Source organism: Pelodiscus sinensis, chromosome 10 (assembly GCF_052426305.1).
Source record: "Pelodiscus sinensis isolate ZL-2025 chromosome 10, ASM5242630v1, whole genome shotgun sequence".
NCBI classification, from domain to species: domain Eukaryota; kingdom Metazoa; phylum Chordata; order Testudines; family Trionychidae; genus Pelodiscus; species Pelodiscus sinensis.
Genome location: NC_143061.1, coordinates 26,828,291 through 27,116,648, shown reverse-complemented (window position 1 = coordinate 27,116,648; position 288,358 = coordinate 26,828,291). Strand labels below are relative to the sequence as shown.

The window sequence follows — 288,358 nt, the reverse complement described above, 5'->3', positions numbered from 1 at the left end:
GTCGCGGAGCACGCCCGCAGCTAGTGCCCCCCCCCAGCAGACCAGGCTTTTCTTGCCTACCCCTGGGGTAGAGCAGCTGGGGGCTGCCGGGTTGGTCCCGCAGCGCCCCAGCTGCTCTGCTCCAGGCATCCTGATTCAGCCGCTGCTGGTCAGTTTCAGCAGCGGCTGAATCAGGACGCCTGGGGCAGAGCAGCTGGGGTGCTGGGTTGCTCCAGTAGCGCTGAGGAGCGGCGCTACTGGAGCAACCCAGCAGCACCCCAGCTGCTCTGCCCCAGGCGTCCCCAAGTCAGCCACTGCTGAAACTGACCAGCGGCTGACTACAGGAAGCCCGAGGCAGAGTTGCTCTGCCCCAGGCTTCCTGGAATCAGCCACTGATCAGTTTCAGCAGCAGCTGACTTGGGGACGCCTGGGTTTCTTAAGTTGAATCTGTATGTAAGTCAGAACTGGCATCCAGATTCAGCTGCGGTTTAAACTGATCAGTTTCAGCAGCGGCTGACACCAGTTCCGACTTACATACAGATTCAACTTAAGAACAAACCTACAGTCCCTATCTTTTACGTAACCCGGGGACTGCCTGTACACAAAAGCCTGTTGGAGAACACTTTAATCTTCCTAGACACTCATTAATGGATCTCCAAGTCACCATTTTGTTTCAGACCAATTCCACAAGCCACACATACAGAGAAGGGTTGGAACTTAACTTCATTCACAAGTTTAATTCTTATACAAATGGTATGAAACGGGATATCAGCTGGCTCGCACATTATCTTCCATATCTTAATGACTTCACCAACTAATCAAACAATGAAGATGGTAATGGTTCTTATCAGCTTTTTGTAACTATTTATTCTTTAAGGTAATACTAGACTATTTATTGTTTTTTAAGTTTTTCCTGTTACAGACTAACTCAGCTTCCCCTCTGAAGTTTATCTACTCACTGTCTCTCTTTTTTCTCTTTTTTTCCTTCCTTCGTTCCCTCCCTCCTTCTCTTATTTATTCTTCCATCTAGACTTCTAACACTCCTGTCATCTGAAGAAGTGGGCTGTGCCCATGAAAGCTCATGATACCATCTACATATTTTGTTAGTCTCTGAGGGTATGTCTACATTACAAAGTTAGTTCGAACTAACGTCCGTTAGTTCGAACTAACTTTCATAGGTGCTACACTAGCGCTCTGTTAGTTCGAATTTAATTCGAACTAATGGAGCGCTTAGTTCGAACTAGGAAAACCTCATTTTACGAGGATTAAGCCTAGTTCGAACTAGCTAGTTCGAATTAAGGGGTGTGTAGCCCCTTAATTCAAACTAGTGGGAGGCTAGCCCTCCTGAGGTTTCCCTGGTGGCCACTCTGGCCAACACCAGGGAAACTCTTCTGCCCCCCTCCCGGCCCCGGAGCCCTTAAAGGGGCCCGGGCTGGCTACGGTGCCCGTGCCAGGTGCAAGCCTGCCAGCACCCAGCCAGCAGACCCTGCACCTGGCACAGATCGAGCCACCCACCCGATGCCCCCCAGCCCAGGACCAGGCTGGCGGCTCCCGGGTGCTTGCCCGGGACCGCAAGAGGCGGGCACCCGCCTGGGCTAGTGCAGACATCGTGGACCTTGTCCACGATCTCCGCACTAGGCACAGGAAAGTGGCTGGCTAGGGCAGGAGAGCTGCCAGCCTGGCCACCCAGGAGCAGGAGTGCAAGAGAATCAAGGGGGTCCAGTGAGACCCCCGACCCTGAGCCCTGAGCTTACAATGGCCGTCCTCGGTCAGACCAAAGGTCCATCTAGCCCAGTAGCCTGTCTGCCAACAGTGGCCAATCCTAGGGACCCTGGAGGGGATGGACTGAAGACAGTGACCAAGCCATTTGTCTCGTGCCATCCCTCTCCAGCCTTCCACAAACCTTGGGCAGGGACACCACTCCTACCCCCTGGCTAATATCACTCCATGGACCCAACCTCCATGACTTGATCTCACTTCCCTTTCAACTCTGTTCTAGTTCTAGCCTTCACAGCCTCCTGCAGCAAGGAGTTCCACAGGTTGACTATTTGCTTTGTGAAGAAGAACTTTCTGTTACCAGTTTGAAGCCTGCTACCCATTCCTTTCTTTTGGGCTACGTCTACACTGGCCCCTTTTCCGGAAGGGGCATGTAAATTTCACCAGTCGTCGTAGGGAAATCCGCGATTTAAATATCCCCCGCGGCATTTAAATAAAAATGTCCGCTGCTTTTTTCCGGCTTTTAAAAAAGCCGGAAAAGAGCGTCTACACTGGCCCCGATCCTCCGGAAAAAGTGCCCTTTTCCGGAGGGTCTTATTCCTACTTCCTACTTATTACTTCAAAGTAGGAATAAGACCCTCCGGAAAAGGGCACTTTTTCCGGAGGATCGGGGCCAGTGTAGACGCTCTTTTCCGGTTTTTTTAAAAGCCGGAAAAAAGCGGCGGACATTTTTATTTAAATGCCGCGGGGGATATTTAAATCCCCCGCGGATTTCCCTACGACGACTGGTGAAATTTACATGCCCCTTCCGGAAAAGGGGCCAGTGTAGACGTAGCCTTGGTGTCCTCTAGTCCTTCTTTATGGGAACTAATGAAGAACTTTTCTGTATGCACCCTCTCCACGCCATTCATGCTTTTAGAGACCTCTATCCTGTCCCCCCTCCGTCTCCTCTTTTCTAAGCTGAACAGTCCCAGTCTCTGTAGCCTCTCTTCATATGGGACCTGTTCCCAACCCCTGATCATTTTAGTTGCCCTCCCCTCTCCCAGCCTCTCTCTTCCCCTCTCCCACCTCCTTTTCCCAGTCTCCCCCAGTTTTGTTCAATAAAGACAGATTCCATTTTGGAAGACACGTTATCTTTATTTTGTACATCAAGAAGAGGGGCTAGGGAAGGGTAAGTGGAAGGAGGTGAAGGAGGAATGGGGCACGAGCCCCTGATGGGGAGGACTGGGCTGGCTCTGCGGGCTTCTGGGGGTGGAAGCTCTCCTGCAGACCCCCAATTGCTCCCTCTGCCCAGATGGCAGCCTGCGGCAGGTGCAGCCGGGCTGATGTCCGAGTGCTGTGATGTGCCCAGTGTGGGCACTCCGGGCACTCCAAGCCAGGACTGCTTTGCAAGTGGGGCACCCCTGAGAACTGTCTTTCCGGGGTGGGGGTCGGGACCCTTTAAGCACAGCCCTCGGCTAGCCTGAGACAGCATCTCCATGCTCTAAGTCCTCCTCTGATGCCCTGCCGGCACTGCTTCCGGCCATCCTTAAGCCCGGTTCAGGGTCCATTTAATGTGGACATGCTAGTTCGAATTAGCAAAATGCTAATTCGAACTAGTTTTTTAGTCTGGATCCGTTAGTTCGAATTAGCTTAGTTCGAATTAACTAACTCGAACTAAGTTAGTTCGAATTAACGTTGTAGTGTAGACATACCCTAAGGTGCTACTAGACTATTTGTTGGTTTTTAAATGTTTCCTGTTACATAATACATATTTTATTGTTTTTCCTCGTACTTGGGCATTTGTATTTGATTAGAATTGAAACAGCCATCCACAAGCAATACATTTTTGCCAATTAAGCACCAGTTTTAGTGGACATTTTCTAGTTTTACCATTATTTGGCATTGATCCTGCAATCTTTATCCACTAGCATCAATTAGGTCCTTTGGTATGTCTATACTGCATAGTAAACATTGGTTCTGAGTTCCCTCTTCCATCCACACAAAAATCATTCTGACTTCAAAATGTAGGCACAGGATCCTGCCAAAGGTATAGGTATGTACCCCAGGGCCTTCCTTATCCATGCTCAGAATACACAGCTGTGCAGGGCACCTGAAAATGTGAGGCACCAATGTCCATTCACCCACCTCTTTTGCTTCTTCCTCCAGAGAGGATCTAGTTAACTTAAAAGTGAAAAATCTAGCCAGCCCTATCAGCAGAACACTGAAGCCATGAAAGAGCCATCCAAGTGGTAATGAAGCCATTTAACAGGCATTTGCCTACCCCAGGTATATACTGACAGTTTCTGAATTTACTGTAAAACAACAAAGGTTTTTGTGGCACTATAAGGACTAACAATCTTTAAAGTGCCACAGAATTCCTCATTGTTTTTTCTGAAACAATTAACATGGCCTTCCCTCTGAATTTTCTGTGTTAATTTTACAGGACCTCTGTTTAAAATTTGCTTTAAAATAGTTCATTTGTGCATTGCTGAAGAATATAAAATCGCCTCTCTAAAAATCATTGCCTCCCAGCTGCTGTCAGGAATACAGGCACCAGTTGAATAGTGCTGCACAGGGCCCCCTAAATCTTCAGAACATGCCTGTCTAAGCCCTGTTATGACACAGGTTCAAGCCCAAGGGTTTTGTAGTGTGGCTGCAGCTCAAGTCCTGCTTGCCAGAGTCTATCAACCAACACTATCCCACAATCCCTTGGCCCTATGTTTCCCAGTCCTGCCACCCCAAAACTTCCCATCCTGATTCCCAAGAGCTAGAAGCAACTTCCTCATCCAAATGCAGCTGCTTGGTGTTTAAATCTTCATTTCTACATGGACTACTCACCTGGGAACATCGGTAACCCTCACACGAGTAAGCTATACCTAACAGTAATCAGGAGTGCTGCTAGCTGGGGAGAGGAACACAGCTGGATCCTGCTTAACTTCTGGTGCAAGGTGAACAAGAAGTTCAACTTCAGCAAGTGCACAAGAAATGATTGTGCCTACAAAGCTATATCTGAGCAGCTGGCAGCCTGGAGGATCGACTGAGCAGCAGAACAATGCAGACAGTGAATCAAGTGGCTCAACACTGACTGCCCCAAAGCCAAGAATGCTAATGGCACCGCTAGAAATTATTTATCTTCCTGCCTATTTCACAAGTAAATCACTCAGGTTCTGCAAACTTCAGCAAGCACCAAGCTTGCAGCATGGGAATCTGCTGAGCAGGGACAGAGCCCTTATTACCCCAACACAGACACTACAAGAGGAGAACCAGCCAGTGGATGAAGGGCAAGAAGTGAGGTTAGTGCTCAGACTGGTCACCAAAGGGTCTTTGCCACTACAGCAGCAGCAGCACATCCTGGGTCCATATTTTGAAGACCCAGGGAACAGGGAACAGAAAGCACCATGGGAGCTCACTAACTTTCTGCTGTCATGTTGTTATTAATAGCTGGATGGGAAGGATTTCTGACTCATAACTCTAGTTGGTTATAAATACAAGCCAAGTTTGTGGTGTGCCTCTGTTTAAGGCAGAACCCACATCATTTCCTCCCCTCCCCCCCCCCCCCCCAGCTCCACGCCTGCCCCCTTGCAGCCAGTGGGATTCAAAATGGACATTGGGAATGGAAGGAGAAAAAAATTAAACAAGCAGTTATCTTGAAATTTTTACTAGCTACCAGATGGTTGTTAGAAAAACAGGTTGGGGTACTACAGTAATAAGCCTCACTTACCCTTCCCTGCCAATACAGTACACTTTAAAATTGGCCAGACCCACACTGTCAGACTGGAAAATACTGGCTGTAATGAACCCAAACCAAGTCCAAGTGTGCATTTGCATTGGCAGAAAAATGAGTGCAAATTACATTGGACAATGGCTGTCTGCATTCAGGGTCCTAATAGCTGGCAGTCAGTCCAGGCTGTCCATGAACACAAGGTGCTTATAAAGAGGCTATATTGTTTCTCCATGCTACATCAACATCGTGTTGATTTTAGCATGATTTTTCACACATTACTGGCTGGTCAAGAAAGCAAATGTCTCACAGAGTAGGAACTATAGATGGTCAGTTACATTCTGGGGCAAGGTGTGCTTATTGGGGACATCTCTGTTACTTATGAGCCTCCTCTTAGATATCCTAGTCAGTTACCAGATACCCAAAAATCTCCTTAGCAGAAATGGACAGCTGCCCTCTCCTGGCTTGGAACCGAAGTTCACACTTCTACAGGGACTTCCAGAATATCCATGTTCTCCAGAGCCCATCCAGCCTGACAGATTATAAAACCTTAGCTAGTGACAACAACACATCACATGACTTGACATCCTCTCCACAGAAAAAATGGTGGGGATTTATAAATCGCCTTACTTGAATTTTGTGTGTGTGTCTGACCATGGCACGTGAGGGCTTTCTGTGCTGCTCCAGGAGCCATCTGAAGTGAACAGTGGTTTTTGTTTTAATTACATGAAGCCTACTGATAAAATGTATCATCCTTTGAAGTGGAAATAAAACAACCCCCTTTAAGAACCAAAAACGTAATTTTGTTTTCCTTTAAGGCTCTTCTACATCTGTAGGACAAACACATGGCACCACAAGCCTGGGGGAGCAGACTCTCCAGCTACAAGCTACAAGCAAGAGTTCAAGATGAGTAAATGGGACAGATTCTTAATAAAACTGTAATAAATGTGTTAGTCTTTAAAGTGCCACTGGATTCCTTGCTGTTGTTGGGTTTTTAAATAAAACCAACCAACACATTCACTAGAAGAACTGGACTGAATCCCTGAAGGATAAGGATGCAAGAAAGATGGAAAGAGAGTCAGAAAGGCTGCACAGTATGAGGAGAGATTGGCAGCACAGTTCTTGGAGCAGGACCACAGGTTGAGGGAGAAATTGTGCAGCAAAAAGAACTGTTCAAGAGGTTATTTGTACGCATGGCCACCAGATTGACTGCTTTAGTGTAAGTTCTACTGCCACCTTTACTTTCTACTCCAGGCCCTGCCCTGGCCCGAGTCCCTGCCACATTATCATGTATGAGGAATGTACAGCGATGGCTACAGACATAGGCAGCATTGGGAGAGTGTCACAGCCGGCTTGCCAGTACTCCCTCCGACAGATGCCTGAGGTAGGTCAAATGCCACCTCCAAAATGTCCACCAATATCTCACAGATGTTGTGTCTGATTCCCAAAATAGATAGAAGTTTTCTACCAGGTTGACATTCCTATTTATCTCTCTGGCTCCTGGGAGCTTGGTGGGAGAGAGTGGACCCAAAATGGCTTGCCTTGATGTGTCGGCAGGCTAAAACCGCTCAATCCAATTCTGTTCACATCCCATAGGGTGGACAAACAGGTTCTTCCATAGGCACCTGAACCAAACACCTCTGGCTACATCTGGGGAGGCAGAGCTGGCCCGAGCCATTCATGTGCCCCATGCCCCAGGAGCGTGGTGCCGCCCCCGGGTGGCCAGCACATGTGTGGCCCCACCTCTGCCTGGTCCGGTAGCACCGTGGGCGGTAGCCCAGTCAGCCCGTAGCTTGGGCCAGCTCTGTGGGGAGGGCACTAGTAGTCTTGAGATATGATCAGATGCCCCCAGAAGCAGAAGGTTTGTGTGGTAGCATCATAGTCGCATCGGCACATGTGTGAGGTCTGGGTTTAAAATGCAATAAGGATACTCTGATCTTGTCATGAAAACACCAAGTCTACAAGTTTGTGTCCCACAGACTCAGGCTCACTATGCATTGTAGTCATAGCATAAGGTGGTTAGCACAGATGCTAGAACAGCTGTTGCCATACCCCTGGGCTTGAAATGGTTCCCATCATATGCAGAATTTACAGTTTGGTTCAATGGCTCTCAGCACCCCCACTGCAAAAACTGTTTGAGCACTCCGGTGGTGCTAGTCACTTGATCAGGATAGCTGACTCTCTCAGATCCACCAGTACCTCTGCAAGCAGCACAAATCCTGCACCCTACTTGTCAACGGTGGTGTGTTTCGAGTTGCTCTGTTTCTGAGTTCGATTGTTCAGTTCTCTTCAACTCTTGTGTTGTCATCAATTGCATGCAAAAACCACCACCATTCTGAAGTGGTAGCATGTTATGTGACTAAATAAGACAGTGGAGAATCAGGTCCCAGTTTGCCCCATCCTGGAATAGGCCACCATCCATCATATACTCTAGTTCCCATTATTCTCTTACTAATTCCAGTTTAATTCTATTGACTTTAGGTCAGGTGATTTAGTTTTACCCTGGGGGAGTGGAGACAGAATTGGTCCCTATGGGTATGTCTACACTACATGGCTCCATCAACGGAGCCATGTAAATGAGCTTTGTAGACATAGCAAAATGAAGCGGTGATTTAAATAATCGCTGCTTCATTTACATCAAAATGGCTGCCACACTGTGGCAATCAGCTGTTTGTCGGCTCAGCGCAGTAGTCTGGACATTCGGTGGTTGACATCAAGAGCCTCTGTTGACCGCCCTAGTAAACCTCATCCCACGAGGGATAACAGGGAAGTCAACAAAGGCTTTTGATGTCGACTGCCAAGAGTCCAGACTACTGTGCTGAGCCGACAAACAGCTGATAGCCATAGCGTGGCAGCCATTTTGATATAAATGAAGCGGTGATTATTTAAATCGCTGCTTCATTTTGCTATGTCTATAAAGCTCATCTACATGGTTCCATTTTTTTTTAAATTAATGGAGATTGCCTATCCCCTAGAACCGGAAGGGACCTTGAAAGGTCATCAAGTCCAGTCTAGTCCCCTGCCTTCACAGCAGGACCAAGTACCATCCCTGACAAATTTTTGCCCCAAATGGTCTCTGCAAGGATTCAACTCACAACTCTAAGTTTAACAGGCCAATGCTCAAACCACTGAGCTATCCCTTCCCTCCATTGATGGAGCCAAATAGTGTAGACATAACCAATGACTCTAAAACACGTTCATGCTAGGATCTTAAGTTAACTTGGCCCTGTGGCAGAATAGGGACCTGATTCTAATGGCTCTTTCATGCATATAAAAAAGAATTACATTGACTACAGTAGCATTGTATGAGAGTGAAACCCAAGTATGTAAGATCAGAAGTGAGCCCACATTCTGCAACAGAAGGAACAGGGAGCCCAGTTACTCTGGATACGTGTATAGTGTGTGTTTAGTTAAAAGGCTAAGTTAAAAGTTAAAAATGAAGATGGGGTGGAACTGAGATGGAAATTATTTATTTTTCTAAGCCATCTCAAGTTTATCTGCCATCATGATTAGTCACAATATGAATGGGATCCCTTTGTGTTTCTAGATTATTTTTTGAGGTTTGGTTTTTTATTTGGCTGCTGATGACAAGTTGAAATTTTCTGTGGAAAGCAAATATTTTTCATGGAAATTTTGTTTAGCTGAAAACACAAAATTTGCCATTGAAAACCAGTATTTGTAGAACTAATTTGACCAGCCCTACTAATCACGTATAACCAGCCAGTAGTACTGTCATAGATCCCATTCTGCAATATACAGAGTACTTTCAACTCACTGAAGCTGACATTCACACAGGATTGGATCTACACTGTGCACATTTCTGTATTTTATCAGACAAGGAAGCTGAATCTGCAATAGAACAATAGCTATGAAGCTGTCAGAGAGGTATTTACTGTGCCACTCGCACGCAAGAAGGAGGGGATGTTTTTGTGAAGTTCTATTAATGTAATGTCAAGAATTTCATATAATAATATAATAAAGTACTAAGTCACTCCACAGCCATGGCAGCTAGGAAAGCAGAGGCCTGGGAGGCAATGTGAAAATACAGGATGACTCAGACCTCAAACCCATTTCTGGGGATCTGTGAATTCGAGTTCCTGAATCCTGCAGTTATTCTGGGCAGGGAACACAAACCTTGTCCTCCCCAACAGAGCACTCAACCTAGCCAAACACATAAGCAGGAGTTTCACCTTAAGCATGACAGCAGTCCTATAGGGGTATAACTACACAGCACGCTTATTCCGAAATAGCTTATTTCGAAATAGCACATCTACGCTGCAGGGAAGCCTCAAAATTAGTCCGAGGCAGGCTTCCCTAATGCAGATATGCTATCTCAATTTAGAGCCCCAGGAGGCACTGGAGAGGAATAACTTAGAATGGCCCTGGTGAGGAGCTATTTCAAAATAGCAGCAGTGGAGCGTCTACACGCCTTATTTCAAAATAGTTATTTCGTATTAGGCATTATTCCTCATAGAATGAGGTTTACAGATTTTGGAATAAGCTGTCCATTTGAAATAACTGAATGCCTGTGTAGACACTCATATAGCTATTTTGGAATAACTACACGTGGCATGGACTAGGTAGTTCAAATTAAAGCTCCTAATTCAAACTACCGTTACTCCTCCTGCAATGAGGAGTAACGGTAGTTCGAAGTAGGAGCTTTAATTCGAACTACCTAGTCCGTGCCGCGTGTAGCCGCGGGCAGGTAGTTCGAACTACGGGGCATTTAAAAATGGCAGTGCCCGGGAACATGCAAATAAAGCCCAGGACATTTAAATCCTGGGCTTCATTTGCAAGTTCAAATGCCGACATTCGCCTCCCTAGTTCTAAGTAGGGTGGCAGTGTAGACATACCCTTAGAGTCCAAGGAGCTACATAGATACTTAAAGTTAAGTGCATGATTAAATAAGTTGTTGGGCCAGGGTCAGAATGATCTATAAAATATTTTGGAAGAAAGTGGACCAAGTACACAGGTTGCTTTATGGGGAAAGACTTTCACTAGGTGACCTACTGTTCCAGTGAAAATTGGCATCTGGCTGTGGTGCACAACAGAGAGTTCACACAGATGGAGGGAGGGCAGAGATGATTTACAGAGATAGCTGAAAGAATGCAAAGATGTCTAAAGAAAAGAATAGCAATTTGGCATTTTAAATTGTAATTAATGATATGTTACTGAGCCAATACGAGAGAACAATAGCAATTAAGTTGTCTAAAATGTGTTTTCTGTTCCAGTTACATACAGAAGGGGAGATAGCTTCTGTGAGGCATTGTCAATGCAAAATGTAGAATTCCACATGAAATAAACTTCAGTATCATCACTTAGCTTTTTTGCATCAGTATCTCCAGCCATAAAATGTTTAACAACTAATTATCTCCTGGGGTAATAAGGAAAAGTAAGGGATTGTAAAATGCAGTACAGATCAAAACTTTAAAGGATAAACCTTTATTCTTATATCACAGTAAAGAGTGAATAGCTGCACCCAGTCTAGCTTCTCTCTGCCATTCATTGTTCTATATAATTTTATCTTGACCATATGACATTAATTTATCATGATCAGTTACCAAAGGGTCAAATCCTTCAGTCCTGATGCAGTCACTATTGGGACACAACTCCCATTGTACCACAAGGGTCAAATTTGTGCCTGATACAAGAAGTCAAGACTCCACTGACTTCAATTCATCCACATTTTTTTATCCCAGTTCACCCTTATTTATTTAGATTTATACACATAGAAGCACTCTCCTCTAGATGCTCCTGCCAATGGGGCCTTGGCTGACCGATGACTAAAGGTTATCACATCAGTCTTGTGACAGGGTGTAGTCACATAAGACCTGTTGAGATTGTTTTCCAGTGTGCTGATTATGCCACTGACACCCATCTTCTTGCTCTCTGGGAATTCCCACCACCCCATCCTGCTGGGCCAGATTCTCTGGTTTCCCCAAGACAAAGCACAGATTTGGGGTTACTGCCCCTCTGAAGAGCAATGCAGACACTGAACCACATCAGGTCTGGGAGAATGCAGTTCTATGGCACAGCACTCAGAGAAAAAAAACCCTCAAAAGAGATCAAAACCCCAAATAAATCCATCTTTCTCTGAGTAAAAGTTTTACACACAGAGGATGTTCACCCTCTTTATCAATGAAAGAGAGATATGCACACTGGTCATTCCCCCCAGGTTACAATTATTTACACTGGGCCTCATAATAAAAACACTTTTGTTTACTAAGTACAAACAGTAGGAGTTAAATGGTTGCAAGTGAAAACAGGTTAACAAGTTAAAATTAAAAGAAAATGTACAGCTTGTGCTAATTCACTAAAAAACGTATTGCACAACAATTCTTACCCAAATGAGCTGTTCTTGTTCTAGACAAAATCTTCAGATCAGAGACAACTCTTTTATCTTGATGGGAGAATTTTTACTGTTGATCTTCCACAGTGGGGACACAGCAGAAATTTGTCCTAAGTACATCAACTCCAACTACGCTATTCAGATAGCTGAAGTTGCATATCTTAGGTTGATTTTCTCCCCTCATGTAGACCTGGCCTTAGTAAAGCTTCAGTGGGTAGCCGAGTTAGTCTGTACAGGATAAAATTAAAAAACAACAAATGGTCTGGTAGCACTTTATAGACTAACAAACTGTGTAGATGATATCATGAGCTTTCATGGGCACAGCCCACTTCTTCAGATGACTGGAGTGTTGGATGTCCAGAACTAAAATAAATAGGGGAGAAGGAAGGGGGTCAGGGGAAAAAGGAAGGCTGTAATTCATCATCCTCATGAGAGGAATAGGGCACCCATAGCTTGTGAGTACTCTGGATGAAGTAAAGAGTAAGGATATGTCTACACTACCACTCTAGTTCGAACTAGGGTGGTAGTGTAGACATACCCTAAGGGACATGGTAGTTTCAGGACTCAATCCTAGGCACCACAATAGCACTTAGGAAAAGCATAAAGGGACCATATAACAGGCTTATACCGAAAGCTGGGATTCCCTTGATGAATAATTCACAGATGGCATAAAGCTGGTTTAACCTGCCGCTAGGTCACTCCTGCTTAGCTTCCAGCCTAGCAGGTGTGCCAAGAAAGAGCGCATGGCTGGTCCCTGGCTAGCTAGGGACTGCTCCACCCTGCATGTAGCTTAAAGCAGCTAAAGAGACCCACAGGATCAGGGAGCCTCAACTGACTGCATGCTCCTCCCAGCTCCACTTAGAGCAGTATAGAATTGTGCCCTACACATGGACAGAGATGTTCTAGATTCACCAACACATTAGCAGGTAGCAGCAGCACCACTTCTTTATGTTGCCTGGCTACAGTCATAGCAATGACTCAGTTTGTGGTGATAACCTGCATAGGATCATCCATTTCAGAAGCCGTAGCTCAGTAATTTATTTAGTTACATTCCGGTTTTGCAGCACGACTGCCACTATAATTCATCTGCTCTAAAATATGGCACACGTACAGAAGCCAAATTTCAAAAAGTCATAAAGGTAAAATGAAAGCACAGTAGAAAAATGTTAGCCATACCAGCAGCATAGTTATAGCCTTCTATAGACCTGAATCTTTTTCTAATTAGCCTTTAATCATAAAAAAGATAAAGAGAGAAAAAGTTCCAACTTTGGACAGTGATTGCACAAACAATCACATGCCCTTAGTGCTCCTGGAGCACACTATGCCACGGGTCCTCCACCCATGCCATGGCAGCCTTCAGAACCACTTGGCATGCACCCCCAGGTGCTCCAGCAGCTATGTAAAGGGCCTGTGGCTCTGGCCACTGCTACAGCAGCCACAGCAGAGGCTGGGAACTCCATGCCCTTTTGAATCTCTGGGTCCTGGGGCAACAGCCTCTTCCTCCCTCCCCCCACTGTCAGGACTATACATTTATCAAGAAAATATTATTTTTAAAAAATTTGTGAGGTGGTTGCACAGAAATGATTTAATAAATCACTAGAATTTAAACCACCAACCTAGCAGTAAACATCGCACACAAAAAATAACAATTAAATACAAGAATTTTTCTTATTTAAGATGGACAGGTTGTTAAAACTTATGGCAACAATTAATTTTATATAGAGATTAAGTATTCTTTTAATTAGGCTGTGAGAAATGAGAGAATAGGGTTACTGGCGGCAATAACAGACAGCTGCTAATTTTACAGTGCATGTGTTGTGACACTGTGTATTCATATTAACACGCACCATTTGTTGGCAAATTTCAATTTCATCATTAAGTAGAGAGCCTAATTAAGGTTTTATAAATAATAGATGTGCCTTCAGACAGTTTGGTGTACCTTGGGAATTGTGAAAACAACAGGCTATGTACAGAACTTGTACAAACATAACATATCTTGGTTAATCATTAGTGAATATTTTGGTACAAAAAAAAAGCCACAAGAAAAAAGTGGGCTCCTTTTAATTCTCTTAATCTACCTACAAGAAATGTACATATAATAGAGTGCTGATCTTGCAAAAATATAAGCCACATATTAAACTGTATACACTGAAGAGGTTCAGTCAATAAATGGGACTAACAATGTGTACAGTTATAGTTCATGTGCTTCAGCGTTTGCAGGATCGACATCTGTGTAATAAAGGATTTCTCCCACCTTTTCCTTACTGTTCAGCTCTGCCCTGCAAGGTATGGAGTACATAAAGCCAGTTGATGATGTTCATCGCCTTCTTATGCTGCACTGAGCAGTACCTTGCATTCCAATAATTGATCTCAGACAAATGTCATGATGAGACAGATGGTAGTTTAGACCAAGTTAGGAGTCCCAGGATTGGGCCCTGAGAAACCATGAATGTGTTGTGATAAGACACAGAATAAGACTCAGAAAAAATAACGCCCCCCACACCAACCTATCTGAAATAGGTTTAAAAATAGCCACTCGTTGCCTGTATTTATGGGTACCATCTGCTGTTGGATAACCAGCAATTCAGTGTAGATTTCCATAGTCATTGCTTCCTGAAAGCACTTCTGTTGGGAATATCACATCTGAAGTCCATTATCATTTCATAGGAAATCTGGGACGATGGAAGAGGAAAGCCAGCACAAGCAATGAGACTGTCTGAGTTTCACACATATCCAGTTTATTCAAATGATGAGCACTAAACACCTAATGTCAACACTGGAAATGTTGCCATTAGATTTAAAAGCAAATGGGAACTACCAGCACCCTACATCTCTGAAGAAGATTAATTATTTACACATTCCAATATGGAGTTAGTGTTCTGATTCTGAAAATCCAAGTTTGAACATTGTGGTTACTACATATACCTTCAAGCTCCTATATGAGGCTCTGTACCAAGGCATTAATGTAGGACAGCCCTTCGCCTCTTTCAAATGTGAAATTGTGGAACTGCTAACTGTGGTTTATAACCTATCCTTTAAGTCATCTTCTATAGCTAATGTGACACCAATCTTTAGAAAGGGCTCTAAAGGTGATCCTGGAAATTACAGACCAGAAAGTCTAATATCAGTACCGGGCAAATTGGTTGAAACTCTAGCAAAGAATAGAATTGTCAGACACATAGATGAACATAATTTGTTGGGGAAAAGTCAACATTGTTTTGTAAAGGGAAATCAAGGCCTCACTAATTTACTAGAATTCTTTAAGGGGGTCAACAAGCATGTGGACCATGGGAGAAGTTAATATAATAAAAATCTCTCTCTAGATCCCTCTACTCAGAAAGGAACAATGCAAAAAACCCCTGCACCCTTCCTTGTTCCAGAGAAGAAACCATATTGTGTCCAAGAACCCAAATTCACAGAGGGTATGTCTAGACTGCATCCCTGTTGGCAGAGGGATGCAGATTAGGCAAGTCGACATTGCAAATGAGGCAGGGATTTAAATATCCCACGCCTATTATGCATAAAAATGGTCACCGCACTATGCCGACTCAGCCCTTTGTCAACAAAAAGCAGCAGTCTAGAGGGGGATCTGTTGAGAAAGAAAGCCTTTTTTCGACAGATCCCTTATGCCTGTTGACAGAGGAATGCAGTCTAGACATACCCAGAGATGCTCATTCCTGGACAGGGCAGCATACCTGTCAATCCATCCATTTTCAGCAGCTAACTTCCCCTGCCTTCCGAGTACTCAGGAAAGCCAACAGTCTCCAGCTGTTCTCTGGCCCAACTGGTTATCCCTAGCTCCCCTTCTTTGCCACTCCAGGGCTGTCTGACCTAGTTATTCTTGGGTCCTCTGGCAAGTGATATGTTCTGCCTCACTGCTGCTGCTTTCACACCAGGACTTTGTCTCAGAAGCTGAGATTCTCTCCTAAACACAACTCCTGCAGCTGAAGCTTTAGAAAACATGGATATTGTGAGACGCATGATAAAATAGAGAAGGTCCATTTATTTCTGCTAGGTATAGTTTTATACTTCTCTGTCTTAACCCTCTACTGAAAAAGAAGCTACTTCAGGATCAAGGTCTTTTTTAACCAACTAGAATAGCCTAACCGAATCTTATGCTATTGCTCAGCAGCAACCTCTTTTTCTTTTTAATTATGCTTACTGCAAAAACGAATCCACAGATTACTAATTGTATAGATAAGGTGAAGGAGAGGCTCCTTACACAAGAGTTTAACTGCCACTAAAGTACAGCCACCTGTGTTCTCATCCCAAGCACATTGCAAGGAACTCCACTGGCATGATATATAATTCTTTTAGTTGACATGCCAATCAATTGGCTTGTGTACAAGAGTGACTTAAGGCTTTAATTTGCAAAATTTCCAGCAACCTCATCTCTCCTCAGGATTGGACCATGTAGCTGAGTTCCCTTGACACTCACATTTAACAGTCTGGTTGTGGTGAACATAGTCACCGTGCAGGTAAAATACCATTTTCAACAAAGTGTCTGGCTGGTTGACAGGATAGAACTTCAGCAGAGTTTGAATAAGGACATGCTACTTCTCCAAGCTATACTCTGTTTGGCATCTTATATCTTGGCTCAAAGATTCATGGGTTGGTATATAAATTAGCCTGGGATACAGTATTCTGGGTCAACTCATTTCTCCCCAAACAAGGAAACTATTAATGCACTGCTGGAGTATGTTTTATAATGGCTCAGAAGCCATGACATACAATTGATTATTATAATGTCGGAGCTGACTGATTTGGAAGCTGTGTTGTCCCATGGAACTCTGAGCTGGGCTGAGTCTGCACTGTGCGTGCTGTTTGCTTTCTTCTCCTTTCCTCACAGGCCCTCCTCTTATTGGATCAGGAAAATGAATCCTCCCTCCAAAAAATGCCTCGTCTCCCTTGCCATTTGCCTTTCCATTCCCAGTACAAAAGTCCCATGTGGATTCATTCTGGAGATTAGGTATGCAAACCTATATAGATTTCATGAGCTAGACTCTCCTAAATGTTATCTAGAGCCTGATCCAACTCCCATTTAAATCAATAGCAAAATTCCCACTGTATTCAGTGGTATGTTAGATCAGGGTCCCTGGTAGGGAAAAAGAAAAGATGGTTTATTCATCCAATATTAAAAGTCTGTACAAACCTACAGATTTATCTTTCTCTTTAGCCACTGAGAAGGGACTATACTGGCAGTGGCAGTACATGTCCTGTCCCAGAGTGAATTACATCTTTTGTTGAGAAAGTTGTTCAGCTTCCATGCTCATTCACACTCTGAAATCTGTGCTGACGCTCTAACATAAGAACACAAGAACGGCCAAACTGGGTCAGACCTAAAGTCCATCCAGCCCAGTAACCTGTCTGCTGACAGTGACCAATACCAGGTGTCCTAGAGGGAGTGAATCGAACAGGTAATGATCAAGTGATCTCTCCTGCCATGCATCTCCACTCTCTGACAAACAGAGGCAAGGGACACCATTCCTTACCCATACTGGCTAATAGCCATTTATGACTTAACCTTCATGAATTTATCTAGTTCTCTTTTAAACCCTGTTAGGGTATGTCTACACTACCCTCCTAATTCGAACTAGGAGGGTAATGTAGGCATACCGCACTTGCAAATGAAGCCCGGGATTTGAATTTCCCGGGCTTCATTTGCATAAACCGGGCGCCGCCATTTTTAAATCCCGGCTAGTTCGAACCCCGTGCCGCGCGGCTACACGCGGCATGGAGTAGCTAGTTCGGATTAGGCTTCCTAATCCGAACTAGCTGTACTCCTCATTCCACAAACTAGCCGGGATTTAAAAATGGCGGCGCCCGGCTTATGCAAATGAAGCCCGGGAAATTCAAATCCCGGGCTTCATTTGCAAGTGCGGTATGCCTACATTACCCTCCTAGTTCGAATTAGGAGGGTAGTGTAGACATACCCTTATAGTCCTAGCCTTCACAACTCCTTAGGCAAGGAGTTCCACAGATTGACTATGTGCTGTGTGAAGAAGAACTTCCTTTTAATTGTTTTAAACCTGCTGCCCATTAGTTTCATTTGGTGGTCTCTAGTTCTTATATAATGGGAATAAGTAAATAACTTTTCCTTATTCACTTTTTCCAAACCACTCATGGTTTTATATACCTCTATCATATCCCCTCTTTGGCTATGTCTAGACTGCAGGCTTCTTTCAAAAGATCGCGTCTAGACTGCAGGCGGATCTTTCGAAAGAGAAATCCGCTTTTTCGAAAGAGAGCACCCAGCGAGTCTGGATGCTCTCTTTCGAAGACGGCCTCTTTACATTGAAGAACGCCTTCTTTCGAAAGAGGAACTTTCGAAAGAAGGCGTTCTTCCTCGTGAAACGAGGTTTACCGCCATCGAAAGAAAAGCCGCGTTCTTTCGAAATAATTTCGAAAGAACGCGGCTTGAGTCTGGACGCAGGGGAAGTTTTTTCGGGAAAAGGCTACTTTTCCCGAAAAAAACCCTGAGTCTGGACACGGCCTTAGTCTCCTCTTTAGTTCTGGCTTTGAATAACAGTATTTTGCTGAAAACCGGACCTTTAAAAAGATATTTGATACATTGTCTTAACTTCCAGATTAGACCTTTCCAAAGGCATAAGGAAATTGAAATAGGTAGCAGTTTAAAAAAACAAAACAGCTGCATCATCATTTGTTGCAGCATCAGTCATTTTAAATCCTTATAAACTTTATCACCTTTTTCTTAACTAGTAACAGTATAGAAAGTGTGTTCATTTTCCTGACCTTTTCCAGGGTTAAACATGTTTGGGGAGGTGAGCTTTAGTATTTTGAGAGACTTTATAGTAAGGATAGATCTGAACAGCATTTCACAAGAAAATGGATTTTTGCTGCTTTCCCCTAGCAGCTGAATGCCCTCTATATGTTTTTCAAGTAGAGTCCCAATGGGAAATAGATAATGGCATATAGATGTGCCAGATTTTATAATCACGGGGTCCAATTCTCTTCCTTTAAGGCAGCATTACCCTTTTGCCAGGTGCTATCAGTAGTAATAAGGGCTATATCTAGGATCCCTCTTGACAAGTAACAAAACCATCTTGAACCCCTTCCCACCCCCAAACCCAAATTTAGATTCTGGAGTACTCAGAACAGTCAGAACTCCCCCACTTGCAACATTCTAAGACAGTGTACAAAGAGGAAAATCTCTATTAGGGAAAAGGGAACACAATCAAACTTGGGGAAATAGCAATGGAATAGATATGCAGTTAAAAATGAAATACCATCCCTATTAGTGACTTAGGACTAGAAATGTTCCTCCTAGTGATGAGTTTGCCCTGCAGACAATAGTTTCTTAAGCACATCACTTCACATGCCCATCCAATCTACTCACCATTTGGATCTAGGAGTAGCCATAGTGGCTCTTTGAAGGTCTGTTGCCTGTCCTAAGAGATGAGTTTGCCTTGTTCCCCTGAACTCACCAGAGTTTATTCAGGTCTGCCGATGTCCTTGCTTGATCTCTGTTCCTTTGTGATGCCCTCTCAGCAAAGTCCTTACTTTGTATTATCTTTCCTGTGGAATTTGCTGTATTATCTCTCAAAACAAAAACCTGAGTCTACATGGTCTCTTACAGTGAAGGGCAAGGAGTCAGGGGCAGTGAGGGAAGGAGGAAGCACCAAAAGGGTGCAAGGGTAAGGGAAGGTGCAGGTGACAGGGGATTTGGGGGTGAAGCAGAAGGGCAGACCCTTGCAGGGGAGAGACCAGCACCAGAGGAGAGAGGGTTCGGTGGGGGCCAAACTCAGGGGTGTAGATAATGTGTCCCTAATTTTGGTTCAGAGAGAACAGAGTTCAAATGGCCATCCTTAAAAGGGGCAAGCTTCCTTTTTTTCTCAACAATGTGTTCCCCATAAAAAAAAATATTGTTTGGTGTTTCTCAGTCTTAAAAAGTTTAAGAAACAGTGCCCTAGTGGGTGCCTCAAAGGCAGTGAATATAAAAGCCTTCCTGGAGCTCAAGGGCACTACAAAGGGAGAGTGAAGTTTCCTGTAAAGTTGTACGCTCTGTGCAACTAGAAGTGGGATGCTATATGTCTCTCCATTCTGGATTCCCATGCTTCCTCATAGGCTACCAAGTCCTCATCCATTCTCCAGCTCAAATCCTCATAACAGCAAAGGAGTCTGTATAAGAGTGAGGAGAGAAAATAGGGGTGTGAAGTTGTCTGAGCCTCATTTCTGGCTCACAGGGAGGGAAGATATCCAAGTATAGAGGGCTTCTGTTACTTGTAAATCTGGAGGAGTAGGAGAGGAGGGGAAAGATATGTTCCTCTCCCCCTAAAATTCCAAAATAGTATTTGAATTCCCACCTTCTAAGCTAAGAACTGCAGTTCTCAACATAAATTAATATTTTAGTGGTACTAATATTATTTTATTGAATCTGGAGGATTTATATGATCTAGACAGTGATATGAAGGGGAAGCCAGATTGGTGGACAATAATAATTGGGGGGCACTCTATGATTTTTGGCAAATTGTTATTGGCCACACATTTCTTATTAATGGAATTACCCAACCATCTATTGTAAAAAGACCCTGTTATGTTCTTTACAGAACAAAGTAATTATACTTGATAACAATTAACTGATTATCATAAAACATAAATTATCATCAGAGTTTTTTGTTCATAAACCAGACACAGAAGATAATTATCAACACCTTAAGACAAATTGACAAACTTGTCAGTGACTATTAAGTTAAAAATATGTTAACATTTATACTATTTTTAGGAGAAATCCTCTCTTGTGAGGCTAGTTATGTGTTTGATGCCTAGCAATATGTGATCTGCTGCAAAGATCGTGACATATTTCAAGAATCCTGTAATGAATAATTCCAAAACCCACATATAACACTCATTAGGAACCAGATAAAACCAGAATTGCTGGGCCACTGGGCAACGCAGGGGCTGGGTCTCAGGTGAAAGGGTTGAGGCTTTTTAGTGCTGCCTGGGGCTCGGGCAATGATTTCTCTGGATTATCTTGGTAAACCCAATAGCATGGCATGTGCTTTAGAAAGCACAGCCACAAGCTCAAGTAATTGCAAGGGCTCCCAAACAGCATTTCAATGCTGTTTGTATGGAAACTTCTGCATATTGCTGATGCAAATATAATAACATGCACTATTTAACCAGAGAGTTAAACCCAATCCACTAAGGGCATTTCTTTTAACCACAGCCAACTTTGGGCCTTTTAAAATCTAAGGTATGTATACAGTCCCCCATCACTATATTGTCTGAGCACAGTCTTTAATGTACTGATACCCCAATCATCACTATGGGGTAGGGCATAGGTACTGCCTTCAAGTGTTTTTCCAGAAAAAGTAAGGCATGATCTATCCTCCAAATTATATTTTATATTAGAAAAAGCCCCTTACTCATTTTTTCTATTGCATAATCAAAATTTCTGTACTTGGACAGAAAAATTCACACTATCAACAGATTGGTGATTGCAAAATGTTTGCAAACAAATATAGCAATGGAGTGCAAACAGAGTATGTTCTGAAAAACAAACTAGCAGTTCAGATCTTTTTGTGTATCACTTGTGCTTAGATTTATTTTAAATCATGTATCAGAGACAGATATTGATCAATAAAGAGTGTATTTTTTAAAATAATCACATTATTAAGCCCTGGAAAAAGTGGCCTAGGGAGTCTCCATCATATGTGATTATTTAGAGCACATTGGACAAACACCTGCCAGGGGTGATGTAAATCAGGGGGTTTCAGACTTTTTTTTTTAGGCCCCTTTGAAAATATTTCAGGTTCTGACAGCCCCCTCTCAAAAAGTGATAGCAAATCACTGTATATGCTTTTAGAAATAGGTGACCTGAGAGCTGCAGCTGCTATATCCTCCCCCTCTCCTAGACCCCTGGCAATATTACACACACACACACACACACACACACACACACGCACACATTGAAGTACCCTTTTAGGTTGGGACCCCCAGTCTCAAAAATGCTGGTTTCAATAATACTTAGTACTCCCTTGAGTGCAGGAAACTAGACTAAAAGACCTGTCAAGGTCCCCTCCAGTCCCACAGTTCTCTGATTCACGGGCTCAGAGTGGCTTCAATGGGTGCATTTTGAAAACTTCAAAGTAAGTAAGCTTACATATGTCAGTTCAATAGATAATGACACATTGCATCCAATGTTCTCAGTGCTAACATAGGGCTGTGAGGGCTGGAGATCTACTAAAATGTTCAACAGAAAACTCAATGCCTCTGAAAATAGGTGCTCACAAAACCTTCTGCGCATGGGATGAAGAAAGTATCACCACTGAAGGCATCCAAAAGTCACGAGCCAGCAGCTGCAGCTCATTTCTAGACTCAGAAGGGAGCACTGGAAATGTCAGGTGCCAGTACACAGACTCCTACCTGAAGCTGTCAAGTGGTAACCAATTGGAGTGAGGAAACAAGGACACCCACAAGAACTTTAAGGAGAACCTTTATCAGGGCAGGCAGAAGTGTCACTCTCAGGACCACAGAGAGGATGGAAACAACAGTTAATGACACAGAGGAACAGAAATGACTATTTTTTACCCTGAGCCCCAACATTAGGGCAAGAAGGATGTAATAAACGTGTGAGGGTTTAAATTGGGGGGGGGGGGCAGAGGGAGAATGAAGAACATATTGAAGTAGAAAAGTAGCACTTGAACACGACTCAGATAAATGCAACTGGGCTTGAGGACAGAAGGAAAAGGTTATTACTTCCGTGTTTGAGAACAGCAGAATACAAACAAGGATTGTCAGTGGATCTAGCGTCATGTAATTTGTATCTATGCTTCTGGAGTGGCTATGGTGCAGTATGAAGTGGTACCGGGGCTTTTGGAATGGAATCAGTGCACAAAGTGCAGTGGGCTGTGCAAGCACTCCTCATCCCCTGCACGCCACTGAACTGTGTTCTGGAAAAGTTGCCCCTACCCAACATATAGGGGTGCAGGCTGTGCTTTCAGTGGTACAGTTACTAGGTCAGTGGTGGGCAACCTGTGTTCCACAGGCCTCATGCAGCCCATTGGGGTTCCACCTGCAGCCTGCGCACCTCCTGTCTGCCCCTCTCTCCCATGCGCCTCTTGCACACTGGGGCACTGGACCCCACACGTCCTTCTCCTCTCCCTCCTTCCCACCATTTTCAGAGCACCGTGAATCCAATGATTCATGCTCCATCCCTGCTCCCAGAGCTGGAATGCTGCAAATCAGCTGAGATGATGGTGGACCAGCCACTCATGCAGCTCACTTACTAGTCTTGGTTGCCCATCACTGTACTAGGCGGATTCACTGTCCAAACTGTCCCAGGGCATGTCTACACTAGGAAATTATTTTGAAATAGCTAAATTTGAAATGATAACTCCTGAAATAACTATTTTGATATAAGCTTACTCCCAAAAGAAAGCAGGTGTACAGATTTCAAAATAAGCGTCCCGCTTCTTATTTTGAAATAAGGGGAGTTATTAACTCCCTAGTGTAAACCAGGGCCCACAGAATGTAAAGCACAGCAGAGGGCAGCAGGGTACTGAAGCTGTAGTAGTAGCCATGCAGTAAAACTGCTACAGCTCTTTGGAGTAGAAAGGAAGAGTTCAGTTCCTCCCTTTCCTACTTATCTCTCTCTTCACAAAGACACAGCCACCATGGAATCTCACGAAACAGGCCAGTCTACACTGCACTGGGTCAGGGACCAGGTTTTGACCCCTATATCTCTTTTCTTTTTCCAAAATTGTACCAGATTTCTCTGCAACAAACTAGTGTCACTGGCCGCCCATTGATCCAGAGGAGGAGGAACCCCTCCGGCCTCCATATTGGGCTAAGGCTGACCCTGCCCATCTACCTGACCGGAAGCCACGGGGCAGGTCCAGAACTATAAAAGCCCAGACAGCAGCCTCAGTCAGAGGCTGAGAGACTAGAGGCATCCCCTGGGCTCCCAGTGTGGAAAGTGGGGACTGAGGCCTAGCCAGGGCCTTCTACCCTCCTGGGCCCCGAGGCAGGCTCTCTGCCCGGAAGGCTGAAGCCCGGCCTGGCCAGCCTACCTTCCCTGACGAGGCCGAGGACTCAAAGGGCCAGACCGATCCTGTGCTCCAGCCCCTGCCCTGGAACTGGGAGAAGCGGATCATGCCACCTAGACCGGAGATGCAGCCCGGGACTCCCCCGGCGCCTAACCCTGAGGCCTGACCCAGCTGCCTGACACCAGGAGCCTGCACCAGGAGCCCAGCTGAGCCCCCCTGACCGGCAAGCTGCGGCGGACTGGGCCAGACCACCCCAGTCGGACAAGACCCTCCTGGACCCCCTACCTATGCCGCCTGACACCCAGGTACTGGCTGAGGGGGGCAGAACGGAAGTGGCACAGGGGTTAGTGGGCTGTTAAAAGCCCCAAGGCCGGCGCGTTTCGGGCTGGATGCTCCACTGAGCCCGTAGCAGCCTGCCTTGCTGCTCAAAGGGCCCTGGGCTGGGGTGCAGTGGAGTGGGTGGACCTGCGCCCCCTTGCCACCTACCCACGGGGTGGCAGTCTCCCCCTTCGCCATTGCCACAGGTGACCCATCTGCACCCTTCCTGAACAATAAGCTCCCCAAACCTGTGTGTTTGCGGCCACACCCTGATTCACATGGGTGGCGGCCAGACCCTGGGTCAGGGTGATTGTTGCCCAGCCGGAACCAGGCTTAGGCCTCATTTACTGTGTTTGCTGCCCCGCCCTGCTCCAGGACCAGGGCTCAGGTACTGTCTGCCTTTGTAGCTGGCCCATGGCAGGGCCTTGGGACTATACAGGACTTCTTCCTGGTATCCCAGACCTGAAGTAAGGCCGGGCACTCGAACTGATTGCCTCTTGCCCCGACCTGGAGTAAGGCCGGGAGTGGGACTAGTTACCCGAGTAGTGGGCTGGACGGGCCGCCCACTGACCCAGAGGTGGAGGAACCCCTCTGGGAGGCCTACCAGCCTACAGTCATATATTTTATACAATACCAAAATGGCTTCAAAATAAACAGGTCAACATTTCCATTGTCCAGTAAATCACAGATCCTTGTGTGCACTAGGGTAGGTAGTCACTTGAATGACCTAGATTTGCTAAAGACAATGGCTATGAACCTTTGGCTATTGAGGTACCCGTGTGTGCAGCACAAGAGGACAGTTTGGGATTATGACTGTGATGCACAGCATCTGCTGGTAGCATCACCTAGCTGTTAAGAGGTTAGGGCCCTGGTCACCACATCTCTGTCTCTCGTCTTTACCCCAGGCCACCTCTGTGTCTCATGTCAGTTTCTCTTTCATCGGGGGTGGATTTAACCATTGGGTCAGTCTTCTCTCTTTTTGCCCATGATGGGATACGTAGGAATTCCTGGAGTTTTCTTATTGACCCTTGTCAGCCGATGGTCAGGGCAGTGTGTGTGTGTATGTGTTACACCCGAGTCTTCAACTGCTGGGACACAAGGCCCCATCGCAGTGGGTAGTCTAGGAGAGACTGACGGGTGCCCCGAGGAGTTTAACATCCGTGTCTTTGTCTTCGCAGAGGGCAGCCAACAGGTTGACAAACGCCCCAGAGTTTATAGGAAGAGTTTATTACATCTCAGATTTTAACTGCTAGGATACAGGATCCCTTCGTAGCGGGCGGTCTAGGGAAGACTGAGAGATGCCCCTACGGATCTGTCCTCTGGAAGTGACATGATCCAAATGCCCAAGCCCTCCCTATATCTGTCCCTTATGACCGGCTGAAATTTTTTTTAAATTGTGCTTGGTTCTGTTACAGCAACTGAAGGAGTCAGGTTAAAGCTTACATAGTTACAGGTTTATTAAAGAAGCTTATAAATCATATGGTTACAGTGGCTATTGCTCTATTTCTTAACTGCTAGCAAATATAGATCTTAAAAATGGTTACAAAGAAAATAAAGATAGAAAATAGAAATAATGATACCAAGTGACAGCTTAATCTTTAAAGAGCTCTAAGTCTATGTGTACACTTAAGACAAAGGACACATCCAGGTACAATTTTTACCCCCTTCTGTGCCTCTTGACTCCAGTGTATCAGGCCAGGGCTGGTCCCTCAATTCCTAGGAAAGACTAATACAAGGTGGGCGTCTCCGTGGAACCTCGGGAGGTCAAACACCTAACCCGACCAGCAGATAGATGGTAGATTGACGCTCAGAGTAAGTGTGCTGCTGGACCCATCTTTGTACCCATAGGGGCCCGTATCCTCTTTCTTATCTAAGATGCCAAATTGTGTTGGTCCATCTTTGTGACGCCAGTTCTCACAAGGGAGTTGTGAACTTAATTTACACTTGCAAGAGAGAGATTCCTAAATTGTGAGTACTGGACATTTTTTTTCTGGGCGGGAGATTCCTCCCCTCGGACAGTGTGTGTTCGTATCAATATAGGTTTTAGTCAAGGGCACTCCTCGGCAGCCTCTTGGTCAGCAATTGGCGTATCTCTGTTAACAGCCATCCAGGGTCACAGCAGCTAGCATATCCGGGCCTTCTGTTCAAGGCTTTCAAAGACTATGCTGTTTTACTGCTCTGTGTGCCCTGCATGCTTACAGGCAAGCAAAGATGGATGTTACAGGGGGGTTCCTGTCTGGCTACACTTACCCAGCCTAATTCACTATCTGCTATTTTCACAAGTTGTAAGTAAAATATCGTAGGAGCCACTGGGTGCTCAGCATTTTTGACAACCATGCCACTTATGTAGGTGCATAAATCAGGCCTCCAAACTGCAAGCACCTATTTTTAAAACCTTGTTCAGAATGACGTGAAGTAAATCAGATTTTGTTAAAAACAGACCAACATAAGAAACAGCCCAACATTTATAGCTCCACTCTATAGCTCAGTGAGCCCCTTTTGAAACATACAGCCATTAGTTAGGGTGGGACATCAAAGCAGGCCTCAAGCTCTGATGTAGGCTTCACTCTACATAACACATTCCCATCCCCACTTTCCCCATAGCCATAGTCACCATTCTGATCTAGTATGGATTTCTCCTTTGGCCCTGTCTGCATTGGTCTAGTCCAGTTAGGCTCCTTCTAGGATAGTCCCAGCATTGGTTGCTGTGACATCTCCTTGGATAATCCAGTTGTGGCCCTTCTTAGGACAGAAGTGCGCAAGCTCAGCACCTTAACCATCCAGTATGTTAAACAGGAATATTCAGCACCCATCCACTCTGTGGTAAAATCTATCTGCCCTCTTGCATACCTTGAAAAGTGAGCTAGGCAACTCCATCACCCTACTCCCCCCCCTCCCACACAGCTCAGGTCAGAGCAAATAAAATAACCAGTTTACAAACATTTAGAAGCATAAACACTGCCACCACAAGCTCACACTGCCAAAGGGACAAGGATGCACAAACAAGGTATGAGATCAGTTTATTTATTTTTCCATACATGGTGAAAATATTGAAACTTTCATGAGACAGTCATACACCCCTTATGCCTAGGCCAGGATCAGATTAACTGTAGTTTCATTAAAACCACGGAAATGTAGGCCAAGAACCTGAATTCATATAATGAAATCAGAATCTGAGTTCATGTAAAAAGTAGTGTTTCCAGCCCTATTGGATGTAAAGCAAAGTTTGAAAATCTGAAAACAGTGTAACTGATGCCTGCCGGCAGCTACTGAAAGCTCTTATTTAATAGAACCGTGCAATCTGCTGCTACACCAGCTAGACAGCATGAAAGTAGGGTCATGGGAATAATGCTTCCAATTTCCTTATTTCAACTGATTTGTCCACTGGCACCTGAAGTGGAACTAATGGGGAAAAAATCACATGACTAGCTCGGGGTGACATTCTCCAGGAAAAACAATTCACTGTCAATGGTAGCCTCACAATGCTCTTGGATAGGCCAAAAATTCACAACAAGTTTTGCCAGCTAGGTTGTGGGTACAAAGAGTTCCAATGCAATACACTTGATTCTCAACCCATACTTGGACTTCAGACAAGGTTAACAGTGTGTGCGCTGTCAGGGTGAATCAAACACCTACTGCAGCTCCATTACAGCACGCCTGTCTGCTGGAGCTGATATGCTCTCACATCCGCTCAGATTTTCATTCTTAATTTGGGATTACCTGTCCTCCTAAATAGAAGTCAGAGCCTAGATGTTACTTGAAAATAGTTTTTTTTACTGAATTACAATAGCTCTGGCACACAAGATATAGTGGAGGGTGGTTCTAGAGCTCATATTGAATTTAATATTGCAGAAACATTTTAGAACAATCTGTGACAACTGAATACATCATATTGAGTTAAACTGTTTCAGAATTCCTCTTTTGTCATTTTAATATGATCAAAGAGATTATACTCATATCCATAGTAAACCTGATTGATTTTAAAATGATTTTAAAGCTTATCATATATATAGCAGCCCAATGTCTGTGACTCTGTAATGCTGAAACGCTGGCTGTTTCCTCTGGGCAGTGCTGTTGCCTTCTGCCATGGTGCTCGGCTGACTTCTGCATCGCTCAGCTGGGCCGCGGCGCGGTGCAAGCAGCCGTTTCTGGTCCGTGCTCCCCATGCAGGGGAGTGCTGCATGGGGAGCGCCTTCCTCAAATGGCCGCTTGTGCTGCTTGCTCCTGAGTGGCGCAGAAGTCAGCCGAGCACCATGGTGGGAGGCAACAGCACCGCCCAGAGGGAACAGCCTGGGGGTGGGGCCTGGACGAGCATGCGTCTCTGATGTCAGGAAAGGGCGCCGGATTCAAAAGGAGGAAAGCGGAGCAGACACAGAGGACGCGGAGGAGACAGAGAGGAGAATGGAGGAGGTGAAGAGGCAGAGGAGGTCAGTGAAAGGGAGAGTGAGAGACGCAGCAGGGGGAGGAGAAAAGAAACACAGAGTGAGAGGTGGGAGGGGGAGAAGAGAAAGAGAGAGAGACGGAGAGAGAGGCAAGAGGCGGACGAGAGCTAGAGAGAGGGTGAGGCAGGAGGAGGAGGAGAAGAGAGAGAGAGAGAGAGGCCGTTTGTGCCGCTTGCTCCTGAGCAGCGCAGAAGTCAGCTGAGCGCCATGGGGGGAGGCGAAGGCGGGAAGAGGGTTACATATGCCCAGGGGGCAGGGCCTGAATGAGCGTGCATCCCCGATGGAGACAGAGGAGAGCGGAGAGAGAGTGAGAGGGAGAAGGAGAAGGAGAAGAGAAAGAGAGTGAGAGGCAAGAGGGGGAGAAGAGACGGCGAGAGAGGCAGAAGGCGGAGGAGAGCTGAGAGAGAGGGGAGGAGGCAGTAGGAGGAAGAGAGAGACCGGAGGCTCAGAAGAGAAGACTGACATGGAGGAGAGACCTGAAAATCCTGTCTTATGATGGGCTAATTGGCTAGTTGTTAATAATCTTGCCTAAAATGTCTTCTAGAGCTGCTGATTGATTGCTAACACAATATATTGCTTCAGTTTCTAAAGAGACACATTCAGTAATTTTGTTGAATGCTAAACATTTACTATCTCATGCTCCCTTTCACATTAGCTGGGAGAAGCTCCTCCCCCCCCCCAAAAAATTGTGTCTAAGGGCATACACGACATGAGCAGTGGCTCAGTAGTATGAAGCCCCTCTGGTATAAGTATAAGGGTACTACACTGTACCCAGAGACAATAATTGCAGCTTGTGTAGATACACTCAAATGAGGTTAAATTGAGACAGCTCAGGATTTGGAGCAGCACATACTAGTGAGGCCTATCCAAACCCACCTGGATATCTGGGTAATTACTTGCACTGTACTACAACTTCACTGTTCCAGGACGAGGACTAATTTGATTAAAGCTATCTTGGGTATTGTGACATTGCACCACCCCATTTTTATGGAAATATATTTTTGAATATGAATATGCCTATCTCAAATATGCTTTATGCAAAAGGTGGCATGTGACCGGTCATTGAAAAGCTTGTATTCTGCTCAATGTGCATATTCTGTTTGTGTGCATGTATCATTCCTGTATTTGAAGTTATAAATATAAGTATAAACCTGTTTATATATCTAGATGTGCTAATGAAAACAATTAGTTATACTCAAGCAATTTAATGGTCTGGTACTCATAATGATGAGCTGTGAATAATCTTGCTTTTCCTGTAAGCCTGGACTATGTTTGGTCCTGCCAAGACATGTGGTCAGGTCACCTGATGCTGGCACCCATTTTGGCTGTGATGCTTTTTCATGGAATTGTGAAAGGGTTAAAACTGAACACAAAGGAGTCCAACCTTGGGAAAGAACCATTTATAGACAAGAACCCATATAATAGGGGGCAGTTGCCAAACACCAAGGCACTCCCTGCTTACTACCCAGATGACTGCTGGAAACATCTAAGACTGAACAGGGGGAAGATACAGGCCCAAGTCTGGAGGCTTCCCAGCTTATGTTTGGGTAAGAAATTTAATGTAACAAGTTCGCCAGAGTATTAAGCTTAACTGGTGTATTTTGTTTTATTTTACTTAGTAACTTACTTTGGTCTTTCAGGGTGTGTCTAGACTACAGGGTTCTGTCGACAAAACTATACCTGCATCTACACTGCCGTTGAGTTCTGTCGACATAACATCAATAGAACTCAGCAGTTTTGTCGATGGCTGTAAACCTCATTCTGCAAGGAATAACGCCTTTTGTCGACAGAGCTCTGTCGACAGAAGGCGTTATTGCATCTACACTGTCCTTTGCGTCTACACTGTCACGTTGACAAAGCGGCTTGCTTTGTCGACAGAACTGGATGTAGTCAAGACGCGCTTTGTCAACAGTATCTGTCGACAAAACTTCTGTCGACAAAAGCCTGTAGTCTAGACGTACCCTCAGTCTCCTCTTGCAACCACTTAAATCCTACTTTGTATACTTAATACAATCAGTTTTGTTTATCATTAAACCCAGTGTAAATAATTGTTACTGGGAGGAGGGGGGGGACACAGCATCTGTGCCTATATCTCTTTCATTATTAAACGGAGTGAACAACTTTTATGCAGGGGTTCTGGTCCCATTGGGACTATGCACCTGGATGTATGTCAAGTGCATGAGACTGAGCATTCCCAGAGCTGAGCTGACCTTTGTATCTGTGTCACTCTGCTGTGAGCTGTGATACCAAATCTGTCCCTTTGCTGGGGGAGACCAGAGGTTCTAGCCCAGCAGGACAGTGTGGTGGGGTGCCCCAGATGGCAGGTAGGCAGGCTGAATGGTATGGTCAGCCCATCACGTGACACTCTCAATGTGATCTCTGTGGCCCAACCTGACTCAGGGAGCTCCACATCAGCTGCAATTATACAGTGTGATCTCAGAGTAGACACACCCTAAGTGTAACTTGCTTGCTGAGGAACAAAAGAGATAAAAGTAAAGTAGGAAATGCAACTAGCAAGCATGTAAGATAAACCAGGCCACCTCCCCTCAGAGCGCTTTTCCTGCTACCCACCTATTTCTGCTCGTTGGCAGGTAAGTTGATCTGCCTTTACTTGGGCAGGGACTGCCAAACCTGCATCAACTCAAAAACCTATTGAAGTTGATGGGAGTCTTTCCATTGACTACAATGGGCTTTAAATCAGGCTGCCAGCACAGTTGTATTATAATCTCACTTACATCCTTTACATGTGTTTTCTGTCCAATTTATACTCCGATGCATAACAGTGAAGTACCAGAAACAACTATAACACAAAAACAAGTTCCCATCGATAGAAAAACTACATCTTCTATACTCTGAAACATTGCTAACAACATTCTAATTCCACTACAGTATTAAGGAAATAAGTCAGCGTAACACTACTTAGAATAGTAATAGATATGTAGCCGTGTAGCTGAAACAAAAAGCAGGACTATGTAGCACTTTAAAGACTAACAAGATGGTTTATTAGACATCAGTGCAGTACATCAGTGGAAAGACTATTCAATGAGAGATGTTTTATTTATGCGATATGACAATTTGATCTAAACTAAAATCAAAATTGGACAGACACATCTCCTGCTGGTGTGACTCAACATAGCTCCATAGTAAAGTGATTTTAATCTAGCCGAGAAAGGTGTGTGTGTGTCACTATAGGTACTCATGCCCCACCTTTTGTCTGTCAGGATTCGGGAATAAGATTTGGTGCACTCCACTGCACATTTAGCAGCTGCATCTTAGCAAAAAAGTATAAATAATGAAAGTGGGGGAGATGAAGACAGACAAAAAGCTGTACAATATCCTAAAACACAACAATGTTTTAAACAATATGTAAAGTCTAAAAGAATGCAGGAAAAGAAGGATGTAGCTTGCTGTCACACACATAGGCTCCTGCTTTATTTTGTCTAATGTATCTTCTTCAGTAAAACAATTCTTTAATAAGAAAAAACACAGGATCCATCTAGAGAGATAGAGGCTCAGACAGTGCTGCAGCCCTGCAAGTTAGGACTACTCTGACCTTTATCCACACTGAATACCTTCAAAATAATTTAGGATTAAATTAAATTTTCTGCAACAGTTCAATAGCTTGCTAGTGGAGATAAGCCTTCTGAGTGTCAAGTGGAAACATGGGGCTGGATTCTGCTCTTGTGTAAATCCAGAATAGCTTCCTTGAGCCTAATAGAGTTGTTTCAGATTTATCTTAGTGTAAAAGAGCAGAATTTGGTCCTTTATCTGCAGTACATGGTGTTCAATACTCTAAACTTTTCTTATTTCTTGGCTATGGTAGAATCACCTAATGAGCTTTAGTAATAGGCAAGCAAAGATATTGGCTCAAGAGACCTTTCAGTGTTTATGTAACCACCACTGGACAGATTTGAACGTGGGATCTCTGGAGCCTCTACAACTTGAGATATAGAGCAAACTGGCTCTCAGCTTAGGCTGCAGAGCTCACTCATTCTTATCTCACACTGTAAGTGGTCTAAATGCCACGATATGAGACAGTGAACCACACCCACTAGGTGTATGGATTACATTTACACTGCCTGCAGAGTATTATACATCTTGGATTCTTTACTGATCAGCATATATCTGTTGTATTTATGCAGCATTAGAACACATTTCAAAGAATGAAGCAGCTTTAGAGGTGCTGCTGATAGCTTCTGCTAATGTGATTAGGTTCCTGTTTCCACAATAATAATTGTTGTTCACTTATCTTTTACTTCCCTTTCATCTTAAAGTTGATCTGCTGTGCACCATGCAGCCCAGAGTAAAGTGTAGCCCACTGCATATCCTGCGTCATGCATCCAGAACACTCTCCTGTAACTAGTCATTTATACTAGGTTCATCACCATTGTGATGAATTCCAGTATCTTTTATGGCCAAATGTATATACACAGAGTGCCTTTTCATTCATAAGAATTCCAAATCAAAAGCCCACAAACACAGAGGCTATGTCAACAATCATGGCTTCTTGTGCGAGAAACAATGCCGCTATGCCAATTATTTTCAGGAATAAGGGCACTGAGCAAGAGGGTTTTTCTTGAGCAAGAAGGGGCAGTGTAGATAGCTCCTTCTGGTGCAAGAGCCTCTTCTGCAAAAATGGCAGCTCATTAGGTATGCAAATGAGGCTCGGCGATATTCCATGCTTAGCCTCATTTGCATATTTCTCGCACAAGAAGCCGCGAGTGTAGACATAGCCTTAGTGTTTTGATCCAAGTTTTGCAGCTTTCACCTAGCTCTGCAATAGGCTAATCCCTGGAAATATAAGGACATCTGGATCAAAAATCCGCAGCTCATGCACATCCTGATTTTAATGAGACAAGACGCTTCCCCTCTCTTGCTACTGTATAGCCTCTGTGGATAGAGAAGGAGGATGAATGCTGTTTCAACAGTTTCTAAGATCTCTCTAAAGGGCTCAAACGCCTGTTGGCATAAATTCCCTTTCAAAGCCCATTCTAAATTTAAAATGAGGAAAACTACACAGAATTGTCTGTTAATTCCCAAGGAACATCTAAAACTCCTTGGCTATGGAAATCAATGTTAATGAAGTTAACACAGTGCTCCTACTTCCTGAATATAGTCATAGCAATGAGTTTTCTTTGCTATAGCCCTGATTTCTTCCCCATGCTAGAGCACAGACTCATGCAACTCAGTGCTAGTCTGAGTATGAGTACAGTACAGTCTTACCTGAGTTCTTTTGTTTCCACTTCTCTTCAGCTTTTAAACAAATATCTTGATGTTGTACAAGGCATTTCAGTGGTGCCTTATCTTCAGGGAACTGGAAGTCAACATGAAGTAAAAATGTTGCCTGGTTCTATAGTGTTTTATCCCAACATGATAGATGTGATGAAAGAGAGATGTTCCAAATACATCTGCCCCATGACTCCTGCCTATGCAGTCTTGTGACAAACAAAATCTACTAGGGAAAAAAAAAAGGTTTTAGTTAATAGACAAATCAAAGCAAGTTACTAAGCCAAAATGAACAATACACACCAGCTAATCCAAATACACTAAGAAACTTGTTGCATGCAAATTCTTACCCTAACAGTTATTCTAATTATCTCTTTCACAAAGTAGGCAGTGTCCTAGCGTGGGCTCAGTCCTTACCCCTGTTCAACCTTAGATGTTTTCAGCTGGCATCTTGGGTAGCTGATTCAAAAAGTACCAGATTCAAAATGGGCTCCAGCATCAGATGGCCCAGCTACATGTCTTTTTAGGATCAACCACAATTTGGGCTTACATGAAAAGCAAAACCATTCACTGGTCACTGATTTGATCACCCAGGCATTAAGTTTCTAAAGTACAACTAATAGATTTTAGTAGAATACCTGGATTAATAAAACAAGTTCTCAGTTAATATTTATAATTTCCCATACAAGAAAGATATATGTATAAAAATAGAATATACAAATTCAGCAGAATATAACTTTTAAAAGGACATGTACATGACCTGTTTTGCATAAAGCATCTTTGAGCTATGCATATTCATATTCATAAGCCAATTTTTATAAAGCATGGAGAGCTTGACAACCAGCTGTACATATTTAATTCAGCTCCTTTGTGCATTATCATACAATTTTTAATTACATGATAACAGACTTTTCCATGCCCCAGTCAGTATAAAAAAAAGTATATGTGAAAGATAATATGGGGTACTTTTATATTTGTTTTAACTTGGGTCTTGTTTACAATTCTCTGAAGGGAGGATGCTGCCTATACCAATCGGCATAGGTACTCCCAGGCTTCAAGGTAGGTCAGCTGGAGAATTCTCTCATTGACTTAATGCTGTCTGCACCGAGGGTTAGGCTGGTTCAACTGCATAGCAAGGGGTATGGATTTTCACACGCATACATGATGGTGTTGGGCGACCTAATTTCCTTATTTAGACCAGTCTTAGACTCTGATTGATGCAAACATATAAACTCATTTAAACCCCATTGATTTCAAAAGGACTTAAGCTCATGCTTAGTAAACACTGTGTAAGAGCTCTCCTGAATCTGATTCCCAGACATTATTCAACTGACACTTCAAATGAAATTGCCAAAGTAAGAACTATATTATTTGGACAAATAATAATAAAACGGATGTCATAAGAAATCTTGCAAAAGTATTTAATAACTCCAGGAGTCATTTATTAATATGAGAAGTGAATTGAAATGGTACACAAGGCAAAAAATCCTCCTGTGAAAGAGCCTTTGCAGAGTGAGGAAAAACGTTTTATATGCACCTACAAAACATTTACCCAAGTTGTGTAGAATTTTTCCATATGAATTGCTTTTATAGAATTACATGGAATGTATTACTGAGTTCAAAACCAGAGAATGTAAAGAATGGGACTAGGTAGTTTACAAATAGGGCTCGCTCAGAGAAATTAGCTGTAGGTTTACACATGTTTAGAAGTATTTAGCATTAGTTTTCTTTTCGCAAAATATGCTAACACTTTCCATTTTGGATAATTTCTCTACCACAAAGACATTGCTTGAATATTGTTGCCATGTTGCTGTTTATTCTAAGCAAATGTGTAAAATCTACTATTGATAGTCTACTCCCAGGGCTCCCTCCCAGGCACTTAAATGTGAAAGTAATAAAAAAGAATGTTTGAACTCCAAAAAGCATATCATAGTGTAAACCACACACAGTCTAGTGTGGTTCACTTTCCCGTGTAGTGACACTTCGGCCATTTATAGCAGTGGTCGCCAACCTTTTTACACCCAAGATCACTTTTTAAATGTCAGGACAAGCCAAAGATCTACCCCATCCTTTCCCCAAGACCCCACCCCTTCGCTGAGGCCCCACCCTCTCTGTTCCCTTCCTCTCCATCACTTGCTATTCCCAGCCCTTATATACTCTCAGAGTATAGCTACACTGCCGCTTTTTTTCAATCCTTCTGTCAGAAGTGGTTTCTTCCGACATTTGGCTTGTCTAGACTGGGCCAAATGTTGGACAAAACCCTTATTTTGGAAGGCCCCTTTTCCTCATGGAATGAAAAATATGGGGGCTGCTGAAAGAGCATGTTTGCTCTTCTACTAAAAAAAGCGGAAGAACAAACTTGTCCCTGGACATGGAAGCATTTTTCCAAGATACCTCTGGGGTGCTGGTGGGGACAGGGTGATGGTGGGTGCTGGGGTAGGGACAGGATACTGGGGCAGGGTGCCAGTGGGTCCTGAGGCAGGTGGCAGGGTGCAGGTGGGTGCTGGGGCAGGAGACAGGGTTCTGGGGCAAAAGACAAGGTGCAGGTGGGTGCTGGGGCAGGGGACAAGTGGCTGGGGCAGGAGACAGGGTACCGGTGGGTGCTGGGGCAGGAGACAGGGTGCTGATGGGTGCTGGGGCAGGGGACAGGGAATCCCCAGCATGAGCTTCTTCCTGGGACTCCTACCACACACACACCCACCCATGCAGGAAGGCATCAGAGGAAGTCCCCAGTGCATGCTTCCTCCCGGGACTCCTACCCTTCCCCTGGATAGGAAGGCAGCAGGGGAAGTCCCCAGCACATGCTTCCTCCTACTCCCTCCTCTCCCCCTTCCTCCCCCCGCAGGAAGGCATCAAGCAGAAGGAAGTCCACGGCGTGCCACAGACCTGGCCTTTCAGGTACCACAGTGGGTGTTTGTGGGAGTGGGGGAGCAGCCTGCACACTTCCTGAAATACTGAAAGTGGCATGCAGCTGCAGGACTGCCCCACCCCACCCTGCAGGAAGCTAGCTCTACCTCCATTGTTGCTGGAGGTAGCATCAGTGGGGACTTCTTGAGGGTGGGAGGAAATGGGGGGACCCGAATGCCTCGCAATCAACTGGTTGAGCCCTGCCAATCGACCAGTCAATCGCAATCGATGGGTTGGTGACCACGGACTTATAGCAACAGATAAGAGCAAGAGACCTCTACAGTCTGAGCTGAGAGCTAGTTGGCTTTTTGCTCAAACAGTAACAGATCCTACACTAAGCTCCAGAGGTCTGAGGTTCAAATCTGCCTGATGGTGGTTGCAATAGCTTTAGCAATTTGCAAAGTGCAGACTGTGGTGTAGTGCAGTAGTGCTATGACTAGGGCTCCAGGTACTTCTGAGGGAATTTTGTGGCAAAATATTACAGATTCCGCACACAATATTTTAAAATTCTACATATTTTACTTTTCAAAATCTTGGAGTGTAACCACACCAGTTTAAATTACTTCAGTAATTTATTTAAAGTCCAATGCAATGGATGGAGAATGGAAGTGGGAAGCATTGGAAGAAATCCTCTGACCATCTTGCCTAATAGTAATGTAGACAGTTATGACCCTTTATTTCTAGTTATGCATCAACAAATATATGAAGCCTTATGCTTAGTGCTTCATCATAGCAAGTGTGAGCTGGGGAGTCAAACTCATTACTGATCATCTCCAGAAAGGTAAGTAACAAACAGCTCATGGAGCACATTTTGATAGACATTTTTTTCAGTCAAAAAATTGAGACTGGTTCTAATCACTCAGGGTATGTCTACACTACCCCGCTAGTTCGAACTAGCGGAGTAATGTAGGCATACCGCCACTTGCAAATGAAGCCCGGGATTTGAATTTCCCGGGCTTCATTTGCATAAGCCGGGCACCGCCATTTTTAAATCCCGGCTAGTTCAAACCCCGTGCCGCGCGGCTACACGCGGCACGGAGTAGCTAGTTCGGATTAGGCTTCCTAATCCAAACTAGCTGTACTCCTCATTCCTCTGACTGCTCACTCTGCCCCATCTCAGCAGCGATTTACATCTCTGCCAGCTGCTCTGGGTGCCTAAACCAACCTGCCTGTACTGTGGTGTGGGCACAAGACTGACATTGTGGATTTCCCTTTGTTTCTTCATCTGAAGTCATTTTTATGCCAGAAGGCAAAGAAATCTGTGGGGAACAGGAATTCTGTGCATGCCATGAAAACTGGTTTCATTGTTTCTAGATCAGCTTTGCTCACTTTCATGTCTCAAATGCTGTTTTTTTTCTTCACAGTACCAGCCCTGAAGACTTCACCTGAGATCTGAAAGCCAAACTCTGTTTGTGGTTCATAAACCATCTCACCGGCCTACCTACGGTGTGTTACTAGAACAGTTTAATGTGTAATTGAGGAGTCACCTTGCGTGTAAAGAGTGTAGGAACAGAACTTAAATCAGCAATTCTGTGGAAGTGCAGGAGTCAAAAAGAAATCCCAGCCTCCCATAGCAATAATGGCTCAGCAGTGCTAAAAGGAGTAAGAAGTTATTTTTGTCGCTAAAGATAGAAGATTGATTCTGAGTACAGAGAGGAAGCAGCTCAACAGAGTACAGAGATGCCATTTTTATGTGATCACATTTCTGACCCTAACTAAAGATCAAATGGAATAAAGAGAGGCGAAACAAGGCACTTTAAACAACAGCCCTTTATTTAGCCTGGATCACAAATAGATCCACGCCCAACGAGCGGCCATTGCAACAATAATTTCTAAGAATGAATCTTAGAGGAAGGGCAAGGACTTACTGACATGCACAGGCCTTGCCTTAAATGTCTCCCATGTTATGCACAGGCAGACAGACAGATAGGCACTAATTATCCTCTGTGCCCACTAGGGGGCTTACTGTTACAGGAATTAGCACATGCCCAAAATTATATATCGTACTTTTACAAATAGAAAATTTATAATGAGGGGGCATTTATAGGCCAGCCACCTCAGGGTGCCAGTATGCCTGGTGCAACACGAACAGAAGCACTTAATAGGAGAGAATTACAATTCAAAACAACCTTGCAAATTAGAGAATTCATCCAAATGCAACAAGATGGAATTCAGTGAAGAAGAATACAAAGTACTCCACTTGGGAAGGAAAAATATCAAAAGCACAACTACAAAATGGGAATAACTAGCTAAGTGTTACTGCTGCTGTAAAGGCTCTGGGGATTATAGTGAATAACAAACTGAATATGAATTAGTGTGAGGCAACTGTGAAAAAAGACTAATATTTTGGAGGTGTAGTAACAAAAGTGCTATATATAACACAACAGAGGTAATTGTCCTGGTCTGTTCAGCAGCAGTGAACTGGAGTAGTACTGGAATAGTGGCCAGTTCTGGGTGTCACACAGCTGAGGAGAACAAAGCAAATGGTAACAAGTAGAGAAACCTGACCTATGAGTAAAGGCAGAGCTGGTCCTGACCAATTCCAGGCAAAATTTGTCGAGCCAAAAAAACAAAACAAAACAAAAAAGCCCGTCTCTGAGTAAAGATTAAACTTGGGAATAACAGTCTTTAAATATGTAAAGGTTGTTATGAGGGGAACTGTGATCAGTCATTCTCCATGACCACTGAAGGTAAGATGAAATGCAGCAAGGAAGGCTTAGAATCTTTATTCAAATAGCTACCTCACTATAAGGATAGTTAAGCTCCAGTATAGGCTTTCAAGGGACAATGTGGAATCCACCACTGGAGGCTGAGCTGTCAGGGATGGTCCAGTCAGGTTTACTTGGTCCTGTCCCAGTGAAGGGGTCTGGATTTGACTTATCAAGGTCTGTTCCAGCCTTACTTTTTTATGATTGTCAATGACATTCCCTGCCTCAGACAACACTCCATTGTTAGAACATTCCATTTTAGGCAATACTATTTCTATCTGTATCAATGGAGATTTGCCTTACAGGAAAGAATGTCAGTAACACATTGGTGTTAGCACCATATCAAAGGGGAACAGTCTCCCCCCTCCATATGACTTTTTAAATTTAAAAAAAAAGTCAAAAAAAGACTAGACGTGGCTGAAAATTTAACTCCCAATCCCTATGCTAAAAGGGAGGGGAAGAACCTCTAGGCTAGGGTGTGACAGACTGTATTTTTGTGCATGCCTCCTCTAAGAACCTCAGCCAACAAAGATTATTTTCCTTGACTGATGACCCATAGATGTCCTGAGTAGGGATGTAAGGGTACGTCTACGCTGCTTCCCTAGTTCGAACTAGGGATGCAAATGGAGACGACCGAAGTAGTTAATGAAGCGGGGATTTAAATATCCCGCGCTCCATTAACATGATCTTGCCGGCGCGCTAGTTCGAATCACGGCCGATTCGAACCAGGAAGTGCGCGCCGGGACGCGTTAGTTCGGACTAAAACCCTTAGTCCGAACTAATGTTACTATTTTTTGAGGAGTAACATTAGTTCGGACTAAGGGCTTTAGTCCGAACTAACGCGTCCCGGCGCACGCTTCCTGGTTTGAATCGGCCGTGATTCGAACTAGCACGCCGGCGAGATCATGTTAATGGAGCGCGGGATATTTAAATGCCCGCTTCATTAACTACTTCGGTCGTCTCCATTTGCATCCCTAGTTCGAACTAGGGATGCAGTGTAGACGTACCCTGAGTGACTACTTGAGTAGTTGACTACCAGGTAAATTTAGGCTTATCGGGTAGTCAAATCACTAATTGACTACTTGCTTCCTCCCCCATGCTGCCTCTGTATTAAAAAGGCAGCAGAGGGCAGGGTGAGGAGGGGGGAAGCAGGAGCCGGTGCTGGGGGGAGACAAATGAAAAGTTTAGTCCCTGCTTAGTCCTGGCTCATGCCAGCCCTGCATCTCTGCAGTTTAAAAATAGTAAGAGCTAGGCTGCATGCGCACCCAGCTCCTATTACATTTAAACTGATGAGCCACAGCAGAAATAGCCAGTGCCTGCCCCACCCCTTACTGTCTGATCAATTAGTCGATGGAAATTCTGTCAACTACTCAATTAGCTAATTAACTTCTACTTAACATCCATAGTCCTGAGGGCCTCTTGGGTACCATAGCCAACCAGACTACTCATCTCAAGGAGGTCTAAATGACCACTTATCCCTTGGCTGCGCATTCTGTCCTTCTGAGTACGAGCACCAAATTGTCAGGATGTCCAAGCCAACCCTTTATTTTACACACTGCAACTATCCAGTGTGCTAAGCTCTTTTGAAAGCATGTCTCCACTAATGAATGCTGCACACTTTAAAATCTGTCCACGTGTGGATGGAGCAAAATGCTTTAGGTTTCTTCCACTCCTAGGATCAAAAGACACTTCAGCAACACAGAAGGTGCTGGAGAGAAAGGCATTCACTTATTCATTCAGCTTGAGGGCTGGAACACTGTTATGCATTATTCACTGTTATTAAAGTTTCAACAATAAAAGAATAAATAATTTGACCATTAGCACAAAGACGTTGGAATCTGGTCCTTTAACTCATGCAGATTGTCTCACATTATGCTCTTTGTGATTGATTTTCTTTTCAGTATTACAAGAAACCCCTTTTTCACTGTGCTGGGAGGGTCAATCTATCACCGCAGAACCACATGGACGAAAGGTTATTTACTCAATAGCAAAAATATTCAGCGTGAAAAAAAAGGATCTGCTTTTTTAAATCTAAAGAAAGAAGGAAGTCCCTTTCTAGAATCTGTGCCATTGTGTGAGAACATCAACATCCTTATTGTGGTGCTTTGTCAGCAATTAAGATAAAAGCCATGAATTGGTCTCACAGACACTTTTATATAATTTAAGCATCAGAGAAGTTGGATAAACAAAAACACAAACCACAGAAAAGATACCTACACAAAGACCTACTAACTAGACTGCTGGTGAAGCACTGTCACTGCCTGTTTTGCTGACTAGCATTATCCCATTTTTCTTTGTGCTCCCTCATTTGTTTGTGTTCATCTTTTGTCTCCTCTTCTTATTTGTATTTCCTTAATACTTAGGAGCTCTACTCATAAACCCGAGTCCCATTGCACTGTGGAAGTACAAACAGGACAAAAATGGTCCCTGCCCTACGGGGCTTCTAATCTAAGTATGAGACAATGGACAGCAGAATAATACAGACTGATGAAGGAGAACAAGTAAACAATCAGACAATATTGGACAGCATGAGAGGCAGTAGTCTCTGCCCATTAGCAGTCCAATTACTAGACAAGAACTAGCATTGTCAAGTTGAATGGAGGCATCATGTCAAAGGAGGGATTTGAAGGTGGGTAATGAGGGGGCTTTGTGGATATGTACAAGAAACATCTCCCGGGCCCAAAGAGAAACACGAGAAAAGGCACAAAAGTGCTAATTTTCAAGCAAACAAGTGGCCAGTCTGACATTGTAAGTCGATGAGCAATGAGATCCTGCTCCATGATTAGGTATCCCCAGGATTATGACTGTACAAATAATAAGTAATAGTTGATGTGGTAAAACCCTGAAAGAGTGAATTAGTATTTTTTTCAAATGACAGAAAGCTGCAGATGTTTTCCTGGGAGTCACAGAACAAGTTTCAATTATGCCAATAAAAGAATTAGTAAATATACAGGTACGATGAAAATGAACATGCATTCATCTTCCAGGTCAGGTCATAAAAAAATCTTCACCCAGTAGGAGAGCAGTGATCCATCTAGCTTATTTAATACAAGACATATGTGTCAGCATGATATACATGCGTAAAGAACTGACATCAGTGAGAAATTCAAATTACTCCCTTGACAGCAGCTGTCTAAGTTCTGCACATTGCATGTTATGTAGGGGGGCTTCTGAGCATCCATGCTTTCTATTACTCAAAGCTCTCATCCTTTTTCTAAGAACCTATTTCCCCTCGTTATTTCCCCCACTCTCTCCCAAACATTGACAAATCATATTTAACAGTCGGATACTTCTGAAATTTCAGGAGTGCCTTAATTTTTAAACTTCTATGCAGAAAAAGTGAGCAACTCCCCAACCCAACCCAAAGCAAAATAAAAAACAAAACCAAAAATCACGTTTTCTGCTAGCAGTAAATAAAAGTTGGCCAAATAACTAATAATCATTTTGCCTTCTCTCTCCTGCTTGTAAATTGTCTGTGAGCAAGTTGTGCAGTTCCTCTGTATTTCACCGGAGATGTCCACTTAGTGTTGATTAATTTTTTATTATTAAAATGAGAACAAGTGGGAGAGTTTCCTGCTTCTATTGGAGTTCATCCCAACTGGATGCTGCGATGCATCCCTTCCAGGGATTAATTTACATGTGTAGTTTATCAAGATAATTTTGAAAGAAGGGATTTTTGCCTTTAGAAAGCAGCAGATTATACAAAATAACAGATTAAAAACCAGAATGACTGGAGGGAGGATCCCTCTTGAAGGTTACAACTCAGTGGGAATATTTAAATTAAATATTAAAGTTAAATATTTTTCCATCATAAATTAGCAATTTGGTCATGGAAAAGAGTCACTTTCAACCACTTGACTTGAAATTTAAGAGTTTTCAAGTTGTCAAAAACATTTAATTCTGACATTTTCCAAAGCAAACATTCTGTTCTGGTTCAAAATAGTTTTCCATTTATAAATTTAAACTACTTATAGTAATAAAAACAAACAAACAAATAAACAAATAAATAGTTCAACTTACCTGAACCAATTGTGGGGTTTTGGGTAATGAACATTTTCTAAGATTCTGACTTTTCATCTTAGTGGGGATAGGAAAATTGTTTGAATTCTTGAAAGTTTCACAGGATGGGAAGACCGTTTCTCATCCAGCTCCAGTAGCCTACTGTGTTAAGTATAGTACGGCAAGAGGTAGATTGATTAAAAGCTTCCTAATCCCTTATACTTGTCTTGTTTACATTTCTTAGCTTGGAAAATAGTTGCTTTTACTGTGGCACTTATATCACTCACATGATCCTCATTACAGAGATGTCTTTAGGACTTTGCTTTTCTTTGCAAAGCCAAATGTAGCTTCAGTAAATGAAACTGACTTCTGCTTACAACAACAATAAAAATGCCATAACTTTCTTGAGTTTTGTTTTCAAAGTCTTCTGTGAAAGGTGTAAAGAACAATATTACATCATGTGTAAGATTTGTGTGTTGACTCTTGACTTTTTATGCATTTAATAGTTCCAGTGATTCTAATATGCTGCTGAGTTCTTTTGAAAAATCTAGTTCCCAGAGGCCAATATTGTAATATACTGAGAATCTGCCTCCCAAGAGATGTTCAATAGGCTGCTAACGGCTGTAGTAACATTCTGGACATTTTATATGATGTAGAGCAGTGGCTCTCAGCCAGGTGTCTGGTGCCGCCTGGGGAGCCACAAGCAGAGAATCTGCCAAACAATCCAAAGAACAGTCTGACATTAGACTCTCTGTGGTCCAGGGAAGAAAGCTGAAGCCCAACTCCCTTCCCCCAAGGATGAAGCCAAAACCAGATCAACTTCACTTCATGCTTGCTAACCCCTCACACCAGCGTATTAATGCACAGGCAAAAAACAAACAGTAGTGACACTGGTGGGCAGTGAATTATGGTACTAGTGGGCAGTGAATTTTTATAGCAAAGCGACGGAGAACTTTCAGAAAGAAAACTGTGGAAAAGTCCTGATGTAGAAAATTGTAAACATTTTGGCTGTGCCTAGACTACATGCCTCTGTCGTCAGAGGCATGTAGATTTGTTTTTTTGGCAAAGGCAAATGAAGCCGCGATTTAAATGATCACGGCTTCATTTACATTTACATGGCTGCCGTGCTGAGCCGACAAACAGCTGATCAGCTGTTTGTCCGCTCAGCGCGCTAGTCTGGACGCTCCCCTGCCGACATCAAAGCCCTTTGTCGGCAGCCCCGTTATTCCTCGTGGGACGAGGTTTACCAGGGCTGCCGACAAAGGGCTTTGATGTCGGCAGGGGAGCGTCCAGACTAGCGCGCTGAGCGGACAAACAGCTGATCAGCTGTTTGTCGGCTCAGCGCGGCAGCCATGTAAATTTAAATGAAGCCACTATCATTTAAATCGCGGCTTCATTTGCCTTTGCCAAAAAAACAAATCTACATGCCTCTGCCGACAGAGGCATGTAGTTTAGATATACCCTTTCACTCCTTGCTTCAAAACCCCTGCCATCTGGACATGATGCTGCAGGCATCTTTGTCTCTAGTACCCTCTATAGATCACCTCTGTGGCCCTGCAGTAGCCTCTTTCCACTTGCAATACAGTCCTTCAGCTAAGCCTTGTCTAGTCCAGACTCTTTCTTAGGTAACCAAAATACACCACCAGGTCATACAAACAAAAGGTTTTGTTACTTGCTTGGACCCCTCTTAAACCCACCCTATGGCCTCTGCCTCCAGCCTTTTTCTGGGTCAGCCTTTAAATCTCTCTGGCTCTGAGATCACATGCCAGCTCCCAGTCTCCCTTCTTATAACCCACTCACAATCTCAGATACTCTTCTCAGGGTTTCAGTAAGAACCCATTTTACTCCCTGTGATTCCTTCTCAACCCGACTTTTCCTTTCTCTTTTATGAGGCCCAGGTGTTTCAGGATGTTACATGTACCCATTAGTCGAGCCACTTAGTCTATAGGGTATGGCTGGGCTGACTGAACAGGGCTAGCTAGCCCTAGACTGCCTGGTCCTTAAAGGGGCAGGCCATCCTGTTTCCAGGATCATATGAACTAACATTACATCTCATTACTATGGACTTGTGAGATATTTCCACAAATGTTTGTAACTGGGACTAAATTCGGTCATTAGTATCTGCTTTGGAACATTTATTTTGCACTTGGTTCAGTTGGATGAATTGGGTACCATTGGTCAAATGGTCACAAAATCAATTCTAAGCAATTTGCAATTTGAAAAGAAAAAATAATATCCCTTTCTTTTGAGGCTTAATTTTGCACCCTTTATTGATATGAGCAATCCTTACACTGGCTCTTTCTTCTCACTGGTTCCAGTAGACCTACTATTGTGAATAAGAGAACTACTCACATTTGTAAAGGTTTGAAGGATCAGGCCTTCAGTTTCTATGGCCTTTATAACATGAAGACTGCCTCCTGATTATGGCTGCAGTTCAGCAAGGTACGTAAGCATGTGAGTAATTTTAAACAAATAAGTAAGCTCACTGACTTTATTGAGACTACTCAAATGCTTAAAATTATGCAAGTCCTATATTATCAGGTTTTCTATACCTTCTCCAGGGGGGCACCAGATTCCAGGCTGTTTCCACATTACACCACCATTTATCCGGTGTATCTATTTAAAGATATATACTGTTAGCGTAGGTTTATTACGTTGTCTGTACGCCAGATAATATGACTGAGACAATAATGTACTTTCAAGTATAAACTGAGTCAGTACATACTGAAGGTCAGTACCAAAATATCTCACACAATGTAATGTCTCATGTCTCAGATGATAAAAAATACTGATGGTGTCAAGCAGAAAGATACACAGAGCATACGCTAGCTCTGGAAGTGGCCTTTCATTAATAAGTGTTTGCTGTAAGCTTGCTTTCTTTAGATGCAATTCAAACCAAAAAACTACATGCCAGCCATCTGGTAACTCACAAGTCAAGCAGCATATTTCACCCTGATTAAAACAAGAAGTAGAGATCTGTTTTAAAAATGTTTTACAGTATTTTTAACTAGACTGAAGAAGCAGTCTTGTTTGAATGTTATTTTTAATGTCACAATGTGATGCTGTTGCAAAAAAAAATGCAATTTTGACTTACATCAACAGAGGCATAACATTCAAGTCACAGGAGGAGGAGATCCACTTTATTTGGCACTGGTTAGGCCTCCACTGGAATACTGTGTCCAGTTTTGGTCACCGCTGTTCAGAAAGGATATAGAGAAACCACAAAGGATCCAGAAGTGAGCACCAAAAATGATCAAATGCAAGCTATATGAGCAAGGGCCGAAGGAACGCGGTATGTTTAATTTGGGAAAGAGGGAGATTTAGGTGAGACAGAATAGTGGTCTTCAAATAGTTTAAAGGCTGCCATGAAAGGATGGAAAAAAATTGTTCTTTTTTTCCACACAGGTCAGGACAAGATATACTGGGTTCAAACACCATAGCAGATTTAGATAAAATCTCAGGGAAAACTTCCTAACTATGAAAACTGTAGGCAATATAACAGACTGTCTTGGAAGGCTGTGGAAGCTTCTTTGCAAGAGGATTTTCAAAGAAGGCTGGATAGTCTTCTGTTTTAGATGGTTTAGACAGCAAATCCTGCTTCTTGGCAGGGAATTAGATTAGATTACTCTTTTGGTCCCTTCTAGTCCTCTGGATCTATGATTCTATGCTCACAATAAATGCTCAAAAGTTAATCAAATGTGGACCAAAATAAATGGAAGCATAAAATATTTGAATGATTGTCATATTAAAAATGTCTCTGGATGCTGCCAGAACAGAGGAAAGAGAATATATTGCTGTATGACAAACATTTCCCCATGGGAAAACATCTTAGATTTCCCTTTCACACATTTTTGAGTGTCATTAATTGCTTCCTGAATTTGATTTAAACTCCAGTATTTTTAATCAGTTCACTGTCAACAAAGTCATTATATTCACATATCTTGGCTTAGAAATCAGAATTGCCATTTACTATGCTCATTTCTGCTGAGTTACATGCTAATAATTAGGCAGTAATGAAGGAATTTGCCCACAAGCTGTAAAAATATTTCCATTACAACCCTTCTTGATACAAAATGATTATTAACCTCCCTCCAGTATTCATGCCAGGTAATGTGGGATATAAGACACTGTTAAATATGGCAAGCTATCACACTATGCATAAGTGTGATATCACCTACAACCCCCAACTTAAACCTGTCCAACACATTATCAATAAACTACAGCCTATACTGGAACAGGATACCATACTCCAAGAGGCTCTGGGAGACAGACCCATAGTCTCCTATAGACAACCACCTAACCTCAAGATGATTCTTACCAACAACCACAGGACATACCACACTAATACCAACCCTGGTACCTTCCCTTGCAACAAACCCCGTTGCCAGCTTTGTCCACATATTCATTCTGCTGATACCATTATTGGACCTAACCAAGTGAGTTATAAGATCAAGAACACATATTCCTGCGCATCCAGAAATATAATTTATGCTATCATGTGCCGAAAGTGTCCGTCTGCTATGTACATTGGACAAACATCTCAGACACTTCACCAAAGGATTAATGCCCACAAAACAGATATCAGACAAGATCACAAATAGAAAACAGTTTCTTGCCATTTTAACCAGAAAGGACACTCTCTCAATGACTTAACCACCTGCATTCTGCTACAAAGACCTTTTACATCTGCACTTGAAAGGGAATCCTCTGAACTGTCATTCATGTTAAAATTTGACACTCTCCGGGAAGGAATGAACAAATGCTCAAACTATCTTACCCATTACCAAGATAGCTTCCCCAATTATCACCTCTAATACCATTAACTCACAGACATCCCACTCTCCCCACCTCTAATATCATCAATTCACAGACACTTACCTTCCTTCCTTCCCCTCCCTCCCCCCCGCATCTCCCTCCTGTTCTGAAATGTGATTTGTCCTTTTCATATGTGTTCATTTTTTAAAATTGTATCCTTTGGTATATATGGTTGTGACAATTTTCTTCCACTATTTGATCTGAGGAAGTGGGTCTGGCCCACGAAAGCTCATCATCTAATAAACCATCTTGTTAGTCTTTAAAGTGCTACATTGTCCTGCATTTTGCTTCAGCTACCCCAGACTAACACGGCTACATTTCTATCACTATGCATAAGAGATTTCCTTGCTCTGCTTGCAGGCTAAGAGGCTTTCAGGGAAGCCATGTTAACAGTACCATCTGAACACATTTTGCAAACTTACAGAAAGCTGGGGAGAGTTGTGACTGTTTTAGGAAGCAGCCTGCATTATCTTTCATGGTTTAAAGGGTCATTGTGTGTTATTCTAAATTCTAAGAAAAAAAGCTGTGTTACCACTGTGGCTACATCTGCACTGCAGGTTTTGCTGGCAGTAAGTATGCAAATGAGGTGTAGATTAGCATATCACCATGCCTCATTTGCATAATTTATGCAAGGCGTTTTTGCGCACAGGGTTTTTTTTTTTTTTTTTTTTAAAGAAAAGTAGTGTGGATGTTTCCTTTTTGCACAAAAACCCCTTTTCCTGACAGATCGGTAAACCCCATTTTGGGGGGCATAAGGATCTGGCGGGAAAAGGGGTTTTTGCACAAAAAGAAAACATCCAGGCTACGTCTACACTACACGGATTTTGCGCAAAAACAGCTGTTTTTGCACAAAAACCTGGGGAGTGTCCACACCTCAAATGAGCTCTAGCACTATTAAATGGGCAGTTAAAAGGCAGAACAGAGGGATTTTTCTGCCCTAGGTAAACCTCTTTTCTGAGGCATAACTGCTTTTAGCACTACAGCTATTGCACAAGAAGTGCCGGATTAAGGGGGGGGGGGCTTGCCGGGCAGCTGCCCGGGGTGCCAACCTATGGGGGGCACCTGATGGCAGGGAAGTTACTTGTGCTTGGTGAATAAGAAGAGGATTTCTGATATTTCCATGAGGCAAAACCTCTATTGCAAATCAGCAGTGAGCCATTAACCGTGACACTGAATAGAGGCAGTGAACAGTATAAGAAGAGTATTTGCAGATATTATTTGTACTCAGCACTAAACAGTAGAAACACATCTTGTTTTAGTACCAAACTGTGGAAAATATATGCTATACTTCAGTTTTCTCCTTTGCAGCCACTGAAATAAATGATATAGACAGATCCTGGGATCAATGGTAAAAATAATCGAGAGGAACTATTGTCTAGACTTATAGGTTCCATTTCTGCTTATGTAAGGCACTCAGACGTTACAGTGATGAGAACCCCAGAACATTAATGCAGATGAGAACACCGAACTGAATATCGGATAAGCTTGTCAATTGCTACCCGACCTGCAGCATGCAAGATGAGCCTCAATCCTGTGTCACATAAACATTGCTAGCAGGAGATGCCTGGCTGCCAGATGTTTTCGGGGCACATTAAGTAGCAATGTTACATTCACACGAGAAGCTGTTTGAACATTATAATCTTATACAAGGTCAATATATCATGAGGGTTGAGAAGAGGACAGTGCCTGAGTGCAGTCTAACATGCTACTAGATGATTTTCAGTGCATTGTAGCAGTGGCCACATTGGGCGTTACTGCATAGAAAACTGATGTTCTGTAGATGACAATAAATTGTCACAGACAAGCCCTAGGATTTGCTCAAATAGGTTAAAGGGTGAGTCTAGAACTCAGGAATCCTGGCTTTAGAATAACTATCTTCTCCTCAGCCCTCTTGATATAGTGACTGCATCAGATCACAATGTGACCAAATGTTTTAACTAATGAATATAACACTGATATGTCCCAAAAATGATTTTGCCAGCCAGGAAGAATATAATTTGTTGGACAAGAGTCAGCATGGTTTCTGTAAGGGGAAATCACGTCTTACTAATCTGTTAGAGTTCTTTGAAGGGGTCAAAAAACATGTGGACAAGGGAGATCCAGTAGATATAATGTACTTAGATTTCCAGAAAGCCTTTGACAAGATCCCTCACCAAAGGCTCTTACGTAAATTAAGTTGTTATGGGATAAGAGGGAAGAGCCTTTCATGGACTGAGAACTGGTTAAAAGACAGGAAACAAAGGGTAGGAATAAATGGTATATTTTCAGAATGGAGAGGGATAACTAGTGGTGTTCCCCAAGGGTCAGTCCTAGGACCAATCCTATTCAACTTATTCATAAATGATCTGGAGAAAGGGCTAAACGGTGAGGTGGCAAAGTTTGCAGATGATACTAAACTGCTCAAGGTAGTTAAGACCAAAACAGACTGTGAAGAACTTCAAAAAGATCTCACTAAACTAAGTGACTGGGCAACAAAATGGCAAATGAAATTTAATGTGGATAAATGTAAAGTAATGCACACTGGAAAAAATAACCCCAACTATACATATAATATGATGGGGGCTAATTTAGCTACAACTAATCAGGAAAGAGATCTTGGAGTCATCGCGGATAGTTCTCTGAAGATGTCCATGCAGAGTGCAGCGGCAGTCAAAAAAGCAAATAGGATGTTAGGAATCATCAAAAAAGGGATAGAGAATAAGACGGAGAATATCTTATTTCCCTTATATAAATCCATGGTATGCCCACATCTTCAATACTACGTACAGATGTGGTCTCCTCATCTCAGAAAAGATATACTGGCATTAGAAAAGGTTCAGAGAAAGGCAACTAAAATGATTAGGGGTTTGGAACAGGTCCCATCTGAGGAGAGATTAAAGAGACTGGGACGTCTCAGCTTGGAAAAGAGGAGACTAAGTGGGGATATGATAGAGGTGTATAAAATCATGAGCAGTGTGGAGAAAATGAATAAGGAAAAGTTATTTACTTGTTCCCATAATATAAGAACTAGGGCCACCAAATGAAACTAATGGGCAGCAGATTTAAAACAAATAAAAAGAAGTTCTTCTTCACACAGCGCATAGTCAATCTGTGGAACTCCTTGCCTGAGGAGGTTGTGAAGGCTAGGAATATAACAGGGTTTAAAAGAGAACTAGATAAATTCATGGAAGTTAAGTCCATTAATGGCTATTAGCCAGTATGGGTAAGGAATGGTGTCCCTGGCCTCTGTTTGTCACAGGGTGGAGATGGATGGTAGGAGAGAGATCGTTTGATCATTACCTGTTCAATTCACTCCCTCTGGGATACCTGGCATGGGCCACTGTTGGCAGACAGGGTACTGGGCTGGATGGACCGTTGGTCTGACCCAGAATGGCCATTCTTATGTTCTTAAGCAAAAAAAAGGATGGGGGGAGTAACCAGAGAAACCTGAGGGGTGGATTTTGGAGGTCTGGTTGAAATGCAGTTGCGTCCCGCCCCTTATACCGGCTCTGTCGGCAGCCCCTTGAAAATGGCAACCCTGGGTGGCCGCTCCGGTCACCTGCCCCTAAGACCGGTTCTGGGTGGAGGTCAAATGTATGAGTTCCACAGATTGACTGAGTATTATGTGAAGAAGTGCTTCCTTTTTTTCGTTTCAAACTTGCTGCTTATTCATTTCATTGGATGATCCCTGGTTCTTGTGTGTTATGTGAAGGGGTAAATAATATTTCCCTATTAATTTTCTCCCCACCTTTTCTGTTTTTATAGTCCTCGTTCATATCCTCCTTTAGTTGCCACTTTTCTAAGATGAACAAGCCTAGCCTTTCTAATCTCTCCTTTTATGGAAGCTGTTTCACACCCTTTTCCAATGGTAATATATCTTTCTGAGATGGGATGGCCTGAACTGCAAGCAGTATTCAAGCTGTGAGTGTTCCATGGAGTGCCATTTTGTGGGAGTGGAGGTTCTGGGAGGCACTCAGAGACTGAAGGCAGTAGGGTTACCATGTGTTAACAGTAGAAATACACGTTTAAGTGCTTTAGTGAATCAGGGTCAGAGTGGATCAGGGCACTTTGTAGGATAGATCTTTCTGTGCTCGAGGCTAAAATCTATGGGTTATATTTTCCCCTTCCCTTCCAGACCACCATCTACTCTTCCTCAAAACTAGGGCTGAGGTGCTACATTATCCATGCATCAAAGCCCCAAGCATTTTCAGCATACAGGTTCTCCTCCCCTCGTTTTTCATTCTTTATGAAAGTGGAGTATACATGTCTGTAATCAAAGTGGGAGGGACAACTAGCACGTCGCTATGCCGTCAATATCTTGGGGGAATTAGCAGGTATATGTTAGTATCTTGAGTAGCCTAACAGGGCTGAACTTCCAGACAGCAATTAGCTCCCTTGGGCTCTTTAAGCAGGTACTGTGCATATACTGTAGACCTGTGCTTTTTTTGTGAAAAAAAAAAAAAGGTGCCGGAACTCCAGAGGAAAAGTTGTTGAGCTCTGACTGGAGGTACCGGTACTGCACCTGAAGGTTCTGGCACTGCGTACTGGGCAGTACCATTACAAAAAAAGCACTGCTGTAGACTATGATCTATAGGAGCTGGAGAGTCACTTAGCTCTGGGTTCCTGATGAAGGAACAGAGCAAACCTAGTAGTTAATGAGCTCTGGTCTCCAGCTGCAGAGACAGAACAAACCCAGGGAGTAGGGTGCCCTAGCTTTGGCACACTACCATCAAACTCAGGCCACTGGGGCTATGTCTACACTACACTGATCTATCGGAAAAAGGTATTGTAGCACTCCGCAATTTGCATACCTTTTTCCGATAGTTTTTTCAGAAGAGACTATTCTCAAATTTGGCTGGGCCAAATTTCGAAAAATCCTCCTCTTTAGAAGAGCCCTTCTTCCTCATAGGAGGAGGAAAACAGGCTTTCAAAAGAGCACGTCGGCGCTTTCACAAAAAAAAGCAGAAGAGCAGACGCTTTCCCTGGACACCCGGTAGTGTAGACATAACCTGGGCCTGGCAAGGAGAGGCTGCCATTTGGGGTGCATGTGGTAGATGTGGTCTGAGCCCACCCTACGCCACCAGACTTCAACCCAGAGACTTAAAAGTGGCAGAGTGGTCCTCAACTGGGTCAGCGAGGATCAAGCTGAAAAGAGCCAACTGTGCTTCAAACAGAGCTACAGCCAGACTGTGCTCAGCTATTCCTGGGCCACTTCCTCCGTTCCTTTCAGGATGTACCTGGATCACCAGGGGATTCTCCATCTCTTCTGGGTATGTGGCCAGCCGTAGTACTGGAAGGACTATCGCAAAAGCCAGCTCCTCATTGCACAGGGCATGCAGGGCTCAGCAGCAGGGTCAGTAGTCGGGAGCAAGCAAGATCCATCTGCCTTTCTCAGTGTCTCAACCCCAACTGAGCCAGAGGCCCCACATCTAATATTTTCTTTCCCAGTGACATAGTTCTGATGGGCAGGGTGAGACAGGTCTAGCTCTACCCACTTGGTAGATTGATTCCTCTCCTCCTCTGGCTCAGAGAGAGGCCAGACTGCCTCACTACAAGGTCCTAAAGAGAAAATAGGTTGAAGTTACTATATAATATGCAGTAAGCAGAGATCATGCACACAATTACTTTGATATAAAAAAGCAAAAATTAATTTTAAAATTTCTTCAATGCCTTACGATGTTACCATATGTTTACTATAATGACTTTAATTTGAATAGCAACATGCTATAATTATTGACAATGCACACCACCAGCACCTGGAAAATGTTTTTGATAAGGATGGACATGCCATCCACGGGGCCTAGTGGGAGTACAGTTATAGTAATTGCCCTCCTGACACAGATTCTCAATGAGATCCTGGATTCTTCAGGATGTGACTGTTTCTTTGGAGAGCAGCAAATTACTAGCAGAGAAAATCACTCAGTGTTGTTTATTAGCATAACTAGACACAGTACACCAAAAGACACAGCAATTAATTCCAAATTCAACACAAGCCAATGAATAATGTAGTGGTAGTTTGTCTGATATAAAGATTAATATCTCATCCATAACAAATGAGTTTCCATTGATAAATTCAAAAAAAAAAAAGTAACATCAATCATGTGAACACAATATAATCAATCAACCCCATTAAAAATCTGTTTCATCTGGTTATGTTCTTCATAGCTTTACATTGGGAATAGAAATTCCCAATTCACGGCTCTCCTCCTTTAGGGTGCATAACACTGATAAAAAAGAACAGTGAAGGCCCTGCCTTCTCTTGAGTTGTGACTGGCCTTGATGCAGGGAATGCCAACGTGCATATCTATCAAGGTTTCTTGCTCTCTCCTCTCTCCTGCAAGGCCAAGCCACAGTCTGGCCTCAAATTACATAAAACACAAACCATAGCTACACTTGGCTGCCAGTGCAACCCATATTGCCATTGTATATTTGAACATAACTCTCTTCCTAGCTTTACTATGTTGCTTTTCATAATCTGAGAAAAAAAAAGTCTAGTTCAAGAAGAGCAAATTGTTTGCAATGGTTTCATGTTGGTTTGACAAGGGTGCTTGGGAGAAATATAACTAGAAGCCTACCAAATTCAGGGCCATGAAAAAAGTGTCATTGACTGGAAAATCTGATCTGTTGTGTGCCTTTACCCTATGCTATATTAATTGCAAGAGGGAGACTGGATTTTCTCAAATTGGGGCTTCTGACCCAAAAGCGAGTTGCAGAGGGTTGCAAACAGGGCTGGCCTTACCATGAGGCGAACTGAGGTGGCCACCTCAGATGCCAGACTGTGGGGGAGACGGGCACAACTAGGACCCAGAGTGTAGAAAATTGTATCTACTGCTGGTGCATATGTATTCTCTCTGCTCTAGATGCACAGAGATGGTGGAGTGCTGTGCTGGAGGAAGGAGGGCACAAGAGACATAACAGGCAAGCAGGAGAAAAGGTGGCATGGGGGCATAATTTGAGCTCCCCACCTCAGATGCCAAAATGTTGTGGGCTGGCCTTGGTTGCTAAGTTATTTTAGTGGGGATCACAGGGCACTACCGTCAGAGGTGGGCATCAGCTGTTGGCCAGGTGCCCAGTTTTGAAGTAGTGCTCCACCAGCAGGAGCACAGAAAGGTGGCAATACCCTGCCATGCCATCCTTACTTCTGTGCTGCTGCTGCTGGCAGCAGCTCTGCCTTCAGAACTCGGCTTCTGGCCAAGAGCCACCACACTCCAGCTGCCTAGCTCTGAAGGCAGTGCCACTACCTACAGCATTATAGACGTAAGAGTAACAATACCACAACTCCCCCTACAATCCTCTTGCAATCCCCTTTTTGGGTCTGAATCCCTACAATTACACCACCATGAAATTTCAGATTTAAAGAGCTGAAATAATGAAATTTATAATTTTTAATTGACAGTGAAATTGACCAAAATGCTACAGGAATTTGGGAGAGCCTTTAAAATAGCCAAATCACTCCACTCACATATTAGAGCTCTGAAGATATTTTCACTGCATTAGCCCCTTCGCTCAATAGGCCTAGTATCAAATAGTACCAAATCCAAGACCACTTGGGAGCAATGCACACTGATTTAAAATTCACAGCTGGCCAACCAGCTAACTCAGGCTCACAGGGCTCAGCCTAAGGGGCTGTTTCCTTGTGATGCAGATGTTTGGGCTTAAATATTTTTCAGGTGCAGAACCCCATGAGAGAGGAGGGTCCTGGAACTCAGGCTATTGCCTGAGCACAAATGTCTACACCACAATGAAACAGCCACTTAGTGGCAGGTTTTCAATTGCAGCATCAATATACGCGTTGGGACCTCACTGTTGTCATTATGTTGCAGAGCACACTGCTGCTTTGAACAGCAGAGCACCAGCAGAGTTAGAACTGGATGGTCCGGGTTCTTTTCTCAGTAACTGATGTAACTCCATTTACCTTACTTGGGTGGTTCCTGATTTACAACAGGGGCAGCTGAGTGGAAAATCAGCCCTATCTACCTGTGTAGCCATACTGAGTCACTCACAGAAGCATCTGAATTGTCACAGCTCTTCCCGCTGCAAAAGCACAAGGCCCTGCTGCCTGAAATGAAAAAAAAAAAGCATTTTAATTTATTAGCAGAAGGTCTATTTTATGCAGTCGAGTAGTTTCGATTGCATCCAGTAGAGGGAAGTGGTCTACATACACACTAGCCAGTTCATTACTGTATCAAAGTAAATCCCTCACACAGAAAAAGCTGATTAGCAGGGATTCCTAAAACTAAAATCGCAAAAAGGGGTGGGGAGGTAAGGGCCAAATTTTAAAGTCTTTTCAGGGGGATCTGTTAGTAGCATCCAAAAGTCTGGATACGCTAAAGTATGTAACTCTACGGATGTACTTCATGCAGTGTCACATTTCCTTGGATTATCTGTCAATCCAATATCCAATTTTCAGCATCTTACAAAGTCCCTGACATAATTACAAGAGTTCTTTCACAGAGCAAATGCACTCAAATTTCTTCTCTCATAACTTTTCAAATACGAAGTTCAGAGCCCCAATGGAAATATAAATATATGCAATAAAAACCTCAAAGCCCAATAAAATAGTCCATTCAGGTTGTAAAGACTATCAATAATAAAATCCTAACATGGTCTAGTTTCCTAACAAAAGCTAGAAAGACATGTGGCTGGAGCACTAAAACAGTGGGTTTGGAACAGGTTTTATATGTCTGACATATATTAAACTATAGCTTTTCCTCTTTGGTTTAAATTTATTAGATATATTTTAACTCTTTCTACACTTCACTGTTACAAAAACACCAAACTAAAAAATCCAAACCTCTCTATTAAGTCTTAATTCCAGAATGTTTGGTTGAGTGAAAAACATAATTAATTTAAACCTAAGCGGGCCAAACCGTTAACCTGAAATTTGTTAGTCTGAGGCTGGCCCTCCAGGCAGTGCTCTGTTCCTTCCCTGCTCTGCTCTGGCATTTCATCCTAGAGGCTGTCTAGCCTCTCGCAAGAAGCTGAACAATGAAATTGGGAAATTGAATCAGACAGCCAAAAATCAGCAATTTATTCAAGTTAAGATCCTTCCTCCATGCAATCTCCATTAATACTATCACTCACCCATGCATAGATTTGCCATTGCCAGTTATTTCAGACTCTCGTAGATTATCCCATATAACAAAATGAATTACATTTAAACGCAGAGATTCCTGTTATACCTCATAGCACACCTCTGCAGCATGTTAAGACAGACAGCACTGGTCAAATTTATACTGATCTTCTTGATTGCTGCTGCGTCTGAAGCATCTGGTTCTGGTCACTGCTGGAGGCAGAACACTGGACTAGATAGACGATTTGGTATGATCCAGTGTGGTGCTGATTTCTATATTCCTGTGTTCATTTGTGCTTCTGTCTTTTGTAAGCATCCCATGCTAGAGCAGTGGTGGGCACCCTGTGGCCCATCGGGATTCTGTGTGTGGCCCATGAGATATTTTATTTAATGTTGTCCACAGGCAGGGTTGTTAGATAATGCTAGTTTCCATCTGTGTAGTTTTTTTCCCGTGGATATTACTAAACTGACATAGAAAGCAAGGGCACATGGAGAGAGGTCTGTGCTGATTACACACAACTTTGACTGTGAGAGCCATGTGCTTGTTCTGCATCCAGTCTAAGTACTGCATCCAGTCTAAGTTCAATAGACACACCCGTAAATTTTATGCCTGCAAGAGCAGTTGGCAGAACTACTCTATCTTGGGAGACCATCTTGGTTACAACAATCTTTCAGCCCCTTGAAATGAAGGAGGGCCACTCATGTGGCCCACTCACTTGCCTAGGTTCCCCATTGCTTGCTACAGGGTACAATCCAGACCATCGAGGCCACTACCTGCCCAGTAACCCCACATGCCTCAAATACTTTGCTACTTAATTCCTTGCTAGATGCTCTCAGCCAGACAGTCTACATGCATGCTGGTCACACTGACCCCAACAAACACTCCCACATTCTAAACTTTCCCAAAACCACCTGCCCCACCCTCTGCTGGACAGTTAAGAGAAATAACAGGATTTTTTGCTCTTTTAAAGCAGAGGTAGGGAACCTTTCCTCAGTCAGGAGCCACTGACCCACAGAAAAATCAATTGCGGAGCCACACACAAGTGAGAACCGGAAGAAAAAAAAAACCCTCACACATCTGGCTCCTAACTAAAAAGAAAAAAAAACCACTCACCTCACTATCACTCAATTCAAGACGCCAGGACTCCGCTTGTACTCCAGCCTAATGAGGGAGATGGGATGCTGAGAGTCAGGGATTCCCTCAGCTACAGGGCAAGCTAGCCCTCACACATCAATCCTGCAGTGAGGTGCAAGAGCTCAGAGACTTGCCATGGGGGTGGAGCATGACATGAGCACCAGCTTGCCCCTCTCTGTGGGGAAGCCCCAAGCCTTACAATGAGCAAAAATCACAGAAAGCCAGGGCTCCCACCCTGGCTTTAAAGACACAAAGTCACATCATATTTTAAGAATATAATTCTGGGGCCATTGTGTTCAACACACTAGCCAGTTAAATGATAATGTTCAACTAGTTAACCATTTTGACTTAGCTTCTGCTGCTCAGCTTGCTGCCTAGCTTGCCTCCTGGTCCAGGTACAGTCAAGGGATTTCCCCACTGGCCATACCTCATCTACGGGGTCCCACTGCAGGTAGGGTCCCACTACGCAACCCACAAATCCCATGCAGCCAGGGCTGCTCTGGCCCAGTGTAGCTGACCACTGCTGGAATTCACTGGCAAGGGCAAGTTAACTGGTAAACATATTGGTAAGCCTCACATTTACCAGTATACTTACTGGTTAACATTCTTAAGAATGTTACTGGGCAGAAGTATAGACTTTTTACAACTTTATACTCAGTGATTTAGAGAGTTTGAGGGAAAACCAAAACAATTCAATCAAAATGTTGAGATATTAATGCAATTAATTGTGTACTATAATACATTTATAATGATATTATATACACATTAATTACATTATATGTATGATAGTTTATAATATATCTGTTTTTTCCCAATTTTCTGTGGATTTTTAATCAAATATGTAATCCTGTTTTTGTTTTGAAATTGGTAAAATTTATTGGCTAGATTTTATATATAAAATCTCTCTCAGAAAAATTGGGAACTAAAATATTTAAAGGAACAGACTGTTTCATGTGAACATTTTCATTTTTCAAAATGGGTCTTTGGTGAAAAAGAGTCTACTTCAAAATTGTTTGAATGACTTTACTGATGCTCTAATTTCTGTTTAGATGATTATGATTATATTTGCACTTGTTGATGATAATGACGATGACGATAACCTCAAAGGGCTTCAGTCAATGAGCAGAGTCTCATTGTGCTCAGTGCTGTACAAACCAGCATAAGAAAACAACAATGTAAGTTTCTCACAAGGCATAACAAGGATTAAGCTTGGGAGGGCAAAGAAACAGTGAAATAAGACCATTTGGCATTCTGGCAAGAATCTCAGCTTGCCAAATCCCTGGTGCCCAGATGCTAATGTTTCTAGCTTTATTTTCCTATTGATTAAGAGCCCTCTAATGCTTTACTCAAGAATGATGCTGCTTGTGAGCAACCATTTGACTTATAAGTGAGTGACCATAAAGCAGCCCCTTCAGTTTCAAGTGGGATTTGATTAACTCAAACTTTTAGTGAAACATTCACAGCCTTCGCAGGGCCACTTCTCTGGCAGGGCTGAATTTTACTGCACAGCTGGCTGCAATGAGAGGTGAATGAATTGTTCTCTCCTACTTTATTTTACTTCAAACAGCACAAGGTTCTTTGCAAATTCCAGCCACTCATTGTGAGATTTCCTCCATGGTGACTGAAGAGCAGGGCACACACATAGAAGCAACAGAACAAAGACTCTTGACTCTCATGTGACCATGATAATCATTAGACAACACTTCCTACATTGAGAAAAAACTCACTGATTATGGCTCAAATTTTATTTGACTGCATTTTCTCCTATTCACTGTCTCTTTGCTGACGTTTCACAGTGGTGGAGTTGCTGAACATAAATATTCATTGCTTGCATTTTTAAAAAACACTTTTGCAAAGAGCACCCCCTATTTCAGTGATGGGCAGCCTATGCTAGTGAACGTGTCTCGTGAGTGGCCTTCCTTCATCTCATGAGTCACATGATTGTCATAACCAAGATGTTTTCCCGGGATAGGATACTTTTGCTAACTGCGCTAAAATTTGCAGGGTGTGCCAATTGAATTGTAGCAGCACATTGATTGGATGCAGAGGGAGCACACGACTTTCACAACGTTGTGTGCAATCAGCACATACTTTATTTAATGTACTCTTGCTTTAAATCCATGTCACTTTAGTAATACCAGTAGGAAAAAAAACCCTGTGTGTGCGGAAACCATTGGAATCTGGCTACCTGGCACATGGGCAATGGCAAACAAAATGATGTGGGGACACACCCAGAACCCCAATTGGCCACATGTGCAGGTTTCCCACCACTGCCCTAACTGTTAGCCAGCACTTGCTTTACTGGGTTTCCCTGCAGGATAGTTGAATGGGCTCAGGAATCCTGGGTTCGTATTAATCAATTAGCCATGTTACAAGAATAAAAAGCCTTCTTTGGAATTGTAGGACTAATCCTCCAGTGCTCATGAATGCTTGCAAAGACACTCCACAATTACCACTTCGTTTAACCCCCCCCCCCCCAGCAGCTTTTCCAGAAATACAGATTAGTTCTCTCCTTCTGAAACTGTGCTTTTCAAAATCACCCTTTGCTCCATCAGGGCCTGATCCTGTCAAGTGTTGTGCTCCTTCTGCAAAGTGCTGAGCACCCTAAATTCACACTGAAATCACCCTGCTCAGCACCTTCCAGGACCAGGTTGTTTGAGAAGATTTTCACTGTAGCTTAGATTGAAACCTCAGTGCTAAAATGGAAATGCAATTATATTAATGGAAAACTATGTCATGTCTTTGTCAGCTAATGCTCTTTAGGAGATTTCACGTGTCTGTAACAGGTTCTGACTTGTATCAGATCCTTGTAGTGAGCTATTTTTGTACTTTACTACTTAAAGTCTTTCGATGATGATTTAAAGCTTAATCAGAGAGTTATATATACATGCATCATTATTATGATGGGGTGTGGAGGGATTAATACGCTTATGTCTATTTTAACACAAAAGAAATGTTATTTATAAACATATTAGATTTATCTGGCATTGTTTGAATCCTTCAGAACACGGGGCTGGGAGCTGCAGGAGTCAGGGCAGCGGCTTTGGGGTGTGAGGGACTTAAGACAGGAGGTTGGTGCTGCGGAAGGGTGCAGGAGTCACAATTGGGGGGTGATGAGGTGTTCAGCGCAGGAGGCTATGAAGGGGTGCAGGAGTCAGGGTTGGTGGGTGAAGGGGGCTCAAGACGGGGAGTGGGGTTGCGGGAGTCAGGGCAGGAGGTTGGGAAGTGTGGGGGAGCTCAGAACAGGGGGTGTGGGTGACAGGTGGCTGCTCCCCAGGTCTGACCTGGAGTGGTGGGGGCCTGGGACAGTGGGGGCCAGACAGCCAGTCACAGACAGCTGCTCCCTGGGGCTGGCCTGGGGTGATGGAGGCAGCTGAGCAGTGCCTGCTCCTCAGGGCTAAGCCGGAGCAGTGGAGGCCACACTGGCTGGCAGTTTCCTTGGGACTGGGACACATGCTGCCCTCTGTGGCCATTCGGGAGTTTAACTGTCCCTGCTATCACAGCCCTCCCTTTCCATTAGATGAGAAAACATCACAAGTCAGGCACATCCACATCCTATTGTCCTGGCACAACCAAACCCTGATCTTGTTTTAAGTTATGATAAAAGGAAGCTGCCTACCACATTTGGCAGTCCTAGCTCTTACCTTTTAGGAGGAGTTCTCAAATAAACAAACTCACAGGTGGGTGGGTGGACACACACACACACAAAGATTCTCTCAAAATACAGTAGATACACATTTAAGGAGGAGAATAACTTAGTGGGCATCTTTAATTATGGCAAATGTTTGTAATTTTAGATATTGAATAAAAAAAGCAACAAGATTCTTCAGTGCCTTTTCTTGAGCACAATAGAACAGGAGTCAAGCTGTTGGCCTGTTGACAGCAAGGCTAGTTTCACTATTCTAGAAACAGCTTTTAATAGCCAGTCGTTACAGCACAGGGAGTTGGGCTGGCATTACCAGCCGTTAGTCTTGGGCAATAAAAAAGAAAACACTGAATTAGGCCTAGGACAGTCTTCTTGGTCTGTTTTAGATGCTTTGGTCTGATTCTGACTTTGTGGAGTTTTTTTTTCTAATTTGTGTGCATACAAGATCAGTATTAGGCCCTCTTGTGCAATTTGTGGGTAGTTGTACAATTTCTGTGGTGGCCTATATTTGAACATTTTAATTAGATTGGGGCAACTCTCCACCAGCTTAAAGCTAGAGTAATGCAGTGCTCAGTTGGGCTTCTTGTCTTTCCCATAGATTGCAGTGCTAGTAAGGAGGCTGATGCCTCTCTGAACCTGGAAAGATAACGAGATTGATTGTATCACAAGAGTGTACAAAGGGTAATCCAAAGCTCACTTGTGAGTCTCATGACAGTCTCAGGATTTATGTAAGCAATAATAAATGACAAGGCATGATTTGACAAACAGGAATCTTGGGTGTGCTATAAGGCAAGCAGGGAAAGACTCTTTTTTAACACACTTCTTCCTCTCAATGTCATATTTCCTACTAGACAACTCTAAAAAGGTGCATCAGACAAAGGATCTACAGTTTAATTAGGCAACAAACTGCCCATTGTAAATAAAATGACTCAATAGACATTCTGAAGGAAGGCCTGGCAAGTCACCATTGAATTAGACATGGCTGGGCATCATAATTATGTTTCTTAACAACCTGATGCTATGGATGCTTTTCTAAACACTGGACAGTCATTGAGCAGTTTGCAGAGATCTCCCTAAGATATTTTAGGGTTACTAACCAACAGATTGTATGAAACTAATACACAGAAAATGGAATCCAACAATTGTCACCCTGGAAGGGAACTAGGGGGAGGGGAATTGGTCTGCAGTTGATGGGCTACGTTTTTAATGATGAGCAATAATAGTCATAAAAGGCCCATGTAAAATATGTAAACTGGCTTCTAGTCTCCAGTTTACATATTTGGACTCAAAATATTATATTCTCAGTATCCAAGATGTGAAAAAGTTCAAGAAATTCCAAAATGGGGATGGAAGGATGATAACTATGGTCTTGGTTTTATACATTGATCCGCATGAACAGACCCTTTGGCCCACATGTAGTCTCATTGACTTGGCTGTGACTCCTTGTGGACAGAAGGATCCAGCTATGTTGATAGAATGGAACCGATAGCTGCTTAAATTCATCATTGCAAGTAATTTATCCAACAGGTAGGGGAAGATATGGAAGTAAGATCCGGACTGGCCAGCCAAGGGGAATGAGGTTTAGACAGCTATGTGCTATTCCTTTTTCCAGTCCTGTTCCCAGCCTTAAAAATGTTGGGAACTTTTATACCTGGCCATCAGCCCTGAAGGTGATGTTGCTGAATGCCAGGTCAGTATCCCAGAAGACAGCTGTCATCCACGATTTAATTCTGAATGAAGGGGCTGACCTGGCTTGTATCACTGAGACCTGGCTGAAAGTGGAGGGAGGCATTGACCTTTCCCAATTGCGCCCGGCTGGATTCTCAGTACAGCATCAGCCGCAGCTTACTATCGAGATACTATCTCATTGGCTAGAGTTTTGGTCCAACAGTGTCAGATTCGAGTGTCTGTACTTGATGTTGGATGGCTGGGATAGGTTAGGTATGCTGCTTGTGTACTGCCCACCTCGCTATATGGCAGATGCTCTGCTCGAGCTGGCCAACGTGGTCTTGGAAGTGAAATTGAGGACGCCGAGGCTTTTGGTCTTGGGGGACTTTAATATCCACGCCGAGGCTGTTCTGTCTCGTCTGGCCCGAGATTTTATGGATACCATGACCACCCTAGGACTATCCCAAGAAATAGCTGACCCAACACATGTTGCAGGTCATACGCTCGATTTGGTTTTTTGGACTAAGGGTGACAGACTTCTTGGAATAAGGGATGTGGCTACACTTCCTTTGACATGGACTGATCACTACCTGGTCAAGTTTAGACTATCTGCTAACCTTCCCCTCCACAGAGGTGGAGGACCAATTAAGATGATCCGCCCTCGGAGGCTGATGGATCCGGAGGGCTTCCTAAGGTCCCTGAGGGATTGTTCACCATTATGGCAAATGGTCCTGTAGACGCCTTAGTCGATACATGGAACATCAAGATAGCCCGGGCAGTGGATATGATGACTCCTAAGCACCCTCTTCAGACCAGTCAAGCCAAGTTTGCTGCCTGGTTTTCTGGGGAGCTGACGGCAACAAAACAGTCTGTGCGATGGCTAGAATGCCACTGGAGGAGGACTAGAGCTGAGTCTGATCGACTGTGGATTAGAGCTGAACTGCAAGCTTACTCTGTGACGGTGCTGAGAGCGAAGAAAAGCTACTTCTCCACCCGTATCGTGTCCGCACAATGCCGTCCAGCAGAATTGTATCGAGTAGTGCGGGGTCTGTTGCAGTCTGGCACTTATGACGAAATAGAGGAGCCTTTGTCGTCCCCCTTCCCCCCGTATTCTGTTTGCAAAGCATTTTGCAAATAAGATCTCCTGCATCCGGTTGGATTTGGACTCTGGTTGCTGTGTAAGTGGGGCACAGAATGAAATTTTCTCTGGATCAATTTCAGCTATTGGAGACTGAGGATGTGGACAAGGTGGTTGGAGGAGTATGACCGACTACATGCTCACTTGACCCCTGCCCTTCATGGCTTATTAAATCTAGCTGAGAAGGGATGACTGGCTGGGTCCAGGGGATTATTAATGCATCTTTTAGATCTGGTGTGGTTCCTGCTGCCTTGAAAGAGGAAGTGATAAAACCGTTACTCAAGAAGACTTCCCTGGACCCACATGACTTAAACTATCACCCAATTGCTAATATTCCCTTCTTGGGCAAGGTACTCAAGCGGGCGGAGGCGTTGCAACTCCAAGCTTTCTTGGAAGAAACAGACTACTTAGATCCATTTCAGTCTGGCTTTAGGCCTGGTTTTGGAACTGAAACAGCCTTGGCTGCTCTGGCAGACGATTTACGCCAGGAGATAGACAGGGGGAGTGCCTCCCTGTTGATTCTCTTAGACCTCTCAGCAGCTTTTGATACCATTGACCATGATATCTTTCTGGGATGCCTGATGGAGTTGGGTATTGGAGACACTGTTTTGCAGTGGTTCCAGTCCTACCTGTCAGGACGCTTTCAGAAGGTGGAACTAGGGGGCTGCTATTCGACCCTGTGGTGATTGTGCTATGGAGTCCTGCAAGGTTCCATCTTGTCCCCTATGCTGTTTAATATCTGCATGAAGCCGCTGGGAATCTTGGCGGATGGTGCCATCAATATGCAGATGATACCCAACTCTATTTCCCTGTGACATTAGAACCAGCTATGGCAGTGACTGATGTAAATCGGTGTCTGGAGGCAGTGATTGTTTGGATGAAGTCAAATAAGCTGAAGTTGAACCCAGATAAGACTGAGGTCCTGTGGATCAGGAGACAATCTGTTCAGGAATATGGCATGGCACCTGTTCTAGATGGGGTTACTCTCCCCATGAAAGAACAGGTACGCAGTTTGGGAGTCCTCTTGGACCCTTTTTTAACATTTGAAAATCAGATTTCTTCGGTGGCCAGGAGTGCCTTTGGGCAACTTCGTTTGATCTGCCAGCTGCGACCCTTCCTGAACAAGCATGACTTGGCCACAGTGATCCATGCTCTTGTTACATCCCGACTGGATTACTGTAATGCACTTTATGTGGGGCTGCCTTTAAAAAGCCTTCGGAAGCGTCAACTGGTCCAAAATGCGGCTGCTCGAATTTTAACTAACACTAGTTATAGGGAGCACATTATGCTAGTGCTTCGGCAGCTGCACTGACTTCCGATATGTTTCCGGGCACAACTTAAGGTTTTAGTTATGACCTATAAAGCCTTAAATGAATTGGGTCCAGGGTATCTGAAGGACAATCTTCTTCCATATGAACCTGCCTGGGGATTGAGGTCAGCTGGGGAGGCTTTGCTTCATGTTCCCCCCACTTGTGGAGATAAGATTAACACCTACACGGAACAAGGCATTCTCAGCTTTTGCTCCCAGGCTGTGGAATTCTCTTCCTCAGGATATTTGCATGGCGCCAACGCTAGCGTTGTTTCGGCGTCAGGCTAAAGCCACCCTTTTTATTCCTGCTTTTATTAATGTTTGAGTTTGTATGTGTGTGTTCCTCCTCTCTATATGTTTTTAGCTGGTTATGTCCCTCTGGAGTCTCATATTTTAAATTTTTATATATATTTGTATTGTGGTTTTTTGTAAGCCGCCTTGACTATTTTAAATAGAAAGGTGGGGTAAAAATATTCAAATAAAATAAATAAATAAATAAATAATTTAATACTTATTTTTCTGCTCACAAAAAGCACCAACATCATTATACTTTCATTGTCTGCAACAGATGCTTGCTAGCTAAATACCGGAAAGGAAAATACTCCCCAGCTGCCACTGCTTTTTGTTGCAGGGTATGTGATTCAGGTTTTCCAGAATTAATGTTACTATTGATAATTAAAGAATTATCGATGAGTCAGCACTATCATATCAGTGCTACCCACTGTTGAGAAGATACTGTGAGAGTGTCTGCATGTCCTGACAAATACAGAGCTTTTATTTTTATTTCCTCCCATTTCTGATGAATTTGCTACTATAATATTCTGTTGGCCTCTCTTTAACCCCTTTTCTTGTTATTTTACAGAAAATAATTAATTGAAAATCTTAAATCAAGGGATTGAATATACTAAGAATATGAGTATGGTCCTCCATTGTATAATACACACACCGGTGTTACAGAGCTCTGTGATTTTGTACTCACACACAACTACTTCCAATTCAGAGACAATTTGTATCTTCAAGTCAGCAGCACAGCCATGGCCACCCGCATGGCCCCACAATATGCCAATGTGTTTATGGCTGACCTTGAACAACGTCCTTCCTCAGCTCTCGCCCTCTAGTACCCTTACTCTACTTACACTACATTGATGACATCTTCATCCTATGGACCCACGGGAAAAAGACCCTTGAAGAATTTCACAGGGATTTCCACTCAACCATCAACTTCCACCCCACCATCAACCTCAGCTGGGATCAGTCCACAGGAGAGATCCACTTTCTTGACACTACAGTACAATTACATGACGGACACATTTCCACCACCTTATATCAGAAACCTACCAACCGTTATACTTACCTTCATGCCTCTAGCTTCCATCCAAGACACATTTCTCAATCTATTGTTTACAGCCAAGCCCTAAGATACAACCGGATTTGCTCTAATCCCACAGAGACAAACACCTACAAGATCTATATAGAGCATTCTTAAAACTGAAATATCCACCCGGAGAAGTGAAAAAAACAGATCAACAGAGCCAGAAGAGTACCCAGACATGAACTACTTCAAGACAGGCCAAGAGGAGAAAACAACAGAATTCCACTTATCACTTACTTAAAACCCTCCAATGCATTATCAACAATCTACAACCTATCCTGGAAAATGACCCCTCACTCTCACAGGTCTTGAGAGAAAGGCCAGTTCTCACCTACAGACAATCCCCTAACCTCAAACAAATTCTAGTAACCACGCAGCACACCTCTGTCATAATCATCCAGGAACCCACCTCTGCAATCAGTCCTGGTGCCAACTCTGTTCACCCATCTACACAAGTGATTTCGTCACTGGACCCAACCACATCAGCCACTACATCAGGAGCTGATTTAACTGCACATCCACTAATGTGATCTATGCCATCAAATGGCAGCAAAGCCCCTCTGCCATATATATTGGTCAAACTGGATAGTCTCTATGGGTACGTCTACACTTGCTCCATATCTCGAGATAGCGATGAAAATATAGTGTACCAAAATTGCTAATGAAGCACGGGATTTAAATATCCCATGCTTAATTAGCATAATCGTATCCGCATGCCATTTTGAAATCGCGTTATCGCGAAATAAAATGCCCCATGTAGCAGTGTTATTTCAGGAGAAAACCTTTCTCTCAAAATAACTGTTACTCCTCAATGTCTTCAGTGAGAACAGGATTGGCCCTTCAATGAAACTGGATGGAACATGCGACTGTTTTCATCTTCTATAGAAAAATACTATGAATCCTGGTATTTTTCCATGGAAGATGGAAACAGTGGCATGTTCCTTTAATGGAAGAAAACAAGAATCAGGCAATCTTCCTGCTAACTCCACAGACAGTGTGTTAGAGACATTAGATAGTCTGAGAACTTGTTTACTCTTACAGCCATTTCAAGAAGTCCAAAATCAATGAGAAGACCTTGCAGGTTCACTGAACACAAACTGCCCAGGGGCACACTTCTGAAAGGGAGTACCTTCCTCCTGGATCAGTGTGTGTGTGATGGATGACTGCTGGGCTTTATAAAATATACTATGCATGGTGCACTAACCGCTATAAGGGTTTGATTTAAAAATTTTAAAAACAACTATTTTCCTTCAAATTTTCCTTAAAAACCATTGGAAAATACTCAGCAGCCCTCTTCCACAGTAGTGGGCAGCAGCAGCAGCTGGACCACTACAAGAGTCTAGCACAGTAGTTCCTAAACTTTTCAGCATCATGCCCCCTTTTTGATTTTTGAGAACCCCCCCCCCCCCCACACACACACACACAGCAGCAAAACTCATTGAGAAAAAAAACTGACCGGGGCCAAAAAACAGTCATGGCCCCTTTAGTTCCCAGGACCAGAGTAAAAAATAAGATGCTGGTACTCCAGGGGAAAAGTTGTTGACCCAAAAAACAAAAAAAAGGGTTGCCTTTTTAGGAGCAGAACTGCAGCTACCCTGCTAGGTTCCGTGCACTTTGGAGTTTTGAATAGCCAGCCTGTGGGTTTAGAGTAGTCTGAGACAGCCGTCCAAAGGGAGCAAAATAAGGGGGCATCTTGAGAAGTTCATGGAGAGGATGGTATGACAAGACCACCATAACAAATATTCCCAGCAGCCAAATGTGGGGCACTAGATGAGGAGGGCTCTGAGTTACTACAGAGAATTCATTCCCAGGTGTCTGGAGGTCGTATTTAGGGTTGGAAAGGAATTTTCCAGTGTCAGTTGGCAGAGACACTGGAGGTTTTTGCCTGCCTCTGCAGCATATGGGGCACAGGTCACTTGCAGATTTAAACTAATGTAAATAGTGGATTCTCTGCAACTTGAAATCTTTAAATCTGTGATGGGCAACCAAGGCTAATGAGTGGGCCACATGAATGGCTCTCTTCATCTCAGGGGGCCAGAAGATTGTCGTAACCAAGACAGTCTCCCAGCATAGAATTTGTATCTAGAATTTGCAGGGTGTGCCAGCTGAGCCATAGCAGCACTTTGATTGGATGTGGTGGGAGCACACAGCTCTCATAGTCAGTGTTGTGTGCAATCAGTATGCATCTCACTTCATGTGCCCTCACGTAACACGTGTGTCACTTTAGTAATACCAGTAGAAAAAAAATCCTATGTGGATGGAAACCAGTGGAATATGGCAACTCTGTGCATGGGCCAACAATAAACAAACTGTCTTATGTGACACGTGTAGAATCCCAATGGGCTGCATACAGCCCATGGGTTACAGGTTGCCTACCACTGCTCTAAATCATGGTATGAGAACTTCAGTGACTCACCCAGAGGTCTATTACAGGGGAGGGTGGATTAAGTTCTATTGCTAGGAATGTTACAGGAGTTCAGACTAGAATGATCATGATGGTTCCTTCTAGCCTTAAAGTCTATAAGTCTACTGGATTGATATTAAAGCTGGGAAACTCCACAATGGTAATCTCAAATCTGCTGCTGATTTATTTGTGGCCTTGGCAATTAAACTTTCTGTCTGGACATGGAGGGGAGTATAAGCAATATTCCATCAAGGCTTGTATCCGTTTGGTGTTCCCCTGTAGAACAATCTACTGTAAGTGACATCTCATTTTGACACTAGGAGTGGGATGTCCTTTGAAGGTCATGCTAACTATTTTCCTGTGATAAAAGCAAGATTGGTCCCGTAGCTAGTTTTCCCTATGATTGGGAATATGATTTTGAAAGTCTTCCTGTAATTTTTAGAAGAATCTTTGTTGAGTTCACTTAGCTTAGTCAAATGTAAATTTTTATAACACTAAGTCACCTCTTACCTGGGGAGATCACTTGTTTGCACTTTCTTTTTTTCAAATCAGAAATGAAATGCACAGTTTTACCACAAACAGCTCTGTGAAATTCAGATGCAAACATAAAAGCAATCTCTGCGCCAGTACATGGGCTGCAACTGAAAGAAAAAGGCTCTCATAAATGCTTGGCATTTTATTAACTAGCTTATTAATTTTCCTTGTTACAGATTTCTTGAAGACAGACATGTTCCAAATTCCTCTTTCATTTACAAGTTCCCATGTATTTGTATTTTCTCATGTAAGTTAATAAAAATTTGGACTTCTCCAAAACCCCAGCCGCTAAACAAATGCTGAATCAGGATAGGAAAATCAAGTTACATTTTAATGGTTTTTACTCTTAAATTACAAGGGACATGTTGGGCTACTTTGTGGCTTTTAAGCTCCTGATCTGAGCACTGTGGAGTGGAAGACGGTGGACCTTCGCCAGTACAGTATAAGAAAAGTACAGGTTAGATTGTATATTATCTTTGTCTACTCCAGTCAACCCATGAACTCTGCAATGTCAAGGCACTGTGGACTTTGTGGGGTGTTAGGTGAAAAGGAAATGGCTGGAAGGGGCGGAGCCACAGGTATTTCAGAAAAGCTCTGCCGTGTCCAAGTAACACGTCTGCTTTTCCAAAAACAATGTCAGAAAGCAGACACATTTTTTGGCATCCCCGTAAACCTTGTTTTACGAGGAAGAAGGGATGTTCAGAAAGAGGCTTTTTTCCCAACAATTGGCCCAGTGTAGACAGGCTTGCTGTCAGAAAAGCATCTTTTGGAAGAAAAGCAGAAAAGATATGCAAATTGCGGTTTGCAATTTGCATATCTTTTTCCGATAGATCTTTGTAGTCTAGACACAGCTTCTGTGTCTGTTAATCCTCTAGGTGGTTTCTGAGGGCACGGAGGCATTGACACAAGCCCCCTTTCCAGAAAAACAATAGTGAGACGCAGATGGGGAACAAACAGAGCATCTGGCCCACTGCATGAATGAACCTTGGGTCCAAATAGTGCAGCAATGTTCTGGGTCTCTCTTATAGATCATCAAATCCTGCTCAGCTACTCAGTGCACTATGTGACCTTTAGTCTCAACACTGTAACTTTTTCCTCCTCTGCCCTTATGTTGTGGGAGAGCCTAATATAGTTCTATGGCCCGGGAGAGTGGAAATCTGAAAGGTACATATCCTGATACACAGAGATCTGAATGGTTTGACTTGACACTCTGCCGGTGGAAATAGACTGTGGGGGTTGAGTAAAACTAGAAGCAGATACATCTCATTAGTGGCTAACCTTGGTTTACAAAGAGAGGTATATTTATTTTGAGTCATGACAAAGATTTTCTTCATACTTCCCACCCAGCCTCCCAAGCAGTATCACTTCTATTGCCTGAATGTTGGACTCCAAATGTTGTAGGCAAGGTAAAGTATATCAGGATTGAAAAAGTGTTTTGTTTTTGACACCATATGAATGCTCCCAAAGCAATTCAGTTTAACCAACTATATATATCTTTTAATGGAGAATCAGATAGCCAACGAATGGAAGTTAGAAATACAAATGGACAAAAGCTTAAAGTTGAGAGTATGTTCTTATGACATAATAGATACCTTATAATTGTTGTTTAAACTATTATTGTTTGTGATGAATATTTTAGTCATTCAATTGCAGAGAATTGCAAAAGAATTATAATTATGTATTAAAGGAAACTGACAAGAATTACAAACATCTCTTCAAGGGGTATCTGTGTTAGTCTATAAGAATAAAAAGCAAGTAGCCCTGTAGCACCTTAGAGATTAACAGATATAGAGAGAGAGAGATCGTCGAATGAGTGGGTTTTGCCAACAAAAACTCATGATATAAGAACTACTCATTTTTTAAAACTTTTCTTCACTACACAACAATCAGGAGACAAGAGAAATCCTTATTCAATTATTCAGTGAACTCGAAGGCATAAGCTAAGGAAAATGATTACCCGACAATGGACAATTTGGCATTGAAACATGTCTTAAAACAAGAAAAACATTATTTATAGCCAAGATGCTTTATTTAGATTGTAAACTCCTTAGGAGTAGAGATTACCTTTTTGGTCTATTTTTGTAAACCACCTAGTGCAATGGAGTTCTGGTGCTATACAAATAATATTCCAAATATCATCAGGGCTACAGCTTTGTCATAAGAACGGTCATACTAAGTCAGACCAAAGGTCCATCTGACCCAGTGTCCTGTCTTTTGACAGCAGCCAATGCCAGGTGCCCCAGAGGGAATGTACAGAACAGGCATTCATCAAGTGATCCATCCCCTGTTGCCCATTTCCAGCTTCTGATAAAGAGGCTAGGGACACCCTCCTTGCCCATCCTGGTTAATAGCCATTGATAGACCAATGCTCCAGGAACTTATCTAGTTCATTAAATGATCTTCTTTCTGCCTTTTTAGTAACATGACATTGTACTCATAAAAATATAGGTTTTAGTCTTTAAAAAATATTTGGCCAAATATAGTGTGCTTTGGTTCAATAAAACAGGTAGAGCGGGAAGTTAAGCTTGATGGCATAGACCACTTCTAATATAAGGCCAAAGTAGAACCAATGGGAAGGAGAGAAGAGGAAAAATAATTCTGCATTATTCCCCTTGAGGAATTCCTTTCACATTTGTGAGGTAATGTCATGTGCTATGATCCCAGATCTCTTATCTTCTGTGTCCCCTCTGCTCCCTGCAGTGAGACTTCTTTGGAGAACTAGAATGTAAAAATAAATGCCGAAAGGGACAGAGTTAAGGTCATGTGTGCAACCTTAATATTGTAATTTCCCGGGTTTGAGTGCTCTACCATACAATCTTCAAGTTCTCTCAGTGTAGCTTCTTTAACACAATTTAACATAATAAAACAAATGTAGCTAACCTTGGAGAAGCAGGTTCCCTGAAATTCAGTAGCATTTCTTCTTGTTAGCAACCCATTCTGTTGGTTACCATGGACACAATGATTGAAGGTCATCAAAAGCAAATGGGGCAACAAGAGAAAGGAGACAAACAATCAGCACAATGCAAAATGGGACATGACTAGTATGATAAATATCGTGTCAGCCTTGTACATTTTAATGTGAACTGATTATTTATCTATATTGTGTTAGTGCTATGAAATATATACAATACTCCAGTCACAAAGCTGAATTAATGGCAAGTCCAATAACTTTTACAAAAAAAGTATAAAAGTCTCAAAAGCCAAACCAAAACTGTTTCCTAGTGACATGCAAAAATCAAATTTAGCAAAGGAGATGGCCACATAAATAAAAGAGAATAGTGGTGGGTTAACCAGTGACAGCATTCAGGGATGTGGCAAAAGGTTGAGGCAATGAAGTATTCTGAACTTGCTGGCTTTGACTTTTACTGTGAAAACTGCACAGACTTGTTTTATGTGCAAACACCTCATTCCAGGAGGAGTAACAGGTAACTCGAACTAAGGACTTAGTTCAAATTACCGTTTAACTGCCATGTTTAGCCGCAGGCAGTTAGTCCGGACTAGTGGCATTTAAAAATGGCGACCGGATGGGAACATTCAAATAAAGCCCGGGATATTTAAATCCAGGGCTTCATTTGCAAATTTGAATGACTACATTAGCCTCCCTAGTTAGAACTAGGGGGCTAGTGTAGACATACCCTAAGGGAAGCTAGAGGAAGAGTGCTCTATTTCAAAATAAGTGCTGTGTAGATGCTCCCAATTTCAAAGTAAGCTATTTCAAAATAAGCTACACAGTTGGCATAGCTCACTTTGTGTAGGTTATTTCAAATTAAGCCCTGCTATGTAGATGCACCCTTCTTGTCTTGGTGGAGTACCAGCATCAATGGGAGAGTACCCGGAGATGGTACATAGGGTAGAATGGGGATTTAATAAAGTGAAGAAAACTAAAGTTTTACATTCAAAAAAGCCAAACAAGTCACAGTGTGATAATCTTAGCACAAATGAAGAAGTGGTATCTATCCTAGGTAATTTATTGACTTCCTTCGCATGTGTGGTAACAGAGGTTCAAGAATTCGAATCTCCAAACTGATTCTGTCAAGGATGAGGAGGAAAAATTCACCCAGGAGAAGAATTTAATTTCTGTCCTGAGATCAGCGGCCCAAGATCAAATTAATCAATTTCTAGATGTTGGCAGATGGTGTTAGTATCCAAAGGGTCTGTTCAGCATAGATAAATGTACAGTTCAGCCTTCCCCTGTTACATAACCTTCACCCTGAACCATTCACAGAGGATGAAAGAGATGAGGAGAAAGAAAGAAGAAAGAGGAAAAGTAGGCAAGAGAGGAAAGAAGGCACAGGGGAGCCAAAGAAAAAGAAAACATGAAGAGACACAAAATTAAAGCAGGATAGACTCAAATGCTGGTATATTGATATGAGGCTTAGATACCATGGTGACAGATATCTTAGAAGTGCATGAGAGAATGCTGAATTCTCAAGACACAGAGCAGTGTGACAGCAGAATAAAGCCAGTTTCCTTTTCTGTTTATGTGATCTGTACAAGTGAGTAACACTGACTCCCACCATGCTGAGAAAAGATTAAGGGATTCGAGAACCAGTGCTTCTCTAGCAACACAAGTGGAAAGTTCATTTACTTCAAAGTTAAGTTGAATCTATCACTTAGGGTGTGTCTACTCAGCACCCTTAATTCAAAATAAGACACATATCTTATTTCAAATCTATTTCAAAATAGCTTATTTAGAAATTTGGTGCATCTACGCAGCACCAAATTTCGAAATAACATGCTATTTTGAGCCTTCCCTTAACCCTCGTACAATGAGGTTTACTGGGATGGTGAAATAGAGCGCCTGTTATTTTGAAAAATATGGGACCCAGTGTGGCCCGGGAGGGTGTGCTTGTGTGGCAGAGGCGATCTGGCATGGCATGGAGGGGAAGGGGTTGGGCTCAGTTGGCAGAGGGAACCCGATGCAGCCCAGGGGTGGGACTGAGTGGTCAGGCTTGGATGGTGGAGGGGACCCAGCCCAAGCAGCTCATCCCTGGCAGCGCAGCCCACCAGGGCATGAGAGGTAAGCGGAGCTGGAACAGCCCAGGCCTGGAAGGGGTGTCAGAGAGGCTGGCCACAGCAAGCGGCTGAGGACAGAGGCAGAGGTGGGTGGTGGCAGAGACGGCATGAGGATGCAGATGACGTGATGATGTTGTTCTGTCATGCTACAGGAAATTTTTCTTATATAGGGAGAAGATGGTTAAAAAAGGGAAAGTCACTTTTCTAGGCTGTGTCCAGACTCAGGGGTTTTTTCGAAAAAAGTAGCCTTTTTTCGAAAAAACTTCCCCTGCGTCCAGACTCAAGCCGCGTTCTTTCGAAATTAATTCGAAAGAACGCGGCTTTTCTTTCGATGGCGGTAAACCTCAATTTATGAGGAAGAACGCCTTCTTTCGAAAGTTCCTCTTTCGAAAGAAGGCGTTCTTCAATGTAAATAGGGCTTCTTCGAAAGAGAGCATCCAGACTCACTGGATGCTTTCTTTCGAAAAAGCAAGCCGCTTTTTCGAAATTTCTCCGTGCAGTCTAGACGCTCTCTTTCGAAAGAAGCCTGCAGTCTAGACAGAGCCTAGAGAAGTAATTTTAAATGAGGTGGAACTTGGGGTATGCCACACAAATGAGACTTCTGAAAGCAGCACAGCAGTGTGGAAAGACTGAGAGCCACTGGCCTAGGAAACCCTGAGAAAAGATTGTGGAGAGTACTGTACTTGTGTAAAATGGTAAAGTCAATAGGCATTACAGCTATTCAACACATCTCAGGATCAGGCCCAAATCAAGCTAGGATTTTCAATTGTAACAGTTTCACACTGCTTTATTTTAAATTTGGGGCAGAAGAAATAAAAAACCTCCTTCTCTCCCCAATTTTTATTTAACGTTTTTCATTATAAAACCCCTTAAAATAACACTAACAATAGTTTACATTTCCATTTATTTAATTGCCTTCAATCCCAATGACAAATCAGAATTTGCTAATATGTACTTAGTCGTATAATCATAGAGTACTATAATCGAAAGGGACCTTGACAGGTCATCAAGTCCAGTCCCCTGCACTCACGGCAGGATCAAGCACCATCTAGATCATCCCTGACAGGTCTTTATCTAACTTATCTGCAATGATGGAGATTCCATAACCTCCCTGGGCAATTTATTCCAGTGCTTAACTACCCTGACAGTTAAGAAGAACATTCCCTAAAATCTTTAGAGTTTTCCCAATGTTTTCTATCCTCAAAATGACAACTTTGAAAGAAAAAGAGTTGTTCACCTTTTAATAGAAGAAGGTTCATAAAGTATTATCGGTATTTCAGAGAGTAATTTACACCTCATGGTGGAAGCTAGATGTGAGAACTCCAAGAATGATGATTGAACCTCTTTATATTATGTTTTAAAATTACTTGTGATAATAAAATTACACTTGAGAAGGTCTTTCCCTGTGCTTCTGTTTTTCTTAAGATTTCAGATTGTTCATTGTCACTGATAGGGAGTGAGAGAGCCTGTAATTTGCTAATTAAAATGTCAGATCAAATGAGTTCCAAACAGCTAAAAGTGCTAGATAATGTACCTTGTATAGCAATGAAGACTTTGAAACAACTGTGTTCAAATTTAACTTTGGATTGACTTTGTGATTAAAGCAAAGAATTGGGAAACAGGAGATGTGGGTTCTGTTCTCAGCTGTACCACAAACTTGAGTTTGACTCAGACAATGAGACACTGAGCAACTAATTGGAGTTACCATTGGCTTCAGTGGAAGTTGAGAGAACTCAGCCCTTCGTAGCATTATTTCCTTGCCCTTAATTTCCCCATCTGTAAAATGGGGATAACAATAGTGATCTGCCTCACAAAAGTGATGTATGACTCAATTTATTGTTTATGAATATCTTTGAGATTCTCTTACAGAACACACTGTAAGTGCCAAGTATACCTTGCTATTACAGACTTCTCTCTCTCCAGTTTGGTTCGCGGATGAAGCTGATACTCATGAAACTGTATTACCTGCTCTGATGTGTCAGATGTTTCTGTTGAATTTGGCATATATTTCACTGCCCTCTGACAAGAGCTATGAAACTTTTTGCCCATTAGTAGCAAGGACATGACAGATGAAAAGGGTATACTTATTTCATGGTCCTTTATAGTTTGCAATGGAAAGTTGGTGAGCATGCAGCAGAGATTGTTCAGACAGAATAAGAACTGATTGAAGCCTCTGCTTAACACTGGAATGTAGCCCAAAGGGAGACTGTTCTGTGACGGGACAAGTTCAGTGAACTTTATTGAAGTTATCTGCATTCTTATATGCTTCTGCACGTACATTTCACTTCTCAATCAGAACCTGGAAGTGTCCAGATAGGAACATCAAGATGGATTTTTTTCTGGCTTCATGAGAAGCAAGAAGAACAGAGCTACCCTCTTTGCCAATTGCAGGACAATGTAGCACTTTAAAGACTAACAAGATGGTTTATTAGATGATGAGCTTTCGTGGGCCAGACCCACTTTCTCAGATCAAATAGTGGAAGCTTCCACTATTTCATCTGAGGAAGTGGGTCTGGCCCACGAAAGCTCATCATCTAATAAACCATCTTGTTAGTCTTTAAAGTGCTACATTGTCCTGCATTTTGCTTCAACTACCCCAGACTAACACGGCTACATTTCTATCACTATTCTCTTTGCCAATGCCATTGAAAAGTTAAAGAATTAATAGTGCTCAACTCTCAACTTATTTCTGCTCCAATGTAACTCTATTGACTTCAAGGGAGTTATTCAGGTTCAAGGTCAAGATGATTAAAGATCCTTTGCACGAAGTGGATCCAGAAAGAACATACTGACAGTGTGTTCAGCAGGGACTGCTTTTAAAGGTGTTAGAAAAACAAAATAAATTGAAGAGCGGTACAGAACACAAACATTTCTGCAATAGTACTTAGGGACAAAACCCAAATATAGAAACACCATTTTTGATAGTGTAGTGCTGAATTTTTTGTAAACACCTCTTCCATAAAAGCAAGGAAATGATGTGAGATGTATTGAGATACAGACACATTTCAATTGTGCTATGCTTGCTTCGTGACATGTTTAGCTTGGGCTATGTTTACACTGCACCTTAATGTCGACTACAGGGCATGAACTGCAGAGCACACCAAAGTGTTGGGTGGCAGCTGTACTGTGTGGACGCTGCTGAGGCAAACTAAAAGGAACCTAATTTGCATTAATGTAGTCCCATGGTATTAGGGAGCCCGCCTTTAAAGGCTGACCAGGGAGTTGCTAGAAACAGAAGGTGCTGTGAAATTCTTGTTATACACACCCATTTGAAACCAGACTCAGAATAAAGCCGAGCTCTTATAATCATCTTAAGCACAAAGCAATCACTGCTCAAGAGTGTTGTTTTGTTCTATTTTTATCTTCTCGGTGCATAGGATAAAGAAAACAGCCCTAAAAGTAGGGTGGGAACATCAAGAAAACAACTTTTGCAGCCAAATATCAGCCAGTGGAGTCAAGGAAACCAATTTTTGTTAACAGTCTCCTCAGTGAATGCACTGGGGCCAGAAAATGGGGTTAAGGTTTATATCTCTGTCTGCAGATACATGAAGCAATGGATTAGAGTCCTATCTCCTGTCAAGAGATATTGTGCTGTTAAAAGATTTCAGAGACCTGGAGCCAATATGTCTGAGGCTGAAGGAAAGGTTTCCTCTCAAGAGACAGTTTGAGATAGACATGAATTAGTAATGAGAGAATTTGTGAAAGACGTTATTTTTAAAATATAAAGCCTTACCCATTTAATTAAATATATTTTACTTAGACTGTAAGCCTAGAACCAAAAACGGAGGCTGGTAGGATATACTTTGCAATTGGTCATGGGGAAGGTCACAGGTTTTTACTTCAGGTAGAACAATCTGAAGTCACTTCTGGGCTCACTGCAAAACAATATGTTCTTTGCCAGTTTTGCCACCACAATATTGTAATGTTTATACCTGCTGCTTCCTGTGTCCCTTCTGGAGCATGGGAGAAGATATTAAAATAGGCTAATGGCCTGAAGGTACAAGACAACTGACTCAGCATGTACCTCCAGCATGGGCACTCAGGCTTGGAAGTGTGGCATTTGCCATTTTAATTTGTTTTGGTTGGGTTTCCAGTTATTTTATTAACCCAGGAATACCAGATGTATTTGATTATTCTATTCTTTATTCAGCTGTTGAGAATTTTCTGCCCAGAATGTGAGATAAATTCTAACCTATTAGCGCTCAGAGTTTACCTCTGATATAATTATATAGATGTAGGACAAGAAGAGACCTGAAGAAGTCATGAAATCCAACTCCCAGATCTGAGGTAGGACCAAGTAAACCTAGACCATCTCTGACAGGTATTGTACAACCTGTTCTTTAAAACAATCCAATGATGGGCATTTCACAATCTCCCTTGAAAGCCTGTTGCAGATCTTGACTATCCTTATAGGTAGAAAGTTTTTCCTAATATATAACTTAAATGATCTCCCCTTTCTCCAGATTAAGCCCACTACTTCTTGCCCTACCTTCAGTGGCCAGGGAAAATTAATGATCACCATCTTCTTTAACAGTCCTTAACATAGCTGAAGACAGGTATCGGGACCCTATTCAGTCTTCTTTTCTCAAGACTAAACATGCCCAGTTCTTAAATCTTTCCTCAGGTTTTCTAACCCTTTTATCATTTTGTCTCCTGTTCAGTTCCTCTTCTTTGTTTACATCTTTACCAAAGTGTGGCAGTCAAAACTGGACACAGCACTCCAAGGCTATGTCTAGAATACACGTTATTTTCAAAAGAGGAAAGAGGTTATTTTCTTCCGATCTCACTTCAAGGGTTTTTCTAAAGTGAAAATGGTCTCGATTCAGTTTTTTTGGGGGAAAGAAACCTTTCAAAAAAACACTCTTCCTTAAAAAAATAAGGTTTACGTGTTTTTTCGAAAAAGCGAGTTTTTTTTCTGAAGAAGCGGGTTTTCCCCACTTTTGAAAGTGAGATCAGAAGAAGATATACAAATTCCAACAGAATTTGCATATCCTCTTTCAAAAATAAAGTGTAGTTTAGATGTACCCCAACTGATGCCTCACCAATGCCAAGTAGAAGCAAGACAATTATCTCCCTTATATTAATACATCCCAGAATGATATTAGCTTTGTTCTATGTACAATCCTGGAGAAAAGATTTTCAGCTCATGTGCCAAACTGCTTCCTTCTTCTTGGCCTATGTCTCTCCTAAACTATGAAATTTTAGCGCTCATGTGGCATTTCCTCTTTGCATGTTTCTCAGTGCTAACCAAGCTGCCTTCAGCTGAGAGTCTGAAAGCAGAACTATATTTAACTGATGAAAATATATTTGAAAATGAATTGAAGCAGTTTGTGTCTGAGTTTAGCTTGGCTAAAAAAAGGCAGAAGGCCATGCCAAGGTACATACAGAGGTAAGGTCATGAACACCATCACCAGTTGTGAGCTTCGCAGAATTACCCTGTGGTTATCACTGGTAGAAAGAAAATCAGTGTCAAGAGGAAAATATCTAGGTAAGTAAGGGCAGAAGGATTTGGCTTATAAAACTGCAGTGTGTTTCTTTGTTAAAGGTCCTATCCGTTGTGGAGGCAGGAAAAGGGAATAAGGGAATTTGTGTGCAGCCATCTTGGTCTTGTTAACAAGAGAGCAAGAGTCAGGCTAAGTCTGTGGCCTGACAACGTGAGATCTGTAAGACGCTGCCTTTGCCTCTCGCCTCCATATGGAGATAAGGATAGAATGCTGACTCTGGCAGAGACCTTGAGATAAGGAGCATCTGGGTGGAACTAAATAACTGTTAGCCCTTGGTGTTTGTAATGGGAAGGAGACTAATTGTTATTGTTATTATATCTAATAGAAGGTATATAAACTGCTTCATAATTGCTTGTATTCGAAGATCTGCCTCGGAGGTGGGGTTCCCCCCCCTGTCCGAACCAGTTTTTCCCTTGCTGCAGCTCGTAATAAAACTGCCTCTGGCTACTTGTTGCTTACAAACTCAGAGTGAGGACAATGTTTTCTTCCACACCTTTAACTGTAACTCTTCTTCCCATTGGGACTTGAGGGTGCTGCTTAGTACTTAGTAGCTATACAGGACTGCACCTTTTTCATCAAAAAATTACTATTTTACACAGTGATCCTCATGTTGGATCAACTAGTGTTCTGCAGGAAAACCTGCTGAAATCAGAGTTCTGGATGCAGAGTGATCACAGCTAAAAGTTCCTCGCACTGCTCCATCTAAGAATAATTAAGCCATTTCCTGTCAAGTTTAAGAATCACACAAAACCTAGCTCTATTCTTGACAAAATCAATCACAACAAAACTCCCATACTCTTCAATGGTGGCAGGATGGTGGCCATGTTGGGAAATGTCCAAGGAATATGGGGATGGGATAGGAAGGAAAAACCTGAGTGAAAAAAAAAACCCAAAAAACCCAAACCCTGAAAGTCGTTTGTATATATTGTGCCATTTCCAAACAAAAAAGACCATGAAGAGAGAGATGACCTTTGATTCTACTACTAAAGTTGACTACACTGCACAGATGGCATCTGGAGGAATCATTGTTCAGTAAAGGTGATATGGTAAAGATGACATTCCCAATAGTGCTCATTCCCCAGCAAGTAGACTAGCCATCATTTTCAGTCCAGTTTACCATTGTACCATCACTTACATTACTGCTGAATTTTAGCCAACTGACATCAGTGGATCTACCTCAAGTGAGCAAAGTCAGCTGAATTCATCCCTAGGTTAACATTTAGAACCAATGCCAAGTTATGAGCATCACAGAAAAATTATCTACCTCCGAGTGGTGATTTTACTTTATAATTTTTTTATTTTTTAACCTTGTGCTTTGCTTTGTGTTCTCAAATGAATATGACATTTTGCCAGTGTGCAGTAAAATACCTTATTTCCTATACTTCTTCATTATTGATTCTCCACTGAGCCTCTTTATGTATAACCAGTGTGTTTTCTGTGAAAGGTGTTTGATTAGACTTAGTTGGTTCCATAAAAATAGATTTTGCTGTCAGTTAGCTAAAAATAATCAGTGGACAAGATGCAAAAGTAGAACATGTCAGGACCAGTAAACATCATTCAGAGCAAAGGAGAACAATGATGCTATAAGCGACTGGTAAAAGTGTTATGAAAATAACTGCTTTGATTTGGGGTAAATCAGGATAAAGTTAGGCTCACCCTGAAAGCAGTGCTGACTTTATATTGCTTCTTAAGAAGCCTAACTCTGCATGCAGTACTTACTCTGGCAAAACTCAAAAGACATTCAGAATAAGACCTACAGAATCAGAGGCTATGTAATGAAGTATTTTTCTCTTGAACAAAGAGTAGCACATTCATTCAGTCTCAAATACTTTTATTGTAGGTTAAGAACATGTCAAAGGGGGAGATATGGCTCATATACTCCATGAGATCTGCCTCAGAAAATGGGACCAGCTTTTCAATGTAGAAAAGTAAAAGTGAAGTATACAGAAAGATAATGTAAAGAGATACTGGTGAGTGCCAGCATGTAAAGACTGAAAGATTTGACCCTTAGAAAAAAAAATCACTCTTCAAAACTAAAATACTATTTAAATATGCCAGGCTTATTACATTCATACATTCATTATCGTATAAGTGACATTGGCATGTTAACTAGAGTATAATACTCACTTAGCCTCGGTCTACACTTGGGAGTTATTTCAAAATAACTCCCCTTATTTTGAAATAATAAGTGGAGCATCCACACTACCAAGCCTGTTATTTTGAAATCTGTACTCCTGCTTTTCTTGGGAAATAAGCTTATTTCAAAATAGTTATTTCAGGAGTAATTATTTGAATTTAGTTATTTAAAAATAATTTCCTAGAGTAGACATGCTCTTATAAACTTGTTGTGATATAAGAGTAAAGTAGAGGTTTGATCTTGTAAGATAATGAGAACTCTAGCTTGATTCAGCAAAACACTTAAGCACTTTTAGCACATAGTAGACTGCTACAGAACTACTCGTGTGCTTAAAGATAAGCACATGCTTACATGCTTTGCTGGATTGAGGTTCCACACACCTCACCATATAAGCTTTTGTAGATTCTATTACTTTTCCAATAAGTGCAGAATTAGAAACACAGTCTATGGAAAATAAGATTTGGTAACTGCTGGTAAATTTTAGCATAAGGAATGCATTTAGCATTCTGGCTAGCTGGTTAATTTTAGTTTGTGGGCTTAAAAACCAATCAAGCTGTTAAAGGAACAAAACAAAAACTCAAGAACCTCCAGAAGCTACTATGAATTTCTATCACACCTCTAATATAACTGAAATGCCTTCTGAGTTTTAAAATATGAATTATGTTATTTAACACACAAAATAAGCAAATATTATACTATGAATAATAACTTGACTATACAGTCAGGACCCACTCTATCAAAGCACTGAAGCATGCTTTAAGCATGTGAGTAATCAAATTGAAGTTAGCAGGATTATTCACATGCTTGAAATTATGCATGTATTTAAATGGCACCATCTGGGATTAAATGTGATAGTACCAAGTGCAAGGTCATGTACTTAGGAACTAAAAACAGGAAATTCTGGTATAAAATGGGAGCTCATAACTTGAAAATAACAGAAGTGGAAAAATATCAGGATTATTAGTCAATCACAGGATGACTATGAGCCACCCATGCGATTCAGACACGAAAAAGACAAATGATGGTGGATGTATCAGACATTTCCTGTGGAAATGAGGAAGCATCAATGACATTGTACAAAGCACTAATGTGATCTCATCTGGAATATTACCCACTTCAAGAAAGACAAATTCAAACTGGAGCAAGCACTGAGAAGAGCTGCTAGGATGATCAAAGAATGGAGGGCCTGTTTGTTGAGAGAAGAGTAAAAGAGCATGGCTTATTTAGTCTAGCAGAGTGAAGGCTGAGGAGAGTTCTTACTCTCCCCAACTAAATTGCAGGGGGGAGTGGGAACAGCTGGGTGGGTAAAGAACTAAGCTAAAGGACAATGTTGGGGAAAAGAACAAATGGGTGTAAACTACCCATGGAAAAATAAGATGAAAATTAGGTTTCAAACCATCAGAGGACAGAGGTTACAGAACAATCTTCCAATAGAACAATTGGGACAAATTACCTAGCTAGTTTTAAAATGAACTTGATAAGTTTATGGACAAGCTTATCATGATGGGGTTACCTTCAATAGCAGGGGATTGAACTCAAGAGGTCCCCTATGTCGTATGCTTCTAAATGGTGTGTTGAATCCCAGCCTCAACCTGTGCGTGTGTGTGTGCTTTGCTATTCAAATGAAGTTGGGAAAGGATGGTTGTTTCTTATCACTAGAGGGAGCTGGTTCCACATCATATTTCTCAAATAGGCAATTGGAAGCATTGATAAAGAATGGAGCCTCTTTGCAGGAATTCACATATCAGGGTCAGACAATCTGGTTCACATGGTCCAGGAGAACCCGGGTTTAACTTTCAGCCAAACTTTATGAATGGGTTTTTAGGATGGCAACATCTTGTCTTTCCCTACTTCTCTTATCTACTGTGAAGGAAGATGGGTGGTTAACTGAGGGACAGCTGTCTTGGATGCCTTGTCATGGGAGACTCTATTTGTGTGTTTTGTGCCCACGTATCAGAGGAAGAAGAACATGATGTTACTAAAATAAAATCACCAAGGAAACTGTTGTTTAATAATAATGTCAAACCACATATTCAACATTATTCTCATTTTGTGCAGCTCATGTTGATCAGCCAGATTCCTTTCTTCCTGGCTGGGCTGAAAGGTGTGATATACTTAGATACTCCCAACTCTTCATTACAGAGAGCAGCCAAAGAGGATTAAGATGAATCCCTGTTTTTCTACAGACAATATTGAAATTTATTATTTGCTGCCATTGCAGCTCGAGGTGCAATAAGAAAGAAACACAAACACACAACTTAAATGCAGAAAGACTGTAGGCTGCTTTATTAAATGTGTTGTAACACCTAGCAAGAGGCCTCTGTGGTTGTCAAATGTTCAGTCAGGCCATGTGAAAAAGATAAGAATTTCTGAGTCTCTTTCTCAACCTGCAGCCTGAAGTCTGGCCTCAGCTGTTATCTCTATGCTCTTTCTCTGAATTACACATCCGGTGGCCATCACCAGATGGGCCCTGACTTACATCTGCTCGCACTCCCGAATCCCTGGTGTCTGCACTCAGGATGATGCCAGAAGCAATCAAACGTTGAGCCCAAGTCCCAGTCCTTCATTTGGATGGGACCAGTAAAAAAGAGAAAACTCATTACTGCCTCCACATCGTATCAAAGATGATTTACTACAAAATGCCCAAACACTATGCACTTGGATGCCCATGTTCTCTTCTGGCTCCTGTATCTGGCTCCTGTATCAATGACAACAAAGTAACACACATCACAGACATAGAATTATAGCTGTGTAGGACTGGAAGGAATCTCAATAGGTCAAATAGTCTGACCACCCGACATAAATGTCTGTGAATTGTCCCCAGTGGTCAACCAGGGCCTTCAGCACCACAGAAAAGTAACCCTTATTGTTAATATACTAGGCTGCTTGATGGGGTGGTGCGTGGATCGGGATGTGAGTCCGGTCCAGTGCTCCACCGCAATTCAGAAATCCTAGCCCTGCAAATCCGGCCACGATGGTATCCAGGTCTCCAAGGCAGACAGTAGTAGCTCTGAATTGATGGCCATCACCACCTGCAGAAAGGGACAAATAGAAACACACGTAAGAGGATATTAGAGGAGTTCCGTGAGCTGCTGAGAGGTACTTCCCCACCCCTCTTGTCCCAGACACCAAGAGCTCCTCCCCCCGCAAACAAGCCCCCATGACCCTCCGCCACACACACACCATCATGGCAGGGGGAGGCCAGGACAACTTTTCCCTCTGCCACTCCCATCCCCCATTTCCTCTGCCCGGTCCAGACTGCCCCCCATGGACTGTCCCCAGAGAGTGACTTACCTACATCAAGATGGCCCCAACAGTAGACCTCCACACACCAAACTGGTGTCCCATGGAGCGGTAGCTGTCGGGGGTGGCCAGCTTCCACAGAGCAATAGCGACCCGCTTCTCCAGGAGGATGGCAGGCCGCAAGTGGGTGTCCTGGCATTGTAGGGCAGGGGTGAGCCAGGCACACAGATCCTGGAAGGTGGACTTCCGCCTATGGAAGATTCGGAGCCAAGCCTCATTGTCCCACTTCTCCATAACAAGCTGGTCTCACCAGTCTGAACTGGTGTCCAGCCTCCAAACTCGCCTCTGCAGGAATAAGTTCGGTGTCAAGGGCAGTGGGGGCTGCAGCCTGAGCAAGGGGCTCAAAGCTGGGCTCTGAATCCAGCTCTGCCACAAACATCATGATGGTCTCATGTAGATTCAGCAGAACTTCCAGCATCACAGTGTGGGGCCATCGCCTGCCCAGGGGCAGCTCAGGCTCCATGGCCACAAATACAGCGAAAAGCAGAAAAAAAAAAACCCTGAAAATAAACTGCTGTAGTGTCTGAGGAAGCAGGGCAACCAGAGCAAGCACTGCAGCGGCTTTGCTTTCCCTCCAGGAGGTAGGCAAGCCAGAAGCAGGAGAGCAACAGCTGTCCAGGGGGATCCCTTTAAGCACGAGTCTCTGCAAACAGCACGCAGCAGCACCTGGAAATAAAGTCTGCTCCCATGCCCTGCCAGAAGCACTTCCGGGTGCCTTTTTTTTATTTTTTTATTTTTTCAAAAGAGCATCCGGCAGTCTGGACGCTCTTTTTTGACAGAGACTTTTTCAAAAGATACTTTTGAAAAAGCCTCTGTCGAAAAAGGCGTGTAGTCTAGACGTACCCTAGTAGGAGCCAGGCTGCCTGCCCACCCAGCTCTTACTATATTTAAGCGGCAGAGCTGCAGTGGGGTAGCTCCTGGACACGGTGTGAGTTGGGACTGATCTGAGCTTGCTCAAACCTGGCTTTCACCAGGTCCAGCCGCAGACAAGGGCTGCTCCATGGGATGCAGAGCAGCCTCTGCCCATGACAAGCCTGGGCCTGCTGCAGACAGAGGCTGCTTCGTGACAGCAGAGGCAGCATGGGGTGTGGTGGGGCAGAAGCAGGCAGCATTGTGGAGATGGGGCTGGGGGGAGAGGGGCAATTTTAAGGAAGCGAGGGTGGGGGGGAAAGGTGAGTAGTTGAGTGGTTGACTTGACTACTCATACATCCCTAACTGGAACCTGAGCTGATCTGTGTGGGACCACACTCAATACACTCTTCCAGCTTGACTGTCAATCCCAGATAACTTCTCCCTGAGAATGGGATTTTTTTTCAATTTTTTTTTGTTTTTTTGTTATTCTCTACAGGATACCATAGGATCACTCAGGAGCTCCATCTAGCTTGTATGAGATAGTATCAAAAGCCTCAGTAAAGTCAAGGTATCCCTTTTATTGACAAGGCTTGTTACCCTGTGAAAGAAAGCTATTAAGTTCGTTTGACACTACTAGATCTTAAGAAATCTATGCTGTTACTTATCACATTATTTTTAAGGTCCTTGCAAATTGGTTGCTTGATTATTTGCTCCATTATCTTCCAAGTATTTCAGTTAGGCTGACTGTTCTGTAATTCCCCCAACTTATCTTTACTTCCCTTTTCATAGATTGGCACTATTTTTGCCTTCTTTCAACCCTTTGGAATCACTTCCATCTTTCATGAGTTTTTGAAGATAATTACTAATGGCTCAGAGATGTTCTCAGCCAGCTTGTTGAGTATTCCACAATGCATTTCATCAGGTCCTGCCAACTAGAAGACATCTAAATTGTATAAGTAATTTTTAATTTGTTCTTTCCCTATTTGAGCCTCAGATCCTACCTCGTTTTCACTGGCTTTCACTATGTCAGACATACAGTCACTACTAACATTTCACATGTTCTATTATTGTCTCCTCCCCCCAACATTGAGAAATGGGCCTACTCACTGAAATACAAATAATAATTTAAAAAATAGATGTATTTGGCCACACAAATTTTTGTTATACCCTGTCAAGGTGAACCACTTGATCCCAAGGTACTCTGGTCCTGCATCAGGAAGCAAATTGTGGAGAAGATGGCTACCTGAGGCCTCCTTTGACCTTTACGCATTGACATCTGGATCCAGCTAGATTCAGCCCTTGAGTCTGGCCTCTTCATAGTCACATCACTGAAAAGTTTCCATTCCCATCCTCTGCCCCTATAAAGTTCAGAAGTTAGTGAGCATTTCAGTGATCTGTGATAAATTAAAAGGGTGAAATTCTCCTCTCAAGTCCACTGCTGCCATCTGTTGACTCCTCTGGGTTTATGAGAGTTTAAGTGAAAGAATAATTTGGCTGAATGAGTGTTTTCTTTTGTTTCAGTGCGGGCTTCACAATGCTACTGCAGTTGGTAGGCAGTGTAACTAGTTAAGTCTCGTGTACAAAATGCAACTCCTGTGTTTTCAATGAACTATAAGATGCATGCATTGCACAGGCAGTACAGGCAATCTCCAGAGGCACACCAAACAGTGTAACAAGAAAGCGGGTGGGTTCCATGAACTTCCCTGTGCCCTGAGGGAATTCATAAACAGGAAGGGGTTTGCTTCCTCCCTCCCTTCAGAGTTCAGACAGGGAAGCGCTTTAAGTTACTATTGGGGCTAAGTAGAAGGCTGCCCAACTCACAACTTATAAGCCAAAGAAGAGTATTCTGACTGGCTGTACACCCTCCCTAGACAGCCCTGCACACTTCCAGGCAAGGACTAAAAGACTGTTGGATCCTAAATAAAAGGAAGGTTTTGGGCCACTTAAGTTTACTTTATTCATATGGACTCTCAACTACTGAGGAACCCACGTGGCATGACAGTAGCAAAGCTCAGGGTAAATCTATCCCAGGGATAGCAATGAGGGAAGGGTTAAGTTGAAATGTGAGGTAGAAATCAAATTATTTTTTCTCTATAAAGTCTACTTTTGATAGAGGTATTTAAACTGTTTGTGGTGAGCACATGATCAGGATGCATTCTGGGCCTTTTTCTCATTGACATGTGGGTTTTCCTGTGACCAAGTCCTGTAACCCATTCCTTTTGAGGAGTCATTTGTTGTAGGCCATTTCATTTTCACTGACCATGATTTGTACACGTTATTGTACAGGGTGGATGAATGATATCATTTTAAAGTACAACTTCAGTTTCAGATGGCACAAATCACTCAGTTGCAAAGCAGATCAAGTCTCTTGGTCAGCAACAATACCTTGTATAAAGCATAGTGATAGAAATGTAGCCGTGTTAGTCTGGGGTAGTTGAAGCAAAATGCAGGACAATGTAGCACTTTAAAGACTAACAAGATGGTTTATTAGATGATGAGCTTTCGTGGGCCAGACCCACTTCCTCAGATCAAATAGTGGAAGAAAGTAGTCACAACCATATATACCAAAGGATACAATTAAAAAAAATGAACAAATATGAGAAGGACAAATCACATTGCAGAACAGAAGGGGGATGCGGGGGGGTGGGAAGGGGGAGGAAGGAAGGTAAGTGTCTGTGAATTGCTGATATTAAAGGTAGGGAGAGTGGGATGTTTGTGAGTTAATGGTATTACAGGTGATAATTGGGGAAACTGTCTTGGTAATGGGTGAGAAAGTTCAAAGTCTTGTTAAGTCCTTGTTGGCCACCCCCCCGCATCCCCCTTCTGTTCTGCAATGTGATTTGTCCTTCTCATATTTGTTCATTTTTTTTAATTGTATCCTTTGGTATATATGGTTGTGACTACTTTCTTCCACTATTTGATCTGAGGAAGTGGGTCTGGCCCACGAAAGCTCATCATCTAATAAACCATCTTGTTAGTCTTTAAAGTGCTACATTGTCCTGCATTTTGCTTGTATAAAGCATACACTTTCCTGCCTTCTTTGTATTTGTCCAGGTTATTATTAGTAATCCAGTTTGTCTTTTTGTGTTAGAGAATGGAGGTTGCAATTAATGGTCTGAATTGTATCACGGTCTCAGCTGACATTACTTATTTGAACTTCAAAGAGATTTAAATGTGGAGACCAAATCTGATAGGATTTTTAACAAGGACACCTGTGGATTAAATGTTGTTCCAAATGAGATGAATCCAAACTCATATTAGTGATGTAGGTATTGGCTCATAGCATCCCTTGAACTCTCTGTTCTGTAATAGGTATTAGACTGATATTCAATGTGGAAGAGACTGATTATTATCAGAAAAGACTAGGCAAAAAAAAAAAAAGATAATGAGAAGATGTGATACTTGGCAATGAGGAGAAAAATATATTTGCCCCTTAAAGAAAAGTATCTTATCTCTAGCTGGTTGAAACTTGGAATTTCCATTCCTCTGGAAATTCCAACACTTTGAAAACTAGACCTTTCCATTGGCCTCCTTTCAATGGAAGGAGAAGTTTGCTGGAAGGAGAAGTATTTCAGCAGAAGTTTGCTGAGACCAAAATGATTCCATTAAATATTTCAGTTTCTACAAATTGATGTTTTTGAACAAAAAATGTTTGTGCTAAATTTTCAAACCTGTTGTAATGCTATGTGCTTCTCTGTACAATCTCGCATTTGTGAGTAACATTCTTTTTGTAATGAATCTGAGAGTCTATTATTTCTAACAAGACTTCTTGGAAAAGCTACCCCATTTACTTTTTAGACCAAATCATGAACATGTGTCACCTCCTATATATTTTGTTACAGAAAGGAACAATTGCTTCCCATAATACCTTGAAAATTTCTACAAGTGTTGGAAATGGCTGTACTTTTAGCTGATCGCAAAAGAAATGCTAGTAACACTGACTGGGAATTGGAAGAGACTGCAAAAAGTGATAAAATTTAAGGAAAGGGGATAATAAAAGACTTGCTGAACTCTGCTTTTTTGCTCGCAACTGATGTTCTGATGACATATTATTAAACCAAGATTGTTTAAATGAAAGTACCATGAAGTGTTTTAATTGGATCATGGATAATACATGAGCCACATCTTTTTAGAATTATGCTGATTAATAAACTCCCCCAGACTCTTACTTGATAGCATCACTCCCCTGTCTGCAACAGCCAGTGAGCATTCTACCATCCATTATCTGTGGTTCTAGGTAGGATCTGTGGTTCTAATGAAACACTTCCAGCTGGACTGTGGTGCTGCTTCTGTCAGACTTCAACCAGGACTAATTGTATCAGGGGCTCCTAAAAAGGCCCTCTGTAGGGACTTCCAGAAGTTTGAGTGAACTTCACCCTGCAAGGCTGCCTCACCTCTTTCTCTCTCAGATGGTTTTTTTTGTTTGTTTGTTTGTTTTTTTGGTCAGTTCTCATCATATTTGCAGATGACACAGGAATAGGTGGTTAGCAAGGGACAGGACAGAATCACTGATCTGCACAGATAGGAGTAGCTGAGGCTGTGAGCAGCCTGAGAGGATTTGGTACTAATTAGTACACATCCTAAACCCAGAGAGAGGAAATTAATATTCCAGCTACACAGTGTGGGAGACAAAGCTAAACATCTGCACCCTCATTTCATCTTTCATTCAGTGTAATCAAGAATTGTATTGACATGAGGGAGTTCTGAGATCAGGATTTGCAGGAGAAGCTCCAGGAGCATTTCCTCAGAAACCTCTTTTCAGCAAAGCTGGGTCTCCCTAATGTTCCCTCACCAGGAGAGCAGAGTACAATGTTCAGGGGAGGAGGAGAAGGAACACTGCAAAGTGCTTGCAGTTCGAGCTGGCTGACACTGTTTAGTTGAATAGTTTATTCACCAAAAAATGCAGTTTGTGGTTGACCAAAACTGTTTATGAGTTTGGACAGAATTCAATGAGCAGTTTCAGCTGGGGAAAAAAATGATTAAAAACAAAGTCAAAAGAAGGTTTTCTTTCAAAATTTATTTACAAACAGTCACAGTTTAAAAAAAAATCCCTGAGACAGAAACAAAAACTTCATTCGGAGTCAACCACAAATTATTTTTTCCTTGATTTTTCATGTCAGCGATTGAACCAAAATAATAAGTTATTCGCTCAGCTCCACTCTGTAGGAAGCAGAGTATGCCTCATGTCAGCATGGCTCCTGACAGGGCAAAGGTATTGTCTTCTACTCAATCACTGCAGCACTGAAAACTCTCTTGAGTAAATCAGTGTTGGTCTAGCTATAAACCAATGCCAGGTGAATTTCCATTTGGAAGTCCTGCCAGAGACAAAGTGAACATGTCACAGAAAGTGGCTGCTCTCCAGCTCTTCTCTCCACGCCCCAATTCTCCATCTATTCCCACCATGCCTCAGTATAGAGGAAGAATTGCAGCAAAACCATGGCTATTTCCTGATTCTGGGTTTGGGGACCCTTCAGATATCTTTGAGTACATCTACACAGCAGAGTTACTTTGGAATAACTGACATTTTTTTCAAAATAACAAAAAGTGCATCTACATAGCAAGCCATTATTTCGAAATAATGTCAAGCTGGAGGACTTACTCCAACTTCTGTAACCCTCATTTCACATGGAGTGAGGAGTGTTCTTCCTTTGACTTCCTGCTGTGTAGACAGTCCCAAAAGCCAAATTAAGCTATTTTGACTTCAGCTGCACAATTGATGTAGCTGAAGTTGCGTATCTTAAATTGACTTTTGCCCTGCTGTGTAGACATACCCTTTTACTACCCTCTGCTGAGTGTGATGCAGAATATCAGTGAGATGAGCTGGTTACAGTCACTAAAAGCAAAAATATGAAATAATTCAAATGGAAAGTTCCACACAGACCTGAACTCAGGTCTGATGTCTTTTTCTCTGCAGCACTAATTCTAGTTTCAGCACCAACACTTATCAATTCTCCAGCTCCACATCTATACTGAAGGCCAGACTGAGCCCAGCTGCTCCAGGGGAATGACTCTAGAGGGCTGGTTCCCATTGCCAGAGGCTAGATCTGGGACATAAAGGCCCCAACTGGGCCTCTTTCTACCCCACCACTCTTGCTGCTGGGGATGTCTCTGCTGCTCCCATGTGGCTGATGCAGGGACTGGTTCTTGTGAGCTGGTGTCACTAGAGAATGAATAAACTTAGTCTTACTTCACCAGTGTGAGGTAGGTAAGTGTTATTATCCTCCCTGTGTGGCACTCCAGATAGATGAAGAGCTAAATTGTATCTAGAGCAAAGATCAATTGCTTGAGCTGGTAAGTCGGGGCTAGGTATAATCCACTTCAGGGATAGGTTATTTCCTGCTGGTACCGTCATGGATGCTAACTTTCCCCAAGCTGGTAGGGACATAGCTGATTAACACTTTCTTGGGATGGGGAGGGGATTAATTAAAAAAACAAGACAAATGTGGATTTGCCCCCTTGATTTAGACGAGCTGTGAGTAGGGAAAAGCTTCAGGCTGGATGCCCCTCCTCCACCCCCTGGGCTCCAGAGAGAAGGTCATGCTGCCATCCTTGAAAGGAAGGCATAGTGTGTCACAGATACCCCAGGTGGCATTATGACTGGGAACACCAGAATCCTCCCTCCGCACATACACAATGGAACCTGGCCCATTGGAGCCCTCTCCTATGCATGCTGTGACGTAAAAGGAATAGACTGGCTGGCTGTTACTTGGTCAAGATCAGAGCTACATCAGGTGCTTTGTTGGCTATTGTGAGAGGAGGGAGAGCCATGGAGCTTGTGCTGGTAATAGGCAGTTCCAGCAACATCCAACCGTCCACATTGTGAATGGCCTTCAGACAGGGCTCTAATTCAGGAGAAGATTCCTTGAGCTGCAATGTTGTCCTATGTGAGTAATCTCATTGATGAAACTGCTAACTACTTATACTTATAGCTAAGCTCTCTGAAGGAGTAGGAAACCCAGGGAACTGGTAATAGGAAACTGACTTTCATCTCTAGTTCACTGGTTTAAATCCAGCATTTTATTAGTTGCCAAAAGTCAATATCCTTCAGCAGCTGTTTGCCAACTTTTCATATACAGGTATGCCAGCAATCTCCATCTAGTTTTTAGCTGACAGCCAGCATGCCTACGTGACACACTGCTTGGCAGGCTCATCGAAAAATCAAAATGTCATTTGGACACACAGCTCTTGAGGGCCTTACTCAGTTTTTATTCAGCTAAAATTCCCATTAGCATTGGTTTGAGTGTGTTCTGATCAAGGACTGAGTAGCCACTGAGTGAGGATATAAGGCCTAAAGTTTTAGATGCTCTACCAAATTCAGACTGAGGTGCCTCAAAAGGGTGATATGGGATAGCTTGTACTAACATTGCCCATGCTATTCTGGATTTAAAGAGAGAACTCTAGTCTCCAATGCTGTGATCTGTTCATTGATGCTAAATTCAATATATAATTTAACAAGAGAGCATTTGGAATTAATAAATTGTTCATTGAACCACACCTATACCAATGATACTTCACTGTTCCCTCCTCAAGACTTGGAGATATTAATCTCTTTGATTACAGGACAGCAATTTGGAGCTGTTGTACTTAATGAGGTAATTCACACTCACCTTAAGGCTCCTTGATACCACCAGAGGACTGTAAAGGGGCCATAGTAATAATGAGATTCTAATAAGCTTTTTTGCAGTTTCAGTAACATCTAAATTAGAGGCAAATGTTCTTTTGGGTGTTATAAAGCTGTCAGCTGTAACTGGAGACATGCGTGCAGTTTCCTGAATGATCCCTGATGGTCCTTTCATGACATTACTTCTCTCTAACAGAAATATACAGATCCAGGATATCCCACGACTCAGCATCCAGAGGATAGTTACACATATTTTGTTCTTGAACAGCCCATTGCGATAAGATAAATGCATCCTTTCAGCATCAGATATTTTCACAGTCATTCCCTGTGTCCTTTTTTTCTAGGTTGAATCTTGTCCGTATAATGGATATGCAGAAATGACTAGAATGTGATATAGCATTTGGTTCCAAAGACAGGAATAATAGACTTCAATCCAATGAAAACATTGCTGTATGTCAACTTTAAATTGGTGGTTTGGATGAGGTACTTATAAACTTTAATCAAATCACCTCTTAATCTTCTCTCTGTTAAACTAATATCATGAGGCCTGGGGTAGGATGTTAGTTTTCCCTGGCTGGGGGCTTGAGTCAGTTTTGTTGTGTAAGGGTATGTCTACACTACCCCGCTAGTTCGAACTAGCGGGGTAATGTAGGCATACCGCACTTGCAAATGAAGCCCGGGATTTGAATTTCCCGGGCTTCATTTGCATAAACTGGACGCCGCCATTTTTAAATCCCTGCTCGTTCGAACCCCGTGCCGCACGGCTACACGCGGCACAAACTAGGTAGTTCATACTAGGCTTCCTTGAGGAGTAATGGTAGTTCAGACTAGGAAGCCTAGTCCGAACTACCTAGTTCGTGCCGCGTGTAGCCGCGCGGCACAGGGTTCGAACGAGCAGGGATTTAAAAATGGCGGCACCCAGTTTATGCAAATGAAGCCCGGGAAATTCAAATCCCGGGCTTCATTTGCAAGTGCGGTATGCCTACATTACCCCGCTAGTTCGAACTAGCGGGGTAGTGTAGACATACCCTAAGGGATCTCTAGATATTGACCCTGGCTCTTATTGCTGCCAATACCTCCTGGGAGAAGGAATACAACTATAAAGCACAAAGCACACTTCCATCTCTGTATAAATAATAAAGTGCTTAATAACATGATTGGAAATTGGGTGAATGGTAAGAGGAATCCAAATGAGCCATAGCTTCTGTAAGTAAAGATTTTAAATACAGATTGAACCTCCCAAATCTGAGACTCTTTGGTCTGGCAACATCTCTGGATCAGAAGGAAGGAGCACAGATGTTGCTGGACAAGAGAGCCCTTGGGGTGAGGAGCATAAGCCAGTTGGGAGTCCCACAAGTTCTGGGGAGGTTGGTCCTATGGCTGAATAAAAACTGAGTAAGGCCCTCAAGAAGCTACTGGTGGGCAGGAAATGTAGTGAGTGGAGAGAGAGAGAAGCTACAACAGACTAGGACATTTTTCCATTGCCTTTTTCCCCCTGCTATGCCAATGATGAGAGTGGTGAAATCAGACTGTGTCCTATCCCTGAAGTAAAGGGGTTAGACTAAGAGCTATAGTGAGCCACTGAGGTGAGCAATTAGACAGGACATTGCTGTTTCCCCCAGATGAGGAGAGATAATACTCAACCTACTGCTAACCAGGAGCACAGGATCCACAGGGTGAAATTAGAAGCTGTGTCACAATGTACACTAGTTAATTTCCATTATTTAGAGTGAAAAAAATCTTCACTATCTGTAATGAAGGGTCTATTTTGTTTGGCCAAAAGCTTTGTTGCGGATATGGCTGCCAAAGCACTTCTCTCCACTACTTTTTCTGCCTTCATACTGACTGCAAAGATTTTGGCTATGCAGGTACTCTGTTTTGATTGAAAGAGAAGGAAGCACATGAATAGCCTGTGGTGCAATGAGTTTTCTCATTCTGACCAATACACTGAATATTTTTTTTTTAGTTCAACAACTGTTCAAAAGTCAGCACTGTTTTGCTAGACAAGGAGAGCTTTCAGACATAACAGTTCATGTGCCACGTAATGCTATTGAATATTAGCCAGCCACATCCTGTCTGTTTGCCATTTTAATTCTTTTGAAGAAAATTAGTTCAAAGAAAATGGCTATTCCTCTTCATGAGGGTGGATACAGAGGGTCACTTTAACCTGATGTTGGTTTGGGGAATGAACTGGTCATGTATAATTTCTTCAGGAATGGGCTGTGGATCATTCATCACACTAATGAAGTCTCTTAGCCTTTAGTCACAATTCTTTTACCAAATATTTCACCTCCATGCTCTATAACGTCTAAAACTCTTTCTTGGGTTCCTTTCTCATCTTTCTTAGTTTTCTTGACTCTGGATGTGGCGGAGTTGTTCATCAGTTTTAGTATAGTAAGCGAATATTTACTTAAGGGGGGCACACTCAAAAGCTTGCTCCAATTCCATAACTAACTGACCACTCCCTGGCAGCCATGGAGAACATCCTAGTTCTCCTGTTGTACATTAGAAGTAATTAATAGGTATAAAACTGATGTGAGAATCTGTGCTATTTCACACTGTGAAACAGTGAATATCATTCATCAAAAACTATTTTTGATATTCTATTTCTTCAGGTTGTTCAAAAAAAGTGTTAACTACACTAGTCAGATTACAAGAAAACAACCATTTCACACTATCCTAATCAAAGCTTGTTTTTTTTTTTTGGTGATGGCAAAGCAGAAAATGTCTTATGGAATTTCAGTCTTCTTAATGTGTACTAGTATCTTAAATGTTACTTATTGTCACCAGACATTCTGTAATGTTTGGTGCAACAGTCTCAGATTCTGGTTTAGTCTTTCATGTTAGGCATGATTCTAAGGTAGATGAAATCATCCTGATTTAAAACACAGGGTTCTGTAGTGTACAGTGCTGGTGCCTTTCAGAATAAGGTTGTGATGCATTTGCATCTGGGTGGAGAAGCTGCCTTATATACTGTCCGAGTAGGGCCCCTTTGACATGTAGCATAATATTCAGATAGGCAACATGCTTAGATTTTGACCCTACCTGCTGTTCATATGAGTGCTAAAATGTTTTTAAAAAGCCTAAACTGTTCTAAAAATACAATAATGGGTTGTCTATTTGATACCCACACAATATGAGTAAAGTTTGGCTCTGGATATGGTACATTTTAAATCTCCATGGCTTCTTTGAGAAAACCTGACTGGTTTCCTAAAGTTTAGTCATTTCTAACAGACATCTACTGCTGAAAGAATGCAGTGATGAAGAAGAGTGAGACAGCAAAGCTAAGTAATATAAATAAATTATTATTAGAGTTTCATGCAATACAAAGAAAACCGTTGTAAGACAGCATACAAAGATTGCATTTGCTTTCATATCCCCTTTGTATTTTCCTCTGTGTTTCTAAGCCAAATGAATCTAAAAATCTCAAACAAAACTCAGTTCAAACTGGGTTTCATGTAAAAAAAAAACACATTAAAAACTGCCCATTTTCTTTGATACTTATACAAAACTATAAACCTGCTTAGGTTCAGCTCAAGAACATGTGAATCTTTATGAAATTTTCAAAGAACATGAACTGAATGTGGAGATTATGATGGAACCTGACAAGTGGAGTTTTGTATGGTTTGGTGATCTTACTGTGAACAGTTTCCATAATTTGAGATATTAAGATTACTCCATTACACTTGGAATGTCATGGATTACTTGCCTACCTAGGATTAGGGTATATTATCAGAATTTTGTGAAAAAGCTTTTATGATACTTGCTGCACTATTAGCTACTTCATTTTGTTCTCAATTTCTATGAGAATCAAATATTTCCCCCCAAAAAAGAATATAGATAGAGTAATTTATTTTACATTTAATCATTTTAATCACATTCATAAACAAAAACACTTTAGGGTTTAGTCTTGAAATCCCTGTGGGTGAGAGTCACCATTAAGCAGGGGAGCAGAATTAGCTTATGCACTTCTGAATCTCAAAAAAGGCGAGGATTTAGAATATGGACTGATTTATCATATGATCCAAGGGGACAGGGTTAAAGTAGTAAACTTTATACTGGCAATCTGTGCAATGGTGAATTTCACCCTCTGTGCATGGAATTCTCTTGAAAAGACCTTTAAAGTGCCTCTTTCTGGTTGCTCTGGAGATTAGCTCCCTATGGTCTGATGCCCCTTGCCATTTCTCACGTATGTGTCTTGCAGCCCCACACTCTGCAACTCTGGGTGCTCTCTCTTCATGGCTGGACCATATCAGCTGATTTGCAGTCAGGCCCTGGGTCTGTTTAATTATGATATAGACCTTCAAGCTCAGGACATACGGATAGTTAGAATCAAACCCTGACCAAGCTTTAAAATTTGTGATACCGTGTCTGCAATTAGTGGTCACACATGATTAGTTCACTTCTTGGAAGTCTGAGGCTTTAACAGATACCCAAATATAGTGAACACATATCTTGGATAACTGCCACTTCTTGCTATATTTCTGAACACAGATTCAAACAGCAAAGTTTATGCAAAGCAACTGAAGAGCAATATACCACTTACTTAGGCTCTTGTGTAGCCGTCCCATGTTGTAAACATGTGGCAAATCTTATTCTGAAATAGTTCTCTAGATTATATACTTTTTCACCACTGGTACCTATATCAAGATCATGCAGGTCCTTAAGATCCCTCAAAACAAGCATGAGCATGCACACACGCACACAAGCAGACTTCAATTAAAGTAATCCCCATATTCTCTAATTTTCCCTGGGATGCAGATTCCCTCAGAAAAAAGGAAGGAATTGGGGCTGTGATCTATACCCCTTTCCACACTGGCCAGCAGAGCTGCTTTCATAAGAGGCCACATGTTGCATTCCCTGAAGGGAAATAACAGCAAATGTGCCCCATAACAGGGTCTCTGGGAAACACAATGATACTAGGAAACCCACGAACAGAGAGGCTCCACTGTCACAGCCCCAATTCAGAGCTGTGACTGACTCAAGTACAGCCTGAGGTTTCTTAAAAACTTTAAGTATTGCCCCTTCTCAGTGACTCTGAGTCAGCAGCCAAGCTCTGCAGAGCTCCACCTTGCTGCTGTTTCCCCAAGCCTTTCCCTACATCATCCTTCTGGATAAACCTTTCCTTCAGGGACTGGTTCTCTAGGTTTTCTATTCCAGCCATTCCTGAGCGCTATCTTTCCTCTTGCTAATAGTTACAGAGTGACTAGATATTTATTCCCTACAGCTCTTTTCTATTGCCAGTCACCTGGCTTTATACTAGCCCTCCCTGTTCCTTCTCATCTGGGCTCCATCATCACTGAAGACTTACTTAGGCCACCTAATTCTCCTCAGTGGTGGCCCATCTGGTTAATTATTCCTTCTCAGCCTCATTAATCCTTTCTAGGCTGATGTTGGGTGAACACCTCATCACAAGAGGGCATGTAGAATCTTGTCCTTCATTTTTTTATGTAATATGATATTTAAAAATAGGCTTAGTGTGAAATGAATGTTCATTAACACTATAAATGTTAATCTCTGGGAATGTAATATCATATGGTAAGTCATTCTACACTGTAAAGACTCTCCTTAGCATTTCCCCCCAAATTTGTGTATTGGTTTGTAGGTGAAGGAGAAGGGGGAAGGAAAAATGTAGCAAATTAGTACCCCCATAAGAACCCCAGCCCAAAGTAGTTTCATGAAGTGAAACCATTTTTTTTTCAAGTTGGTCTCTAACTATAGCCAGATGTAAATCAATGGCACATGCCCTTTCTAATAAACAGGAAACATTCTTCCTTTACTGATTGCTTCATACCTGTTTCCTGTGCTTCAGAAACTCTTGCAGCTGTGTCCAAAAAAAAAAAAAAATCAGAAAACTGAAAAGATGTTTCTTCTGTGCCTGTGACTGTATTGTCATAGCTAATCAATTTTACCCTGAAGAGCTGACTTTTTTTTTTTACTTTATATGTAGAAAATGCTTTAATTTTATTTATTTATTTATTTGTTTGTTTGTTATGGAATTATGTTTGAAAATCCCAGTGAATCATTGTCATTGTCCAAATTCAAAAAGTGCTTCACCAGATATCAGCTGGTGTTCAAAGCAATATTTTTTGTTTATTGGAGAGGAAGAGGAAGACACAAACGTCTGAGAAGAAAAAAAAATACATTAAGAAAATTCTTAATTAGCCATTCAGTTACACTACATTTTATTTAATGCTCAGTGGTAGGAAACTAATATTGCTTTACAGAATAAATGGATCTTTTGCTTTTCTTTAAACAATTTTTACCGTATTTGATTATTAAAGGAACCCTGTATTATTCAGAGGATATTAATGAGTATTTTTAAGTAGTTCATGATGACAACAAAAAATTAGATTGCCTCCATTTTTCTTTCCAAGTGTTATTGTTTTGTCTTTCTCACATGAATGGGCAATGTCTGTTATCCCTTACTCGTGATGAATACCATCTTGCTCTGCAGGAAGTCCCCTGGTTTAAATAAAATATGGATGAAAGGATCAGACCCAGCATTCACAATCCTTTCATCAAGAGCCTTCTCTAAAAGTTATTGAAATCAATGGGAGTATCTCCATTGGTTTCTATGGGGTTTGGTTTATGCCACCCCACCCCTCAAAAAATAAATTCATCTATCAAAAAAGAAATAAAGAAAAGCATTGGCCCTACAAGTACTGACTACCATGAGTAGACCCTTTAAAGTCAGTAGTGTTTGTAGAATTGTGTAAGGGAACTGTTGGCGCCTTACTAAAACTCAGTGGGGGTTTTTGGTTGGTTAGCTTCCAGTATGAAAGGAAAGATACAAACAGCAAAACAGAGACAATGAATTTCAGGAAGGTAGATTTTGGTAAGCTCAGAGAGCTGGTATCATAGAATCATAGAACTGGAAGAGACCTCAGAAGGTCATCAGGTCCAGTCCCCTGCTCTAGGCAGGACCAATTCCAACTAAATCAACCCGGTCAGGGCTTTGTCAAGCCGAGACTTAAACACCTCTAGGGATGGAGACGCCACTACTTCCCTAGGTAACCCATTCCAGTGCTTCACCACATTCCTAGTGAAATAGTTTTTCCTAATATCCAACCTGGACCTCTCACACCACAACTTGAGACCATTGCTCCTTGTTCTGCCATCTGTCACTACTGAGAACAGCCTCTCTCCATCCTCTTTGGAACCTCCCTTCAGGAAGTTGAAGGCTGCTATCAAATCCCCCCTCACTCTTCGCTTCTGCAGACTAAACAGACCCAAGTCCCTCAGCCTCTCCTCATAAGTCATATGCTCCAGCCCCCTAATCATTTTGGTTGCCCTCCGCTGGACCCTCTCCAATGCATCCACATCCTTTTTGTAGTGGGGGGCCCAGAACTGGACACAATACTCCAGATGCGGCCTCACTAAAGCCGAATAAAGGGGAATGATGACATCTCTGGATCTGCTGGCAATGCTCCTCTTAATGCAACCTAATATGCCATTAGCCTTCTTGGCTACAAGGGCACACTGTTGACTCATATCTAGCTTTTCATCCACTGTAACCCCCAGGTCCTTTTCTGCAGAACTACTCCTTAACCGGTTGGTCCCCAGCTTGTAACTATGCTTGGGATTCTTCCGTCCCAAGTGCAGGACTCTACACTTGTCCTTGTTGAACCTCATCAGATTTCTTGTGGCCCAATCCTCCAATTTATCTAAGTTATTCTGTACCCTATCTCTGCCCTTAAGCGTATCTACCTCTCCCCCCAGCTTAGTGTCATCCGCAAACTTGCAGAGGGAGCAATCCATCCCCTCATCCAGATCATTAATAAAGATATTGAACAAAACCGGTCCTAGAACCGAACCTTGGGGCACTCCGCTAGAAATCGACCACCATCCTGACATCGAGCCATTGATCACTACCTGCTGGACCCGGCCTTCTAACCATCTTTCTATCCATCTTACCGTCCATTTATCCAATCCACAATCTCTTAACTTGCTGGCAAGAATATTGTGGGAGACCGTATCAAAAGCCTTGCTAAAGTCAAGGTATATAACATCCACTGACTTCCCCATGTCCACTGAGCCAGTTACCTCATCATAGAAGCTAATCAGATTGGTCAGACACGACTTGCCCTTTGTGAATCCATGCTGACTATTCCTAATCACTTTCCTCTCATTCAAGTGCCTCAATATGGATTCCTTAAGGATCCCTTCCATGATTTTTTCAGGAACTGAGGTAAGACTGACCGGCCTATAGTTCCCTGGATCATCCTTCTTCCCTTTTTTGAAGATGGGCACTACATTTGCCTTTTTCCAGTCATCTGGGATTTCTCCCGATCTCCACGACTTTTCAAAGATAATAGCCAAAGGCTCCACGATGACATTTGCCAACTCCCTCAGTTCCCTCGGATGCACTAAGTCCGGATCCATGGATTTATGTACGTTTAGCTTTTCTAAATAGTTCCTAACCTGTTCTTTACCCACCACGGGCTGTCCATCTTCATCCCATCTTGCATCACTTGGTGCAGAAGTCCAGGAGCCGACCTTGTCCGTGAATACAGAGGCAAAGAAAGCATTGAGTACTTCAGCTTTCCCCACATCATCTGTCACTAGGTTACCTCCTTCATCCATTAGGGGCCGCACACTCTCTCTGATCACCTTCTTCTTGTTAACATGCCTGTAGAAACCTTTCTTGTTATCCTTCACATCCTTAGCCAGTTGCAATTCCATTTGCGCTTTCGCCTTCCTGATAAGCCCCCGGCATTCTCGAGCTATACCTTTAAACTCCTCCCTGGTCATTTGTCCAAGTTTCCACTCTTTGTAAGCTTCCTTTTTGTGCTTAAGTTCACCAAGGATTTCCCCTGTAAGCCAGTCCGGTCTCCTACCATGTTTGCCTCACTTGCTACGTGTCGGGATGGTTTCTTTCTGTGGCTTCAATAAGGCTTCTTTAAAATACTGCCAGCTGTCCTGGACTCCTTTCCCCTTCTTGTTAACATCACAGGGGATTCTGCCCATCAGATCTCGGAGGGAGTCAAAATCTGCTTTTTTGAAGTCCAAGGTGTGTATTTTACTACTCTCTTTTCTTCCTTTGGTCAAGATCCTGAAATCTACCATCTCATGATCACTGCTTCCCAGGTTGTCACCCACCTCCATTTCCCCTATTAGTTCCTCCCTGTTTGTGAGCAGAAGGTCAAGCTGTGCACGGCCCCTGGTCGGATCCTTCAGCACCTGTGTCAAGAAGTTATCCCCAACATTCTCCAAAAACTTCCTGGATTGCCTGTGTACTGCCGTATAGGTTTCCCAGCAGATGTCAGAGTGATTAAAGTCCCCCATGAGAACCAGGGCCTGCGATCTGGAAGCTTCGCTCAGTTGTCCGAAGAAAGCCTCATCTACTTCATCCACCTGATTCGGTGGCCTGTAGCAAACACCAACCACAACATCAATGCTGTTGTTTGCTCCTTTAAACGTAACAGGTTTTTTCTCCCTCTTTATACTGGAGTTCAGAGCAATCGTAGTGCTCTCTTACATATAGTGCAACTCCTCCTCCTATTCTCCCCTGCCTGTTGTTCCTAAACAGTTTATACCCTTCCATGACAGCGCTCCAGTCATGCGAGTCATCCCACCAAGTCTCTGTTATCCCAATTAAATCATATTTCTTGGTCTGGGCCAGGGCCTCCAGTTCTTCCTGTTCGTTGCCCAGGCTTCTCGCATTAGTGTACAAACACTTCAGGTAACCAGTTGATCGTCCTATCTTCTCCATTTGAAACATGGGTCCTCCTTTCTTGCCCCTTCCTCTCTGCATTTCTTCCCGGTGTCCGACTTTCCCACTCCCCTCAGGGTTTTGGTCAACGTCCCCCGATGAACCTAGTTTAAAGGTAAGGTCCCATGGGAAGCAAGACTAAGGGGAAAAACAACTGAAGAGAGTTGGCAGTTTTTCAAAGGGACATTATTAAGGGCCCAAAAGCAAGCTATTCTGCTGCATAGGAAAGATAGAAAGTATGGCAAAAGACCACTTTAGCTTAACCAGGAGATCTTGCATGATCTAAAAATCAAAAAGGAGTCTCATAAAAAGTGGAAAGTAGGACAAATTACAAAGGATGAATATAAACAAACAATACAGGTATGCAGGGGCAACATTAAAAGGGCAAAGGCACAAAACAAGCTCAAACTAGCTACAGACAAAGGGAAACAAGAAGACATTCTATAAATATATTAGAAGCAAGAAGAAGACCAAAGACAAGGTAGGTGCACTGCTCAGTGAGGAAGGAAAAACTGTAACAGAAAATTTGGAAATGGCAGAGGTGCTTAATAATTTCTTTGTTTCGGTCTTCACCAAGAAGTCTGATGATGAAGTAACGCCTAACATAGTGAATGCTAGAGGGGAGGTTTAGAAGATAATAAAAAAAAGAACAAGTTAAAAATCACTTAGAAAATTTAGATGCCTGCAAGTCACCAGGGCCTGATGAAATGCATACTAGAATACTCAAGGAACTGATAGAGGTAGTATCTGAGCTATTAGCTATCATCATTGAAAAATCATGGAAGACGGGAGAGATTCCAGAAGACAGGAAAAGGGCAAATATATTGCTCATCTATAAAAAGGGAAATAAGAACAACCCAGGAAACTACAGACTAGTCAGTTTAACTTCTGTGCCAGGAAAGATAATGGAGCAAGTAATTTAAGGAATTCGTTTAAAAACACCTGGAAGATAATAAGGTGATAGGTAACAGTGAGCATGGATTTGTAAAGAACAAATCATGTCAAACTAATCTGATAGCTTTATTTGATAGGATAACGGGTCTTGTGGATAAGGGAGAAGTGGTGGACATGGTATACCTAGACTTTAGTAAGGGATTTGATACAGTCTTGCATGACATTCTTATCAATAAACTAGGCAAATACAGCTTAGATGGGGCTACTATAAGGTGGGTACATAAGTGGTTGGATAACCATTCTCAGAGAGTATTTATTAACTATGCATAATCCTGCTGACAGGGCATAACAAGTGGGGCCTGTTTTGGGACCAGTTCTGTTCAATACCTTCAGCAACTGTTTAGATATTGGCATAGAGAGTACACTTATTAAGTTTGCAGATGATATGAAGCTGGAAGGGGTTGCAAGTGCTTTGAAGGATAGGGTCATAATTCAAAATGATCTGGACAAACTGGAGAAATGGTCTGAGGTAAATAGAATGAAGTTTAATAAGGACAAATACAAAGTGTTCCACTTAGGAGGAACAATCAGTCTCACACATAAGAATGGGAAGTGATTGTCTAGGAAGGAATACTGGAGAAGGGATCTAGGGCTACGTCTATACTGCAGCCTTCTTCTGCAAAAGCTTATGCAAATGAAGCGCCAAGTAGAATATTGCCATGCTTCATTTGCATAATTAATTAGCAGCTGTTTTTGTGCAAGAGGCTTTTGCGCAAAAAGGAGCTATGTAGATGGCTCCTTTTTGTGCAAAAACCCCCTCTTGTGCAAGAGCCATTCTTCCTGAAAAAATGAGGAAGAATGGCTCTTGTGCAAGAGGGATTTTTTGCACAAAAAGGAGCAATCTACACACCTCCTTTTTGTGCAACAGCCTTTTGCGCAAAAATGGTTGCTAATTAATTATGCAAATAAAGCACAGCGATAGTCTACTCTGTGCTTCATTTGCATAAGCTTTTGCAGAAGAAGGCTGCAGTATAGATGTAGCCTAGAGGTCATAGTGGACCACAAGCTAAATATGAGTCAACAGTGTGATGCTATTGCAAAAAAAGCAAACATGATTCTGCAATGCATTAACAGGAGTGTTGTGAGCAAGATACGAGAAGTTATTCTTCCACTACTCCGTGCTGATTCGGCCTCATTTGGAGTATTGTGTCTAGTTCTGGGCACCACATTTCAAGAAAGATGTGGAGAAATTGGAGAAGGTCCAGAGAAGAGCATCAACAGGACAGGCAGCCCAATGAAGGAGTGAGAAATTTGGGGAAGAGTCTCCTCCTCCATGCTCCTGTGTGAGCTGGGTTTTGCTCAGTCAGACTGAGTGGGTCCGAGCTATGAAGACATGTGCTTGAGCTGAGTTGGGAGGAGCCAGCGCAGCCAGAAACACTGAGCCACAACACAGAGGGCAGATCCATGTTGGGAGCAAAGTGGCAGCTACAGACCCTGAGCCACAGAGCAAATATTAGAGCCTGAGTCACAGCGCAGGCAACAGAACCATGGTGGGAGCAGAGCTTCAGCAACAGACCCATAGAAGCTGCTCAGGCACTGGGGGCAGTGAAGCAGATAGTGGAGCTGGAGCAGTCTGGAGCTGGATGCAGTGAGCAAGAGGGTGGATCCTGGGTAGAGGCCCAGAGCAGGGGATCTCCACCAGAGGCCTTGCAGACTTGGAGGGGGATGATAACTCCAACTGGGGAAGGGCCGATGCTGGGGAGAAGGGCCCTGCCACCCACAGCAAGTGTCTGACCTGCAGCCTTCCTGCAGCACTGAGGCAGCGGCCTGGGACCTACCAGAAACAGACTCTGAACTGTCTTGACATTTGCAGAGAGGCTGTTTGAGGTCTCTGTGCCATAAAGCAGAGTGTATGTTTCCAGTAACTTTTTCTATTTTTTCTTATTCTTTTGTTTTTTTAATTAATTGCTATTTAATAAATTGTATTTGTTTGAATTGTATGTAATCATCTGTGGGTCAGAGAAACATCCAATGAGAAAAGAGCACCCCAGAGTGGCAACACTCAGCCCTTGCCCTAGGTGACTGCCACAAGGTTAGGGGTTGAGCCGCAGGTATCTTGGGCCCAGCCTTATTGGGTTTATGAGGACTCTGCCACACAGGAGAGTGGAAGGGGAGCCCTGGAGGTCAGGGAGGCCTCTGGGTAAAGGAAGTGGGAGTGGAGACTCAAATCCTTTCACTAGCCCATTTCTCTAGGGTAGTGTAGAAGCCAAAAAAGTTCCCCACAATAGCAGGGCCATTCCCCCTGCTTACATTCCCCCCCTCCCCCCAACTGAAAAAGAAATAAAGAAAATCACTGATCCTAAGTACTGACTGCCATGAGAAGTCCCTTTAAAGTCTGTAGTGTTTGCAGAATTGCATCCAAACCACTATACAAACAAAAAATGACAGACATATAAAATCTCTCCCCTCTTTAATTGTTAGTGTTATGTTGCTTTGTAAGATATCTTCTGAGACCACATGCACATCAACTGGTGCATTATGTGCCTGTAAAATTAAACATTCAAAAGGGTTATTGTCTAGAGTGGCTGGTTCTCTTAATTCATTTAGAAGCAATGTTCACCCAAGGTTCTCTTATCAAACTAAATGGAGTAAACTGATGAAGCACTTTTTCATGTATGTTGTCAGAGGTCCAGAATGAATGTACATTAATTTAGCTGAGGCCTGTTCTGAACATCTCCAATAGAAATATTTCGCTCTTCTATCATTTAAGGCCTGTATTTCATTATGCAGAGACAGTGTGAATTAAATGCTCATTAAATTGAAGATAAATCCAGATTTTAATAACATAAGTACCATGTGCTGCAAACCATATTGGGAAGTCATGAAAAATTAATTCACTTCATCCTGATGTTTGCTTTATGCTTAAAATACATACAATCCTTTTGTTTGTTTGGGAAGAGAGAGTGAAAGAAAGAAGAACATTATGGTCTGCTGGCTACAGCAAAGGGTTTTAGAGAGGGTAAGCTGAGATATGCAAGTTCACAACCTCTTTATGACTCAATCAACTCAGTTGTAAATCTGGCTGGAAGGAGGATCATATTGAAAAGCACATACTGTGTAGGAGTTGAAAGATTCTGAAGGTGCATTACTCCCTTGTGATGCTGCTCTGAACAGCAGCTGCTATGACTCACTGAATTCAGTATTGCCCCCAGTCTGCTCTATGGTATATTACAGGCATGCTCCTCAAAGTCAGTAATTTTACTGGGCCACATTGTCCATAATTGTATAGTGGCTAAAAATGTTCCCTAGTAAATCACAGCCGTGGTAGCTGAACAGTCCAGTGCTTAATCTACTATGCAGTAGTATAATTTGTGTAGAGAGCAGGCAAACAGCAACTACTGCCACAAATGTTTTATCGCTATATCCTGACAGCAGTCTGGGTCCACTGATATGAAGGACTAACCCCTTTTCACCAGACCAGAATCCATTTGCCTTGCATGAGCGCCTAACATATTTTGGTATTATTCTACTGGCCATAACTTCCTGCAGTTAATGTAAATGACCTTCAATCCTTAAATTAATAGGGCTATGTCTACAGTGGCGGGTTCTTATGCAAGAATGGCCATTCTTCCGCGGAGCGTCTGCACTGCCCGCCCGCTCTTGCGCAAGAAGATTTACAGTAAAGCTTGGTAAGAGAGGTATTCTTGCGCAAGAGCTAAGCTCTTTTCTAACAAGTGTAAGCCCTCTTGCGCAAGAGCTCTTGCGCAAGAGGGCAGTGTGGACGCGCGGCAGGGGTTTCTTGCGCAAGAAATCCCCGTGGCTAAAATGGCCATCAGAGCTTTCTTGAGCAAGAGAAGAACGTCCACACTGCCATGGATGTTCTTGCACAAAAGCACATGGCAGTGTGGATGTGTTCTTGCGCAAGAGTTCTTGCACAAAGAACCCTTGCACAAGATGTTCTTGCGCAAGAACCTTCCAGTGTAGACATAGCCTAAGAGAGTCTCTAGCTCTTTAATTTCTCTTAGAACATTCACATACCTCCCAGAAAGAATTTAGAAAATTCGCCGATCTTTTATATTTTCCCCTAGCATCCATTTATTACCTCTCCAACTAAGAGGCTATATTGGCTTGCTTTTGCGCAAATATATGCTGCCTGTCTACACTGGCGGGAAGTTCCTGAGCAAGAACACTAACGTTCTAATGTGTGAAATCAGTGCTTCTTGCACAAGAACTATGATGTTCCTGCTCAGGAATAAGCCCTCTTGCGCAAGAGGCCAGTGTAGACAGGCAACATGAATTTCTTGCACAAGAAAGCCCAATGGCTAAAATGGCCAACGGAGCTTTCTTGCACAAGAGAGCGTCTACACTGGCACGGATGCTTTTGCACAAAAGCACATCTGTTGCGCAAAAGCACATGCCAGTGTAGACGCTTTCTTACGCAAATACTTTAACGCAAAAACTCCTGTGTTAAAAGTATTTGCGCAAAATCTTGCCAATATAGACGTAGCCAAAAAGTTCTCCTTTCCAGCCCACACCAGCGCCTAGAAACTTGCAATATTTCAAGGCTTGCCAGCCATTTTAGTTCCAACCTGAAGGACTTTTCCTCCAACCCTAAAATATTTTTAAATCTCTCTGCTGCAGAGCTACTCTAACCCATATAAATATTTAACTCAGTGACTGAGAGATATGGATACAGAAGGATGGAGACATCCCATTCTGCATATCTGTGTTCAGGACGCAACGGTCTGTTTCCTGGGCAGGAACAGGACACAAGGAACTCATGTAGGAGGTCTGCATCTATTATATATCATGGAACAGAGTTCTTCAGAGACTCAGTGTTTCCTAGTTGCTATAGTTTGTGTTAAAAATTCAACAAAGATATATTCTGCTAATAATTTCTAGGGTATTTTTAAAATAATTTCTATATCAACCACTTTAATTTCTATAGAACCCTATTGCCTCTTCACTAACAATTACTACAGGGCTTTTTTCATACAGGCAAGTGGTTAGGCACAAATCTGTGTTTTTGTGCCTCTAACATTCATTATACTGGCAGAAAACTGTTAGCATAAAATTAGTGAGCACAAATTACATGCACAAAGTGGAAGGCCCATTTACAACATGGCTGAAGGTGCAACACAGTTTGTTCATTACTCAGGTCTCAATCAGTTATGACAAAGAATTAATACCGGCTTTCAAAATGTAAGTGCACAAAAATTTAGAAGGAAAAATACAGTACAATAAAAAAACCAATTTTGAATCCAGAAGTAGGACATGAAATGTAACAATTTATCTGTTTGGTGTGATGACATCCATTAATTCTATGATGTTGCAGGAATAATAAGTGCACGTAATGGTTACAATTTTTAAACAACATTATGCAGCAACTCCTATGTCAAGCTTTTTTTACAGTGTGACGGGGTGTACCTACCAACAGCAGGGAGTTGCCCTGGCCCAGCTAGCTGAGAGGGTTCCGCCCCCACAGCCCTGCTGGGCATGCTCGCAAGGGAGACCAGATATAAAAGCTCATGGAGCCATTCAGTCTGGGCTGACTGCCAGAAGGGAAGAAGCTCAGGTCCAAGCAGCCCCAGCTGCAGCCTCCCCAGAAGCAACAGCTTCTGCAGAAGCAACCTCAGCAGCCCCAGCCAGAGAAGCCATCCAGGAGGGCCAGTCCCACCAAGTGACACTGCAAGAGCTGAGCAGAGCGCTGGGAATGGTAGGAAGTGGCCCAGGATGGAGGATTGTCCTATGGGAGCTCAGCGCGCTTTGGCCAGAATTCCTGCTGAGCAGGCAGCAAAATCCTCCACTATCAACAGGCCCCTGGTCTGGGACCCGGTGGAGTGGGAGGGCCTGGGTCCCCCTACCTCTCCTCTTCCTCTCCCCCCGAAAACTCCTGCTCCCTAGCAGTTGAGAGGCTTACCTGTGAACTAGGCCTTAGGGCCATACATACCCTGATAGAGGGAACTGTGTGTGGACTAGGCCTCTGGGCTGCATATACACTGATAGAAAGGGCTGTGTTTGTGACTTGGCCTCTGGCCGTACATACCGTGATAGGGGGAACTGTATTTTGAATCAGGCTATTGAGCCATACATACCCTGATAGAGGGACTTGTGCCTTTTAACTAGGCCTTTGGGACATATTTGCCCCGGAAAAGGGGACAATAACCCAACATTGGGACTGTTGAGGGGGCATGCCCCTCGACATACAGCTAGGAATGCTGTAGTCTGCTCACATAGGAAATGGAATTATGTAGCTCTCTTGGTAATGTGTTACTTTGAATATAGTTTTGCAAATTTTAGGGGAGGAAGTTAAGGTTGGGAGTGGTAATGTAAGTCAGTGGTAGTGCAAGCAATTACACACCACATCAGAGACACTAACCCAGTAACTATACACCAAACCACAGAAACACCAGGACTCAATCCCCACAATAAACCCCATTGACAACTCAGCCCAAATATCTACTCAAGTGACACAATCATAGGGCCTAACCACATCAGCCATGCCATCAGGGACTTATTCACCCACATGAGTCCCCTGTCCGCTGATCTGGAGGTATAAGTTGTTCTCAAACTGGAAATAATTGTGGGTGAGAACAAAGTTACATAGGTCTGCTATCAGGTTGGCAGTAGTGTCCTCTGGGATAGTGTTTCTAATTGCTTGTTTGAAAGAGCCAGACGAATACCTAGAAACCATCTACTTCAAGACAGACCCAAGAAAACCAACAATAGAACACCACTTGTCATCACGTACAACCCCCAACTTAAACCTGTCCAACACATTATCAATAAACTACAGCCTATACTGGAACAGGATACCATACTCCAAGAGGCTCTGGGAGACAGACCCATAGTCTCCTATAGACAACCACCTAACCTCAAGATGATTCTTACCAACCACCACAGGACATACCACACTAATACCAACCCTGGTACCTTCCCTTGCAACAAACCCCATTGCCAGCTTTGTCCACATATTCATTCTGCTGATACCATTATTGGACCTAACCAAGTGAGTTATAAGATCAAGAACACATATTCCTGCGCATCCAGAAATATAATCTATGCTATCATGTGCCGAAAGTGTCCGTCTGCTATGTACATTGGACAGACATCTCAGACACTTCGCCAAAGGATTAATGCCCACAAAACAGATATCAGACAAGATCACAAAGAAAAAACAGTTTCTTGCCATTTTAACCAGAAAGGACACTCTCTCAATGACTTAACCACCTGCATTCTGCTACAAAGACCTTTTACATCTGCACTAGAAAGGGAATCCTCTGAACTGTCATTCATGTTAAAATTCGACACTTTCCAAAAAGGACTGAACAAACATTTGAACTATCTCACCCATTACCAAGATAGTTTCCCCAATTATCACCTCTAATACCATTAACTCACAAACATCCCACTCTCCCCACCTCTAATATCATCAATTCACAGACAGTTACCTTCCTTCCTTCCCCCCTCCCCGCATCCCCCTCCTGTTCTGCAATGTGATTTGTCCTTTTCATATGTGTTCATTTTTTTAATTGTATCCTTTGGTATATATGGTTGTGACTACTTTCTTCCACTATTTGATCTGAGGAAGTGGGTCTGGCCCACGAAAGCTCATCATCTAATAAACCATCTTGTTAGTCTTTAAAGTGCTACATTGTCCTGCATTTTGCTATAAAAAGTAGAAACTAGGCTAAAGGATGAATATAAACAAATAACACAAGTATATAGGGGCAAAATTGGGAAGACGAAAGCACAAAACAAACTCAGTCTAGATTGAGACATAAAGGAGAACAAGAAAACATTCTACAAATATATTAGAAGCAAAAGGAAGTCCAAAGACAGTTTACGCATATTGCTTAATGAAGAAGGGAAAACAATAACAGAAATACAGCTAACATGAATAAAGTAATCATCCCACTGCATAAATCATCTCATTCTCTGCTTTCTAATCTACTATCATTATTATCCCTCATTATCATGGGATGTTTTTTGTTCAAACAAAGAGCCTTTACAACACAATCTTTAAGCTTATAAAAGGGGGAGCTACTGTCTAAAATTTATCCCCATGAGTCACCAATACATCTTGACCATGTACAGACTCCCTGGCTACGTCTAGACTGGCATGATTTTCTGCAAATGCTTTTAACAGAAAAATTTTCCGTTAAAAGCATTTGCGGAAAAGAGCGTCTAGATTGGCACTGACGTTTTTCCACAAAAGCATTTTTTGTGCAAAACAAATCTGAGCTGTCTACACTGGCCCTTTTGCACAAAAGTTTTGCGCAAAAGGACTTTTGCCCAAACGGGAGCAGCATAGTATTTCCGCAAGAAGCACTGATTTCAGACAGTAGGAAGTCAGTGTTCTTGCGGAAATTCAAGTGGCCAGTATAGACAGCTGGCAAGTTTTTCAGCAAAAACAACTGCTTTTGTGGAAAAACTTGCCAGTCTAGACGCAGACCCAAGTTTGGGTAGTCAGGCGTTTTATTAAGCCGACTAGAGAGTTCCTGCATTATAGATGCTCAGTCACACATTCTCCTCTGACTTTCCTCAAAATTATGATGGTACTGAATATAAACAAATATATTCGCTCTTCTGGAGGTCAGTGATTGCGATATCTTATATTTCTTGTGTCATGATGACTTCTGAAGTTACCCGCCCACAGCATTCTCTTCATTGGCAGTAACTGCAGAACTACTGAATTCTTTGGGTGTGTTTAGGTAGCTCAGTAAATACTGTGGCTGACATGGTGAAGCAGATCAGACAGATGGCTGGTCAGTAGGGAAAGTCCTTCACTTTTTTCATGCTCTGACATTGTTTTCTTATATTTTATTATTGCTGACCTCAAGGGCGCAATAATGCAAAGTGACTTATTGCTACTAAAGTCACAGGGAGATGAGACCACTCAAACCTTCCTAGAATTGAAAACGGCCAGTTAGAAGGTAATGTTAAAATAAAGTGTGATCCCTGTCCATACCCTAGGCTAAGGAACACAGTATTGCCATCTACCCATAAACAGGAGCAACGTATGGCTATAGAGAGTGCATTTACATAAGCTTTCCACCTAGAAACCATCCAAGTGTGATACAAATCAGATGGGGTGTCAGAGTGATGGGAAGTGGTGGGGTGGTGGAATTTGGGAGACAAAGGAAGAGGAAAGGGACTCTGATCTGAAGAACTTGAGATAGAATTATGCTTTACACTGAGATACAGCATGGAGGTAGCTTTTGCTGAAGTCACGGGACAGCCATGGAGCTGCACATATTGCTGAGGCCCTCCCTACCTAGCATCAAATCAAGCTGAAGACTCACCAGCAGGGCTAGGTGGTGGAACCTCAGGACTGGATCCACCATCACTTTGCCTAGTGGCTGCAGACAGGCCTGCTGAAGAGCACTCTGGAACTAAGCACTGACACCAACCATAGTGTAAGGTGTAACTCAGGGGCATGGTGGAAAGAGACACGTTGAAGGGGCATTCACCTATCAGATGTCCACACTAGTTGGTGGGGAACTGAGGTAGAGGCTGACTCCCAAAATTACCACTGCTGTGAGTTTCACGTATAAGAACCTAAGAAAAAGAACATAAGATGATTCACATAAATATACTGCTGATTTATTTCCCTAAGTTAATACCATGTCCCCTTGTCCTTTACTATTTTTTTTTCTTGTTTTACATGCCGATTTGATACTTCTGAGTGAGGAAGTACTGCCTATTAAGAATGCCCAGGAAAAATGTTGTTTTCTTAGGTCTGTGGATGGGGTCTTGAGCCAATGGTATGTTAATTTTAAGAGGAATCCCTAGGTATTTCAACCTGGATCATGTTGCTGCTGACAACAGCTGGCAGAAGGGCTACCTTGAATTATGATCCACTGACAATTTAATTAATGCTGAGCTAACTCTGTCTCTCTCACACATGACCCTGTCCCTCCCTTTCTTGTCCGTTCCCCCCCTCTTACAATCTCCAGATTTCTGATCCCACAGAGGAAATTCGGGAACTTTGGTACTGATACCATGAAGGTATCAGCTTCCTTCCCTCCCCTCACCCCCACCCCACACTTCTGCAGAATAAGGTGGGATTTACACATGCAGGAAGATAGAGGGGCTCTTAACACTCACCAGACCATCTGGCCCACAGCTAAAAAGTCTAAAGATGATGTAAGAGAGAGTTCTTTTTCAGAGAAATACTCAGACAAACCCAAGATATTACTAGGGAAAGACAGTTTGATGAGTTCCCTGCTTACAGAAACTAAAGCAAACAGATTGCCAGTTAGATAAAAACAGAATATGGAACCCTTTACAGAAATCTATGACAATCACTGTGTCATAGAATATCATTTCAATCTGAACACAAAGCCAAGTCAAAAAAAACCCGCAGTGTTCTTCCTAGATCTTCCTTAATTGGATGCCTCGGTACACAGTGACTGGGTCCATCTAGCAGCAATAATCTTGACGCTGTGTCTTTCATAGTCCCATTTCTCTTCTGTTCAAGTCTTATGCTGTTGTCATAGTCATGATGATAGTGATCTATAAGAATAAAGGAACAATGATGTCCAAACTGGTATGTTAAATACATTTTATAAAGAAGTATGCATTACAAGGAATCTGCCCTCAATTACATCTATGGTACCGATGTGATGGGCTTGCACAGCTATAACTGGGAGAAAAAATTGCCCCAGTATGTTTACCAAATACAACTGCTAAATGTGATTAATTAATATAAATAATACACCAGGAGCCTCTGATTTTCATTGTCATTTTGTGTTACGCTATCCACCCATTAACAATTAAGACCCATTTTCCCCCTCCCTTACGTGGATCTACTGATGTCAGTAGATGCTTGTAATAAAAAGCAAGCGTGGAGATCTTAGTGTTTCATTTCAGTAGAATACTGTGATAGGTGCACTAATCTTCTTGGCACTGACCATGTTCCTGTTACACAGAACTGTTGCTAGAATTCTTCAGACTATGCAGATGCCATTGGTTATCATGACACTAACTTGATGCCCTGGGAAACATTCCAATAATAGGTTGGTCCCGGATTAGCATGTTCATTTACATGGCATACATTGTATATGCAGAGTTGGTCAGAGATAACTGTTTTGGGTAAAATATTACTGGAGAATGCATGTGTCATCCCATTATTATAAGTACTGTCTTCTTTGGTGCGCTTTCAGGTTTTATAGTAACTACTTCAGGTAGATGATTTCTCTGCTTCCAAGAACATATGTCATTTCACACTTCCAGAACAAAATCCCCATTGTTTCTCTGGCAGGACTCAGCCACAGCTGCTCTACTACAAACCCATCAAATTAAAATGGGTAACGAGCCAGTTTGGCTAAACAACAGCCTGAAAGCTAGCATTCTTTTTCAAGCATGTATATGAAGGGAAAGACTGGGCAGGTCAAAGAAAAGGTGGGTAGAAATCTAATGATTCCAAATTATAAGACTTGGTGGAGCCAAAGGGGAGTGGTAGCCAACAGGTAGAAGTAAATGAGAGACCCATAACAAGGAAAAAACAAATGAAGCCACAGAAAGCAGATGAGACATAGAAAAGAGAGAGAAAGAGAAGAATGGGGCTTCAGATGACATCAATTTTTTACACTGGTGCAGCCAAAAAGAGCTGCACTTAGCCAGTCTAATAAACAGACGCTATGGCACTGTTGCACTTCCATGTCTAACCATTACACCATTTTAATACAATTCTATGAGGCATCCTGCCTCCCTTCCCTTGAGGTGCCATTCCTGAATCCTTACTCGCCTATGTTATGGATATTAGTTCCTGATGACAGACTCTTCTAGAAGGATCTACATGAGCATCCTACACAGGATAGACAGTAGCTGCAGTGCACTGCAGATCTTAGTACATACGGTTACTTGCAGCACTACTGAGCTTCTTTCAGACAACACTGCTTGGGGATTAATATGAAACACAAAGGAACACATAAATGCACATCATGAGAAATGTTTCTTGTTCTTGTACAACTAGCCAAACTGGCAACAAGCCATTCAAAATAAAAAAGAGCTAATACAAGAAAACCGATTGGTCTTATCTCTTCCTAGATAAATACTAGACTCACACTGAAGACATTTCTGGTTATTAACAGAAAAATAAATTATTATTCCTGGTGGAAAACTTATTTTCTCTTTCAGTGCAAACAACCAGATAGCAACTTAATGGCGTGCTGTCAAAAGGTGGCAAGTCTATTACATTTTCATCTGACATGTGCATATTAGTTTTGTATTAACAGTGACATGGGATAATAAAAGTTAACACAATTCATATGAAGAATATATATTGATATGAACTAATAATAATTTACAATGACAACTGGTATGTTCTGCAGACTGTGAATGAAATAGACTCCTGTTCAGAGAGTACTTACATGACTTTGCTCTACATGTGTGGGTCAGTTGCTCTGGGGGTGAATTTCACTCTGCAGATGTAAGGATAAATCCACGCCCTAATGAAACACAATCACTTCTAGGAGGGAAACATGGCACTGGAGCAGTATGCCTGATCTAGAGACATAGATGCAAGAAGTAAGGGTGATGGGGGGTGTTGCAGGACTGCCCAGATTTTGTGCCTATGTCAGGGTCCCAGCTACCAGCCTGTACCCAGGGGCCCCACTGACACTTGGGGTCCTGGTGCCAGCTCCAGGGATCCCAGCCACCAGCCCTGCTGTCTCTGGGAGTTCCAGCAACCAGCCCCTATCTACTACAGCATCCGTGCTGCTTACAGATTGAACCTCCCTTGTCTGGCACGCCAGGGGCAGCCCTAGACTAGCTGCCAGCAACTGGCGCCCTAGGTAAACCATGCAATCGGCGCCCCCACCTCCAAACCCCTCAATGATATTGCACCACCATTTGGCGCCCCATTTAACTTGGTGCCCTAGGCGACTACCTAGTTCACCTATATGGACATGCTGCCCCTGCTGGCACCCTTGGAACCTGAGTGGTCCCAAACCATGAAGTTTGCCATACAAGGGGAGGTTAAGGCTCCCCACCCGGCTATAGAATCTGCTCCCAGATGGGGTTGTGCTCCCTGCCACTGCCTTCAGCCCCCTACCATGCCAGCTCTGACTGGGGCTGTGTCCCCCACTGTGCCAGCCCAGGGCAGGACTGTGTTCCTGGCCACTGAACCTGCTGCCTCCAGCCCCGGCTGGGGCTATGCTTTTTATTGTCAGCCCTGGCCAGCACTGTGCTCCTCACTGCCAGCTCAAACGTGGCTGTGCTTCTGAACCTGGCCAGCCGGGGCTCTCTGGTCCAGCAATATCTGTGGTCCTGCCTGACCATGGATGTTGCCAGATCAAAGAGTCCCGGATTTTAGAGGTTCAACCTGTACAATCCTCCACATTCTCTATGTGATCATGCAACCAATTCTGATTAGCTACACAAACTGAAAAGATCACAGCGCAGGATGCTCTTGCAGCTATTAGTTTCAATAAGAAAAAAAATTTTTTTTAAAAGAAAACATAATACACTTTTTCATAATACAGCAGTCAACAGCCAGCCTCTGAGTCAAATTGCTGCTCTAACTCTTCTCTGCAAGTTGCCCTAGTAAATGGCCTTTCAAAAAAGAATCTAAGAGGGGCAGGAGGTAAGAACCCCTCCAAGATTGTGTGCTATCACTGTACAATCACTCACAGCCCATAGTTTGAGACAGTAAGGTTTATTGTGCTCTGCATGGGGGGAGCTAGGTCTATGGATCCACATTTTGACAGATGCACTGGTGACTTTCCAATCAACCTTCCAGGTTAGTATGAAGAGAGACGAGAGGAGGCCTCAGAAACACTTGACTCTTACATTTTATTTTTAGACATTTTATTTCAAGAATTCTTGTTTTAAGTTCAATATAATGGTTCAAGATTTGCCCTTAGTTACACCCGTTGGCTACGTCTACACTGGCCCCTTTTTCGAAAGGGGCATGCTAATTTTAAACTTCGGAATAGGGAAATCCGCGGGGGATTTAAATATCCCCCGCGGGATTTAAATAAAGATGTCCACCGCTTTTTTCCGGCTTGGGGAAAAGCCGGAAAAAAGGGTCTAGACTGGCCCGATCCTCCAGAATAAAGCCCTATTCCGGAGGATCTCTTATTCCTACTTTGAATAACGACACAGCAACCACTCAGCACGACGGTGGCAGCTACACTGAGGCTCAGTACCTCAGAAAGAAGTTACTGGCAACACAATGCGGTTGAATCCTAGGTGACGCTATGGATGATGTACCGCGTGCTTGTGAACACGGTGTAAAACAGCCTAACGGCAGCGCCTGTTCACTTCGTGTGACTTTGGACAATGTTCCTGTGGACCACCGAAAAAGTCACCATAGACCACCAGTGATCCATGGACCACCAGTTGAGAACCACAGGCCTAGATAATATTTCTTAGAGGCTTGCCTCAGTTGAGGGCTCCAGGATAGGCACTGTGTTTTCCCCGGCTTCCTTTCCTAAGAGGTCACAAGGTCATCTTTGCTTCAAGGACATATCTCAGTGACTTTATCTCAACACCGTCAAAAGGTTAAAAAAAAACCTCAAGATTTATTATGATTATATAAAGAAAATCTACCTATGCCAAAATACATATAGTACAGAACATATCCAGTTTCATAACTGGCTTGAGCTAAGCTACAGGTAAATACATCTCATGTGAGGTTCTCCTTTTCTCCTTCCTGACCCTTTCAGCCACTCACTATGTGTCAGAAGCACATATATCCAATTGTTTCATGACTGCTCTCTTTCCCTCACACAACCCTTTCAGGTTCCTCTGACATGCCTGGCATATTATAACAGCAGTCAGCTTTCTACAGCCAAGTGGTAAATCCCAGGTCTGTCTCCAGAAACATTCTTGTAATTGTGCCTGAACTGTTCAAATCCTATGTTCCTGTTCCTCCCTTGCATGTTAGCACCTCAACTAAATATAACATGTCTACAAGCCTGTCTACTTCTTGCACAGCTCTTTGTATCCATGCCTTTTTGCAGGTGTCGCTCAGATTACTCCATATACAATATGAATTGTGGACAAATTAATTGGCTTATCACAATTCATTAGAAATGCACAGTATGTTAAGAAAGTCATACCAACTCTACACTCCCTGGGCCTGATTTTCAACACCTCAGAATGTGTGCAAAATTAATATGATTTGTGCATTGAAATACGGTGAGCATGTGAAAATTAGGCATTTGCGTGTGCTGCCTTTGGCATCTGAGTTTATGGAAATTAGTCCCACTTTATGTTAATTAAGAAATCTGTTTTTGTTTATGCAGTATACACTAAAATGCATGAATTAAATAAATATGACCTCCCCATACAGCCGCCAGAAAAGATGGTTTATCTAAAATACCTAGTAAATATTTAATGAGCCCAGAGCTCATGTAAACATAATGTTAATAGAAGCCATGGAACAATTCTCTGTCTCTAGTTGTTTTAGCCTGTCCAGCTATAATGAGAATATTGCTTTAAATGTATAAAACGAATGAATAAAATCCATTTAAATATGAAGGTGAATTATTCCAGTTGATGAAAACAAGCTAATCATTTGGCTTGAGCCCAATTATCATTCAGTCTACAGAGTTAACCTGGATTCTTACCATTGAAAATGATAGAAGAAAAAACCCTGTAGATACTATTCTAGTGGGGTATGGACCTATGTTAGGGTATGTCTACACTACCACCCTAGTTCGCGTGTAGCCGCGCGGCACGGAGTCCGCACTAGCGGACATTTAAAAATGGCGGCGCCCGGCGAGATGCAAATGAAGCCCGGGAAATTCAAATCCTGGGCTTCATTTGCAACTCCGGTTGCTTACATTACCACCCTAGTTCGAACTAGGGTGGTAGTGTAGACATACCCTTAAAGTCAGAATAAAAGGGGTTACAATTCCATACTATGGTCAGTTTCCCATACCAGCTTGACTCTAATCAGCAGCCTGAGAGCTGTAATTAGACATTTTAGTCCCTGGGGTGATGAAGCACATTTGCACCCCCTTCCATTTTTTAAATAATTTTTCTGTCTTATTTTCCCACCCCTCTAGATTTGTACCACATGTAATTGCCCCACTCTTCCTGCCCTAGTTACACCCCAGAGAGGTCCTGATTCAGAAATAAGGGCTCAATTAAGTAACATAACCCTATTTATAATTGTGTTCTTTTATAAACAGGCTTGTTGACATACAAAGATTCTGACGAGGGGCATGTAATATTATTATTATTGATAATAATAATATATTACTTTTCTTTAAATTATGTGGGATTCACTCATTAATATTTCCCACAACTTGGTCTCACGAGTTTGCTTTCCGAAGGATGTACCTTGCAAGAATAGGTACTAATAACAAAAAGGAACATCAGATTTAGACACACAGGAAAATTTGTGTTTATAGTGACCGCTACTTTAACTTGCTTGGGCACTCATTAATGTATCTAAAAGTGACTGTCTTCTTACAAAGCAATTTCAGAAACCAGCTAGAAAGAGAAATTGCGGAAATTGCCTTTATATGCAAATTTGACACATTTAACCAAGGTCGGAACAAAGACATAACAACCCATCCAGTTCATATTCAACACCCAAATGACATCAAAAGCACTTATACCCCACTCTATTAGCCTCATTTAGCATGGACATTTTAATTTACAAGGTTTTGGGGGCGTTTTTTCCCTCTTTCCCTTCCCATCTCTCCTCTTTTTTCTGACATTATTCTGAAATAATGCTCCTGTGTAAACATAGCATCACAGACTAACATGGCTACCCCTCTGAGACTTTTGAGTTACTTTAATGAGGGACAATGAACCCTTGTATGCAGTGAGAGATCAAAACAACTGAGACTGGTGGGATTATAAATAATTAAGGAAAATCACAGGGTAAGATTTTTAAAGGCACTTACCTTGGCCAAAAAAGGCTCCCCACTAGAGTCAATAGGAGATGTTCCATTGAACTCTGTGGGAGCTGAGTTATAACAATGCTGAGTACTTTTTATACCCTAAAGTATGAGGAAAATATACCCACAAAATAGATTTTGTGAGTCATTTTTGTTTAGTTCACTCAGACTTCTTTCATTTGTGAAGCATTTACAAAGCAGGGCAATGTTTATGAGATATATTTTGTCTATCCGAAGGGTTGGCAACCTTTCAAAGAAGAGAAGATAATTTGCGTTTGTCTTTGACCAAACTATTTTGAAAGCTGCATCACACACAAAGCTCTGAGCTGGTGCAGGGATTTGGGGTGGAGAAGAGAATAAGAGATGTGAGCTCTGAGTAGAAGTTTGGTGCAGGAGGGGATTCCAGGCTTGAGTAGGGGTTTAGGGCGTAGATGGGGATGTGGGGCTTAGGAGGAAGTTTGGGTGCAGGAGGAGGTTCTGCTCTGGAGAATGGACTTGTGGTATGGGAGGAGGTGCAAGGTGCAGGCTCATGCTGAAATATGCTTACCACAGGCAGCCCCTGGCCAGTGGTAGAGCAGGCCTCAGGTAGGTTGTGTGCTTGTTGTGGCGCCACATGACTCCCAGAAGTGGCTGGCTTGTGGGAGGACTTTGCATGCCCCTGGAGAGATGGGGAGAAAGAGTGAGCAGGGGGTCTCTGTGCACTTGTCAGCCCACATGCCAGAGGCACACAGAGACATACTAGCAGCCAGCCACTTGCAATGAAGCTCAATTTTTATATTTTCTCTTCCTCAATCCATCATTTTGAATCACAGGATTCTATTGCAAGGGGGATTCATTTCTAGATATGGGTGCTAAATCTCTTGATAGCTCTTAGACACCATAATTATTGTTATTTATTTCTGTCATGATTTGGGAGGCACAACGTATTAATCATGTGAGCAATTGTGAATTCTCTGTATGTATCTCAGTCACGATGAAAACCCCATTGTGAGGCTATGTCTAGACTGCAGGCTTCTTTCGAAAGAGGCTCTTTCGAAAGCATCTTTCGAAAGAGCCTCTTTCGAAAGATCGCGTCTAGACTGCAGGCGGATCTTTCGAAAGAGAAATCCGCTTTTTCGAAAGAGAGCACCCAGCGAGTCTGGATGCTCTCTTTCGAAGATGGCCTATTTACATTGAAGAACGCCTTCTTTCGAAAGAGGAACTTTCGAAAGAAGGCATTCTTCCTCGTAAATTGAGGTTTACCGCCATCGAAAGAAAAGCCGCGTTCTTTCAAAATAATTTCGAAAGAACACGGCTTGAGTCTGGACGCAGGGGAAGTTTTTTCGGGAAAAGGCTACTTTTCCCGAAAAAACCCCTGAGTCTGGACACGGCCTGAATGTGCAGCTTTTTATCCTTCACTGTTGTCCTTTACTTCTATGCTGGACTGGAATTCCAAAAGTTAATGGAGAGAGGGTTAAAGATAATGTGATTAAATCTGGATGGGTCTCTATTCAAATAGAAGCTTCTAGTCCATAGGTTGGCTCCTATCCAGGAGAAATAGTTTATCAGTGCAGAGGTTGCCTTGCACCAGTTATTTAGCTGCAGTTACCTGTTGAGGATGATCAAGGAGTCACCTGCCAAAGCTGGCTGGAGGTTACAAAAGAGAGGGTCTCTCAGCAGCCATTTTGAGAGAGAGAAGTCAGGGGGAAGGGCCAATGGTGAACAAACAGCCTGAGATTCTATATGCAGAAGAGCAAATGGATGAGGAAGAAGACTGGATTCTTCTTAGGACTCTGAACTATATCCAAAGAACTCTCCCACGTGGTGAGTTAGATTGTGGCAGGGAACATTTGTACATGTGTGTTTATTATTTTGCATAGAGCTGTGTATTTCCTGTAAAATATAAGTAAATAGTAAGAATGTCTTAGAATCTTGTGCACAGTCTGTATCTGTTGTTTTTCACGGCCACATCTCTCTCAAAAAGCATTTTGTAAACCGGGAGGCTCCCATCTGCAGTGGGATTCTGGGGAACATGCTAGAACTGCCTGGCAGCCTTGCAGGAAACAAACATTGTTTCAATCCATGGGTTCCCACTGCCAACAGGACACTAGATCTGGAGCACTTGCCTAGAAACCCAAAGTTAGAACAGTATCTAAACTGCCCAGCTACAGCAAGCTAATGCCATGTGGCCTTCAGCATTGGCATGCAGTCACAGCCACCTGGGAAATGTCCAACATGAGGAGTCCTACCAGATGCATGACTATTTCTTCAATGGATGTAAAACATATATTGAACTTTAAGGTTTCAATCCTCAGATGATACAAACAGGTATAGATCCACTGACTTCAAAAAACTGAAGCTCTAGCACAGAAAAACTAGTTCAAATATTGAGCTGTACCATACATACAGCTATCTAGCTGATAGAGGTCAGGACGGAAATGTCCAAATAATAAACTAAAATATCCTACAAGGAAATAATTCATAACATGATACAAACATGCTCACTCCAGACTGATAGTTCATGAATTGCATTTAGCAGCCAGCTGAATACTAAGCAAAAGATGTCAGTGAAGATTCTGTTTCTCCCTTAATCAGTATTATGGTTTGTAGGTTTCTTCTTTGCCCATAAAACTGCACAGCCGATCTCAGTGATACGTAAACTAATTCAGAACAGTGCAAGGATTTTATACACTGTATATAAAGCTTTCCAGAATCTAAGCTTTAAAGACTTGAATTATGCCCTCTCCATAAGTCACTGCCCAGCTGTAAGTCAGTCAGGCAGCCAGGTGGTGGGGGCTTAGTCACAAAATCCATTCAGGGCCAGAACGAAGGCAGCAGCTCAGCTTTCTTGTTCCGAGTTTTGCTTGTGGAATTCTCTCCCACTGAAAAGAACCTGGCCTCCCTTGCTTGGGGCGAAGAGGGGAGGAGACATAATGGGAGTCAACAATCCTGACTCTCATTGAAGTAATCAGGCTGGACGGGAAGGAATGTGGCATGAGAGAATTAGACTCCTTCAGTTTTGCATTTCTTCAATATTTTGCATGTAAACTGAGAATTGTTACACCTTATATGGCAATATGTCTTGCCTGAGAACTGCAGCATCTGCCCTTTGGGTCTGGCTGGGGATCTGTTTGAGCTGTTTGATTTTTTTCAATTATTATGATTAGTGTTGTTTTTTTATTTGTGATCTGATTGTGCTGCACTTAGATGATAGGTGCCATATAAGTTTAATAAATAAATAGCAGTTTTTGGAATTAAAATAGCTCACCAGCTTAAAACCTAATATGAAAAACATCCAAAGACACACATATTCTGACCCTTAGGTTCTAATAATTATGCAGGCACAGTTACTGGACTTTACTTGGCAAAGTGCTGGGTTAACAGGAACACTAGGAAAAACTTCAGAGCTGCCTTCTCAAATGATGTTCCAACATATTTATGTAACCACAATAGATCCCAGTCACCAGCAGGTAGAAGTGAACTTATGGCCTCTAGAGCTTAGTGCACTATTCTCTACAGTTTGAGCTAAAAGCCAGCTGACTATTAGCTAAGACTATAGAACAGACTCATTATTTTCTCTAAGTGGTCTCACTGCCATTAGATGGGACAGTACACCACACCCAGAAGGTGAGTGTGTTACATTTACTTCAGTGATGCTAGCAGGGATCAAGTTACTTAATACCTTAAATAATTTTTTCCTGGTATGCAACCAGAGCACTGGTTAAGCTACTGGTCATCATTTTTCAATAGGGCCCTCCATCAGCTTTGAAAATTCAGGTCAACTTGTTCTGCACTTGTGGCACCAACAATATCTCCGCTTCTAATTTCATTCCCCAAAAAAGGCAGAGGTTGTGATAGAATTGCTGCTGAAACTCAGTGCTCTGACGTCCTCTCCTCCCCCTCCAGGAGTACAATGATATCATCAACCATGGTGGAGTGGAGCTAGATGTGGTGTAGAGGTATGCACAGGTGTGTGAATGTTGGCCTGCAGAATATCTCTGAATGCAAACCGAGAGTCTTTCATTGTCACTTTTTTTCTTCACAACAAGATGTCCCAGCTAGCCTTTTAGATTCTTACCTGACAAGCTTATTTGTCAACCTTACTGTCAGGTTGCTCTCCTGTCACTTTAACCCTTTGATACACTGGCTTATTCCAATTTTTGACTATTCTATATCTAAAATTTAGGAAAACACAACAGTTTAGCTGGGGTGATGAGTGGAAACACAAAATTAGTACATCCTGAATAGTTCTAGACTAACATCAAACTTAATTAAATTCTGCTAAAGGTAATTGAAAACTAAGCTCTATTGCATCATTTTTACATTAATAAATTTCCTCTTTTATGTTCCTTGATATATGACATGAGAATGTATTCCATAAGCAATGATTGCCTTATAGGGCCTTTACTGTCACTTATACAATTCTGAAATTATGCTGGTCAATGCAATTCCTATAGGCTATGTCTACACTGGCATGATCTTGCACAAGAACTCTTTTGCGGAAAGAGTTCTTGTGCAAAAACTCTTCCAGAAGAGAGTGTCTATACTGGCATGTGCATTTGCGCAAGAGATATGCTTTTGCGCAAGAGCATCCATGCCAGTGTAGACACTCTCTTGCGCAAGAAAGTTCCGATGGCCATTTTAACCATAGGGCTTTCTTGAGCAAGACATTCATGTTGCCTGTCTACACTGGCCTCTTGCGCAAGAACAGTTGTGCAAGAGGGCTTATTCCTGAGCGGGAGCATCAGAGTTCTTGCACAGGAAGCACTGATTTCATACATTAGAACGTCAGTGTACTTGCGCAAGAACTCGCGGCCAGTGTAGACAGGCAGCAAGTTTTTGCGCAAAAGCAGCTGCTTTTGCACAAGATCGCACCAATGTAGACACAGCCATAATGTACTGTTGAGGCAGAATGGGAGTATTTATCTGAGTGTCAGCCCTTACTGGTTTCATTAAGAGTATTGGAACCTAAGAGTTGCCATTTTGGATCACATCTATATAGACCTCCCTAGTCCAGCACCCCAAGGGAACCTGACTGGTCCCAGAGGAGGGATTTTTCCAGATCAGGAGAGGTCATTTCAGGCCCCATGCTTCCACACCTTCCCTCCCCCAGTTGATCCTCCTCCACCAGGCTTCCCGGCTCCCCCCACAGCCCACTTCAGCTGCACGCCAGCTCCCTACCCACCTTCCTCCCTCCTCACAGCCAGCTGAGCCACACGCAGGTTCCTAGCTCCTCCTTGCAGCCCAGCTGAGCTGCACACTGCCTCCCAGCTTACCTCCCGTCTGCAGCATGCCAGGACTCTCTGATTCTACAACATCCATGGTCAGGCTGGACCACAGATGTTGTTGGACCAGAGAATGTTGGGCTATGTCTACACTGGTGGGATCTTGTGCAAGAACGGCCGTTATTCCACAGAGCATTCACATTGCCCGCCCGCTCTTGCACAAGAAAATTTACAGTAAAGTGTGGTAAGAGAGGGCTTCTTGTGCAAGAGCTACACTCTTTTCTAACAAGTGTAAGCTCTCTTGTGCAACAGCTCTTACACAAGAGAGCAGTGTGGACGCGCAGCGGGGGTTTCCTGCATGTAAACGTGCCCCCCTTCACCCACCAGTCCCGTGGTCCCGTCCCCCTTAAGATCGCCTCTCAGCATCCCAGTCAACAGTATTGTCACTTTGCCCGAGACCTGTCAGGCACGTTACTCTTGCTGCTGGGGAGAGAGGGGTCCGGGCCCGCCCTCTCTCACGGACCCCAGCCCAGGGCCCTAAGGACTCGGACGTGTTACCTGTCCGGTCTGACTGATGGGGCCGTAGCTGCAACGCGCCAGTCCACAGGCTCCCTTTGCCCGCCCTGGGCTACTTCCTCTCCCCACCCGGAGTTGGCCCACGGAGTCTAAGCCTACCTCCGCGGCTTGGGCCCATCCGTTGTCCGGTCCTGGGGGTAAGCACTCTTGGCACTCTCCCCCCCACACCCGCTCCCTGGCAGGCATTTAAATCCCTGTGCCATGACTCGCCGGCGGGGCCCCGCCCAGCACGGCGCGGGTGGACTTCTGGCCCAGAGTTATGCCTGCCGGGTGATGTCACCAGTCCGGTGACATCACCGGGCTTCCCCGACGCGTCCGAGCAGCCGGCGCAGCGGTTTGCGGCTTGCGCGGGAGTGGCCAGCCGCGGCTTGCCCCGTTCGGGGCTCTCCGTCTTTCCCCCAAGCGCCGCCAGACAAGCGGTCCGCCGGGGGCTCTCAGTGCAGGGCACCTCTGCCCCGTCACACAGCACAAGAAATCCCTATGGCTAAAATGGCCATCAGAGCTTTCTTGTGCAAGAGAGTGTCCACACTGCCATGGATGCTCTTGTGCAAAAGCACATGGCCGTGTGGACATGTTCTTGTGCAAGAGTTCTTGCACACGAACCCTTGCACAAGACATAAATGTAGAGTATTGAAAGAGCTACCTCATTTTGTGGATTGAAGAGTTTTCCAGCTTCTGAGAGCACATTGGATTTTTTTTTTTATTGATAGATCACCATCTCAACGGTTAATGTTTATAATATTTTCCTCAAACCCTGGTAGTAATTAAATCTCTGAATATTATGCCATTTTAGCTTTGTGCCAATAAAGAGATTTTTTTGTAAAGTTATGACTGACATTTTTATATGGAGGGTGGTAGTGTTTTATTTAGTGTGTGTTTTCCTTTTTGTATTTGCTGAAGATGTGTCATATGTGATTGAATAATATTAAATAGAAAGCTATTAAAACTATATTTTTAAGTTTAAATGTTTCCTTTAAATTTCGTTCATTGTCTCTTGTTCTTGTATATGTGAAAAAGTAGGTATAGGAAGGTAAATCAGAGAGTCCTATACCAGTTATTATCTTCTCTCTAAACTAAACAATCCCATTATTTTCATTCTTTCTTTATTCAGAAGTCATTCCATGCTTCTAGTCATTTTTGTTGTCCAACTGTGAATCCTTTCTATACCTGCTACAAGTGACAGCTGGTACTAGAGCTCGGGGTGTAAACCAATTACATCTCCTGCCCTTTATTTCTTCACACACAAATATTTATGGAAAAATCTCTCTTCTCCAGCAACATGATGGTGAGAACAGCAGGGAATGGGGTGGAGTGTGCTGATTGTGGCATCTAGAGCCTTCATTACCGGAGCACCATTGAGAACAGCCACAGGAGGCTGATTGTGAGGTACAGATGAGAGTTTAGACAATGAGGATAGAAAGGATGAAGTGGATTTGGGTGCTGTTATAGAGGCAGTAGTAAGAGAAACTGGCAAGAGCCTGATGTGACCCATTGACTTCTGGGTGCCAGCTGGCAGAAGGCAGATATCCCTTGGGTCAGACATAAGTGTAATAGTTCACTTACAGGTTGCGTGTTGTTACACTTAGAGAAATATTACTAGTGGAATCTTATTTAGGGGATAAAGCAATATGCAGCATTTATTGTGAATGCAGAATTCATTTACGGTCCCTAACTACTAAAATTATTCACTGCACATACAGACACTCATACACACAGTTCTACAGATGGGACATAATTACCAGCCTCAGTTGTGCATGTTAGTCCACTAGCCAGGTGGTTAGACATGAGGAGGGGAGCCAGGTCATGTCAGTGCACACCAATGCTCCCAAAGGATGATAGAACCAAAAGACCCAATCGTATAGTTCTGCACCCATCTTTTTATATGTTTTAGTCCATGGAGCCTGTTCTGTCCCACTGCCTGGGGGCACTGTATGACCATGAGTCATCAGTTAATGGCAGATGCAACTTTGATCTTCTTTTCTGGATGTGGTTTTGTCTCTTTCTTTCTTGGGTGGGTGGGTTCTTTTGTGGGGCTCGCTCACATTATTCATCAAGGTGGTGCTAGCAGCTGGCCCTTAAGACAGGCTGACGTCCAGGACTGACCCCATCGCGTGCGCGCGCACACACACACACACGCACTTTTAAATGAGGTTGCAGACACATAAGTCTGTTTCAAGTTAGGTAAGACAGTTCAAAGTTTAAAATAGGGTTTCAGTTACAATATGGAGTCACTTTAGTTCAAATGGACTAATCATTTTTAAATGGGTTTTATTTACAATATATAAAAAAGTTACAGTAACAGATTCTTCAAATGCCATTCTTAGCAGGTTACTAACAAATTAATCCAAAAGTGATTAACACTCTTTCATTTATAAAATTCTATTAATAAAAAAATTGTTCCATAATCCATGAGGTTACATAACATGATATTGATAGATATAATTCATTAAATGGATGATTTCATTCTTCAATCCTACAATGTGAGGTCTCTACGAACAGCCCATAGCCCACTGGTTGTCATAACCACTATGATGCGTGCACACATTACACATCTATATTGAAAATTGTGTTCTTAAAGTCACCAGGAAATGACATACCTCAGCAATGTTCCTTTTAGGCAGTAGGTGCTTTTGTATATTTTATATTGTGTGCCTCTTATGTGGATACTGAGCCCGGGGCAGAATGAAAGATTGCAAATCTACAAGAAAGGAAATTTACAAGATGAAATATACAGCAGGGGTGTTCTGTTTATGATAAAGAGAAGAAATTATTCTGTTATATCCTGAAATGCAAGAAGACACATGGAATCTTTCACATATTAGGCAAACTGAATGCATATTTATTTCATGAAAGGAGGGTCACAGCTAACAGGCTATGAAGTGCTGAAAGGATTTGGGGTGAGCAAGACATGAAGGAGGTCTTGTTAATTAAGTCTAGGCTCTAGAATGAATGATATGGTTTTATTTTATATGCAACCATTTGTATACAATATTCTACTTGATTTTTTATGCTTTATTAAATAAACTTATATTTGTTTTCATGCTGTACAAATCTAAGTGCTCTGTGTTAAGTGGAACAACGGTCTGATGTGAAAGTTGCTGACGTGAAAGCTACAATTCAAGGTTTCTTTAGAAGTAGCAAACCTGTGAACATTTCAAGTGTCCAGTGGACCAGGGATAGGAGATGTCAGAGGGAGAAGCATGGAAGTCTCAAGGGTTGGACTGTGCTAATTACTAACCTATAAAGTAACAGCAGGACCTGCACAGCCTTGAGGGGGCAGCTGATCCATAGCATGCATAGACAGGGCTTCCTCATGGTAAGAGCAGATGATAGTGACTAGTGGGGTGCCTCACAGCCCTGGTTAGTCCTGGGAAGTGTCACATTAGGTGTGATGAGAGAAATGACGAGAGGAGTCAACAATGGCTCCAAAGCTGAGATCTGTAGTGTGGAGGAGGATGAGGCAGGAGAAAGGGAGAGAGACTTGAATATGGGAGGAAAGATTAGAAATCCAGTTTGCTAGACTAAAATGAGGGAACAAGGTAAAACTTCCATTTTCTCTGCTCTTCCAATTTGTCAGAGACAATATTTTCAGAAAAGAAATCTGACCAAATGTTTAAATGTTCATAGTATAGGATATTTCTTTTGCCATGTAGTCTTTTTTTTTAAAGCCAGAGGGCTAGATCTTCAATTAGTATAAATGACATTATGGCCATTTATACCAGCTGAGGATCAGCCCTAGAGATGAAACTAGCAGTTTATATTTGAAAGGTATCCACCACTGATATTTAAAAGGTCAAGCATTTCTTATTCAATAGGCATTGGCTATATGGGTATAAGTTCGAACTAGGGAGGCTAATGTAGGCATTTGAAGTTGCAAATGAAGCCCGGGATTTAAATATCCCAGGCTTTATTTGCATCTTCCGTCCGGGCGCCATTTTTAAATCCCCTTAGTCCGAACTAACTGCCCGTGGCTACATGCAGCAGTCAAACGTTAACTCGAACTAAGGAATTAGTTCGAGTTAACTGTTACACCTCATTCCATGGGGGCAAAATACAGACATTTGCTATGACTATATTCAGACTCACTTTTTTTAATAATAATGCCTTATAAGGCCAGATGCCTAATGCAGTCAGAGCTTTCCAGTGAATGTGGTTCATGTCGTTATTCTCATCAAGAAGATCCTAACACTCTTTAAATGTTTCAAAGCTTTTTCTCTTAAGTTGAACATAGTGGTGGCCAGAGAAAAGCACTGTGCAGATTGCAAACTATGTTTGTGATGGTATCTTTAATTATTAAACTACATAGTCGCAGTCTCTCCACACCCATGTTTAATTTAAACTACTTGAAAGAAACATAAGCTCTACGTGTTTTAAAAGAAGACTCAGATGGCCACAATCAATATGTCTATTGAATTATGCGAAAAAAATACTCAGGGTCCAGACATGCATTGGGGATGATAAAGAAGCTGCAGCACCCCCAAAAGGAACTTGTAGAAATAGGGGATTTTTGCCTATAGATAGTGAATGCACCTGCACCTGGTGATACAACTTTTCAGGAGTTGTTCAATAATTCCTCTTGCTTCCTCCGCACCCCCTTTAGTTGTGCCTTGTCCCCTGTGTGTGCACAGAGACTTATGTACAGCAGCTACACAGTGATATGAGATTCTACACACTTACCCTACCTTTTTGTGTAGCCAATGCTGGGCACAGGCTGGCCTTTAATTATTAAATCGAAGTCGTTTCACATTACCCAATAAAAAAGCAGAAAGAGGAATAGACTACTTTAAACTTTCCATTAAAAAAATCACAGAGCATGTTAGCACTCCTAGGTCACTGAAGAGTGTACCAAACTCTTCTGTGTGAAGCGTAGCTGTTCCTCCCCTGCCAGGAGGCCTTGGGCCTGAATTGGAAGAATCACACCTTGTTAAAAATTCAATTTATACTTCATTCTTGTTCAGTACTTGGCCTCTCCTTTGACACGAAAATGAGAGTGCCAGTCAGGGTCTGTTGTGGCAGTGGGTTTTGTGATAGACATCTGTGCATGAAGAATGGTGAGTACTGAGATGTAAGGAAATCCTTTGACATAGGGCTCTGAACAGCTGAAGGGTGCCTGTTTGTCACTATGACATGAGCCATATTGTAGCAATGACCATGTGATCCAAGGCTCTGTAGGCTTTTTTTCCCTCATTATTACAATTTCCTAAGAGTTCAGGGTTATTTGAGTCACTGAACAAAAGTCAGTCATATATAAACAAACACCTCCATCAAAATCACATTTGAATTTGTCATCAAAGTATGTAACTGTTAGCTACACCAGTTATACTTTCCATCACTTTTGGAAGACTGAATGACTCTGATATTTTCCCTTCTGCTTTTCCTGGGTTGCCTAGTGGCTATATTGAAATCATGTACCTTGCCAGTAGACCACTTAGTTGATGGCTTGAACAGATTCCAAACTGATATGTAGGGTCCACTGACCCCTTGATGCAGTAGCTCCTAAAAGTCATTGTGCTTAGATTCACTCTCAAAGTAACCACATTTTACCTCTACCACATCTATGGAATCTTGCATAACAAAACATAGAATCATACAACCATAGGACTGGAAGAGACATCAAGAGGTCATCAAGTCCAGTCTCCTGAGCTCATGACAGGACTATGTATTATCTGGACCATCGCTGACAGGTATTTGTCTAATCTACTCCAATAATGGAACTTGCACAACCTCCCTACATAATTTATTCCAGTGCTTAACCACTCTGACAGCTAGGAAGTTTTTCCTAATGTCCATCCTAAATCACCCTTACTGCAATTTAAGCCCATTGCTTGTTATCCTATCCTCAGAACTTAGCAATAATTTTCTCCCTCTCCCTTATAACAGCCTTTTATGTGATCTTGCATGATACAAAAGTCTGCTCTTGATGCCCAGCTGGTAGCTGAAGCAGAGTGCAGTTTTTCATTTGTGTGCATGTATTTCTATCCAATTTCAATAATTAATCATGGGTTTCTCATCTGAAGGCTGCAATGTGCTCTGCATACAGTTCTACATCCTGGGATCACTTGGAGTCGGAAGCAGGTGCAGAATGCAGCTGCCTGCTATTTAAGTGGAACTTCACTTCAAGAACATAAAACCAGTACCCTCTATAAACTGCACTAGCTGCCTGCATGGGACATTTTTCGAGGAGTAACGTTAGTTCGAACCAAGGAGTTTGGTTCGAACTAACGTGTCCCAGCGCGCACTTCCTGGTTCAAATCAGCTGTGATTCGAACTAGCGCACCGGCGAGATCATGCTAATGAAGCACGGGATATTTAAATCCCCGCTTCATTGACTATTTTGAATGCCTGCATTTGCATCCCTACTTTGAACTAAGGTGCAAGTGTAGACATACCTTTAGCTTTAACCTGCAAAGCAGCTGATTTTGCGGAAAAACTTGCCAGCTGTCTACACTGGCCACTTGAATTTCTGCAAGAACACTGACTTCCTACTGTCTGAAATCAGTGCTTCTTGTGAAAATATATGCTGCTCCTGTTTGGGCGAAAGTCCTTTTGTGCAAAAGCTTTTGCGCAAAAGGGCCAGTGTAGACAGCTCAGATTTGTTTTGCGCAAAAAAAGCCCCGATCGCGAAAATGGCAATCAGGGCTTTTTTGCGGAAAAGCACGTCTAGATTGGCACAGACACTTTTCCGCAAAAAGCTATTTCCTAAGCTATCTTAAGCTATTTCCTTCTGATGAAAAACAGTATGCGCAATGCAGCATGTCCCGGGTTCCCTGTCTTCTCTTCCTCACAAGTCTCAAAATGTAAGGGCACTATTAAAAAAACGGTGCTTGGTATTTTTGTCTTGTCTTCATTTAACAACATTTTAGTGTTATAGTTAAATAAGTAAGGCCAGGTATTTGGGACTAGGGCTGTTACTTTACTATATATGGGTATGTCTACACTACCCCCCTAGTTTGAACTAGGGGGGGTAATGTAGTCATACGGAGTTGCAAATGAAGCCCGGGATTTGCACGGGCGTACAGCTAGTTCCTCATTCCACAAGGCGTACAGCTAGTTCGGATTAGGAAGCCTAATCCGAACTAGCTAGTTCGTGCCGCATGTAGCCGCGGGCACGGGGTCCGAACCAGCCGGCATTTAAAAACAGCGCCGGCCGGCTTCATGTAAATGAAGCCCGGGAAATTCAAATCCCGGGCTTCATTTGCAACTCCGTATGACTACATTACCCCCCCTAGTTCGAACTAGGGGGGTAGTGTAGACATACCCTCTTTTAGAAATGTGCATTTCCTGTCAGCCTGTTCCTGAGTCTATTTGCTCAAGATCTCCTAAAAAGTAATGGTAAGAGCTAGGACCATCAAATTCGATATAAAGCTTCTCTTATCCAGGGCTGGGAAAAATACAGCCTGCAGGCCAAATCTGGCCCACCAAGCCACCAGATCCTGTGGACACAGCAGAGAGCCCCAGGCAGGCTCCCTGCTTGCCTCCCTCCACCCACATGCCACTCAAAAAAGTGTCTGCAGGGCCATTTCTCTCACACAACTGTGAGCCTAAATAAATGAGCTGCCCCACCCCCAGCACAATCCCATTGGCTGGTTTCTGGCCAATGGGAGCTGCCTGTTTGAACAACAGGCAGCCCACAAAGCACCACACCCCCCACTCCCCTGAGGCTTATAGTTATTCACACATACACATGGCCTCTGCAGCCTGTACAGGGGTGGGGCAGGCAGGGAGGCTGCCTCAGAAATGTGCTGGGCTGCTAGCTAGGAGTCACCCAGGTAAGTTTCCCGGCCAGGGCCTGCCTCTGGCACTTCAGCCTCCCCCTCTGCCCTCCATTCCTGATCCCTTATCCCACATAACTCAAACCCTCTGCCCCCTCCTCCACGCATACCCCCTCCCAGAACCTGCACTCCAGTCCCCTGCCCTAGGCCACAACACAAACCACTGCATTCAGGTAACAACCCCTTCCTGTCCTAGGTCCCAACCTAAACCCATGCACCCCCTTCTGTACCCCAATCCCCTGCCATAGGTCACAACCCAAACCCCTACACCCCAGTCCAGTGTCCCAGGTCACAACCACCTCCTTCACCCAAACTCCCTTCCAGACCCCACACTCCCTCCTGCACCCTAACCCCTTACCCCATACTGCCTTCTGCACCCAACCTCCATCCCAGACCCTGCACCTTCTCCATTAATATGATGGAAAAGTGCGGCCCTCTACCTTTTTCCAAAAATTATTGCTCTTATCATAAGATAAAGCAACAGAAGGGTTTGCTTGTGCCATGAAAATGGGATGTGCCCGGAATGGAATTGCTTCTCGTAAAACCAAAGTCAGTACAGTCCTCAAATTGACATAACTAGGTGAATTTTGAAAGAGACTGAACCAAGATGATCCAGAAAAACAGGATGAACCTGGAATAAAATTGCTTCTCAATAAACTTCATGGAAAAAGAGATAAAATGGAGATATTTGGAATAGTGCTCTGTTTTGGCATAGGTAAATCAATGCTTAAGGTTTGAAAACTAGAAGAAATGTTATTGGTAAGAATATTGACCTTTTTTTGTTATGCCCATTTTTGTTAAAACATAGCAAACTATAAGAATTTATAGGGATGAAGAAACAAAATACACTTGATGGAATTCCTGCATTATGGACTCAAGCAATGCCGGGTAAATCTACTAGCTTACTTACATTTGTGTAGTATCTAGCATAAATTGGGGCCCAGCCTGGTTGAAGCCTCAATGTGCTCCTCAATGTGTGTTAACAAGCCACAGGAATGTGGAGGAGAGCAAGTTACAGTACCTTTACTTGCCACCAAAGTCACTGGAATCACTGTTGATTTAAACTAAAGTCTCTTAGATCAGAATCTATCCTGAAATTAATAAGTAAGTAAAATAAAACAAGACAGGCCAGTGTCCCCTAGACAAATTTAAACATCTTAGAAAAGCTCTTTGGGAGGCTGAATATAAGGTTTCTGCTTCACAAATGTGTCTCATGCTTGTATAAAAGCACTTACAGGATAACAGTTCGGTTGGGGTTTAATGCATGCTTTCAGCTCTCCAACTCTGTGTGATGTTCGAAAATTACACACCCGTAAAAGTCAGATTCAGAACTAGATCATAACGCAGTGACCTGATTCTGACTGAGCACTGTCTTAAAGTTTTTAACATCTCCCTTGCCTTCTGTACTTGGAATGGTTTGAAATGGTCTGGCACCTCACCCTAGTGCGACAGAGTTTAAATCTCTGTAAACAGTTCACAGCATCTGTGTTTAATAACAGCCATTTTCCATAGTTTAACATGTAAAACAAATTTAATGCAATAGAGCAATACTGTATCAGTGTTAACTAGGCTCTAATGGGAATTGTCAGTGAGTAAAGTATTGTCTTTACAAATATAAAAATGGTTTTGTAAGCTAATTTTGCTACATTAGTTAAAATATTTGCATAAAAGACTTACAATCTTAAGTAGTAAAAGGTTGTCACAGTTCAAAATACAATGATTTTAATAATTCCCACTGACTTCCGAAGGAACTTTAAAGTAATTTCCAGCAACTATTATATGCACTATATCTACTCTTTTACCCTGCTGGCATGTGGTTATGAAAGCTATGCTCGTACAATTGTCCCTGGGCTAATATACAATGCATTAAAAGTATAGCTGCCACCAAAGAATGAGCTGGGAAGAGAATCAGGAGCCCTAAATCACACCTCCCTTTCACTGACCTCTGCATCTCATAAACATGCTGAAAACTACGTTTTTTTCATGTGTTGCTTGTTTACAGCAGCAATAGAACACTCACCTAAGCTGTCTGCATTGAAAAGAAAGGAAAAACAGTAAGGCAATCTATATCATTGAGGACTATGCATGACAGGAGCATATCTGAGATACAAAAATAAGGCTAGCATCTGAGGGCACTCTTGCCGCTCATACAGCATTGCACGGCAAGGAAGGTGAAGGCGGGGAAAGGAATTGGGGAGAAAAGAAAGAGAAACCAATTATATTTCCCACTTCACCATGTCTTCCAAAAGAAAAGAAATGAGCCACGCCAGAAAAGTTAGTGTGAAAGATTAATTTACACAAAATCTCAGCATAATCTCTGGGTCTGTTTTTCTGCAATGACAAGTGTTTCCCCCAAGGTGTTGAATTCTGCTCAAATCCCAATAGAGCATCTGAGAATGGAAGGTACTGTACTTGGCATCACTCAGCATTGAGTCAGGCATGGTAAAGCTCCTGTATCTGTAAGACTCTCTCTCTCCCCTTCCCCGGTCTCCACACACACACTTCTTCCCCTTGTTTCTTGCTTGCACTCCAATGGGAAATGGAAGTTCTCTGCTCTTGGGAGTCTGACGTCCCTGACAATGAAACTAGGGGATGTCTGTATTTTTTTTATTAAGGCTCGCTTTAAGTACAAGCAGAGCAAGCCGATCTTAGGACTCTACTGTTCTGATGGCTCGTTCCCCCAGATATATTCTCCTAACTCAGAATCTAGCCCTCCTTTTCATAAGAACACAAGAATGGCCATACTGAATCAGACCAAAGGTCCATCTAACCCATTATCCTGTCTTGAAACAATGGCCAATACCAGGTACCCTAGAAGGAGTGAACAGAGCAAGCAATCAAGTGAGTTGCACCCCCCCCCCAGTCATCCATTCCCAGATACTGGGGACACCATGCCCATCCTGGCTAATAGCCATCGATGGACACTCTTGTCTGCCAGTAGGACCAGAGAGGAAGGGAGCTATGTACATCACAATGACTGGTGTGCTGAAGACTATGGCCGGAGAAAGAATAAAAGTGGAAATATTTCAGAGGAAGAAACCAACTGACCATTTTAGGGATTTCAATTCTTCTGGCATTCACATCTAATCAGGAGGTGTCAGTTGCTAACCACGTGAGCCATTTCCAGCTCTGAAATGCCAGACATTCTACAGTCACCCCATAGGGAGCCCTCCATACCTACTTGTTATCCCAAAGGGAAACAGCCTATCATGCTCTGCTGAGAAATAACCCAAGGTAAGTGACAGACAGAACATCAGGGCCATCAGAAGAGACTTTGAACTTTTTTATAATACCAGGTAATCCCATTTGGTATTAGATTTAAAACTTTAAGATTGATGTCCCAATTGTTTCTGAAGTCCTTGCAGCCCATCCCTGCTGTCAATAGCATTCAAGCATTGAATTCTGCATCATATGACTTGCTCAATCTTCTTTTGTCTAAATCTGAAATACCTTTCACTACCTGATCTTCAAGAACTTGCAGTGATAAGTACACAGTTATCCAGATGGAAAAAAAGGATCCACACATGATGTAAATATAGCAGCTCAGTAACATTTTGTTTAACAGGTCTATTATAAGGCATTGACTTTGAAACAGGATACAGATTCTTCCATATTCAGGTCTTTGGCTACAAATCGGTTCAAGCTGGTTGTGACCAAGCATTGATATTGTGTTAGGGATCTCAGGCTGGTCTCATGTCAGCATACGCAATGGATTTGGTTCCTATTTAACTAACCATTGAAGCAGGACTGGAAATCTTACTTATGTTTTCGCCCATCACATGATTAACCTAATTTCATTGGTTGTTCATCTAAATTGCTCCAGATCCAATAGCCAATAAGAAGCAATACCCTGAGAGTGATTAGTAGATAAGAGGAAGGGACAAACATTTCATTTTCTGCAGGATACACTTGTCATAATACTCAATGAAGTGTTGACACTTGATAGCTTATTGTTATCAGAGTTTGGTGGGAAGTCTGTTATTAGGAAAAAAAGACAGCTGGTTCTTTTTCAGAGATGATTTGGGACCTCTTTGCTATGCACCAGTGTTTGGTTGTATTCTCTATATTTTATAGCATGACTGGACACTGTTAACATGCTTTCTCTTCACTACAAGGTTACTATTTCTTGGTTTCAGAGCCTAAAATAATAGACATTTCTCTCCACTCCCCAAAATTACTTTCTGAAGAAAAAATCATATGGAAAATGATTATGTTGGAAAGGTGTGTGGAAAGTCTACCCACATGAACACTACACACTTAAATAAAGGATCAGTAGTCATACCATTTAATAGAACTACTTGTGAACATTCTTCACATTCAAGTGAGAAAACAATGGCTGCTGCACTGTCTTTATCTACTTAGTCCACAGATGGGCCCCATATATACATATAATATCCACCTGGAATGAAAACTCATTGGTGCAAACTGCCAAAAACCATCACCCTTGAATTGTGTATTGCAGTCTCAAGAGTGAGAATTTTACTGCATGAGGATTTCAGAGGTGTCCTCCCCAGGTGGAATTCTTTGGAGGGTACATCTATACTGCATAACTATTAAGGGATACTGGAGGTAACCCGAAATAACTACCCTTCGTCTACACAAGTGCCTGTTATTTCTAAATATTTTTCAAAATAATGGGTGCGCTATGTATTGGTAAACCTCATTCCACAAGGGTTAAGAGATGGCTTGAAAAAGCACGTTATTTCAAAATTTGGCATTGTGTAGATGTGTCAAATTTCAAAATAAGCTATTTTGAAATCGTTTTGAAATGAGATACACAATTTGTGTAGTGCAAAATCCGTATCTTATTTCGAGTTTAGGGTGCTGTGTAGACATACCTGGAAAGGGCAGTATCAGTGTAGACTCAGTATGATCATCTGCCCCGATCTCCTGTGTCCAAGCTATAGTAACTCCCTGAAATATTTTTTTTAGAAATATATCCAATCTTGATTTTCAAATTTCCAGTATGGAGAATCCACCACACGCTTGGTAAATTCTTTCATGGATTAATAACATTTAATGTTTTAAAATGTATGCCTTATTTCTAGGACTAATGGATTGAAAATTGTGATTAATTTCATGATTAAAAACATTAATCATGATTAATCTCACCTTTAAAAATAATAGAACACCATTTTGAAAATTTTGTAGGTTTTCTACATGTTCAAATATATTGATTTCATTACAACATAAAATACAAAGGCTGTGTTTAGACTGGCAATTTTTTCCGCAAAATCATCTGCTTTTGCGGAAAAACTTGCCAGCTGTCTACACTGGCCGCTTGAATTTCCGCAAGAACACTGACGATCTCATGTAAGCTCTTTTCCGAAAATGCTTTTAACGGAAAACTTTTCCGTTAAAAGCATTTCCGGAAAATCATGCCATTGTAGACATAGCCAAAGTGTACAGTGTTCACTTTATATTTATTTTATTACAAATGTTTGCACTGTAAAAAACAAAAGCTGCCTGGCATGCTCCAGGCAGCTTTTAGGGCTGTCTGGAGAGGTGAGGTGCTGGGTGGTGTGATCCAGGCAGTGAAGGGGGGACTCCATGGTCTGGATGGTGCTGAGGGCTGGCTGCCCTCAGCCCAATCTTTCTGCCTGAGCCTCTGCCCCTTCTGGGAGCACAGAGCTGGGCCCTCCTGACCTTGCCCAGGAACCTGGCAGGGCTGTTGGCTCTCCTGTACACCATATAGTACTCCTGAATATATGAGGAGTACAAGTTCTTTCAAAAAAGGGTTTTTTTCCTAAAGAACCCCATCTAGACTGTGCTTTCACTTTCAAAAAACCCATTTTCAAAAAAGCGTTCTGACACAAATATGTAAATGAAGCATGGGATATTTAAATCCGTGCTTTGTTTGAACATTCAATTTGTCTCATTTACATTCCTCTTTTGAAAGAGGAATGTAATCTAGACATAGCCCCAGTATCCTGGCATGGCTTTACCTATAATACTAATACTCTGTTTTGTTTTTTGTCAAGAAGATTGATGGTGATGGAATGTCTAACATTGAGAATGTTAATAGAAATGGAGTAGGTTTCGAAGTTAAAATAAAAAAAAGAACAAGTTAAAATTACTTAGAAAAGTTAGATGTCTTCAAGTCACCAGGAGCTGATGAAATGCGTTCTAGAATACTCCAGGAGCTGATAGAGGAGGTATCTGAGCCTTTAGCTATCATCTTTGAAAAGTCATGGAAGTCAGGAAAGATTCCAGAAGACTGGAAAAGGGCAAATATAGTGCCCATTTATAAAAAAGGAAATAAGAACAACCCAGGAAAATACAGACCAATCAGCTTAACTTCTGTTCCAGGGAAGATAATGGAGCAAGTAATTAAGGACCTCGCCTGCAAACACCTGGAAGATAATAAGGTGATAGGTAAGAGCCAGCATGGATTTTTTCAAGAAAAAATCACATCAAACCAACCTGATAGCATTCTTTGATAGGATAACAAGTCTTGTGGATAAGAGAGAAGCAGTAGATGTGGTAAACCTAGACTTTAGTAAGGCACTTGACACGGTCTCAATAAACTAAGGAAATACAATCTAGATGGGGCTACTATAAGATGGGTGCATAACTGTCTGGATAACCGTTCTCAGAGAGTAGTTATTAACAGTTCACAATCATGGTGGAAGGGCATAACAAGGACAGTTCTGCAGGGGTCTGTTTTGGGACCAGTTCTGTCCAATATCTTCATCTATTTAGATGATGGCATAGAGAGTATGATTATTAAGTTTGCAGATGATACCAAGCTGGGAGGAGTTGCAAGTGCTTTGGAGGATAGGTCCATAATTCAAAATGATCTAGACAAACTAGAGAAATGGTCAAAGGTAAATAGAGTGAAGTTTAATAAGGACAAATGCAAAGTACTCCACTTAGGAAGGAACAATTAGTTTCACACATCCCGGCTGTGTTTAGACTGGCAAGTTTTTCTGCAAAATCATCTGCTTTTCCGGAAAAACTTGCCAGCTGTCTACACTGGCTGCTTGACTTTCCGCAAGAACACTGACGATCTCATGTAAGATGGTCAGTGTTCTTGCAGAAATACTGTGCTGCTCCCGTTCGGGCAAAAGCCCTCTTGTGCAAATCATTTGCACAAGAGGGCCAGTGTAGACAGGACAATACTGTTTTGCACAAAAATGCCCCGATGGCTAAAATGGCAATTGGGGCTTTTTTGCGCAAAAGCGCGTCTAGATTGGCACGGACGCTTTTCCGCAAAAAGTGCTTTTGCGGAAAAGCGTCCGTGCCAATCTAGATGCTCTTTTCTGAAAATGCTTTTAACGGAAATCTTCAATGACGGGGATTCTACAGTTTCTAATATCTGATTGAAATCTTCCTGGCTGCTCATTAAACTCATTATTTCTTATCCTACCTTCAGGACAATTGATCACTTCCCTTTTTTATGACAGACATTAACATAGTTGAAGACTTATCAAATCCCCCCTCAGTCCTCTTTTTTCAAGAATAAATGTGCAAATATTTTAACCTTTCCTTAGAAGGTTAGGTTTTCTCAACCTGATCTGTGCTTATTAGGCCTCAACTGGAGTATTGGGTCCAGTTCTGGGTGTGACATTTTAGGAAAGATGTGGACAAATCGGAGAATGTCCAGAGAAGAGCAACAAAATGATTAAAGGTCTAGAAGCATGACCTATGATGAAAGAGTGAAAGAACTGTGTTTGTTTAGTCTGGAGAAGAGAAGACCAAGAGGGGAAATGATGATAGCTTTCTGTATCTAATAGGTTGTTACTAGGAAGAGAGAAAAATTATTCTCTGTAACCTTTGATCATAGGGGGGAAAATGGGCTTAACTTGCAGAAAGGGAGGTTTAGATTGAACATTAGGAAAAACTTCCTGTCAGGGTGATTTAGCACTGCAATAAATTTCCAAGAGAGGTTGTGGAATGTCCATCATTGGAGATTTTTAAGAGCAGGTTAGACAGATGCCCGCCAGTGATGGTCTAGATGGTGCATGATCCTGCCATGAGTTCAAGGACTGGACTTGATGACCTCTCAGTGTTCCTTTTAGTTCTATGGTTATTTTTCTTTCTCTCCTCTGAGCTCTCTCCAATTTGTCCACATCTTTCTTAAAGTGTGGTCCCCAAACTGGACACATTTCTCCTGCTGATGACTCACCAGTACTGAGTAGAGCTGGACAATTATCTTCCATCACAGTATGCTTCATACAAAAATTCTAACAATGTATCCCAGAATAATAATAGCCTTTTTCACAACTGCATCGCATTGTCAAGATATTCAATTTGTGATCCATTATAACCCAATGGATCTTTTTTTAAATCTTTTTTAAAGCTCCTTCTCCTAATCCAGATACTCTTACGTTTGATTTTTCTTTCCTAAGTGTAGTGCTTAGCACTTGTCTTTATTGAAATTCATTGTGTTGATTTCAGTTCAATTCTACAACTTCTCCAGCTCATTTTCAATTCTACTCCATTGTCCAAAGTGCTAGCAACCTCTCCCAACTTGGTTTAATATCCAAATTTATATTCAAATTTACCACTTCATTATCCAGGTCATTAATGAAAGTATTGAATGGTGCTGGAGCCAGTATGGACTCCTGCTGGGCCCCACTGAATACGTCCTCTCAGTTTAACAGAAAAACATTGATACTAGTCCTTGAGCACTGTCTTTCAACCATTTTTCACGAAACTTATAGTAATTTCATCTAAACCACATTTCTCTAGTTTTCTTATATGAAAGTCATATGGGACTATGTCAAAAGCCATACTATAATTAAAATGTATCATGTCTACAGCTTCCCCCATTCCCTAGGCTATTAATCCTGTCAAAGGAGGATGTACTGGAGTCATATGTTCACAGGGAATTTCACACCATTGAAGAGTTAATCTATTGCAGGTTTTCAGACCTTCTGGAATTGCTTTTCTTTTCCATGGGAGAGTATAGAAAAACTCTAGAAGAGAATATTTTGGAAAAAAATTGGCACTATTAGAAACCTCCAGATATAGTGGTGAAATTGCAGAGACACTTTCACATGTGTATTATACTCAGGGGGGCTGACAGTTTCTGTGGGCCCTGGCCAAGGTATGGAAGACCCCCATCGCCAAGCTCCCCACAAAGGGTGGGGCCCTGGATGGAAGGGACAGGGTTGAGGGCAGCCAGCCCTCAGCACCTCACAAACTGTGGCATTGCCCCCACTCCAGCCCTGAGAGCCACACAGAGTGTGTGGAGAGGTGGTCTAGTGCTCCAGCAGTAATTTAAAGGCCCAGAGCTCCAGCCACTGCCACAGAAGCGGTGGTGGTGGCTGGGAGCATCGGGCCTTGGGGCAATCGCACACTTTGCCCCCCATGTCGGTGGGTTCCATTATACTAAGACTGAGGGGAGTACACTTTTCAGACGTGTTGGGAAATCACAGCTCCCACTGACCTCAGTGCCAACTGTTCAGCACCTCAAAACATCCACCCTCTTATTTAGGTCCCTTAGGGTGCTGAGTGCTTAGCACCCTCATGTGAAAACATTGTCTATTGTATCCTATATTCCTGGCAAAGTATCCCTGCAGGACTTCTCATAAACAGGAGGGGGAAAAAAGAAGTCCCATTAAGGTTATTTTAAAAAGAACACTTTCAAGGAAAAGAAAAACAGCTGTTTGCAGAGCATGAGTTTCCACTGACTTTCCTATTTGTCTTGTGACAAGGTCCTCACTCAGGCCCCTTACCTGGGGACTCCTTCTTTGGTCACAAATCAACTGGAGATCCTTACTTGTGCAATCACCCATGCCTTTTATTGTCTATGCCAGTTTCTCACCACCTTCTACTTACCGAGCTTTTTGTTTGCTACAAACTCACCTACCCTCGCTAGCTGACTGGGGATTATACTCAGTCACTCTCTGGCTCCTCCCCTTCCACTTCCCTCCTGGTTGCCTTATCTAGCCTTATCTTTTAAATCAACTTCTGTTCCAAATGCCTGGAAGATAGCTAATGTGACACCAATTTTCAAAAAGGGCTCTAGAGGTGATCCAGTGCTTCTCAACCTTTTTTTTTATAAAGTACCCCCTTTTCAAAAAAAAATTATAAGTACCCCCAGTACCTACAGTTTTCAGACGCAAATTTTTTTCTACCATTGCAACACATTTGTTTAAATAACTTAATCATAGTCAGGTGGGCAATAAAATTTTTGGGTGTAAAAAGTACAAAAATAATAAAGCACTGTAAAACTTAAAACAAAATTTCAGTTTTCTTCAAATTTCAGTTGTGTTGACATACCCCTCATAATTCTCTCGAGTACCCCTAAGGATACTCGTACCACTGGTTGAGAAATACTGTTATAGACTTAGTTTAATTTCAGTACTGGGCAAACTGCGTGAAAATATAGCAAAGAACAGAATTGTCAAGCACACAGATGAACATAATTTGTTGGGGAAAAGTCAACATGGATTCTGTAAAGGGAAATCATGCCTTACTAATCTACTAGAGTTCTTTGAGGGGGTCAACAAACATGTGAACAAGAGGGAGTCAGTGGATATGGTGTACTTAGATTTCCAGAAAACCTCTGACAAGGCTCCTCACCAAAGGATAAGCAAAATAAACTGCCATGGGATAAGAGGGAAAGTCCTCTCATAGATTAAGAACTGGCTAAAAGATAGGAAACAAAGGGTAGGACTAAATGGCCAGTTTTCAGAATGGAGAGAAGTAACTAGTGGTGTCCCACAGAAGTCTCTATTAGGACCGGTCCTATTCAACATATTCATAAATGATCTGCAGGATGGGGTGAACAGTGAGGTGGCAAATTTTGCATATGATACTAAACTGCTGAAGATAATGAAGTTCAAAACAGACTGCAAGGAGCTTTAAAAGGGTCTCAAAAAACTAGGTGACTGGGCAATAAAATGACAGATGAATTTAATGTTGATAAATGCAAAGTAATGCATATTGGAAAACAATCCCAACTGTATATATATAAAATGATGGGGACTAAATGAGCTAAAACCACTCAAGAGAGAGATCTTGGAATCACTGGGGATAGTTCTCTGAAAACATCCACTCAATGTGCAGCAGTTAAAAAATCAAACCGAATGTTAGGAATCATTAAAAAGGGATAGAGAATAAGACAGGGGATATCTTTTATTGCCTCTATATAAATCCATGTTATGCCCACATCTTGAACAGTGCATGCAGATGTGATTGCCCCAATCTCAAAAAAGATATCTTGGCATTGGAAAAAGTTCCAAAAAGAGCAACAAAACATATTAGAGGTTTGGAACACTGCCATATGAGGAGAAATTAATAGAACTGGGACTTTTCATTTTAGAAAAGAGGAGACTAAGTGGGGATATGATAGAGGTCTCTAAAATCATGACTGTTGTGGAGAAAATAGATAAGGAAAAATTATTTATTTGCTCCCATAACACAAGAATTAAAGGTTACCAAATGAAATTAATAGCTAGCAAACAAAACAAACAAAAACAAGGATTTCTTCACACAAAGCACAGTCAACCTGTGGAACTCCTTGCCAGAGGATATTATGAAGATCAGGACTTTAACAAGGTTCAAAAAAGAACTAGATAAATTCATGGAGGATAGATCCATCACTGGCTCTTAGCCAGGATGAATATCAGTGGTGCCCGTAGCCTCTGTTTGTCAGAAGCTGTGAAAGGGTGACAAGGGAGGATCACATGATGATTTCCTGTTCTGTTCATTCCCTCTGGGGCACTTGGCACTGGCCACTATCAGAAGACAGGATACTGTACTAGTTGGTCCTTTGGTCTGACCCAGTGTGGCCGTTCTTATGTTCTTATGGGCTTCCTCAGGCCTTGCTCATGGGAGCAGAAAAGGAAGGAGAAACAAATCGCCACTGGGCGTTCCAGTGCTTTGCCTATCTGGCTCAGGAGAATGCAGCATGGAGCCACAGCAAATATAGGCACTTAAGCAATTAAGCACATGCTTAACTTTGATTACCTGCTTAAGTCCCATTGAATTAAGTATGGGCATTTGGGATGTTTTACTGATTCAGGGTCACAAAACAGCTATAGCATGGAGCCACCATGGTGTGTGTGGGGGGGGGGGGGGAAGAATAGTTCTTGCAAAAACATTGAACAAATGGAGACAGCAACTACTTGAATGTTATCTGGGCAATCAAAGAGAGAAGAGAAATTTTCAGGGTGGTGGAAAGACCATGTCACATGGGATAGAAGGTGCCTAGCAGACCTGGTAGAACTTCCCATTCAATGTGGTCAAAAGCTTTTTTCATAATGAGTGAAAGGAAAGGGCTTAGTACTTCATGGGATTAAGCAAAATATATTACATTGGAGACTCCAGTCCAGACTTTAGTATGGACACATAGGCTACATCTAGACTGCAAGCTTCTTTCAAAAGAAGCTTTTTCAAAAGATACTTTCAAAAAAGAGCATCTAGACTACAATCAGTACTTTCGAAAAAGCAAACTGCTTTTTTGAAAGAGCGCACACAGGCAGTCTGGATGCTCTCTTTCAAAAAAGCACAATTTGTATTACATAGCGCCTTTTTTCAAAAGAGCACTTTCGAAAAAAGGCGTTATTCCTCATAAATCAAGGTTTTCCACGGTCGACAAAACCGTCGTGTTCTTTCAATTTACTGTCAACAGAACGCAGCAGCAGTGTAGATGCAGATAAATATTTTTCAAAAAAAGGCCATTTTTTTCTAAACATCCCTATAGTCTAGACACACCCATGTTGGAGGAATTGCAGCCTCTAGTATTTCAAGGAGTTAGGCTATAAGTGGTGTGCTGGCTTTGTACTGATTCTCTGCACATGGATGAATTTCAGACTTGACTCTTGACCAAACATCTGAGTGCTTTCAGCTGGACCACCAGAGAAAGATAGCATGATTACAGCTTCCTCTTCATAGTGAAAGAAGTGACAAGAACACAAAAATAGCCAAGTCCTGTTGAGGCATTTCTCATGCAAAATCCTAGGCAAAATATTATGACATAATGATGCCAAATAGAATCTATTTTTATATTGATAAATATGGTGTAAAAATAATTTTGCACAGTAGAATAAGTGCTGCTACCTTAAATATCAAAATAAGTTGTGTTCTGGTACCCAAATTTCCATTCTGCAGTCAAGGATCTATTCAGCCAAATGTCTCGAAATGCCAGCATTTAACCACACATTTCTGGATACTTTGATGATCAATACTAAGCAGAATGTGTTTTTATAGCTATACAGCTCAATCTATCTATAAAAAATAGTGAACAATATACCATAAGGATATGTCTATACTATGGGACAAGATCAAAATAAGATACACAATTTCTGTTACATTAATTGCATAGCTGAAGTCGAAGTACCTTAACTCGACTTTTGGTGCTGTCCACACTGCAGGAAATTGAAGGGAGAACACTCTCTCTTTGCCTTCCCTTACTCCTAGTGGAAGCAGGACTAGAGTGCCCCTCTCAATTTGAATTAGCTCTCTTAACAAGACCCGCTAATTTGAACCCTGGAAGATCAACAATGACAGCTTCAATATTCTCTGTAGTGTAGACATACCCCACGATTTCTGCTTTATTGTTTGTGTAGAATTGTAAATTGCAATCACAAATGTATTTCACCCATATTTGCTGATTATCTGTCTTTTATCTCCATTCCACCCTCCAGAAACAATATAGACAAAACGGTCCTGATGTTTTTTTACATGCAGGGTATGTCTACACTGCAAAAAAAAAGGGAGTGTCAGGTTAGCTAACTTGGGTTAAAACAGTAGGGAAGACATTGCAACTCAACTTTTAATGTGGGTGAGCAACTCAAGTTTACAGCAAGCTGCTCTATTGGCTTGATCTCAAACTGTTAACCCAGGTTAAAAGCCAAGCACCAATATCTACACTGCTAACTAACCGGAATGAAAACACAGGGAACCTAACTCAGATTAAAACACTATGGTTAAATACCATTTTTGTAGTGTATACCTAACCATAAGACCTCCTTACTGCTCTCTGCAGGGTAGATGTTACATCGCCTTTATTCTGCCAGAGTGATGTAAAGAAGCTATAATATAAATAAAAATCATGCTCAATGAGATTTATGGTAGCAGCCTGTAACAAATATTTTTGAAGCTAAATGGTTGTATAAAGCATTACTGGTAATGCTATTAAAACGGCCATGAAATAATAGGGCTGATTAAATTTGGCAATAGTAAATATTTAATGAGAACACTTACATAGTCTTCCAAGAATGAAAGAGACCAGTACAAATATTATGCTTATTTAACCTTTCCTAGTGATAGTGGTGAGGGGCCTTTAGGAAGCAGAGTTTCATGCATTTTCTTTCCTAGCACAGTAGAACACTGTATCAGCTCAGTTCTTCATAAATCTACTTAATAAACTATCAATATTTATGTTCAGAGACCAGAAATCCTGTTGACAACTTTTTGGAACCATTTAGTAAAGATTGTTATGGCTAGTTGTAAGCACTTAATATACTGATGTAAGTATCCCAGCTGTATTTCTTTGAGTTTATTTTGATGGATTCCACCTTTAAACTTCAGCATCACAGAAAACATTATTTCCTGTGAAACATACTCATTAATTTTCTCTTAAGTAAATATCTATTTTAGAAAATCACTTACATAATATCCCTAGATCATTTCTTGTTTAACCAAGGTGCCCTTTTTATATTGAAATATGAGCCCCCTTTATAAATTTAGTAAATAGTGCAGTAATGAAAACTTAATGTTGATCACAGGAATTGTTCTTTTAATATTCTTTCCCTCAACTGCTTAGGTTATGAGATGGCTGTTCCTCTTTCTTTTGTGATTACTTTAATCACTGAAATTGATCTGTTCACTCAGTCCACTTAGGTGTGCTTAAATTATAATATAGTTCATCCTGTTCCATTACCGTGAATAGCAATTTGTTTAATATTTAATTTTAATTGTATTTGATGAAAGAAAGATGGACAGTGGGAAGAAATAGCAAACTGAATTAACATGCCTTAGTTAGCAGATCTTTGAATTTGATATACTGTACAAAAAACTTGTATGAATAATTTTCTGTTCCTTTTTTACATTCAGATAAAAAGTTTTTCATTTCAATTATTCATCGTATCTGGCCATTTCAAGAGGTGATGATTAACTCATCAGCAATTTAATTTTTTTGAAAAGAAAGGAGATAAATGTATGGGAAATTGTACCTTAAATAAACCAGGTCTGTGGCGAACAATAATTTCAATCAACACACTTTGTAAATTCAAATCTAATGTAAAAATGTGGGTGCTACCCCACTTTGACCTCAAAATCTATCCTATATCTATCACCATGCTTCCATTCTTCCTCATTAATTTAAATCTGACACATTCCTTTTTTGGTCCTGTGGTATTTGTGTTTCTTGGTTTCTGTTGGATTGGACTATATCTTTCCAACTAACTGGGATGAATGGAAAAAAAGAGTCTTTATAATCCTATCATTCTTTCAGATTATAGTCTCTTAAACTTTTTAAAATCTCCTAGCCTTGAGGTCATTACAAAAATCTGAGCTCCATAATGAAAGAGTGTTACAGTGAACACAAAACATCCACATGAATGTTTTTCTACATCATGATTTATATGGAAACTAGAAGTTTCTCTACTGGGAAACACCAATTATATTATTTTAGGTAAGGGAACAAGTAATATATATAACAAAAGCAACATTTAAAAGTTGTATGATAATACAAGTGTACTTCATCTTTTCTTCATTGTGAACATGTATGATGTGATACAGTGAATATTTTGATGCACTTAAAAGTATAATAATACATTTCTGAATTGTGTTATTGCAATCTATTCTGAGTCCCTATAACATGGTGCTACCAAATTCCATCTACATAATAAGATTCCAGGATTGTCACTGTGTATTGTTCTGAAGAATAGAATGGCTGAGTATGAGATAATGAAAAGAGCTACAAAAATGACTGAATTCTCTCTGTTTAGATATCACCAGCCTATAGTTTATTGATAATAGTAAGTTTTCTTTGTTGTAGGGAATAGAAGTGTGTATAGTAAATTTCTTGTCCGGTGAAACAAAAGTCTTGCAAAGTGTCAGTCGGTGTGGATGTTTGTCTTGAGATGAGACTCTCTAAGTTAGAAATGTCATTCTTGATGTTTTTCTGTTTCTTGTATAAAATACTCATCAGGTGATTCCTTAATTTCTTGGATAGTGTGAGGCAGAGTCTTTCACTGTAGTCAGTATAGTATGTTGATCTTAATGGATTGTTCACTTTCAGTCCTTTGGGTACGATGTCCATCTTCTTGCTCTTGGATAGAAAGATGATGTCTGTCTGTATCTGTGCAAGTTTCTTCATATGGTTGATGGATTTCCATTCCAAATGGCTAAATGTAGTGCCTTGCATGTAGAATAGTGATAGAAATGTAGCCGTGTTAGTCTGGTGTAGCTGAAATAAAATACAAGACTATGTAGCACTTTAAAGACTAACAAGATGGTTTATTAGATGATGAGCTTTCGTGGGCCAGACCCACTTCCTCAGATCAAATAGTGGAAGAAAATAGTCACAACCATTTATACAAAAGGATACAATTTAAAAAAATGAACACATATGAAAAGGACAAATCAGATTTCAGAACAGAAGGGGAATGCGGGAGGATGGGGAAGGTAAATGTCTGTGAGCTAATGGTATTAGTAATAAATCAGGTTAGTCAAAATAGGTATTCCAGTGACAAATATGGATTTCATTCTCTCCTGCATCTGAGATCCACTCAGGGAAAGATCAAGAAAGTCATCACAAATCTGAATATGATACCATGCTACTAAGTGTTAGGCAATATTGGTTTCAGCCCCAGCATGAGGTAGAAGAGCCTCAGGGCAGGTATACTATAGGCCAGCTGGGTTTCTGTGATACCATCCCATCCTTCCCAGTCTCTGGAAAATCCTAATTAGATGTGAGAGTTTACAAATCAGGGCTCATGCAAGCTATCTGGGACATAGCTGTAAACCATTATAGTGGATTTGATATACATATATTATTACATGTATTTAATACATATTGCCTATTTATGCACTATGGGACACTATTGAGAAAGAATTTTTGTAGCTTTGTGAGTTCCAGGGTCTTCCTTCTGTTAATTTATTTTTAAAAAACAATATTAATATTTATGATAAAGTGTCAGAACAGTAGGGGGGGGGGGGTTAAAGGGAAAGTAAAATGACGATATAAACCAAAGTCATCTACATTTTTAAAATTCCAATTTTATTCCTTCCCTCCACAAATAAATTTCATATTTTCAAATGTAATTAAGATATAGCCACCAAAACAAAAATACCTTTGGAAGGACAGCACATCATCAGTTATGGCCGGCTGAAAAAAAAACATGCTATGCTTTTTGGGGGCAGAGACTATATCTTCCTCTGTGTTTGGAAAGTGCCTCAAACATGTATGGCTTCTTAGCCATCTTTCACTTGGCCCCAATCCAATAGCCAGCTCTTGGGGTAAATCAGAGTGGCCACAGGATTGCTGAAATTTATACTTGTTTGAGCAGTTTCAAGGACCATTCAGCCAGTCCGTGATCACCTTAAAACACTGTAGTCTGACTCCTCCCCGTCACAAACTGATACGTCCCATTCCTGATTCTTCCTGTGCTGGTAGGGAATTTTCAGCTGTTTCTTTTTAAGGCAGCTTTGTGTTTCATTTTTCAGAAGATTGTAGCAATGTGTTGACCTGTCTAACTGGGGATGTAAAAATTCGTTAACAAAGATAATTGTGTAACTGCTAAAAATTTTATCGGTTTCAGGGGCTGTGGGCTCTGCAGAAGAAATATTAGCTTTGAACACAGTGAACAAGTCCTTGCCAGCCCCACTTCTGGGGATCCCCGGCATGTAACCTGCTGTGGGGAGGGAGCGAATCAGGCCCACCACATACATGGACTCCTCTGGCTGGCCAAAGAAGTCCCTGCCTGCAGTGGGCCCCGTAGGGCTGGAGAAACCTTTCGCTCAGGATGAGCGGGGAGTTGCTCCAGCCCCAACTGGTTAACCCGAACCAATGAGCCTCACCCATTAAGAGTGAGGTTAACCAGTTAACCTTTTATTTCCCTACCACTAACACTAAAATACTGGCCAATGGTTCATTCCACGGAACCATCTTCAGAGATAGACCCTTACAGTGATAGCTGATTCGGATTAGATTTAAATCTATGACTACAGGTGGGCCTAGTGACTAATAAATAACTCAAATATACTTAAGTTGGTGACAGCGGGGTTCAAACATCATTTATTTTCAATGGTATTTAGATCAGTCATGATTCAGGGACAGGAAATGTGATTCGGAAGAGCATAATTCCTTAGACCACAGGCAGAATGACAGGCTAATCAGTGCTCCTTTATACCCAGCTGGTATCCACCTGATAGGCAGAGGCATAGATCTGCCCCTCATACTGCTAGTTCAGAAGTGTAAGCCCATCAGATGCACACCTGTACTGCTCCCCTTCTTCAAATCTTGGAGGAAGATAGTGACTATTCAAGTGGTCTGGCTGCCTTCCCTGGCTGCAAAGGGAGTAAGATCCTGGCAAGCCAGTCTCCTGATGCCTCAAGTGATGAGAATGCTCAAACCTTCCTTAAGTCTGGAAAAGTGGAAAATGAGACGTTCTCTCGAGTCTGGGTGGCCCCTCTTCCTGAAGATGGGTGAGGTGGGGCATGAGGTGGAGAGCACATGAGGAGCAATTCCTTCCTTGCAACTATCAGAAGAAGGTGGCAGAAGAACAGGATTGAGGGATCTTAGTCCAAAGAGAATTACTTGAATACTTTGATCAAATATGGGTCAGCTGAAGGCTGGTACCCTCAGATATCCAAAGACTCAGATCCATATTACATTAGCTGTCTCCTAAACATCTAGTCCGGGATAAATTTGTTTCTGGCTGAATATCTTCATGACAATAGTCAAATATGAATCAAAGTTTATTAAGAGCAGCTACTATCAAAGCTGCTCAATTTGCACTTAACTTTAGTGAGAATTGGGTGTCCAGGCCCCCAGAAGTGGTTGGTTGAATTTTGTTGGGAAATAAAAGGAGGAGCATCATGTAGGGGGGTAAGGAGGACATGGCCTGGTCCCATGAGGAGCCATGTGGGAGAGGGAAAGGAATCCCCATGAGGAGGCAAGGGAGAGGGAATGAAGGGAATCACCACACTCCGGATGAAGTGGCAGGGGAAGGGGGAAATCACTAGGACACACAAGAGCCTCACAGCAGGGAAGAAATCTCCATGCATCCATGTGGAGCAGTGGGGAAGCCCCGAAGGCAGTGTGGGGGGGATGCCCAGGCCCTGTAGCTGCAGGGTGTGGGAGGGGAACCTTACCCATAGAAGGTAGCATGGCCAGCAACATGCAGAGCCCCATCCCCAACCAGTTAGTCTTGTGCTGGTGTGGCTGTCTCCACCACTCACTCTGCAGTATCCCGGCCCCACTTGCTGCCCCTGTGGTGAGTGTGAGGATTTTATCCCTCCTCTCTCTGTTCCTCCCTTTCCATGTTGGGGGGAGAAGCCCCATTCCCACCATTTCCTGTGTTCGCGGCACAACCAAACCCTGACCTTGCTTTAAGTTAGGGTAACAGGAAGCTGCCTCCCAAATTTGGTGGCCCTTGCTGTTACCATTTAGGAGGAGTTCTTGCACAAACAGATGGACAGGCAGACAGACAGAGATTTCATTTCTAAAAATATATATATTGCTATATAGAACATTAGCTAATTCATCTGCATCCTGCATGGATACACTCAGACCCTGTGTGCCCATTTGTATAATGAGTTGCTATAATCTTTTAGAATGAAAATCCCTGTATGGAAGAGCTGTTATTATTCCTTAAGGAGCAACCATAGCAACTGTCATAATGGACATTCTGGGCATCTCATACCAAAGTAAATCAGGAGTAATCTCATTAATGTTAATGCAAACTGGTCAGAATTGAGTCCTTTCTTTGCACTGAGAGCTTTGTTGGATAGTCATAGACTGACTGTAAAAGCTTTTTATTTCATTCGTCACAATTCACATACATTTATATATTACTTTGTGTAGGTGCTTGGCTATTATGGACTCACAAGTCATGTGCACCCCAAATGCCTTTTTGGAGCTCTTCAAACGTTAGTGCCCTTTATGTTGTTTTTTCTCTGCTACATCAGCATAATACTGTGTGCTCCTTTTTGTCTTGCAGTAGGAATACTGTGCTTAGAAAAGCTGGATTCTAAAAAGAATGAGTCAAACAGAGGAAACTGATCAGAAATCATTCACTTCTATGGCTTTGTCTACACTGCAGGGTTTTTGCACAATAAGACTTTTGCAAAACAGTTCTTGCACAAAAATGTCTTGTGCAAAAGACCTCAAAGCGCATCGCAAAACCTATGTGCTTTTGCACAAAAAAGCGTCCACACTGCATGGACACTCTTGTGCAAGACAGCTCTGATGGCCATTCACAGAATGGCCATCAGAGCACCTGTGTTTTTTCCAATAGGGGTTTCTTGCACAAAACCCCTTTCGGAGCGTCCACACCTGCCTTTTTGAGCAGGAGCTGTAGTGCAAAAATGAGTTATTCCTCTGGCAAAAGCCCTCTGTTCTGTCAATTTTCTTGTGTAAAAATGTGCTTGAGGCTCTGCTGGTTTTTGCACAAAAACAGCCATTTTTGTACAAAAACCTTGTAGTGTAGACATAGCCTATGAATATGGAATCCTAGAATGCACAGGGAAATCATCTAATAAAAGATAACAAATTCATGATGTTTTTATAAAAACAAAATATAACATTGCTCTTATTTTAAAAATGCAAACTGTCTTGTCTAGGAATCTTCAAAGCAAACTAGATAATAAGTCTCTGAGGTTAAATTCTCACCGTTAGAGTCTAGTGGAAAACTGGGTAATAACTGACTCTACAAAAGACTGGGATGACTACTTTGATAGCCAACTTATTGAATGACAAAGATCATATTGAAGTAGCAACTGAGCATGGAGAATGGATTGGCAGTATAGATGGGAAAAGCAACTCCTAGGTGAGCCAGATTTACCTCAGATCAGCTAGGGCATGTCTACACTAGGAACATATTCCAAAATAAGTTTTTTCACAATAATAACTCCCAAAATAACCATTTTGAAATAGCATGTCCACACTACAGTGAAGCCTCAAACTTAGGAAGAGGCAGGCTCCCTCTACGTGGACATGCTACCTCAACTTAGGCTACATCTAGACTGCAGGGATGCAAATCAGAACATTGAAATTGCTAATGAAGCAGGGATTTAAATATCCCATGCTTCATTAGCATAAAAATGGCCACTGCTTTTTTTTGAGACAGAGTTTTTTCGAAGAAAAAAAACCCCCTGCAGTCTAGATGTGGATCCGTGAAAATAAACCCTTTTTGACAGATCCTGTATTCCTCAAAAAATGAGGTTTACAGGATCTGTTGAAAAAGGCTTTATTTTTGACAGATCTGCATCTAGACTGCCATTTTTTTCGAAAAAACTCTGTTTCAAAATAAAGCAGTGGCCACGTTTATGCGAATGAATTATAATAAATCCCTGCTTCATTAGCAATTTTGACGTGCCTAATCTACATTTCTCTGTTGACAGAGAGGTATAGTCTAGATCCGTGGTCCCCAACACGGTGCCCGCGGGTGCCATGGCGCCCGCGGGGGCATTTCAATGCGCCCACCAGGTGCTCAGGGCTGGCCTGGCCCCGGGCACATGGCGCACGGGCGCTTGCGGGGAGAGCGCGCTTGGCGGGGGGAGCGCCGGGCGCGCAGCACTCGGCAGGGGCGGGCGCCAGCCCTGGGCACTCAGCGGGGGGAGCGCCGGCCCCGGGCGCGCAGCACTCGGCGGGAGGGGGGGAGCGCCGGGCACGCGGCACTCGGCGGGAGGGGGGGAGTGCTGGCCCCGGGCGCGCGGCACTCGGCGGGGGGAGGGGGAGCGCCGGGCGCGCGGCACTCGGCGGGAGGGGGGGAGTGCCGGCCCCGGGCGCGCGGCACTTGGCGGGGGGAGGAGGAGCGCCAATCCCGGGCGCGCGGCACTCGGCGGGGGGAGCGCCGGCCCCGGGCGCGCGGCCCTTGGAGGGGCCCCCGCCCCCGGGCGCGCGGCTATGGGGGGGCCCCGCCCCCGCCCCCGCCCCCGCCCCCGCCCCCGGGCGTGCAGCTGGGGGGGGCCGCCCCCGGGCATGCGGCAAGGGGGGGCCCGCCCCCGGGCGCGCTAGTGTCCCCGCCCTCCCGGGCGCGCTAGTGTCCCCGCCCCCTGGCGCCCGACAACCTCAAAAGGTTGGGGACCACTGGTCTAGATGCACCCTTAGAGTCCCAGGAAGCACTGTGTAGTAATTACATTGAATGACGCTGGGGAATAGTTATTTCAAAATTGCAGCAGTGGAGCAGCCATGAATCACTATTTCAGAATCACTATTTTGAAATAAGCGTTATTCCTTCTAGAAAACAGAAGTTATTATTTTGAAATAACCAGCCCCTTATTTCAAAATAATCGGTTTGGTAGGGTGGATGTTCCTCTTGTTATTTCGAAATAAGGGGAGTTATTTCAAAATAACTCCCGAGTGTAGACCAAAGCCTAGAGAGAGATTCCATTTGACTCATCTGGCAGAACTACCAAATATTTGTGGACTTCAGTAATTCTATTTAATGAACACTTTCCAGTTTGAAAGCACTGTATAAGTGCTAAGGTTTTTGCTAGTCAAACTGTTAGCACATGGCAAGCAAGGATATAAGCCTCCAGTTCCCTAACATGAGAGGCACTAACTATCAATGTGTACCTGTCCATGTATACTACAAACTTCCTACTACATAACAATCTACTACCATTTCAAAGTATTAGCGAACCTTTCTTGTGTAGTCTGACTGGACAGTTAGGCCTGGCCTATACTTAAAACTTAGGTTGACTTAACTATACTGAACAGCATGTAAAAACTTCACATCTCTAAGTGCCATAGGCAAAACAACCTAACCCTCAGTGATGCAGATAGATCAATGTAAGAGGGCTTTTCGTGACCTAAGATACTGTTGTTCCAGGAGGGGGAAGTTTCTACAATAAAGGAAAACCATCGTTGTCACTATAATCTGTGTCTATGTTGCAGAGTTATGCTGGCATGGCTACAACACCATCGCTATTCCACTACAGCCCCCACAGTGTAGACATGCCTGTGGTGTGCAGAATGCTAGTGTGCTGTAGATTTACAACCCAGCTTGCTATGTACTATTTCCTTAGAAAAACTTTTAAGGTACACATTCAGCAAGATGCTGGAGCATGAGTTTAACTTTCAGCATAAGACTGTTCATGTGCTTAATGTCAGGCACATGCGTAAGCACTTTGCTAAATCAGGGACTAAATAAGTGATTCTTGTAACATCACTGTAAAATAGGTAATTTTTATTTTCATATTTTCTATTTACAGATCAGTAAACAGAAAACAGGCCCAGAAGTGACTTCTTCCCATAGCCACAAAGAATTTCAATAGCAGTAATGACAATAGAATTCAGAAGTTCTTGATACTCCATAAAACTAGACCTCCAAGCCTCTCAGTCTGTTTAATCTCAGATAGGGTCGCATGTGAGGTGATTATATTTCATGGTCAGTGGCAGAGGAATCTTGATGCTTGTTTATGTTTCCTCTAGTGTGTGATTACTAACTAGAAGACTTTATCTGTGAATTTCTACCACACTCTTCACCAAGGTATCTGAGCAGCTGAACAAATACATTTGAACTTCATTTCCACATATATTTTGATTCCATAGTGCAGATTATTTTTCTTTTTAAAAATATTTGACAGACCATATCTGAGAACAATAGCACTCATCCTGATTGTATGGAGTGACATCAACATGCTAGTCAGTCACATCCAGAACAGGCAATGAAGAACAAAGTATAATTTGCTAAAACTTTTAACATGCTTCATTCTGTGATCTCAGAATTAAGTGTTTAATACACATGAAGATTATAGCAATGGAACAGCAGATGATTCATATGTCTCATGATCTATAATTCTGTATGCAAGGAATGGTTAATTTTTAGATTTTAATCCAATATTATTGTATATTGCCTTAGGCTCTCTTGGCTCAGACTTAAAAGTTTTTACTGACAAAACAAAACATTTCTCTTTAAGAGTATTTTACTCTCAAAATTAACACAATATAAAACATTAGGGCTGAAATATTAGTCTTAATATTTGTATATATGTGAAAAGCTTGAGTCTTAACCCTCTAGTCCAAGTCTTTCTATCAGTAATAGAGAACATTAGTACAGATTGAACCTCTCTAGTCTGGTGCTCTCTGGTCCATCAACATCCATAGTCCGGCATGATTTTAGTTAGCCAGATGTCCACTTGTTATGGGTATAGCCAAGATCCCACAAAGTTTGTTTATAGCCACTAGTCCTGGCTCTCAGTGTTCTGGGCTGTTATTTAGCTTTAATTTCACTCTGTCTTCTAAGAGACCAATAAATAGTGGAAGTGTTGGTAATGCTGCTAGACAATATTGACCTCCTGTGAATTGGCAAATTCTTTGGTTTGGCACAGGACAGGTCCCAAGGGTGCTGGACTAGAGAGGTTCAACCTCTAGTTATTTCCAAGTGAAATTATTTTTCCCATTTTAAAACATGAGGCAACTTCGTCTTTCACAACAACTGAGTGAAACATTCAGACACATTCAGCAGATTTACTTTCCCATAGAGCCATAATTTTGTACATAAGCTTAAATTACATCTGGAGGACTACATAATTTCTCAACACATAGGGAAGTTTCAACTGTTGCTACTGTCACTTCCAAAAGATTTTGCAAAGAAATAACAGCAATCATACCTCCTAATCCTTCTTCCAAAACTGGGTTGTGAAGGGTAACAGCTCTTAATTTGTTTGCTGAAATTTCTAAGAAATGGTGCAAAACAACATTTTCTTGAGCTATAATGGTAGCTAATGTCTTTAATGTATTTAAATCAGTTTTTATATGATCCTATTCTTGAAAAAACTCTAAATATCCCATTTGCATATCCTCAACCTTTTCCTTAAAAATGGTACAGAAATTTGAAGTGATCCAATAGTATTAATTTTGTAGCTTCAGGGGGTAGCTGAGTTAGTCTGTACAGAAAAAAACAACAAATGGTCTGGTAGCACTTTATAGATTAACAAAACATGTAGATGGTATCATGAGCTTTCATGGGCACAGCCCACTTCTTCTCCGGTTGTAGCCAGCCAGAGTAAGTCTAAGGTCTGACACTGGGCTCTCAAGGTACAAAATATGCCACACAGGTATCTGTCAAACACAAGGAGTTTATTTCCTGACAGCTAACAGCTGTGTCCCATAAATGGAAGAACAACATAACAAAGAAACGGCATATCTAACATCCCTTCCTGCAAGCCTGGGACCCCAGGTAGGCTGCGGACGAAGTGGGAGGTTGTCTCAGCTTCCAAGGCACCGGTACCCAAAGCCCATCGGTGAAGTCCAATTTGCTAGGCTCTGAGGCAGCCTTAAATACTGTTTTCCTGCCTTGTTTGGCAGTTTGGAAATTTCCAGGGCTTACTCATTACATGCTGATCTAGGGCTTAGTTGTTAGTTATCGATCTGGTTCTGATCTGGATCTTCTTGTTCTTTGGCCCTGTTTACGTGATCAGTACGTTAGGGTAAACAGAATTGTTTATGCATTCTTGCCCTTTACCCTTATCTTTACTTGTTCCTGCTATCCTGGCAATAATACGTATCTTAAGACTCAATAAGGGAAGGGGAAAGAATAACAGAACATATGGAAATGGTGGAGGTATTTACTGATTTCTTTGGTTTTGTTTTTCACCAACCAAGTTTGTGGTGACTGGACATTTAACATAGTAAACATCAATGAAAATGAGGTACCATCAAAAGTTGAAATAGGAAAAGAACAAGTTAAAATTATACAAAGTTCTTCCGCAATTGACCACTACACCGGTCATCTGAAGAAGTGGGCTGTGCCCACAAAAGCTCATGATACCATCTACATGTTTTGTTAGTCTATAAAGTGCTACCAGACCATTTGTTGTATTAATTTAGTGTAATTCATCCCTCTTCAGAAAAAGATGTCAACCCAATAAGAGAATGTACCCTTTCTTTGCCTGATGTAGTAGCCCAGTCGCTTTTGTAGGCATAGCTTTCCAGGTTGCTTCCATCTCTAATGGACCATATATCCAAAATAATAATCACATGAGAAATAAGGCCAAGAATAATATCAACCTAGAAGTTCAATATAAGTTTCTCTCATAGCTAGCTGACTAACCAAGATGGAAAAAAACCCAAATAGGACTGCAAGGGACCTTAAGAGGTCATCTAGACCGGTCTTCTGAGCTCATGGCAAAATCAAGCACATTCTACCATCCCTGACAGGCGTTTGTCTAACAGTCTCTTAAAAAATGATGGAGATTCACAACCTCCCAAGGCAATTTATTCCAGTGCTTAACCATCCTGACAATTAGAAAGTTTCTCTCACGTCTAACCTAAACCTCCCTTGCTGGAATTTAAGCCTATTGATTCTCATCTTATCATCAGAGATTAAAGAGGAAATTTTTCTCCCTTCTCATTGTAACAACCTTTTTATGTACTTGAAAGATGTGCCCTCTCAGTCTTCTCTTTTCTACACTAAGCAAACCCAGTTTTTTCAATCTTGTTTCATAGGTCATGTTTTCTAGACCTTTAATTATTTTTTTGTTCTTCTCTGGACTTTCTTCAGTTTGTCCATATCTTTACTAAAATGTGGCACCAAGTACTGGACACAATACTTCAAATGAGGCTTCATCAGATCCGACCAGAGTGAAAGAATTACGTCTCGTATGTTGCTTTTGACACTTCTGCTAATAAATCCCAGAATAATAGTCGGTTTTTTAAATTTTTTGTTTTTGTTTTGTTTGTTTTTTGCAACAATGTTCTACCATTGACTCATATTCCATGACTTCTGATCCCTTTCCACAGTATTCCTTCCTAGGCAATCATTTCCCACTTTGTATGTGTACAACTGATTGTTCCTTCCTAAATGGAGTACAGTAAACTTCCGATAATCCAGCACCTTTAGGACCCAGGGAGTTCCGGATTATCAAATATGCCAGACTATCGGAAGAGGGGGCTATAAGGGGTCTAGGATGGGGTGAGGGGGGGATGCCACCCCAGACCTCTCAGAGCCCCCCCTTCTGATAGTCCGGCTCTGCCCCAGGCATCCCTGATTCAGCCACTGCTGGTCAGTTTCAGCAGCAGCTGAATCGGGGACGCCTGCGGCAGAGCAGCTGGGGTGCTGCCGGGTTGGTCCGGTAGTGCCGCCCCTCGGTGCTGCGAGACCAACCCAGCAGCACCCCCACTGCTCTTGGGAACACCTGGGACAGAGCAGCTGGGGTGCTGCCGGGTTGGTCCCATAGCGCCGCCACTCAGCGCTCTGGGACCAACCCGGCAGCACTCCAGCTGCTCTGCCCCAGGCGTCCCCAAGAGCAGCTGGGGTGCTTCCGGGTTGGTCCCGCAGCCCCGAGGGGCAGCACTACGGGACTAACCAGGCAGCACCCCAGCTGCTCTGCCCCCGGCTTTCCCGATTCGGCTGCTGGTCAGTTTCAGCAGCGGCTGAATTGGGGAAGCCGGGTGCAGAGCAGCTCCAATTGTCAGGCTGCCTGGAGCACTTCCGGGTTCCCAATTGTGCCAGAACATCAGGAGTGCCGGAGCATTGGATGCCGGACCAATGGAGCTTTACTGTATTTTGCATTTGTTCATATTGAATTTCATCCTGTTTACTTCTGAGAATTTCTCCAGATTATTTTGAATTTTAATCTTATCCTGCAAAAAACTTCCAATCCCTCTCATCTTGATATTATCTGGAATCTTTGTAAGTGTACTCTCCATGCCATTGTCTAAATCATTAATGAAGATATTGAGCAGAATCAGATCCAGAACTGATCCCTGCGAAACCCACTCATAATGTCTTCCAGCATGACTGCAAACCATTGTTAGCTACTCTCTGGGAACCAGTTTTGCTCCCACCTTATAGTCACTCCATCTAAGCTTCATTTCCTAATTTGTTTGACCAGGTCATATCAAAAGTGCTATTAACATCCAAAACTACCATGTCCACCGTTTCCCCCTATCCATAAGGCTTGTTACCCTGACTAAGAAAGCTATCAGGTTGGTCTAACATGAGTGTTCTAGGATGCATTTCATCAGGCCCAGATGACTTGAAGCTATCTAATTTGTCTAAATAATTTTAACTTGTACTTTTCCTATTTCAACTTTTGATAGTACCTCATTTTCATTGGCGTTTACTATGTTAAATGTCCAGTCACCACAAACTTGGTGGGTAAAAAACAAAACCAAAGAAGTCAGAAAATACCTCCACCACTTCCACATTTTCTGTTATTCTTTCCCCTTCCCTTATTGAATCTTACCCAGTCCATAGTCTTCCTTTTACTTCTAATGAATTTATAGAATTATTATTTTTTCTTACTCTTTATGTCTCTAGTTAGTTTTTATCTCCTTTTGTGCTTTGGCCTTTCTAATTTAGTTCCTACGTACTTGTGTTATTTGTTTATGTTCATCATTTATAATTTGACCTAATTTCTACTTTTTGTAGAGCACTCTGGATTTTTAGATAATTAAAAATCTCCTGGCTAAGCCAACATAATCTTTTGCCATACTTCCTATATTTCCTATGTAGTGGGATAATATGCTCTTGGGGTATGTCTAGACTACATCCAAAGAAAGCCTTTGCTGGCAGATCCCTTATGCCTCGTAAAATAAGGTTTACAGGAACGGATGACAAAGGCTTTCTTTGTCGCCCAATTCCCGTCTTGACAGCTGCTTTTTGCTGACAAACTGCTGACTCAGCAAAATGTGGCAGCCATTTTTATTCAAATGAAGTGCAGGAGATTTAAATCCCAGCTTCATTTGCAATGTTGTTATTCTAATTTACATCCCTCTGGCGACAGAGGGATGTAGTCTAGACATACCCTTGTGCTTTAATATTGTCTCTTTGAAAAACTGCCAACTCTCTTGAACTGATTTTCCCTTTAGACTTGCTTTCAATGGAATCTTACCTACCAACTTTCTGAGTTTGCTAAAGTCTGCCTTCTTGATATCCGCCATCTTTATTATTATTGTTGTTTCTATCATTTCTTAGAATCATTAGTTCTATCATGTATATATAGAATCTGACCAATTACAAATGCCCCTAAAGTTAACGTTTTGGAAAATATTCTGCATTAATATATCACTTAAATAGGGTAAGGTCTTTGAAGAGTATTCTGGCTGAACAAAAGGGAAGCTTGGAGTTATTATCATTACTATTGCAGATTGCATTTATATGAAAGTCAGCCAGGTCTGGTATCTCTATATGAAATATAGAGATCCAATTGGAAAGAGAAGCATATGATTCCACCCAAATGTCTTTAAGGTCCTTCACAATTAAGCCTATTCCAACTAGCTAATCTTGTAATTTAGCACAGCATCCTCTTGGTCAACACCACTCCTCTAATGTTCCCAGTCCATGTTACCCATCAGTTACAGTCACAGGCCTCCCTGTGCTGTATGAAAATTGATTTATGAACATGAGTATGCATAACTCAAAGATGCTTTTGACAAAATACCTTATATAACCTACCAATGTTAATAGTACAGTCTGCCGAATGTGTATATCCTATTTTTGTGCATGTATCATACTTATATGTGAAGTTAGAAAGATGAAGTGTGGATCTGTTTATAACTCTAAATGTGCTAATGAGAGGCATACTGATACTCTGGTACTTAACAACTCAGTACTCAGACCACCATCTTGAGAATGTTCGTGTATGTCAGTGGTCTCCAACCTTTTACACCCAAGATCACTTTTTAAATGACAGACCAAGCCAAGATCTACTGCCTCGCCCCTTCCTTGAAGCTCCGCCCCTTCCTTGAAGCCCCACCCTCTCTATTCTCCTCCTCTCCATCACTTGCTATCCCCAATCCTTATACTGCTGCTTTTTTAAAAAGGTTTTTCCAACATTTGGAAGAGGTTTTTTAACATTTGGAAGTGGTGCTCAGCCAGGGTGCACCACGCTCCACGTGGGCTGGTGCAGAGAAGATGCTGCCTGGCCAGCTGGCTGTGGCCTTCAGTCTGGAGGAGGCTGAACCGTGCTCCAGCTGATAGGGTGGCTTCCCCTCTGCGCCTACCCACGTGGAGCTTGGTGCACGCTGGCTGAGTGCCATGGCTAACTGGCCAGGAAGCCGCTTCTCTTTGCTCCCACCCAGCTGCCCTGCACTCAGCCTGGGAAGCTTGCTCCAGCACAGCTGGAGCTAGACATAGCCTCCCTGGGCTAAGCGCAGGGCAGCCAGGCTGGAGGGAAGAGAAGCGGCTGCCTGGCCAGCTGGCCATGGCGCTCAGCCAGGGTGCACCAAGCTCCACGTGGGCAGACACAGAGGAGAAGCCACCAATCAGCTGGAGTGCGGGGCAGCCTCTTTCAGGTGAAAGCTGCAGTCAGCTGGCTGGGGTGTTTCAGCCCTCCCAACCTCCCAGCTCCCACCATTCCTCATAGCTACTCACCTGTGTTGTTGCTCGGTGAGTAGCTGCTCCTCAAATGAGGAAATCTAATGTAAATGTATTGCACAGGTGCGCAGTTCAGAGAGGGCTCAAGAGTTACTCTTAGAGCCCCTGAGATCTACTGGTAGATCGCGATCTACTGGTTGGTGACCACGGGTGTATGTCCTATAAGCCCAAACTGTGGTTGGTCCTAGAAAGACATGTGATGACTTCTGGTACTGGTATCTCTCTTGAACCTGGTATTTTTCCATGGGGATGGGAAGTGTGAAACAAAGGGTTACTGCCTAGAGGTAGAGTCTATTTAAGCAATGGGAAGCAGTCAGTCATTTGTTTCCTGTTAGGCTGTGCCAGGCAGTTTCAAAGGCCAGCTAAAGTCAAGGAATTTTGAAGAAGCTGTAGATCGAAGTCAGAGTAAAGGTTAACTTTGACTTGAAGTTTTTACTTAAAATAAGATCAGCCTACTAGGGTATGAATTTGCATGTAACAAATTGCTTAGTGGATTAGAATTAGTTAAAAATCATTTGTTCATTTTAATATAGCAAATTACTTTGATCTGATTGTTTTCACTTGCAACCATTTAAATCCCTTTTTTTTTTTTTTTTTGCTTCATAAAAACAATTTTGTTTGCTTTCAAGCACTGTGTAAATAATGTTTACCTAAGGAGGGAGCAAACCCTACGCATAGCTCTCTTTCATTGATAAAGTGGGTGGACCTAATATGCTTTTGCTGTGTAACACTTTTACATGGGGTAAGAGAGTAGGAAGGCAGCATCAGTGGCATGATCAGCATGCCAGGGGACAAACCTAAGTGGACTTCTGTGATTTTAAGCCATCACAGTCACCTTCTCCCTGAAATACCTTCACACTTTTTCTCTGTAACTGACTCATTATTCCATTGTGCTATAACTTCAGTGATGTGGCCCTCCCTCAGGACTTCTGTGATATGGCCTTGTGGTGTCTTGGCCTAGTCACATTCAAGCCCCAACACTGTCAGTGTTCAATTGTTCTTAGAATTCTAAATAATGTCCACCACAGCAGACAAATCATATACTCTGCTCAAATGTATTTTGCCCCTCAAGTCTCTCTTCAGTCCCAGTGTCTCTGCTGAGAAGTAAGAAACAAACAAACAAAAAACCAATCTCCAGACCACTTCCATCCCCGTGGGAAATTCTAGTCTCTCTTCCAATTCCCCTCGTCCCACCATCCTATTCTCAGGATTCTGACTCTAACTCTTGAGTTTTGTCCTTGCCCAGGCTCACCAAAAAATGAATTGTCTCCTGAAGCTTTCTTGAATCTCCTTATCTCTGTCTTTTGCAACTCCTCTCAGAGGAGAAGATACAAGACTACCTTCCTCCTGGACCTTCTCCCTTTGACTGCTCAGTACTTCCCTGTGCTAGCTTCCTCTCTCAGCCTACCACTCACTTCAGGTACACTAGTAAGGCTAATAAAGTTCTTTAGCTACTGTTAACCCTTCTATGCCTTGTTTGGAGTTTATATATCCCATCACATTCTCTTATGCCTGAGAAAACTCCCTGACAAAATCTATCCAGCCACTTCCTTATCTTCCTCGAAATTTGAATCCAGAAACATTATAAGTGACAATGACTGTTCTTTTTCCTGTTCTCTTAAGGTGCATCTTCATAGCACTCTAAACTCGAAATAAGATATGCAATTTTGCATAATGCAAATTGAGACATACTTTAACCTTCGTGGAATGAGGGTTACCAGAATGCCATAATAGCACGCCCATTATTTCAAAATATTTTGAAATACTGAGCAGCTTGTGTAGACACAGGGTAGCTATTTTGGAATACCTCCAGACTCTGGTCCTGCACCACTCCCAAAAGCAGCCAGCAAACTCTCTCCATCCCTGCCCTCCATGACTCCATGGAGATGAGTTAGAGGGTAGGGGAAGAGGCACCCTGACATCAGAACTTGCCAGACCAACTTGACTTTCATGCTAACCTGCTCCTGGGTTCGCATGTGGCCTTTGGTGGCCAGGCTGGCAGCTATCCTGCCATAGATGGCCACAGCAAGCAAGAGGCTCCTGGGGTGAGGGGCAGCTCCAAGGCAGAGGGTAGGAGTAGCATGGCAGTGCTGAGAGGGGTAGATGAAGTGCCAGCACTTGACAGTCTCCCAGCCAAACTTCTCAGGATCACCTGTCAAAGGCTTCAATGGTATGTCTACACTACAAGGTTAATTCGAAATAACAGGAGTTATTTCGAATTAACTTTAATAGCGTCTACACAGGCAAACCACTATTTCAAAATAAATTCGAAATAGTTGAGCCCTTATTTCGAATTTGGTAAACCTCATTCTACGAGGAGTAACACCAAATTCGAAATAGCTATTTTGAATTAAGTGCTGTGTAGACACTTAATTCGATATAGGGGGTCTCCAGCCCTTCCCAGGGAGCCCTGGTGGCCACTCTGGGCACAACCAGGAAAACTTACTCTCCTCTCCCCCAGCCCTGGAGCCATTAAAGGGGTAGACCCTGGCCACAGTACCTGTGCCAGCTCCAAGCCTGCCAGCCCAAAGCCAGCAGTGACCACCAGGGCCCCAGACCCAGTGGCCCCAAAACATGAGCCAGCAAGCCACTGGCAGCCAGCCCTCCACCGCTCCCCAGAAGCAGTCTTCCAGCTCCCAGGAGCCTGACAGCGGCTGGAGAAGGTGGGTGCCTTCCTGGTCTAGGGTGGAGATCATGGACCTTATTCAGGTTTGGGGGGGATACCCCCAACGTCCATGATCTCTGCACTAGATGGAGGAATGCAGCCGTCTATGGCAGGATAGCTGCTAGCCTGGCCACCAAGGCCACATGCGAACCCAGGAGCAGGTTAGCATGAAAGTCAAGTTGGTCTGGCGAGACCCCTAACCCTGAGCCCTGAGCTTCTCCTGCCCCTTCTTCCCCTTGCTTCCCCCTTCCAGCTCCCTCCTCCCAGGTTTCCCCCTCCCCTCTTCCATCCTCTCTCTTTCCCTCTCTCACCTCCTTTTGCCAGTCTCCCCAGAGGTTCATCCCTCCTTCCCCAGTATTGTTCAATAAATCCAGTTTCTATTTTTGAACATACGTGTCTTTTATTTGACATCAGGAAGGGGGGCTAGCGAGGGGTAAGTGGATGGATGTGAGGGAGGAATGGGGCACGAGCCACCAGTGGGAAGGACCAGGGAGGCTCTGAGAGCTCCTCGGGGTGGACACTCTCCCTCAGGGCCTCCTGAATCCTGACAGTCCCCTGGTGGATCCCCCGGATGGCAGCCTGTAGCAAGTGCAGCCGGACTGATGGCAACGACCCCACGAGACCGGCATGCCCAGGGGCACCTCTGGCTCCATGTGTCCGAGTGCTGTGGTGTCCCGAGTTCGGGCACTCAGGGCATTCCAAGACAGGACTGCTTTGCTGTCCCTCATCGAGGTAGACAAGCAAGCGGGGAACCCTGAGAACTGTCTGTCCAGGGTGGGAGTAGGGTCCCTTTAAGCACGGAGTTCAGTTAGCCTCAGGCAGCAGCCCCACACACTAAGTCCAAACCTGATGCCCTGCCGGCACTGGTTCCAGCCAGCCTTAACTTCGGTTCAGGGTCCACTCAGTGTGGATGTGCTATTTCAAAATAGCAAAACGCTATTTCAAAATAGTTTTTGTGTACAGATGCGTTATTTCGAATTAGCTTAATTCGAATTAACTATTTCAAATTAAGTTAATTCAAAATAGCACTGTAGTGTAGACATACCCCAAGATCTACCAATAGATCTTGATCTACTGGTTGGTGACCACTGACATACGCTATATATCGGATGGGGGGAAAAATCTGCAGAATGAGTTAGTTGTCCATATACATACACCTTACTCAGAACCATGTTGGGTTGAGTGGAGAAGACTGGCACAGAATAAGATAAACATAAAGTCAGCTTACTGCATATTAGCTCTCTTTTTTATCTATCTGTTTTTAGGCTGAATGCAGCATAGGTGGAGTAGACTTTATGTATGTGGACAAATTGAGAAACAACTCTACGAGCTTCAGAGCTCACTAATGGTCATTCTACAACACATCTCTTTCAACCACTAGCATTGACTTTCAGGTGAATGCTCTGCACTATGCACCTCTGGTTACAGCAAGATCACACAACCCTCAGCACAACTATACCATCTGTTCTGAAAGACTAAGCAAAAACAGGGAATAGTTTTCAATATCTTCCCCTTGGTTTTATCACTGGTACTGTTCTAAGTTCATTGTGCAATAACAAACACACACATGAGCTTTGCTTTCTCAACTGTCTGGCATAGCTTATGTTGGATTTTCCTGAGGGTGAACATACTATTGGATATCTTCTAGCAGATGATTTCAATGTCTGTACATATTTTGGTTCACTCAGTGAAAGAAAAAACTGCCGAAGACACATTAATAATTCCATGCAAAAAATAAAAACAGAAAACTTTAGCTAGAAAGATCACTTCTTTGAAAATTGTATAAAGAATTACAATATTGAGAGGACATACACCTGGAATAAGGCATAGTAAAAGTGTAGTTAAGGTGGATCCAATATTATTTTGCAACCATCACTCATTTACCTCAGGAGCAACTTCACTGAAGTCAATAGAGTTACATGGGCATAGAACCAGTAGGAAAGCAGAATCAATCTCCCATATATGATGCCACTGAAAACTAGATTGGAATCATAATCTTTCCCCCACTTCTACAATACTCCAAAAAGGTTTAAGATAATATTTTGGAAAGTCTTTGGCTGTCATGCAACTAGCTATTGCCTATCTATTTCCTTTATCCCACTGAGGCTATGTCTAAACTTTTTCCAGGATACCTCCGGTAAATGGTTTGTGAAAATGTATGGAACTTTGTCCAGCACAGTGCTGTGTTAATTCCCATTATTTTCACAAAATTGACAGCAATTATCAGTAAAATCCACATAAAATTTCTATGAATTTCATGCTTTTAACATAAAGCAGCTATGTCTTGGGGTTTAAAATGTGGATTTTTTACAGTTCCACAAAAGGTGAAGAATTATCTTCATACACCCTAGGTAGATAAGTATTACAATCCCCAATTTACCAGAGGAGAACCTGAAACACAGAGATGTTTTAATAATTTTAAAATATCATTACTTGTTACTTCCTACTGCTAACACTTAGCACATCCCCCATTAGACCTCAAAGTGCTTTGTAGAGGTAGATTCAGTAAAAGTCCCATCTTTCTCAGTTTATAGATGAGGAATCTGAAACACAGAGCAGTTAAATGACATATCCAAGACAATTGTGGTTCAGTGGCAGAGCCAGACATAGAACAGAAACCTCCTCACAGCTATTTCTGGGCAATATTACCTTGACTTACTCAAGTCCACATAGCTAATAAGTGGCATAGGCAGAAATCAAACTCAGTAGTGTTTCCTGGCTCCCTGTAGCATATTTACTACTAATATGGCTGTTTCTTAGCTGCATGTATGGCATGGCATGGCATGGTTTTATAATGTTTATGAACTTCTATGTGTCAAAACATACTGAGAGCCCCACTGTCTGACACAATGTTTCATAGCTTTGTTCTGCAATTTCGCTGTATATTGGGATGGAGATTGTCTAATTGGTTCATGAATATTTTTGAATATATCTGCTTCCTGCCTAGCCAGGAGGTTATTTTAATGTTAACCATGGCATTCCCCGGGGCTCTCTCACAGATTAAGAGAAAATAGTAACACACTTCTGGAAGGCTAAGGCTCCAGCCAGACTCTCTATTTTCACTTCCTCCTAACCGAGTCACTCTCAGATCCCCTAGGCTTCTCCACAGCTGGGTGCCATATTATTTTGGTTTGGAGTTATACTTGCACAGTCGGTACCACCTGCTGTAAGTTCTTTAGTCCTTGTTATCTCAACAGCAGCTTTTGGCCTTTTAAAAACTAACTCAGTGAAGAAAGAGGAAGGGACAGTGTGTGCTTGATGTTCAAACAGCAATTGTATTTTCCAGACACTCCTCAGATTTATAGTTCAGGCTACATTTTGGGAGCTCACAGTGTGACACAATGAACTATAAACTGCTGCTGCTGCTACTACTATTTAAATAATAAGGGCCAAATTCTACCCCCAGTTATATGATTGTGAGTGTAAATCCAATATAACTCCAAGGACTGTAGTGGTCAGTTGCAGGTAACAGAAGAACTATGTAAATGAGCATAGAATTTGGATCTATGGCTTTAGCTGTGTTTCATTATACATCCAAGGCATAGGCCAATAGCTAAGTAAAAACCCTAATATTGTCCTATGTATCTCAGTATCAGGCTGTAATGGGGTCAACTCACCACAGTGGTACCTCCTGCTGGTCATTCCAGAATTAGCTCTGACTCTCAGCAGGGCGCCTTTTTCTGGCCGGTGTCTCACCCGTTGTCACTCTGTGCTCTCTCCATCTTCTAGCTCTGGGCCTCTGCCACTTTGGCCAACTGCAGCCCCAGTCTAGCCTGTCATCTCAGGGACAAGCCACAGTCTATAAAGGCCACTCTTCCATGGGCTGGGTGCAGTGCAAGAGAGAAGGGGGAGACCCAGGCCCAACCGCTACTCTGGGTCCTGGCCCTCAGCCCCTCTGGCAGCTGCCTGCCCTCCTCCTTTGCCCTCTGTTGCCTATCATTTCCTGGGCCTCTTTTCCTGTAACCCTTTCTACCTCCTTGGTCCAGTAGCAAGGCCACAGCCTATGAAGTATCAGGCCAGAGACTCACTCTCTAACTCCCCAAAGCCTGCCCAGTATTGCTCTACGAAGGTGCTCTTCCATCGCTGGGAGCCAGTCCTGCACCCTTGCTTGACAGGACACAACTGTCTTCTAATCTGCTGAACAGGTCCTCATAAAAGGGCTGATCCAGTAAGCTGCCCTCTGATTGGCTCCCTACAAGCCTGTTTCTGATTGGCTGGGCCTCTGCTCAGGTTGCCTCTGGTCTGCTTTAACCCTTTCTGGGTAGAGGGAGCAGTCACCCCACTACACAGGCACACTAGTTCTTAAATATATATATATATTAATAGTATTAGGCCTGTTCACAGTACTACGGATGTCAGCAGTTCAGTTATGGAGAAGCAAAGGTATACATGGAGTGGCTACTGCAACAGCTTTTAAATGCACTTTTTTTGGATGCAAAGCCATCTTAGATGACAAACACATTGTGAATTGAAGCACTGCTAGTAGTTGAAGCAAAGCTTAGTGATTTGTCATTCATTTACACCCATTTCATTTCATTTAAGAATTCTGAGGCATGAATTCAGTGGGAACGAATGCAGACATATACATCAGCAAGAAAGTCTGGTTGGACAATAAAACTAGAAATAGGCTCAAATCAGAACCCTGGATCCCACTCTCTGTTGAACCTTGGAAAAGTCTGGATTTGGATCTGGATCCAAGTTTTACAGCTCAATCTCACATTGAGTCAGAACACAGATATAGACAGTTCAAATCTAAGTCACACTCTGACAGTTTGTCATCTAAGTTCTCCATCTTTTCTCTCTGTGACTTTGGTTTTTTAACAGGGCATTGACTGGAAATGAAAGAGGAAGAGCCTATTTGCAGTTTGGACCATGCCCAAATTGGAAGAAAAAGCAGTGTCATGCTGCCTCAGATGCCACTCTTTGCTCTGTTTCTATCCTTTTATCCTAACATACACACACTGCTATTTTCAACCTGCAGCACAAAGAAGTAGGCTAGGCATTTAGATCACAGTTAAAGAACTTGATTTGTACTCTCTTCCTGAACAGTAAAACTACGGTGGAGGTCTGCCCTTGCAGTCAGGAATAATGTGATCGGGCTAATTACTTTTTCATGGTCTTAATGGAGAGTATAGCACACTGGAAAACATAATCTCAACTATCCCATACAAATTCTGGGGTCTAAATTAGCTCTTACCCGTCAAGAATGAGATCTTGTAGTCACCACTGATATTTTTCTGAAAACATCTGCTCAATGTGTAGCAGTAGTCAAAAACAGAATGTTAGGAACCATTTGGAAAGTGATAGACAAGAAGACAGAAAATATAATCCGACACTATAAATCCCTGCTACATCCACATATTGAATACGGCATGCAAACCTGGTCACGCCATCTCAAAAATTATATATTAGATTTAGAAAAGGTACAGAAAAAGGCAACAAAGAATGATTAAAGTTACGTAACAGCTACCACGCAAGAAGAGATCAAAGAGACTGGGACTATTAATCTTAAAAAAGAGATAACTAAAGTCAGAAATTTATTGACAGGGAGTATCGTAAAGGTTAAAAGTATAATTGAGTGCAAAAAAGAAATAGACAAATTCATGGAGCATAGTTCCATTTATGGCTAGTAGCTGAGATGGTCAAGGACATAAATCCATGTTCCAGGTGTCAATAAATATCTAAGGGTATGTCTACACTGCCACCCTAGTTCAAAGTAGGGTGGCTAATGTAGGCATTCGAACTTGCAAATAAAGCCCGGGATTTAAATATCCCAGGCTTCATTTGCATGTTCCCAGGTGGGCGCCATTTTTTAAATGCCCATAGTTCAAACTACCTGCTACACACGGCACGGACTAGGTAATTCGAATTAAAGCTCCTAATTCGAACTACTGTTATTCCTCCTGCAAGGATATTTAAATCCCAGGCTTCATTTGCAAGTTCGAATGCCTACATTAGCCACCCTAGTTCTATCTAGGGTGGCAGTGTAGACATACCCTAACTGCCAGAAGCTGAGAATGGATAAGGGGATGGATCATTCAATAATTGCCCTGTTCTGTTCATTCCCTCTGAAGCATCTGGTACTTGCTTCTGTCAGAACACAGGCATGCCATTGAGCTAGATCAGTGGTCACCAACCAGTCGATCGGGATCTACTGGTAGATCTTGGAGCCTTTGAGAGGTGATATTGACTGGTTTGGCCAAGAGGCTGTCAAGTGCAGTACTTCAGCTGCTCCTCCCCTCACTGCTGCATAACTCCTGCCCTTTGCCTTGGAGCTGTTTCCCTCTCACACGCTGTATTCTATCTCCACAGAATGGGGTTGGGGGGCACAACAGGGTTTGGGATGGAGGGAGTTTGCTGGCTGCTTTTGGAAGTGGTGCAGAGCCAGGACAGAGGCGAGCCTCCCTTAGCCCCACTGCACCACTACACAGGAGCCACTTGTGGTAAGCAGTGTCCAGCTGGAGCCTGCATCCTGAATCCTTGTCCCAGTCATGTACCCCCTCCTGACCCCCAAGTCACTTCCCTAGCCCTGAGCACACCTAGACCTAAACACCCTTACAGACCCTTACCCTAAACCCGCTCCTGTACTCCAACCCCTGCCCCAGGCTCAGCTCAAAGCCTATCTGACACCCCAAATCCCTTAGCCCAAAACCAAAGCCTGTGTCCCAACCCTCTGCCCCTGCCTAATGAAAGGGAGGAAGGATGGAGAAGGGAGGAAGGATGAAGTGAGCAGGGGTGGGGCCTTGGCGAAGGGGCATGTAGGAGGTGGGGCAAAAGTATTTGGGTTTGAGGTAGATCCTGCATTGCACTTAAATTCAAAAAGAGCTCTCATACTTTAAAAGGTTGGAAACCACTGAGCTAGATGGACCATTGGTCTGACCAAGTATGGTCATTAGTAGGTTCCTAATACAAACACAGTAATAAAACTTGCTACTTATCAGATACATTTAATATGAGGGTCTTAAAAGGGTGAAGGTTTGGGTAGCAGATCTCTTTCTGAGTTGGATAAACACTGAAACTCATCTCACACTCTTGCCAGGCAAAAGGGAATTTGTGAGATTCCTTGTTCACAAACACTGTGTTTTAGCAGAGTCAAAAGACAGGACTATGCAGCACTTTAAAGACTAACAAGATGATTTATTAGGTGATGAGCTTTCGTGGGTCAGACCCATTTCCTCAGATCACTTTGTGGAAGAAAATTGGCACAATCATATATACCAAAGTGATACAATAAAAAAAAAGTGAACACATATAAAATTGACGAATCAGATTTAAAAACGAGGAGGGGTGAGGGGAGAAGGTTAGTGTCTGTGAGGTGATGACATTAGGGGTGATAATTGGGGAAGCTATCTTTGTAATGGGTGAGATAATTAGCATCTTTGTTAAGGCCCATATGTAAAGTGTCAAATTTAAGCATGAATGACAGTTCTGAAGCTTCTCTTTGAAGTCTGGAGTTAAAACCTCTTTGAAGCAATGTGTATGTTTTAAGGCCATTGAGAGAATGGTCAGTCTGGTAGAAATGGCAAGCAACAGTTTTCTCTCTGTGAGAGAGCCTGATGTCTGTTTTATGTGCATTGATTCTTTGGCGAAGTGTCTGAGTGATAGTGGGAGGTCAGGAGAATCAAAAGCCCTTGCAGGCCCTGAGCCAGGTGGGGGAGGCCCAGTTCCAGCACTCAGCAAACACAGCATGGTACTTTCGTGATGATTTAAAGGGCCCGGAGCTCTGTAGCAACAGCAGTGGCCAGGAGCCTTTGGCCCCTTTGAATCCCCAGACCCTAGAGCAACTGCCCCTTCTGTTTCCCCTGTCAGCAGGCCTGTGTGAGGTGCACAGTCTGCTAGGCATACCTTTTAAATGCATCTTTTTTTGTTTGTATGCCAACCTGAACACTTCAGAAAACTGATGCCATTTGGCACCAAAACAGCAAAAATATTCCATGTTGATTTTTGAAAATCCCCTCTAACCTTTACAAAGTTTTAAAACACCATTTTCCATTTAAGATGAAAAAGCTTATAAACTCTCTCATTTTTATTTTCTTAAACTATCCTTCTAGAAAATTAACTTTTTTCCCTTATTCCTTTGGCTTTTGTGTGTAGTCTGAGGTAGCTTCATTCAAAATCTTCTCTGGTCTCAGTGTGGTGTGGTCTTTGGAATATCTGATGCTTACATGAGCTGAGGGACATTTACGAGGTTTGTTAGCAGGCTACTAAATCCCTCTGAAAATCCTGGCAAATTCTGAAGCTGTTCTTTTCTCAGTAGGAGCTAATTACAAGCCTATTGAAACATTATGAGTTCAAGGGTTTGATTTAACCTTGAACATTGTTTGGTTCACTTCATACTTAGAAGATACTGTCAAAAGGGAAGAAAAGAGTATGAGAGAGGACATTGCCAATGTGAAAACAAAATGAAAATTGGAGCAGAAACTAAGCAGACTGGAAACACAAGAGGAAGGCTGAACTCCCCTGAAAGTCTGGGTCTTGGGAGTGAAAAAATTCCTATCACAAAATAAACAACCTACAACTTTAAGTACCCATTTGTCACATTGTATCTTTATGTGGGGGAGGGATTCTGGCTAGCTTTCATACATTGCACGGCCCCTCTTTCAGTTGAAATAACTTTCTTTAATTGGCTCACCCTTAGGAAATAACCCTGCTTGAATGGCACCGTAAAAGATGCTTGAACAATGCAAAGACAATTACCATGGCCTCTGCACAAGCACGACATGAATATTGGCAAAGCATTCCTTTTATTTTGTAAAGGATTTAAACTGCAGAAATAAAAGGCTCACATGCTGCAGCAAGTTTTGTGACCTCTGTTAACCCGAAAGAGCATAATCATGAAGTGAAATCTATGGTAAACTGTTATCTTCTATGCAAACTGGTCACTAGAGCAGGATACGATACACACTCTGTCAGCATACTTCATCTGGGGGCACATGTACACTACATGGAAGATCAACCCTGCCACAGTCAATCTTTCCACTAAATTGAACTCAGAAGGTGCCCCCGTTGGTGCCAATACTGCTGCTCCTCATGCGGAGTAAGGGAAGCCAATGTGAGAGTTTGTTCCCATCGGCTTGCCACTGTGTGGATGGCACAGAAATGCAATTTAAGATATGTCTGCTCCAGCTATGCAATTTATATAGCTGGAGTTGCGTCTCTTACTTTGACCTTCTGCTATAGCGAAGACCAGGCCTTGCAGTAGAAAAGCTCCCCAGACCTAAATTAAAAGGAATGAAAGACAGAGCCTGCAGCAGAGGAAATCTTGGACTTGGTTTTAGTAGAAGAAAAAGACATTTGGGATTTTGGGTAGAGATGAAGATTTGAGATTCTGGAATAAGGAATGAGTTGTGTTTGAAAACATACAAAAAATGGGTGGAAAAGAAGTGTGACAGGCCATCTGGCCCGCACTGGCCTTTTAAGGGTTAAAAGGCAGCCTTGGGAGAGGGCTGGAGTGGTGGAGCCAGCAACTGAGGCAGATGCAGCCAATTAGGGCCAAGCTGGGGCTGTATAAATAAAGGTTCCTGAAGAGCTGAGACAGATTCACTCTTGCTCTAGCTGTGCAGCAGGGGGGGACCTAGCTAGCTGCCAGGGAAGTAAGAGGCTTCCTGAGTTAGAGCAGGGCTGGAGAAAGGCAGGCAGAGGTGGGGGAAGCTCTGGCCCAGCAAACTCCCTGGTAGCAGGGCCTGAAGCAAGATCTGAGAGTACTAGGGCTGCAGGGAGGCAGAAGGCAGCAGGTCCACATCCCCTTGCTAATGATGAGTGGCCATTTCAGGCTGCAGTTTGTCCCTGAGGCAGAAGCTAAATGAAGACTGGCAGTAGGGTCACTGAGGCAAAGGTGGGCATAGGGGCTAGGGGTTCCCTGAGTGTGAGGACCCTAAACTGTGGGGGCACTGTGGCAGGGCAGTACTCAGATGGGAGGGCACCATGGTCTGGGAGGGAGATGAGTCCTAACATAAAATGGTGGAGACATTAACAGGTAATAGTAGGTGTGACACCAGCTGCAAGAAGGCGCTCCAGAGTTGAAGAGATAATTTCCCAAGTGTCCAGCAGGAGGTGCTGTGGCAGTGAGTCATGCCATGTTACAATGTACCATATACTAAGGACTATATTGTGCCAGTCTTCATCATGTTGAATACCCCTTGCACTGCTGGATGTAAGTAATGGGTGCAGAATCTGGCTTTAGGAAGAAAAATATCTACATTGTATCAAACTAATATCTAGAGCACTGGACAAATATTTTACAACCCTACAAAATAACAAACCATTACACCTTACCCATAGAAGCAACAAATCAGTGCAGCTATAGAATTTCAACACATACTTTTTACACTGTGTTTAAAACCTACACTGAAATCTCATTTCCCCTTTCCAATGATGTAAGCACATAGACTGAAAGAAAAATGAGATCTGTTTCCATGTCACAGATTAGCTAGCTCCACATCCCTATACAATGAGATAATTTGAACAAATTCTTTTGGGTCTTTTTTATGCCAGATGACAAAATACAAGGATTACACGGCATGAATCCTGTGTACAAAAATGCGGGAAGGTGGAGAGAAAGGAAATCCCTCTCTCTTTGAGTCCCAAATCACAGTAAGAATTCTTGTGTAATCAAGTCTAAGTCATGCTTCTTCCAGCAATAGATCTGTGATGTGGAAAAGAATGGACACTACACAGCCCACACTAGTTTCTTCGGGGTCTCTAAAAAAACATAAAAGGCCAAAATGTTCATATCCGAGTGCCTAAAATTAGACAAGTTAATTCATACAGAGGCATCTAATTAAGGGCTTGATCCAACGTTCTTTGAAGTCTGTTGCATAGCTCCTCTTGACTTTCAAGTTGCCAACCAAAATGGCCTGACCTTGTGCTCTAAAAATCTAGCCACTTACTTATGTCCTAAGATAGGGGATTTAACTTCCTAACTTTAGACATTTGGAAATTTTTATTTAAATTTCCGGCTCTTCTAATCAAATATAAGTTTCAGATATGAGCCACCACTGCTACCTACTGAGACTGAAAAACACAGCACGAGAGAGATACATTTTTCCATTAATCTTACCTGGTGTTACTGCCGAAGCTCAATGATTACAGTTTAAAGGCCAACATTCACTATTTCACTGATGCCTGGTTTAGTAGAATCATTCAGCTTATCAGTACATTTATCTCTTATGAGTAAATGTAGTATGTGTATGTGTTACAGGGTGGCCTGCCGGGGTACTCTTCCTCTCTCTTCCAAAAAAAAGTCATACTAATACTGCATATCAGGAGCGGCCCGAGGCCGGATGCAGCAGCTGGCGCCCTAGGCAGGGTGGTGCAATCAGCACCCCTGCCTGCATGGCCATCAATGGCTGTGATGTCATTATGGGGCACCCCAGCGCCCTGTGACGTCATCATCGGGCACCCGGGCCAGCAGCGCCCTAGGCAGCTGCCTAGCTTGCCTAGGCTCACGGACCGCCCCTGCTGCATATTAATAATGTCACACTAATAATGTTGATAGAATTCTGCAGCACCCTTCATTCTCTCCCCAGCTCCCAATGACTGGGCCTACCCTCTAAATTTTCCCAACCTCTGCCCAACAGGCAGGTAGAAGAAAGAAAATGAGCTATTAGATTTCCCAGCCCGTTGGTTTAGATTGGAGGAATGAGCGCCCAAGGGATTTTCCTCACTTTTCTCATGATCTAGTTGTTAGGCAGAGGAAGGAGCAATCATCAGCTTCCTACTGTTTTTGGATTTAATCGTTCCTTTCTAAAGTATGGGGATTGAAGGATAGAAGTAAGTTGCTACTGCAGTTCTCTGTGCTCTACTAAGAATGTAGAGGAATGGAGAGAAATGGTCACCACCTGGGGTTATTTTTCACAACAAAGGAAACTGTTCTGAAAATCAGGAAAGTTTTCCTGATATTTAATCTAAATTTTCTACACTGTAGTTTGAACCCGTCACCTTTTGTCCCTCCTTCTGTGGCAATTCTCTTCCAATTCCTTTGGACTTTGCACTCCATCCCCTTGATCATCTTTGTTGCTCACCTCTGGATCCTTTTCACGCTCTTTAAATCTTTTCCATAAGTGGTGTCCAAAATTGGACATATGGGCTAACCAGCACTGAATAGAGCAGTATTATCCTCTCCCATGACTTGCATGTTTTGCTTCTGTTAAAGTAGCCTAAAACTGCATTTGCTATTTTTGCAACACCATCATTTTGTTGACTCATAGTGAGATTGTAAATCACCATAACTCCCAGATCCTTCTCAACAGTGCTGCTGCCAAGCCAGTTATCTCCCAGTCTGTATTTGTGCATATGTTTTTTCTTCCCTAAATGTAGAAACTTACATTTCCTTGAATTTAATTGTGTTGTCTATAGCCTAGTTCTCCAATTGATCAAGATGCCTTTGAATTGTTTTTCTATTCTTCAAAGTGTTTGTGAGCACACCCACCCAGCTTTGTATTGTCTGCCAATTTGATCAGTATGCATTCTATTCCTATAGCCAGGGAATTAACAACAACGTGAAACAACACCGTAACAAGACCAGATCAATCCCAACCAAGACCAGATCCCTGTGGATTCCCACTTAAGGCCTCCTTCCCATCTGACATCACTCCATTAATAGTTTTCCATTTTTGCAGATGTTTAATGAATTATATATCCATCTAATGATAGTTCCTCCAAGCCCACATTTTTCCAGATCGTTTATTAGAATGTCATGTGGGACTATGTCAAAAGCCTTCCTGAAGTCCAGGTATATTAGGTGCACTACATTCCCCCATCCATAAAACAAATTATTTTGGTGTTTAAAAGGCAGAATGTACTTGGACCAGACTTCATTTTAAGACAAACTGAATTTGCTAAGCTTGTTCTTTGAAATCAGTTTTTCAGCCACCCAAGGCAGCACAAGAAAATACTTTTTTTTCTATATCATTATAGCCAAATGAGTTATTGCCAAATTCCTATGTTACAAAAAGGTGTTTTTCCAGATGCACCATTTAAGGAAGCAGCAATAGGGTAGCCTATTCTTGCCCCTAGATTTTGTTGATAACCACTGGTATTCAGCCTGTCTGATTCAAGATGCAGCAAGCAGAAACAGATCCGCCCTTAGAGAGAAAAAGAGACACATCCTGCCTGGCATGCAGCTCTGAGCACTTAAAATTGCTAAGTCTTGAAAAGAGCAGAGCATTACAAAAAGCAAGCACAATATTTACTAGGGTCAAAGAGTCCACAGGGCTTAGGAGCCATAGAAATGAGGAGTACAATTTGTATGCACAAAAATAGCAAAGAGGATTTTTTGTTTAATTTGAAATGCATTAGATTGCATGAAAGATCAATATTACCCCCCTCCCCCCCAAAAAAAATATAACAGGAATGAAAATATACATATACATTCTTTCAAATCAGCTAAGGTATAATTTAAATACATTATCTCAAAGCTTTTAGTTAAGAATAGAATCCAAACATCACAATAACAGTGGCCTCTGATTGTAAGGGGACAGAGGAGCAGGAAGACAATATAAAAGTTCGGTTGACCATTGCATAATTAGGAACAAATGCAACTTGATCACTATATGTGGGTTCAGAAAAGAATTTTCTTCAAATTAGATTGGCAGTGATCATTGAGGCTGATTTTTGCCTTCCTCTGTAGTGTACGGGCGTGAGTCACTTGTCAGGATTTTCTGGGCACATCTCACATAATAATTTCCCTGCCATTGTGAAGTCTTGGGCAATGGTAACGTCTACACAGCAGCGTTATTTTGGAATAACTGACATTATTTTGAAATAACCTAGTGCGCATCTACACAGCAAGCCGTTATTTTGAAATAATGTTGAGCTAGAGAACTTTTTACTCTGACTCCTGTAACCCACATTTCATGAGGAGTAAGGGAAGTCAAAGAAAGAGTGTTCTTCCTTCCACTTCCTGCTGTGTAGACAGTGCCAAAAGCCGAATTAAGTTATTTTAACTTCAGCCATGCAATTGACATAGCTGAAGTTTCCTATCTTAATTCAACTTTTGCCCTGCAGTGTAGACATGCTCTAACTCTTAACTTTAACATGCCAAGCACTGTAAATACAGCATGAAACACTGTGTGTACCCAGCTATTATACAACCGATAAGCATTTAAAAGCCCATTAACATAACACAAGAGAGAATTTGCAACAATTGAAACTGTTAATATAGCAGAAAAGACACTGGCATTGCTCCGGGTTTGCTAGTGTCTATGTGTACAGTTCAGTTCAATAAATAGTGATAATAAAGCAAACAAAAAGAGCTCAAAGCAAGAGCAACTATAATATCAAAGTGGTGTTCATTTTTTATACAAACAACGTATAATACCAGAGGACTAGCGCTGGAAAATACTACATGCGCGGTTGTGAGTACCAAGCAGCTGAACCAAAAAAATCTAAATTTAAATAATAAAAAACTACTCTCTTCAGTCAAACATGTACCATATGATGTTGCACATTATAAAGCCTAACCATGCATGTCCTCTGTGTCTGAGTCAAGGCAGCCTTCCATAATTTAATCTCTTCTAGCACTTTGTAGAAATAGTATTCTTTTAACAAGCAGTTTCTTCATTATACACAGTTTTAGCTTCATTTTCCTACCTATTCTATAAGTACTCAGTAGAAAACTCCTTAAGAGACATCAACATTTTCCTTCTCAACTAGGTTAATAAAGCTAAGATCAACACAAAATTTACCCTTTTATGTTTCATTGTTAGCTCATTTTCATGTCTAACAGGTACTTAGTAAGTGTGTCCTGGATTGATTTGTATTGTGAATAATCTCTCAAAATGTTTCCCTGATTCCCTGAATAACTGAATTTGCAAATATAAAGTCAGCGTACATGATGCTAGGTGCTGAATCTTCAGTTTACACACTTGAATAAAGTTTCATTTCATGGATTTGCCATTCCTTTTGAATGCATCTCTAACTTCACAACCTCTAAAAATCAACCCCCTGACTACAAGAAGAGGTCCCTGGACAAAGCTACAATATAGCTAAAATATTTCCAGTGATTCAGGTCCAGAACCCTCAAGACACATCCTAGAACTGGGAGAACTCATTCTCACTGTAATATCCCTTACTTGATGAGAGCTATCTGGTTTCTTTCTGACACTCACCAACTAGTGCAGGGTGGGCAATAATTTGTGATTAGGTACTACTCCAAGGACCACACTCTTCCATTATATTAATGGAGGAGGTGTGGGGTCTGAGATGGAGGATGGGTGAAGGAAAAGGTTGTGACCTGAGGCAGAGTCCAGAAGGAAGCATGGATGCAGAGGTGAATTCTGACCTGGAGGAGGAGTTTAGGAGGGTATGCAGGGTCTGGGAGGGGGTTGAGACCTGTGGCAGGAGTGCAGGGGGTGCAGGACTTTGAGTTGTGACCGAGGGTAGGGGATTATTGTGCCAGGTCTGAGAGGAGGTTGTGATCTACAGAAGGCATATAGGAGGGGGTGCAGAGTCTGGGAAGGAGTATGGGTGAAGGAGCAAGGATACAGAGGGTCTGGGTTAATGGGGTAGGGGTGCAGGAGAGGGAACAGAGGATTGGAGGGAGGGAGGAGCTGAGGTGCTAAAAGGAGGCTCTGGCTGAGAGGCGCTTACCTGGGAGGCTCATGACCAGCAGCCCTGCCCAGCAGATTCCTCAGCAAGGAGGGGGCCATATGTGCTCTTCTGAATGCTCAGGGGGAGAGGGAAAGGGATCTTTATGTGTTGCCTATTCTCCAAATAGGCAGCTCTCATTGGTCACAAACCAACTAAGCTGCAAGATTGTTCTGGGGGGTGGGAGTAGCATACAAAGCTTCTCTTCCTCTCCCTCCAGGCTTGCAGCATTCAGAAAATTGCTCGGAGCAGCATCAGGAGGTGGGGCAGGCAGGGAATTGAGGCTCCTACTGTGCTCGCAGGCCCACCCCTGAACTAGGGCCTACTAAAGGCTAAGCCATGTAACACATTCAGTTTGAATCACAACACACACACACACACACACACACACACGTCTTTTGATCAAACCCAGCCTGCATTCAGAAACTAAACATGGTTCACACAAATTTGCTTGAGTCTGTGAACACGCTATCAAAAGGGAATAGGAGTTTCTTTGCCTTATCCCACCCCACAGAGGGTATGTCTACACTACAGCACTAATTCGAACTAACTTCGAATTAGTTAATTCGAACTAAGCTAATTCGAACTAACGCGTCTAGAACTAAAAACTAGTTCGAATTAGCGTTTTGCTAATTCGAACTAGCAAGTCCACATTGAGTGGACCCTGAACAGGGCTTAAGGATGGCCGGAAGCAGTGCCGGCAGGGCATAAGAGGAGGACTTAGAGCGTGGAGATGCTGTCTCAGGCTAGCCGAGGGCTGCTCTTAAAGGGTCCCGACCCCCACCCCGGACAGACAGTTCTAAGGGGTGCCCTGCTTGCAAAGCAGTCCCGGCTTGGATTGCCCGGAGTACCCACACTGGGCACATCACAGCACTCGGCCATCAGCCCGGCTGCACTTGCCGCAGGCTGCCATCTGGGGAGAGGGGGCAATCGGGGGGCTGCAGGAGAGCTTCCACCCCCAGAAGCCCGCAGAGCCAGCCCAGTCCTCCCCATCGGGGGCTCGTACCCCATTCCTCCCTCACCTCCTTCCACTTACCCTTCCCTAGCCCCCCTTCTTATTGATGTACAAAATAAAGATAACGTTTCTTCCAACATTGACTCTGTCTTTATTGAACAAAACTGGGGGAGATTGGGAAAAGAAGGTGGGAGAGGGGAAGAGAAAGGCTGGGAGAGGGGAGGGCAACTAACATGATCAGGGGTTGGGAACAGGTCCCATATGAAGAGAGGCTACAGAGACTGGGACTGTTCAGCTTAGAAAAGAGGAGACGGAGCGGGGACAGGATAGAGGTCTCTAAAAGCAGGGGTTGGGTGGAGAGGGTGCACACAGAAAAGTTCTTCATGAGTTCCCCTAAAGAAGGACTAGAGGACACCAAAGGAAAGGAATGGGTAGCAGACTTCAAACTAGTAAGAGAAAGTTGTTGTTCACAAAGCAAATAGTTAACCTGTGGAACTCCTTGCTGCAGGAGGCTGTGAAGGCTACAACTAGAACAGAGTTTAAAGGGAAGTGAGATCAAGTCATGGAGGTTGGGTCCATGGAGTAGTCTTAGCCAGGGGGTAGGAGTCGTGTCCCTGCCCAAAGTTTGTGGAAGGCTGGAGAGGGATGGCACGAGACAAATGGCTTGGTCACTGTCTTCGGTCCATCCCCTCCAGGGTCCCTAGGGTTGGCCGCTGTCGGCAGACAGGCTACTGGGCTAGATGGACCTTTGGTCTGACCCAGGACGGCCATTGTAAGCTCAGGGCTCAGGGTCGGGGGTCTCAGTGGACCCCCTTGATTTTCATGCACACCTGCTCCTGGGTGGCCAGGCTGGCAGCTCTCCTGCCCTAGACGGCCACTTTCCTGTGCCTAGTGCGGAGATCGTGGACGAGGTCCACGATGTCCGCACTAGCCCAGGAAGGTGCCCGCCTCTTGCGGTCCAGGGCAAGCTCCCGGGAGCCGCCAGCCTGGTCCCGGGCAGAGGGGGTGGGCTGAGGGACATTGGGTGGCTGGCTCGAGCCGTGCCAGGTGCAGGGTCTGCTGGCTGGGTGCTGGCAGGCTTGCACCTGGCACGGGCACCGTAGCCAGCCCGTGCCCCTTTAAGGGGTCCGGGGCCGGGAGGGGGGCATAGAGTTTCCCTGGTGTTGGCCAGAGTGGCCACCAGGGAAACCTGGGGAGGGCTAGCCTCCCACTAGTTCGAATTAAGGGGCTACACACCCCTTAATTCGAACTAGTAAGTTCGAACTAGGCTTAATCCTCGTAAAATGAGGTTTTCCTAGTTCGAACTAAGCGCTCCGCTAGTTCGATTCAAATTCGAACTAGCGGAGCGCTAGTGTAGCGGCTATGAATGTTAGTTCGAACTAACGTCCGTTAGTTCAAACTAACATTGTAGTGTAGACATACCCAGAGACTTTAAAGGTATCATTCATTTCCGTTCTGAAGGGAGACAAATCATATAGACATTCCCCAGTGCAGTGGACAGAGTGAGCAGGGACGGGGCCTTGGAGAAGAGGCATGAAGAAGGCAGGGCAAAGGTATCTAGGTTTGAGGTAGATCCTGGATAGCACTTACATTCAAAAAGTGATCGTATGGTTTAAAAGGTTGGAGACCTCTGCCCCAGTGTTTCTCACTGGTGGAGTCTACTGTAATCAATCAGAAGGGAAGGCAGAAACTATACTACTTTGTTTTGTAGGCTATGGTTTAGCTACCGTTGCTTGTCCAGACAGAAAAGTCAGAGAAAATAAACATTTCAGCTCAGCCTTGGGCAGTGGTCTAGGCCAGTATGTTGTTATCCTTAACTCCATCAATTTGTGGAAAACTAATTATTATTATTATTTAGCCTAATTATATGTATTACTTGAGAGAATAGTTCCCTGACTCAAAATCTTGGTTTGGTTAATTCCAATATATCCTGTGCCAGCCATGCCTAACCTTCTCTACAGTTCCATTGGTCTGCTCCAGCTATCCAGTAGGTAATGTTCCCCCAGACAAACCATGCTCTAATCTAATCACCAGCAGACAGCACCTGCCTCCCATGTTATCATGCCATCTGCCAAGTGCCCTTATTATTACAATATCCCACAATGTGCATGTTCTCTCTCACTGCATTTATATTATGCTTACCCAATGTGGTATCTCCTCTTCTCCATGTATAAAGTGTGTGTGTGTCATTATCTTTATTTTATTTGCTCCCTTGTTTACAACTGTATTTTCCAACATGGTCATTAGTCCAACTTCTAATCCTAGGGAGCCAGTGAACCCATGTCAACTCAAATTTGTGGGTTTGCAATGAGATTCAAACATGGGGCTAACCAGATGTGTTTGCAGCCAAATCTTTCCAAACTCCAGGGACTGCTAACTTAGCTGAGCCAGTTATGATATCAATATAGCAATCTACTGACACCAAACCTGGTGGGATTTGCAGTACTCTACTACTACAGCCTGAATCATTTGGAAATTCCAACAAACCTTTTGAGAGCTGTGGTCTCTTCAGAATTCAGGGATTATAACTCAATTATTCTGCAATCATATGAAATGCAAGGAAAGGCATTCTGAATTTTGAACATGGTGAACCTAGAGCCATGAATTCACAATCTGCTTTATAGCAAATATCACCAGGTCAATCAGTCTCTTAGATTATTCCTCTGCTGCTGAAGCATGAGGAATCTCAGGGTACATGTACACAGCAACATTATTTTAAAATAACTAGTGTTATTTCAAAATAACTTACTCCACATCTACAGAGCAGGCAGTTATTTCGAAATAATGTGGAAATACTGTCAAGCTGGAGAACTCCTGTAACCCTCATTGTATGAGGAGTAAGGGAAGTCAGAGGAATTATCAAAGTAAATATTGTGTAGACGCTCCCAATTTCAAAATAAGTTATTTTGAAATAAGCTATGCACTTGACATAGCTCAATTTGCATAGATTATTTTGAGTTGAGCCCTGCTGTGGAGATGCATCCTCAGAGAGATTTAATCTAGGCCTTAATACCAAAATAGACAATGTTAAACCTGCTTTGCTTTACACCACACAGTCATTTGGAGGAAACTGCCTTCTTAACTGAATAATTCATAAAGCAAAGTAGTCAGACCACAGACTTATTTAACTACAGTAGAGGAGAAAATACAACTGTATAATATCATAGTAGAATGCAACATTGTTAGCCAGGAGTTGCATTTAACTCTGAGAAGAAGACAGGAATAAATAAATAAATAAATTTCAATCAAAGTAGCTGCAGTGCTGGTGACAGTATAGAAAGAAATATATTAGGCTACGTCTAGACTGCAAGCCTCTTTCGAAAGAGGCTTTTTCGAAAGATACTTTTGAAAAAGCCTCTTTCGAAAAAGAGCATCTAGACTACAACCAGTATTTTCGAAAAAGCAAGCCACTTTTTTGAGAGAGAGCACCCAGGCAGTCTGGATGTTCTCTTTAGAAAAAGCACAGTTTGCATTACATAGCACCTTTTTTTGAATGAGCACTTTCGAAAAAAGGTGTTATTCCTTGTAAAATGAGGTTTTCCGTGGTCAAAAAAACTGCTCCGTTCTTTTGGTTTACTTTTGAAAGAACGTGGCAGCAGTCTAGACGCAGGGGAAGTTTTTTCGAAAAAAGGCCACTTTTTTCGAAAAAACCCTATAGTCTAGACACACCCTTAGTGAGCTGACAGCTTCTTACTGAGAAAATGTGTCCCTAAATTTGAATTTGGAGAGTGATCATTTAGGAAGCATGGTTTAGTAGCTAAAATCAGAATATGGCAAGTCAGGAGAAGAAAATTCAGCTCCATGCTCTTTTTCAGCTATGTTGTATGACCTTAGGTAATTTAACCTTTCTGTGCCTCCATTTCCACCTGTGGAAAATGGAGACAATGATAATAATAATAAATTAATAACCTACTTCATTATTATTAATTTATTAACATTCACAAAATGTTTTGAGAGACTCAAGTGGAAAATGCTAAATGAGTGCAGAAAATTGTTATTATAGGCAGTGCAGCCAGAAACTCCTATAGTTGCCTGTCAATTTCCATTATGAGACCTTATTTTAATTGTTTATACCTTTGCCAACTTTCAATCATTTCAGTTGAAATTATCCATGCCAGGTGACTGTATCCAGTTGACTTTTATTTTATTATATTTTATTTCATGCTAATTTCCATTAAAATAGATCAACAGTTTCTTAGAATGAAGTTGGGGAAAAATTATTGTTTTGCCCATGTTAAAAAATCTTACAACTATTTTACTGAATATTACTAGAACCTCCATACTTTGGCACAAAGTTTTGTAACTTGGCCAGTGGTAGTTGGGAGGAGGTGACATGATGCCAGACTTTTGCTGACCCCATGAATATTCACACAAATTTGGACAAGTTATAACTTACAATCAGCCAAAGAAAATACTAAGCTTTCATATTACCAAATGGATAACAGGCTCCTCAGCCAAAGTTGTCTTTTCTTCTTCTGTGCAACTGCTGCCAGAGATCATAAAGCAGAACATGCTTAAAGCTTTCCTGAAGCCTCAGCATCAACCATCTTTGATCACAACCTGTGGATATTAATCTGACACAGTTTATAGAAGGCCCCAGCTTGATTTGGAAAGCTTAGTGAGAGGTCTTACAGTGAACTAGCTGAGTTGGATTTGTTATATCCAACCACTGTAAATTATTCCTAACAAATTTTCTGTGAATTAGTTCTGCCAGTTGCGAAGACATCAAGCCCTAGAGGCTATCACTGACAGTCTGTCCTTGGGTGATTGTCTAATGCAATTAAGGTCTACTAGGAATTCAATCCTCTGATAATAAATGTATGATTGTTAATAAGAACAGAGAGCTCATTCAACTGATGGTTCAAACTACGTGCAAAAGATGGAGAGAGAGAGACGCTTCTCCCCCTATCTTTCCTCGTCGACCAAGCCGCGTCTTGACTGCTGCGTTGTGCCGACGATCAGCTGAGCCGGCACAGTGCAGTGGCCATTTTTATTTTAATGAAGCGGGGGATATTTAAATCCTCCTCGTGGAATGAGGAGTACAGCTAGTTCGGATTAGGAAGCCTAATCCGAACTAGCTACTCCGTGCCGCGTGTAGCCGCGCGGCACGGGGTTCGAACTGCCAGCATTTAAAAATGGCGCCGGCCGGCTTCATGCAAATGAAGCCCGGGAAATTCAAATCCCGGGCTTCATTTGCAAGTGCGGTATGCCTACATTACCCTCCTAGTTCGAATTAGGAGGGTAGTGTAGACATACCCTGACTGACTACGCGAAGGGCAGAGTAGTAACATCATTGTCCCCACTCTCTGGCTAAGCTGGCATTACATAGGGACACTTATCATGGCAAACACAAATTAAAATTGTTTTCAATAAAATTCATTAATGTTTAAATATTAATTATTTTTTAAAAAATCATAAAATGTTATTGGAATGGAATTCTTATGGAACCCTTATTTTCACTTTGTGGAACCCCGGGGTTCCGTGGAACACCATTTGGGAAACACTGAGTTAGAGAGTGCATGCAGCAGTTGGAGAGGGCATGCAACTGTAATCTATCCTAATGGTTCTATGTAGAACATGGTAAAAAAGGATTAGCTTCTACACTGCCTTGGTCCAAAAGCAAGAAGAAATCTCCTGGGAGGGAGAGGTAAATGTTCTACAAACCTCAGCTCTGTCAGAGGAATACCATGCAGTAATGAGGGGCAGAAGATGGCATAGCTCCCTCATTGGTTGGAATCTGAACACAGTCATCCATATAATTAATGGCTGCTTTAGTCACATATTAACATCTAATTGGCACGTTTTGGCTCACATAGCTCCTGTAAAACTTTGATGAGATGTCATCATCCTTAAAACTGCATGGAGGGATAGGACAGATGAAATTGCCAGCTGCTCACAAGGCCTGACGATGGTTTTATTACATGCTAATAAGCAAGATCTGCCCACCTCTAGAAGAAAACACCTGCACCTGTAGTTCCTGCCGGTTTTCCACAACTAACTTTGCAATATCCTTTTGTGGTGGCCATCCATGCATTCATGTCCAGTGTTGCTGGTCCAGTGCCTGTCTCAGATGAACAATAGAGTATCAGAGTTGGCAATTAAGACTTTGTGGAGTGTCAGCAACTCTGTGATAGAAAGGCATGCCAATGAACTTCAGAAGCCCTAGTATGCAATCTGTGATGCATATCCTATACTAGTATTAACAAGCTGCTGACTAGAATGAATAATAGTTCCCAAAATCCAGAAATTTGGCTTAGCCCAGTCTTCACACTGTGACTGCAGAGCAGTGATGCAGATGGTGGTAATGCAAACATTGATTTGGCAGGTAAGGAGGGAGTACCTGGAAGTAAAGTTTTAGGAGAAGCAGATTTAACATTTTCTTTTGAAGGGATTATGTCACTGGTATGAAAGACTGCCATCAGATCTGCACTTAGACAAACAGCTGGCACAGAAACCTGTACTTTTCAACTCAGAGATATTAATCCAATGGCAATGTGCCATTCTATTAATACTATTTCCACTCTTTGATTTTGTAAGTGGCATGCTGTATTCTCCTTGACTACCAAAGTACCACTTTTAAATGTATCAGCTTCAACTCAGGAGTCATCTGTTAGAAGTAGAGAAAGTTATCAGGGAATAACCCCAGAGTTAATTAAAGTTATCACTTAGTGCCTGATCTTGCAAATCCTTACTCTTGCGATTGAAACCAATATGAAACTGAAACCAAAATGACTACTTAAGGGAGTAAGTGTTACTTGTCTGAGTACAATTTGAGAGGACTGTCCATTTATTATAACAATAAAATGTCTTAAGTATTATCAACTATTATAAAATGTAATGTGAACTTGTTTGTGATTCATTTCTTTGGGATTTTTTAATAAAAACAAATGAGCAAAATGAATTAGAGTCAGGAATCTGATCATGCACACAAATATTTTGAGAGAACAGCATATAAGTTAAAGCATTATGTTGTAATTTCTTTGGATCATCATGGCAATAGAAGCAAATATTATAAATATATTTAATTTTCAATAAATTGAATGATTTTTTTTGCCTGTAAAAATGCAGCACATAAAAAGATTATCCAATATAGTCCTGAAGACTTTCTAGCTAGCCTTTCATATAAGTACCTTTTACTGCACTGACGAGATCCTCAGCTGGTGAAAATGTGCGTTGCTCTACAGAAGTAAATGTGTGCAAATGGACACTAGCCAAACATGAGGCCCACCATGCCCAAATTGTTACTTCTTTACTCACCTTTTAAGCAGGATGCTACATTCATACTGGATTCCTGTATACAAAAAGGCTCAGGAAGAACGTCTGAATTTGATCGATGGATATTGGCATTGGAAAAGGTTCAGAAAAGGGCAACAAAAATGATTAGGGGTTTGGAACTGGTCCCATATGAAGAAAGATTAAAAAGACTTGGACTTTTCAGCTTAGAACAGAGGAGACTAAGGGGATATGATAGAGGTCTATAAAAACATGAGTGGTGTGGAAAAAGTGAGTAAGGAAAAGTTATTTGCTTGTTCCCATAATATAAGAACCAGGGGTTACCAAATGAAATTAGTAGGTAACAGATTTAAAGCAAACAAAAGGAAGCGTTTCTTCAAACAGCACACAGTCAACCTGTGGATCACCTTGCCAGAGGATGTTGTGAAGACAAATAGGATTTTAACAAGGTTAAAAAAAATAGCTAGATAAATTAATGGAGGTTAGGTCCATCAAAGGCTATTAGCCAGGATGGGTAGGAATGGTGTCCCTAACCTTTGTTTGTCTGGAAATGGATGACAGGAAAGGGATCACATGATGATTGCCTGTTGTGTTCACTCCCTCTGGGGCACCTGCCATTGGCCACTGTCCGTAGACAGGTTACTGGGCTAGCTGGACCTTTGGTCTGACCCAGTCTGGCCGTTCTTATATTCTTATGATTATGCAACTGATTAACCCCTATATGTGTTAGCTTGTGATATCTTCTCCCCTACTCCCTACAAACTAGGGGCTCCAAAACAAAGGGACAAATAAAGGATGCAGACTCAGGCATTTTAGTCCTCTTTGAACAAATTAGAAAGTTACTTTCCTCCTTCTGCAATGTGCCCCATATATTTGGCACTTCTTTTGTTCACCTAATAGCATTCTGAAAAATGAAACCGCGAGGCTCATTTTAAGTAAGACCACTCTGATTTCCCTGTATGTACTTCTGGAACTTTAACTATCAGAAGGTTGAGGGAAAATCTACCAAACACATATAATTAGATTCATTTTAAAATGTTTTTAAATTATTTGCCTGCCATCATCATTTGTGAGAAGGCTAATGGATAGAAGGTAGGAATTATGACAGTGCAAAGGGTGATTTTAAGGCAGTAGAAAGATGGATAGCTATAGAAGCAGATGGCTGGCTGTAATAACTAAGGTGGTACAAATGAAAGCCTAATGCATAAGAGGTTGAAACTGAGATGTTTGAATTAATAAGTCTCCAGAAAAGATTAGAATAAGGTTGGTATTACTCTGCATTTAGATTTAAACATCTCTGTTTTGTTAACTTTTTGAATTTGCCCTTTTCTTGCCTTCATTGGATGCATCTCTGCCTCTCTGCTCAGTCTATTCCAACTTCTGTTAGTTTTTATTCCTAACAGGCTGTTCTATTTAATTGTAGGCTAAACACCCTTGTCTCACTGATGGGTTGGAACCATTTGCTGCACAATGCAGAAAGAAAATTAGTTCTTAATGTGCACCCTTCTCCATTATAGAAAGTTTGCCTCCGAGGTGTGCGACTAAATTATCAGACTTGAGAAATTTCAAGTTGGCACTTGCATCCCTGAAACAGTATCTGGGCTTCTAGGAAAGGGACTGTGGGGATAGTATTAAAAATCTATCAGTTGTCTGTTTAGCACGTTAGGAACGGAAATTAAACGACCGCCTTTAATCATGTAGCAAGTAGTTTGATTTCTACTAGCAAGGCGGCAAACACGCACATGCCCCGGATGGTTAGTTTGCCAGAGAATCTTGAGAAGAGTTCAGGGCCATTTCTGTATCCAGCCCCCTTCTGGATGCAAAAAGTCTCTCCTGCCTGTCTCTCCCTCTTCAGCCGGGATCTCGGGGAAGGGGGGCGTGCAGAGAAGCGAGGTGGCTGCACTCATTTAACAAAGGCAGGGCGCCAGCCAGGCATTGTGCACGGCAGAACTTCCCTTGCTCGCCCCCCCTTTGCAAGACGTGAAACCCCCGTGAAGGAAGGTGTCACTGTGCAGACGGCGCGCGTGTGTGTGTGTGTGTGTGTGTTTCGCGCGCGCCAGACAGAGCAGACCGACTACTGCCCCAAGTCCCGGGTCAAGAAATGGGGCACTGGCTCCATCCGGCCCGTGCTCCCCTGCGCTGACCGGCGGGTGCCGCCCCCTCCTTACCCCTCCCCCTCCCCGTCCCCCTAACCAAGCCGTGGCTGGAGCGCCTGGCTAAGCCCCTGCGGGGACGGTGAGGGGTTCCTGCCCCATCCCCTTGTGCGATCGGTCGCGGGCTCCCCCGAGAACTGCTCCGCCGGCTGCCAGGAGACACGGGCTGGTTTATTGCCGCCAGCCCAGCCTGGCTCTGCAGCCGCCGCCAAACTCCCACCGCAGCCGGTGCGGGAAGGAGGCAGCGCTCTGCTGGGCTTGGATGTCTTGGAGATGCCGCAGCTCTTCGCCCCTGGCAGTGCTGCAGCCGGAGTCTGAGCCTAGCGCCTCGGGAGCAGCCTGTGCCCCTCTCTGCCTCCCCAGCCGCTTTCCCGCCGGCTCCTGGCGGCTGCTCAGCCGGGGACACCCAAGGCTGCCTTCGCCTTTTCATTGGTCGGTGATGTGTCTATTTACATCAGCGCCGAACTTCGCCGAACATCAGCTGGTGAGTCCCGGGAGAAAGAGAGGGGCAGGGACTGGCAGGGGAGCGGAGACAGGACAGTGCAACTGGCAGAGGGAAAAACAGAAAGTGGAACTAGTAGCGGGACTGGCAGGGGAGAGGAGACAGGGCAGTGGGACTGGCGGGGGAGAGACAGGGCAGTGGGACTGGCGGGGAGAGACAGGGCAGAAGGGCTGGCAGGGGGGAAGACAGAAAGTGGAACTGGCAGGGGAGAGACAAGGCAGCAGGACTGGCAGGGGAGAAGACACAGGGCAGTGGGACTGGCAGGGGAGAGACAGGGCAGTGGGACTGGCAGGGGGAAAGACAGAAAGTGGAACTGGCAGTGGAACTGGCAGGGGAGAAACAGGACAGCAGGGCTGGCAGAGGAGATAACAGGGCAGCGGGACTGGCAGAGGGAGAAGACAGGGCAAAGGCACATGGACTGGAGAAGGGGAGACTGGATGTGGAGAGAAGGGGAAAAGAGGAAAGTGGGGTCAGAAAGGGAGAGGTTCTGGGGATCAGGAAGGCGGAGGAGGGCAGGGAAAAGATGCAACTGGAGAAATAGAGAGATAGTCACAGAGATAATTCAGTTTGCTGAACTCTTATCTCACCTCCTTGTGCACAGTTACTTAGCTGCCCTTCTCTTCAGCAAACAACATGCCCTGTAGCCTCTTGTAGTACCATCTCATTTTAATGTTATAGATTTTGATGTTATGGTGACACAGTCTTCAATGGACTGTGATTTTTAATTTTATTTGGCATATAGTTAACACAATCTAGATTTATGTTGTTAAGCTCTCCTCCTGCTACCTCTGACATCATGAAAACATACATACCTATCTTATTTTCAAGTACCAGGTTTTCCTTCATTGGACTCCAGTGTAATTTACAACAATGCTGATAATGCTTTGATGGCATTTGGTTACTTTTTTCACAATGACTTTTACATAAAAGTTGATATTACACATTTCATAAAAGGCCATATTAAATCACTGTGGATTTTAACTTGCAAGAATCTTAGTGCCACCAGTGAGATGCTGAGCACATCCAGCTCCTAGCTAAGCACCCTGAAAGATCCAGCTTAGTGTTCAAAGAAACCTATCCTGCATCCTTTACTTACATAAGTCATCCTGTTGAAAGGATTGCAACTGACTCTGGTTATACACCTTTGCAAGTGTGGTTTTACATCTCATGCAAAGGATGGACAGTAGCTTACAGGGTATGTATGCCATAACCAATCAAACTGCCATCTATTTGAGCTATGATTTCATCAGACCCTACAAGCTAAAGTGGTATGACTGTAACAAATCTTTTATGTTCACTTTTCAATTAAAAACAAACTGCAGTTGTAAATGGTGATGGCTGTTGCAGCAGGTATACATTTGCTTGTCTGATAAAGTGTAGAGGCGATAGTAGCCCTAGCCCAAGAGTTCATACTTATCTGAATGATGGCTGAAGGCATTCGCTAGTCATCTCTGTTAATTTTATCCTACTATTATTGCAACACTCCAGCTGTGTCTTCTCCTCAGTTCCTCAGGCCATAAGTTTTAACTCATATGGAAGCATGTGGTATGTTTGGTACACGCACATGCAGTTCTTTAGAGAGTTGATTGATAACATGTAGCTCGTTTCAGAAATCAGTTTTATAAATCAGTTTTAAACATACTCATCCAGAAGTGAAAAGCTAATGCATTAACTCACTGTGCCACCTAGGCCACAGTCAGTCAAAATAATTATGGTTGTCTGTTTTGTCTAAGCTTTAGTGAGCAGCTGGTAGAGGATCACAGGGGCACTGAGAGAAACATAATAAAACTGTAGTACCTAAGCTCATATCTGCTTAAATTACCCCTAGGCTTTTGTTGTGTCTGCAATTAACACATAAAGAGGCTTTTACTAGGTGTTCTTTAATGCAGACTTTGTAGGTTTTACAAAGAACTAAAAGTAAGAATGAATCAGTGGGATATCTTTAAATAAGAACACTCCTGCAGCAACAAAAAGACTATTTCAGTGGGGAAAAGTTACTTACTGACTGCAAGAAGCACATTTGCACATGTAAGATACAGTATATCTTGTAGCTCTGAAAGGGTACATCTACACAGCAAGGCTAAAGTCAGCATAAGCTACGCAACTTGAGCCACGTCAATTGTGTAGCTGAAGTCGAAATAGCTTAACTTGGCTTCTGGCACTGTCTACACAGCAGAAAGTTGAAGGAAAAATACTTTTCCTTTGACTTCCTTTACTCATAGTAAAATGAGGGTTACCAAGAGTAGGAGTAAGAAGTCCTCCAGCTCACCATTATTTCAAAGTAATGGCTTGAAGTATAGACACGCTCTTTCTATGCTGCTGTGTAGACATAGCCAAAGAGTCACGATTCCAGAGTATTAAAACACATCCAAAACCAGAAGAGTGAACAATATTCTAATTTAGGATGAGAGTGTTCAGACAGGTTTGAGCATTCATCAGCTCTGAATATATATAAAAAGTAATTCTTATGCCTTGCTGTGTATGGAGGTGAAAAGGTACAACTTTTAAATTGCTTTCTTATTTTTATCTGTGAATAAGATATCACAGTTTAATACAGGGGCCAGTTCTCCCAAATGTAAGCATTTGTGTATACATTTTCTATGGGATTCCACTCTTATGTATGGAGAGCTGTAACTTATTTGGTGAAAGCCTGTAATTCACTTCAAAACAGGCCCATGTGGACTGGGAGGTAAGACTCTTTGATCTGGTGTACTGTAGAACCTTAGTCCAAAATAACTCCCTTAAATTCAAATTTGTAAATGGTGCATACACAATACTTATAATTCCATTATTCTGGAATAAGGGCCTGTGGAATTCAAATACTGTACTCCTGCTTTTCTTGAGGAGTAATGCTAATTCTGAACTTGTAAGTCCAAAATAACGTTCGTGTGGATGCTCCAGTGCCACTAATTCAAACTAATTGCCCCCTGGAGGGCCTCTGATAGCGCCCCAGAGTGCTTCCTGGGGCTATGAGTAATTCCATTATTCTGTCCGCATTAACAGAGCATGTCTCAGACTAATTTCAATACTTACCTGTCGAAAGACCCAGAAATTCAAATTTGTTAAATTAGGAGTCTATAAGTCAAATTTAATAAATTGAATATAATTTCCCAGTGTAGACATGGCCTATATGTTTGGAAGGTTAGGGGCTAGACAAGCTATGCTGGGTTCCAGTCTTCTAGGCACCTATAGAAGACCTATGCCTCACTGCTCTGTGGTTCCAGAACTATCCCTTAGGGGAACAGCTGTGAATCAGGTTAGCCTGTAAGCACTGTGCTGTCTGGCAACTGTAAGTAAACTTGGGAGACAATAGGAGGACATATCATCCTAGTCATTTATTTATTATTGTTGTTGTTGTCATAGCCCCCAGTGAAGTTAGTTCTAGGCTGTTGGATTCTCTTACATGATTTTATTTAAATTACAAATACTAATTATTGAGGATTGGTTTTGGGGGCAGAGATCTTAAAATTAAAAGGAAAGGAACATGAAATCATAGGTAGAAAAGAGTAGGAATGACTGAGAATTACAATGCGTAAGGGGAAGAAGGATGTGTGGCTGTGCAACTGACTGTCTTTGGTGCTAGGAGAGGACAGAGATGAAGCAGGACCAAACATCAATAGCAATAGAGCAAATAATATATAGATAGAGTACAAGCCTCAGGGCTGATTGAATGATAATGTCAAGAGGCTGAGAAGGTTGCCTCCAGCTAATCCTGATTGGATAATGGGAAGGAGGATCACTGGGTCAGATGCCCCAGGTGGGTCCCTCTGGATATGGTGAAGGAGGCAGGAGGACTTGATGGCACAGACTTAATGCTGTGTCTTTTGTTGGTTACTTTGGGGGGTGAGACCAGAGGGTTTGAGGACAGCCAATATTCTTGCTCCTGGAAATCCAGTATTCTTCCCAGTAGAGTAGAAAGGGCAGGGGAAGAATTCTACCCCCTGATAAAACAATCTTAAGAAAAAACTCTATGGGTTGTGACTGTCAAGAGTTCCATTCTATGGTGGCAGGGAAAATTACCCTGCATCCAGGAGAATTTAACCCAGTATTGCAGGAACAGAGGTAATGAAGGGACAATATTTGAATAAGGAGGCAATGAGTGGATATATCAGAGCACTATAAGGGGTAAATCAACAACAGCCTTTCAAGAAATACAAACAAAAGGTCTATTGCCATAATCATATCCTACCACCTGATCTCACTTCCACTAGTTTTATCTGTCTTCGTTGGAGTTATTCCTAATTTACATCCATCTAAAGTTAGATCAGCAGTTCTAATCCTACTTCCATTAATATTAACATAAAGACTTCAATTAATTTCAGTGTGAGTGGGATTAAGTCCAGAACAAAGCCCATTTTTCTTGCTTCTGTTTAGTCATAACCTCAACACTTCAATATTTAATTGCTGAAATGATTTTTTTTAAATGCCACTTAGGCAAAAACAACATATTTGACCTTTGGCATTAGATTAAAGATCACAATGTTAAGTTAATTTTTATTCAGACACTAACAGTTACCTTTTGCTTGACTGTGAACTTTTGTACCAGGATTTATGATTAAATCATAAGGTTGTTAAAACCAAGCATGGGTCGGTGTTCTTTCCTTTTTGGTGTCTTATATATGTGAAAGAAGAACTGTCCTGTGAACTGTGAGTGGCAAAAAAACAGCTGCGTGGTTATAGTTGCTTTAATTTCATGACTAAGATGTTACTCAGATTTGTAAACAAAACAATCTTTTCCCCCCCTTTTGCTACAGCTGATCACAAACAACATCCTAGTAGCTGGTGAATTAAACGGCTGGATGTGTATAGGAAATATGATTCAATTAGGCGCTCAGTGAATTTAGCTTTTTCCTTTTCAGAATCTGGGTTATGGGCAAGTCAGAAAGCCAGATGGATATAACTGAAATGAATACTCCAAAACCAAAGAAAAAACTGCGATGGAGCGCCCTTGAAATAGGGCTAGTTGTTGTAGTAATTCTTCTAACTATTATATCTATCACAATGATAGCCCTGTATGCAACATATGATGGTAAGTGAATGTTTATTTCATTGCAGTTTGAATATTAAAGTTGTTAATATTCTGCAAAAAATGTTTTGAAGAATATAATGAACCTGGTAGAATAAGATAAAATCATTGAAGTGAAGTAGGTTCAAATTCTATGTTAAAGTGTAAAACAATTTAATATTTGACTTAGAGAGGCTCAGCCAAGAATTTAATTGCCTGTCTCTACTATGATATACTTTTTGTAATCATATAAAGTATGCTGTATAAAATTAACTGATTAACAGTTGCCATTTACTGGCAGCTGACCATAAAAAAGTCCCTAAAGATCATAACATGGTCAATTGAGATTTTAAAATTCATTCAAATTTAATATTTCATTTAAAGTTCTGATTTTCTATAACATTCCTTTTCCAACAATTTTTACTTCAAGAAACAGAATGTTTCTTTCTTCTAATTTCTTAATTCTGTAGTTTACAGACTGTGTTTCACTGGGTAAATAAATTATAGCATATAAAATATGCTGGGGAAAACATAAGTGAAATGGGAAAGCTTTCTGTACATTATTACTGTACCAGCATGAAAAGTCCATTTTTCCTAGCTAAGGCTCTTGATCTGCTGTGTGGCTCCCATTGTTGTCAATAAGAATTCCATCAGAAGGATCAAAAGCAGTGCATGACCCTAAAGAAATGAAGATGTTAGCAATCTTAGGGCCTGATTCCCACTTGCTTACCAGTTGACTAACAATTGTGAGTAGCCCATTGATACCAAAAGGACATAGTAGTTAGCATTATATTCAATTGTATACAAGTTTGAAGGGATCAGGCCCTTAATGAATTACAATTTTAGTATTGTTCAGTCTGCATTGCCTTTAAATTCAATTCTGAAATGACAGTTACACTGAAATTAAAATTTAGAGTACTATACGGTAAGATTTTCAAATGGAAATTAAAGATTTGAATTTTTGCCCCATACTTTTTTTCAGATGGTGTTTGCAAGTCTTCAGATTGTATAAAGTCAGGTAAGGATATAAGCTTTTCAACTGGTTCTGATACTTTTGCTTGTTTTAGAACTTCATGAAACCATTATAAATTGTCACCCAGCTCACCTTAAATATTCCCATCTTCACAATCTGTCCTTCATTTAGTAACACTTTAGCTATCTCAGGAAAGCAAAGGCACTGAAAACGAACTGATTTCATTTGGTCTTTACATACTTTCATGGGAGTTTTATAATATCACTTTTATGAAAGTTTAATTAAAGTGCTCGATGAAATAAAAAATTGAAATAATTGCACATAATATTTTTAACTCATGAAATATAGTCATACTAAGTTCACTTACTTTTTTTAAAGCACATTAAAGCCTCAATCTTGATTTCAAAGCACTGTCATTCATTGTTGACCATCTTGTAAAATCAGCTTCTCTGCATGTCTGAGATCAGGATAAAAACTTCAAACTCTCTAGCATGGTAGATATTTATCTTTTATTGGTAAAAACCTGGCCCCATTCAAGTCAATTGCAAAACTCCCATTGATTCCAGTGGGGCAAGATTTTACCCTATATCTTCCAGATTTCACTATCTATCTTCAGAATTGTGCACTGCCCTGTGTAGGCACACAAAAGAGGCTGAATGAAGAGAAAGTGAGGAAAGTTGTACTCCACTCAACTTTTCTCAATACAGCCAGTCATTGGCTCTTTACATTGAAGTGATGGGGAGTGGGCTATACTGCTCAGAGGAGCAATACAATTTCATCATTCCTTCACACTGGCTAGCACGGGAAAGAGGGAAGCACATACTGCACTATGCTAGTAGCAGATGCCCTTGCTGTGCGTATTCACCCAATGCTTCAGGAAAAACTGTACTGCCTCAGGCACTATTGGCTCAGCGAAAGTCAATGAGAGTTTTGGCAGACTCCAATGTCTCTGGCAGCTATCGCCAATTCAACCCACCAGTTTACAGCCATAGTCTGGCCATTACTTGGTTTTCATTTTCACTGGGATACAGAAATACAGTGACCACTGTATCTGCTCATCCTTGAAATGTGACCCATATATTATTGTATGTGTGTGTTAGACTGGTCATTCTTTTGGGCAGAGGCCCAGAGAACATTCCATGTGTTTAATATGCTCTGTGCATGCTTTCTATGCTAGGTGAATACATAATTATAAAATGTTTTAAAATTATTAGCGAGAATTGGAGCTGCCCCTTATGAATAATGCAACTCATCCCAAGCCAGCACCCATAAAACATTTATACCACACAGCCCATCATGGATTCTGCATTCTTCTTCTTCTAGGGAACTCCTATGGACTATTTTATATTCAGGAGGTCAGATCTGTAATCTGTGAATATGACTAAGGGCTGGACTATGGAGTCCTGGCTTCTATTTCTGAACAAGTCCTCAACCCACAGGTAGGGCCAGATGGAGAGGAAGCCAGGAGGGCCATTTGGCCTGAGCCTCAACTCAAATGTTTCCACTGCGATGAACCATAAATCTATGAGTTCAGTATTTAAATCAATAGTGTCCATTTAATATCGGATTGGACTTTGGTATCAAGGTCAAGCAGGATAAACTGTTCAGGTGATTTTCAATAGTGTTATGGCAGTATTACACACATAGAACACAAATGATCAAATTACTAACCCAGGTTTTTGTGTTCATTGTGAAAAACTTTGAAATATACGCAAGGCACTGAATTACATTATAGATGCCAGTTGATCAAACTTTGTGTGCTTATTCTTACTGTAGTTAATAGGAGCTTAAGCTACTGATCTCAGTGGGATCACTATCAGGCACTGTAAAACCAAGAGGAGCAGCTGGGGCAAATAAAGGGGAAACAAGCTCAATAGTGTGCTTTGGGAAAAGTGTTCAAGTTCAAACTTGAGTGAGAAAACAAATCCATCCTTTCAAACTGTGGACACTCCCCAAAGTGGTTGTGCTTTGCAAAGTAGGAAGACTAGAGGTGAGAGAGCCAAACAGGAGGTTAGGAACTATTTGCATGTTATAGAGTTTTTATTCCTAAAAACAACTTTTGCAAAACTATGCCAGGGCAGGGGGGGGAAGAGCTCTTTGCTTAACTCATTGGCCAATATTGGCTTTTCAACAGAAGTGTTGTGATGGATAGTTAGGTGTATATCTCAATAGCAGGTAGGTGGTAAAACATTCCAATAGGAGTCTGATTCCACAGGAGGAACAGGCTTTGCTTTTATGTAGCCTGGTAATGATTTACTGGATGCATGCAACATATAGCTAACTGCTAGATGCAAATTGACAGATAAACGCTGTTTTACATCCATTCTTTTCAATGGGAGATTTTTTTCCAGTACAAAATTATTTGGCAATATAGCTGGTGCTTTGCACTGACCTGGAAGTCAGCCAGCATTGGTGCGGACTAGGGGTGTGTCTATACTGCACTTATGTCCACACTGCAATCACATTCTTTCAAAAAAATTGAAAGAACAGAGGGTTTTTTCCGACATTAGTAAGCTTCTTTCTACGAGGAAGAAGCCTTTTTCCAAAAGAGCTCTTTCGAAAAAAGGCGTGTGTGGACGGGGAAGAGGGAGTTCTTTCGACAGAAGAAGAAAAAGCACAAGTGCCCTGGTGACCACTCCGTCCATAGTAATCTCATCTTAAATGTGAGATAGCATCCATTCCGTGTGGATGCTATCGTTCAAAAAAGCAGATTGCTTTTTCAATGTGCTTTCAGAAGAAGTTTTTTCAGAAGATCTCTTCCAGAAGAGCTTCTTCCAAAAAAAGCTTGCAGTCTAGACATAGCCTACGATACTAAACTCTTGTGCCCCTTGGGCTAACCAAGGATGAAGCACCTGGTAAGAACACCGCCTTTTGGATTCAGTTCCTGCCCAGCAACTGCAACTCATGAAGTCATTTTTTAAAGAATTTGACAATTAATTATTTACAATCTTTAAAAGTAATCTTAAAACAGAAGCTGTCAAATAACAGAAACCAGAGGAATGCTGGATCTGGTGGGCAGGGGCAAAAAGGAGCAAGGGCAAGAGAGATTTGTGTGGGAAAGAATGGTGGACAGTAAAAATGAAGGAAGAAAAGGATGAAAATGGAACTGCAAGCTTATGATCATGCAGTACCAAACAACTGGAGTTCTGATGAGATAAAAGGCACAATTCAAACATTCATCATACTTTAGAGGGGAACTAGAGAGTGACCACAGTATCAGAGTTTACAGTAGGCAACACCCTTAACTAACAGTACTTGGTGATAGGGTTGGGATTTTGGATTCTACAAGAACCTGAATAAACTGCTAAAAATGGAAAAAAATACAATTGGAGTTCAAGCTCCATTAGTGGTGGTACAATCTTGTACTCTTTGAAATCAATAGAAGTATTGCCATTGTATCCAGTGGTACAAAGGTCAGGTGCTGTATTTTATTTGTTTCTGTGAACTTTTTTACTGCCTCTGAAAGCTATTTCTAGGGGCCAAATAATGCAAGATTTGTTCTAGTCTTAGTTTTCCACCATCCAAAAACTGGGGTATTGTGGAAACAGCAGAAGATCCCACAAGACATTAAAAAAGTCCATGAAAGCAGAAAATAAAAATACCACACACAAATACTAGGCCCTGAATGCAACTTGCCAACAGCATAGAAAGGCATGAGCAACAAGGAGCAGCTGATCAATTCTTGGGGGAAAACGCATGACAGATAGCCTTGCACATCTTAAGAAACCAGAAATGCCCACAGGACAACTAAATATTTTGAGAGCAAATGTTGTATATAAAAGTGTGTAATTTTAATTATTTGATATGATGGAAACATTTTCCTGGTCAGATGTATAATGGTGGGACTAAACCAGAATTTTATTAAAATAGGAGAAAATTTGTGATCTTAATTTGAGGAGATCTGTGCTTTGCTGTGCTTAATTTACATTTACATTAAAATAAAGAAGGGCCTTAACCACAACGTTTGGCCTGACAACAAGTTTTGTCAAATCACAGGGGAGTCAGGAATAAGGGTTTAGACATTAAAAGTTGGGATGCACACAATAGGCACTTTCAATTTTTGCTTTCTATAATGCAACACAGAACTTCCAGCTCATATCAGTCCATTATGAATCACTACAGATATCTATTTTTTTCTTTGTAGTTCAAGCTACATTGTAAACTGCACAGAGTGAGCAGGAAGCACGATTTCTTAATTGTTTCCAAAGCATCAAGCCTGATATTAGTATTTTATCAATAATGTGTGTAGAATGTGACGTGTGTTTAAATTTGTCACTTAAAATCTCAGTGCAGGAGAAAGTGCTTTCTGTTTGCATGAAAAAATAAACAAAAAAGCTATTAATAAAAATTAATTATATTATTGCTACATTACATGGTTTTGCTTTTGTCTTGTATAAAAGCATGTTTGAGTAACACAGTGGAATGTTTTCAAAGACTGCAGACTGGATGCTTGGCTCATGTAGGAGTTAGTGTGGGGAGGTTTCTTATTCAAAAGAAAACACCTTATAAAAATAATTTGACCAAGTTTAGACTCAAAGTTATGGATAAGAAAAGGATGATCAATTACAACACCAACAGCCAGGACTGCACACAGAATTAAGGCCCAGCTGTTTGGAGGACCAGCACAAGGATCTTGATTCCATTATTAATGTCATATGAATTTTACTGTTGCTTAAATTTTCAGAAGTTACGAGTGATTTTGGGAAACCTTAGACACTTTAAAAGACCCAGATTTTCATCTATCCTAAGCACCACTCTCTGAAATTAGCCTTCTTTAAAGGGTCTTAAATTGGGAGTTCAATAAACCGACATGGCATAAATGATTTTAAGAGTGGAGTTTTAATCAGGGCCTGTGTGGTGTCCATATATGTATTCAGTCTTTTTGTGTGTGTGTATGTGTTAATCTTTGGCTGCTGTGAATGGCATAGGGATTTTCAGAACATGTTGCTCATTCAGAAGAAATGTAATAAAAATAATTTAATATTCTGTCCCATGTGAGTCTATAGTTTAGGCTTCTTATTAAGAAATATACAAAATAGTGGGTCTTTAAAAAAAATAATTGGCAGTAGACTATACTTGACATATAGTGTGAAGTGCGAGTGGTGTATGGTTTTTAAACTGTATTTACTACAAATATAGATTTGTAAGGAACATGACAGAACTTCAATTATTATGTGTTTTTGTAAAATTTTACTTTGACTCTCTTGGGGTGTGTCTAGACTACATGGCACCGTCGACTGAGCCATGTTAATTAGTTTATTCGGCATAGTCAAAGAAGCGGGGATTTAAATAATCCCCGCTTCATTAAAATAAACATGGCAGCCGCGCTGTGCCAACGCTGTCCTTTGCCGACTGATCCCTTATGCCTCGTGAAATGAGGTTTACAGGATCGGTCAGCAAAGGCTTCCCCAGCCGACAGATCCGCGTCTAGTCTGCTGCGCTGTGTTGGATCAGCTGAACGTCGGTACAGCGCGGCAGCCATGTTTATTTTAATGAAGCAGGGATTATTTAAATCCCCGCTTCTTTGACTATGCCGAATAAACTAATTTACATGTCTCTGTCGACAAAGCCATGCAGTCTAGACACACCCTTGGTGAAGTTCTTTGAGTTTGCATTTGCAGGACCTTGTCTCTCTTTCTGTTTCAAGCATCTATTTTCTTCTGAAATACGGTGGGCCTGACTCACTGCCATGGTACCTCCTCCTGGTCACTCAGGAATTAGCTCATTTCAGCCCTGGAGTGCCCCCTTTCAGCTACTGTCACATCTGCTGTTACCTGTTAATGTCTCTACCATGTGTATTGGGACCCACATCCTGCCAAGACCATGGCATCCTCCCCTCTGGGTACTGCCCTATTGCAGCTCCTCCACACTCTGGGGTCCTCCCCTTTTGGGAACCCTCATCCCCCTATGCCCACCTTGCCTTAGTGACCCACAGCCAGTCATCATCTAGCTCCTGCCTCAGAGACAAAGTACAGTCTGAAATGGCCACTCATCATTAGCAAGGGGATATGGACCTGCTGCCTTCTGCTGCCCTGACTGCCTCCCTGCAGCACTAGTACTCTTAAATCTTTCTTCAGGCCTTGCTGCGTGGCCAGAGCTTCCCCACCTCTGCCTGCCTTTCTCCAGCCCTGCTCTAACTCAGGAAGCCTCTTGCTTCCCTGGCAGCTAGCTAGGTCCCCCCTGCTCCACAACTAGAGCAAGAGTGAATCTGTCTCTAGCCCTTCAGGAGCCTTTATTTATACAGCCCCAGCTTGGCCCTAATTGGCTGCATCTGCCTCAGTTGCTGGCTCCACCACTCCAGCCCTCTCCCAAGGCTGGCTTTTAACCCTTAAAAGGCCAGTGCAGGCCAGATGGCCTGTCACACTTCTTTTCCACCCATTTTTTGTATGTTTTCAAACACAACTCATTCCTTATTCCAGAATCTCAAATCTTCATCTCTACCCAAAATCCCAAATGTCTTTTTCTTCTACTAAAACCAAGTCCAAGATTTCCTCTGCTGCAGGCTCTGTCTTTCATTCCTTTTAATTTGGGTCTGGGGAGCCTTTATATTGCAAGGCCTGGTCTTTGCCATAGCAGAAGGTCAAAGTAAGAGACGCAACTCCAGCTATATAAATTGCATAACTGGAGCAGACATATCTTAAGTTGCATTTCCGTGCCATCCACACAGTGGCAAGCCGATGGGCGCAAACTCTCACATTGGCTTCCCTTACTCCTCATGAGGAGCAGGAATATTGGCACCAATGGGGGCACCTTCTGAGTTCAATGTAGCAGAAAGATTGACCGTGGCAGGGTCGATCTTCCATGTAGTGTACATGTGCCCCCAGATGAAGTATGCTGACAGAGTGTGTATCGTATCCTGCTCTAGTGACCAGTTTGCATAGAAGATAACAGTTTACCATGGATTTCACTTCATGATTATTCTTTTAGCACAAGTAGTAGGAATCTGTTCATTGCTGGGGATCCTTGATTTGATTCCCAGTGAACACCCTATGGTGAGATTAGGCGAGCCAACAGCCTCACCATGCCCCTTTTGAAAAGGGCAGGACCTCAGGTGGAAGAGGCAGGCCTGCACCCTTCAGGGCTACACACACCACCCCAGTGCCATCCAGAGCACACTGTCTGAGGCTCTGCAGCACTGCATGGGGCTCCAGCCGCTACCCTCTTTCCTGCCCTCCCACCCAACCCCACCCCACCCCACCCCCAACCTGTAGGCAGGCCTTGTCGAGGTCATTACACAAGCAGTCCCTCAAATCTCCAACTCTGCCAAAATATCATTCTGAGAACTTCCCTTTCTAGGCGATTTAACTCCTAATCTCCAGTCTCCTTCATTCTCTAGTCTCCATTCGCCTTAAAGGGAAAAATGTCTGTGTATTCTAGCTATGTTTTATTACACAGATGTGTAAATGAGTACAGAAAACACAACCACCTGATATATTTAAAAATAAACAGTCGGGCATGCGTTCATCATCTTGACTATATGAGAATGCTAAATACAACCGGAAAATCTTTTTTTTTTTCATTGGAAAAAACTGGAAACTAAAATAAAGTATAAAAGTTATTGTATATATTGCTTTTTGTGGGCTGTTTAATAGCACTTGACTCCACATTTAGGCATATTACAATCAATGGAAGATTTACCTGAGGAAGGACTTAATTAAAGTGAGAAAGTACTTCAGCATTTGGCCCAGTGACTGTTACAACTAGGATGTTTTAAAAGTTGCTTTGACATTTTTAAATGTACACTGAGTGGGAATATGCACAAAAAGAGAATGTTATTGAAAAGGTATTTAAGTTTGCTTGTTCACCAATACATGTGGTTTCATCTTCCCTGTCCTTTGAGGATGAAACATCTTTCAGTTTCAGTGAACCATATCAGATATCAATTTGTGTCTATCATGTTAAAATATGAATTAGAAAGGTGGTGTGGTTTGAAAGAATGAGAACAGGGTTGGAAGTCAGATGATTCTAAGTTTTAATCCTAGCTCTCACATTGACTTCGTCTTGGGTAAGTTACTTTACCTTATTGTTTCGGTATTTCCATTGTTATAATGGAGATAATACCCACACAGCTTACAGAGGTGTTTCAGAGATGACTTAGTCATTGTTTAGACAAGACTTTGAAGACATCAAATGTTAAATTATTTAATTTACTGCTTAGTTTTGAAAAAAAAATAGTTTAAATTTAAGAAAATTGTGTAGGTGTTTTGGAGAGAGAAGTAGGAAGCCAGGGTATCCTAAACTCAAGAATTATATTTGTCCCTTTCCATATCAGAATTCCAGATTTATTTTTTCTGTGGATTCTCCACATCTCAATCTGTCTCCTATTACAGCAGCCAGAATCATTGAGAACATGGACACTACTGCAGATCCTTGTAAAGATTTTTACCAATATGCCTGTGGAGGATGGTTGAAGAAGAACGTCATTCCAGAAACCAGCTCCCGTTACAGCAACTTTGACATTTTAAGAGATGAACTAGAAGTTGTTTTGAAAGGTCAGTGGAGTTTATGATGATGTACTAGAAAGTTGAACTGTATGAAAGTTTCCTCCTGGGCTTACATGTAATCAGAACAAAACTCATTATCTAACAATATGGTAGAATAATCAAGATTCTTTTTTATTCAGTTCATCATAAATCAACCAATTCATTTCCTTGGATAATAATTTGAGATTTAGTGATTATGTGTTGTCAGGCCCGACAGAAGGGAGGAGGGGGGCAAAGGGGACACCTGCCTTGGGGCCCAGCAATTCAGAAAGGCCCAGGGCACCCCAGCCATCACCACCAAAGCCCCACATTGCACCCTCCAGGCAACACTGAGGGCTATCTGGGGGAGATGCAGCACACTCTATGCTGTGCTGAGGCTGCCTGGGTGATGCTAGCCCTAGCTCTGCCCCTTCTGAAGGAGGATCCTCCCCTTCCAGGGGTGCAGAGGCACCACCTCCTCCTGCCTTGCCCATTGGCCAGGTGAGGCTGTCAGCCCCACTGGCTGTTGTTTCTACAAAATAGTAGCTGACCACTGAAGCAAACTTGCCTAGACCTGACCCCTATAATAACTGAATTCTGTGTGCACACACACACACACACTTATCCACGTACTACAGCTCAGTACCCTCAGTACTTACAGCTGTTGCAGGTGAGAGGACAGGGAAAAGGAGTTTCCCTCTATGGGAGCCTTTGCAACACTGCTCCACATGCTGAAAGTTGCTCGGTGCAGGCTTTACATTCTGCGTGTCTATTCCTTCAGCAGCAGCCAAGCAGGCAGGCCCTTTCTAAGTACTAAGTTCAAGGCATACAAATATTCATTTCCTACCCACCCACCAAGATGTCACAAGGCATGACACCAAATTCAGGATGGTGGCCCATATAATCCCTCCCTTAACTTTCCACAAATAGTTGCTCAATGTTTCTTCTAACTAGTCTATTTTATGTCGGGGGTGGGGAGACACCACCTTTTCCAGCTGCCCCCATCTAGGAGACATGAACTGCAAAGCTCAGAGTATCCATAGTAACCAGGGACTTTTGCTAGGAAACCCAATATTACTGTACTGTTTCCTAGCATCACCTCTTGCATGACAACCCAGACGCTCCCTCTACTCACAGAGCTTCCCCACCATCTGCAAACTCTCCCACCAAGGTCAGATCATTAGAATTCTGCAGAGGGGGACTCCATAGAAGGTTTACTTGGCAAGTATCATTGGGAAACACTCTTAGGGTATGTCTACACTACCCCGCTAGTTCGAACTAGCGGGGTAATGTATGCATACCAAACTTGCTAATGAAGCCCGGGATTTGAATTTCCTGGGCTTCATTAGCATAAAGCCGGCGCCGCCATTTTTAAAAGCCGGCTAGTGCGAACCCCGTGCCGCGCGGCTACACGCGGCACGGGCTAGATAGTTCGAACTACGTAGCCGTTCCGAACTATCTGTACTCCTCGTTCCACTCCTCGTTCCTAGTTCGAACTAGCGGGGTAGTGTAGACATACCCTTAGGCTGGAGGTGGTACCATGGAGAGCAGCTGTCTCAAGAGTCTCCCCTCTCCCTACCCAGCCATGCCACTCCAGCACCCTGTCCTCCCAGACCTGGAGTGGAGGGGCTTCTATGGGATTTGATATAAAAAGGGAGCATGAGGAAGAGTTATTGTTCCCCCATCCTTGTTATCCCAGCTGTTTTCTCATCCTGTTTTCCTCTAGGCTTTCCCATTGCAGAGAAGGTGCTGTAATAATATTCCACGTATGTGTTCTTTGTTTCAGATGTCCTTGACAGGGACCACAGTAATGACATACTGGCAGTGCAGAAAGCAAAAACTCTGTACAGATCATGTATAAATGAAAGTAAGTTTCTCCACAAATTACTGTACATAAGATTTCTATATAATACGGACATAATCCATATACTGCACTGGAACTGTACCTAAATGCCACAAAACCACGTGCTTCTGCAGCAAATCTTGGGAAGCAACCTAGAAGTTGTGGTGGATCATTTGATGATTACCTCTTGTGCGCATTCCCTCTGGGGCAGCTGGCATTGGCCCCTGTCAGAAGACAGGAGACTGGACTAGATGGACATTTGCTCTGACCCAGTATAGCTGCTTTTTATGGATATTATTATTAAATTAAAGATAAACATAAGTACAGTAGCCTCTGTGACTATGTCTAGACTGCATCCCTCTGTTGACAGAGGGATGCAAATCAAGCACATTGAAATTTCTAATGAAGCAGGGATTTAAATATACCGTGCTTCATTAGCATAAACATGGCCACTGAGCTTTTTCGAAAAAAAATGGCAGTCTAGACATGGATCTGTCAAAAATAAACCCTTTTTCGATAGATCCTGTATTCCTCAAAAAAATTAGGTTTACAGGATCTATCGAAAAAGGGTTTATTTTCAACAGATCTGTGTCTAAACTGCCGGGGGGGGGGGGATTTCGAAAAAGCTCCATTTCGAAAAGCGCTGAGGCCATGTTTATGCTAATGAAGCGTGGAATATTTAAATCCATGCTTCATTAGCAATTTTGATGTGCCTAATCTACATCTCTCTGTTGACAGAGAGGTGTAGTCTAGACACAGCCTGAGTTATTAATTCTGATGTTAGTCAGTTTATAGTACACTTCCCATGCATTTTCAGTATTCCCTGTGCTGCAGCCTTTTGTAGGCAATTTAGAACTTCACTGTAGACATCCTTGGTGGGAAAGATAGAAATTTGGAGTGCTGGATAACAGTCATTTGGGATATTTGACATCTGAAAAGACGGGGGAGACAATTTTAGATTTGGGGGATAAGAACGTTAAATAGATATTTCTATTAATATGATCGGCAGTAAAATAGCGAACATTGTAGCTGTTGGAATGATCATTGTTACATTTCAAAGTTAACATGTCCTTGCGATGAACTAACAGAGCTATTGTTTGGAAATGACAGCAGACTCTTCCTCAGTTTACACTGTCTCTCATCTTAAAGGATTTTTTGGTTGGTTGGTTGGTTTTGCAGCCATAAGAGATTTTTTTAAAAGGAAATCTAAGTTTCTGGAGCACACGTCTGCAGTACTGCTGGTGGGCATGTTCCATGGGAAAGTTTTTCAGCTTCAGAATACTGGAATACAGAGAATCTTTTACAGAAGTCAATATAATACTTGGATGTTTAAAAATACTTGGGCGTATAACTCATTCTGAATTGATTTTTCTTGTTTCCAAAAGCTGCTATTGATAGTAGAGGTGGAAAACCTTTAATCAATTTACTGCCAAATGTGTCTGAATGGCCTGTAGCAACAGATAACTGGGACTCTGCATATGGTAAGACAACTTTTGTCAGTTCCTTTTTCTGTTAAAATTTCTAAACAATTGCATTTTTCTTTATTTTCCAAAAAATACAGAGACTAAATGCATCTATAATTTCTTTAGGTGCCATCTGGACAGCTGAAACGGCTATTGCACACCTGAATTCACAATATGGGAAAAAGGTCCTTATTAATTTTTTTGTTGGCACAGATGATAAGAACTCCACAGTGCATATCATTCATGTAAGTCTGCTAAGATGGCACTGACTAAGTAATCATTGGAGTGAAATAAAACAGCCATGCATATAAATATTACCTATAAGAAGTCAGAGGGAAATATTACTGATTTAATATTGGCAGTTAAGCAGTAGCAAATCATATTATGAATGTTTATAGCCTTTGTATTTAAAGCAGTTATCAGTCTGACACAGAGATGTCTTTCTGCTCTCAGGACAAACCTATTTAGTCTTTATTTATTAAACAAATGCCTTGCTAATCTCAGTTACTGAGAGTTTTTTTTAATTACGCTCAATAGGACTATGACAGATATCTGTATATATATGAAAACGGTATATATGCTATATATTTTCTTGTACTCACTGGACTATGATTTGCCAGCATATCCCAGGGTTGCAAGACTGCAGCATAAATCCCACCAACAAGTGAGTTGTTGCAGTTATACAAGACTGCTACACCCCTTACTCCTCTATGGGATCTGCAGTCGGCCACATGAGCTCTGAAAGTGATTGAAGACAGCCAGGGAAGAGATGTGGCCACAATGACCAGGATATTTGTTGTTTAAACAGCACATTTTCTAGAAAGCTGCTGTGCTGCCTGCCCTGGCTCTGAATTTAAAATAGTCTCCCCAACCAGAATATCTGGGAAAGGGCATGGTGAATCCACCTGCAGCCCAGCTTCCTTGTGCAACCCTTAGCAAGAGCAATGATTAATCTAGTCTGTTTTATACATAATATAGAATATGCAAGAGCTGTGGTGCCCATTTGTAAATTTTGTCTATGTGTTCCTTGCCCACCAGTTGTATTGGCTGCTTACCTATGAAGACAGTGTCACAATGGACTGCATTGTTCATAGAGCAGCAGCAGAAGGAAAGAGCTATGAGGGGATGATTCACAGACTTTAAGGCTGAAAGTTTCCAATGTGATTATGTAATCTGACATCCTTCAGGACACAGGCAATAGGACTTGAATATTTTAATCCCTCTTCAAATCCAGCATCTATGTTTGAATTACATCATGACTTTTAGGAATATATCCAATCTTGATTTAAATTGTTCCAGTGGTAGGGAGAAAAAAGGAGAGAGAAAAGAAAAGGAAGGGGGGTAAGAACAGAGAGTGATGTCCACCTCAGTCAGTCTGTGGATTTGCAATATTAAGGCAAGAATGAAGTTAGAGAGCAATACTTTTCATTGTTTCCAAAATGTTGATTTGCTACAGGGTGGTATTATTTTATCTATAAGCTTTTTAAAAACATGTTTTTGTAGATTGATCAACCTGGGCTTGGTCTGCCTTCTCGTGATTACTATGAATGTACTGGCGCATATAAGGAGGTAAGCCAAGGCTAACAAATATACTTTCTCTTCCCTGCCTTCAAGAGTCGGGATGTGCATAGGCAATACTGAAAGGAGACCTATCTCCATCTCCATCCCCATCCCCAAAGAGCCTGCAATCTAATGTCCATGGAAACATCATTCTTGGGCACAGCAGAGAGGTTTATGAGTGTAACAAGTTTTGAGACTGATCTGAGGACAGAGAGAATGTGCTTAGCAGGGAAAAGAGAGAAGAAGAAGCATAAAGAAAGGCACAAAATTTAGGAAAAATTAGAAAAAGGAAATATTGAGGAGAGAGGCTAGCAAGTGAGAAGGAAAGGAGACATAAATGGAGTAGGGGAGGGGGACAAGAGTGTTTAGGGCCACCAGGTGCTTTGAATGTGATGCAGTAAAGGTAGTGAATTGATTTCATATTCCTGGGGGCAGACAGCTGTTCTCTATTCAAAGTCAAGTTTCATTCTGAACTAGATAAGAAGGATGTGCTGGATAAGAAGGATGTATCATCAACAAACTCCTGGCATCATAGCTCATGTTGCCTGAGTCTTTCCTAATGGTAGTAGATAGATGTCAAAGAAAAGCAATGATGAGGCTGAGTCTTGTGAAAGCATGCAAGTTGAAGCTCTTATAGAGCATCAGCAGTTGCCCAAAATTGAAATGAATAAATGAAGCCAACTTGGAGCCATCATCTTCTGCCAGGACACCAAAGCAAACCCGGATAGTTCAAACTGGAAGTGCTAAAAGTATGTAATATGGAAGATTTGGTCTCAGCCCTGGCATTCCATCACTACAAGGAGGTTGTCTTATCAGTTCAGCTAAGGCCGCCTCTGTACTATCACATCTTGGGAGAAGCCAGACTGGAAAGAGTCTAAGGTGTCAGTGGAGGTTTTACAGAGTTGCTGCCTCCTGCTTTAAATCCTAGTCCTGGAGGCTTAGAGGCCAGAATTGGAGTTAGTGGATTCACTGACATTGTCCATGTTGACTTTTGAAAGCAGGAGTATTAAAAAGGGAGATGATATTTGTTCATTTTGGAAAAAAAGTTCTTAAATTTTTGTTGTCACTGGTACATTTAAAGGGATGAAGAGAATAGGAAACCTACAGTCAAAAAGGAGCCTCCAGTCAGAACTATCAGATTGCATGATTTAGCAAAAAGTATCTAAAAGTATCTTAAGCTTGAAGGTAAGCAAAGAGCCTAGCATATATGTTACATCATGGCATTAGAATTACTAAAGCTGTTTATAGTTCTAGCTGATCTTTTTAAATTCATGTTTGCTTACCACGCATGTATATTTTTATTAACTCCTTGATACCAGTATCATATCATCTGCTCATTGCCAACAATGGGTGCAACTTAACACTCAAGGATTTAAGGTATATATATTTACTGAAGTCAGCTCAGTGCTAAAATTGTGCCTTTAATTAACCAGTTTTCCCATCATATATTTAAAAGTAAATGATTCTGCTTTGTTGATTTTTGCTGACACAGTCAAGTACTTCCACTATACTAGAGGCCATACAAACCAAAAAAAAAGACGTCCCTGCCCCAAAGATCTTACAAATTATCAGAAAGTAGCTCATGAGGAAATTATATAATTTGTATGAATTGTGACACTAGTTGTTGTTTTTTTCATTTGGCTTGATTTTAGGGGGTTGATTGTGATCTTACAATAATTTTTACAAAGTACAGCACTAGTGACTTCAGTGTAGCATATTGACTTACCCACGCATAAGTGAGAGGAGAATCAGGCCACTGAGTTCACAGATATACAAATCTGTACAATGGTTAACATGAAATGCTGTCATTTCATTCAAATATTAATCCAAATTCCATCTACCTTAAGAATGTGTCTGTGCTGTAACAATAGCTATTTGTTGGGATTTCTAAATGCAAGATACTTGATTTTAGTATTTGTTTTGATACAGAAATTAGTGACCAAATCTAATGGTGTCACATTCATTGTAACCTGAGAAACTGGCTACCATCTCAACCTCAAATATTCCTCCACTAAATAATGTAGAAGATGCAGACAAATGTTTGGAGAACAAACAAACAAAAAACCTCTTAGTAATGCTAAAACCAAATGCAAGGCAGGCAGATTCTAAATATTCCCACCACCCTGAAGACTTCAAAGAAATAAGAAATGCCTCTCCCCAACAGAGCAGCCACCTGTACTCAGCCAGCCACCTTTTCTTGGCTCTGGTTCCCACTGCGTCATTCTGCTTTTATCCTGGAGCTGTATGTGGCAAACAGACAGATGGTCTATCCTCTGTTCTTTATCAGAGCATTTGCAGCTTTATCAGGAGCATTTCTCCTCCCAAAACGACATGTTGAATCTGTATATCAGAGTTCTTTTTAAAACTGATGTTACTTTAGAAACCATACCACCCCACTGCACTTATTTTTGGCCCTGAATGCCCTTTAAGATTCCAGTATATCCAGCAGCAATTTACAAGCTGTAATTAAATATAAGCTGAATTGTCCTCTTGGCTGTTCTGATTTTTCCCAGGTGCCAGGGTCTCTACCTTAGGCCTGATCCACAGTCCATTGAAGGCAAATCAAAAGACTGCCATTAACTTTGGTTTAGGGACATAGACAACTTAAGATTTGGATATAATCTGGGTACACTTAAGTATGTTTCTGGCCTTGACGAGCACACTCCATGCTGCCAGGCGCTTCATGTCATTTCCTCTCTATTGACGTGTTCTTTTCTAACACCTGAGAAGAATCATGAAGGACCCCATCCTGTGAGGTGCAGTGACTCAACAACCCCAAATTAAATAGATTTCATTTTCAAGAAGTGCCCAGTGATTCACAGGTTGAAGCCTTAATTGCATATAGACCAGCACTGCCTTTTAAGACACATATGGGAGGCTACCTGCAGATGAATGGCATTGGTGGTAATTACTAAAATGTCTGAAGGGCTCATTTCAGGACACAAATTCTGCCATCTTGTGAGCAGCCATCAAAATGTCCCAATATATTTCTTTATACTTTTAAAATCATGTTGCTTTTCCGTTTAGTTTAATTTATTTCTATTTGCATCAAGGGAGCATGTTGAAAGCAGGGTTTCCATCAGGGAGAAGGTAAACCAAAATGTGTGGGGATTATAAAGAGGCATTGTAATGAAATTCCTGCCCTACTTTTCTTTATGGACAACTCCCATAGACTTGAACGGATGATACCAAAAGGATTCTAGAGAAATTTAATCTGAGAAATATGAATAGAAAATTTATCCTTTTACATGTTAGCTACCCCATAGATATCCAATCAGTGATATTATTTTTCATTAAATTGAATAGGATGATCTGAAAACCTATAGAAAGCTTAACATTTTTGTTAAATTCTACAGAAGCTGTAAACGTGTTCCTTATACAAACTATTTAGCCATCACAATTTATAAAAAGTTATATGTAGAACACTTTTTCCTTTGCCTTTGATGAAATAGACATGTGCATGCGGAAGGAGTGCACAACCAGTAGCCAGACCACAGGATGTTCTGATTAAAAGTACATATCCCAGCAGTCTGAGGAAATTGCCCAGCACACAGATTCCTATAGACCACATGAAAGATATAGTAGTTACTTGACTAGAAAATGAATCATTGTTTCTAGGAGTGAGATTTTCCCAAATGCTAATTTAACACTAGTCCATCAGCATTTCCCTCATTTTAATGCTTCGGCTGCCTGAAGGCACTATTTTCAGAAATTATCACTAAAGTAAGATTGTTAGGAAATTTTAGGTAATTCCTAGACAGACATGAGGGGTCGGGTTTAAGTAGGGACTAAACATCTTAACATTTTAAATAATGAGTGCAAAGCACAGTAAATTGCAATGTTTTGCTAAGAATAGCACGACAACCAGATAGCAATTTATTCTAAGGAAATTTTTAATTTCCAAATTATATAACCGTATTTCAGAATGTAGCACTATATTTGCTCTTTATAAATTCAGCAAAAAATTATCAAGAACAATAATTCACAAAAATCAAAATGAGTCTAAAATAATCCACGTACAATACACAGTATTTTGAAGAGGTTTGTCTTGAAATTGTTTCTTTTTTGCAGGCATGTTCAGCCTATGTGTCTTTCATGATTTCTGTGGCTAAACTAATTCTTCAGGAGAAAAATCTCACCATCAATGAAAGCCAGATTTCTAAAGAAATGGAAAGAGTTATGGATCTGGAGAAAGAGATTGCCAATGTAAGGAAACTTTTCTTTGCGGGTTTTACATAACTGACTTTATTCTAGGTTGGAAGAGGTCAGCAGTAAGAACATGTACAAAAGAACATTATAAACAGTTATAAAGTTACCTTAAATGTGAATATTAGGAGGATATGGAGCCATATTCTGCTCTGAAATAAATGAAGACAACATCTATTGACTTCACTGGAAATTGTATTCTCGACAAAAAGCATCCCATATTACATTTATATAATAGCTACTGCCTTCAAAGGTTCCCAAAACATTTTACTATCTTAAATTGACATACCAACTGTATATACCAGAGCAGAAGTTTCAGACTTTCAGTGAGAATGTCTTATGGGCCACCTTCCCTCCCATTCATAATCCTGCAGACCACTTCCTTTACTTTTTAGGATTCCATAACAGCTTTGTAGCAACTATAACAGTTACTTGCGTGGAAAGTAATATTAGCAAAATGTTGAATGTATTTTTACCTGTCTTTTAATTTGATAAATCAGTTGGAAATTAGAAAGAGAATGCCACATGTACTACACCAGCCTACTGCAAACCACTTGAGGTGATTTGTGTGCCCAGAGGTTCTCCACTTAAACACAGCAATTCGGTACAACTCATTAAGTTCTAACCCCTAAGTTATATGGCAGCATGGTGTACATAAGAGACAGTGGGCTGGGTAAATAGGATGTGCATTAGTCCAAGCAATCCTGAAGGTCAGGCCTGGTACATAAGATGGGGGATTAAATGGCACATGGACCTGAAGATGCCTATTAATGAGGAGGGGGAAATATTATTATAAGCTATCTTCTCTCATGCTGACCCATTGCATGTTGTGTCCTTCAGCCCTGCATAGTTCCAGAAGAGTGTGGGAAGATGACAGGAGAGACTTGGTTCATATACCTTGTTTAAGAAAACTTTATGAGGGGCATTTTAGGGGAGGAATCTTTCCTACCTATGTTTCTCCCTGATTTCTCAGGGGTTGTTTGGAGTAGTGGGGCCCCAACTCTAGTCCCTGGAATACAACAGAGTAATATTTAGGCCCACAAAACCATTTCTGTCTCTCTCTAGTCTGTGTCCCAAGTGGTTTCTAGCTAAGGGTTTTCTTCAGCAATAGCATCTCTTACACAAGCGACCAGAATTTAAAATGTCAGTGGGAGGAAACAAACGGAAAATGATAGTACTGATGTGCAAAAATATGGCCTCAAAACATTCACAACTGATTTTCTTCACCCTTGGATGAAGAAATGAGTAGGACTATAAAACAGTCCAAGTTTTTGTTGTTGTTTGTTTAGTTTTTTGCCGTTTCTAGCTTCAGCCCTTTGAGTCACAACAACAGAATAACGGCATGTGTTTCCATAGGGAAGCTTAATTTCCTCATTTTCATATATCACAACGAGCTGATTTTGATTTTCCTCAGACTCCTGAGAAAGCCACCTTTGGCTGAGACCAAAGATGGAAAAAAATGTCAACCAAAAGGAACATTCTGGAAAAAGATTTGAGGGTTTGAGAAAGGAAGGTAGAAAAGAAATCACACCTGACACTTTACTGTAGCACTCACTATTGGTAAATGTCACCTTTAGTCATGGGCAAGCTTCTGTTGGCTAATTTGGAAACCATGTGACCTAAGTTTGAAAGTTCAGCTGCAGTTCAAACAGTAATGGATGTGGGATTTGCATTTTGCTTAGACAAGTCTGTGGGACAAAGAGTGAAGAGAGAAATATATGAAGAAGTGGAGGAATGGAGCAGGGAAGAGGGAATGAAAAGTAGAGATTTGGAGCTGGGGAGAGAATTTCTAAATTCAAAATGAATGGAGTGGCCAAAGGTTGCTACCTCTACACCAGCGGAGTTGGCTGTGCCAATAAAAGCAGGGGACTCTGCCTTGGAAGAGACCATACTCTTTTGAGAAATCACTCTGCCCCTATTTGGAACCCTATGTTTCGTGTTCTCAGCTCACCATCATGGGAGCCCAACTCAGAAAGGAGACAAGGACCATACTCTGTCAGATGGTACTTTCTGCTCCCCTCTAGTGAGACAAGCTACAATGGAAGGAGACAGAGGGGATGCAGCGGCATAGCGACCTCAGGGCAAAAAGCCAGAGGTGCAGTGTCTCCCTGCTCACTGATGCCTCACCTAAGTACTTGCTTGCCTCCTCCCCTCAGGGCAGCTATGGCTCTAGGGGCCTGCTTTACATTGGAAAGGACAGATGGAAACCCAGGAATGAAGGGTAGATCTTTGAGGACAAGAGAACATGTGCCAGATAGCTGTTTAAGCAACTTAACTGGGGATATCCATCGCGCAAGAAAAGTGTAGAAGTATATCCTATGGGTTGAAAGTCTCATAGTAGAGCAAGAGAGCTTTTTGGAAAAGGCAGTAGTAGTACTCCCTCTCTAATCCAACACCAATCCACAAACTAAAGACCTAGTATTAACAGAGATTTAGCCAGTCTAATTTAGTCCTTTGTTTTGACTCAAGGCTACAACACACACACAGTAGCCTCTGAGCAATATTGTGTAGTGGCCACATACAGTAGACCTGCATGAAGCTATAAGACCTTCAGTTCTTTCCTTTTATCATGTTCACTTCTTTTTTCTTGGTATCTCCTATAAATAGCCTCAACTTATATAGTCGTCTTCTGTAATTAACATTTGTAGGCTACAACTAAACCTGAAGACAGAAATGATCCAATTTTGCAGTACAATAAAATGACACTAACAGAACTCCAAAATAACTTCTCATTGGAGATCAATCATAAGGTGAGTGATTAATATCCCAATATGTTCAAAACTGTTCAACCCAAATATTTTTCAGGGGGGATGTAGACAAAAATGCAGACTAGGGTAAACCAAAATGTTTTCTCTGTGTGGTAAATTCACCAAATGGTTTCAAATGAAAAAATAACCCCAACACAGATGGTTTTGTTTCAACATTTTTAAAATAAACTTTTCATTTTTCTGATTCAAGGTTACCTCTTTAAAATAAAATTGAAGGACATTTCAAACCCAAATTTTTTTAAAAAACAGAAATCAAGGTGAAATGTTCCATTACAGGTTGAACAAAATGTTTTGTTTGATTCAAGGCAAGTTTTTTTTTTCTTTATGACTTTTCAGAACAGTCAGCAGTCTGAAACATAAAGTAATCCACATGTGTCTACATCTGGAATTAACCACATTTTGAATCTTGCCTTGCCACCCTCACCCAGTCCATGGAAGAGTTAGAAATAGGGAAGAAAATTTTCTCATTAAAAATAAGTCCATAGGTTTGATTTAACCGAGATGGGGCAGAAAGGTGAAACTTGCAACTTCTGGAATTAGAGTCTTAGCTCATGGTCACAGGAAGATAACTCAGCATGATAGGCAGGAGTGTATTATTAAGTCTTTCATCCTGAGTCATATACTCTGAAATACAACTCCTGCCACTGCTTGTTATATAGTATCCTCCTTAATCTCCAAGATTGTCAATGACCTTAAATTGCCCAACATAAATAATAGCAACTTAATTTAGCTCATCTTATTACGCTTCTGATTTCATAAAAGTCACATACACCCACAGATCTCATTTAATCCATTACTATACATAAACTGTGGTATCAGGAATTTATTTAGTTTGCTCATAAAACAATATTGTCCCCTCAACCCTACCTTCACCCACCACCCATGAATAAACAGCAGCACAAAGTAATATGGGATTAGAAGCCAGAAGAAGAGGAGAATAGCCAGTTTAACTGTAACTCACTCACCTAAGCCATAGACATGGTCTGTTCAGTCTGTGTACTTAGAACTCCATGTCATAAGAACATAAGAACGGTCATACTGGGTCAGACCAAAGTTCCATCTAGCCCAGTCTGCCAACAGTAGCTAATACAAGATGCCCCAGAGGAAGGGAACACAACAGGTAATCATAACGAGATCCCTCTCCTGTCACCCATTTCCAGAAAAACAGAGACTAGGGACACCATTCCTACCCATCCTGGCTAATAGCCAGGGCTCGACAAACTATACAATCTACTTGCCCGTGGCGAGTAGATTTCAGCCGCGTGCCCCGTTCATTCGTGGCATGCGCAATGCGGCTCTTGTGCATGCGCAGTACGGGGTTGGCGAGCAGTTTTCGCCGCCATTTGTCAAGCCCTGCTAATAGCCATTGATGAACCTAACCTCCACGAATCTATCTAGCCCTTTCTTGAACCCTGTTAAAGTCCTAGTCTTCACAACATCCTCTGACAAGGAGTTCCACAGGTTGACTGGGCACTGAGTGAAGAAAAACTACCTTTTGTTTGTTTTAAACCTGCTGCCTATTCATTTCATTTGGTGACCCCTAGTTCTTATATTGTGGGAATAAGCAACTATCTTTTCCTTATTCACTGTTTCCACACCAGTCATGATTTTATAGACCTCTGTCATATCCCTCTTAGTCTCCTCTATTATTCTAAGCTGAAAAGTCCAAGTCTTTTAAATCTCTCTTCATATGGGACCTGTTCCAAACCCCTAATAATTTTTGTTGCCCTTTTCTGAACCTTTTCCAATGCCAATATATCCTTTTTGAGATGAGGCGACCACATATGTACAAGTATTCAAAATGTGGGCATACCAGGGTTTTATATAGAAGCAATAAAATATTCTCTGTCTCATTCTCTATCCCTTTTTTACTGATTCCTAACATTCTGTTTACTTTTTTTGACTGCTACTGCACGTTGAGTGGATGTTTTCAGATAACTATCCACAGTGACTCCAAGATCTCTCTCTTGAGTAGCTGTAGCCAAATTAGTCCCCATCATATTGTATGTATAGTTGGGATTATTTTTTCCAATGTGCATTACTTTACATTTACCAACATTAAATTTCATTTGCCATTTTGTTACCCAATCACTTAGTTTGGTGAAATCTTTTTGAAGCTCTTCACAATCTTACTTGGTGATAAAAGGCGCCTCAGACTGGGAGCTCCTCTCTGGCCATAGGAGCATGACAAAGCTGTATTTGCTTAAACTGAGAGAGAGAGGGCCTGAGAACTTTAACCCTGAGGTGTCTGATGAAGATAAAAGGGCTTTGGGAAGAGGCCTAGAGGAGTAGCTGCAAATAGTTGAAGGCAACAGTATGTGGCTACTCTTTACAGAGTGCTGGGTTGGAAGCCGTAGTTCCTAGTGGGTGGGCCTGGGTTCCCCTGGGTTCCACCAGCCACTGACGAAAGTAGCATAAGCCTTGAGAAAGGGACCAGGTGCATTTAGAAGCCAGAGTGAAGGGCTGGATTTAAAGGGCCCAAGGCCAGAGCTGAAGATCCTGATGAGGGTGAGTGGACAATTTGTATTGAACTCTTTGCTATCCCAGAAGGGATTTGTTCAGTCAGAATGTGGGATGCCCATGTTCTAGAATGCTCATCCAGAGATGCATCCAAAAAGTTTACTACTATGCAAGCGTGTGACTGCCATTCACATTTGCATTCCACCACCTTTGGCTGTTTTTTTAATTTATCCTGTATTGTTCTCATTGCATACTCTCCATGTAAATGCAAAGGCATTGTTTAACATATTGATATTATAATGTAGATTCCAAAGACAAGCTCTAACCTTGATCTGAGATTTTCACTGCCTCTCTACACTGCAAACAGCATTGCTGTCAAACAGAGCCTTTTCAAATGCCTCAACTTATTGAAAATATGGCAAGCTGGGGAGGAAACAAGAGTTCCAAAGCCCAATCCAACAAATCTCACTGATTTCTCTGTGCTGTGTATCAGGCTCTTAATGCATATGAAAATCTCAGGGCCAGTCTCTCCTATATACCAAAGTCCTATTATATTCCCAGAGCAGAACAAAGGGACCTTAGAATAAATGAAAATAAGATTCTCAGTGAATTAATTTAAAAACTTTTGACTAGAAGCTAGCCAAAGAGCCCCTGAAATTGCCTAAAGCATCCTTTCCACTTTTCCAGGATGTTTTAATAGGATAACCATTAAAATTGCTATAGTTTAAAAAAAGAAATTATATATCCTGCAAACTAAGGCTGTGTCTACACTGCACCCCTTTTCTGGAAAAGGGATGCAGATTAGACACTTTGGAATAGCAAAATCTGTGGGGAATAGCAAAATCCTTCAAAGTAGGAATAAGAGATCCTCCGGAAAAGGGCTTAGTTTCCGGAGAATCACGTCTAGACTGGCGCTTTTCTCCGGCTTATCCCCAAGCCGGAAAAAAGCGGCAGCCATGTTAATGCAAATACCGTGGGGGATATTTAAATCCCCCGTGGATTTTGCTATTCCAAAGTGTCTAATCTGCATCCTTTTTCCGGAAAAGGGGTGCAGTGTAGACACAGCCTAAATGTCAGCCTGGGGTAATAGCATTTTACATCCTCCCAAATCAAGTATTACCATGCTCCAATTACAGTAGTGTCACTATTGGGAAAGCTAAAGATTAACTGAAACATTTGTTTCACTCAAACACAGTTGAATCCCAAAAGAAAATAGGTAATAATCACTTTATTTTATACCAGGTCTTATTTAACACTTATCCCTAAAATGCATGTTTTTTTCAGCAATTCAACTGGTCAGAATTCATAAATAATATAATGTCAACTGTGCAAATTAATGTTGAGAATACAGAAGATGTTGTTGTGTATGCTCCAGAATATCTAACCAAACTAAAGCCTATTCTAAATAAATATACTTCCAGGTAGGTATGTCAGGTATTTTTTTTTAATTTGCAATTTATTGCCAATAAGTTCCAAAAAGCTTAGAAACATCACCAGCTTCTTATTGTTGTTTATTATACAGAGAAATTCAAAATTACATGATTTGGCGATACGTAATGGATCTTGTAAACAGTCTAAGCCGGGACTACAAGGACACAAGGAATGCTTTTCGTAAGGTGCAGAAATTCATCTCTCTTTTTAAATTTTAAAGATGACTTTTTAACTCCCACCAAAGATAAATATTTTCGGAGAACCAGCTACAGCATATAATTTTTTAATACATTTTGAACTTCACAATACAAAAAGCTGTAGATGTTTGCTGATGCTCCTGTGGGTGTACGTTTATAATTTATATGATGTATCCTTGATACTTGGAAAGTAGGTTAGAAATCTATTGTTCTCAGATCTGTCTCTATGTTACTCTGAATTTGAGTCTATCAAATGAATGCATGATCAGTTTTATTTGCAGGAAAGTAATATTTCATAGAATCATAGAATAATAGGACTGGAAGGGACCTCGAGAGGTCATCGAGTCCAGCCCCCCGCCCTCAAGGCAGGACCAAGCTCCGTCTACACCATCCCTGAGAGATGTCTATCTAACCTGTTCTTAAATATCTCCAGAGAGGGAGATTCCACCACCTCCCTTGGCAATTTATTCCAATATTTGACCACCCTGACAGTTAGGAATTTTTTCCTAATGTCCAATCTAAACCTCCCTTGCTGCACTTTAAGCCCATTACTCCTTGTCCTGTCCTCAGAAACCAAGAGGAACAAATTTTCTCCTTCCCCCTTGTGACACCCTTTTAGATATTTGAAAACCGCTATCATGTCCCCCCTTAATCTTCTTTTTTCCAAACTAAACAAGCCCAGTTCATGAAGCCTGGCTTCATAGGTCATGTTCTCTAAACCTTTAATCATTCTTGTCGCTCTTCTCTGTACCCTTTCCAATTTCTCCACATCTTTCTTGAAATGTGGCACCCAGAACTGGACACAGTACTCCAGCTGAGGCCTAACTAGTGCAGAGTAGAGCGGCAGAATGACTTCACGAGTTTTGCTTGTTGTTGTTCGTCCATCGAATTCGAAGAGGACCTTGACATCTAACGGGTTGTGGACTGTCCATGGTGTGTCCGCAAATGGCTAATAAGGCCGATACGGGCACGGAATGTTCTGCCACATGTCGGGCAGACATGTGTGGGCACCACTGTTGCAGCTTTTGCAACTCTGGCTTTACGGATTGCTCGCTTCTCTTGTACTATGGTTGTCCTTCTGGCTTCAGATGTTTGACAGCCTTGGTAGATCAGCGTGTGCCATGTTGATCGGTCTTGTGCCAGGGTCTCCCAGGAGGTGGTGTCAATATCCAGGGACTTGAGAGAGGCTTTAAGCGTATCTTTGTATCGCTTCTTTTGTCCCCCGTGCGATCGCTTCCCTTGAAACAGCTCACCATAGAAGAGCTGTTTAGGGATGCGATGATCTGGCATCCTTGCAACATGGCCTGCCCAGGGTGTCTGAGCTTTCATCAGCAGGGTGTAAACTGACGGCAGACCTGCTCTAGAAAGGACTTCTGTGTCTGGCACCTTATCCTGCCACCGGATCCTCAGAAGTCTACGGAGGCAAATCGTGTGGAAGTGGTTCAGTTGCCTAGCGTGCCTCCTGTATACAGTCCAAGTCTCACTGGCATACATCAGGGTAGTTAACACTACTGCTCGATAGACTTTAAGCTTTGTAGCAAGGCTTATTCTACGGCAGTCCCACACTTTGGTCAGTAGTCTGCCGAATGCAGAGCTTGCCTTGGCGACTCTGCAGTTGACCTCGATGTCAATTGTCACTGAGCGGGAGAGGGTGCTGCCAAGATATGTAAATTGGTCCACTGCTTGCAGCTTTTGTCCCTTCACTGTAATGGTGGGCACTTGATGTTGAGCTTTCGGAGCTGGCTGGTGCAACACGTGCATCACTTCGGTTTTCTTTGTGTTGATGAGAAGGCCGAAGTTGTCGCATGCTGCTGAGAATTTGTCCATGCTGGCTTGCATTTCCTGCTCTGATCCAGCATTCAGGGCACAGTCATCAGCAAAAAGGAGATCTCGTAGCACAGTCTCCTTTATCCTGGTGACAGCCTGGAGTCTTCGCAGGTTAAACAGCTTCCCATCGGTCCTGTATCTCAGTCTGATTCCCAAGGAACTGTTCTGAAAGGCATCTGACAGCATGGCTGAAAACATTATGCTGAACAGGGTCGGTGCCAGCACACACCCTTGCTTGACGCCGTTTGTGACAGGAAAGGCCTCTGAAGCTTCTCCATCATCCAGAACACGAGCCGTCATGCCATCATGGAACTGATGTACCATCAAGATGAATCTGTCAGGGCACCCAAACTTCAACATGATGCGCTACAGACCTTCGCGACTGACAGTGTCAAAAGCCTTGGTGAGATCCACGAAGATGGTGTACAGTTCACGATTCTGCTCTTGACATTTCTCTTGGAGCTGTCGGGCTGCAAAGATCATATCCACCGTGCCACGCTCTTTGCGGAAGCCGCACTGTGTCTCGGGTAATAAACCCTGTTCCAGGTGGTCAATCAGACGATTCAGCAACACTCGTGCAAGGATCTTACCTGCAATGGAAAGCAGTGATATTCCTCTATGATTATCACAAACTTGTCAATTTCCTTTCCTCTTGTAGAGGTGTACGATGGAGTTTTGCTTACAACACACCTGTTGATACAACCTAGAATCATATTTGCTTTTTTTGCAACAGCATCACACTGTTGACTCATATTCAACTTGTGGTCCACTATGACCCCTAGATCCCTTTCCGCCATGCTCCTTCCTAGACAGTCGCTTCCCATCTTGTATGTATGGAACTGATTGTTCCTTCCTAAGTGAAGCACTTTGCATTTCTCTTTATTAAACCTCATCCTGTTTACCTCTGACCATTTCTCTAACTTGCTAAGGTCATTTTGAATTATGTCCCTATCCTCCAAAGAAGTTGCAACCCCACCCAGTTTGGTATCATCTGCAAACTTAATAAGCGTACTCTCTATCCCAATATCTACATCATTGATGAAGATATTGAACAGTACGGGTCCCAAAACAGACCCTTGCGGAACTCCACTTGTTATCCCTTTCCAGCAGGATTTAACACCGTTAACAACAACTCTCTGACTACGGTTATCCAGCCAATTATGCAACCACCTTATCGTGGCCCTATCTAAGTTATATTTGCCTAGTTTATCAATAAGAATATCATGCGAGACCATATCAAATGCCTTACTAAAGTCTAGGTATATGACATCCACCACTTCTCCCTTATCCACAAGGCTCATTATCCTATCAAAGAAAGCTATCAGATTAGTTTGGCATGACTTGTTCTTCACAAACCCATGCTGGCTATTCCCTATCACTTTATTACCTTCCAAGTGTTTGCATATGATTTCCTTAATTACCTGCTCCATTATCTTCCCTGGGACAGACTAAACTGACCGGTCTGTAGTTTCCTGGGTTGTTCTTATTCCCCTTTTTATAGATGGGCACAATATTTGCCCTTTTCCAGTCTTCTGGAATCTCCCCTGTCTGCCATGATTTTTCAAAAATCATAGCTAAAGGCTCAGATACCTCCTCTATCAGCTCCTTGAGTATCCTGGGATGCATTTCATCAGGACCTGGTGACTTGCTGACATCTAACTTTCCTAAGTGATTTTTAACTTGTTCTTTGTGTATCCTATCTTCTAAACTTACCCTCTCTCTGCTTGTATTCACTACGTTAGGCACACTTCCAGACTTCTCGGTGAAGACCGAAACAAAGAAGTCATTGAGCATCTCTGCCATTTCCAAGTTTCCTGTTACTGCTTCTCCCTCCTCACTAAGCAGTGGGCCTACCCTGTCCTTGGTCTTCCTCTTGCTTTTAATGTATTTATAAAAGGTCTTCTTGTTTCCATTTATGCCTGTAGCTAGTTTGATCTCATTTTGTGCCTTTGCCTTTCTAATCTTGCCCCTGCATTCCCGTGTTGCTTGCCTATATTCATCCTTTGTTATTTGTCCTAGTTTCCATTTTTTATATGACTCCTTTTTTATTTTGAGATCATGCAAGATCTCCTTGTTAAGCCAAGCTGGTCTTTTGCCATATTTTCTATCTTTCCTACACAGCGGAATTGTTTGCTTTTGGGCCCTTAACAACGTCCCTTTGAAATACTTCAATGCAAATAACTATGGCTACTCAACTTCTATTAACTTATTTCAAGCTTTTCAGCACCTTGCAGTAGCATGACCCATAACCAAACATTATGGGCCCAATGTTGCTGTCTTTGGGCCCAATGGAAAAATCCAGCAAGATGTTGAGAACTGACTCTTGCTACACTTAAAATGCGATAGCACTTCAGGGTAAATGCTCATTACAGCAATGGGATTTTTGTACCACTGCAGTTAATCCTCCTCCACAAGAGGCATCAGCTAGGTTGACAGAAGGATTCTCCCATTATTCTACCACTGTCTACACTGGCAGAAGAGACAATTTAACTATGTTACTCAGGAAGGGTATGTCTACACTAGCCCCCTAGTTCCAACTAGGGAGTCTAATGTAGGCATTCGAAGTTGCAAATGAAGCCCGGGATTTAAATATCCCGGGATTTATTTGCATCTTCCCATCCGGGCGCCATTTTTAAATCCCCTTAGTCTGAACTAAGTGCCTGCGGCTACACGCAGCAATCAAACGTTAACTCGAACAAAGTCCTTAGTTTGAATTAACTGTTACACGTCATGGAATTTAGGCAACTTCAAATGCCTACATTAGCCTCCCTAGTTCGGACTAGGGGGCTAGTGCAGACATACCCAAAGTGGATTTTTCCCTGAGAGACATAGCTATCCCAACTCAATATTTCAGTGGAGACCATCCCTGAGGAGTTGAAAGCACTTAGCACCATCTACGTGGAGTGTATTCTCTTACACAACTGGGCCTGTTAAGCAGGATACAAAAACATTTTGTTCTATCAGTCTATCAGTGGCAATGCGGTTATGACTGAAGAATCATTTTCATTGTAAATCCTTAATATCAGACAAACTTGTGGGGGGAGGGAATCCCTTTGGGATGAATCTTGTGCTTATTGTAAACCAGAGATCAGTTTTTCGGAAGAGTTGGACAACATCCCATTTGACTAATTTCAGGTCCAGAGGAGAACAACAAAAATGATTAAAGGTCTCAAAAATATGATCTGTGAGGGAAGTCTGAAAGAACTAGATTTGTTTATTTTGGAAAAGAAAAGTCTGAGAGGGGGAACGATAACAGTTTTCAAGTACCTAAAAGGGCCTTACAAGGAGGGGAAAGAAAAATTGTCCTCCTTAACTTCTGATGATAGGACAAGAAGCAATGGGCTTAAACTGCATGAAGGGAGTTTTAGTTGGACATTAGGAAAAACTTCTTAGCTGTCAGGGTAGTTAAGCAATGGAATAAATTGCCTAGGGAGGTTAAGGAATCTCCATCATTGGAGATATTTAAGTACAGGTAAGATGGCATATGTCAGGGATGATCTAGATCAGATTTGGGCAAAACACCTTCTGTGGGCTGGATCCAGCCCACCAAGCCACTGGATCTGGCTTGTAGATGCAGCAAAGAGCCTCAGGCAGACTCCCCTGCTTCCCCACCTTCACACGCCACTCAGAAAAGCGGCTGCCAGGCCATTTCTGTTTCACAAACTGTAGCAGGGAGGAGGGGGGAGTGGTGTTCTTGCCCCCAACACAATCCATTGGCCAGTTTATGGCCAATGGGAGCTGCCTGTTTCAAGAACAGGCAGCATGTGAAGCAGCCCTCTCCCCGTCCCTCAGATTCTGCAGCTTGTGCAGGGGCAAGTCAGGCTCCTGCCTGAGAAACATGCTGGGCTGCTGGCCGGGAGTCTCACACATAAATCTTCCAGCCAGAGCCTGCCTCTGGCACCTCAGCCCTTCCCACCATCCCAGCCCTCTGCCCTCCCCATTCCTACCTGCTTACCCCACATAAGCCAAACTCTCTGCCCCCGTCCTAAGCCCATACCCCCCCCCCCCGTCAGCTGACGGTCAGGGCAGTGAGTCCCTTATGACCGGCTGAAGTTCTTTTAAATTGTGCTTGGTTCTGTTACAGCAACTGAAGGAGTCAGGTTAAAGCTTAAACAGTTACTATTTTATTGTTACAGGGTAAACTTAGTTGTTAAATGCTACTACTGTGTTACAGATAACACAGCCACTACAAAGGACAGGAAAGAAATTAGACTAATAAGTCACTTACAGGTACCATGAAACCCTTTTGGTTCTCTGTGCTCTTATTAAATGCATGCAAAATAGACACCTAGCAGGTATATATTCTCACCCCTGCGTTCCAGACTTGGCATGGCCAGCGTCTTTCTCTCAATCCCTCGGGAAGAAGTAGGGTGAGGTTGGGCGTCCCACAGACCTCAGGAGACAATCAATACCTGCCAGCAGGAATAGATGATTGGAGCTCAAATGGGGTGGGCTACTGAATCTCTTTTTATACCCCTTGGGTCATGTAGGCTTCTTCCTGGTCTCAAGTGGCCAATTAGGAAAAATGGCTTTGAACACCAAGTTTCCCACGAAGGGTGCAAAGCATAATTCACACCTGGGAAAATGCAGACAATGGGCACCTCTGGTATGTGATGGGCGAAGATTCCTCTCCTGGGACAGTGCAGGTGTGTCGATTACTGGTACTAGCCATCAGGGCAACGGGAGGCCCCGGGTTGTCAGCTAGCCCATTTACTGTCTGGTTTCTGTTTATGGTAGAGTCAGGGACAGGCAGCACACCTGCGTTCCCAGGGCATCAAAGGCTGACTGCCTTTCTCTTGCTCTCTGGGGGGGGGCGGAAACCAAGATGGGGTTCGTGTCTGGCTACACCCTCCCAGACCCTGCACCCCAATTTCCTGACCTAGGTCACAATACTCTCCTGACCTAGGTCACAACCCAAACCCATGCACTCCAATCCCATGCCCCAGGTCACAACTGCCTCCTTCACCCAAACATCACAGGGCTTCTGCATCCCAATCCCTTACCCCAAGCTCCTTTCTGCATCCAACCTCCATCCCAGACCCTGCACCTCCTCCATTAATATCACGGAAGAGTGTGGCCCTCAACCACTTTCCAAAATCTAGAAGTGGCCCTCCCATCAAAAATAATTGCTCACCCCTGATCTAGATAGTACTTGGTCCTGCCATGAGTGCAGGGGACTGGACTTGATGACTTCTCAAGGTCCTTTCCAGTTTCAATGTTGTATGATTTAATTATTCTATTCTAGCCAATATGCACAAGGAGCTGGCTGCCTGCCCTCTTTGCTGCCTCCCACAGAGGCAATGTGGGGGGGGAGCAGGCAGGAGCAGGCTTAAAAATCAGCTGTGCAGAAGCACGGACACTGCAGCACAGCCTCCCCTTCCTTCCCTCCCCACTCCCCACACTGCTATATCTGTATCAGAGGCAGCAATGCAGCAGAGGGAGGGAAGGTGGGATGCTGGCACCACCACTGTTCATGAGGAGTTTATGGGGAACTCACAGACAGAGGCTGCAGCCACTCCATACCGCTGTCCCAGCTGCCAGCGTGGAGCGACAGGAGGAAGCAGGCCTGTGCAGGAGCTGATTTTAAAACTAGCTCCCTTTGCAGACCAGCTCCCGCCTGCTACCTGTGCTGCCCCACCCCCAGGGACAATCAAATAATCATGTAACTGATAAGATTTGGTGCAGTTGCACGATTACTAAATTAAGCAACATCTAACATCCCTACTCTAGACCCCTGATTTTTTACTATAAAATCTCTACCTTAACACAACATAAGTTAGTGTAATTCTGTATTTATTTTTGCTGTGTCTGCTGCTTTTAGTGGATAAAAATGAATCAGCCCCAGCATGCCATGCCACTATGATAGTACAGCATATTTCCCCTGATGCAGGGTACGTGTGTATGTCTGTCTGTGAAAAGGAAGCAAGATTAGAAATAGGGGAAATTTCTATTGTATTCTATTCAGTGGCAGTATTGAATCATAGAATAGTCATGGAAAAGCTCCGACAATTCAAGGTCTTCAGGGATGCCTACTGAAGATAGTTCTATACTGTGTGCCACTGATAATATTTTCCTCTCCACCTAATTCTTGCATGTGTTTTGGGGGCAAAAGGGAATATCTGCAGTTTTCCTTTTCACTGCCATTAATTCAGTGCATGGTGCAGTGGCTATGTAGCTTTTAGTATTCAAAGTCCCTCTTGAAGAGAAGGAAAACTGCTTCCTCACTGAACAGGGCTCCAGGAAGCCATGTGATAAATGCTGTGTGTGTCTCCCTACCATTGTAATATTTTTGTTATGAAGCCGCACCATCCTATCAGCATCTCTGCACCATCCTTTATCAGTGAAATAGCATAACAAAATATTTTGCAACATGTGCACTGATGGTGCAAGGTACCAACAACCCTATTCTGTAGTGAGTCCCTCAGGCAGTCAGGGCTGCCCCCAAAAGTGGTGGCTCTAGCTGGGCAGGTGGAGTAGCCTGTGCATTTGAGGCATTGCCTAGGTGGATCCCCTGCCCAGATGCCACCAGTGGCACTCTATGGAGCTGCTGGCAGGGCGGTGGTAGAAAGTTCCACCTCCCTCCTCTGGGTGTGAATCTGCCCTCTGGTCACCTTTAGTAGCACAAGGGGTTGAAGTTCAAATCCCAGCACCAGAGGGGAAATGTGCAACATCTTCTTCCTTCTCTCTCCCCTTCATGGCTCTCAGGGGTGGGTTGTCCCCCCACCCCTGCCCCGCCCACCTTTCATGGCTGGTGGAGGGATAGGGAATGTTGCCAGTAACTCCCGTATGTTTGCTCAGATGGGTGTTCAATTTAGTGAGTACACCTCATCCTGATTAACACTAATGAGAATTTAATTCAGCCACTGAGGGGAGATTAAACTCCAAAACTCAGTCTGGCAATCAGCCACCATTCCCCATCTGCTTATGTTGACCCTGCTGTCATTCCTTTATCTAATATTTATGTTTAACAGGCACTTTATGGCACCACATCAGAAACTGCTGTTTGGCGGCGCTGTGCAAACTATGTCAACGGCAATATGGAAACTGTGGTGGGCCGACTGTATGTTGAGGAAGCATTTGCTGGAAACAGTAAATACGTGGTAATGTTTTCAATTCACTTAACTTGTCCACCATTTAAGTGGTTAAGTTTGCTAGATGATGATGTAGTAGAAATTCGCTTCAAATTAGAGTTGTAGAAACCAATTATTGCTGATGTCATTCATTACATTCCACTGCAGATGCCTAGGGCAATTTTCGTCTTGGAATGCTTGCAGCTGCTCCAGCTGACATAAATGGGAGCTGCAACGCTCTTTCATCCAGTGTCAGAATTTGTTCCTTGAAAGTATAATAGCTCTGTTTCACCCCGACACTATTGACTACCAAAGGCTAGATCAGAAAAAGGAGAAGCAAGCTTGTCAGTGCAAGAGAATCTTTGCGTTATCTGACAAACATTACACAGTAGATCATCATGTAGTATTGCTCTTCTCACATTTCTAAGCAGATAGATTTAATCCCCCACCCAGTATAGAGGCAAGACTAATTGCAAACTTACAAAATGGCATTTCCCAGATTCAGATGTTTTTAAGGTTGGGTTGAACACAGAGAAGAAAACGCTACTCAGCAATATGTTGGGAAGCACTCTATGGTGATGGGATTATGTACCTTCTCTAGGACAGTAAGACAAGCAATTAGCAAATGATGCTAAGAGTAGATGTCAGTGAAGGTTAGGAACAGCCATTGTAAACTACAGCTGACAAAGTCATAACTTAGAAAAGATTACACAGCAAGGCCCTGAATTTGATTACCTTTTCAGAAAACAAACTGTTTTACATCAATTTAATTAACATAAATTGATTAATTAAATGTTTATGTAAATGAGTTAGTAAAGTATATTTTCTCAGTGAAAGGAAGGTGAATTTATTTATTTAAAACAGTATTTTATTACAGCTAATGGTTATCATTACAGGGTTTCTGTCTAATCATAAATTTGGTAGGATCACTCACTATAACCTATTCTCAAATAATTATTGCTGCAGTAAATAGTAGCAACTTAAAAACTCTTAATTATTTAAGTAACAACAGTATTTATTATAATTAACACTTTCCACTTGAAAACTTTGCTTCCTGAGAAAATTAACCTTATGATTTCTTTTTGGTTGTTACTCAATTAATATTCCATTTGAGTATGAATAAGAATGTAGAAAACAGATTATGATTAAGGAAAAAATAATTAGATAGTCTTACTGTATTGTAATTTTTTTCTCAGGTTCAAGAAATGATTGCACAAATTCGAGATGTTTTTATAAAAACGTTAGATGAACTCACCTGGATGGATGCAGAAACCAAAAAGAAAGCAGAACAAAAAGTAAGTGAAAAAAACAAGTTATAATTTGTTTTATAGCCCCGTTGTAAAGAGACTTGTAACTGTTAAATTCACCAAAAAAATCTAATCAGTCTTGCTACTGCATTTATCTTCTATTACTTTAGTTAGATCAGAATAACAACAATCAAATTGGTAAAATGTGGGATTCCTTGTTTAAAAACTACATCCAACTGCATTTTAGTCTCAAGGTCCTTTTCCAGTCAATACAGCTGGTAAGACTCAGACTCTACCACACAGAATTTTTCCAGATCTTAAAAGTGTATCAATCACACATCATAGAGTTTTTAAAGCTTCACATACCACCGTCACAGTTTTCAGATTCGATGGTAATGTCTGATGAGGAAAGGTTAAAAGAAATAAATTTACATAGTTCAACTAATCCATGGGGTCACAATGACCCTGCCTTTCCCATGTTGCTGAATAGAAGCAGATCTCAGTTTAGTCCTGATTACATCGGAGGGGGCTCTGGGCAAATCCTGGCACGGAAAAGGTTGAGGACCTTTCGATCTGTGGACAGAAAAGGTTGAGAACCACTGAGCCAAGCTGTGACAAAAAAGGGAGTGAGTATGGGGACGTCTACACCTTGTTATGCCTTGTGGGATGAGGTTTACCAGGGAGGTCGACAAATGCCTTTGATGTTGACCACGGAGCGTCCAGACTACAGCGCTGTGCCAACAAACAGCTGATCGGCACAGCGTGGCAGCCATTTTAATTTAAATGAAGTGGTAATTATTTAAATTGCTGCTTCATTTTCCTATGTCTACAAAGGTAATCTACACGGCTCCGTCAACGGAGCCATGTAGTGTAGATGTGTAACGTTACAGATATTGTACTTGAAAGGTATAAAGACCCAGATGGAAAGGAATGATTCACTGGGCTAAATGACTGTAGGAGTAACAGGATGGAATTAAGGAATCATTAGGCTGAATATTCTGAAAAACTCCTGGACAGTGAGATCTGTAGAACAGTCTTCTAAGGGTACAGATAAAGTTCTATTGCTTTAGACATTTAAAACTAGGTTGAATTAAACACTAAACAACAGACTATAGGAGGCTACCCTTAATTGGCAGGGGAGATAACTAAATGGAACAATAGCTACAGTGGTCAATCCTCTGGGCCACCTAGCCCAGTATCCTGTCTTCTAACAGTGCTAGATACTTCAGAGGGAACAAATAGAACAGGACAATTTAATGAGTGATCCATCCCGTTGTTCAGTCCCAGGTTCTGGCAGTCTGATATTTAAGGCTGAGCATTGTGTTGTCTAGAGCATTGTGTTGTACCCATGATTATCTTGGCTAATGGTCATGGATGGACCTCTCCCCCATGGACTTACGGAATTCTTTTTTGAGCCCAGTTATCCTTTGGCCATAACAACATCCTCTGGCAAGAAGGTCAACATGTTGACTGTGCATGGTGTGAAAAAATGCTTCTTTATTGTGAGTGTCCAAGATGAGGACAGTCTTATATAGTGGCCAGTGCAGGCAATCTAGCCTAACGGCATAATCAGGAGCCAGAGCTGAGGGTCAAATGAGGTCAGGAACTGAAATGAGCCAAGTAGCAGGTAAAGAGAGGTTCAAGGCAGGAGATGGATGGAAGCAAGGCTAGTGCAAACATAAGCAGTCATATGGGGGAGGAGGGTAGAACAACAAGATCTCTGAGAAGCCAGCAAGCTGCTGTGGCTAGCTTAAAATCCAGCCTGCTGGCTTCAGCAGCCAATCAGGTAGTGTGGCTAATCAGGCAGCCTTCTGCCAGCCAGCTGTCCTGATGAAGCTGCTTCCAAACTAGCTTTGATGTGGTCCCTAATTCCTGACACTTAACATTAGTTTCAAACCTGCTCACTATTAATTTCCTTGGGTGAGTCTGGTTCTTCTGTTATGTGATGGGGTCAATAACAATTTTCCTTATTCATTTTTTCCACGGCATCCATGATGTTATAGACCACTATCATATCTGTCCTTAGTCAACTCTTTTTCTAAGCTGAACAGTCTCAGTCTTGTATTCTCTCCTCAGATGGAAGCTGCTCTGTATCCCTAATCATCGTTGTTGTCTCTCTCTGCACCTTTTCTAATTCTAACGTATCTTTTTTGAGACAGATTGACTAAAAATGTACAAAATACTTGTGGTGTGAGCATACCAGGGATTTATACAGTAGTGATCTGATATTTTATGTCTTATCTGTCCCTTTCCTATTGGTTCCTAACATTCTATTTGCATTTTTGACTGCTGCTTTGTGTTTACAGAGAACTACCCAGAGTGACTCCAAAGTCTTTTTGAGTGGTAACAGCTAATTTAGACGGCTTCATTTTGTATGCATAGTTGGGAATATGTGTATTACTTTCCATGTATCAATAATATTTTAGAGCTAGTTGAATTTTTCCTAATTTTGAGTTTTTGAAAGACATTTTTCATCAAATTCTGCCTCCATTTTTAAAAAAAATCCCTGACAATGTTGGGATTTTTCTAACTACAGTTGAACTGAACTGGTCAATTTTTTTAACATATAACATTTTGACAGTTTTCCAAAAAAACCTGAAAAATTCTTGGTCATGTATTCCTGTTTTTTCCTCTTGCTCTACACTCTGCAACATATAAAATAACAGTGTTACTACAACATTAAAGCAGGAGGTTCAAATCTAGTGTTCCCCAATGAGTTTACCCATGTTTCCCTGCACATTTTGCTTTACATTACTGTCTTTCATTACATGCTTATGCAATGTAGATGCAACAATACAATGTTATATTTATGTACCTCCATGGTCAATAACGAATAATCGGTTACAATCTATATCAACAGTTCAACAATGAAGTAGGTTGGATGGGTCCAAGAATATTCTTTTAATCAATGTAGTGTACTAAAAACCTATAGTACCCTCTGTGCTGTAATTAGTTATGGATATTATATATATACTCAGCCTCTCCAACCTAAGAAATGTTTGCATGACTGTGGAGATTCAAATGGATGAGCCTTTCACTAACATCATTGCATTTCAAACAAACTAATTAGTATCAGATTCCCAAATGTACTGAGATGAATTACTTATATTTCTATGAATTACTTATATTGCTTATTTCCCAGAATCAGAGCATGACTTACAGACATAGCAGTTAAACTGATGTAACAATTAAATTCATTGTGGGATTTGTATATTAAAAATGTCAGAAAGGGTTGCCAAGAAAGCCTTTACTACCATGAGGGTTTTTATTGCTTCTGGCATCAAATAAAAAAAAAAGACTGCTCAGTTACCCAAAGTAATGGACAGTGAATGGGTCTGGGCTGAAAAGCTCGGACCTGGCTTTAAAACAAACCCCTCAATGTACAGTGTGTTCAAATCGAGGGATTTGGTTGAGTTGATGTAGATGTAGAAGCCTGCTCAGAAATTTGGATTCAGGTTCAGAAGATTTCTACCTACAAAGGTTTGGGTGTGTTCTGACTCAGGGCTTCAATTTGATCCCATCTCTTCATATAATGAACTCATCCCTGCAGGTGTTAACAAGGTCATTTTGTCTGCTTTGTGTTGAGTGGCACAAATTACAATCATGAATTTAATTTCTGTCTTATAGAAATATCAAATACAATAGGAAAACCTTCCAATCACTGAAATAAAAATTCCATTTGAAACTGCTTCTGAGATGTGGGATCTGGCTATGGCATATAGTTTTTCAGAAAAAACATATGCTAGCATTTCTGTTGAGAGGGGCACATTTTCTGAATTCTTTTGGAGTCATAAAGTAATTAATCATTGGACTTTACAGTCCTGCAGCATAAAAGAAAAGAAAAGAAAAAAATCTCAACAAAATCTAGATACAATGAGCTTGAAGGCTCCTACACAGGTATTTCCAAATAGGTGCCTGTAAAAGCTGGTATATTACTAGGATCTGATAATCTCTAAGGTATATCTGTACAGTATTTGGATTGGCATGTAATAAAGAAACAATTTAAATATTATTTTGTCCTTTAGGCTACAGCTATTAGAGAGAGAATTGGCTATCCAGATGAAATAATGACTGATAACAACAAGCTGAATAATGAATACCAAGATGTAAGTATCCATAAAATTGTCTTGCAAACAATGATTAGAAAAGACTCTTAAGAACTAGACTGTGATTGTATTACATGCCTATACAGGGATATACAATGTAAGATTTCACCTCTACTCAGGCTACCTAGATCTTGAGTTCAAATGGGCATGAGTTGAAGAGTATGGGTTGCATTTAGGTGCTGCATTTTCTACCATCCATATGCAATGTGGCACAGATGGCTGATCCAGCATGGGTACTAGAGTAATTTGCTGCTGTCATACGCCAAGACATGCTCATGGATGGTGCATAGGTGCAGATTCCAATGAAGTTATAGCAGCATAGAATTGCGCTAGTGCCAAGGTGAATCAGGCCCAGTATTTCCACTAACTGTGTGCGAGTTAAACACACCTGTTTTTAAGTTACTGTAGCTTCATGGAATTCAAAGAAGTTGAACCTATTTAGAGTTGAATTTGACCCTTCATTTTTGACCCTGTCTACAAGTCACTTAAGGTAAACTGTATCTCAGTATGTCTGTTTGCAAAGTGTGGCTCATAATTCTCTTCTACCTTGCCGGGGTATTGTGAGAGTAACTTTCATTAAAGTATGTAAAGCATGTTGAACTCCTCAGATAGAAGGTGATGTTGGAGAGTAAAGTGTTGTTAATATTATTAAAGAAAAGAAAGAAGGAAGTAGGAATAGGGGATCTTCCGGAAAAGGCTTTATTTTCCTCAAGATCCCGTCTAGACTGGCGCTTTTCTCCGGCAAAGCCCCGAGCTGGAAAAAAGCAGCAGCCATGTTCATGCAAATGCCACGGGGATATTTAAATTCCCCCGTGGCTTTTGCAATTCCAAAGTGTCTCCTTAGCATCCCTTTTCCGGAAAAGGGTGCCAATGTAGACATAGCCATGGGAATCAGCACCTTACTAGATAAGCAACACCATGATTAGAATTAGGAGATTCCCAAAGTAATACTCACTCCAAATAATGATGGCAGAATACAGTCCTAAATCTACAATTGTGAAATAGTGGTGGCAAATAAAGATTCCTTCGGGATACACTGCACTACTACATTATATTAGCATATGTCCTTGTGCTCATGTAGCTATGATACCCAATGAAAGATGTTACTGAGCATTGCAAATCAAGATCTGCTTTTGTGGTTTAGAAATTTTCATAGGAAATTCATCACTGAGCATCATCCCCAGAAGTGGACTATTTAAACCCAGTGGTTACGTCTAGATTGGCATGATTTTCCGCAAATGCTTTTAATGGAAAAGTTTTTCCGTTAAAAGCATTTGCAGAAAAGCGCATCTAGCACTTTTTGCAGAAAAGCGCCATGCCAATCTAGACACAGTTTTGCGCAAGACAGCCCCGATCGCCATTTTCGCCATCAGGGCTTTTTTGCGCAAAACAGTTTTCAGCTGTCTACATTGGCCCTTTTGCGCAAAAGCATTTCCGGAAAAGGGCTTTTGCCTGAACGGGAGCAGCATAGTATTTGCACAAGAAACACTGATTTCAGACAGTAGAAAGTCAGTGCTTTTTTGCAAAATCAAGCGGCCAGTGTAGACAGCTGGCAAGTTTTTCCGCAAAAGCAGGTGCTTTTGCGGAAAAACTTGCCAGTCTAGACACAGCCAGTCTCTCTTGTTACGCTCAAGTAACAAAATTGTAATATCATTTTTCTTTTCTTTCACCTTTTTTTAGCTGAACTACAAAGAGGAAGAGTACTTTGAGAACATCATTCAAAATTTGTTATTTAGCCAAAGGAAGCGACTGAAGAAACTCAGAGAAAAGGTGGACAAGGAAGAGTATGTATTTTAAATGTCAAGTGTGTTTAAAGTAAATCATAACTGGCTTTTAGTTAAGGGCCTGGGATTGGCCGTACTTCATCTACACTCCTTCTCACCTGCACTCCCCTTTTCATTAGGGCTCAGTTCCATGGAGAACTGTGCCCTAGTGAAATTAGTTTGTTACCATTGCTGAGCATTGGGCAAATTTCTCCACACTATGGGTGCATCTACACTGAACTGCAGGTCGAAATAAGATTCACAATTTGAGCTACGCAAATTGCATATTTTATTTCGAGTTAATTTTGAAATCGCTTACTTCAAAATTTGGCACTATATCCCGAAATAGCATTGCAGTGTGGCTGTAGCCTATGTGATCACTATACTTACATATCCTGAACACAGTGAAAACTAAGTGTTAGCACTTGGACTTGCTTGTTAATCCTAAGTCAGCACAGATGTTATTGAGGATTTATCTTCTCTAGATGTGCTCTCATTAACTGGTGTGTGAAGATAGATATAATTTCAGGAAGAATCAGGTGCCTGAATGTCCAGCAAAACAAGCAAGGTGATTGCATTTATTTAGGTAAAGTGGAAGAATGCTTCATGCATATTGGTAAGTTTTTTGGGAACTTGATCTTGTGAAGTACTGAGTTGAGAATGATACCAGAATAACTGTTTAGGGGCACTGAAATACAATGCAGTTATATTACAAATGCAATCCATTATGTATACATTTACCTTCTAAATATGATCTGGCTGTGAGGCACAGTGAAATCAAGGTTTGTCAACTTAGTTATGCAGAATATGGCATTTAATGACTATACACAGCTTTTGTAAATCTTATGTCAGAAAAAGGAATCGGACAAACACTTTAGGTTGGATCTACACCTAAGACTTAGGTTGACTTAGCTACATTGCTCACAGGGTGTGAAAAATTAACACCCTGAGAGATGTACTTAACCTTACTTAAGGCCCAGTATAGACATCACAAGGTCAAAGAAAGAATTCTTCCAGTGATGGCCAGCTACTGCCTCTCAAGGGGCTGGATTTATGACAGGAACAGAAAACCCATTCCATCGCTACAGTAAGTATCTGTACTATAGAGTGGTGTAGCTGAAGTGCTCCTGCTGCTCCCCCCATAGCACTTATAATGCAGATACCCTTGGAAGTAGAGAAACTAATACAAGTTGTACCTCCCTAAAACAGAACTCTCTGGCCAGCAACATCTGAGGTCCTGCCAGACCACTGATGTTCCTGGACCACAGAGCCCAGGAACAAGGAGGTTTGATGGCGGGGCAGGAGTGTGGCGGGGGGTGGGGTGGAGCAGGACAGTGACTTAGCCAAGAGCCATATGTCAGGGAGGCAGGTAGCACAGTGGGGAGTTCTGGCCCTTGCAGCTGGGTGGCAGCAGGGCCAGAAACAGCCATGGATTTCCAGCTCTGTCAATAGCCAGGGGAACTCTGGCCCCAGCCCTGGCCAGGTAGCTCCAGCACTTGCAGCAGCAGCGCCGGCAGCTGGTGGAGTGTTAGCCCAGGGGCATCAGGGCAGAATGGGACATGAGGGGAGGGACCTCCCCTGGTCAGGCAAATCCCCTCATTCAGGAATGGTCAGGTCCCAAGGGTGTAGGATGTGTATAAAAAAAGCTAAACAGTGGATATGGCTCTAAATGGTCATGGCAGCCTCCTTTCATCCTGAAGTAGTATTATGATACTTCACTTAGGTCATAATTTAGCGAGCCAACTTGTAACTACTACAGACTAAAAGCTGTTGATCTAAACATTTACATCTATGCAACTGTCTGAGGTCAGCTAACCAGTACATTTGTTCATAGCCCTCTCCAGCTGGCTCCCTTGCATTGTTCTGTCACCCACTTCTTTTATTATAGTTTTGTTTTCACTCCACTTTTACAATGCAGTGCCCGCTTATCCAGTTCTCTCGCCTGGGCTCCCCTAAACTCGGCTTTCACTAGCATATCTTGAAGGTACAATTTCATTTCAGCCATTAGTTTTAAAAATGTTCCTTGTCCATCCTCTGAGAAAGAAAGTACCTGTTGTGGACTGGATTCAAAGGATGTGATTCACTGGCTGATGCTTCTTCTTGTTTCAGACCAAAGTTGCTGACGTTTTTTGTAAATTTTATTTTGTGTTTTCTGATTTAAAGAAACTGCCTAATGCATCTTCAAATTCTTGGTTTTCTCACCCGTTGTGAGATACTGTAATATACTTCATGACTATTTGACCAGACCTGTTCCCTGCTGGTATACGAGGGCTGTTCCACCACTATCTATGGTATAGTGTGTGTGTGGGGGGGGGGGGGGGGTATTCATAATTTGAAATGGCTGGTGTCCATTTTCCACTCAGAGGCTGAAACAAGCAAGTCCTGAATCAGCTCTTTCCCTGGTTCTCCTGGCTATCCCCTTCGCCTGCCAGCACTGTCTACTTTTTTGGCTCCTTAGATTCTTGCAGGATCCAACCAGATTATGGCCAGCATGGATCACCACATATAAGGACTGCAGATGTGGTTTGTTTGGTTTATCTTTGCAGCCAGATTATAGTGTTTAGCTCAGCTTTGGCAGAGTCCCAAAAGCCTACAGGTAATCTTTTTCAGCCTGTCACCTCACACTGGGTCCATGGTCATTAGGTATTTTCTGTGTCTCTTTGACCAAGAATGCTGCGTAGCTTAAGCTCCAGGCACCCTTCTTTCACTACATCTTGTTAAAGGCTGAAAGTTGTTTTATGTCTCTGGGACAGTCAGTAAGAAACTCCCAAGCAGTGTAAGACTCAACCAGAATTAAAACCACACTATGTTTAGAAGAGAGAAGAAAACATGCTAACACAAAAACAGCAGCCTGCATGACCCATGTGCCTTTGTATTCACTAAGCTTTAACTTAAGAGATCCACCTCTTAAGTTAGTTACATGAGAGAAATGAAGTTTGACACTCCCAATGAATACATTCTCCTTTCTCCCCTCTAACCACTCATCCAATCAGCCACTCAGAGACTCCCTGTCTTGTGTCCTTATTTTCTTTTATCTAAATCAGAACCCTCAGGATGCTTTCAGGGTTTTTTTTTTTTTTTAATGCCTTGCTTATCTCACTCAGCTGGTGTTCCTTTTATCAGTGCCTCGCATGTCCAGGCTATTGTCTGTATCACCTATCAAGTTAGAACTGTATTTCTCACATTAAATAAACAATGAGCAGTCCTGTGGCACCTTAGGGCTTGTCTACACTAGGGAGTTATTTCAAAATAACAAGTGGAGCATCCACACTATCAAGCCCATTATTTCGAAATAAGGGGCTGGTTATTTTGAAATAGTGCTTCCTGAGGCTCTAAGTCAAGGTAGTACTTCCACATTAAGGTAGCCTGTCTTGGACTAATTTCGAGGCTCCCCTATAGTGTGAACATGCTATTTCAAAATTATTATTTTGGGAGTTATTATTGTGAAATAAGTTATTTTGATGTAATTTTCTAGTGTTATTTTGATGTAATGCCCCTAGGTACTTGCAAATATATTATATTATAAGCTTTCACAGGTAAAACCCACTTCATCAAATGAGTTGGAGCAGAAATTACAGAATCAAGGGTATATATAACAGCAAAAGATAAACAATCACAATTACTGGTTTTACTGTTCTTTTTTCACATCTTATTACTCTAATGGTTTATTCCCCACTGCAATGGCTGCCTTGTCTCTCGTCTATCTTCACTACCGAGCTTTCATTGTCCAAGCTAGAAGTGTTAGGCTGGATCAAGTTTGGTCTGTCCCTATGCTCTTACAAAGGCCTGGTCTACACCTAAAACTCAGGCTGAAGTAAGTAGGTCACTTAAAGGTGTGAAAAAATAACACCCCCTGAGAAACAGTTAAACCAGGGCTACTCAATTTTGGAAGCTTTGGGGGCCATAATGATACTCACAGCACATGCCGAGGGCTGCAACTTAAGTGAGGTTGCATATACAGGCAAATATATGCAAATAGCTTATTTCACACTGACGGGCATGAATACAAAGATTAAGGCAAGACTATACAACATGCAGACCCCATTTAAGTCAGTTCTGTTGATACTAATAAAAGGCAATATTTACCCAATTTCTACCCATATGACAGAACTTTTAATGAGCAATGACAATCCAGGAATGTAACTACTAAAACACATGTCAAAAGAAAACCATTATATTGACTCACCATTGTGGATCATGTTCCCAGAAGAAGCCATGTTCAAAGGATCCCACCTGTGGGCCACATGTTGAGCCCCATGGAAACCCAAACCGCTCCATGGGCCACAAATAAATGGGCCACAAGCCACATGTTGAGTAGCCCTGAGTTAAACCAACCTATGACCTGGTGTAGTTACTGCTAGGTAGATGGAAGAGCTCTTCCAGCTGCTGTTTCTCAAGAGTGGATTTACTAGCGCAGTGGAAAACCCCTCCTGTCACTGTAGGAAGTGTCTATGCTACCGTGGTGTAGCTGCAGCTGTGTTGCTGTTGTGCTTGTAGTGTGTTCATGCATTTAGGCCAGGTCTCCAGTAGAAAATTAGCTCAGCGCTAATGAGTGACCTGGTTAAGCCAATCTAACTAGGGTTGCCAGGTATCCGGTATTGACCCAGACAGTCCGGTATTTTCATCTCCTGTCCGGTTTTAAAAAACAGAAAATACTGGATACCTAAAATGTCCAGTATTTTCTGGTTTTCCCTTGGCCAGGAGGCGAAAATACCAGGTGCTTACCTGGTTCCGCAGGGAAGCTGTCTGGCCCAGAGCAGGAAAACAAGATGGCAGACGGCCTCCAGCAGTCTGTTAGGGCCAAAAAGCCTCAAAAGCATTTCTTAAAGGGGCCACGCTGGATTTTTTAAATGTATTTATTTTTGCTCAACAACTTTGGTCTCCCCCTTTTTTTTTTCCCCGATTTTTTTTTTTTTTGGCGGGGGGGGGGAGGGAGGAGGAGAGTGTTCGGTATTTTTGGTTAAACCATCTGGCAATCCTAGATCTAACCCCTGCATAGATAGCGCTAGGTCAATAGAAGAATTATTCCATGGACTGAGTACTGTCCCTTTACTACAGTGATGGGAGATCACCTCCTGTTGTTGCAGTGAGTGTCTATACTGAAGTGATACAGCAGAGTAGCTGCAGCATTTCTAAGGAAGACATAGTCAGTGTATCAGGCAGGACTAACTGCACTGAAGTCAGTGGACAAAACTTGAGTAAGTGAGAGGAGAATCAGGCCTAAAGGATTTCATATATTCACTTTCAGTATTCATTTTATCAAGAATTTCTCTAAGTGTAACACATGAAGCATGAACAGAATAGCTGATCTTTCACACAGTCTGTTTATTGTAATTTAGATGATAGACACTATCACAAGAACTGTTATCCAATAGGCCATTAACAATATTATCCTACTAATCCAAAGTCTGTTTGGAAAACTTCAGGTAGAATATTAAAGACTATTTCATAAGCCTAATAAAGCAATTAGGGCTATATTCTGGCTTGGAATATATAGGCTCAGCTTTTATTGATGTGAAGCAAAAGCCTATCCTCTTACCATAAGCCAGACCCCTACACATTGCTGAATGCTGCCTCTAATGTCTCAACCTTCATTAAGTCAAGCTACAGGGCTTGATCCTGACCTTTCTCACATTAATATAACTCCATTGACTTCAGTGAATGTATTCCTGAAATGTATCATCAGTGAGACACAGAATCAGGTCTACAGAGCCAGATTCGCTCAAGTGAAGTCAGTGGCATTATATCAGGTCTTTACTTGGCCCATGCACAGAACAGAACATAAATGAACAATACATACAATGAAAAACATCGGTACAAGAAACCATTCTTACTAACAATTTTAAAATCCTCTAGGTGTGTTTTGTATCTACATTGATTCTGCAAACTAAACTTTTACAGGAAAAACTTAAAAAATGAAGAATAGTCTAGTAGCACCTTATAGACTAACAAAACATGTAGATGGTATCATGAGCTTTTGTGGGCAAAACCCACTTCTTCAGATGACCAGAAGTGGGTTTTGCTCAGGAAAGCTCATGATACCATCTACATATCTTGTTAGTCTTTAAGGTGCTGCTAGACTATTTGTTGTTTTTTTAAGTGTTTCTTGTTACAGACTAACTCGGCGACTCCTCTGAAGCTTTTAATCTTTTTCAGTTAGTGAAATCACAAAGTCGGACAACTGTCTCATGATTTTCACATCATGGAATACAACTGTTAAGTTGATAGTAGACAGACAATTTCTGCCAATTATTCCATGTTTCTGTAGTGAGCACTTAGCCATTCTGACCTTCCCAGCCCAATAGCCCCTGTTAGTTCTTTATCATCAAGAGATTATTTGGGCAATTAAATAACAGTTTATTTAAATAAATAAACCCATGTGCAGTGGGCCAGCAGAAGTCCCATGCACCCCTTATGTTCCTGTAGTCTCAGCTCTTCAATAAGACTTAGCTAATGCATACGTCTCCTCTGGCCCTTTGTACAGGTGTGACTATCACCCTTAGCTTCAACAGTGTGAGCTGAACATGTGCCATACTGATAGTGCAGATGCTTCTTCACTTAAGGTCTAGTCCTAGGTGTTAGCTTAGAAAATCATCTTAAGCAGAGTGCCAGTGAAAGGCAGTAAAAAATGGCCCAGACTTCAAGTATTTTTCATAGCGTTGGCCTGACCCTACAAGGGGAGGAGAGATTGTCATGTGCTTAAGGCACAGGACAGAAAGCCAAGAAAACCTGGCTCAGTGACAACCCTCCCATATGACCCTGTGCCTGCAATTCCATTTCTCTTAATGGGAGATAATAATAGTTTCCTACCTCACAAGCATAGTTCATCTATGAGGCCCCAAGATACAGCGAGGAGCAGTACTGAAATGCTTGTAAAGCAAATTGATTTCAGTTTAAAGGAATTCACTGTGCTTAGCACACTGCAGCCTCAGTTCCTTTTAGACAGGAATACTCTAATAGTAAATAAGGACTCCGTGCTGTGGTCTTACAGAGGTACACTTCTCATTGGTTTGATTGGAAGATTTGCCCTGTCAGGATTCCAGTGAGGTCAGTCAGGGCCAAGAGTCAGTCAGGCAAATTCAGGGCTGGGAGCAGCAGGGGGAGTTCATAGTCAGGACCAGGCCAAAGTCAAAATCTGAGTCAGTCCATGAGTCCAAATCATGCTGAGGTCAAGCCAGGATTTCAAAAGCAAGAATCAGACCAATCATAGCAGCCATGGAAGAAGGCTGTTGCCTAAACATTGCCTGGAACACCCCTTGGATTGATTTAGGTCAGGGAGCCAATCAGGAGCTATAGGACTGTAGTCTGTCAAGGTTAAACATTCCGGCTGCATATAGACTAGCAAGTTTTTCTGCAAAAGCGGTTGCTTTTGTGGAAAAACTTACCAGCTGTATACACTGGCTGCTTGATTTTGTGCAAAAGCACTGACGTTCTACTGTCCGAAATCAGTGCTTCTTGCGCAAATGCTTTGACGTTCCCGTTCGGGCAAAAGCCCTTTTCCGGAAATGCTTTTGCGCAAAAGGGCCAGTGTAGACAGCTGAAAACTGTTTTGCACAAAAAAGCCCCGATGGAGAAAATGGTGATCGGGGCTTTCTTGCACAAAACCGCATCTAGATTGGCATGGACGCTTTTCTGCAAAAAGTGCTTTTGTGGAAAAGCGTCCGTGCCAATCTAGATGCTCTTTTCTGCAAATGCTTTTAACGGAAAAACTTTTCCGTTAAAAGCATTTGCGGACAATCATGCCAGTCTAGATGTAGCTTCCATGTTCTGGGTCCCCCATGAAGCACAGGTTAGTTACAGTTGCTGGGGAGGGAGGTGGTCTGGAGTAGCTAGCTGGTTAGTAATTGTACAAAACAGGGTTCTAGACCTCGGAGGGCCTTTTATGCATGTGCAATGAGAGAGGATTAGATCCGCTCTCTACATTTCTGGACTTATAGCTGATGACGGATTTTGAAAACATTGACTTATAAGGACCATAAACACAATTTTAATGAATCATAAATGTTCTGAAATAATAATAATCTACTTGTATATAGCACTACTTGAAGATCTTCGGTCTGGATTCATCAAGATGTTTTTGTGTTTGCTATTTTGCCAGTGAAATTTTCTAGTGCCAGTAAAAGGAAATTTAAATACTGTCAGTAACTGGTGAAGGAGAAGATCATTTTCCAGGTCTGTTCCCATGCCCAGTTGAGATTTCTGTTAATTGTATTTCTAACTAGACTTCATGTGTGTTTTCTATAGGTGGATAAGTGGGGCTGCTGTCGTCAATGCCTTTTATTCTGCAAGCAGGAACCAGATAGGTAAGATTTGCTAGCACACTGAAGGTACAAGTTTTAAAAGCCTGGTTATTAGTTTTTATACCCTGAAAGTGAAATGCACCCAGTAACATATGGACTGAAAAAGGCCCTCAATGTGGCAGAACCATGGAGGTTTCATTATTTGGGGAGTAGGTGATAGTGACGCTCTCACATGCAGATGAGGATTCCACATCTTCTGTGCATGAAAGAACTGGAAAATGAGCAAGCTCTGCATAGGTCAGCAAGGAAGAGAGCTTGGACTTTAGCTGTGGCAAGGAAAGAAGTGTGGTGTGTGAGTCAAAGATTACATGCCACAAATCTTGCCTTAGGGGAGGCACAGGAGTTGCCATAACAGAGGGACAGTAGCTTGAGCTGGCCAGAGTTCTGTCTGTAGGGGTGCATTCTGTTCCTCACAACTCCTCCATAGCTCCATCACACAAAACCAATTTACTCTGCCTTTGTTTGGGACAGAGTATTTCTCCCAGATGAATAATGCAAGTATGGACTTACTGAATGGAGTCCTTACAGTCCCTTAACAACTCTCTTTGGGTGTGTCTAAACTACGTGGCTCCGTCGATGGAACCATGTAGATTAGGCTGATCAGCGGAGGGAAATGAAGCCACGATTTAAATAATCGCGGCTTCATTTAAATTTAAATGGCTGCCGCGCTAAGCCGACAAACAGCTGATCAGCTGTTTGTCAGCTCAGCGCGCTAGTCTGGAGGCTCCCGTGCCGTCCTGAAAGCCCTTTATCGACCTCCCCATTATGCCTCGTAGGATGAGATTTACCGGGGAGGTCGATAAAAGGCTTTCATGTCGACAGGGGAGCATCCAGACTGCCCCGATCTGCCGACAAACAGCTGATCGGCAGAGCAGGGCAGCCATTTAAATTTAAATGAAGCCGCGATTATTTAAATCATGGCTTCATTTCCCTTTGCCGAACAAACAAATCTACATGGCTCCATCGACAGAGCCATGTAGTCTAGACGTACCCTTTATGTCCTCATTATGGGGCATAAATCTCCCACCCTTATGCTCATGGAGAGGTATCCTCTCCTGGGACTATTCTCTTCTAATCAACAGGGATACTCTGAGAGAAATATCCTTTTGGCAAGATAACAGAATGCAGTCCTATGTTAAATCATCTTGAAATATGAGTATAGCTCACTGTAGCCTGTAAGAAGATCTGTTTACACTGGAATAGGCTCAAGAGACATGTGTCATTATTTTACCTTAAACCTGAATTCATAATGCACATTCTCTAAAGTACGGCTCTTTAAAATCTTGTTCAATCTAAGGGCTCGTTGGTTCCTGTTTTTGTTAAACATGTGTCATCTGTCAGATGACCCAAAGCTCCTGGTTTGTCACAGGTTTCATCTTTCTTTAATTCTGGTTTCTTTTGTACTGGGGGAAAAAACAAACAAAAATATCAACCTGGCAGATTAAACCCAGTACAAAAACAGCTTAAAGAAGAGAAAAAGACACAGTAATAATCAGAGAGCTTTAGTAACACTTTGGGGTATAGCTACAAACCATGCAGTGTCTGTCTATCAAGCCCTGCCATGGGTATACATAATTTCAAAATAGAAGAGAAACAATAAAAAGATGACAAAATTATTTTTAAATATGGAAAAATAGCCTATGATTGAAGAAAAATAGTGTATGGCTGATAATATAGTAATAGTGAGAAAACCTTCGAGCTCCTACCCCCCATAGAACAACAACATACTTGGCACCAATGCAGACGCTTTCATCCAGAGATCTCAAAGCTCTTTACAAACATTAATCTCAGAGAGGTAGTCATGTTAGTCTGTAACTTTAAAAAAACTTTAAAAACGAGTGGCTCCCTAGCACCTTAGAGACTAATAATATATATATAATATCAGGAGCTTTCATAAGCACAGTCCACTTCTTCACATGAGTGGAGCATATTTAAAACATTAGTTATTCTTCACAATATGCCTATATCATAGGTGCAGTAAGTATTATTATACTTATTTTATAGAAATTTAGAAACATTGAAGTACAGGAAGTTGAAGGGCTTTCCCTCCGCCACCCAGGATACGTCTTCACTGGAACACTATTTCGGGATACCGGAGTATTCCAAGTATCAGAGGGGTAGCCGTGTTAGTCTGAATCTGCAAGAACAACAAGAAGTCCTGTGGCACCTTATAGGCTAACAGATTTATTGGAGTATAAGCTTTCGTGGGCAAAGATCCACTTCGTCAAATGCATGTCTGACGAAGTGGGTCTTTGCCCACGAAAGCTTATGCTTCAATAAATCTATTAGTCTATAAGGTGCCACAGGACTTCTCGTTGTTCTCGGAGTATCCCAAAATAGCTATCCCATCTCTTCACAGCATGCCTGTTTTTTCGGGCTCACTATTCCAATGTCCCTGTAAACCTCATTCTATGCAGAGTAAGGGATATTTCAGAATAGTGCTTTATTTTGAAATTTGGCACTGTGTAAACAGCACCAAATGACAAAATAAGCTATTTCGAAATAGCATTGAAATAAGACTCGCAATTTGCAAAGCTCAAATTGCATATCTTAGTTTGAGTTACGGAGCTCCAGAGATGAGTGGCAATATCAGAACTTCAAATCCCAGCCCTACTGGTGTGCCCTTACTTTTATGTATTGGTTTAATTCACACTTGGAAGATCTTGGGGCACAGAATCTGCTCCATTCTGCTCCCTTTACACTATTCAGGAAATTATTCATAAGGCCCCTGCTGGAGTTTCCTCCAGCAAGGAAAAAGCTGCAGTAGGTGCAGAGCAGATGTAGCCAGCATTTCTGCCTCCTTCCACAACCCCTCGTGCAAGAGGGCTAGGGCACGTCAGCACCAATGAGGATGAGGAAGAAGACTGGGATGGGTGGGGCATTCTGGAAGTCTTAGGCAGCAAGTTAGAACATCCCCAGCCTGTATTGAAGTTGTGGAGAAACTAACTATCACCCTAATAATGCCTTCACCCTGCTTTGCCTAGGTGGGTGCAGAAGAGGGCCTGGACCCTTGTGTCTATTTCAATACAAGTGCCTGTTATTTCTGCTTTTTTCATCTTGGTGCCCCTGTGCAGTACCTTGCTTCATATGGGACACCACAACATAAGAACACAAGAATAGCCATACTGAGTCAGACCAATGGTCTATCTAGCCCAGTATCCCGTTTTCCAACAGTGGCCAATGCCAAGTGCCCATGAAGGAATGAGCAGAACAGGGAATCATGAAATGATCCATTTCCTGTTGCCCATTCCCAGCTTCTAACAAACAGAGGCTAGGGACACCCATCCCTACCCATCCTGGATAATAGCCAGGGCTCGCCGAACCATGGTGAGCCCCGCTTGCCAGCCACGCTGTCCGACGATCTGCGCATGCGCAGATCGCCTGAACCCAGCTCTTCTGGGTTACAATCTACTTGCCACGAGCGAGTAGATTGTATTATTTGTCGAGCCCTGATAATAGCTCTGTGAATTTATCTAGCTCTCTTTTGAACACTGTTAAAGCCCTTGTCTTCACAATATCCTCTGTCAAGGAGTTCCACGGGCTGACTCTGCCCGTGTGAAGAAATATTTCCTTTTGTTTGTTTTAAACCTGCTACCTATTCAAACACTTCCATTTTAAAATATCTAGGTGAGGCTCATCAGGGGATAAATTTTCTGTTCATATTCAAAAACAAATTGATTTTGTAGCACATCCTGCTACCCAAGCACAGTGGTGCTCAATAAGGGGTATGCATACCCAAGGGGGTATGCAGATGTCTTCTGGGGGCCCGTCAACTCCTCTAGCTATTTTCTTAGTTTTACAACAGCCTACATAAAAAGCACTAGTGACGTTAGTACAAACTGCTTTATAGTCTATTTACTGAAGTGTAATTACAATATTTGATTAGATGGATTATGCTAAATATTTGCATGAAGATTTGAAACTATGCCATACTCACCAGTTTTCGGGTTTCATCCCACACTTGAAACTCAGATAATGTTTGCTCGCAAGTATTTCCAGTTAATCTCAGTGAATTTTTGTCTTTAAATTGAAATCGTGAAATTTGCAGTTTTGCACTGCATCAAGTGAGTGCCCCTTTGCCATAGTAGAGTTTTTTCAACATGAAATGAGGAGGGATAGAGTTCAAACCACACAGATTGAAACCAACTATGCATGCTCACCCAAATGTAAACAAAGCAAAAGTGCCACACACTAATTATCTATCACTAGAAATCAGAGTTCAAACAAACAGAAAGCAATGGGCAATATGCAATAACCACAGTAAGGGCCTAACACAGACAAAACTCCATGGACTCCACTGACCAGTTGTGCTTGGGTAAGGCTGCAGAATAAGGCCAGTGGTGTTGAGGTCAAATAAACATTTTGAAAGTATCTTTCAACATGCAGTATAAAATTCTACTCACACAGCTTTGTTTAAAATAGCTTTTGCTTAGTAATCAGTGGAACAGGAGTCATGGTTTGGATGACTGACACTAAATATGAGCCATAGATTCTTATCTCATCCTTGAGCGATGTCATGCACTTTATATTTAAAGCAGCATGATCTTTAAAGTTGATAGCTTAGTAACATTTAAGGAGATTTCTTCTAAAGCAGAGCTTTCCACACCATGCTTAGAGAATTTAGGGCTCTGTTCTGGAGCTTCAGTACAACGAGGTGTACTGGTAGTTCAGAATAGGAAGCCTAATCCGAACTACCTAGTTCGTGCCGCGTGTAGCCACGGGCACGGAGTCCGAACTAGAGGACATTTAAAAATGGCAGCGCCCGGCAATATGCAAATGAAGCCCAGGAAATTCAAATCCCGGGCTTCATTTGCAACTCCGGTTGCCTACATTAACCACCCTAGTTCGAACTAGGGTGGTAGTGTAGACATACCCTAACAGAATAAGAACGAAACCAACCGTGAGAAGTTTGCATGGGTCTTCCTTCATCCAGCCCCAGTATATACATGGGATTTTAGAAAAAGAGGATCTTTTTATGGTTCACATGGTGGAGGAGGGCTGAGACTCATGTGATGTGGGTTCCATTCCTGGTCCTGTCCAAGCGAGGGCTTTACAGGTGCCACTCTCTAGTCATCGATGCTATGATGTATGGATTTGAGCAAACATCTTGAGAGTAGCCTCCTCTGGCTGTTATCCAGACCATTGGGGAGCTATGTCATCCTTGCCCCACAATATGGGGTGCCTACCAGTGCTTGCATGTTATAGCTTCCAACCTGTACTGTTCACAAATAGCTTTCCAGGGTGCAGATCACTCCAAGATACATTCGTGTAACTGCAGCCTGACATTCTCACCAGCTATCATTGTACTACACGGGTGACCCTGACATACTCCCCATCTCAGGTTTTTCCCTAGAAATGTGTGTCTTGTAATGCCCAGCTGGACAGGCCAAATATATTAAGTCACTTATTCCTTTAAAGCAATAAAATACAACAAGTTGCCACCTTAATGGAATTACCTGGACACTTCAACACATCGGAAAAAACAATAAAACAAGTTTATTAACGCAAAGAGATGGATTTTAAATTAGTTCAAGTGAGGAAGCATAAGAATTAGAAAAGGTTAAAATAAAACTAAAGATAAAAGACTGTCAAGGGCCTAACTTAACAATCTATATTAGATCCAAGCAAAGTTTCTCACCACTTGCTGCCAGCAATATTACTGACCAACATCTAGGTCAGGATCCCACAGGTACAATGAGTGAGATGGACAGAGAGAGAGAAGAGAGATGTGCTTTGGGGGTCTTTGCCTCTCCTTTTATAGTTTGAGTCCCCCTCTTGAAAAGCATTTCTAGCTGAAACCCAAGAAACAAAGAGTCTGTCTGTAAGGATGTTCCCTGCTGGGGGGTTTTCATCTGCATATGCTCACATGAACGTTTCCTTTTGTTTCTCCCTTTTTGCTAGATGACTCTGTTTACAGGTTAAATGCAAACTAAGGTAAACAGACACTCCTTTGTTCAAGACAAGTCAGTTTGATGCTATGTGACTCTGAACATGTATTTTAATATCATGAAGGGGGAAATTTATAACTTTACACATAATGCTGTTGCACACATTTTTACCATATTTCTGATCAGCAAGTTATGAGTTTTCAGATGACACCTCACAAGGCATGCCTTGTACAAATATTATTACAGTAGTGTATAGGCTGTGAATAGAGGTGTGCATTCTGTCACATGTCTCCATAGGAATACAATCAGCTGATGCTTTGTTTGATATTGTCCAGTTTTGCCAATAGTTGCCACAAAGTTGCTGCTGTGTCAATAGTTTGGCTGCGTCTAGACTGGCAAGATTTTGCCGCCTGTCTACACTGGCCGCGAGTATTTGCACAAGAACACTGACTTTGTACTGTACAAAATCAGTGGTTCTTGCGCAAATACTCTGACGCTCCCACTCAGGGATAAGCCTTCTTGCACAAGAGGGCCAGTGTAGACAGCCAAGTTAATTTCTTGCGCAAGAAAGCCCGATGGCTAAAATGGCCATCAGAGCTTTCTTGCGCAAGACAGCGTCTACACTGGCACGGATGCTTTTGTGCAAAAGCATCCGTTCCAGTATTGACGCTCTCTTGCACAAATACTTTTAACGGAAAAACTTTTCAGTTAAAAGTATTTGCACAAAATCATGCCAGTCTAGATGCAGCCTTTGCCATTTCTATTGCATTTCCTGAAAATATTTAATATCAAAGCCCTTGGACATTATTTCTATAAGAAAAATTAAGGTGATATATCAATTTGCTAATTATTCATAGTAAGCAGCATTAATCGACATATACTGTGTTTTTTTTATTTTGCCTTTTTAATATTTTCTAATTCCTCCTCCCTGATCTGGAGGAAGAAAGCGAACCAATCTAGGATTTATAGCAAAATACTGAATGAGTCTGTTTTCTCTATTCTCCCTGTGGAAAAGTTGTCTACTAATTCCCCACTCCTGTTATACTGTAGTTCCACAACCCTACCATTTACAACAGGAATTAACCCCTTGTAGTCTGGAGAGCCCCAGTAGAACAAGAATCTGCATCAAATACAAAACAGAACAGAATTTTCTAATTCATATTCGAGGGAAACAAGTTTGTAAAGATTTTTAATGAGTCATAGTTAAAGAAAACATCACAATCGAAACATGAATTTTATTTATTCATTTATTTATTTTTGTAATTGCTTCTCTGTTGATGGCTCAGAGAAATGAATACAGAACTGTCTGAAAGGATCCCCTTTGGCCCAAATATTCCCTTATGCATGTAGGATGTGAAAGGTTAACCAGTAAGCATCACCCTTAAAGGGTGCCTGCCACACACAGGGGCACTCCAGCCTTCCTAGAGCAACCACTCTCCACAGCAGGCTCAGGCGTGCCACAAGCAGGGTCTACGCAGGCTGGGCTGCTCCCCCACCTATCCCTTCTTCAATCAGTTAACCCGATAAACATTACATTTAATACTTAACTAGTTACACAGGATTTTACACCCCTATATGCATGGAACTTATTCATATTGGTTCTCATAGAACCATTTCATATTGTTTGCTGAAAGAATAAAGTCTTGTGTCTGATCATAACTACTTGTGGGGCCTTGGTCAAATAATTTAATTACTCACTTGTTGTGGTCTCTGACATCACTAGGTGTTGTGAGGATTGATTAACTTAGCTAGAGTGGTCTGTGAGTGACAAACGGCTAAGTACTACTACTTCTTTGTGCTGCATATAACAATGAAGACCCAGTACCAGTTGTGAGTTTCTGAGGCTATGTCTAGACTACAGAAAAGATCTACGCTGTGACAGTCAATCTTCCAGTGTTTGATTTAGTGGGCCTAGTAAAGACCCGCTAAATCAAATACTGAAGGTGCTCCCATTGATGCCAGAACTCCTAATCCTCGCAAGGAGTAAGATAAGTTGATAGGAACATTTCTTCCATTGACCTCCTACTGTGAGGATGGCACTGAAGCTTGACTTAAGGTATGTCAACTCCAGCTATATTTTCACATAACTGGAATTGCATACCTTGAGCTGACCTTCAACTGTACTGTAGACTTGGCCTGAGCAAATGTTTGAAGGGATGTTTCCCTTTGCCCCATTTTTTTTTTTTTTTGGTCATTTATCTTCTGTTCCCACACAGCTTCCCATATAGAAATATATTTACCTTTGATGTTGTATTTGATGGCAAACAGTTTGATTTCCTCGCTGAAGCTCATGTACATGATTCTGTAATAAAGTACATTTCTTGTCAGGGATCCAATATGAATAAATTACTTAGTAAAGTTGAGTGCACGTAACAGTGAATCAGTAGTGTATTGTGTTTTCTTCCTTTACAGTCTTTCCTGCAGGAATTTTGCAGCCACCTTTCTTCAGTGCCTCTCAAGCCAAATCATTGAATTACGGTGGCATTGGTATGGTCATTGGCCATGAAATCACTCATGGATTTGACGACAATGGTAAGGGTCAGGGTTTCTATTGGATAATCCTTCTTGAGAGCATTATATTAGGGACTGCGTATTTTGCAGTTTAGTCATTCAAGGTAGCTGTGACTGGCCCTAATGGTGTTATGTCGGGGCCTGGCGGGACTTGTTGGCTCCATTCATACAATGCCTGCCCGTACCCCAGCTAGTCTCTCCCAAGGACTACGGGGTAAACTAGGTTGGGTACAAGAACCACCCTACACACCCACTCCTGTTGACCGTCTCCTATCATTACCTTTGTCATGTGGTATTCCCTCATGTCCCTGTGTATGCATTGCATTTGCACAGGGGCCCCACCCAGCTCGGGGTTGGGGACTAAGTCGGCCCTCACAAGGGTTTGGCTACACCCGGAATTGACTAACGCATGGGCCCAGGTACTCCCTATCACTACCCGTATGGTAATTCGGTCCTGTTCTTGATGTTTAACCCCTGCTCCAGCTCCTGCTTTTCCCCCAGCCTATTCCCAAAGCCCCTTGTATTCTAAAGGCCCAGAGCCCTGGAGCTAACATGGCTCATGCACTGCCCTGGCCTACCCCCTTCTAACCGAGGCCTCATCCCTTTCTGGGAGCACAGAATCACCCCTACCACCACCTTGCCCACGAGCCCAGCTTGGCTGTCAGCTCCCGTTTCTGTGATTGCTTCTTTACTGAAACACCTAGTGGCATGGATAATTACACAGTAACGTGTTTTCTTCTAACAGAGAAAGTAATATTTATTGCCCTCTGGGACTGCCTCATCAGCTTGTTCTTACATTCATCAATCTGTGCACATGTTGTTACAGGTAGAAATTTTAACGAGGATGGAGACCTCATCGATTGGTGGACTCAAGAATCAGCACTAAATTTTAAGAATCAGTCTCAATGTATGGTATACCAGTATGGAAACTTTACGTGGGATCTAGCTGGTGGACAACATGTAGGTTATTCATAATTTCTGTGCATACATTGTTGTTTTGAATGAGGCAAACTGAGGGTATGTCTACACTACCCTCCTAGTTCGAACTAGGAGGGTAATGTAGGCATACCGCACTTGCAAATGAAGCCCGGGATTTGAATTTCCCGGGCTTCATTTGCATAAGCGGGGAGCCGCCATTTTTAAAACCCCGCTGGTTCGAACCCCGTGCAGCGCGGCTACACGGGGCTCGAACTAGGTAGTTCGAACTAGGATTCCTATTCCGAACTACCGGTACACCTCGTTCCACTCCTAGTTCGAACTAGCGGGGTAGTGTAGACATACCCTGAATGTTTAGAGCCAAACCCCACAAATTCTTAGTTGTGCGAGCAGTGCTATTCTGGTGTGTTGCCCAGATTATCCCCACTCAGAAAACCTGAGGAAGGAAACTTTGGTGGATGAAATCTCCAAGCTGTCATACATACTGTCTATCCCAGCAAGAGTCAGGGTTAACCACCACCTTCCCCCTCCTCCACCTGGTATAAGACCATGGTTTGAGACTGCAAATATGCACTAACATTGGGCCATGAACCCCTCCTCCCTTCAACTTCCTGGTAGAACAGGAAAGATAGTCTGCTATATTTTTGGCTTCATTTACTTGGAGATGGAGGTAATGTACATCTTAGTCTAAAATCATTAGACTTGCTACTTTCCCTGGCCCATTCAGTCTTTGCCCCTGCATTTTCCCTCCATTGCTGCAGTCTCCTGTACTCATTCAATCTGGAATTTGCTTAGAGTCTAAGCAAAGCTGTGAGCCATTCAAAGTTCAGTTTGAACAGCTTCATGAATTTGTCCGAACTAGTTTGCATATATTCACAGGCTGTGAAGTTAAGCAAAGTTGGCATTCAAAGAATTGTGGCTCTCTCATAGAGGAGAGGTCTTACATTAAAGGTCTGGATTAAGACTCAGGGTTATGTGAATTACATTCTTGGTTTTGCCAATTTCCTTGTGTGATCTTGTGCAAATCACATAAACTTTTTTTTGACTCCAGTCCCCATCTGTAAAAATAGAATATCACTTCCCTATTTCATCAAAATGACAGAATGAATTTATTAATATTTATGAGGCACTCAGATATCACCACAGAAAAGCTGTAGATAAATAACTGTTAAATCTTATGTATCTGCAATCCAGGTTTGGAATGCATACATTTGCATGAGTTTGCACATAGTTTGGTGGTTCACTAGAACAGCAGCCATATCCTGTGACTTCTCCCATGTAACTTCTCCCAGGGTGTGTCTAGACTACATGGCTCCATCGACGGAGCCATGTAAATTATTTTATTCAGCATAGTCAAAGAAGCGGGGATTTAAATAATCCCTGCTTCATTAAAATAAACATGGCCACCGTGCTGTGCTGACGATCAGCTGATCCGGCACAGCGCGGCAGTCTAGAAGCAGCACAGTCGACAAAGGTTTCCTGAGGCATACCGGAGCGATCGACAAAGGCTTCTTTTGTTGACCACGCTGCATCTAGACTGCCGTGCTGTGCCGGATCAGCTGGTCATTGGCACAGCGCAACGGTCATGTTTATTTTAATGAAGCGGGGATTATTTAAATCCCCGCTTCTTTGACTATGCCGAATAATTATTTTACATGGCTCCGTCAACGGAGCCACATAGTCTAGACACTCCCCCAGTGAACCCCCTTCGAACTAAAAATACACCAAGTAAAGCATCCTCCTAACCAAACAGCACAAAAAAAATGTTGATGCAGGAAATGCCCTAGTAATCTAGGCTAGTTGAACTAGAAAGACTTTAATAACAAATGGTCTGGTAGCACTTTATAGACTAACAAAACATGTAGATGATATCATGAGCTTTCATGGACACAGCCCACTTCTTCAGATGACTGTTATGAGTTTAGGAAGTTCAGACCCAAAATAAATAGGAGAGGGAAAGGGCAGGGGGAGAGAGGAAAACGAGGAGGGTGGGAGACAGGGAGCTAGAGGGAATCAGTAAGTATCTGAAGATTGGGGAGTTAAAATGAAGCAGATAAGAATCAAAGTCAATTGATAGTATCCTTCCTGACATAGGAGTCTACACAAAAAGCTGTTTGCACCTTCATCGGCTATTAAGTTGTTAGTGCTCCAACCAACTGTCATCACGATTGAGTCCATTAGCATATGAATTGAATTTGCGGATTAACTCTAATTCCAATGTTTCTCTGTGTATCTGGCTAGTAGAACTGGTTTGTGACAAGACAGCTACTTGAAGATCTTTTAAACAGTGATTAGGAAGATTAAAGTGTTCCCCAATAGGTTTCTGTATGTTTCCTTTACGTATATCTGATTTGTGTCCATTGATTCTTTCCCGCATAGACTGTCCAGTTTGTCCAATATATATAGCAGTGGCGCATTGCTGGCATTTGATGGCATAGATCAAATTACTGGATATGCAGTCAAATGACCTTTTGATTTGGAAGCTTATGTTGTTGGCTCCAGTGATGAATTCGCTAGTATAGATATGAGGGCAGAATTGGCATCGTTTTTGGTTACAGGGCTGGGTTCCTGGATGCTTATGATGTGGCTGAGGGTTGACTTTGAGGGTCTTTGCAGTTCCAAACTTGCGTTTCTCCTATTTCAGAATTTGAGTTACAATGCTCTTTCACCTGAAGTTTCTGCTGGGCTGCCTGCATTCTCGGGAGACAGCTTGTAAAGACTGGTACTGCACTAATGTGGTTTTCAGTTTGAGTTCCTGTTTCTTTCACAAAGAAGGTCACAAACAGCAAATGAGCATGAGCCTCTGAAACACTGATGATCAGTGTCAAGGAGTGTGTTCCCCCTCAGCATTGGGGCCGCCTCACCAGATAATGTCCCCACACGTCGGCCCCTCTGTCCAGTCTCTATAACCTTCTACTAGGGTATATACAGCCCTTGAGGCCTAGTCACCAAAAAAAGCCTCTCCTGGCCAGGAAGTCATTTGTCCAGGGTACGGAAAAGAGTAGAAGGGGGACCCAGGCCCTCCCTCTCCACCGGTTCCCAGCCAGTGCCCTTCAGGCAGAGACTATTGCTCCTGCAAGCTCGGCGGGAAATCCAGCGGGCACTCCTAGCTTTGCTCCGGGTCGGCAACAGGCTGCAGCTCTGGCATCAGCTGCTACAGAAACACGGAGGGAGTGCGGCCTGATCTACTCCTTCCCCCAGCTGCCTCCCTACCTGGAGAGCTCTCTCCTTTTATATTCTGGCTCTGCTGGGAGCATGCCCAGCAGAGCTGGATGGGCGGGGCCTTCTCAGCCAGGTGGGCCTGGGCTACTCTCTGCCCTTCAGTGCAGGGCCTGTCTGCCCCGTCACAATCAGTAAGAGTGCAGCTACACAGCAGCAACATTTCAGAAAAATGGCCATTATTCCGAAATAACAATGCGAGCTGCTACACAGGAATTCCATTATTTTGAAATAAATTCAAAATAATTGACGGCTTATTCCAACTTCTGTAAACCTAATTCCACGAGGAATAACGCCTATTCCAAAACGGCAATTTCGAAATAGCAGTAGTGTGGACGCTCTGTTGCTGATATTTTGAAATAGCTCCTCCCCAGGGCCATTCAAAGTAATTACTCTCCAGTGCCTCCTGGGGCTCTAAATCAAGGTAGCACGTCAACATTAGGGAAGCCTGCCTAGGTCTATTTTTGAGGCTTCCCTGTAGCATTGACGTGCTATTTCAAAATGCGCTATTTTGGAGTATTTCTTCTGGAATAGCTTATTTTGAACTAAGCATACAGTTAAGATGTACCCTCAATGTGTGGAAGGTGTTTACAATAGTACTCAATTCCCTTGTGGAAGGCCATTACTTACATTATCTTGTTTGTTTTGGACTTCTCCAGATAACCACAGGCAGTGTTCAGCAGTGCTGAAAGCTATTTGTATAATGAGCAGAATTTCAATAGGAGGGAACCTCCTGCTGCAAGTGGTGAATAAGGAGTTGGATCTTTCATTCTTACTGTCCCCTTGTTCAGGAGCTTCAGGGGGTAGCCGAGTTAGTCTGTTACAGAAAAAAAAATAGTCTAATAGCACTTTATAGACTAATAAAACATGTAGATGGTATCATGAGCTTTTGGGCACATCCCACTTCTTCAGATGACCGGAGTTATGAGTTTGGGATATGAAAACTCGAAATAAATAGGAGAGGGGAAGGGGAGGGGGAAGAGAAAGAAAAAGGGAAGGAGGTGGGAGACAGAGCATCATTAAGTATCTGGAGAATGGGTACTTAAACCTAAGCAGATAAAAATCTAAGTCAGTAGATAGATTCCCAAGACAGGAAGGATGCCACTCAGAGAGCTGTTAGCACCTTCAGTGGTTATTAAGTAGGTAGTGTCCCAAACAACCTTTGTTGACAGCTGACAAGTCGGTTCATTACCATACAGAACATGCAAGAGATGAACTCCTGTGCTGAAGTATTGTCAATCTAATAGTTATATCAATACAATCTCCAGAATCATTTTAAAAGAATCATTTGAGGGAAAAATAGTGCAGTTTTTTTCCTGATTTGTATCCACCCTCAGACCTAAATCTAACGATGAGTTGTCATTTTATGACCTCAGATGACAGGCAGTTTTGGATTAGGATTCAATAAAAATAAAGAGCCAGGTTCTCCACTAGCATAGCTCCATTACCTTTAGTTTTACTATTTTGATTTACACCCACTGAGGATCTGTCCCAGAGTATGGATTAGAACATGAAGTTAAGAGACTATCCTGTTTGCTTAATATCCAGCAAAATTCCTAGTCAGGTTCCAGCAGATTTTCCAGTCTCTTTCAACATCATGAAGTCTGATTCTTCCCTGCTTCAGGAGTTTCCAGTGTACTTTGGCCACCCCTGGCCTGGAGACCATGAGCACAGATGGCAAAAGCTACACTGAGCCCAACAGAATTATCCAGACCCACAGTTGGGACAGTAGCAAAAGTAAAAGGGATGAGCTTGAGAGAGAGAAGAACTTGGAGTTTAAGGACACCAAGGACAAGAAAGACTAAATTACTAAGCAGACATCAGAAACTTTAGGCAAGAGAGACATAAAATGTTCATTGTATCGAAAGGGTGGAAAGTGGGATTTGGAGACTAGGGAGGCAAAGAATGTTCAGATGCATTAATGTAATCTTCAGTTAAATGTTCAAATTTGGGGGGGCTTGTTTGAAACTTCTGCCATTCACTTGGCTCTGCTTTGGAACCTGAGACACTAGCGGAAGCCAAAGTGAATAAAGAAATAAGAGAAATGCCAAAGTTTAGCACAGTAATTCCTAAGATAAAGAAGCTTTTCCTGAGAGAAAACTTTCAACTTTCTCATTTCTCTTTGCAGCTGAGTGGAATCAATACTTTGGGAGAAAACATTGCTGATAACGGAGGTGTTAGACAAGCTTATAAGGTGAGAAAAATCCATTTTCTCTCTGTCCTCACAGTTGAGATTATTAATGTTGAAACAAATGTATTAAAGTGCCTGACGAGAGCGGTTTTTATATGACAAAGGCAAAGCAACACTTTACTGTGATTCTCTGACATCTAGCCAGCTTCTAAAACAATGGAAACTTTGTTACCTTTTGTTCAGTATATTACTTGTTTTGGGGGAAGCGATTCTCTATTCCCAGGCCTCATTCATGTATTATTGCCCATTACAGATCTCTCTAGCTCTCTCTCTAACTATAGCTGGTTGGGAATACAGAATGTGTAGAATGCAAACATATTGTGAATCAGTGTCACACAAACTTTAAGCTGACTGTGCTATCATATTGACCTGAAGTCTATGTACATCCTTTCACCAGCATGCTGTTTATGACTGGCAGAGAAAAAAAAAAGTAGTTTTCCAAGCTCCACCCACAAAATAGCGCCTGCTCACATGGGACATCTTTCACAGTAAATCGCTCAGATATTCAAAATCCAGGCCCGCTTGTTCTCAAGGCTTGATTCCCCCCATTACTGGGGTCCAAATACACCAGTCTGCTCAATGGGCTGCTTGTGCTAGGGTATGCTTTGGTGAGTGCTCAGATGACCTGCTAGGTTCTTGAAGGCTTCTTGGGTTTGAGATGGGAAAGTGGCAATACTTTCCCCGTTCCATTCTAGCAGCACCACCATGATCTGTCTGTCACAGCAGATGATGTAGAACCTCACCTTATGACCCTCTCTTTCCTTTTCTACTTTGATCAGAGTGAAATATTTCACCATGTTGACACAAAGTATAGCACCCATGGGGACAATGGGGCAGGTCAGACCTCTGAATGATTGTTTCTTGGACTGTAGATATAGACATCAACTGCATCAGTTCGGAAAGAGGAGCTAGTAGGCCATACTGCTAGATATAAGCTCAATCCAAACCCTGGTTTAGAGGACTATTTGTGTGCAAACAAGCCAGCACAAATACACAGGACCTTGCCCTACCTCAAGTCAATGAGAGGCAGAGCAAACCTAGTACAGGAATTCTAGCAAATCAGCAGTATTACCAAGAAGGACCTGTGTCTTCAGAGTTACTGTGATATCACGGTATTAGAAATATGTGAAATGAGCAAGTGTCGTTTGATGACAACAGATATTCTACAAGATCTTTGGTTCAGGGAAAAGTTGTATCACTTCTGCTCATGAACACTTTTTCTTCTTTTCAAAATAAAAAGAATACACAAACTAACAAATCAACGTAATTCCCACCTGGAAAATGGCCTGCATTTTCAAAATTTTCACTGGGGAAAACTTTCTTTTTTATAAAGAAATGTTAGTATTTGTCACCACAAAATCAGTTTTACACCAGAGTAGGTACGAGTCAGATTCTGATCACTTACAGTCTAGATATGGAGTAAGGGTAGTGAAATTTTGGAAACAAATAACACGTGTGTGTGTGTATTGTGTGAAATTGGAGACAATGGTGATTTTTGCTGCAACTGAAACTTGTTCCCCCCACAGCTGCTCTGATGGTGGCACCTTGGAAAGACTAAGCTAGGAAGGTTAGCTGATTAAATAGTTGACCAACGTCTCTGTTCATACATTAACCATTCTGGAGGCAGATAGTGCCCCTTTGAGCCCTGGCACAGAGAGGGCTCGGTCCACTCTGAACTGGTGTCCAGGCACCTAGCCAGCAGACCTTACTCTGCATAGTGCAGGGTCCAGGTGGTCTGAAAGGAAGAGGGGGTGGGTAAAATGAACATCATCCCCCTATACTAGGGATGGTGTAGACGGAGCTTGATCCTGCCTTGAGGGCGGGGGGCTGGACTCGATGACCTCTCAAGGTCCCTTCCAGTCCTATTATTCTATGATTCTATGATACTGCTCTCATGCGCTATAATTCAACATGACATCAGGCCATCAGGCTACTGAGGGTCAGATTTGTTCTCTAGGGCCTGCCAGATTTGGAAGATGGCTCCTCACTCTTTTCTGTGGAAGTTCAAGCCTTTCTGGTCACAAAGAGATAATAAGAGCAGGGCTTAAATTCATCTAGAGCTCTGGCAAATACTTTCAACCCTCCTGGAGTTTTTATAGCACATTTGGGGGGAGTGGAGGGTCTGGGAAAATTCTACGGCTGTGTCTACACTGGCATGAATTTCCGGAACTGCTTAAAACGGAATACTATTCCGTTTTCAGTTTTTCCAGAAAAGGAGCGTCTACATTGGCAGGCTGCTTTTCCAGAAAAGCCCTTTTTCCGGAAAAGCGTCTGTGGCCAATGTAGATGAGCTTTTCCGGAAAAGAGCCCCGATCGCCATTTTCGCGATTGGGGCTTTTTTCCGGAAAAGACTACTGGGCTGTCTACACTGGCCCTTTTCTGGAACAGTGTTCCGGAATAAGGACTTATGCCCGAGCGGGAGCAGAATAGTTTTTCCAGAATAGCGGCTGATTTTGTACAGTAGAGCGTCGTTGCTTTTCCGGAAATTCAAGGGCCAGTGTAGACAGCTCGCAGCTTATTCCAGAAAAGTGGCTGATTTTCCAGAATAAGTGGCCCAGTGTAGACACAGCCCCCATGAATTTAAGCCCTGGATAAAAGGGAATCTCCCAGAAGTCCCCTGCCATGGTAAAAGCCATAGCAGGAAACAATCTAGCCCTAATTAGTGATGCTGAGAAAAGAAATGCACTGAGAGTACATGAGAGTTAAATAGGATCTGATCAAATATTCACTAATGTAAAGTTTGCTGAAACGGGGAGGTCGTCTTGCATTTTTTACTATAATTATTGTCACGCAAGCCCAATTCTTCTCCTGTGCATTATCGTTCCTTCCTATAAAAGGGCGCATGACCTCTGAATGCCGAGGGCATGACACGCTACCAACTCTTACACTTTTCCTACTAAGACAGTGATATCACTGTGCTTTATTTTCTGTCAGTCAGTTGAATTCCTTAGGTCTCTTTTTCATTTTACTTATCCCAGGATAAATGCAGAGTAAGTAACATTCTGAACTCCGTGGAGCTCCTATAAAACCGAGGGTATGTCTACACTACAGAGTTTTGTCAGAAAAATGGCCATTTTTCCAAAAAACCTTCACTTACATCCTCATTGCAATTGCGCTCTTCCAAAAGTAAATCGAAAGAACAGAGGGATTTTTCCAGCAATGGTAATCCTCTTTCCAAAATAAAGAGCTCTTTTGGAAAAAGGCATGTGTGGAAGGGGAAGAGAGAGTTCTTTCGAAAGAAGAGGAAAGAGGAAAAAGCACAGGTGCGCTGGTGGCCATTCCATCCATAGTAATCACAGCTTAAATGTGAGATAGCATCCATTCGGTGTGGACGCTATCTTTGAAAAATACAGATTGCTTTTTTGATGCACTTTTGTGTGTGGATGCTCTCTTTCGGAAGAAGGTTTTTCGGAAGATCTCTACCACATAAAGGTTCTTTTGAAAGAAGTCTGCAGTCTAGACATAACCTGAAGTGAGAGGAGAATCAAGCGCTGGGTCAAATTGGCCTTGGCATTTCTTTCCTATGCTGGCATGGGCCCCTCTTTTTTCTGCAGAGAGCATGCCTAAAGGAGTCTTGCTGTAGAATGTGTAGAGTCCATGTTCCTTCTCATTATTGTTCCATCTTGATATGACAAATAGGAAACAATAACATTTCTGCTCTGTTCATTTTTCAGGCCTATGAAAACTTTGTTAAAAAAAATGGAAAAGAAAAACTGCTTCCTGGGATTGACATGAACCATAAGCAACTGTTCTTCCTGAACTTTGCACAGGTATTGTAGCCTTCTTGAGTGATGGGTCTGAAAATCGTTTTGAGTTACAATTTCACTGTAAGCTGGAACTGCAGTCTGACTTTCCTCATTCTAACTAGAGTTGACGGGATTGCTAAACTGAGAAGTGTCCATGGCAAAGCAGACAGGATGTTAATCCTAGCTATGCACATGACTTCATCCAGGCCTATGAATGCCTATGAAACTGCACAACAATATGTGGGGTTTTATAAAATCTGCATCATTTCACTGAGATTGAATTTGAAATGTTGTCTCCCAGCATTCAATGTTTCATAACAAAACTAACTCAGCACTTCTCCTGAAAAATCTTATTCACGACAAATCGCTGTTTCTGATACGTTTCTAGATATGGTGTGGAATGTACCGTCCAGAATATGCTGTCAACTCCATTAAAACTGATGTGCACAGTCCAGGCAAATTCAGGTCAGTGTTGCTAATCTGTATCCTCAGCTGTAAAATGGCTTCTCATTATAGATATCCAAGCACTCTACCAAGAAGGAGAAGTATCATTGTCTTCATTTTATAACTCCATGCCTCTGACAAAGTGGTTTTTACCCATGAAAACTTATGTCCAAATAAATCTGTTAGGGTACATCTACACTTGCTCCCTATTTCGAGCTAGGGATGCAAATATAGGCGACCGAAATTGCTAATGAAACGGGGATTTAAATATCCTGCACTTCATTAGCATGATCTCACCGGTGCGTTACTCTGCTCAGCAGCTGATTTGAACCAGGAAGTCTGCGCTGGGACGCATTAGTTCGAATCAGCCGTTGAGCGGAATAATGCGCTGGCGAGATCATGCTAACGAAGCACGGGATATTTAAATTCCCACTTCATTAACAATTTCGGTCACCTACATTTGCATCCCTAGCTCAAAATAGGGAGCAAGTGTAGACGTACCCTTCGTCTTTAAAGTGCCACAAGACTCCTTGTTCATTTTATGGATGTGACACAAGGAACTGACATGACTATCTCAAGGTCAGATAGCAGGTCAATGGCAGAGCTGGAAATAGATTTCAAACTCCCAGACCTGCGTCCTTTAACGTTTCCTCCTATGATCATGTTCATCTACATTAGAGCTCACCTCTGCTAAGGCTTTCCCCAAGATGGCCATCAGACAGACAGGGAAATGACTGAAGGAGCTGTGTGGCAGGCCTGAAGGTGATGGGTGAAATCCTGGTTCTGCTGAAGTCAATGAAAACTCCCACTGACTTCACTGGAGCAAGGATTTCACTTTGCATGTCTCTCTTTGCGGCTCTAAGAGCAGAGGGCTCAGCCAGGGAAAGATGAAGAAATCAAATGATCTCCTCACAAACAGGGATAATGGAAGGGAGATGAAGGGCCTCTTTCTATGCTGGGAGCTTGTTTCATGAAGACACATCAGATCAGAGCTCAGGGGTGTTTTTGATTTTGTTTTGTAATTCTCTGGATTGGGTCTCAGTGAAGAAAGAGGCCCAATCCAGGCAGTTCTCTAGCACTGCATTGTTAGTATCCCTAGAAGTATGTTATTATTATTTAACTGCTCTGTGGCAATGAGTAAGGGTCACCAACAAGAAAGGGACAACGTTGTACTGGGCACTGTACAGCCATGAGAGACAAGGACACCGTTCCCCACCTATCCTTTGTAAGAGGGAAGACAAAAAAAGGCTGGTAACAGAGATTCCCCACCCCCTGAGCACCAACAGTCTGACACATTGCGGTTTACTTTGCCCTTCATCGGGGATCTGAGTCATGCCTAGTGGTGGGAGTCCAAATGCCATAGCCAAGGGGCGAGATAAAGTGGGAGCCAGGAACCAGAGCCAAGGGTCAATACTGCATTACCAGGAGTCAGGGAAGGCAGCAGCTGGTCTGGTGCAGAGGCAAGAGCAAGGCAGGGACTAGGGAAGGAAAGTCTCATTTAATTGGTTAACCAGTTAAATGTTAATTTTAACCAGTTAACCAATTAAACAGGGGCAGGTGGGATGGAATGGCCCCCCTGCTGCAGGCCAGATCACCCCTGCCTGCATCACATCCCATGCCTGCTGCGGACAAGAGCTGCTCTGTCTGGGCTGGAGCAAACCATCCCCAGCTGTCCCCACAAATCTGGAGCAGCCCCCTCTCCATAATGGGCGGGAGGCTGCACCAGCCCCTTCCAGTTAACCATTGACATCCCTAGCAGGGACAGGCGTGGAGCAAGGCTGGCTGCAGGGCAGGGTCTAGACTGGAGCAGTGGAGGAGCGGGGCTTGGAGAGAGATAAGCACAGGCAAGCAGAGTCACTGTGGACATGAGCACTGAGAAGCTACCAACCAGCTGCTGCTGAGATTAGGAGCCAGCCTACAGATTTCCCCAGCGAATCCAGGAGGGAAGTTCATCAAGCAGCTAGCTCTCTCATAAGAAGTACTGAGCAGGTACAGCTGCAGGGTCTTACTTCTGACAATTCTGGAAAAGCTGACTCCATGGGTGTGTCTAGACTGGCAAGATTTTGCGCAAAAGCAGTTGCTTTTGCACAAAAACTTTCCAACTGTCTACACTGGCCGCTTGAATTTGCGGAAGAGCACTGACGTTCTAATGTAAGAATTCAGTGCTTCTTGCGTAAATACTTTGACGCTCCCACCTCAGGGATAAGCCCTCTTGCGCAAGAATACTTGCGCAAGAGGGCCAGTGTAGACAGGCACCTTAATTTTTTGCTCAAGAAAGCCCGATGACTAAAATGGCCATCAGAGCTTTCTTGCGCAAAAGCGCGTTTATATTGGGCACGGATGCTTTTGCGCAAAAGCATCCATGTCAATCTAGATGCTCTTTTGTGGAAATACTTTTAACGGAAAAACTTTTCCGTTAAAAGTATTTCCGCAAAATCATGCAAGTCTAGGCGCAGCCCATGTGTGTGAGGGGATGTCAAGAAAGAAGGCCTTGCAGCTACATTTGCTCGGCTCTCCTGGCAGCTAAGAGTTAGCTAGGCTGCCTGACTTCCTCTTCCCTGCAAGGGCTGTTCCCAGGCAGGTCAGACTCACCTCCAGGATCTCCCCTAGCTGCAGGAAACACCACAGCTGTAGCTGTTTCCTCTCCACACAAAGAGGTGGCTGCTCCAGATGTCAGCCCTCCTCCCCCGTATGGAAAGGTTGCAGCTCCAGCTGTCAGGTGGGAGAAACATGGTAACCCAAGCCCTCAAATCCCTCAATCCTCACTTCTGGCTACCCAGCTCTGGCAGAGCAGAAGTGAGGGTGGCAGTTCCATGACTCCTCCACAATAATCTTGTGACCTTCCCACCATGATCACTGGGCCAGGACCCCTAGGATTATACCACCCTGACATTTCAGATGGAAATACCTGGAACATGGAATTGACTAATTTTTAAGACCCCCCTGGGCCATGAAATTGACCAAAATGGATCTTGAATTTGATAGGGCCCTGCTTATGGGGTGTAGGTGCCCAGAAGGTCTGGGTTGATTAGGTCCCTAAACTTAACCTAAACCAGAACAACAATCCATCTGAGCAACATAAAAACATTGTTCTTATAAATCCAATTGGCTACATTTTGTAAGAGCAACAGATGCCACAATATCTATGCTAGCCACAAATCATTATGTGAACCCTACCACACTTACACTCCCACTGATCACATTATCTACTGATACAGTTCAGGACAACACTTCCAAAGAGATTTCTTTCAGAACCCACTCTCTTTACCAGAGAATTTTTGCTTATCCCACATACTCAAATATTTGGTGAAAGCAGTGACTGTTCCTGTGATTGTCATTAAACTGGCATTTTGGTGTGGGTGTTTCTATGCAATCTACAGATCTCTCCCCAAGGCACTTTATTTAAAACTCCTGCAATCAGCTGAATCTGGGCACAATGCTAATGTGGGTCTACTGCAGTTCTTTTTAGCGCTGTCTCAGATTTGTATTATTAATATGTACAGTTCATTAGTTGGAAATTATTTGGCTTGTTGTCTTTATGCCATTTATATTTGGATGCACTTTGTTTTAATGCCATTCAATTTCACTACTTTTTTATATCTATATAGGTGGCTACAACAAAACATGTTGCAAACCTTTTCCCACACAACTTATCTTACATCAGAAATCTCATTGATATTACTGGGGCACTGTCAGCCGACGGTCAGGGCAGTGAGTCCCTTATGACCGGCTGAAGTTCTTTTAAATTGTGCTTGGTTCTGTTACAGCAACTGAAGGAGTCAGGTTAAAGCTTAAACAGTTACTATTTTATTGTTACAGGGTAAATTGAGCTGTTAAATGCTACTACTGTGTTACAGATAACACAGACACTACAAAGGACAGGACAGAAATTACACTAATAAGTCACTTACAGGTACCATGAAACCCTTTGGTTCTCTGAGCTCTTATTAAATGCATGCAAAATAGACACATAGCAGGTATATATTCTCACCCCTGCGTTCCAGACTTGGTGTGGCCAGCGTCTTTCTCTCAATCCCTCGGGAAGAAGTAGGGCGAGGTTGGGCGTCCCACAGACCTCGGGAGACAATCAATACCTGCCAGCAGGTATAGATGATTGGAGCTCAAATAGGGTGGGCTGCTGAACCTCTTTTATACCCCTTGGGTCATGTAGGCTTCTTCCTGGGCTCAAGTGGCCAATTAGGAAAAATGGCTTTGAATGCCAAGTTTCCCACGAAGGGTGCAAAGCATAATTCACACCTGGGAAAATGCAGACAATGGGCACCTCTGGTATGTGATGGGCGAAGATTCCTCTCTGGGACAGTGCAGGCGTGTCAATTACTGGTACTAGCCATCAGGGCGACGGGAGGCCCCGGGTCGTCAGCTAGCCCATTTACTGTCTGGTTTCTGTTTATGGTAGAGTCAGGGACAGGCAGCAAACCTGTGTTCCCAGGGCATCAAAGGCTGACTGCCTTTCTCTTGCTCTCTGGGGGGGGGGGGGGAACAAGATGGGGTTCGTGGAAAAACAAGATGGGGTTTTGTGTCTGGCTACATTCCACCCCCTTGACACGCCTCACTATGTCCCAGAACGCAAGATGGCGGTGATGCCAGCACCCTTTGCCCTCCTTGGAGGAAGCTAAAATCGCCCTATCAGCAGGGTCTGATCAGATAATTTGGATCAAGGGATTGATTAGGATCACTTCCCAACGCCATATACCAGATTTGTGCAAAGGAGGTAGCAGTGTACACAAAATACCTAACAATACATAGAAACATGCAGCAAGCAATTACAACAAGTAAAATGGTTAATATAGTATTTACAATAGAGTGAAGGAAGGGAGTTAACGAAAGTCCTAGGTGTTGGGCTAGACAATCTAGCCATGAGGCTTTACATTTTTAGTTACAGCATGTCTTATCCCATACCGTTTGTTGCCACTTCCCTTGCCTCCCCCCTTGACCTCCCCCCAGAGTTATTTGGAGGATTGTGGTAGTCACTGTCATGGAACCATACCGGTCCCCATCGGAAGATGTCACTTTGTTTCACCAGTCATTTGGGCTGAGAGGGACAAACTCGATTCCCAGTCCAGTAGAGGAGTCAAGTAAGGTGTTCCGGTACAGCAGTAGCAGTTGGGATGAGGAAGAAGACCATGGCGAGTTGGAGTACCATGTCTTATTTCAATAGTCTGTAACTAACAACAGTGGTTGCAAGCGCTACAACAGCAAGCGGTATATATATATATATACAAAAAGTTCATGGTGGTTTCCCGGATCCACACCAGCATTGGGAGGGATCCATCCCACTGGAGCACTGTTCAGGGCTATTGCCTCAGTTTCCTGTAAGAAAACATAAGGTTTGCTGGTCTTGGATACAATCCAAGCCTCAGTGATGGTTATTGGTGTTAGCCCAGCATCTGCAGTTGTCCAGACTCCTTTTCCCTTATAGGAGTGCAGTACATGGGTTTGTGTCCCCAAATTGGGGTGTTGGGACAAGGGCTATTAAGTGGTTTAGTCCCATGACTGTAAACAACCCTGTTGCCACTGGGGTTGAGTAAGCAAAAACCAATTCCTGAAACAATTTCCATTCCAGTTAAAACATACTTCCACCCTTGCTTACTGGTGGGTAGTGTACCAATATAATTTACTTGCCAGGTTGCCCATAGTATTTTTCCATCTCTTAGCCTGGCAAATCATTGCCTTTCTGTTACATGTTTTCTGAGTTCAGCACATAGGGTGCAAGCTTGTACCAGATTTCTGGCTTGTTTGTGGGTGATAGGCCACCCCCTGGCATGTGCCTGCCACACCAGCTTATCGCTCTCTGTGTGTCCCAAGGTTTCATGTAGCCAAATGTACAGGCGTTCCCAATCCACCTGGGCAGCAAAAATTTGTACTGCTGCATCTGCTAGGTTATTTAGCTATGCAGTCAGGGTGTTATTCTTTTGGACACATGACTTATGCTTAAGGCATTTTGGGTTGCATACTGGTATATCCATTTCCAATATTCCAATCTCCAAACAGGCTTTCCTATTTCCCAGTTATTATTCTTCCAATTAGTTATCCACTGGATGGCTCCAGCCCATACAGCATAGGAGTTAGTGTAGATGGTACTGGCCCCTGCCTCACAAGCTAATTGATTGCTGCCAGCTCTGCAAGCTGAGCTGTTTCTTCTATGTTTGTGGTCAGGGGTGCAGTGGATGTGTCTGCTGAAACAGCAACAGCCTTCCCTGTCCACTTTCCTTTGAAATAGCCAGGCAGCCTGTATTTACATATAATGTTGAATTTAAAAGCAAGCCAAAAGTGTTATCAACTCAGCCTTGAAAAGAGACAGTGAAGTTTCAAAGCTTGAATTTCTAAACTAATAATTTGGTTTCTAGAAAGTTAAATGTCCTTACAAGTTGAATGCCCAACAGAAGCACTAACCAATTTGTGCCTTGTCTATTTGCAATTTTAAGCAAGAGGACATTATCCAAAACAAAATAAAACTAGTTAATTTGAAATCCACAAAATAGAGTTACAATATATAGAGCTCATTCCTTATGCAGTTAACCAATTAAGTTTCAGTAGAATTCTTAATTTTCCTTTGCAGATTTAACAAAGGTGTCCATAGACAAAATGTTTACATTTGATTGTTTCTTTGCATAGATCGTTTGCACAGTGCTTAAGGAAGAGGCTGCAAAGAAACAAGGTGTCATTTTAAAACAAGATTTCCCTTCACATATTACAACCACCACTTAATTCCTTTCACACTCCCATGGAGTCCACCTTTTATCTTCACATTCCCTCAAATCACTTGCTTTGTTCTTTCAAAGAAAATGTTTCTTATTCCTAGTAACTTTCTAATGTTTGCTTTACTTTCCTTATTTCTTTAACTATGCCCATAGGGCTCCAAACTTTTGCCTTCCCCTTTTTACATGCTTTTTCCTTCTTATGGTCCATCCTAATTCCTGCTAAATGACTTTTTCCAATGACACAGGTTTGTCTACTATTAATTTGGTAAGGAGGGTGAGCTTGTTTACTAAGCCTTATACCTCCTGGTCCTTTTCTTAAACATATTCCTGAGGGAAGGAAAAAAAAAAATCTGAGAGTTGCTTTAACTCTCAGCACCCATCCTTAAGGGAATCTAGCTCTGTCTGGGTACTGAGGGACATGCATTTCTACCTCTCCACTTCTGCAGCAGAGGCTTTTACATTTTTCCAGTTTTATGTTTGCATTCTTATTTAGTCAGTTTGGAAGAACACCTCATTACAGGTTTTCCATAGAAGACAAAAGCTGCAGCTGTTTCCCTCTCCTTTGAAGTTGAGGGTTTACATATACACAAGCAGTTAGCCAATTTGTCTTCTAGGTCTGAAATTGTATGGATAGCAATTAACACTTGATCAGACCAAGGGCTATGCCCAAACCTTTGCAAGATTTTGTTTAAAAGGGGTAACATCTTTTACAAATGCCAATTTCTCAGTCTTCTCTCTGCCTTCTTAAAAGACTGCTTACATTTAAACTTTTCCTAGTATACCCAACCTCCTATTTCTTTCTTTCTTTCTGGAGGGCTACAATTTGAACTTTCTGATATTAGGTAGTTTGCTAATCAAACTTAGCTATTACCTGCAAAGCTTCTTTGTGCTGCCAGCTAGGGTATTTACACCACAAAGGAAATCACAACCTGTTGTGGCTCCTGGAGCGCTCACAGCATTTTAGTCTGTTTGCAGTTTTTACTCATTCTATAGTTTACAGGAAAATGTGCAATCTTTGTTTACAACACTACTTAGCCACATTAAACTTTGCATATAGTGTAACTCTTTCTTTATGCTTACAGTTTTCCTGTACCTTCATTAAACAACTTGGACTAAAATGGTCTTACCAAACCAATTTGTTTTAAACCTACAAACAAGATTACTGGACCTTGAAAACTTCATATTATTTACACTATATATATATATATATATATCTACACACAGATACACATACATTCTCTCTGAACCTTTCTTACACTATTTCTACATAGCTATACAACAATTACATTCCCTTTTATTCATTGGGGTAGTTCAGTTCCTATAGAACCCCCTCCCTTTAGAGTTCTTTTAGCAGTCTCTCTAATCAAATGTTCAGATTTGAGTCAAATTTGCCTGGGTTATTTACAGACATTCCTTTGGAAAAAGGGCCCATTTTTCCTTCAGAATGACTGTAAAGAAACCACAGTTTTCTATCTACACCATTTTAGCATTTGCACAACTGCTCAATTCTCTCCATTCTCTTCAGAGTTTAAATTCTCTGTTTCTCTTTTCTTAAAACACTTTCTTATCTCTAAAATAAAAACTGGCCTTGTTTCAGATATTACTCTTGTAAGTATGCTTAAGGATTTAGATTTCCAGTACTTACAGCCTTTTTCTCAGTTCTCCACAAGGCTTTCAATCTTATCTGTTACCTGCCTGCTTGTCTGGGCCTGATCCTGTTTTTTTCATTTCTAAATGGAAAGTGGCTCCTTTCCACAGACTCAGGCTTTGTCCCATTTTTTTAGCTTGCAGGCAGTTCTATACTTACAGAACTGCACCCACAAATCCTCAGGATTTCCCCAATCCTTTCCTAACATTTCTCTATCCCATTTTGGGTTGCCCCAACCTTCCTGGGCAAACCCTTTCTCTATACCACTAAAATCCATGTCTATCATGACAGCCTTCATGTTGCTGTATGTGAACCAGTAGCACAATCCTGCCGACTACGCCAATTCTGTCAGCCGACGGTCAGGGCAGTGAGTCCCTTATGACCGGCTGAAGTTCTTTTAAATTGTGCTTGGTTCTGTTACAGCAACTGAAGGAGTCAGGTTAAAGCTTAAACAGTTACTATTTTATTGTTACAGGGTAAATTGAGCTGTTAAATGCTACTACTGTGTTACAGATAACACAGACACTACAAAGGACAGGACAGAAATTACACTAATAAGTCACTTACAGGTACCATGAAACCCTTTGGTTCTCTGAGCTCTTATTAAATGCATGCAAAATAGACACATAGCAGGTATATATTCTCACCCCTGCGTTCCAGACTTGGTGTGGCCAGCGTCTTTCTCTCAATCCCTCGGGAAGAAGTAGGGCGAGGTTGGGCGTCCCACAGACCTCGGGAGACAATCAATACCTGCCAGCAGGTATAGATGATTGGAGCTCAAATAGGGTGGGCTGCTGAACCTCTTTTATACCCCTTGGGTCATGTAGGCTTCTTCCTGGGCTCAAGTGGCCAATTAGGAAAAATGGCTTTGAATGCCAAGTTTCCCACGAAGGGTGCAAAGCATAATTCACACCTGGGAAAATGCAGACAATGGGCACCTCTGGTATGTGATGGGCGAAGATTCCTCTCTGGGACAGTGCAGGCGTGTCAATTACTGGTACTAGCCATCAGGGCGACGGGAGGCCCCGGGTCGTCAGCTAGCCCATTTACTGTCTGGTTTCTGTTTATGGTAGAGTCAGGGACAGGCAGCAAACCTGTGTTCCCAGGGCATCAAAGGCTGACTGCCTTTCTCTTGCTCTCTGGGGGGGGGGGGGGAACAAGATGGGGTTCGTGGAAAAACAAGATGGGGTTTTGTGTCTGGCTACAGGCACCTTGCCTAAATAATGGTTTGCATGATCAGGCCCAGCATAAAGCTCTACAATATAAAGCATTTTTGTACATATTAGAACCATATCTAGAAGTAAAACATATTTAACTAAACATATAAAAGTACAAGCACACAAATGGCTTTGTATCAAAAAATCCATAAAGACTCAAAATGTATAGGTTTTTTTTATGCCTATTGCATTTGCTGAAGCTGATTTATTTCTTTGTCAAGGAGGGATGGAGAGTACTTTTTATTGCTTTGTTATTTGCATTATACATTTTAATTAGGAGCATTGGATGGGCACGACTGAAGCTTGTATACTCCTGAAGTTGTTGATTAGATTACATTTAATACAATTTCAATAAATGTAGCAATAGAATACAATACCTAACTACAAAGAAATATATGTGAAAGGAAGCCTTAGATTTAGTGGTCACTAAAGAAGGAAAAAGAAAGGAAGTAGTTTTTCAGATAATTTGCATTTGATTCTTAGTCCATTTTAAAACAAATCAGTCATAGTAACAGACACAAGTCAAATCTTGCTTATGTGACTCACCTCAGTGGTACTAACAATGTAACTAAAGCTACCAGGATTTGCTCTCCACTGCCAATAAATCAAAAATAATGACAGCTGTAAGACAGATTTTATTACACACAGAATATTTTTGGCTATGGTTTTGGCAAAATCCCATTTCAGTGGCTCCAGCCCTAGGATTGCTCAAGGTTTTGCTGGATCATTTACTAGAAAGCCATCTTTATTTTCTTTTCTCTCTTCTATGCTGCTGATGGCTTCTGACAATACTTACCAAATATTCCCCTTCTGATTTTACACGGACGTCGCTGGACCAGAGAGCCCCAGCCACAGAGGTTGCCAGAGCCTGGGAACTCAGCCAGGCAGGCAGTCTGGAGAGCCAGTGTCCAGCCAGTGGGTGGCAGCTGGAGCAGGGCCAGGCAGGGAGACCCACTAGCTGAGAATGTAGCTCTGCCAGCCTGGGACATAGAGCCCCTATTGGCTGGATGCGTGGATCCACTGCTGGCCGGGGGCAGGGAAGCCCCTGCAGTCAGGGGTGTGGAGATGCTGCTTGCCTGGAACAGGGAAACCCCTTCAGCTGGGGACATGGAGGCCATGCTGGTTGGGAGTTCAGAGCCACTGTCACCCGGGGGCAGGGAGACCTTGTGGCCAGAGGAGCAAAGCTGCTGCCGACCAAGGGCAAGGAGCCCCACCAGGCAGGGGATGGAAGCCCTAGAGCAGAGCGGCAGCTGGGAGTGGAGCTCCGCCAACAGCTGGGGGCAGCACCCTGGCAAAGCCGGAGGCTTGACCTCTCCTTGTCCCACCAACTCTTTCCTTTGGGACCACTCAGGTCCTAAGGATGCTGGACTAGTGAGGCCCAACCTGTACTAACTAAAAACTTCTTCAATATTCCTCCAATATTTAGGTACTTCGCTACTTTTTAGGTACTTAGCTATTTTTTACACAGGGCTTAAAGCACAAGCGAAGCTGTCTGAAAAATTCTCACCAAAACTAAGGAAAGGCCATATCTCTGCTCCTATGACGTTAATGAGAGTTTGACTCCAATATAGACATTAATGAAAATGGTATCAGGCCTGTGTTTCTAGGGGTCATCTTTTTTATGTAATAGGAAACGTGTAAAAACGTAGTTGGGCTGCTACAATTTTAAAGGAAAAAGAGGGATAAACTGAAAAAGCTTGAAATGATGGATGTTTCTTGCAAGACTTTGAGGTGCAAAAAATAACATGATTTTCATTTGGGTCTTCAAAGGAATCAGTGGTGCCAACTTATTTTGTTTTTATTTTAAAGGGTCATAGGATCATTGCAGAACTCTGCAGAATTTACCGAGGCCTTTTCATGCACCACGACAGAGTACATGGACCCTGTAAAAAAATGCCGTGTTTGGTGACAGCACTATAAACCATGCAGCCCAAGGACAAACTTCCCAGGCAAACAGAAATTTGGAACTTACTGGGATGACTGGAGGAAGGAAATGTGCTACCAAAGTCATTTGATAGCGGACCAAAAAAAAACAATATGTGAGATTAGAGATTCAAAACAATTGAGACTTCAAATTAAGGTTTATAACAAAGCAGCAAATATATTATATAAACTGCTTTTTATGACTGAACTTTGCAAAATATAAAATCACTTAATTGAGTACCTACTGCTTCATTCTCAAACAACATTGTTATTATAGTTTAATTCTGTTTCCCATTTATTCTATGACAGATTTCTTTATTCTCACTGGGGAACGCTTAATCACTTACTCCTTTGAGAATGTATACTGATATTTCTGATCAGATGGAGGAAGACGATATTAAGCAGCACATTATCTTGGACATCAAAGTATAGTGATACAACAGTTCATATCAAAAGTGTCAGACTCTGTACCTTCTTCTGTCTCGATAAATGTGTTCTACCAAATGTTTTTTTTCATTTTTACTTGAAATGATTTATATGAGAAAAATCCAAAGACCTGTTATAATTCACTTAAATAATTTCTCTGTAATTATTCCAATGCTTAAAGGCTGAAGTCACTATTTACTTGGTTTTATTTACCACTTTTCAGCCAAAATGAAAATGTAACTAAGTTATTAAGTTTTGAGTTTATAATCAATAATGTTGTGATCAAAGACCCCTTCCGTGTTTTCTAAGAGTTTTCTTGCTTTCTCTAAATTTGGTCTTTTTTAAAGATTTGTAGTAATATATGAATCAGTTTTTATATTTAATTCTGAGCTATACTTATGACTTGAACTTAGTATTATATATATTTTAACAGTGACTGCATATAATTGAGAAATGTGGGTTACACATAATATGATATAATATGACAAAGTCTATACAACAGATCTCTAAAGGGAAGCACAATAAAACAACTTTTGAAATTCACGATTTCAATTTTTGGGGCCTGATCTAGTAAATACTTTGGCATATGACTTTGTTGATATCAGTCAGCCATTTGAAGTCAATGAAACTGGTTATGTCATTAGAATTATGCAAGTGTTTGCAAGATTGGACCCTTAATCGGTATTGGCAAAAGGCTTTAAACACACTATGATATATATGAAATGTCCTCAAGCAGTTTGCCAAGGAACTTACTGCTTCTTGTACTGAAGCCAGTTAAGACTTCCAAAATAAACACCAGATACCTCCAATGACTGCTATAAAGGGTATACTGTATTTTTAAAACTATGTTCCTTTTAGCTTTCTGAGTTTGTCATTTGAGGAAAACCTTTTGATAATAAATTGAAATTATGAGCCAACTGCTCACTATTGTCTACAGTGACTGCAGTCAATGTGTGTGGGGGGAGGGTTGTTTGTTTGTTTATTTGTTGGAGATGTTCAACAACAAAGATGTGTCATCTGCAATAGAGGTATAAAATTCCAAGGTCTGCCTATAATTATTCATAACTCATTATTTGGTGATAGCTTGAAAAAATAGATAGATAATTTTGAACCCAGAGAAATTACACCACAAATGACTACACTTTGTCTCACATGTGTTCATCATACTAGGGGTATGTCTGCAATGCTATTTCTGGATACCGGAATATCCCGAAATAGCTATCCTGTGTCTTCACAACAAACCCGTTGTTTTGGGTTCACTATTCTGACATCCATGTAAACCTCATTCTACAAGGAGTAAGAAATGTTTTGGAATAGCACTTCATTTCGAAATTTGGTGTTGTGTAAACAGTGTCAAATGACGAAATACACTATTTCGAAATCACATCAAAATAAGATACTCAATTTGCATAGCTCAAATTGTGTATCTTATTTTGAGTTACAGTGCTGTGTAGATGCACCCTAGGACGGCAAAGAAAGTCCATCAAAACATAGAAACACTTGGTCCTCTGTCTGCACCCTGCCCAAGCAGTCAGGCTTAGTGCAAGAGGAAAAAACCACTCTGTAGATATACTGTTACTCAGCAGCCACTGCATCGCCACTCTCTGAACGACAACAGCAGTGATTCTGCATAATGGCAGCCCTCAGGTCATTTGCCAGCACTGACTTGCAAAAGCTAGGGACCCCCTCAATGCCAAATGCCACCATATGTAACTCATAGCAGGCCTGGCTACTCATTGTTCCAACTCACAATTGTCATCATCTGGACCTACAAAGGTGCCCTGTAAGGTAGTACAGTAAAACTCCAATAGTCCGGCATCCAATAGTCCGGCACTCCTGATAGTCTAGCATCAAAATGGCAAGAGCCTAGTGAGTGAGCTTTGGCAAAAAATGAGTCACAAGGTAACAGCGGCAGCAGCTGAACTGAGCAAAAAGGGTAAAAAAGGCTTAAAAAAACTAAAACATTACAGTATACTGTGTACAGTATGTACAATAAAAAGGGTTACGAACACTTTATATACAGTATATAATGTATACAGTATATATATAACCAGTTTATAGTACCTCCTGATAATCCGGCACCACCTAGGTCCCATAGGTTCTGGATTATCGGACGTCTACTGTATATGAAAACTGGTGACACACTTATCATTCAGATTATTGTGTGGTTTATTTAAAGGTGATAGATAAAGAATTATAAATATACGCTGGAAAAATGTTTTTAAATTTTATTTGGCACCATTTCCAAGGCACCAAGACTTTGCTCAGAAGTCCCAAGTGTTTCGACTCCCCTCTTGGAGAATTTCAATGCATAAGACAATGCAGACACCCCACCTTAGACAAAGGTATGTGGTTCTGCCTGCTTGGGTGTGTTTCCAATGCAAACTGAGCAAGGAGAGACAATACAATTACATTTACATGCAAGGTAGACAAAGACATCAGGCAAACCAGTGTGGGACATGGCTTCTTACCAATGGGAGAGGGAAGATGCAACTTTAAGAAATCTTCTTGTCTCCTTAGATGAGGTCACTGAACTTTGGAAGATAGAAGCAAAGACAGAGCTATTTTGGTATCCATTACAGGACAGATATAAATGGCCAAGGCTCATGCACATGTGAGGAAAAACAGACATATTTTTAACCAACCAGGCTGAAAGTCTTTAGAAACTGAAAATAGGTGAGAAACCTCCTTATATTCACAACACTGTAACTTCCTGAAGTTAAGCTTAGTCACTAGAAAGCATGTTTTGTTTGTAACTTTTTATATCCCTTTTATTCTTATGAGAAACCCACTTAGTCCTAAATTTTTAGTTAATGAACTTAGTTTTATCACAAACATGGGTGGTGGGCAAACACCTGTCTTGGAGAGACAGCCCCCCTCCCCGCCACCTCACCCTTTCTGCCTGAAGCCCTGCCCCTTCCAGTCCCACTAGCCCTAAGCTCCCCCACTCCACTGGTCCCTGCTTCCTGACTCCAAAGCCCAGGGTTGCCGGGCAGCATAGCATCAGTCCCTCACATCACAGAGCACAGGAAGGTCAGGCAGCACAGCCCCACACCCTAAGACTCAGCATGCCAGGTAGGTCGTACGGTCTCAGCTACCCCGGAGTGTCGGAAATCCAGCCGAGTTGTGTCACCCCAGATGCCCCCCAGAGAGCTGGGCAGGTGGCACAGCCCCATCTACTCTCTGAGGAGCAGAGAGCAGATGGGCAATATGGCCCCAGCCTGGTCAGCCCTCCCACCCATGAAACCCCCTTCCCTCCCCCGAGCCGAGGCACCAGCTCTAGCACTGAGTAGCTGAAGAGGCCTCTCTGGGTGCACCACATTCCCCAGCCTGCCTGCCCCAGCCTCTGTCAGTGAATGTAAAATTGTTGTATATGAGGATGAAATGGATGAGTTTTGTGATCTGTTGGAGGAGGATATCTGAGGGTTGTCAATTGTCTTGTAAACATGTAAAGCAAGCAACTATACCATCGCTGTGAGGGATGTTGGCATATAAGGAACCGACATTTATAGTGGCAAGATAGTATTCCAAGGAAGGTTGTTATGTTGCTGAATTTGTGGAGGAAGTTGGTTTTATCCTGGAGGAAGCTGGCCCTTAGTGCATTCATCTGTGACAATAAGCTGCAGGGCAAGAAATGTGGTAACTTCCAGTGAGATACAGAACATGAAAGTAAATGTGTGAAAAAAATGAAATGTTATAATTCCACTAGTTTGGTGTTCTGTGCTGGGTGAATGTGGCAGATCTTTCTGCTGTGGGCAAATGAAATTGGAGCTCTATATGCCTACATGGATTTTCCAAGAAATATCCATATTACTGTACGTATTCAGAGCTTGAATGATGTACCTGTGCAAGGTTGTAAGGGTAAACATTTAAAAAGCACCTAAGTGAATTAGGAACCTAACTATCATTTTCAAAAGTGGCTTAGGCACTGAGGAGCCTGTATGACATTGATTTAAGTGCCTAAGTCACTTTTGAAAATAAGAATCACCGGTGGGACGGTTTTTCCATGAGACCATGAATGGAAGACGGCGTGTAAAGGAATAAACACACGTGGGTTTCTTAACCTGGGCAGCAGCTGTCATGGAGGAAGGACTCCTGCCTGAGCCTCTGACATCCCTTTGAAAATCACTTAGGTCCCCCACCTTTCATTTGGATGTTCAATTAGGCACCAAGCTGGTGGTGTAGGCAAATAGATATTTTTGAAAATTCTGGCCTGACATTGAAAGCAGAAGTGTAATTGATGTGCATGCAGTCTTCTCACTTGCTTTTGATAAGCAAGTCTAGTAACTGAAACAACAAAATATTTAGTTTTAGAAATGGCCTCATTACTCAGCCACGAGTCAGTGATTATGAGACTGTCCATCACACAAAGGCTTAATCTTGTTCATCATTTAAAAAACATAAACATAACAGACATGCAAAGGTGAGATATTTGACATTTACCAAGCACCGAAGATCAGAACATACCTTTCATCACAGCATGCAAACTAATTAACCACAATGAGGCTTTTTCCTACTTTAAGCATGAATATGTCAGGGAAATATTTATAGCTATGCCCTGTAAAACATATAGAAAGTGTTTACCAAAGGCCTTAAAAACAACCTCAGGCCAAGAAAATGTCACTAACTCCTGCATTTATATTTTACTGCTTCTTCAATCAAACATTTAAATGCCCTGAAAGATTTCACAGCAGGAATTCAACTTGCAGGTGAGTGCTTTGGATCTCCTAAGAGCTCACTGTACAATTAGCTGCTGGATTTACAAGTTGATTAAGGCCACAATTTTGGCACAGAAATTTTTAATAGATTTCCTGGCAGAGGTGTTGGAGAAAAAAACAGTAAGTCACACAGAAGGAGGGGACAATTCGCATGCAAGCCCCCTTTCCCCTCCCCCATCCGACCACGGTCACTCACAGCTCCTCCCCTGCAGAGCTGGGCCTGGCTCCCTGCTCCAGGCTTTGCAACCTGGCTCATGTGGCATTGCAGTGCCACTCAGGTTTGGCCCATCCACCCCCTATAGATGGAAATAGAGGAGGGGACAGGTCAAACTTGAGTGACATTGCAACCAAGGTTCCCTCTAAGCTGTGTGGCAACACAGTCCCACAGCTGCTTAATGAGCCCCACCTTGCCAGGGCCTCAGGGCTGCCCCACACAGAGTTGGCTGGCTGCGGGAGGGACACTTCTCTCTCAGCCACAGTAACAGCTCCTGGCTGAGGAGAGTCCCCCACTACCAAGTGGGAGAGACTCACTGCTCTGTCCTCAGCAGGGAGCTGCTGCTGTCACTAAGGGAGAAGTGCCCCTTCCCCTGCCAGGCAGCCCCATGCTCTGGCTGGGCGGGGCTTATTAAGCAGCTGCAGGGCTGTGCTACTGCGCAGCTTAGAGGGAACACGGATTGTGTACTAGGTATTGCAACCCCGTATCCGTTTTTACAGCAACTACCTACAATTCATGGATTTTATTCAAATTCATGACTTCCATGATCACCATGACCGTACCCATGATGAGTAAACAAGGCACCCATCATGAAAACTATGTGTTACCAAAGTGTGTATTTTCCATAAAATGCACATGGCTCCTGATGCTGTAATGGTGCCAATGAAAATCTGGGGTTTCATTCTGTTGAATGATAAATGGATGTAGAATAAAATTGGCATTTATAGAGATACCATGAAACTGAGAGAAAACCTAACTGATATCCCATAAAGCATGGATCAACTGTTTCTTCCTCAATTCTTATAGCAAGAGACTCTCAAAATAACCTCATCAGGATGCACATGAAAGTCAAATATGCTAATTTCTGAGCATTTCAATTTCTCCTTTTTAGTGAATGTCAAATGTGAATTTCCTCTCCCACTAAACCCCTCTGCCTTGCTTTCTTTGAAGGTTCCATCCTTGGCTTCCATCTTCTGTGAACACCTTATCTCCTTTGATCATCTCCTTTCCCATGTATCGCAGACCAAAGCCAATGTACAAAGGGAGAGGAAAGCCTCATAGCCTTCCCCCTGATGTATTTCCTCAGTTGAAGCACTCATCTCTATTTGGTTCGGGGAAGGAAAGAGCAGCAAATGCCGGACTTGGCAGCGAGATGAGCCTCCCCAAAGCAGTAAAGACAGTGCTGATGTCTGGCACAGAACAGAGGCAGTTGCCATAGTTAAACCTCAGGACAGTCTTAAACCCCTGGAGAGGGTCTCTGAGGTAGGGAGAAACAAAGCTATACTAACTAGACTAAAAAGCACAAGCAGTTAAAATATACAGAGGATTCCAATTCAGGCCATGCATCAGTAAAAAAAAGAACTGGAGCGGTGTTAACCCACCTGTCCCCTTGCGCCTTGGCTGTGTCTAGACTGGCAAGTTTTTTCCGGAAAATCAGCCGCTTTTCTGGAAAAACTTGCCAGCTGTCTACACTGGCCGCTTGAATTTCCACACAAGCATTGACGATCTCATGTAAGATCGTCAGTGCTTTTCTGGAAATATTATGCTGCTCCCGTTTGGGCAAAAGTCTTTTTCTGAAAGACTTTTGCGCAAAAGGGCCAGTGTAGACAGCACAGTACTGTTTTCTGCAAAAAAGCCCCGTTCGCGAAAATGGCGATCAGGGCTTTTTTGTGGAAAAGCACGTCTAGATTGGCCACGGACGCTTTTCTGCAAAAAGTGCTTTTCCGGAAAAGCATCCTGCCAATCTAGATGCACTTTTCTGAAAATGCTTTTAAAGGAAAAGTTTTCCGTTAAAAGCATTTTCGGAAAATCATGCCAGTGTAGACGTAGTCCTTCAGTATGGAGCACAAAGAGAGAGACTGCACAGGCACAGACCAATGGGCTAGTCCCTCCCAAAGCTGACCAGGACTAAAAATGAAAGCTTTCCATCCTCAGCCTACTCCCTTCCACATTCAATTCACCCCATCTGAAAAAGACTTGAGAAAATAAACAGAATTTGTAGTGTGTCCTGAATGTCAATCAGCTTGGGCTTTGCTGGACCAAAAGGGATAAGAACTACATCTTTGAGCTGGAACCCCTTTCCTGAGAACACCCCACAGTGTAGAACCGTGACCTACAAGAATCACCAGAATTGCGGCTGGTGATGGTGGCAACACTTGGCAATGCAATCCTCAAGGCCAACCTCAGATGTATAAGCAAAGGTGGAAAAGGGTCATATGGGCTGGAACAGTGCTGTTTTCTGAAATAAACTAATTTATATGAGAGTGAAAGAGCACAGCTATACAGGTTTCCCATCTGGTGCTGCTAGGTGCTAATGCTAACAACTCTTTGTGCATAATAGCCCAAATACTGCTCATGCAATAAAAGCAAGATATGGCCTGATGAAAATATCCCCCAAAATGGACAGAGATGTGAGAGGAGTTCTTTTGCAAAGGA

The 288,358-nt window shown here is 42.3% G+C and overlaps 1 protein-coding gene and 2 long non-coding RNA genes across 5 annotated transcripts; 1 reads left to right on the top strand and 2 right to left on the bottom strand.

Moving 5' to 3' along the window:
* Positions 1 to 115,492: 115,492 nt before the first annotated feature.
* Positions 115,493 to 184,685, bottom strand: LOC112545862 (uncharacterized). 2 transcript variants are annotated; one of them, XR_012906248.2, is made up of 4 exons: positions 184,599 to 184,685; positions 130,713 to 130,813; positions 117,848 to 117,983; positions 115,493 to 115,988 (listed from the first exon to the last, which is right to left on the bottom strand). It is a non-coding gene; the product is annotated as an uncharacterized LOC112545862 (long non-coding RNA). The 2 variants fall into 2 exon arrangements; XR_012906247.2 differs by lacking the exon at positions 117,848 to 117,983 and having other exon boundaries at positions 115,494 to 115,988.
* On the bottom strand, positions 155,813 to 181,507 carry LOC142830777 (uncharacterized). The gene is made up of 2 exons (XR_012906250.2): positions 180,067 to 181,507; positions 155,813 to 156,043 (listed from the first exon to the last, which is right to left on the bottom strand). It is a non-coding gene; the product is annotated as an uncharacterized LOC142830777 (long non-coding RNA).
* Positions 184,686 to 194,642: 9,957 nt separating the features above from the next.
* Positions 194,643 to 281,907, top strand: MME (membrane metalloendopeptidase). 2 transcript variants are annotated; one of them, XM_006123482.5, is made up of 23 exons: positions 194,643 to 195,420; positions 200,298 to 200,467; positions 201,426 to 201,461; positions 209,747 to 209,908; positions 211,665 to 211,745; positions 213,107 to 213,202; positions 213,311 to 213,429; positions 214,688 to 214,753; positions 218,816 to 218,950; positions 221,599 to 221,700; positions 225,463 to 225,599; positions 225,701 to 225,794; positions 234,605 to 234,733; positions 235,900 to 235,998; positions 239,976 to 240,056; positions 241,737 to 241,840; positions 250,064 to 250,122; positions 258,420 to 258,539; positions 259,345 to 259,478; positions 264,802 to 264,867; positions 268,539 to 268,634; positions 268,999 to 269,075; positions 280,451 to 281,907. In XM_006123482.5, the coding sequence occupies exons 2-23, from the start codon at positions 200,308 to 200,310 to the stop codon at positions 280,548 to 280,550; spliced, it is 2,253 nt and encodes a 750-aa protein (XP_006123544.1). In that variant the 5' UTR covers positions 194,643 to 195,420; positions 200,298 to 200,307; the 3' UTR covers positions 280,551 to 281,907. The 2 variants fall into 2 exon arrangements, with proteins under 2 accessions (XP_006123544.1, XP_006123545.1); XM_006123483.5 differs by lacking the exon at positions 194,643 to 195,420 and adding an exon at positions 199,959 to 200,085.
* The last annotated feature ends 6,451 nt before the right edge of the window (positions 281,908 to 288,358 follow it).

Coding starts and splice junctions, on each gene's coding strand:
- MME (XM_006123482.5), top strand. CDS start 200,308: ATGGGCAAGTCAGAAAGCCAGATGGATATAACTGAAATGAATACTCCA. Junction 201,462..209,746: donor TTCAGATTGTATAAAGTCAG/GTAAGGATATAA, acceptor CTCCTATTACAG/CAGCCAGAATCATTGAGAAC. Junction 211,746..213,106: donor CAGATCATGTATAAATGAAA/GTAAGTTTCTCC, acceptor TGTTTCCAAAAG/CTGCTATTGATAGTAGAGGT.